This window comes from Leucoraja erinacea, chromosome 35, assembly GCF_028641065.1.
Source record: "Leucoraja erinacea ecotype New England chromosome 35, Leri_hhj_1, whole genome shotgun sequence".
Lineage (NCBI taxonomy): Eukaryota > Metazoa > Chordata > Chondrichthyes > Rajiformes > Rajidae > Leucoraja > Leucoraja erinaceus.
In genome coordinates, this window is record NC_073411.1 from 9,819,602 (window position 1) to 10,107,959 (window position 288,358).

Consider the following 288,358-nt stretch of genomic DNA (forward strand, 5'->3'; position numbering starts at 1 on the left):
GGGGGGCACCTCATTGAAATGCACAGAATCGGGAAAGGCCTGGAGAGAGTGGATGTGCAGAGGATGTTTCCACTAGTGGGAGAGTCTAAGTCTAGAGGTCACAGCCTCAGAATTAAAGGACGTTCTTTCAGGAAGGAGATGAGGAGGAACTTCTTTAGTCAGAGGGTGGTGAATCTGTGGAATTCTTTGCCACAACAGGCTGTGGAGGCCAAATCAGTGTATATATTTAAGGCAGAGATAGCTAGATTCTTGATTAGTACGGGTGTCAGAGGTTATGGGGAGAAGGCAGGAGAATGGGGTTAGGAGGGAGAGATAGATCAGCCATGATTGAATGGCGGAGTAGATGTGATGGGCCGAATGGCCTAATTCTACTACTAATCCCTGATGACCTTACGAGAAAAGGAATAGGTGACGTATCGGGTCGAGATCCTTCCCCAGACTCAACAGTCTCTACCCGTCACCCATTCCTTCTCTCCAGAGATGCTGCTGCCTGTCCTGCTGAGTTACTCCAGCATTTTGTGTCTATCTTCGGTTTAAACCAGCACCTGCAGTTCCTTGCTACACACTGTCGGAAGTGTTGTTGTTTGAGAAACATTCAGATGAGAAGTTGAGCCGTGGACTGCCCTGCTCTGTCAAGTGGATACAATGATCCCAGGGCCACACTTTACTGGAGAGCAAGGGAGTCTTCACTGTGCTCTTGCCACTACATGCCTTTTATACATCTTAAACTATGCCCCATTCCATCTTTCATTACTGCTTGTGGGAGTCTCTGCACTTTTCTATGGTGTGTGACCAAAACTGGCCAATACTCAGGTGTGGTCTCACCAAGACCCTGTACAACTGATAAAACCTCCCTGCTCCTATACTCAAATCCTTTTGCAATGAAAGCCAACATATCATTCGCTTTCTTTACTGCCTGCTGCACCTGCATGCCTTATGACAGAATGCGTGGACTGCCCTGCTCTGTCAAGTGGATATTTACTTTACTGGAGAGAGGGAGTCTTCACTGTGCTCTTGCAAATACATGCCTTTTTAGCATCTTAAACATGCCCCATTATCCCTTCGCTCATGGTGGGCAAAATGGTATCTCTGATAAAATGACAGGCAAAAGCTTAAATGTGCCACGGTGCAGCATCCCTTCGCTCATGGTGGGAGTATCTCACAGGCATAAATGTCAGGTGCAAAGTACAATAGTTAAAGGTGGGAGGGGAGACTGAAGAGGGATTTGTCACACACATGGTGATTGGAGTCAGGAATGTACTGCCCGTGTTTAGTTTAGTTAGGTTTAGAGACACAGCATGTAAACAGGCTCTTCAGCCTCCCCAAGCCCATGCCGACCAGCCATCACCCCTACACTAGTTCTATCCTACACGAGAGGGACCATTTTACAATTTTTCCAAAGTCAATTCACCTGCAAACCTGCTCAGCTTTGGATCTAACGCGTCGGAGTCTCCTTGTGTTGGTGTTGTCACAAGAGGAGCTTACAGCGAGAGCAAGCGCCAAACAAGAGCATGCCTCTGGTGGCAAGTCCACTCCGGGTGATCACAGGGTAACAGCCAGCAGTTCGTCAGTGGTCCTCAGCATCCTTGAGGGAGAGATTGAAGAGACATTACAGGAGATCTTGCTCCTGGTCGACGTCCCACATCAACCACAGCCTCCAACCACACTGCCTTGCAACCTCCCGCCCTGCCTACCTCCTCTTCCTGGCCCTGTTCCCTATCCCCTGAGTCACTGCCTGGTCCATGTTTTAAACGAGGACCTGCTCTGCGTCACCACTGACGCCCCCGCAGTTTGATGATCTGTGCGTTGGCCTGCACAGGCAGTCACTTGACTACATTGCTGGAGTGCAGAAGGCAGCCATTCTTCAGCACAAACCAGGATCTTCAGGAGAAGAAGCTGAGAAACAAAAACGACCGGTTGTTTTACATTTCCCATGCTCTTCATTTGTAATTCCACCCACACAACGCACGTGTGCACATGTGTATGTGTGTGTGCATGTGTGTGTGTGTGTGTGTGTGTGTGTGTATGCGGGTGTGTGTGTGTATGTGTGTGTGTGTGTATGTTGTATATGTGTGTGTGTGTGTGTGTGTGTGTGTGTGTGTGTGTGTGTGTGTGTGTGTGTGTGTGTGTGTGTGTATGTGTGTGTGTGTGTGTGTGTGTGTGTGTGTGTGTGTGTGTGTGTGTGTGTGTGTGTGGGTGTATGTGTGCACATGTGTATGTGTGTGCATGTGTATGCGTGCATGTGTATGCGTGCATGTGTATGCGTGCATGTGTATGTGTGCATGTGTATATGTGTGTGGGTGTATGTGTGCGTGTGTATGTGTGCGTGTGTGCATATGAATGTATATGTGTATGTATGCATGCATGTATGTATGTGTGTATGTGCGCATATATGTGTTTGTGTGTATGTGCATGTGACCAAGCAGCAGACATTAAACTCTTTGCAATTAAGTTTTTTTTAAACTGTGCAGTTTCCATGATCACAAATATTAAATGACACCAAATAGTATTCTATGATATTTACTTGCTGGTATTACTGAAGTAAATATGTAAGCATTCTGAAAAATGTAAAATGTATATTAAAATCGGAAACTAAGAAGTATTTGGTCATGCATGTGATGTAAGCACCATCTTATTCGAAATTAACCAGTCATTTCTGTCTTAGACAGTGAACTACAATGGAATTGAATCGATACTCAAGGAAGAACCAAGATACAGATCATCTCTTGACTGCAGCCCTGAATTGATTTCCTGAATTGGCCTTGAACTGTCCTGAACTGTCTCCATTGAAGTTAAGCTGAGGCCTCTTATGCTTTCTCGGGTCTGCAAGGCTGGTGAGTAATGGATTGGGGTGTTATCCCCAGCCAGTATTATTGGCTACATGAGTTGTATTATTGTCTATATTTGTGCCTATTGTTGGCAATATACGAAATATATATAGATAATATATACATATGAAATAGTGGGCCCCCCTCGGTCATGGCTGACCATGGGTGATGATGCATCCTGGTTGGATGCAAGCCTGGGCGATCGATGTCACATGGAGGACAGGCTGTTGCCCATGCAGCACGTCCCCCCCTCTCCACGTCGCTGATCGATCCAAAGGAACAGCTGGGCCGTTACAGTTTGGCACCAGCGCCGTCGCAGGAGCTGCCAGAGCGAGGTCGTAGACAACGACACACTCCCTTAGGGGCTCCGACTCTTGAGGTTTACTCCTGGAGCCTTTTCCATGACTGGATATGGCCACAAGGCAGTGGAGGTTTTAAATCAGAGTTTTCCCTTTCCTAGATGGACGGTCTTCCCAGGCTGACGAGCCCCATCTGCCCGAGACTCGTGGGGGCGGGAGTGTCTACCTTCCCATGCAGGTCTATAGCACCTGCCCACTGCCCATATATATATATATATCTGCCTATATATATATGTGTGTGTGTGTGTGTGTGTGTGTGTGTGTGTGTGTGTGTGTGTGTGTGTGTGTGTGTGTGTGTGTGTGTGTGTGTGTGTGTGTGTGTGTGTGTGTGTGTGGTGTGTGTGTGTGTGTGTGTGTGTGTGTGTGTATATATATATATATAAGCATATATATATAGGCATATATATATATACACACATATATATATATATATATATATATATATACACACATATATATATATATATATATATATATATATATATATATATATATATATAATATATATATATTATATATATATATATGCCCATATATATATTTCTCTATGTATGAAATATATATCTTTATATATGAAATATGATATGTGAAATATATATATGTGTGTGTGTATGTATGTGTGTATTTGTATGTATGCACCATAGGTTATTAGGCTTATTGGCTTTGTATAATTGTACATTTTCCCTATTGTGTGGAGAATACTGATAATACGTGGGGGTCGCTGGTTAGTGCAGACTTGGTGGGCCGAAGTGCCTGTTTCCATATTGTATCTCTAAACTAAACTGAACTAATTTAAGCAATCAATAGTAATGCCAGTAACTAATGCCAGTCAGTGCCCTGTCTGTGAATTCTATTTAATTACTGGACTGAAGTCTGCATAAATGTTTAAAAACCCAGGCTCATCTCGTGATTTGAACATACGTAATCCCTATCACAGTATAAAAGCTTTGAGCAGGAGTTATTTTTAATCGGAATAAATTCACTGGATTGCAAACCCCAATTGTTGATAATTAATAATTGGACGATGGTACAGATTGCAGGGCAGATGGAGGGGATGAAGTTAGGAGGTTTTAATGCACGATCTTTCCCTGGCAAATGTATCAGCCGAGCACAAACTGCTGCAGGATCATTACGGCTATTTTTCTTCTAAGTGGGGCACTGCTCAACAGTCCTTTAATTTTAATCAGTAATGCATTTTATAGGCCGAGCATCTTGTGTTGCTTTGCGGGCCAAGGCTGAGGCTCATCATAGATACACTTCCAGAGTGCCCACTAATTAGAAGTACCCGTGAACAATGCCTGGCTTACAACAGTGGAGGCGAAGGGAGATCCAGCAGCTTAACTTCCAGAATAATGTTTACCAATGTCAAGAATAGAATTGTGTAAATAAATTTGTTATTTACTTTGACACACACATGGAGGACATTCGGTCCATCAGCTCTGTGCCAGCTCCCAGCAGAGCAAACCCATCATGACCAATATCCCCTCTTATCCCTCTGGGGACCTGCAACCTGTATTATCTTTCACATGCCCATCAACTCCCTTTATTTACACTAGTTTAGTTTAGAGATACAGCGCAGAAAAAGGCCATTCAGCCCACCGAATCCGCGCCGACCAGCAATCCCCGCACATTAACACTATCCTAACACACCAGGGACAATTTACATTTACACCAAGCCAATTAACCTGCATGACTTTGGAGTGTGGGAGGAAACCGAAGATCTCAGAATAACCCGCATGGTCACAGGGAGAATGTACAAACTCCGTACGGACGGCACCCACAGTCGGGTTCGAACTGGGGTCTCTGGCGCTGTAAAGGGGCTATCCCACTGCGGCGACCTAATACACAAGTTCAGAAGAGTGTCTTCGACCTTCAAGCTCGAGGGTACTCGCCTGAAAAACCTAGAACTAGATCGGCCGTCAGCGTTGAAACCGCGAGCTGGATCGACCCACCGCGCACACAGAAACATCGCAAAGGCGGGGGCCAGGGAAAGCGGGGGAACGCTGTATGAAATTCATACCCGCGATGAAGAGGAAGGTAAAAGACAGCTGAACAGTGTACGGTAAGTCCTTTAGAGAGCGCGGGAGGGGGAAGGGGAGAGAAGGGGGGTAGAAGGAGTGGAGACACTTTTAAGAAGCATAATAAACTTTAGCGGGCATCTAACTTACCGGTCGGTTTTCCTGGGTCCTGATAACTCCAATGAGCCAGTCAGCGAAGGAGATTGCCTACGGCTGCCCTCGACTGCCTGTAACTAAATAGTGACCCCACTCCACTGCACTACGAGTTCAAGAGAACCATGCCGGCCATTTTTTACTCGCGGAAAATTTTTCAACATGCTGAAAAACTTTCCGCGACCTAGCTGAGGCCGCGAGTATGCGGGAATTTCCCTCGAGCCTGAAGGAGAGTTCCAGTGACCTCCTAGGACCACGTGTCGAACATGCTGCGTGTTTGAGTCGAGGGCAAACTCTTCTAAACTCGCAGATTGGGTCGCTGCAGTGGGACAGCCTAATGACTCAAGAGTGGACTAAGTGCAGACAGCCCTTGTCACCAAAAAGTCGGAGATTGGAACGACAAAAGGGGATCCCATTGAAATCTACCGAATAATGAAAGACCTAGGTAGAGTGGATGTGGAGAGGATGTTTACAGCAGTGGGTGTGTCGGACCAGAGGGCACAGCCTCAGAATAAATGGATGTAGCATTTGAATGGAAATGATGAGGAATCTTTTAACCAGAGGATAGTGAATGTGTGGAATTCATTGCCACACCCCGTATGCAGACGTGGCATTGAAGGACGAGAAGCTGAAACTAAGATGTCGAAGCCAAATAGCCAAATGGGTACGAAGCCGAAACGCCAACTTACCGAAAGGCTGCGTTGCCTAAAAGCAAACTCACCGAATTGCCGAAAAGTCAAATAATGCCTTGTGTGGGAAAATGACCCCCACCCTCCTGTCTCCACCGACCAGTGATGTGATGGACACGGGGGTCTGGAACAATCGCTGACAAGTCCCGTCCCCATGTCTGTTATTTGACTTTTCGGCAGGGGGCATTCGGTTCGTTGGCTTGTAGGCAACGCAGCCTTTCGGTTTGTTGGCGTTCCGGTTATTTGGCGTTTTGGCTTTGTTTCCACTCGGCTGCTTGGCTTCGACTTCTTTGCTTTGGCTTCTCATCCTTCAACGCCACGTCCAGGGTTCCCCACACACGGCAGTGGACACCAACATCGGGTCTTTTTAAAGTGGAGATTGATAGGTTCTTGATTAGTAAGGGTGTCAAATATTATGGGGAGAAGGCAAGAGAATGGGGTTGAGAGGGAAAAATAGATCAGCCATGATCGAATGGCAGAGCAGACTCGATTGGCCGATTGGCCTAATTCTGATTCGGTGTCTTATAGTCTTACATGAGATATTGCGAATTAGGAAGGTGGTGAAGAGTGGAATTTTTTGACTCAGTAATACGGTTGTCTCCTTAAATGGGAGGATGCCGTTGAATCAAACTACTGAAGAAACTAAAATTGTTGGCCAGAAATAGTTTATCTGTTCTCAGAGCCTTTTTCCAGAAATAGTTAAATTGAAGTTGAATATTAATAATGTGTTCATTTATGCAAACGTACTTGACTAGCTGTTTTAACTGTGGCTGGCAGCTCAATAGATTCAGTTTCTAATGAATTTACGCAGTCCTTTGTACCCAGGGATTGTAACTGACCAGAAAATCATTGCAAATTGTAAATTAGTCTCCGATTCACTTTCATCTGCACGAGAAGATAAAAAATATAGGAACAGGGCGAGGTTATATAGGCTATTCTAGCCTGGCCCTCTATTCGACAGGATAATGACTGATCTGCCCCAGTCCTCATCTCCTCCTCCAATAACCCTAAATTTCCTAATCTTTCCAAAAAATATATCTACTTTCTCTTTAAACACGATTAATGATCTGGCCATGCTGGAAAATTCCAGAGATTCGTCAGCCTCTGTGAAAAGAGATATATCTACACAACTCAGTTTTAAAGTGACTGCCTTCCCTCATTCTAGACTCTGCCAACAATGGAAATATTTTGAGTAAAAACTCAAAGTGCTGGAGTAACTCAGCGGGTCAGGCAACATCCCTGGAGTGAAGGGATAGGTGGTGTTTTGGGGGTCAAAACCCTTCTTCGGACTGAGAAACAGGGGAAAGGGAAAAACGAGAGATAGGAAAAATTAATGCAAGATATGCAAAAAGCAACAATGATCAAGGGAAGGTGGAGCCCACAATGGTCCATTGTTGGCTGTCGGTCTGTGGAGAACAGGGGTAGGCGATGTTTCATGGCGGGACCCGTCAGATTTTGTCTCTCGTGGAATTACCTTACCCTGTTAGGTTTCAACAAAATGACTCCTCAACTCTAAAGAGGAGTAGAGCTGCTGCCTCACAGGCCAAGAGAAGAAAGTTCAATCCTGACTTCGGGAGCTGGCTGTGTGGAGTTCGCAGGTTCTCCCTTTGACCACACGGGTTGCCTCTGGGTGATTCGGTTTCCTCCCACCTCCCAAAACCATGAAGGTAGACGAAATGCTGGAGAAACTCAGCAGGTGAGGCAGCATCTATGGAGCGAAATTATGAATAGCCCAAAACCACGAGGCTTGGTAGTTCAATTGCCCCATTCATTTCTCGTAGTTTGTAGTTGGAGGAGTGTGTGGGAGAATAAAATGTGATCTTATAATTAGGTTATTGGAGAACTGGCGCAGAAGAGGATATGAGGACTGGGGCTAATCAGTCATTACCATGTTGCCCAGAAGAGCAGCCTAGAATAGCCTATATGCCCTCCTCCTGTTCCTATATATTTTGATCTTCTCATGCAGATGAAAGTGAACCAGATTCGAATTTACATTTTGCAATAAAATGGTGATCTTATGGGAACATATATAATACTTAAGGGATTGGACAGGCTAGATGCAGGAAAAATGTTCCCCGTGTTGGGGGAGTCCAGAACCTAGGGTCACAGTTTAAGAATAAGGGCTAGGCCATTTAAGACTGAGATGAGAAAAACTTTTTCACCAGAGAGTTGTGAATCTGTGGAATTCTCTGCCACAGAAGGCAGTGGAGGCTGTTTCAAGAGAGAGTTAGATATAGGTTTTTCTTGTTTCTTGGTTGCTTGGTCTTGCAAAATTTTCGAAATGGAATTTAAACTGGAGGTGGTGAAGGGAGGGCTTAAGCCAGAAAGGGTTATTGGGAAGAAAGAGCTACTTTAAATTTAGTTGCATCTGGTTGGGTAACTATAGTTGGGTGTGAGATTATTCCATGCTTTAATTGTGCGGGGGAAGAACGAATTGCTGTACACATCTGTCTTTGTAGCTGGGATCACAAATTGGATCGAATGCCCTCATCTGCCCCTAATTGGTTTGCGTTTGGTGTAGGTCTTGTAGTCTACGTCGAGCTGACCATTTAACATTTTGTAAAAACAGGTCAAACGGTGAGCTTCACGTCTGTCTTGGAGAGGGTTCCACCCCGACCAGAGAATTCAGAAGTTTGGTGACACTCGCTTCTCTCTCATAGGTGTTAGTAACAAATCGAGCTGCCTGTCTTAGGTCTTAGGGCTAATGGTATCAAGGGGTATGGGGAGAAAGAAGGAACGGGGTACTGATTATGGATGATCAGCCGTGATCATATTGAATGGCGGTGCTGGGTCGAATGGTCCTGCAACTATTTTCTATGTTTCTATGACCACATGGGTTTCCTCCGGGTGATTCGGTTTTCTCCAGCCTCCCAAAGCCATGAGGCTTGGCAGGTTAATTGTCCCGTTCATTTTGTGCAGTACTGTACGTAGCTGAATGGTACTTGGAGGAGTTGATGCGAATGTGTGGGAGAATAAAATGTGATTATTGTAGGATTATGACAAAAATGGAGGCTTGATGGTTGGCATGGACTTGTTGCCGACGGGCTTGTTTCCACAATGGATGACACCATGACAAATATAGAACTAATTTTCATAAGCCACTTGTGTTAGAGGAATCATCTCATCCTGGAAATTAAGCAAATGAGTCGTTTTTAAAAACGATTTCCAGTGCCAGTATGTTTTATTCTTAAATAAGGAGCAGGGTGGCTTCTTATCTGCTGCTCTGTGCATCTCAGATCATATTGAAGAATAAAGGTAGACAAAAGTGTCTGAAGAAGGGTTTCGGCCCGAAACTTTGCCTATTTCCTTCGCTCCATAGATGCTGCTTCACCCGCTGAGTTTCTCCAGCACTTTGGTCTACCTTCGATTTTCCAGCATCTGCAGTTCCTTCTTGAACATACTGAAGATTAATATGCGGAAGGTGGATAGAAAAGGATAGGGAGGAGGCGGCAACAATTTGGTGATACTTTATTGTCACATGTACCCCCATGCTTTGTTTTGCAAACAGCCTGGTAAAATCATACATCAGACCTCACCCAGGCAGTACACAAGTGTCACCACCGACATAGTTACAACATTTTACTGAATAGTCCTGTCTAGTGCCTACCCCACACGCACACACACACACACACACCACACTAGGATTTCCTTTGTTTCTTGGCAGTCAACCCCCCCCCCCCACCATGTCCCCCTTCATTCTCGGTAGCCCTCCTTGTGCTCCAACTGTCCCCTCACTCTCAGGAGGTAGCCCTCCCCCTAAATCTCCGACATTCCCGCCCCCCCCCTCCACCCCTCTCTCTGCAACAGCCCTCCTTGCTCTCTGAGGGCCCCCTCTCTCCGCCGTCCCCCCACCCCCAATGGCTTCCCTCCTCACTCTACGAAGGCCCTCCTTACTCCCCGACACAACCCTCCTCATTCACCTCATCCTCATTAGACTCATCTCCTCACCGACGTCCCTCCAATATCAACGACTTCACTCTCCACCCTCCGGGCTCTCCGAAGACACCCCTCACTCTCCATTGCAACCCCCCCCCCCCTCCTCGCTGCTCGCGGGGCCCCCTCGACGGCCCTCAGTGATGGGCCCGGGCCTACTGGAGGGCTGGGCCCCACTAGCCGGGAACACTGCCAGCACGTTGTTCACTGGGAACAGAAGGCACAGTTGAACAAAACAACAGCTTGGTAAAGATGATAAAAAGAAAGTGACAGAAACCTCCTCTTATTCTTTGGTGCAACCGAGGATAGTGTGTGAAATCAAGAAGTCTGCTTTGAAGAGAAGGGATCTTTATACTACAAGCACACCCCTATTGCCCTCACTACGCTGAGTAACTCAGCGGGACAGGCAGCATCTCTGGAGAGAAGGAATGGGTGACGTTTTGGGTCTCGATCCTTCTTCATATACTCTCTAGAATTTAGAAGATTGAGAGGGGATCTTATAGAAACTTACAAAATTCTTAAGGGGGTTGGACAGGCTAGATGCAGGAAGATTGTTCCCGATGTTAGGCAAGTCCAGGACAAGGGGTCACAGCTTAAGGATAAGGGGGAAATCCTTTAAAACTGAGATGAGAAGAACTTTTTTTCACACAGAGAGTGGTGAATCTCTGGAACTCTCTGCCACAGAGGGTAGATGAGGCCAGTTCATTGGCTATATTTAAGAGGGAGTTAGATGTGGCCCTTGTGGCTAAGGGAATCAGGGGGTATGGAGAGAAGGCAGGTACGGGATACTGAGTTGGATGATCAGCCATGATCATATTGAATGGCGGTGTAGGCTCGAAGGGCTGAATGGCCTACTCCTGCACCTAATTTCTATGTTTCTATGTTTCTATGTTTCAGACCCCAAACGTCACCCGTTCCTTCTCTCCAGAGATGCTGCCTGTCCCGCTGAGTTACTCCAGCTTTTTGTGTCCATCTTCGGTTTAAACCAGCGCCTGCAATTCCTTGCTACACCTATTGTTCTCACTGCTGGGCTACAGTCGAGATAAGTAGAGATGAAGCTCTCTTGTGGAGCCTCTTTTGCTCTGAAGTTAATGAAGGAATCTGGATGATCCTTCTACATAAATATTTACAGCCATGTAACCTTGATGTCTGTGCTGCTAAGTATCCCAAGACTATAATTTTACTCCTGTAATCACCTGCCTGTAAATAAAACCTAATGCATCAGTTCAACCTGTAGACAGTGGAGCAGCTGGTAAAACAGCTCCATCCCAGAGCCGGTTCAATTCCCACCCGCAACCACACTGCAATGAACAACTCCTGCTCTAGCTAAAAAGGACACAAAGTTGTGGATTAACTCAACGGGTTGGGCAGCATTTCTGGTGATGCTACAGGCCAGGACTTTCCCTCAGACTGAAGATGGGCCACACGGTGGCTCAGCGGTAGAGCTGTTGCCTCACAGCGCCGGAGACCCGGGTTCGATCCTGGCCTCGGGTGCTGTCCGTGTGGAGTTTGCATGTTCTCCTTCTGACCACATAGGTTTCCTCCGGGTGCTCCGGTTTCCTCCCACATCCCAAAGACGTGTGGGGTTTGTAGGTTAATTGGCCTCTGTAATTTGCTTTCAGTGTGTGCAGGGAGTGGATGACAAAGTGGGATAACATAGAACTACTGTAGAACTAGTGTTAATGGGTGTTCGATGTGGACTTGGTGGGCCGAAAGGCCTGTTTCCATTTCTGCATCTCTTAACTAAACTAAGGCAAAAACATAGTTTCATGTTTCCTTATGACAAGGTAAGGAAGCGGTCATTCTAGGTGTCCCAAACCACTGAGAGGATTCTCCCGACGACGGAGAACCAACATCCAGCGAGAAGGGCCTGGAACATCGGGCCTCTGTAATGGCGACAACGGAGGCCTCAATAGGCCCGACTATCCGTAGACATGGGGATGGGGACTGGACTTTGTGCCTTCCCTCATAATGGGAACCATTGTGGAGGGGATGTTTTTTATGTTTAAATCTCTTTATTGTTGTTATGTCTGTATTCTTTTTTTATATGTGCTGCATTGGCACTAGGCATTTCACTACACCTATGGTGTATGTGACCAATAAATAACCTTTGAACCTTGAACCTTGAAATAACCTTTGAGGTAAGAAGCTATTCAGCCAACGATGACCAGGCCAACTCAAAGAGCACCCCATTAATTTCCCCACAACCTAGTTTATTCTCCGTAATAGGCAATATTGAGTAAATCATGGATTATAATAGGGATTAATTGTAATACTCTAATGATGGAGTAAAAGATAAGACCTAGGAAATTAGTCTGTTTATATAGTATTTATTCCATTGATTATAATGGTGTTTTATCATTAATGTTTTATTATTTATTATTATTAATGTTTAGTGTTTTCTGAGTCATTCGTAACTGTCACTGTATGTCATGTTGTTACTTGTGGGTGGAGCACCAAGGCAAATTCCTTGTATGTGAATACTTGGCCTCTAAAGTTACTTACTTACTTATCAGGAAGTATGCTTGATAAAGAAAAATACTAATAAATGTCTCAGCTATAGAGGCTACCTTTCTGGTATTATGTACCAGGGGGTGGCTAGCTTCTAAATGTTGCTGTTGTGATTATCTTAGAAGTTATTCAACATATAACTTAAATACAGCACAGGTACAGGCTCTTCACCCCACAATATCCCAGAGTCATACCGTAATAGTCATAGAATCCTACACTGTGGAAACAGGCCCTTCGACTCAATTGCCAACATGTCCCATCTGCCTGCTATCAAGTCCCATCTGCCTGCCTTTAGCCCATATCCCTCTAAACCTGTCCTATCCACGTACTTGTCTAAATTTTTCTTAAACGTTGCGATAGTACCTGCCTTAACCACCTCCTCTGGCAGCTCGTTCCATACCCCCACTTCCCTTTCTGTGAAAACATATTGCTAAATTAAACTAATCCTCTATGACTAAGTCCACCCTCTACCACCTCTGGTTTAAATTCCATTTGGAATATTTTTGGAGGACCAGGAAACCAAGAACCAAGAACCAAGAACCAAGAACAAGACTGCATGTAATCCATATCCCTTCATTCTCTGTATATGCAAGTGGCTATCCAAAAGCCTCATAAACACCTCTAGTGTATGTGCCACTGGAGTTGTGAATCTGTGGAATTCTCTGCCACAGGAGGCCATTTCACTGGATGTTTTCAAGGGAGAGTTAGATATAGGTCTTGGGGCTAAAGAAATCAAGGGATATGGGGAGAAAGCAGGAATGGGGTACTGATTTTGGATGATCAGCCATGCTCATGTTGAATGGCGGGGCTGGCTCGAAGGGCCGAATGGCCTACTCCTGCAACTATTTTCTGTTTCTATGCCGCCTCCAATAAACAGTGGATTTGCATTCTCTTCAATCCAAGGATACTTTTAAAACAGGGTTATTTTGACTCATTTGCAGAATGAGACATCACAGGTAGGGGGAGCAGTTTTTTCCATCCCTAATTCCCCTCGCGTGTGTGAGCCACTTTCATGAACCACTGCAGCTCCTCTGGTGAAAGTGCTCGCACACTGCTCTTGGAGAGCACGTATCATTGCACTCTGTGACTCACCCATTCTTAGACACATCTGACTGTGTGTGTAATGATAGAGATAGCTCCAAAATGAATTAGCAAAGCATGGGTTGAAGGGTCTTGCTCAATAAAACTGGAGAAAAAGAAACAATTACCACTGTTAATTTCCCACTGAATCTCTGGCAGTGGGAGAAAACAAATTTCTGCACCTTCCATAGAAGGTGAATTGCAGTTATTCACAAACTATGCAATAGTAACAAATGCATCTTTGTCAGCATGCAAACTGTAAAGTGAATCGAGATGGCAAAATTATTTAACTTCAGTTAACGAATTCCAAAACTCCATCTTCAGCAGAAGGACAGCAGTGATTCAAGTAGGGCAACACAGTGGCGCAGCCAGTAGAGTTACTGCCTCACGGCGCCAGAGACCCGGGTTCGAACATATCCTCAGTTGCTATCTGTGCGGAGTTTGCATGTTCTCCCTGCGATCGCACGGGTTTTCCCCAAGTGCTCCGATTTCCTCCCACGTCACAAAGACGTGCAGGTTTTCTAGGTTAATTGGCCTCTATAAATTGCCCCTAGTGTATAAGAGTGGATGAGAAAGTGGGATAACATCGAACTAGTGTGAACGGTGAACGATGGCCGGCATAAGCCGTAGGCCAAAGGGCCTGTTTCCATGCTGTATCTCTCTAAACAGTGACGTAGCGGTAGAGTTGCTGCCTTACAGCGCTAAGCACCAGAGACCCGGGTTCGTTCCTAGCTACCTGTGCTGTCTGTACAGAGTTTGTGTGTTCTCCCCGTGACCGCATGGCTTTTCTCTAAGATCGTCAGTTTCTCCCCACACTCCAAAGACGTACAGATTTGTAGGTTAAATGGCTTGGCATCAATGTAAAATTATCCCTCGTGTGTGTAGGATAGTGTTAGTGTGCGGGGATCACTGGTCGGTGTGGACTCGGTGGGCCGAAGGGCCTGTTTCCTTGCTCTATCTCTAAACTAAACTAAACAAAACAAAATCAAAATCGACGATAAAGGAACTACAGGATGACACGTGTGCCTTGGAGGGAACCTAGAGGGGTGGATGTTTCTATGTACCAACTGTCTTCATCTTTCTATGACTGCCATGAATCCCTAGCCCATAACTGCTCAAAATGGAGAAGCAGCATTAGTTCAGAGCACATTTCAAAAACTAGGCTCAATAATGACCAACCCCACTCACCCACTCCACGCCCTGAAGGTGATCAAGTGCAGCACCTTCAGCCAGAGACTGATTGCACCAATGTGCAAAACGGAGAGACATAGGAAGTCTTGTATACCAGCTGCTATAAGGTTTTATAATGCACAAACATTTTAACTTATTATGTATTGAAGATATCTGTTGAAATGTGTGGTGTTATGTCTGTCTTGAAGCTGTTGTGGCACTGTAATTTCCTGTAAAGGATTAATAAAGGTTATTATTTAAACCCTGTATGAGGGGTGGAAGAGACAGACTACATTCACACTACCTACCTACCCCACAGCTAATCCCTGGCCCATCTCTGGAAGAGATAGCCTAGAGTCATAGCACCATATATATATGTGCAATATGTGCAACAGGTCTTTCCCCCCAAGCTTGTCCACAATGACCAAGTTGGCACATTGGGCTAGTCCCATTTGGCCCATAGCCCCCCCCAAACCTTTCCAATCCCATATATCAGTCCAAATGTATTTTTAAACTCCTAATTGTTTCTGCATTTATTGTATCCTCTGGCACCTCGTTTTGGATACGGACTCTCTGATTGAACAATTTCTGGATAGTCCCTATCACTCAAAAAGTTGCCCCCAAGGTCCCTCTTAAATCTCTCCCCTCTCACATTGAGCCGATGCTCGCTAGTTTAAGAATCTTTTACCCTAGGAAAAAGGTTGAAAGTTAATAGGTTATAGAAGCAGAATTAGGCTAGTTGACCCATCACGTCTACTCCACCATTCAATCATTCACTTTATTCATACCCCTCATTTTTTTCCCCCTCCGCTCCATAGATGCTGCCGCACCCGCTGAGTTTCTCCAGCATTTTTGTGTACCTTCGATTTTCCAGCATCTGCAGTTCCTTCTTAAACCCCTCACTATCTTGTACACCTCAATAAACTAACTCCTCAGCCTCCTAAGCTCCCAAATGAAAAGTCCCAGTCTATCCAGTCTCTCCCTATAACTCAAGCCACAAGCTCAAGTGAATCTCATCTGCACCTTTTCCAACTTAATACCATGCAGTTCCTACTTTGGCCTCAGGGTGGGAGAGGGACCTCCTTCCATCCTGAGGGGTGATCTAGGATTGACTAAGATTGGAGAGGTGTTAGAGGTAGATGCTTGGGAGGTTCTACAGTGCTGCCACAGGCACATGGGGCGATTAAGAAGGCTTTCGGCACATTGGCCTTCATCAGTCAGAGTATTGAGCTTAGAAGTTGGGAGGGCATGTTTCAGTTGTACAAGACATTGGTGAGGCCACATTTAGAGTATTGCGTTCAGTTTCAGTCACCCTGTTTTAGGAAATATGTTGTTAAGCTGGAAAGGGTGCAGAGAAGGTTTACGATGATGTTGCCAGGACTTGTGAGTGAGCTATAGGGAGAGGTTGGACTTTATTCCTTGGAGGATGAGGAGGAAAAGAGATGTATTAGATCATGAGAGGAATAGATCAGGTTAATACACAAAGTCTTTTGCCCAGAGTAGGGGAATCAAGAACCAGAGGACATCGGTTTAAGATGAGAGGGGAAAGATTTCATTTTTACCATGGTTGTAGGTATATGGAATGAGCTGGCACATGGGGTAGTTGAGAGGTACTATCACAACATGTTAAAAATATTTGGACAGGTACTTGGATAAGATGGTCGGTGTGGGCAAGATGGGCTGAAAGGCTTGTTTCCATGCTGTATACCTATGACCAGTGTAGGAAGGAACTGCAGCGGCTGGTTTAAACTGAAGATAGACACAAAATGCTGGAGTAACTCAGCGGGACAGGCAGCATCTCTGGAGAGACGGAAAGGAAGATGATGAAGGGTCTCGACCCGAAATGTCACCCATTCCTCTCTCCAGAGATGCTGCCTGTCCTGCTGACTTACTCGAGCATTTTGTGTCTATCTTGACTCAAATGACCCAAGTCTTGGTGACCTAGCAGGTCAAACTCCAGGTGTCATCAGATCCATGAAACCTAACCAGTTCCGCTGATGCTGGAAATTCTCCCAGCTCAATCAAGAGGAAATCTCAACTGCTCGCAGAGAGGGTATCATTACCACTGGTGACTCACTCGATTCCTGGACGCATCTAGCTGTGTGGGTAATGGCACAGGAGCTCCAAAAACCAGTCTGCAAAATGAAAGGAGGTGTTTTAGCTCAGTAAGACATTGGAACGAAATAATCACTATTGACAACCTCCCGTGGAAAATCAGAGGAGACTGACATGAACACCTCAGGAGGAAAGGTTAAATTGGGGTTGGGGTGAAACCCGGTTCTATACATATTATGTACTATTTACTGGCATATGCTTGCCAGCATGCTGTCTTATAGCGCCAGAGACCCGGGTTCGATCCTGACTACGTGCGCTGTCTGTACGGAGTTTGTACGTACTACCCGTGACCGCTCCGGTTTCCTTTCACACATTCCAAAGATGTACATGTCACTTTTAGGTTAATAGGCTTCGGTTAAAAAAAATGTAGATCGGCCCCAGATTGTGCTAGTCTAGGCGCGGACTCTGTGGGTTGGAGGGCCTGTTTCCGCATTGTGTGGCTAAAGTCTAAAGGTCTGGCTGGAACTGTTGCACTAGTCCCACCTGCGTGCATGCGTTTCACATCCTTTAGAGCCATAGTGTAATGCAGTGTGGAAACAGGCCCTTTGGCCCAACTTGCCCAACATGTCCCAGCTGCACTAGTCCCACCTGGTTAAGTCTGGTGTGTTGTCCCAGTGTCCATTACAGAGAATGGTACGTGTGAGCGGGTACATGGATAGGTACACAAAAATGCTGGAGAAACTCGGCGGGTGCAGCAGCATCTATGGAGCGAAGGAAATAGGCAACGTTTCCGGCCGAAACCCTTCTTAATCATAGGTACATGGACAGGACAGGTTTGGAGGGGTATGGGCCAAATGGAGGCAGGCAGGTGGGACTAGTGCAGCTGGGACATGTTGGGCAAGTTGGGCCAAAGGGCCTGTTTCCACACTGCATTACACTATTACTCTAAAGGATGTTAAACGCATGCACGCAGGTGGGACTAGTGCAACGGGCAAATAAATCGAGACAACACATTATTTTTAACTGCATTGTTACCGCAGTTGACAAATTCCAAGATCAAGTGATTTCGATATTGTTATACTTTGGGGAAGATAAAGCGAGAGAACTGTATTTTTGTTTTAAGTTTTAGCAACTAGACAGTGATATTGCCTCAAATGAAATGATGTGATATGTTCTTGAGGCAGTGTTGGGGGCGCGGGGTGGGAGCCGACACGTGTAGGAAGGAACTGCAGATGCCGGTTTACACCGAAGTAATGCTGGAGTAACTCAGCGGGACAGGCAGCATCTCTGGAGAGAAGGAATTGTTGACACGCCGGGGTGTTCGTGTAAGCACTTCGCCTTACAGTGACAAGTCTCCGAAGACACCAGGCTTAAATGGGATAAAAACTAGCAAACATTAACACGACAGAGACACAAGGAACTGCAGAGGCTGGAGACTTGTGCAAGAGACAAACTGCCAGAGTAACGCGTGCAGGGAGGAATCGCAGATGCTGGTTTGAATGAAGTCAGACACAAAAAGCAGGAGTCAGGCAGCGTCACTGGAGAAATGAAATCGCTGGCGTTTCGGGTCGAGACCCTTCTTCAGTCAAGGCAGCAACTGGGGAGGGAAGGGGTGGGTGATGGTTAGGGTGGGGAAGAAAGTGTCCCAAGCCGAAACGTCGCCTGTCCATTCGCACCCTCCAGTAAAACAACACATCTCGATGTTCCCTGTCCTTGCTTCAGCGGCTCGGCGGTACCTCGTAACACCAGGCGAGCCACTCTCCTCGCTCGCCCAGGCACGCTCTCATCCTCTTGCTGCCATTTGAGTTGCCTCTACACTTGGTAAAAAACCCGGAGGAGAGTGGCGATGGTCACACACACACACAGACACAACCTCATCTCTTCAGAGAGAGAGAGAGAGTGTGTGTGTGTATGCTGCGATTCACACACACACACACACACACCATTCATCAGTCTGTGAGACATAGCATGAAGTAAAATTATGTTGGTGCGTGGTTTCAAGAAGTGAGTGCTGCGTGTCACAATGCAGCAAGGGCCCTGAACTCCAAGGACCCTTGTCTCTGCAAGTGTTGAGAAGGGGAGGGGTGAGAGATTTTTTTTTTTTTTTTTGGGGGGGGGAGGTGCCACTGAGTCCAGAATTGCGACTATTTTATTTGCAAAGGGGGGTTACGAGAAGGGGAGGGGAGGGGTATGTGTTGGGCTGGCACACCTCCCCGTGCAATATCTCCCCGTGAAGCTGAGAGGGAGGGAAGGTTTGGGAGGCGAGGGGAGGGTGTGTGAAGAGAAAGGGAGGGAGGGAGAGGGAGAGGGGCTGTTATTAGATCGCGTCAGAAGCACAGTGGCGCGCAGGGATGGGGAAAGCGTGCGTGCGCTGGTGCTGAAGTTACACACAGTTCCAGACTGCGAGGTGGTGGGAGCGTTTGCAAGGGGGAGGGAAGGGGGATGTTCGGATGAGACGGCGGCAGCAGCCCTGGCTGGGAGCTGGTCAGGCGGCGCGGCGCTGGGCCAGCCCGGGTATCGCCGGCCCCCAACCTCGCCGCCGTGCCTTTCCATGGCTGGCTCTCCGGGCTGGCCAGAGCACGGCGCTTCGCTTCCCAGGGGATCTCATTGCTATTCATGGATATCAGCGATCCCGACTCGCTGCCAGTTAGACTGACAATCTACTGTGCAGACCTTGGAGGTGGAGAAGAAGCGGAATAAAGCAGTAGGATTAGGGCACCGGCCGACTACAGCATGGGTAAGTGATGCGGCTCGTTTAACCCTTATCCCATCTTATCCTTCCAGCACAGTGGTTGACATCCGCTGGTCTCCCTCACCGTTTACAACACAAAGCGGGCAATGCACCCGCTGCCCCCCCCCCCCCCCCCCCCCCCCCCCCCCCCCCCCCCCACCCCCACCCCCCCAGCATTCACCCCCCCCCCTCCCCCCCCCCCCCCCCCCCCCCCCCCCCCCACCCCCCCCCCCTTCCCCCCCACTCCCCCCCCCCCACCCCCCCCAATTTCACCAGCACCCCCCCCTCCCCTCACCACCCCCCCACCCACACCCCCAATTTCATTAGCACCCCCAGCCCCCCCCCAATTTCATTCCATCCCCCTCCCTCCCCCCCCCCCCCCCAATTTTCACCAGCACCCCCTCTCCACTCACCCCCCCCCCCAATAAAATTAACAATAATATATAATAATAATAACGGGTGTGTAGGAATGACCTGCAGATGCAGTAGATTTTACACCGAAGGTAGACACAAAAATGCTGTAGTAATTCAGCGGGACAGGCAGCATCTCTGGAGAGAAGGAATGGGTGACGTTTCGGGTCGAGACCCTTCTTCAGATCATAACAATAATAACGGGTGTTTGTTAAACTAACCCAAGCGCTCTGGGTGTTGGAATGCAATGTATACTGCGCCGGTGGTTTGCAACTGCCCTCACTAATCGGTGATTATCTCATCTCCTCTCTCTCTCTCTCTCTCTTCTCTCTTTCTCTCTCTCTCCCTCCCCCCCCCCCTCCCCTCCCCCTCTCTCTCTCTCTCTCCTCTTTCCCCCCCCCCCCCCCCCCCCCCCCTTTTCTCCCCCTCTCTCTCTCCCCTCCCTCTCCCCCCCCCCCCCTCTTTCTCCCCTTTTCCCTCTCCCCCTCTCTCTCACCACCTCCCTCCCTCTCTCTCTCCCTATCTCTTTGCCCCCCCTCTCTCCCTTTCTCTCCCTCCCCCCTTCCTCTCCCCCCCCCTCTCTCTCTCTCTCTCTCACCATCTCTCTCTCTCTCTCTCTCTCTCTCTCTCTCTCTCTCTCTCTCCCCCTCCACCCCTCTCTCTACCCTCACTCTCTCCCCCTCCTCTCTCCCCCTCTTATTCTCCCCCTCTCTCATTCTCCCTCGCCATCTCCTCCCCCTCTCACTCCCCCACTCTCCTCTCTCTCCCTCCCGTCCTTGCAGGTTTCATGAAAGATCTCCTTGCCCCGAGATCTGTGTTGCTCCTGGTCCCCGCCGTGTTCCTGACGCTCCTCTCCGACGCAGAGAGAGTGTGCCCACGGACATGTAGATGCGATGGTAAGATAGTCTACTGCGAGTCCCAGGCGCTGCAGGAAATCCCCGGGAACATCTCCTCTGGATCTCTGGGCCTTTCCCTCAGGTACAACAGCATCAAGTCCCTCAAGCCCAACCAGTTCTCCGGGCTCAACCAGCTGACCTGGTTGTACCTCGACCACAACTATGTCCACGCGGTGGACGAGAACGCGTTTCAAGGCATCCGACGGCTGAAAGAGTTAATTCTCAGCTCCAACAAGATCACTCGGTTGCCCAATGGTACCTTCCACCCGGTGCCCAATCTGCGCAACGTGGACCTCTCCTACAATAAGATGCACGTCTTGCAGTCGCTGCAGTTCAAGGGATTGAGGAAACTCCAGAGCCTGCATCTGAGATCCAATTCCTTGAAGGCCATCCCGGTGAGGGCGTTCCAGGATTGCCGCAACTTGGAGTTCTTGGACCTGGGTTACAACCGACTGCGTAGCCTGGCCCGCAATGCCTTCGCCGGCCTCATGAAGTTGACCGAGCTGCACCTGGAACACAACCAGTTCTCCAAAGTCAACCTAGCCCACTTCCCGCGTCTCTCCAGCCTGCGGACTCTATACCTCCAGTGGAACCCGCATCAGGGTGTTTCAGCCAGGGGAGTGGACCTGGACAACCGCCTGCTGGAGGCCTCATGAAGTTGACCGAGCGCACCTGGAACACAACCAGTTCTCCAAAGTCAACCTAGCCCACTTCCCGCGTCTCTCCAGCCTGCGGACTCTATACCTCCAGTGGAACCGCATCAGGGTGTTCAGCCAGGGGATGTCCTGGACCTGGAGCTCCCTGCAGAAGTTGGACCTGTCGGGCAACGAGATCCAAGCCATCGTGCCCGGCGTGTTCCAGTGCGTGCCCAACCTGCACAGCCTCCACCTCAACTCCAACAAGCTGACCACCATCAGCCAGGAGATCCTCAGCTCCTGGACCTCCCTGGCCACCATCAGCCTCTCCTCCAACATCTGGGAGTGCAACAGGAACATCTGCTCGCTGGTCAACTGGCTGAAGAACTTCCAGGGCTACCGAGAGGGCGCTATGATCTGCGCGGGGCCCAAGCCTCTCCAGGGCTACAATGTCATGGAGGCTGTAGACCATCACAAAATCTGTGCGGGGGTGACCACGGTTGCCACCCAGCGACCACAGGGCTCAAAGACCACCCAGAAGACTACCACCCCCAGGCCAACCGCGGTGGCCAGTAAGCCCCAACTCCCAGTCACTGCCCAGCCTTCCAACGAATCCATCGCCGACTCGGACCACGAGTTCGAGTACATCTCGTTTCACAAAATAATCGCGGGCAGCGTGGCTCTCTTCCTGTCAGTCACCATGATCCTGCTGGTCATCTACGTCTCCTGGAAGAGGTACCCGGCCAGCATGAAGCAGCTGCAACAGCGGTCCCTGATGAAGCGGCGCCGGAAAAAGAAGAGGGAATGCGAGAGGCAGATCAACTCCCCCTTGCAGGAGTACTATGTGGACTACAAGCCGACTAACTCTGAAACCGTGGACGTACTGGTGAATGGCACGGCGGCTGGCACCTACACTAGACCCAGCCCGAGGGAGTGTGAGGTAAGAGGCATTCTCCTCAGGAGGGGGAGGGAGGGAGGGGAGGGGGCATCACCTCAAGCATTGGTTTGGGGCTGTCCTGCCTATCGTTAGTATTTGACCCAGCTTTTCATCTGCTGCTTGTTTCTTGGTTTCTTGGTTTCTTGGTCCTCCAGAATATTCCAAAAGGAATTTAAACTGGAGGTGGTGGAGGGAAGACTTAAGCCAGAAAGGGTTTTGGGGAAGAAAGAGCTACCTTAAATTTAGTTGCATCTGGTTGGGTAACTATAGTAGGGTGAAGACTATTCCATGCTTTAACTGTGCGGGGGAAGAACGAATTGTTTGCTGTACACATCTGTCTTGGTAGCAGGAACCTCAAATTGAATCAAATGCCCTCGTCTGCTCCTAATTGGTTTGGGTTTGGTGTAGGTCTTGTAATCTAATTTGGGTACAAGTTGGGTGAGTTAAGCATTCACAGTACCAATATTCATTCCGTTTCTGCCAACAAGTGTTTGGTCCAAGCCTTGTTGTGTTGTGTTGGAATTCTCTGCCACAGAAGGTAGTTGAGGCCACAGTTCATTGGCTAGATTTAAGAGGGAGTTAGATGTGGTCCTTGTGGCTAAAGGGATCAGTGGGTATGGAGAGAAGGCAGGTATGGGATATTGATTTGGATGATCAGCCATGATCATATTGAATGGCGGTGCAGGCTCGAAGGACCGAATGGCCTACTCCTGAACCTATTTTCTATGTTGGCAATGTTGCATACATGGGATATCAAATGAGTAATACAATTGTTAACCGGTTTATTGTGTACGGTGCCAATTGAGTGGAGTTTTGTGAAAGTTTGTGGTCAATGAACGAAAAAAAGTTTTGCTTTTTGCATAGAATTTGATTCATTTTGCCTCGTGTGAAAGTACTCAGTCTGTCTGCCATCTTCTCAAGAAGTGGCCATGGGCCTTTACATCCTACTGACAGGTCTATGCCAATTTTGCTCCATGTGTGTCCAATTTTCCGCCAGCGGTTCTTCCTCTCTGCTGGGCATCCAGTGGTTAGAGTGGCACAATGAAACTGTATGTAGAATTGAGAGGCCAATGAATTCAGACTCCAGTTGTTAATTAAGTATGTCAGCAGCTATAAAGGCCAGCGATAGCCATGAAATTACTGGATTGTCATTACGAACCATCTGCCTCACTTAAATATCTTTCAGGGGATGAAATCTGCCATGCTAACTAGATCTAGAAACATAGAAAATAGGTGCAGGAGTGTGCCATTTGACCCTTCGGGCCAGCACCGCCATTCATTGTGATCATGGCTGATCATCCACAATCAGTAATCCGTGCCTGCCTTCTCCTCATATCTCTTCATTCCACTCGCCCCTAGAGCTCTATCTAACTCTCTCTTAAATCCATCCAGTGACTTGGCCTCCACTGCCCTCTGTGGCAGGGAATTCCACAGATTCACAACTCTCTGGGTGCAAAGGTTTTTTTTCTCATCTCAGTTTTAAATGGCCTTCCCTTTATTCTTAGACTGTGGCCCCTGGTTCTGGACTCCCCCATTATTGGGAACATTTTCCTGCATTTAAGATGCAAGAAAATGTCCAGTCCTTTTATAATTTTATACGTTTCTATAAGATACCCGCTCATCCTAAATTCCAGTGAATACAAGCCCACTCTTTCCAATCTTTCCTCATATGACAGTCCCGCCATCCCGGTGTTTAAATTCCTGAACCTACGCTGCACTGCCTCAATAGCACGGAGGTCCTTCCTCAAATTAGGAGACCAACACTGCACACAATACTCCAGATGTGGTCTATATGTGACTCCAAATCCAATCTGGTTGACTCAAAGCATTCCACCAGAAAATGAAAGCAGACCACTCACAAGCATCAAATAAACTTCCTGATGACACAGAAGGAGGCAATTATGGCCCGTTATTCCCATGCAGGTTCCTAATCTGGTTTTTAGATTTTGGTCTTTAGAGATACAGCATGGAAACAGGCCCTTCAGCCCACTGAATCCCCAGCGATCACCCTGCATACTAGCACTATTGTACACACTGGGGACAATTTACAGTTTTTACTGAAGCCAATGAACCTACAAACCTGTATGTCTTTGGAGTGTGGGAGGAAACTGGAGCACCTGGAGAAAACCCACGTGGTTACAGAAAGAATGTACAAACTGTACAGGCAGCACCTATAGTCAGGATCGAACCCTGGTCTCTAGCACTGTAAGACAGCATCTCTACCGCTGCACCACTGTTGTCTTGCTCAGGGCAGTCTGCCCCCTGTGAATGATTTGATAAGAAACCTAGTCCCCAGTTTTGGCAATTTCCTTTCCCACTGCAGATGTGTTTAACGCAGAGGTGTTGTGTTTAGACATCCAGCAATTTCATGCCATTGTTCCGCAAAACCTGCCTGTCAATGTAAATGTATTAAAACATCTGTCACGGCACCTGTCAGTCAATTCTTGCGTGACAGCACTCTGGGTGGTGGTGTGTTGAACACTGCGGGTGTGGCTTTTGTACTTCACGCCGATGAACACAGTCCCTCTGTTATTTCGATGCAAACTATTTATTTGCCTGGATTGGATTTGACTTCCGATTAACAAAGAGAGGGCAGTCCTTCGACGAGATGCTTTCCAACAATTCCAATCAGTCAAACGTGAAGTGTACAGGAAGGAACTGCAGATACACAGAATCTCTTGCCCAGAATAGGGGAACTGAGGACCAGAGGACACAGGTTCAAGGTGAAGGACAAAAGATTTAATAGGATTCTGAGGGGTAACCTTTTCACACAAGGAGTGGTGGGTGTATAGAACAAGCTGCCAGAGGAGGTCGTTGAGGCTGGGACTATTTGAGAAACCATTGGGCAGGTACATGGATAGGGCAGGTATGGAGGGATATGGACCAAGTGCAAGGCAGGTGGGACTAGTGTAGCTGGGACATGTTGGCCAGTGTGGGCAAGTTGGGCCGAAGGGCCTGTTTCCATACTCTATGACTCTATGCTAGTTTAAACCGAAGATAGACAGAAAAAGCTGGAGTAACTCAGTGGAACTGGTAGTATCTCTGGAGAGAAGGAATGGATGATGTTTCGGGTCAAGACCCTTCTGCAGACTGAGAGTAAGGCGAAAGGGAAACAAGAGACATAGACGGGGATGTTGGGGTTTCTATGCTGTATGACTATGACTTGCCCTGGATTGTCAACCAGAACTGACTCATGTCCAGGACATAAGAGTTACCCTCTGGAGAGAAGGAATGGGTGACATTTCGGGTCGAAACCCTTCTGAAGAGTCTCCCATTCCTTCTCTCCAAAACTGTTGCCTATCCCGCTGAGTTACTCCAGCTTTTTGTGTCTATCGGTTAAACGTGAATCGGTCTTTTATGTATGTTTGGTGGTTTAATTACTATTGGAATCCTTTTCACAAACAGGCCTTGTTGGAGCAACCATATTACGTCAGTATTGTAGTAGTGTAATGGGACTATGGTTGTTCACACTGTGATGAAATCTCTAATACAGTCGTAAAAACAGCTTTTTTCCCACGGGTTGTAGCTCTACTCAATAACTAAAATTCTGTAGCCTTCTTTTGCTCTGGTATTTTATTTAATTCACATGTTTAGAAACATAGAAACATAGAAATTAGGTGCAGGAGTAGGCCATTCGGCCCTTCGAGCCTGCACCGCCATTCAATATGATCATGGCTGATCATCCAACTCAGTATCCTGTACCTGCCTTATCTCCATACCCCCTGATCCCCTTAGCCATAATGGCCACATCTAACTCCCTCTTAAATATAGCCAATGAACTGGCCTCAACTACCCTCAGTGGCAAAGAGATCCAGAGATTCACCACTCTGTGTGTGAAAAAAGTTCTTCTCATCTCGGTTTTAAAGGATTTCCCCCTTATCCTTAAGCTGTGACCCCTTGTCCTGGACTTCCCCAACATCGGGAACAATCTTCCTGCATCTAGCCTGTCCAACCCCTTAAGAATTTTGTAAGTTTCTATAAGATCCCCTCTCAATCTTCTAAATTCTAGAGAGTATAAACCAAGTCTATCCAGTCTTTCTTCATAAGACAGTCCTGACATCCCAGGAATCAGTCTGGTGAACCGTCTCTGCACTCCCTCTATGGCAATAATGATGTTTAATCTATAATGTTTTATTATAAATGTTGTATGTGCCATTCCTAACTGTCACTGTATGCCATGTAGTCACTTGCGGGCGGAGCACCAAGGCAAATTCCTTGTATGTGAATACTTGGCCAATAAACTTGTTCATTCATACATCCATCCACATGCCAAACAGTTTCACTGTTACACATTGAACCTCAGCAGACTCATCAGCTGAAACATTGATGACCCTTTGGCTTGAAACCTTCTCTATCCACAGACGCTGCTGACCTTTGAGCGTTTTGTGCGTTCGTTTTCAGTTTTCCATCATCTGCAGATTTTTGTTTATCCAGTAAATAACTGTCCCCCTGGTACCTTTGGTCCAGCCAAGCACAGAGTAATTTGCTCCTGGTCTCGGCTAAGTTTAACGAAAAATAAATAGTCTGCCGTCCTGCACAAAATCAAAGGCGGCGGCAGATGATGGAAATCCGAGATAAAAGTTGGAAATGGTGGAGGAGTCAGGCAGCATCAGTGGAGAGAGAAACAAAGTTACTGCTTCAGTCGCAGGGTTGGCCTTCATAAGCTCGGAAGGCAAACAATGAAGCACAGTACCTGTTCGAGGTGAATGGCCATAAGGTCATAAGCAATAGGAGTAGAATTAGGCCATTCGGCCCATCAAGTCTACTCCGCCATTCAACCATGGCTGATCTATCTCTCCCTCCTAACCCCATTCTCCTGCCTTTTCCCAATAACCTCTAATGTCTGCCAATGGAGTAAGATCCATCTGAATTCTCAAGCCTCCCCAGTGTCTATCAGCTAATGGAACATAGATTCACAATAAACCTGTACCCCTGATAGTAAAGGAAATGAATGAACAATGAATATGACTTTGGTGCTGTTAATTTTCTCACACCCTTGTGGGACTGCCATCATCAATAGGGCAATACTATGGCACAGCGGTAGAGCTGTGGCCTCACACAGCATCAGAGACCCTAGTTTGATTCTGCCTACAGGTGCTTTCTGTACCAAGTTTGAATTTTCCCCCTGTGACTGCGTAGGTTTTCTTCCACACTTCACAGACCTACAGGTTTGTAGGTTAGACATAAAAAGCTGGAGTACCTCAGCCAGCTAGGCAGCATCTCTGGAGAAGTGGAATAGGTGACATTTTGGGTCGAGACCCTTCTTCCTTTACTCCAGAGATGCTGCCTATCCCACTGAGTTACTCCAGTATTTTGTGTTTATCTTCGGTGTGGACCAGCATCTGCAGTTCCTTCCCGCACAGGTTTGATACAAAGAACATCGATAGATGCTCCTGAACACATCATCATGTGATGTAACCTGGGTGTTTCGGGTCTTTCAACATCAGACACCCTCACCCAGGCGACCCAGCCGTGATTGGTCAGACCACGACGTGTTCAGGTGGTATTCGCTCCTCCCCATCGACCTTCTCTCCTGATCCAGAGGCCATCTCGAGGCCTTCTCCGCTGCCTCTGTGGTGTTCTTGATGGCCCTTCTCCTCGCCACTCCGTTGATGCCCAATGCACTCAAGGCTTTGTAGAGCGATTGCCCTGCAGCCAACCGCGATGGGCCTACACCTTGCCTTCCAGCCCTGCTTGCGGCAGTCTATGACCAGCTCTTCATACTTGGCCATCTTCCTCTCGTGGTCCTCCTCCAGACGGTCCTCCCACGGCACTGTCAGTTCCAACAAGACAATGTTTTTGATCGCCTCTAAGACCAGGAGGATATCTGGCTACAGGGTGGTCGTGGCAATGTGCTGTGGGAACTTCAGCTGTTTCACCAGGTCTACGGAAAGTTTCTTTGTAGGTTAATTGGCTTCAGTAAGATTGTAAATGGTGCGTAGGATAGTGCTAGTGCACGGGACGATCGCTAGTCGGCATGGTCTTAGTGGGCCGAAGGGCCAGTTTTCACGCAGCATCTCCACAAACAAAGTCCATCAGAATCTGTTCAAGGCCACTAATGATGGCCAAGAAAAGTCTTAGACAGCTGCAAAAGAACATATATATGAGGATGAAGTGATGGCCAAGCCATCTGAAGAGATGCCAGATCTTTGAACAGTGCCAAGGCATGTTTCTTTAGGCACCCCGAGCAATGTTATGGAACTTGGGTTAATGACTTGAATGAAACCTAACAGCTCCCGCAATGCAGTAATGGAAGAAAAAAGGCTTGCATTTAGGTAGCACATTGACTATCTCAGTCCTGACACCCAGAGGGACTATAATCACAGGGCCTTTGAAATGTTATCACTCAACGTTGTAATGTACAATATTTTAGAAGCCATATTGGTGCCACAGAGTGTAAAGAGTAGAATCTGGGTAAGAAAGAGTCTCGACCTGCAATGTCACCTATCAAAGTTCTCCAGAGATGCTGCCTGACCTGCTGAGTTACTCCAGCTCTCTCTATCCATACGTTCATAAGCCATAGGGGCAGAGTTAGGGCATTTCTCCCATCGAGTCTGCTCCCCCATTCAATCATGGCTGTTCTATCCTTTCCACTCAACCCCATTCACCTGCCTTCGCTCCATAACCCATTGACACCCATACTAATCAAGAATCTGTCAATCTCTCATCTCAAATATACCCAAATTATTTGGCTTCCACAGCCATCTGTGGCAATGAATTCCATCGCATTATGACCAGATAGTCTGATTGCCAATATTGGTTGAGGGTTAGGAATTTAGACCAAGAAGGAGAAATATCACTGCAAGCAGAAGAAACTGCAGATGCTGGAATCTTTTTGCAAAAGCACCACGTACTGGTGGAAATCAGTGGGACAGACAGCATCTGTGGAGGGAATGGACAGGTGACGTTTCGGGTCAGGTTCCTTCTTCAGACTGGATATATTGTTGTCACCATATGGTCCAGGCAGGCAGGCAGGCAGGCGCTCATCTGACAGTTCACCTCCAACAGTGCAGCTCTTCCTCAGAACTGCAGTGGAAACTCGGCTACATTGAAGAAGGAGTCAAGTCCACCCACAAGCTCAGTAGGAAGCAAGTGAGCTTCCGACTGTGTCACAGCTGATGTATGCACTACTGTGCCAATTTAAGCTTCATAGTTAGCGCAGGTTTAGGATCTTATTCTGCAACTCTTGCACTTTGAAAATTATTTTTTTAGTTTTAGTTTAGAGATATGGCGCGGAAACAGGCGCTTCGGCCCATGAGTCCGCGCCGACCAGCGATCCCCGCAATCTAACACTGTCCTACACACACACACACACTGGGGACGATTTGCTATTATGCCAAGCCAATTAACCTACAAACCCGTACATCTTTGGAGTGTGGGATGAAACCAGAGATCCCGGAGAAAACCCATGCAGGAACGTACAAACTCCGTAAAGACAAGCACCCGTAGTCAGGATCGAACCCGGGTCTCTGGCGCTGTAAGGCAGCAACTCTACCGCAGTGTCACTGTGCAGCTCATTTGTAAAGGACATTTATTTTAAAGTGCAGAAAAGATGCATCTACCCATGCAAATGCCAGAAATTCTCGTTGAAGAATCCAATGCAGAGGAGAGAGAACTTCTAAAATCTAAGTGACCTTATTTCTCAATGCATTAGTATGGTTGGGTTTACTGTAAGGAAGGTGTTCGATTTTCCAATGTGTTAATTCTGTGAACCTGGATTAGTGAATGGTATGTTCAGCCGATCTAGGAGTTGACTATGTATTGTGGGTTGTTTATGTTCAGAGCCAGATTAGAAACATAGAAACATAGAAAATAGGTGCATTAGTAGGCCATTCGGCCATTCGAGCCTGCACCGCCATTCAATATGATCATGGCTGATCATCCAACTCAGTATCCTGTACCTGCCTTCTCTCCATACCCCCTGATCCCTTCAGCCACAAGGGCCACATCTAACTATCTCTTAAATATAGCCAATTAACTGGCCTCAAATTCTGTGGCAAAGAATTCCAGAGATTCACCAAATATCTGTGTGAAAAATGTTTTTCTCATCTCGGTCCTAAAAGATTTCCCCCTTATCCTTAAACTGTGACCCCTTGTCCTGGACTTCCCCAACATCGGGAACAATCTTCCTGCATCTAGCCTGTCCAACCCCTTAAGAATGTTGTAAGTTTCTATAAGATCCCCCCTCAATCCTCTAGGACTAGCCAGGGACTAGGTTACGGATCCAGGTACATTTTCGCTTAACGACCTCAGTTGATAAGTTTGAGGAGTAGAATTAGGCCATTCGGCCCATCATGTCTACTCCATCATTCAATCATGGCCAATCTATCTTTCTCTCTCAGCCCCATTCTCCTGCCTTCTCGCATAACCTCTGATGTCCTTACTAATCAAGAATCTGTCAATCCCCACCTTATAAAATATCCGTAGACTTGGCCAAAATTGACTTGTGATGAAACATTAGTGGATTGCGTGAATTGACTGTGAGACCAGCTGTGTCGGTGCTGAGAATTCCCCTGTAAGCAGTTGAAAAAGAAGTTAATCGAAGATTAAAATATGGTCCAATTTTAATTCTCCCATCAAGGCAAGACTTGTTATCCTATGCCTGCAGTGTAAGCAATTCAATTTTAACACCAAAGTATAGGTTTTTGACCTCCCTAATTTATTGTATTGAATTAAATACGGCCACGCATAACCAGAGATAAAAACTTATCTTTGGTTGCCAGCACTACTAAATATTAATTTGGTCGCCATTGTATTTTCTTCCTGCTTGCTTATTTGCATCACGTCAGATTACGTTGATGGTAGACACAAAAAGCTGGAGTAACTCAGCGGGACAGGCAGCATCTCTGGAGAGAAGGAATGGGTCGAGATCTTCAGATTACGCTGATGGTTCTGTGTGTAACAAACGTCTATGTGTTCAGTAGGTTCAGGAGTTCAATGTCAACATAATGGCTTGGGGCACTCTGGAGGTCAGATCATGCAACTGATCTCTCCCTGGCTTCACCATTCTGTCCAAAGGTAGTCCCACAAATTACCAAGCCAAAGGGCTGATTACACTCTGTGTAGGAAGGAACTGCAGATGCTGGTTAAAAACAAGGATAGACACAAAAAGCTCAAGTAACTCAGCAGGACGGGCAGCATCTCTGGAGAGAAGGAATGGGTCTGAAGAAGGGTGTAGTGCCAACCAGTAATCCCCTCATGTAAACACTATCCTACACACACCAGGGACAATTTTCTTACATTTACATAGAAACATAGAAATTAGGTGCAGGAGTAGGCCATTCGGCCCTTCGAGCCTGCACCGCCATTCAATATGATCATGGCTGATCATCCAACTCAGTATCCCGTACCTGCCTTCTCTCCATACCCTCTGATCTCCTTAGCCACAAGGGCCACATCTAACTCCCTCTTAAATATAGCCAATGAACTGGCCTCGACTACCCTCTGTGGCAGAGAGTTCCAGAGATTCACCACTCTGTGTGAAAAAAGTTCTTCTCATCTCGGTTTTAAAGGATTTCCCCCTTATACTTAAGCTGTGACCCCTTGTCCTGGACTTCCCCAACATCGGGAGCAATCTTCCTGCATCTAGCCTGTCCAACCCCTTAAGAATTTTGTAAGTTTCTATAAGATCCCCTCTCAATCTCTTAAATTCTAGAGAGTATAAACCAAGTCTATCCAGTCTTTCTTCATAAGACAGTCCTGACATCCCAGGAATCGGTCTGGTGAATCTTCTCTGCACTCCCTCTATGGCAATAATGTCCTTCCTCAGATTTGGAGACCAAAACTGTACGCAATACTCCAGGTGTGGTCTCACCAAGACCCTGTACAACTGCAGTAGAACCTCCCTGCTCCTATACTCAAATCCTTTTGCTATGAAAGCTAACATACCATTCGCTTTCTTCACTGCCTTACCAAGCCAACTTACATATCTACCTACATTCTCTCTTCCCCTCCATCTTTCCTCCACCCATTTGTATCTGGTGCCGGCCGTTGAAACCGTTTCTCTTGCATGAAGAAGGGTCTGAAGAACATCACCCATTCCTTCTCTCCAGAGACGCTGCCTGTTCTGCTGAGATGTAAATGGGATTGGTGCGAGATGAATATAACAGGGGGCTGGTTGGATATTAATGAATCAGTTGGCTGGATAGCCTGTTTCTGCACTGTCTGACCATAACACCATCATTAAAAAGTACACTATAAAATATAGAAGGTATATTTCGGAGCATAATAAGGATTGGGCTATAAATCCTCTGCTTGCCATTGAAGCACACATTCAGTAATTGAATATATACATTTTTTACAGGTTTCAGCTACCTTTGACTAATAGATATCTCTGATAGATTTATACTGTGGCCAAAATGAAGTTGTTTTTTCAGCTCTGTTGACCCCATTTAGTTGTTGGCTGGAACTATAGGAATTTTGATTATTGACTTATTTTCATGGCCCCATCCCAACTCAAGCCAGACGGAGCAGTCTTGAGAAGAGAAGTGAGCAGCGATGTAATGGCACAACTGGTACAGACATTACCTCACAGCGCCAGAGACCCAGGTTCATAGAAACACAGAGAGTAGGTGCAGGAGTAGACCATTCGGCCCTTCGAGCTAGCACCGCCATTCAATATGATCATGGCTGCTCATCCAAAATCAGTACCCCGTTCCTGCTTTCTCCCCATATCCCTTGATTCCGTTAGCCCAAAGAGCTAAATCTAACTCTCTCTTGAAAACATGCAGTGAATTGGCCTCCACTGCCCTCTGTGACAGAGAATTCCGCAGATTCACAACACTCTGGGTGAAAATGTTTTTCCCCATCTCAATCCTGATTGGCTAAACTGTGACGCCTGGTTCTGGCCTCCCCCAACATGGGGAACAATTTTCCTGTATTTAGCCTGCCCAATCCCTCAAGAATGTTATATTCAATCCTGACCTCAGCCACTGTCGGTATGAAGTTTGCCCATTCTTGTGACCACATGTGTTTATATCACAAAGACATATGGGTTGACAGGTTAAGCAACCTCTGTAAAATTCCCCCTGGTGAGTCTAGGGAGAGGTGCTAAAGTGGGATAATATAGAACTAATGTGAATGGGTGATTGGCGGTCAGGGTGGGATGAAGGAATTATTTCCATGTTGTGTCCCTGAACTAAACTAAACACAAAAAAAGTAAGCTGACAGCTGCATTTTCGAAGGAAATCATTCCTCTCTGGGACTTTATTCATGCTAACATCTCTGCAATAATGAGCTTAGTTTGATAGTGTTCATGAGCATTCAATTCTAATTTTTCCCTATAAGGTCATGAGGTCATAAGTGATAGGAGTAGAATTAGGCCATTCGGCCCATCAAGTCTACTCTGCCATTCAATCATGGCTGATCTATCTTCCCCTCTTAAGTCCATTCTCCTGCCTTCGCCCCATAACTCCTGACACCTGTACTAATCAAGAATCTGTCCATCTCTGCCTTAAAATATCCACTGACTTGGTTTCCACAGCCTTCTGTGGCAATGAATTAAAAAGATTCACCACCTTCTAACTAAATAAAATTTTCCTCATCTCCTTCCTAAAAGAACATCCTTTAATTCTGAAGCTAGAGTCATGGAAACCAAGAGATTACTAAGATTACATCTCCAGTTAAGGAAGAGAATGAGGTAGTGCATCTCCCAGAAGATGCACACTGCCTAGAGACATTAGGGAATCAGACCGCTTTCGGTTGCTGGCATTAAGCTTAGTTTAGTTTCAAGAGACAGCGTGGACAAAAAGCCCTTTGGCCCTTGGTGTCTGCACTGACCAGCGATCACCTGAACGCTAGTTCTATCCGACACACTAGGGCCAATTTACAGAAGCCAATTAACCTACAAACCTGCACATCTTTGGACAGTGGAGGAAACCTGAGCACCCGGAGAAAACCCACATGGTCACGGGGAGAATGTGCAAACTCTAAACAGACACAGCACCCGTAGTCAGGATCGAACATTGGGTCTCTGGCGCTGAGAGGCAGCAACTCTACCGCTGCGCCACTATTCTGGCCAAATGTTAAATGTGTGTTGCAATAACAGTTGTTGATTGAACCTACTTTGGCACATAACCTCCAATGTGTTGGATTGCGTAAGACATGGTTCCCCCATCTCATTTGCCCCTTATGTGATGCCCTTGGTCGTACTTTCCATTTGCAGTTGCCCACTGCCTCAGCTGCCCTGCGGAAGGTGACCAGGTTATATGTGTGGCGTTTGTACACCACAGCCCCAAACACAGGCTAAGTAGTGGCCTTCTGAACACCTCACATTATCTGAGGTCTGGCTTTCTGACACCTCAAATGAGTTACTTTAGCACTTTGTCTCAATCTTGGGTATAAACTAGCATCTGCAGTTCCCTGTGTCTACGGGTATATATGTGGTTGTCTTAAGTATTTATTACCATGCCACATATAGTGCCCTGAAAAAAAAATTAACATTGCTTAATTAGCCTGTGGTAATTGTGTCCTCATTAAAAAGGTGAATATCGAAGATTGTGTGTAAAGCTTGTACATTTCTATGAGGATGTGTTAAAGATGATAAAATATAGTCATTTTTCAATTTTATTTTCCAACCTAGTTTCTCCCAAAGGGCACAAAGCTGGGATTTACAAGCAGCTGTCTATCAGCGGTTATTCATGCTTTGTCCTTTATATATTCCCAGTTAAATTACTCAAGCTCAAGAATGGGTTTAAAGGAACGAGATGAGTGAAATTCTGTTTTGGTTCAGTAGCTAAGATGAACAATCCTGTTTTCTGCTTGAGCAGTGCCACGAGGGGTCATACAGTTGACACAAACATCTGGAAGACTAAATCGACGGTCATCGGGAAACTTGCAATATTGGTAGTGCGCTGGTGTCTATTCAGAAACTGTCCATTGCTATAGATGCTTAGAGTCAGTGAGTGATACATTGTATAAACAGGCCCTTTGGCTCAACTTGCCCACACCGGCCAACATGTCCCAGCTTCACTAGTCCCGCGGTTGGTCCATATCCCTCCAAATCTGTCCTATCCAAGTACCTGTCCATTTCTTAAATATTGGAATAGTCCCTACCTCAACCATCTCCTCTGGCAGCTTGTTCCATACACCCACCACCCTTTGTGTGAAAAAGTTACCCCCCAGATTCCTGTTAAATCTTTTCCCCGTCACCTTAAACCTATATCCTCTGGTCCTCGATTCACCTAATCTGGGAAAGCGTGCATCCACCCAATTTATTCCTCTCATGATTTTATACACCTCAATAAGATCACCCCTCATCCTCCTGAGCTCCAAGGAATAGAGACCCAGCCTACTCAACCTCTCCCTATAGCTCAGGCCCTCTAGTCCTGGCAACATCCTCGTAAATCTTCTCTGAACCCTTCTCAGCTTGACAACATCTTTCATATAACATGGTTACCATAAAGGGGTTGAATAATTTACCCTGAATCCAACCTTAGAGATGATTATAACTGTATAAGTGTCATGGGTGGCCGGTGTGGGCAAGATGGATAGGTTGGTCGGTTAAGTGGCTTCGTTAAAAATTGTAAATGATCCCAAGAGTGTATAGGGTAGTGTTAGTGTGCAGGGATCAAGATTCAAGAGATATTTATTGTCACATGCACCAATTGGTACAGTGAAATCTGGGCGTCGCTAGTCGACACAGACTTGATGGACCGAAGGGGATCTCTAAATTATTTTATTTTTTTATTTCACAAATTGGGATAGTCCCCACCTCAACCATCTCCTCTGGCAGCTTGTTCCATACACCCACCACCCTTTGTGTGAAAAAGTTACCCCCCAGATTCCTATTAAATCTTTTCCCCTTCACCTTAAACCTATATCCTCTGGTCCTCGATTCACCTAATCTGGGAAAGTGTGCATCAACCCAATTTATTTATTTTTTTATTTCACAACATTGGGATAGTCCCTACCTCAACCATCTCCTCTGGCAGCTTATTCCATAGTCGACACAGACTTGATGGACCGAAGGGCCAGTTTCCACGCTGTATCTCTAAATTTTTATTTTTTTTTTTTTTTATTTCACAAATATAAAGATTGTGGAGATAGATCCGGGAGATGTTGAGTATAGTTGTTCATCCAACCCTAAACTCAAGTTATGAGTCTCTAAATGAAACTAAACCTGACAAGATGTCTGTTTGTGTTGGTAAATTAACATGGACTGTGTCAGTGCAAATCTCCAATGATCTGTTCCGAGCCACGCAGCCTACTAACACCAATGTTCTCATCAAGAATGCATTTGGGTGAAATTATAGAGCGTTAAGGAACCAGCAGAGCGAGAGTTGGAGAAATGAGAAATAAAATGGGTGTGGGGAGGGGGGTAAAATCTTATTAAAATTTCAACGTGATCAGCAAAGCATCTCAACATAAATGCTCATTCAAAGATAAAAACAGAAATTGCTTGAGGTTAGGTGCAGTATCAGCAAACTGAGAGAAGCAGAAACAGAGGGTAGAGCTACTGCCTTGGAGCGCCAGCAGACCCAGGTTCGATCCCGACTATGGGTGCTGTCTGTACGAAGTTTGTACGTTCTCCCCGTCACCTGCGGGTTTTTTCCGAGATCATCGGTTTCCCCCCACACTCCAAAGAGGTGAATTTGCTTTGTATAAACGTAATCCCTAGTGTGTGTTGAATAATGTTCGTGTGCGGGCATCATTGGTTGGCGCTGACATGGTACAAGATACAAGATACAAGATACAAGATACATTTAATTGTCATTTGGACCCCTTGAGGTCCAAACGAAATGCCGTTTCTGCAGCCATACATTACAAACACATAGACCCAAGACACAACACAATTTACATAAACATCCATCACATCGCTGTGATGGAAGGCCAAATAAACTTATCTCTCCACCACTGCCCCCCCCCCCCCCCCCCCGATGTCAGAGTCAAAGTCAAAGTCAAAGCAAAGCCCCCGGCTGGCGATGGCGATTGTCCCGCGGCCATTAAAGCCACGCCGGGTGGTGCGAGGTCGCACACCGGGTCTTGGTGTTAGAGCCCCCGGCGTGCGCTCGCAGAGTCCCGCGGCCATTCCAAGCCGCGCGGGGCAGTGATGTAGGCCCCGCTCCAGGAGCTCTTCAACCCCGCAACTCGGGCGGGGGAAGTCGCTGTTGCGAGAGCCCTGAAAAGCGGTCTCCCTCCAGGGACCCGCGGGCTCCCGGTGCCGCCGTCCACAGACCTACCTATGGTGGGTCAAAGAGCCTATTTCCGCGCTGTATTTCTAAACTAATCTAAATTAAAATACTTTATGTTTTAATGTTGAAGTAACAAGGAACTGCAGATGTTGGTTTACCAAAAAAATATACAAATTGATGGAGTAACTGGAGTAATTGCTGTAGGTCAGGCAGCATCTCTGGAGAACATGGACTAGTGATGTTTCTGGTCGGGACTATGAAGAAGGGTCGCCTATCCATGTTCCTCAGTGATGCTGCCTTACCTGCTGAGAACTCCAACACTTTGTGTCCTTTTAAAATTTCATGCTAATGACCCTTTGGCTGAACTGTTAAAAAGGTATAGAGTCATAACGTCATCGAGGATACAGCGTGGAAACAGGCCCTTCGGCCCAACTTGCCCACATCAGCCAACATGGCTCAGCTACACTAGTCCCACCTGCCCGCATTTGGTCCATATCCCTCCAATTGTACAATCCATGTACCTGTCTAACTGCTTCTTAAATGTGGGGATAGTCCCAGCCTCAACTACTTCCTCTGGCAGCTAGTTCAGATTCAGATTCAATTTTAATTGTCATTGTCAGTGTACAGTACAGAGACAACGAAATGCATTTAGCATCCCCCTGGAAGAGCGACATAGCAAATGATTTGAATAAATAATAATAAGTGTCCGGGGGGGGGTGGTGATTGGCAGTCACCGAGGTACGTTGTTGAGTAGAGTGACAGCCGCCGGGAAGAAGAAGCTGTTCCTCGACCTGCTGGTTCGGCAACGGAGAGACCTGTAGCGCCTCCCGGATGGTAGGAGGTTAAACAGTCCATGGTTGGGGTGAGAGCAGTCCTTGGCGATGCTGAGCGTGCACGCACCACCTTTTGTGTGGAGAAAGTTGCCTCTCAGATTCCTATTAAATCTTTTCCCCTTCACCTTGAACCTTTGCCCTCTGGTCCTCGATTCCCCTACTCCAGGTAAGAAACTCTGTGTATCTACCCGATCTATTCCTCTCATGATTTTATACACCTCTATAAGATCACTCCTCATCCTCCTGCACTCCAAGGAACAGAGTCCCATCCTAGGGTTGATTACTTTTGAAATATGGAGGGGGAGGGATGGATAGGACTAGGAGATCATCTCTAATAGGGTGAGTGCATAGTATTCATGACAATGAGCTGGTGATGAATCCATCTAGTTATTGAGGATAGTTGGAGATACAGACTTTAGATACAGCCTGGAAACAGGACCTTTGTCCCACTGAGTCTGCGCCGACCAGCAATCACTCCGTACACTACCCTACACACACCAGGGACAATTTCACAACTTACCAAAGCCAACTAACCTACAAACTTGTACGACTTTGGCATGTGGGTGAAAACGGGAGCACCAAGAAAAACTCACGCAGTCACGGGGAGAACGTACAAACTCCATATAGACAGCACCCGTTGTCAGGTTTGAACCCGGGTCTCTGTGAGGCTGTAATTGTACTACCGTGCCACCATGCCGCTAGATGTACGGCAGGTTCCTTTGGTTTTACAGGGGTTTTTGTTATCCAGATAGATTGTTGTACTGATCTGAAAACATGAGTTCAAATCCTATCAAAGCACCTCGGGGAATTTAAGGTGCAATTGATTAATTTAAGTTAGATTAAAAATTCAATTCATTAAATTAGTGGTTACTTAATTAATGTGCAAATAGAGTTCAAATGTCGACTAAAAGGGAGAGAGAACAAACAAAGAAATCAGAGCTGTGAAATGCAGGGCAATACCATGTTTATTCAACAATTCCAATTATTCGAGTCAAGAATGTTTGCCATATTCACCAACATTGGGACAATGACTTTTTTACATGAAACAACAAAACAATCCTGTAAGCACAATACACAGATAATGTATGTTGAAATCAAAATTTAAATAGTCAATAAATTAATAACCACAACACAGTGCAAGAAAGCACATTGTCCATCATGTAACCAGTTCCTAGTGGTTAGTTATTCTTTATGGCGATCACTAGAGGCAGGATTTTGGCACAAATGCCTTGTGCCTTTTCATGCCTTTTTTGATGATTTCACTAGGATAATGCCTTTTTCAAGATCGATTGCCGAAATCAGCCTTTTTTTTGACATTTTGCTGAAAGGTTGTGCTATTTTTTCTAGTTGTACCGTGATTACAATGATGTTTTCTATGTTAACACGTTAATATTAATTTTATTATTAACGTGCTAACATAGTATAACTTACAAGAAAACTCCCACCACCGGGGCGAAACCGGGGGCTCCGCCTTCGAATATACTTATGAATAGAATGTTTAAGAAAGAACTGCAGATGCTGGAAAAATGGAAGGTAGGCAGAAAATGCTGGAGAAACTCAGTGGGTGAGGCAGCATCTATGGAGAGAAGGAATAGGCGACATTTCAGGTCAAGACCCTTCTTCAGACTGATATGGTGGGGGGCGGTAAACAGAAAGGAAGAGGCGGAGGCACTAGGACTAGAAGGAGAGCTGGGAAGGGGAGGAGGGCGAAGACAAGGGCTATCGAAAATTAGAGAAGTCAATGTTGATACCGCTGGGGTGTAGACTACCCACATGAATTACCCAAGCTTGTCTCCTCACTACATTCACTGCCGGCTCCAGTCGCAAATCTGAGTTTTCGAATGATCTGTGCAAGGCATTCATAGATGCTGGAAATTCACTGTGGAAATTGGAAAACAAATCTCTCAGAGGTTTTTTAGAGAAATACACAGAGGAACATATACCGAGCGAGTTATTATTAAAGAAAAATTATGTTGACAGAGGGGATCTTATTGAAACATGTAAGATTATTAAGGGTTTTGACACGCTAGAGGCAGGAAACATGTTCCCGATGGCGGGGGAGTCCAGAATCAGAGGGCACAGTTTAAGAATAAGGGCTAAGCCATTTAGAACAGAGATGAGGAAACACTTTTTCACACAGAGAGTTGTGAGTCTGTGGAATTCTCTGCCTCAGAGGGCGGTGGAGGCTGGTTCTCTAGATGCTTTCAAGAGAGAGCTAGATAGGGCTCTTAAGGATAGTGGAGTCAGGGGATATGGGGAGAAGGCAGGAACGGGGTACTGATTGTGGATGATCAGCCATGATCACATTGAATGGCAGTGCTGACTCGAAGAGCAGAATGGCCTACTCCTGCACCTATTGTCTATTGTCTCTCTATATCACCATCTATATCTCCTGTTTCCCTTTCTGCTGAATCTAAGTCTGAAGAAGGGTCTCGACCCGAAGTGTCACCTATTCCTTTTCTCCAGAGATGACGTCTGACCTGCTGAGTTATTCCAGCTTTTTGTGTTTACCGAATCTCCTCAGTCTGTTGATGGTAACAGTATTCCCATTAATTTGCCGTTCAAATATTGGGTTCCTTGGATAATTTGAGATCATTTATCCGCCACAATATGCTGTTCCACGATAAGCCATCGGAAAACCTCCAGAAGCTGGGAGCAGATTTATATTTTAAACCATTATTTGTACACATTATTCCTTGTGTTTGAACAATAAACTCTTGTGACTGAAGAAAATCCATGCAACTGCATAAAATGGTCTTTAACTAGCTTCACACAGTATTGAGCTGAATATCTTGTCAGTGCAAATGGGCTTGCTGCTGTTGATATGCTGAAGTTCCAGTGTCCCAAACTGCACCGAGATTGCTTCCCAATTAGTCAATCAGGAGAAAGCAACATGCAAATGGAGCCAAGGTGTTTCTCGAAAACAGCCCACGGGGTCTTTGTCACGAAGCTGCTAAGAATTTATAAAGAAGTCTGTGGATATTTTTAAGGCAGAGATAGAGAAGTTCTTGATTAGAACGGGTGTCAAGGGTTGCGGGGAGAAGGCAGGAAAATGGGATTAGGAGGCATTGAATGGCATTCAATGGTCAGCGTGGATTTCGGATCACATTCAAGCTCTGCGGCCTTCCATCGATGAAGCTGGAAGCCTCCTCGGACAGATTTTGATCCCTATTGCGGGGTGCGGAGTTAATATCAGAGCTGATCCCTTGCATGGGATCGCTCCCACCACGACCACCGTGGAATCACCATCAAGGGCTCGCAGTCTCGGGAGAGGCAAGTCAGGAGCTCCAACGACGCAGAAGGTTCGACCAGCCCCGACATGAGATTCGATCGCACAGCGCAGGGGAGCTGACATCCCCCCCGATGCAGGAGCTGATCGCCTCGACACGGAGGGCCAAATCGCCGCCGGCTACTAGAGTCAAGATCGTCCCGTCAACGAGGGCTTGAGTGGATGTTCATGTTAAAATGTGTTTTTGAGTGATCTGATACTTTTAATTGTATGACTAACCTGGCCAGTGAAATTCCTCGTATGTTGTAAAACATACTTGGCGAATAAAGTGTGATTCTGATTCTGATTCTGAAAGCATAAAGTTGGGTTTTCAAAGGTATTGGAAGTGAGGAATTGGAAATGCTAGTAAATATGGGGCCTATACCAAGAACTTTAGCACTTTGTTGAGCTAGCTGCAGTTTTGTGCCAGTCAGAATTCTTGCAAGAGCCAGTGGAAATTCTCATCTGACTTGGATTGAACTTTGCCCCTGGAGGTGGAAAGCCAATCGACCACCCAATCCATTTCTGGTTCTTGTGTTTAAGAGAGTCATTATGGATTACACTTACTGAAGAGATTGCTGACCATCCAACAAAAGCAGGCGATCAATAAGAAGCTATTATCAATAATGTTGATGAGAAAATGCATTGGGCCTTCAGCCTATTTAACTTTAAATTGAACAGGTTGTGTTAACAATCATTAGGTCACTGGTGAAGACACTCTTTGAGTACTGTGGATGTGTACTACATGGATAGAACATGTTTAGAGGGATTGGGGCCAAATGCAGGCAGGTGGGACTAGTGTAGATGGGACATGTCGAGCCAAAGGGCCTGGTTCCATGCTGTATAACTCTATGACTCTGTGTGTGGGGTAAAGCATAAAGAACATGTCGGTGTGTGTGGGAAGGATTGGCAGATGCTGGTTTACAACGAAGATAGACATAAAAAGCTGGAGTAACTCAGCGGGTCAGGCAGCATCTCGTTAAGGAATAGGCAACGTTTCAGGTCGAGAGTCTTCTTCCTGAAACGTCACCTATTCCTTTTCTCCTGAGTTGCTGCCTGACCCACTGAGTTACTCCAGCATTTTGTGTCAATCTGACATGTCTGGAGAATGGTTACAGATCTTCAAATGCAGGAAGGTGTATGATTGGAAGGCAATAGGATTCAGTTTTGTAAACATTGAATTAGATTTGACTAATCCAAATGTAAGTCGATGACTGAAGTTGGAGTGGATGCTCAAAATGGAAGGGTTATAAGGTCATGTGATAGGAGAAGAATTAGGCCATTCGGCCCATCAAATCCATTGAAACATATAAGATGGTTGAGGGCTTAGACATGCTAGAGGCAGGAAACATGTTCCCGATGTTGGGGAAGTCCAGAAACAGGGGCCACAGTTTAAGAATAAGGACTAAGCCATTTAGAACGGAGATGAGGAAACACTTTTTCTCACAGAGAGTGGTGAGTCTGTGGAATTCTGTGCCTCAAGAGAGCTCTTAAAAACAGCGGAGTTAGGGGATATGGGGAGAAGGCAGGAATGGGGTACTGATTGGGGAAGATCAGCCATGATCACATTGATTGGCGGTGCTGGCTCGAAGGGCCGAATGGCCTACTCCTGTACCTATTGTCTATTGTCTATTGTCTAAGTCCACTCTGCCATTCAATCGTGGCTGATCTATCTCTCCCTCCTAAACCCATTCTCCTGCCTTCTCCCCATAACTCCTGACACCCGCACTAATCAAGAATCTGTCCATCTCTGCCTTAAAAATATCCACTGACTTGGCCTCCACAGCCTTCTGACTCTGATGCAGAAAAGTACAGGCGTGGAAAAGGCAGAGGAAATTTGTAGAGGATGAATAATGTGAAAAATAGAACTGCATTTTACTCAGCAAATTCTTTTGAGCAGTGAGAAGTAAGATTGAACAAGTCTCATTTGGTATGCTTGTGGGACAGACACTTTTCACTTCCCATTAGTATTTCCCTATAAATGTAATCAACTAAATCTATTTTAGTGAGGCAATCCATCTACCCTTATTTAATGGAAGCAAAAAGACATGTTACATTCTGAAGGTTCCGTGGACAATCTCGTATAAATGTATCCTGACAAATAATTTAATTTTATTTGCTAAAGAAATAGGATTTTTTTTTCTCCAATTTTGCACATTAAATGGGTGGTTAGAATATACAATTCGTTGTTCGGTGTCTTTACCCATTATAGACAATGGTCTTGACGTGGTATCTGATAGATAGTTTCTTCTATTCTCTATCAAGGCTATTATTCTGTACATTATAGTGCAGTGGCACAGTGGTAGAGGTGCTGCCTTAAAGGGCCTGTCAAACTTTCACAACCTTTTTGACTCGTAGACATTTTTCATCAGGCTAGAAAAACGCCCTGACCTGCTTAATGCCACGAGTACCTACGGCCTGCTACGACCTACCTACTACCTCCTACGACCTTCTATGACCTTGTGACAACCATGCTGTGACATCCTGGGATGTCAGGACTGTCTTATGAAGAAAGACTGGATAGACTTGGTTTATACTCTCTAGAATTTAGAAGATTGAGAGGGGATCTTATAGAAACTTACAAAATTCTTAAGGGGTTGGACAGGCTAGATGCAGGAAGATTGTTCCCGATGTTGGGGAAGTCCAGGACAAGGGGTCACAGCTTAAGGATAAAGGGAAAATCCTTTAAAACCGAGATGAGAAGAACTTTTTTCACGCAGAGAGTGGTGAATCTCTGGAACTCTCTGCCACAGAGGGTAGTTGAGGCCAGTTCATTGGCTATATTTAAGAGGGAGTTAGATGTGGCCCTTGTGGTTAAGGGGATCAGGGGGTATGGAGAGAAGGCAGGTACGGGATACTGAGTTGGATGATCAACCATGATCATATTGAATGGCGGTGCAGGCTCGAAGGGCCGAATGGCCTACTCCTGCACCTAATTTCTATGTTTCTATGTTTTATCTATGAGTATGAGTCAAGGGAAAACTCGGCAGAGGTCGTGAATTAGGTCGTGAAAGTTGGACAGGCCCTTTACAGCGCTTACAGCGCCAGACACCCGGGTTCGATCCCGACTATGGGTGCAGTCTGTACGGAGTTTGTACCTTCTCCCCGTGACCTGCGTGGGTTTTCTCCAAGATCTTCAGTTCCCCCCAGACTCCAAAGACGCACATGTTTATCGGTTAACTGGCTTGGTATAAATGTAAAATTGTCCCTAGTGTGTGCAAGTTAGTGCGGGGATCGCTGGTCGGTTTTGATTCCCTATACTAAACTAGACTAAATATTCAATGAAATATTTGTCCCCTATTATTTATATTGCCACTCTTGCCCTCCATATACAATTCACAATGGCTCTCCTGTACGAAGGGACATATTTATAGATAATATTAGCAAGAATTGCTTCTGAGCTGCTTACTTTTTTTGGTTTAGGATTGTTATTGTCACATTCACGTGCACCGAGGTAGTGAAAAGCTTTGGTTTGCATGCTATCCAGTCAAATCAGATAACACTACACATTGAATATAATCGAGCCAAACTCGTACAATAGGTAGAGTGAAGAAATTGATACAGAGTGCAAAATACAGATTGCAGCATTGTACTGATATTTAATATACAGGCACTGTGCTGTATAGAGTTTGATTTTTTTAGTTTACTTTAATTTATTGACACATGTACAGTGAATAGTTTTTGTTGCGTGCAAAACCAGCCAGTGGGAATAGACAATAGACAATAGGTGCAGGAGTAGGCCATTCGACCCTTCGAGCCAACACGACCATTCAATATGATCATGGCTGATCATCCCCAATCAGTACCCCATTTCTGCCTTCTCCCCATATCCCCTGACTCCGCTATCTTTAAGAGTCCTATCTAGCTCACTCTTGAAAGCATCCAGAGAACTGGCCTCCACCGCCCTCTGAGGCAGAGAATTCCACAAACTCCCAAACTCACCACTCTCTGTGAGCAAAAGTGTTTCCTCGTCTCCGTTCTAAATGGCTTACTCCTTATTCTTAAACTGTGGGAAGACAATGCATGATTACAATCAAGCCATCCGCAGTGTACAGATGCATGATAATGGAATGGCATTTAGGGTGCTGTAGATCCCGGTGTTCTAGGGGCTGTGTATTTGTGGGAACCTGCCATACCCTGTAATTTACACAGGGGCTGCTGTTCTCTGTCGGATCTCAATAATGCACATAAAGTTTGCAATTGTCTGGAAGGCTATTATTTTTAGAATAAACATAGACTGCTATTCTATGTTCACAGGGCTTGTTATTCTTCACAGTATTCATAGCAAGTGCACAATACAGTCCCCATACAGTGCACAAGGAGTTTTATTTACTAAAATGAATACAGAGACTGCCATTCTCCAGAATATACACAGAGGCTGTTATCCTCTATAACATACTTATAGCCTGTTATTCTTCATAAAGCTTCTATCATCCGTAATGCACATGACCTTGCATTTCATAATATTCATAGGAGCTGTTATTCTTTATAGCAGACACAGGGGCTGCTGTTCCTTTAGAATATACAATGGAATGAGCTGAGAAATTAAACTGGTTATCTCTGAATCACACTGGAGCAATAGTGATGGGATCGCGAGCCTGCCTTGCATTGCCGTCTATGTGGCACCCTTGAAAGGGAAAACAACAAACCTGGAGGTGGAAGCAAAATGCCGGAGTAACTCAGCGGGACAGGCGGCATCTCTGGAGAGAAGTCAAGTCAAGTCACTTTTATTTATATAGCACATTTACAAAGCAACTCTCGTTGGCCAAAGTGCTTTACAATGGTATAAGAATAGTATAACAAACAACAGTGGTTTATAGATTAAATACAAACATCACCACATACATATAGCCCTCGCTCAGAGGACGTCAAGAAAGGCTTGGGAGTAGAGATGAGTTTTAGGTCTTGACTTAAAGGAGTCGATGGAGGGGGCAGTTCTGATGGGAGTAGGGGGGTGCTGTTCCACTGACGAGGAGCTGCAACCGCAAACGCGCGGTCGCCCCTGAGCTTATGCCGAGACCGCGGGATGTTCAGCAACCCCAAGTCGGCCGATCTGAGTGACCTGGAGGTGGTGTGGTGGGTAAGCAGATTTTTGATGTAGGTGGGGGCAAGCCCATTGAGGGCTTTGTAGACAGAGGAGGACTTGGGTGACGTTTCCCTTCTTCAGACTGAGAGTCACGGAGAGTGGGAGACTAGAGATATGGAAGGGTAAGGTGTGAGAATGACAGATCAAAGTAGACGACAATGAAGGAAATGTAGAATGGTTCATTGCTGGCTGAGGGGAATGTGACAAGGAGGTATACAATGTGTAAAATTACAACCATGTTTTAACTCGAGCAGACCTGGAGGAATTGCAAATAGTGATCTCCAGTTATTTCAACACTGCCAAATACCAAGAGCTTGCTTCTATTTAGAAAGGAGAAAGGGGGCGCTTGGCTGATGGTATTGTCGGCAAGATGTCATGCTCTAGGCATTGTTATTCATTCTTGTTGCCGACGAGCCTGACAGTGTTGGTATTTTATTTGCACTCTGTAGATAGTGATTGAAATTTGAAGTGTATTGTTGCCTGGAAAGCTGTTATTTGCCACAATATATGTCGACTGCTTTTCTGTAATGTTAACAGAGGTTGTTATTTTTAACTGTATATACAGAGACCATTATTCTCTATGCAACACATGAGGAGTGTTATACACTACAGAGACTGCTGTCCTCTAGAATATACCTACAATGAGATACAATCCTAGTTTAACTCAGCGTATCTTCTTCTTCTTCTTGCGTATGGCATGCGCAGCCTAAAGTTGTAGGACAACTTGTTCTATTTGATCTTATTTCATCTTATTTGATTGTGCACACTGGGTTGATTGCATTCGTTGAAATAGGGCAGACCACATGAAGGTTGCAATCTCCCACCCCAACTCAGCGGGTCAGACGCCATCTCTGGAGAATCTTCTTCTTCTTTTCGTGTCTTTGGTTATATGACAGTTTCCCATTCCTTTACACAGTCCTTTGCATTTTTATTGAACACTGCAAGATCCTTTTGGCTGCACTGGTTGGGTTGTAGGGGGCAGACAAGGCAGTGCTGCATTGTATGGACCTCTTCTCCACATTCACAGGTGGTTGGGCCATTTTTATAGCCCCATCTGGCCATGGCAGCTTTTGATCACCCTGTTCATGTTCTCAGGTGGTTGAGCATCTTCCACTGGACCCATGGTGCTTCTGAGCCCGGAGGGAGGGCTTCAGAAGGACGAGAATAAGAATAGGTGATGTTTTGGGTCAGAACCATTCTTCCGCCTCTTCAGTCTGACGAAGGGTTCCGACTCAAATCGACACCTATTCTTTTTCTCCCGAGATGCTGCCTGACCCATTGAGTTACTCCAGCATTCTACATCTATACTCGGTATCAAACAGCATCTGTAGTTCATGACATCCTAGTCGTTGCTTTCCAAACTTCAGCTGCAGCAGGGATAACAAGTAGATGATCATTTCAGAAGTTAGATAAATACATGAGTATATGAGACAGTTGTTCACTTTAAGCAGCTGGACACATAGAAACATAGAAATTAGGTGCAGGAGTAGGCCATTCGGCCCCTTCGAGCCTGCACCGCCATTCAATATGATCATGGCTGATCATCCAACTCAGTATCCTGTACCTGCCTTCTCTCCATACCCTCAGATCCCCTTAGCCACAAGGGCCACATCTAACTCCCTCTTAAATATAGCCAATGAACTGGCCTCAACTACCCTCTGTGGCAGATAGTTCCAGAGATTCGCCACTCTCTGTGTGAAAAAAAGTTCTTCTCATCTCGGTTTTAAAGGATTTCCCCCTTATCCTTAAGCTGTGACCCCTTGTCCTGGACTTCCCCAAAATCGGGAGCAATCTTTCTGCATCTAGCCTGTCCAACCCCTTAAGAATTTTGTAAGTTTCTATAAGATCCCCTCTCAATCTCCTACATGACACATGTATTGTCTGTCCATCTAGATTTCACATATCTCCAAAAAGCATTGAGTTGCTCCCCCCCAAGAATAGAAGGAACATGGTGTGTATTCTCTGGAATTTAGAAAGATGAGAGGGGATCTTATAGAAACGTATACAATTCTTAAGGGATTGGACAGGCTAGATGCAGGAAAAATGTTCCCAATGTTGCGGGAGTCTAGAACCAGGGGTCACAGTTTAAGAATAAGGGGTAGGCCATTTAGGACTGAGAACTTTTTCACACAGAGAGTTGTGAATCTGTGGAATTCTCTGCCACAGAGGCAGTGGAGAATAAGAATATGTGTTCCAGCAACTCAAATTTCCCAGTGAAAACTTAAGAGACAATCCCATCCTGTTCTGCGAAATGTAATCTCTAGATAATTTCCCTCCAGCCTCCTAAACAAGGTGGCGCAACGGTAGAGTTGCTCGCTGCGCCGGAGACCCAGGTTCGATCCCAGCTGCGGGTGTTGTCTGTACGGAGTTTGTACGTTCTCCCCGTGACCTGCGTGGGTTTTCTCCGAGATCTTCGGTTTCCTCCCACACTCCAAAGACGTACAGGTTTGTAGATTAATTGGCGTGGTGTATGTGTAAATTGTCCCTGGTGTGTGCAGGATAGAATTAATGTCAGGGGTCGCTGGTCGGCACAAACCCGGTGGGCTGAAGGGCCTGTTTCCCCCCTGTTTCTCTAAACTAAACTAATCTAAATCAAAAATGCTGGAGAAACTCAGCGGGTGAGGCAGCATCTATGGAGTGAAGGAAATAGGCAACGTTTCGGGTCGAAACCCTTCTTCAGTCAGTTCCTTCTTAAACAATAATCTAAATCAAGCAAGCTCTTGGAGCTCAATTGTGAGGTCAATATGAATGTGTCTCCTGCCCAGTCCATTAAAAAAAATGGCGGTGTCTCTATCTTTAATGTAATTTCCTCCAGAAGCTGATAACAGTCTGAAAATAAATGTTTTTTCTGGCATTTAATCTAACCTACTTCCGAACAACTTTATATCTGTGATGTGCTGTCCTGACAGCCCAATCGATTTCGGTATTCTAGAGTAAAGTATCTTATTCAAACCTTTAGCCATTCCACCTCCAAATATCTTCATTGTACCTTCACTCCTTGGAGCCCACTGCTGCAATGGAAAATTCATGAAAGAGTTCAAGCCCTCAATACGTTAAGCTCTTTGTTTTAAAAAAATGTTTACGTACCAAAGAATGCAGGGTTAGCACAGTAAGATAAGTGTTTAGGTTTTAGTTTGGGAAACACAGTGTGGAAACAGGCCCTTCGGCCCACCGAGTCTGTGCCAGTTAACACTCGGGCCAATTTACAGAAGCCAATTAACCTACAAACCTGCAACGTGGGAGGGAACCAGAGCTCGCGGAGAAAACCTACGCGGTCACAGGGAAAATGTACAAACTCCGCACATACAGCACCCGTAGTCAGGATTGAACCCGGGTTTCTGCCGCTGCACCACTCAGATAAAAGATCGGTTGTGACTTTGCCAAGTAAGGAACAAGGGGCTGAATGGCCTACTCTTGCTGCTATTCCTTAGTTACTTATAATATTCTTCATCAGATTTTGATGCACCTTATTCTTAGAACCATAGAGTCATACAGCATGGAAACAGGCCATTCGGCCCAACTTGTTCATGCTGACCAAGATGCCCCATCGACACTAGCCCCACCTGTCCATGCTTGGCCCACATCCCTCTAAACCTATGCTATCCATGTACCTAAATGTCTCTTGAAATGCACCTGTTCAAATGTCTCTTGTACTGCTCAAGTCCAGTGTTCTGTGTAATCCTAGTAATGGAGTTGAAAGGTTTAAGGGCCTGTCCCACTGTACGAGTTAATTCAAGAGTACTCCCGAGTTTCCCCTGATTCGAACTCAGAGAATTACGGTAATAGCCGCTCGTAGGTACTCGGGGCTCTCGTGAACATTTTTCAACGTTGAAAAAAACGCGTTTCCCGGGTATCTGCCGTTAGCGTTACGAGCCGCTAAGAGACGTCTCGAGCTCCGACGTACCCGCTGCGTTCATTCTACGTACTTACCACGAGTTTGATTTATTTGTAAACTCGGGAGAGCTCTTGGATAAACTCGTACAGTGGGACAGGGCCATTAGTTTCCTGGTAGCGAATTGTTTGTGCACTGTGGAACAAAAACAATCCATGGGTGCCTTTCCCAGCCCTCTGATGTGCACCTCACCACTGAAAGGAACAAGGTTAGAAATTCACCACTACAAATGCTTGCTGCCTATTAACTGGCACTTCACACATACAGATCCCATCCAGAGAGCCAGATCTAAGTCAACTCGCAACCTGTCAATTTGTTCCGAATGATTGACCCCATTAGAGCTTCGTGCATCTCCTGCGAATTTCAAAATGCATCTGAAGCCTTTCTTCAGATCATTAAAGAAAATCATGAGCTGTAACTGATCAAGTGCAAAATGGAAATTGAGTCTAGTTTAGTTCAGAGATACAGCATGGAAACAGGCCCACCAGAGTCCACACCGACCAGCGATCCCCGCACATTAACACAACCCCACACATATTAGGGACAATACCAATACCAATCATTGAAGCTCGGTGCAGCCAACGCCAAGGCTCTGTGGTGGGAAAGGCCCAGAGACTAGGGTCCTTCCACAGTGGTACATGGAGGGTGGGGCACGGTCTATTGGAGACACCACTCGAACAAGGGAAGGGTTATCACCCCAGGGGGGGCACATGAATGGCTAGGGAGCTGGGTGCAAGGATAGTTTGCTAACATTACCAAATATAACACTATTGAATGTCAGAAGTGTTTTGGCCTGTGCTTGTTTTGTATTTATCTTCTTATGCTGAATAAAGTTTATTCTTTGAAAAGGAAAGTCATAAGCAAGATAGACACAGAAAGCAGGAGTAACTCAGCGGGACAGGCGCCATCTCTGGAGAGAAGGAACGGGTGACGATTCGGGTTGAGACCCTTCTTCAGACCCAAGAAAGTCATGAGCAAGGTCAGGTTAAGTGAGAGATGCTCGTTTAGAAAATCATCCACTCTAACAAAAGCGTAACATGTTAGAAGCACTTAGTAGATCAGGCAGCACCAGTGGAAGGAGAAACCGTTAAGGGCCTGTCCTACTTTCACGACCTAATTCACGACCTTTTTCACTCGTGGACATTTTTCATCAGGCTAGAAAAAACGCCCCGACCTACTTGATGCCACAAGTACCTACGACTAGCATCACGACCTGCTACGTCCTAACTATGACCTCCTACGACCTCGTGACGACCATGCTGCAAGTATGAATCAAGGGCAAACTCCGCAGAGGTCGTGAATTTGGTCGTGAAAGTGGGACCGGCCCTTTAAGGTTTCTGATCTCTTTCCACAGATGCTGTCTGACCTGCTGAGCATTTCCTGCATTTTCACATTTTCAGCACTATCATAATTTTGATTTTCATTGGATTATTTTTTAGGGAATGTGGGATATGGAAAGGGAAGTACAGTGTCCCAGGAGTGGGAACTGGCCATGTACGAGCAACACAGTCATGGGACAATGCCTTTCCGTTTGCCGATATGTTCCGTTTATTAGGCCACAAAGTCGTACAGCAACGCAATAGGCCCTTTGATTCAACTTGTCAATGCTTACCAAAGCACCCTGTATACGCTATTCCCATTTGCCCACATTTGGCTCAGACGCCTCTAAACCATGTACCTGGCCTGATGTCTATTAAAAGCTGTTATTGTACCTACGTACATCAACTGCTTCAGCCGGCAGCTCATTCCATGTTCCCACCACCCTTTGTGTGCATGTTTTATGAAGAAAGACTGGATAGACTTGGTTTATACTCTCTAGAATTTAGGAGATTGAGAGGGGATCTAATAGAAACTTACAAAATTCTTAAGGGGTTGGACAGGCTAGATGCAGGAAGATTGTTCCCGATGTTGGGGAAGTCCAGGACAAGGGGTCACAGCTTAAGGATAAGGGGGAAATCCTTTAAAACCGAGATGAGGAGAACTTTTTTCACACAGAGAGTGGTGAATCTCTGGAACTCTCTGCCACAGAGGGTAGTTGAGGCCAGTTCATTGGCTATATTTAAGAGGGAGTTAGATGTGGCCCTTGTGGCCAAGGGGATCAGAGGGTATGGAGAGAAGGCAGGTACGGGATACTGAGTTGGATGATCAGCCATGATCATATTGAATGGCGGTGCAGGCTCGAAGGGCCGAATGGCCTACTCCTGCACCTAATTTCTATGTTTCTATGTTTCTATGTTACCCCTACCATGTAGGTGGGTGGTGGGTTCTGGGGGGAGTTAGTCAAGTCAAGTCAACTTTATTTGTATAGCACATTTAAAAACAACTCACGTTGACCAAAGTGCTTTACATCAGTTACTAATGTGCTACGTACAATGGTACACAGACCTAACAATAAATACAGCGCCCTCTCAGAGGGCCTCAAAAACGCTAGGGAGTGGAAATAGGTTTTGAGCCTGGATTGAAAGGAGTCAATGGAGGGGGCAGTTCCGATTAGGAAAGGAATGCTGTTCCATAATCTAGGTGAGCCTGCAACCGCAAAAGCGCGGTCACCCCTGAGCTTAAACCTAGACCGTGGGATAGTCAGTTGATGGGAATATAAGGGCATAAGGAAAATGTCGAGTTGATGGACTTGATGGGAACAGACACGCTACTCGAAAGATCTTGTTTCCAAACGCTTTAGACGCCTTCATTATGCTTGTTTTAATTATGTTTGGCTGCCCATTATCCTTGCTCCATTTTCTTGACAATCAGATGTTATAGTCACAGCGAGATATCCTTCATATCTCTGCTTCTTTGAGCAGATTTATAAAGGCACTTAGGGTTTATTTAAGAAAGAACTGCAGATTGCTGGAAAAATCAAAGGTAGACAAAAATGCTGGAGAAACTCAGCGGGTGAGGCAGCATCTATGGAGAGAAGTAAATCGGTGATGTTTTGGGTCAAGACTCTTCTTCATCGCCGATTCCTTCGCTCCATGGATGCTGTCTCACCCGCTGAGTTTCTCCAGCTTTTTTGTCTACCTAGGGTTTATTTAATCTCCTTTCGTCTCAGCATCAGAATTGCCACTGTTTAGTTTGGTTTCGTTTAGAGATACAGCGCGGAGACAGGCCCTTCGGCCCACCGGTCCGCGCAGGCCTGCAATCCCCACGCAATAACACTATCCTACACACACTCGGGACAATTTACAATTTTTTTTACCAAGCCATTTAGCCTACAAACCTGTACGGCTTTGGAGTGTGGGAGGAAACTGGAGATCCTGGTGAAAACCCACGCAGGTCACGGGGTGAACGTGCAAACTCCGTACAGACAGCATTCGTAGTCAGGATGGTCTCTGATGCTGTAAAGCAGCAACTCTACCGCAGCGCCACCCTGCAGCCCCTTGACCATCTGTTATAGTCACACACAGAGATATCCTTTGGATGTCTGCTGTCTGAAGAAGGGTCTCGACCCGAAACATCACCCATTCCTTCTCTCCAGAGATGCTGCCTGTCCCGCTGAGTCACTCCAGCTTTTTGTGTCTACTGCTTCCTTGAGCATCTGTATAAAGCCACTTAGGTTCCATTTAATCTCCTTGAGTCTCAGTGAAGCCTGTTCTTTAGTAGTAATTTAAACATTTATTTTGGGTTAACATTACTGCTTATCTAAAAGAATTCTACAATGCACCCCTCTCTTAGCAATAGTTCCTCAGAGATAATGCTGACGTTACTCTTTCAGCAGCTTTCAGTTGCCCTGTGGGCTAAAATGCCACATCAAAATCCAATGTAATGAACCTCACTGCGAACGTTACAGTTATGTAATGGGTGTGTTACGGATCTCTGAAATGGCCCAGCAAATCGTAGCCCAGGGTGCAGTTAGGGATAGGTAACAAAATGTGCAGGAATGAACTGCAGATGCTGGCTTATACCGAAGATAGACACAAAATGCTGGAGCAACTCACTTTGGACTTCACTTCTGATGCCCACAACCTATTAGTCAGTAAGCCATTCACTAATTCATTCACAAGGCCATGAGGTCATAAGGAATATAGAATTAGGCCATTCGGCCCATCAAGTCTACCCCGCCATTCAATCCTAAACGCATTCTCCTGCCCTCTCTCCATAATCCCTGACATCGCTTACTCATTCCTTACATGGATGAATGTATGGGGATTAATCTATATAATATTAAAACTCTGTGGCTGGCTGGCTGGCTGGGTGTGTTTCTGCCTGACTTATGGCTGCCAGCCTTCGATTCGTTGCTACGCCAACATCAGACCCAGAAACGCCGAGTTTTTTTCCATTTCGGTATCCACTCCTCATTAAATTTTGTTGTGTTTATGTACACATTAAAAAAAAAATCCTTTCCCCCCCCCCCCCCCCCCCCCACTCACTCATTTTGTCGCCTCCTGCTGGCCAGCGACCGTAACGGCTGCCAGCGCCCGCCTCTCGCCTCAAAGACGCCATTTAAAAACAGCCGCACTGCTGACTGCGGGAACGGCTTGACTTGGAGGACCACGTCTCCCGTGGGGGCTACGGGTAGGGAACGGCTGCGTTGGGGGAGCAGACCCAACGGGTCTGCACTTGGTCTAGTTCCATTTAATTTCCAAAGAATAAAGAATACTCTGCAGGATAAAGGCCCTGTCCCAGGATGCGAGTTTACCCAAGAGATCTCCCTAGTTAAAAAAAAGATTTACTCGTGGTAAGTGCGTAGAATGTACGTAGCGGGCTCGTGGATGTCTCGTAGGGGATCGTAACGCTAACGGCAGGTACTCAGGAAACGCGGAAACTCGTGAAGTTATTTCAACAGTGTGAAAAATTGCCAAGAGTAAAAAAATATTCTTTTTTTTATTGTCTATTGTCTATTTTCTCATGAAGTTGGCATCTGTAATGGTGACTATGAAGCTTTGGCACTCTGTCTAGGGTTATTTATGTGCGATTTATGTTCTTGTGTGTTCGAGCCCATGATGCTGCTGCAAGTAAGATATTTATTGCCTCTGTACCATTCTATCCTTGTGCACGTGGCACCAAACCAGACTGCACTTGAGTTGTCTTTACTTGACTATGGTTAGGGATACAAACTGTTTCATTTGCTTTCTTATGATCTAATAATCCCCTCTCAACGCTATGCTTTTCTTACACCAACTCTGCATTGCCTGAATACTAATATCAGATTTCAATGACACTTTCATTTCATTATTCAGACAGAGACATAAATTCACCGATCAGCCTATTGTTGTGGCTTGTTGTGAATTTTCATCACATTTCAAATATTCCTCATGTGAACACATAGAACAGTACAGCACTGGAATAGAATCAAAGAAAATAGGTGCAGGTGTAGGCCATTCGGCCCTTCGAGCTGATCATCCAGAATCACTGCTTTCTCCCCATATCCCTTGATTCCGTTAGCCCTAAGAGCTAAATCTAAAGCCCCTGTCCCACTGTACGAGGTAATTCAAGAGTTCGCCTGAGTTTCCCCCCTTATTCGATCTCTCGGAGAATGGCCGTAGCGGGTCCTGAGGAGTTCGTGGATGTCTCGTAGCGGCTCGTACGAGTAAACATTTTTTTCATCACCAGTATTTTTTTACTCGTGGACATTTTTCACAGTGTTGAAAAAACGTCACGGGTTTACCGGATTTCCCGAGTACCTACCGTTACTCGTACCAACCACTACGTGATACCCCTCCTACGGACCCGCTACAGACATTCTCCGAGAGTTCGAATCAGGGGCAAACTCGGGAGAACTCCACAATTTGAGATTTGTAATAGAAAAAATCACATGTGGTTAAAGTGCACATTGTCAGAATTTATTAAAGGATATTTTTTACACATTTTGGTTTCACCATGTAGAAATTACAGCTGTGTTTATACATAGTCCCCCCATTTCAGGGCACCATAATGCCTCAAAACACATTGGCCAGTGGTTCATTCTACAGCAAGACAGTGATCCCAAACATACTGCTGAAGCAACAAAGCTAGAACATGATCGATTCGTGAGTGGCCAAGTCAAGCACCCGATCTGAACCCAATTGAGCCTGCCTATTATATGCTGAGGAGAATACTGAAGGGGACAAGCCCCCAAAACAAGCATAAGTTAAAGGTACACAAAAATGCTGGAGAAACTCAGCGGGTGGAGCAGCATCTATGGAGTGAAGCATAAGTTAAAGATGGCTGCAATACAGGCCTGGCAGAGCATCACCAGAGAAGACACCCAGCAACTGGTGATGTCCATGAATCGCAGACTTCAAGCAGTCGTTGCATGCAAAGGATATGCAACAAAATACTAAACATGACTACTCTCATTCACATGACATTGCTGTGCCCCAAACATTATGGTTCCTTGAAATTGGGTAGGGGGGGACTATGTATAAACACTGCTGTAATTTCTCCATGGTGAGACCAAAATGTGTAAAAATGGCCTTTATCAAAATCTGACAATGTGCACTTTAACCACATGTGATTTTTTTTTCCTATAACAAATCTCAAATTGTGGAGTACAGAGGCAAATCATTAAATGATGGGTCTATGTCCCAAATATTATGGAAGGCACTGTAGCTCTGCCCTCTAGTGTCAGGCATTGCCTTCCTGGGAAGAAGGTCTCAGCTGCAAGGAAAGGTTGGACAATCTTGGATTGTTTTCTCTAGAATCCAGAGATTGAGAGGGAGAACTGATGGAATAGGATAGAAATATATAGAAATAAAAGAGGCATAGATTAGGATGGACAGTCAGAACCTTTTTGCCCTGGGTGGAAATGTCAAAGATTAGCGGGCGTGGATTTAAGGTGGGAGAGGGGGAAAGTTTTCATGGAGATTTGAAGGGAGCAAGTTTTTTACAGAAAGAATAGCGTGTATCTGGAATGCGTTGCCAGGGTTGGCGTTGCAGGCAGATACAATTGTGGCATTTACGAGGCTTTTTGGAGAGGCAGATGATAGTCGAGAATGTCAAGGCGTACGAACGGCACCAACTAGACAGGATTGTGAAGACCGCCAGCAGGATTATTGGTGCTCCACTCCCCTTCCTGCTGGACATATACAGGAAGAGATGTATCAGCAGAGCCATCTCCATCATCAAAGACCCCTACCACCCATCGCATGACATTTTCTAAATCCTGCCATCTGGGAAGAGGTACAGGAGCATTAGCTGCAAAACCAGCAGGATGCTCCTCAGCTTCTTCCCACAGGCTATAAGACTGCTAAATGGACTTTGCCCCCTGCCAAGTATCGCGACACACTGCAGCAGAGCCACTGTTGTGCCGCTGCCGATCGGAACGCCTGTTGAATGTTTAGTAGAGTGTTAAATTTGTTCATGATATATGTATTTTTTATTTCTATTTATTTTTAATGCACACTGAATGGACACTGGTTGAGCAACGTTTTTTTGTTTCCTCTGGGTATGTGAATACTCAGGAAATGACAATAAAGATATATATACAATACAATACAATACAATAGAGGGGTTATGGATTGACATTGGCAGATGACATTAGTTTATCCGGGCATTATGTTCAACCAAGATATTGAGGCCTGAAGGGCTTGTTGCTATGCTGTTCGTTTCTCCGTTCTACGTTATCTGAAAAGACTGGGACAGGCAGGCACAATCTCAACTGCAAAACTGCACCTACAGACAGAGCCAGCCCACCCTCTTACAGGTTAAGTGCATAGCAGGTTAATTAGACAATAGACAATAGACAATAGGTGCAGGAGTACGCCATTCAGTCCTTCAAGGCAATGTGATCATGGCTGATCATCCCCAGTCAGTATCCCGTTCCTGCCTTCTCCCCATATCCCCTGACTCCGCTATTTTTAAGAGCTCTATCTAGCTCTCTCTTGAAAGCATCCAGAGAACCTGCCTCCACCGCCCTCTGAGGCAGGTTATCTGGATGCTTTCAAGAGAACCACCTTTGCCAATCCATAACCCCTCTATTCTCGACATATCATCTGCCTCTCCAAAAAGCCTCGTAAATGCCACAATTGTATCTGCCAGCAATGCCAATCCTGGCAACGCATTCCAGATACACACTATTCTTTCTGTAAAAGATTAGCTTCTGTAACTGTAAGGTATCCCCAGTGTTGATGCATGGCAGGATAATAGGTGAGGGCGGGGGGAGTTAATGGGGTTATACAAGGGAACAGTTTACAAGGAGGTAAGGGGTGGGGATGGGATTCAGACCCCATGGCATAGACCTAAAGGGTTGATGTCTTTTGGGTCTATGCCAATGGAATTTCCTGCCATGTCCGCCGGAATTATTTTTTAATTGGAAAAACGGGTAGTTCACCACTCAATTCCTTTATTGATACGAGGATGTTGACAGGACTCGAGGACCTGAGGTATAGGGAGAGGTTGACAGTCTAGGACTCTGTTCCTTGATGCACACGAGGATGAGGGGTGATCTTTTAGAGGTGTACAAAACAATGAGGGGAATAGATCGGAAGAAACTCACAGGGCCTCTTGCCCAGAGTTGGGGAATCGAGAACCACAGGACATAGGTTGAAGGTGAAGGGGAAAAGACTTAATAGGAACCTGAGGGGTATCCTTGTCACTCAACGGGTGTTGGGCGCATGGAACGAGCTGCTGGAGGAGGTAGTTGAGGCAGGTACTATCACAAAGTTTAAGAAACATTTAGACAGGTATACGGATTGGGAAGTTTTAGAGGAATACTAGACCAAGTGCAGACCCGTTGGGTCTGCTCCCCCAATGGTGTGATTCCCCCAACCCAATATTCCACCATGCACCCGTCTCCTCCAATGGAACTGAAGCCGTTGCCAAATGTAAGTTTCCAGCACTCCCCTGCCTCCCTCAATTGCACCTCCCCTGCCTGCTGCAGCAGTGAAAAGTTCAGTGTTCCTGTCTTGCAACTTTGTTTCGAAGTGTGTTGGAAGCTGACAGGAAGGAGCAGCGAATCAAAAGGAAGAAAGGCAGCTGGCACCCGAACGGCAGGCGGCAGCCACAGACTTTTATATATATATAGAATATAGATAGATATAGATAGATAGATGGGCCAAACGTAGGTGGGACTAGTGTAAATGGTACACGTTGCAAGTTGGGCCAAAGGGCTGGTTTGCGTGCTGTATGACTCTATGACTCTATGTTAGTAAAAAGAAAAGAGCCAATTTCAAATGAAAACAAAGGTAGGTGCTACTTTATCTGTGAGGCTTGGCTGTAGGGAAAGCTGATGCACCACAGTTAGATCTGAAAGCTGCCAGCCCGTGACACTTGGCAAATTGCACTTGGCTTTCTTATAAAACACTGCCAGGCCAACACTCTTCTCCCTCCCACCATCGGGAAGAGATAAGGTTGCCGCCATAATTCTGCAACGAGAACGGCAATCCTTTCTAAGTGGTTCTTATAAAGCTTTTATCATGCATCGAAGCAGGGGGCATCAATAACATAAAATAGGACAGGCCACTTGCTTTTCTCTTTCAATTGGGATGGCAGCCAGGACTTAAGTAATTGTGAAATGGTTTTAATTGATTTGAACACTGCACATGTGGCGGAATCAGCACAGACTATTGAGATTAAAATCTCAGAACGAGTCGCTCACCTTTGCAACACTTGGAAAGCCAGCTCAAGCAATATCTTCTCGAGCCAGCTCCTCATTCACATCAACCCAGGGCTCGTGTAGGAACGAACTGCAGATGCTGGTATCAACCGATGATAGACAGAAAAATTGCTGGAGTAACTCAGAGGGACAGGCAGCATCTCTGGAGAGAAGGAATGGGTGGCATTTCGGGTCGAGATCCTTTTCTTCAGACTGTAAGTCACGGGGGAAGTATAACGACAGATATAGACCATGATGTAGAGAGATAAAGAACAAATGAATGAAAGATATGCAAAAAAAGTAGCTATGATAAAGGAAGCAGGCCATTATAGAATTTTAAATTGCATGAGAGAAGTAGCTGAAGAAGGGTCTCTACCCGAAACATCACCCATTCCGTCTCTCCAGAAATGCTGCCTGTCCCGCTGAGTTACTCCAGCATTTTGTGTCAATCTTCGGTTCAAACCAGCATCTGCAGTTCCTTCCTACACATGATAAAATGTAATTGGTTTTCGGGTCATGGTGGTGGGTAAAGCATTGCTACTGAAGCTCTGGGGTCTCAGTCAGTCAATAGACTCTAGACAATAGGTGCAGGAGTAGGCCATTCGGCCCTTCGAGCCAGCACTGCCATTTAATGTGATCATGGTTGATCATCCCCAATCAGTACCCCGTTCCTGCCTTCTCCCCATATCCCTTGACTCTGCTATCTTTAATAGACCTATCTAGCTCTGTCTTGAAAGTATCCAGAGAACCAGCCTCCACCGCATCGGTGTGGTTGGGGAATAAAGATAATGAATGGCAGGGCCTGCAAACTCTTTTATACAGTGCACTACAGCAAGTGTTATAGGGTCCATTCAAAAAGGACAGCAGTGTAAATGGACCTCAGATTCTATTTTAAAACTGACAAGCCCAAAAAGTCTACAGAGTCTACTTAAACTGCAGCTAAGCATAGTCTATTTAAAAATATAGCAATCTGTAATCTTAGTGGGTGAGGCAGCATTTATGGAGCGATGGAAATAGGCAACGTTTCGGCCCGAAACGTTGCCTATTTCCTTCGCTCCATAGATGCTGCTGCACCCGCTGAGTTTCTCCAGCATTTCTGTCTACCTTCGATTTTCCAGCATCTGCAGTTCCTTCTTAAACAATCTGCAATGTCAATTAAAACTGCACTGCTACAAATAGTTGGGTCTGTTTAAACAACGCATTGGACTTGGACTTAGACAGGTACATGGACAGGAAAGGGATATGACCCACAAACTGTGGAAGCCAAGACATTGGGTGTTTTTAAAGCTGAAATTGATAGTTTCTTGATTAGTAAAGGGGTCAAAGGTTACGGGGAAAAGGCAGGAGAATGGGGTTGGGTGATTAGTTTATTGTCACGTGTACTGTGGTTGAGTGAAAAGCTTTTTGTCGCGAATGGCGGAGCAGGCTCGATGGGCTGAATTGCTTAATTCTGCTCCAGTGTCTTGTAGTCTTTACAGACTAGTTAAGTTGGGCACCTTGGTCAGTATGGTACAGAGTCGGGGCAAAGAGCTTATTGCAGGATTGTATCATTCCCGAGCAGCAGAATGTGAACACTATTTAGATACACACAGCTACAGCACACAGAATGCATTACCAAATCCACCACAATGCATCCCCCAGGGTGAATTCTCAGTAAAGTCCAATGAGTGAAAGGTAGTTAAGTTGTCCATTTAGCTCTTTGAACTTCATCTCTCATTGAATTAGATCCTTGGTGATCAGCATCTCAACAGACATGTTGTTTAATAAGGAACTGCAGATGCTGGAAAATCGAAGGTACACAAAAATGCTGGAGAAACTAAGCAGCATCTATGGAGTGAAGGAAATAGGCAACGTTTTGGGCCAAAACCGTTCTTCAGACATGCTGCTTTGGTTCTGCGTGTCGAAGGAATGGCAGAGCCGGTAGTCTTGCTGCCTGACAGCTCCAGAGACCTGGATCCAATCCTGACCTCGGGTGCTGTTGGTGTGGAAAGAGCACGCGTGTGGAACCTCATACCAAACCGTTGGCACAAGTATGATTGCCCAAATGGCCTCATCGTTTGCCTTGACATCATACGATGGACTTTGGTGAACATGGGACCGGCACGGTGGTGCAGAGGCAGAGTCACCGCCCTACAGTGCCAGAGAACCCGGATTCGATCCTGACTAAGGGTGAGGTCTATGGAGTATGAAGTTTGTATGTTCTCCCTGTGACTGAGTAGGTTTCCCAACACATTCCAAAGACGTGCAGGTTTGCAGGTGAATTGGCTTCTGTAAATCATCCCTATCGTGCAGGATAGAGCAGGTAATCGCTGGTCCCCGCCCACTCGGTTGGCTGAATAGCTTATTTCCACACAGTATCGCTAATCTAAACCAAACTAAACCGATAAGGCTCCCAGGATGCTTGTCCAGCAGAGTTATTCATTGCTACTGTTGGCTTTCATAGCAAGAGGATTTGAGTATAGGAGCAGGGAGGTTCTACTGCAGTTGTATAGGGTCTTGGTGAGACCACACCTGGAGTATTGCGTGCAGTTTTGGTCTCCAAATCTGAGGAAGGACATTATTGCCATAGAGGGAGTGCAGAGAAGGTTCACCAGACTGATGATGCCTGGGATGTCAGGACTGTCTTATGAAGAAAGACTGGATAGACTGGGTTTATACTCTCTAGAATTTAGGAGATTGAGAGGGGATCTTATAGAAACTTACAAAATTCTTAAGGGGTTGGACAGGCTAGATGCAGGAAGATTGTTCCCAATGTTGGGGAAGTCCAGGACAAGGGGTCACAGCTTAAGGATAAGGGGGAAATCCTTTAAAACCGAGATGAGGAGAACTTTTTTCACACAGAGAGTGGTGAATCTCTGGAACTCTCTGCCACAGAGGGTAGTTGATGCCAGTTCATTGGCTATATTTAAGAGGGAGTTAGATGTGGCCCTTGTGGCCAAGGGGATCAGGGGGTATGGAGAGAAGGCAGGTACGGGATACTGAGTTGGATGATCAGCCATGATCATATTAAATGGCGGTGCAGGCTCGAAAGGCCGAATGGCCTACTCCTGCACCTAATTTCTATGTTTCTATGTTTCTACAGATGGCTGTGGAGGCCACAAGTCAATGGATATTTTTCAATGGAGATTAACAGGTTCTTGATTAGTAAGGGAGTCAGGGGTTATGGGGAGAGGGAAAAATAGTTCAGCCATGATTGAATGGTGGAGTAGACTTGATTGGCCAAATAGCCTGATTTTGCTACTGGAACTTATAATCTTTTAATGAAGCAAATTCCAAGATAGATTTAGACAATGGGAGATAGGAGACATAATCAGATGCCGAGATGCTAAACCTGTCTTTTGCGTTATGGATGATAATCCCGGCCACAGGGAGAAGTTGGTCCATAAATAGTCACTGGCAATTGGAGTCATAGAGTCATATACAGCATGGTAATAGGCGCTTTGACCCAACTTGCCCAAACTTGCCAACATGGTCCAGCTACACTAGACCCACCTGCCCGCATTTGGCCCATATCCTTCCCATCCATGTACCTATCTAACTGTTTCCTAAACGTTGGGATAGTCCCAGCCTCAACTACCTCATCTGGCAGCTCGTTCCATCCACCCACCACCCTTTTGTGTGAAAAGGTTATGCCTCAGATTCCTATTAAATCTTTTCCCCTTCACCTTAAGCCTATGTTCCCTTGTCTTCGATTCACAGACTCTGGGCAAGAGACTGTAATGACAGAATTGTGTAAGAGCAGATGTCGGAACGGCTTTAAGTCTGCAGCATCTGTGAGCTGCATGAACAGCAAAGGTCTTTAGTTGTGGGATGTGGGAAGAATTATCCAATTGTCACTATTCCTGCAGGAACAATAAATAACATGGGTTCTTTTCCAGCAATCCATCTCCGCGGCCAATTACCAGATACATCTGTGGGAGGAGAAGGAATTGTCCTCAGGGATCCATGGGCCAGGAAGTGTGAAATAAAATAGTCAGCGCTTGCCTATTCCTGCTTGCATTGGAAGAATTTGAAGAAGGGTTTCGGCCCGAAACGTTGCCTATTTCACTCGCTCCATAGATGCTGCTGCACCCGCTGAGTTTCTCCAGCATTTTTGTGTACATTCGATTTTCCAGCATCGGCAGTTCCTTCTTAAATGCATTGGAAGATTAGCCACCTGCATGAGTTTGGGGAATGAGGACAGTGCAAGCATCAAGAGAGAATTTAAAGGTACACAAAAATGCTGGAGAGACTCAGCGGGTGCAGCAGCATCTATGGAGCGAAGGAAATAGGTAACGCTTCGGGCCGAAACCCTTCTTCAGACTGATAGGGGGTGGCGGGGAGAAGGAAGGGAAAAAGGAGGAGGTGGAGCCCGAGGGCTGGGGGATGGGAGGAGACAGCAAGGGCTAACAAAATTGGGAGAATTCAATGTTCATGCCCGCCGGACGCAGGCTCCCCAAGCGGAATATGAGGTGCTGTTCCTCCAATTTCCGGTGTTGCTCACTGGCAATGGAGGAGACCCAGGACAGAGAGGTCGGATTGGGAATGACAGGGGGAGTTGAAGTGCTGAGCCACCGGGATGTCAGGTAGGTTCTTGCAGACCGAGCGGAGGTGTTCGGCGAAACGATCGCCCAACCTCCGCTTAGTCTCACCGACGTAGATCAGCTGACATCTAGAGCAGCGGATGCAGTAGATGAGGTTGGAGGAGATACAGGTGAACCTCTGTCGCCAAGAGAGAATTCATGCCTGCCTGCTAATATTCTGCCTTCATCAGTCGGAGTATTGAGTATAGAAGTTCTGAGGTCATGTTGCAATTGTATAAGACGTTGGTGAGACCGCATTTAAAGTATTGTGTTCAGTTCTGGGCACCATATTATGGGGAAGATATTGCCCAGCTTGAAAGAGTTCAGAGAAGATTTACGAGGATGTTGCCAGGACTAGAGGGTCTGAGCTATAGAGAGGTTGAGTAGGCTGCTGGAGCATTGGAGGATGAGGGGTGATGTTATCGAGGTGTATAAAATCATGAGAGAAATAAATTGGGTAGATGCACAGAATCTCTTGCCCAGAGTAGGAGAATCGAGGACCAGAGGACATAGGTTTAAGGTGAATAGGAATCTGAAGGTTGACTTTTTCACACAAAGGGTGGTGGGTGTATGGAACAAGCTGCCCAAGGAGGTAGTTGAGGCTGGGACTATCCCAATGTTTAAGAAACAGTTAGACAGGTACATGGATAGGCCAAGTTTGGAGGGATATGGACCAAACGCAGGCAGGTGGGACTAGTGCAGCTGGGACATGTTGGCCCGTGTGGGCAAGTTGGGCTGAAGGGCCTATTTCCACACTGTATCACTGTATGACTGTGACTCTAAGAGGTAAAATCAGAGCACTCCGTCACCACCACAGTTAACATAGAATGTAGAACAGTACAGCACAGGAAGAGGCCCTTCATAACATAATGCTTAGTGGAACTGGGGTTTATAGACTTAGGGCTGCTCAGTGGCGCAATGGTAGAGTTGCTGCCTCACAGCACCAGAGACCTGGATTTGATCCTGAATGCGGGTGCTGTCTGTATGGAGTTTGCACGTTCTCCCTACGACTGTGTGGGTTTTCTCCGGGCGCTCCCTGACACTGGCAGTGAAGTGATTTTATCCATGGTGTTTTTAGTTTAGTTTAGAGGTACAACGTGGAAACAGGCCCTTCGGCCCATCGGGTCTGTGCCAACCAGCAATCCCACACACTAACACTACCCTACACACACTAGGGGCAATTTACATTTATACCAAAGCCAATTAACCTACAAACCTGTATGTCTTTGGAGTGTGGGAAGAAACCGATGATCTCGGAGAAAACCCACGCGGTCACAGGGGTAAAAGTATAAACTCCGTACAGACAAGCACCCATAGTCTGGATCGAACCCGGGTCTGTGGAGCTGTAATGCCCCTGTCCCACTTAGGAAACCTGAACGGAAACCTCTGGAGACTTTACGCCCCACCCAAGGTTTCCGTGCGGTTCCCGGAGGTTTTCGTCAGTCGAAAATGGTCGAAAGTGGTTAGACCTTCCACTACCTGCAACCTCCGGCAACCACCTTCAACTAGCACCGCAACCGGCTTCGAATGAACAATTACCGATTTTTAAAACCGCAACCTATTTTTAGTCGCGGCCGGTTTTGAATGTTTTGAAATAATCGCCAGAACATAGAAGAAGCGGAAACCACTTTGGACCATTTAGGGAGACTGACAAAAACCTCCGGGAACCGCACGGAAACCTTGGGTGGGGCGCAAAGTCTCCAGAGGTTTCCGTTCAGGTTTCCTAAGTGGGACAGGGGCATAGATAAAGCAGCAGCTCTAACACTGCGCCACCGTGCCGGCTTGCATTCAACTTTTGAGGGGGAGTTTTGCTGACAGCAGCCAGTGCACTCTGAGGGAGTGAAGGGATTAGGAATCTGCCGTGAGCCATTTATGCAGATTAGATGGTGTTAACGTTATATAATAAAGCTCTGAGTCATTTTGGGACTCGGAGGCACTGCTGTTACATTTGGTTATTTTTAAATGTTAGTCTTTTTAAAAGTTGCTATTTTCCACTCCTCTGTTATTTCGGGATCTCTCGTTGCTACACCCTGATTTCTGGCATGTGGTAGTTACTGGCAAGACTGAGTATTGTGTGCAGTTTTGGTCTCCTAATTTGAGAATGTACTGTACATGGTTGCTATTGAGGGAGTGCAGCGTAGGTCCACCAGCTTAATTCCCAGAACTTCAGATGCTGGAAACATCGAAGGTAGACAAAGATGCTGGAGAAACTCTGTGGGTGAGGCAGCATCTATGGAGCGAAGGAATAGGTGACATTTCGGGTCGAGACCCTTCTTCAGAATTCTCTGGATGGTGGGACTGACATATGATGAAAGAATGGGCCAACTGGGCTTGTATTCACTGGAATTTCGAAGGATGAGAGGGAATCTTATAGAAACATATAAAATTCTCCAAGGGATTGGCAGCATCTCTGGTGAAGGGTCACTGTGCCACCCAAATACTTCTTTATCCCCCTATCGAGTTGCATTGCCACTTTCAGGGAGCTATGGACTTGTATCCCAAGATCACTGTGTATATCAGTACTCCTAAGAGTCCTGCCATTTACTGTATAAGTTCCCCTTACATTTGATTTCCAAGAGTACAAAGTTCACACTTGCCCTGATCAAATTCCATCTGCCATTTCCTTTCCATGTTTCCAATTGATCAATATCCTGCTCTATCCATTGCCAACATTCTTCACTGTCCTGTGGCCGGCACTGTCCACTGTGGTCAGCATCCACACGGTGGGCTGAAGGGCCTGTTTTTGTGCTCAGAGTCCTGGAGTCACACAGCACGGAAACAGGCCCTTCGGCCCACCATGTTCATGCTGATTAAGATGCCCCAACTACCCCTATTCCACCTGCCTGTGTTTGACCCACAAAACCTCTAATGCTTCCCTCTCTATGTAACCTCATGACTCTCTGGCACAAACTGAAGCAAAACTGGAACTAAAATAGCGATGTTATGTGGTAGAATAATGTTGGGTTGGAGATTTGAGCAAATGGTTATGCATTCACACTAGTGAAAGTTTAGTTTAGAGATAGAAACATAGAAACATAGAAATTAGGTGCAGGAGTAGGCCATTCGGCCCTTCGAGCCTGCACCGCCATTCAATATGATCATGGCTGATCATCCAACTCAGTATCCCGTACCTGCCTTCTCTCCATACCCCCTGATCCCCTTAGCCACAAGGGCCACATCTAACTCCCTCTTAAATATAGCCAATGAACTGGCCTCAATTACCCTCTGTGGCAGAGAGTTCCAGAGATTCACCACTCTCTGTGTGAAAAAAGTTCTTCTCATCTCAGTTTTAAAGGATTTCCCCCTTATCCTTAAGCTGTGACCCCTTGTCCTGGACTTCCCTAACATCGGGAACAATCTTCCTGCATCTAGCCTGTCCAACCCCTTAAGAATTTTGTAAGTTTCTATAAGATCCCCTCTCAATCTTCTAAATTCTAGAGAGTATAAACCAAGTCTATCCAGTCTTTCTTCATAAGACAGTCCTGACATCCCAGGAATCAGTCTCTGCACTCCCTATATGGCAATAATGTCCTTCCTCAGATTTGGAGACCAAAACTGTACGCAATACTCCAGGTGTGGTCTCACCAAGACCCTGTACAACTGCAGATACAGCACGGACCTCTCTCTTCGTTTTTTTTTTAGTCTTTCTTTACACACACTGCACGTTTTTCTACTCTCTATTATCTAGTCTCTTCTCTCTCTTTCATTTCTTAAAAAAAAATAAAAAAATGAAGTTGTACATAGAATGTAACATGCCAGCCAACATATATTTGGCACCTGAAAAAATGTACCACTGTATTGTACTTACTTCTAATAAATAAACAAAAATTAAAAAAAAGAGATACAGCATGGAAACAGGCCCTTCGGCCCACCACGCTGACCAGCGATCCCCGCACACTAATACTATCCTACACACACTAGGGACAATGTACATTTATACCAACCCAATTAACCTACGAACCTCCACGTCTTTGAAATGTTTCCTCATCTCCTTCATAAAAGAACGTCCTTTAACTCTGAGGGTGTGACCTCTCGTCCTAGACTCTCCCACTCATGCAAACATCCTCTCCACATCCACATGGTGTAGGTTTAGTGCAAAAGATGGTTGATAGTCAAGGCCAAAAGATCTGTTTCCACGATGTGCCTCTCTATTCGTCTCTCTTTGTCTCTAAAACACAGTGTGTTATGGAATGGTAGACAGGATACCTTTCAGTCCAAGTTTCTGTGATCAATCTTTGTAGAGCAATCAGTCAACTTAATTCCCCCTGCAATATGTTTTCATACACAAATCCAGGTTGTTTCTTCTTTGAAGGCTTCTATGGAAACCAGGCAATGAGACGTAATCACCCACTGTGTAAAAAACGTTTCTCTTCACATATCGTCCTGGCTTTCTGTCAATCCCTTCAACTGGGTTTTCTGCTCCTTCAACGCTAATGGAGAACAGGTTTTCTCTACTTATGTCATCCAAACTGAAATGTAAACAGCATGCAAACAGGGCCTTCAGGCCATGGGCTTTAGATTTTCCACTTTGGAGATACAGCGCGGAAACACGCACCTCAGCCCACCGAGTCCACGCCAACCAGCGATCCCCGTACACTAACACTATCCTACACACATGGGCCAATGTTGCATTTTTACCGAAGCCAATTAACCTACAGACCTGAACGACTTTGGAATGTGGGAGGAAACCGGAGCACCTGGAGAAAGCCCACGCGGTCACGGGGAGAACGTACAAACTCCTTCCCAACTGTGAAACCAGTCGGAGAAACTAGGATGGGGGAGGGATGCAGAGAGAGTCAATATTCATTCGGCTGGGTTGTAAGGGTTGCAGTTGTACAGGGTCTTGGTGAGACCACACCTGGAGTATTGCATACAGTTTTGGTCTCCTAATCTGAGGAAAGCCATTCTTGCCATAGAGGGAGTACAGAGAAGGTTCACCAGACTGATTCCTGGGATGTCAGGACTTTCATATGAAGAAAGACTGGATAGACTCGGCTTGTACTCGCTAGAATTTAGAAGATTGAGGGGGGATCTTATAGAAACTTACAAAATTCTTAAGGGGTTGGACAGGCTAGATGCAGGAAGATTGTTCCCGATATTGGGGAAGTCCAGAACAAGGGGTCACAGTTTAAGGATAAGGGGGAAATCCTTTAGGTGAGAAAAACATTTTTCACACAGAGAATGGTGAATCTCTGGAATTCTCTGCCACAGAAGGTAGTTGAGGCCACAGTTCATTGGCTATATTTAAGAGGGAGTTAGATGTGGCCCTTGTGGCTAAAGAGATCAGGGGGTATGGAGAGAAGCAAGGTACAAGATACTGAGTTGGTTGATCAGCCATGATCACATTGAATGGCGGTGCAGGCTCGAAGGGCCGAATGGCCTACTCCTGCACCTATTGTCTATGTTTCTATGTTTCTATATAAGCTGTTCTCCGTCTCGAGGAGTTATTCCCGGGATACACTCCAAAGACGATCAGACAATGTAGGTTAATTAGCTTACTGTATGTGTAAATTGTCCCTCGTTTGTGTAGAATCGTGTTAGCGTGCGGGGATCGCTGGTCGGCGCGGATCCGGTGGGCCAAAGAGTTTCTGATCTGTATCTCTAAACTAAATTCTGTGTTCGCTGCACATTACACCTCCCGAGTTAATATTAGGGTAATTAAAATCCACCTAATATTACTATCTTAGTGCTTCTACATTTGTTGAAAATTTACATACAAATTTGCTTCTCTATCTCCCTAAGACTATTTAGACATCTATAGTAAACACTTAACAATGTTATTCATCCTTTGACGCTATTTAGTCGGACCCATTTAGTCACATTTTATGCTCTTTATTACATATCAGCTTCTACTAATGCTGTATATTCTCTTCAACCAATATTGCCACCCCCTCCCTCCCCCACCTCTTCCTTTTAATGTCCTTGCCTCACTGAAACCCCTGTAAACAGGAGCATTAAGCTCCCAATCCAGCCCCACTTGAAACCACTTCTGCATAATAGCTGCAACATCAAACTTCCATGTAACAATCAGTGCCTCTAGCATATCTGCCTTATTCAGTACACTCTTTGCATTTAGATCGACACCATTAAGCATAAGTAGGTTCCATCTTTGTCTATTTTTTACAAAACGTTTGTTTCCTCTCTTTTTCATACTGTCATTAATTTTCAGCATTCCATTTCCATTTTTCTCCCCCTTTCTGAATCTTTGCAGTACTCTAAATAGTATTGTATCTCTAAATAATATTATCCAATTTGATTTAATAGCATGCGAGAGTCGAGATGCAGCGGGCACAGCCTTGGAGTAAAAGGACGTGCCTTCCCATCAAAACTGCCCCCTCCATCGACTCTTTTAAGTCGAGGCTTAAAACTCATCTTTACTCTCAAGCCTTTCTTGACGTCCTCTGAGGGAGGGCTATATGTATGTATTTATGTACGTACTTAATCTATGAACCAATGTTGTATAACGTTAGTACCTCCACCAATGTAAAGCACTTTGGCCGACGAGAGTTGTTTTTTAAATGTGCTATAGAAATAAAAGTGACTTGACTTGACTTCAGAATGGAGACGAGGAGGAATTTATTCACCCAGAGGGCGGTGAATCTGTGGAATTCATTGCCAGAGACGTATGTGGAGGCCAAGAGATTGGGTATTTTTAAGGTGGAGATGGGTAGGTACTTGATTAGGAAGGGGTCAAAGGTTACGGGGAGAAGGCAGGAGAGTGGTGTTGAGAGTGGAAAATAGATCGGCCATGATTGAATGAATGGCGGAGTAGACTTGATGGGCTGAATGGCCTAATTCTGCTCCTTTATCTTACTTAAAGTCTGGAAACAAAGCTTTTCAGTGTTCAAGTTCAAGTGAGTTTATTGTCATGTGTGCCTGATAGGACAATGAAATTCCTGCTTTGCTTTAGCACAACAGAACATAGTAGGCATTTACTACAAAACAGATCAGTGTTTCCATATACTATGATATAAATATATACACACATGAATAAATCAACTGATAAAGTGCAAATAACGGATAATTGGTTATTAATAATCAAAGTTTTGTCCGAGCCAGGTTTAATAGCCTGATGGCTGTGGGGAAGTAGCTATTCCTGAACCTGGTTGTTGCAGTCTTCAGGCTCCTGTACCTTCTACCTGAAGGTAGCAGGGAGATGAGTGTGTGGCCAGGATGGTGTGGGTCTTTGATGACACTGCCAGCCTTTTTGAAGCAGCGACAATGTACCTCGGTGAACGTGACAATGATAAACCTGAACGTATCTCCACCTTCTCCTTGTTGTTCCCTCAATTCTCGTTACCCCATCCTCTCCGTAATTTAGTCCACTTCTTTCCTCTGGGGAGCTTGTAGATTTTCTGTTCATTCACCGTGTTCATACATATTTATCGAACTGCTATGGATCATGTTAAAAAATCTGGACTATAAGTGTGTTTGAGTAGTAATAGGAGTAGCATCTAGTATTCTGCAAAATCCATTAGGCTGGCACAATAAAGTCCCAAGGGTGTTGGTTTATCTGAGTTTTACTGTACCTGCTTACCATTGCAAGTTTGAAGAAACCTAATGCTGGAATTAAGTTAAACAAGTGAATGTTCAAAATGAAATTATCCCCTTATTTGCAATAAAAAAAAGTCCACCCTCTCTAATAACTGCACTAAGTGGGTGCTGTGTACTCTGCTGTGGAAGGACATGAATGGGGCGAGGGCTTTGTTTGGTTTAGAGGTACAGTCCCTTCGGCACACTGGGTCCATGCATACCGTCGATCCCCATACACTAACACTATCCTGCACACAATTTACAATCTTTACCAGAGCCATGTAACCTACAAACCTGTACCTCTTTGGAGTGTGGGGGGAAACTGAAGCACCCCTGGGTAAACCTTATGCGATCACGGGGAGAACGTACAAACTCTGTACAGACAGCACCCGCAGTCAGGATTGAACCTGGGTCTGTGGTGCTGTAAGGCAGCAACTCTTCTGCTGCGCCACCGTGCCACCTAGTGGGTGGGCTCCCTTTGTTTCCTCATCACTGGCTATTGATTTTAGGTTAAAAGCAAAGCACTGCCATTTGATACTCATGGTCACCTTCAAAGCAACAAGCATTAATCTAACCCCCCCCCCCCCCCCCCCCCCCGCCTTAACCATCCCCCAAATCCACAGCCCTTGTTTCACAAAGGTCCCATATTTAGTTGGGGATGAAAGGGTGTGGAGGTTGCAACATCACTTCATAAGTTCATGTTCATATGTGATAGGAGCAGAATTAGGCCATTCGGCCCACCAAGTCTACTCCGACATTCATGGCTGATCTATCTCTCCCTCCCAACCCCAATTCTCCTGCCCTCTCCCCATAACCCCTGACTAACCAGGAATCTATCTATCTCTGCCTTAAAAATATCCATTGGCTTGGCCTCCACAGCCTTCTGTGGCAATGGAATCCAGCACGTCGTCAACTGGGCTTGTCTTGATAAATAACTCAGGGAGAAAAAAAAAACCATACACATGTTAATATTCAACAGTCCATCATTTTTACAGTAGGTTTCAAGAGGAGAGTGGGTGGATAAATGCAAGAGAGCTTTCTCTTCTATTCTTGAGGTGATTATAGATGGCCTTTAGCAGCCTTCATGGAGATAACCTGGTAATTAACGCAGTGAAGAGGAGGTAGGTCCAGGCAGAGGGAATAAAACCCTTTGCATTTATACAGCATATTATTATCCTGCCTGTCAAGAGATGCCTTAAAAACACTACACATTCACTGAATCTCTTTGATATTCAATTGATGTTATATAAGCAACAGCCAGGTGATGTTCAGAAATATTCTACGGCTGGCAAGTGTTCAGTTACACTGTCAGCTTTCAACTTTATAGCCCTGTCCCACATTACGAGTTCATTCCAAGAGCTCTCCCGAGTTTTAAAACAATCAAACTCATGGTAAGCACGGAGAATAATAATAATAATAATAAATTTTATTTATGGGCGCCTTTCAAGAGTCTCAAGGACACCTTACAAAAATTTAGCAAGTAGAGGAAAAACATGTAAGGGGAATGAAATAAATAGTAGAGACATGGCTAGTACACAAATAAAGACAGAATTCAATTCAAAACACAATATGAGGCAATTCAAGCACAGATGAAAAGGGAGGGGGACGTGGGGCTAAGGATAGGCAGAGGTGAAGAGATGGGTCTTGAGGTGGGACTGGAAGATGGTGAGGGACACGTAATTGTGGATCAGTTGGGGGAGGGAGTTCCAGAGCCTGGGAGCTGCCCTGGAGAAGGCTCTGTCCCCAAAACTGCAGAGGTTGGACTTGTGGATGGAGAGGAGACCGGCTGATGTAGATCTGAGGGACCGTGAGGGTTGGTAGGGGGGGGGAGAGGAGGTCAGTGAGATATGGGGGGGGGCAGATGGTGGAGGGCTTTGTAGGTGAGGACCAGGATTTTGTAGGTGATCCGGTGGGAGATGGGAAGCCAGTGAAGTTGTTTGAGGACTGGAGTGATGTGATGCCAGGATTTGGTGTGGGTGATGAGTCGGGCGGCTGCGTTCTGGACCAGTTGGAGTCGGTTGATGTAGGTCGAGCTGATGCCAAGGAGATGTGAGTTGCAATAGTCCAGTCGGGAGGAGATGAAGGCATGGATGAGTCTTTCAGCAGCAGGTGGTGTGAGAGAGGGTCTGAGTTTGGCGTAGAATGAACGTAGCGGGTACGTCGGAGCTCGGGGACGTCTCTTAGCGGCTCGTAACGCTAACGGCAGGTACCCGGGAAGACTCGCTAACGGCAGGTAAGCTCGGGAAGACTGGTGAAGATTTTTCAACATGTTGAAAAATGTCCACGAGAGCCCCGAGTACCGACGAGCGGCCATCACCGTAAATCTCCGAGTTCGAATCAGGGCAAACTCGGGGAGAGCTCTTGGAATGAACTCGTACCGTGGGACAGGGCTTTTCGAATTTAGAGATACAGCACAGAAACAGGCCCTTCGGCCCTCCGAGTCAACACCGCAATTCAATTTGATCATGGCTGATTATCCAAAATCGTTACCCCGTTTTTGCTACTGTTTCTCCCCATAATCCCTTGATTCTGTTAGCCCTAAGAGCTATATCTAACTCAAGGTTAAGTTAAGGTACAAGATTAAGGGCCTGTCCTCACTTTCACGACCTAATTCACAACCTCTGCCGAGTTTGCCCTTGCAGCATGGTCGTCTTGAGGTCTTAGGTAGGTCGTAGGTAGGCCATGATGTTAGTCGTAGGTACTCGTGGCATCAAGTAGGTCGGGGCGTTTTTCTAGCCTGATGAAAAATGTCCACGAGTAAAACAAGGTTGTGAATTTGTTTGTGAAAGTGGGACAGGCACTTAAAGCTAGCAAAGTCCAATCAAGGATAGTCCGAAGGTCACCACTGTGGTAGATAGTAGTTCAGCATGTATCTGCACCCCCTGCTGCATCACTGCCGAGTGTTGAACAAGGGAGGTTGGCAGATGTGCGCTGGTTTAGTTAAAGTGAACAGACTGAGGTCCTTTCACAAAGACCTGGGTCCGAATGTGACCCCAAGCCACTTTCTGTGTGGTTCTCTCTCTCTGTGTGAATTGCAGTTGTGATTATGGATAAAGGTGGAGGCCAAAAATAGCTAATTGTGTATTCCCCAATCTGATCCATCATATTGTAATCCTTTTTATCTTACGGCAAAATCTAAAGAGAATAACTGAACACTATCTTATGAAATATGCTGCTTCATCTGCTTCTACTCAGTTCCATGTAGCTTCAAAAATGCAAGTGAATCTGCCTCGAAATTGGACAGATGAAATATGTCGGAAGGAACGAAACACTTTAACGGACTCGCTCCTCCCATTCCCACACTGACCTCCTCCATTGTCAATGGAGAGGTCAACACCTTATCCAACACCTCAATATCTCCTTCAACACCTCATATTTAGTGCTTAGGCAGCTCACACCCCAGCGGCTTTCCCTCCCTCTTCATCCCTCCCTCCCCTGTTCTCCGACCAGTCTAAGTGTCCTCATCTACATTGTGTCTCTGTTTGCCTTGTTGTTACCTTCTCCAAGCTAACAATGATCTATTCTACATGCTCCTTGATCTCCATCCCCTTTGTCTCATTTTCACACCTTTCACTTCCTTATCCTAAGATTGGTGTGGGAGGGAGGGGGGGAAGAGAGCGAGAGAGAGAGAGGGGGGGGGGGACGGGGGGGAGAGAAGGGGGGAAGGAGAGGAGAGGAGGGAGGGAGAGGGAGAGAGAGAGAGGGAGAGAGAGAGAGAGAGAGAGAGGAGAGGAGAGAGAGGGAGAGAGGGGGAGAGAGAGAGAGGGGAGAGAGGAGAGGGAGGGGGGGAGGGAGGGAGGGGGAGGGAGAGGGGGGGGAGGGAGGGAGGGAGGGAGGGAGGGAGGGAGAGAGGGAGGGAGGGAGGGAGAGAGGGAGGAGGGAGAGAGGGAGGGAGGGAGAGAGGGAGAGGGAGGGAGGGAGGGAGAGGGAGGGAGGGAGGGAGGGAGAGGGAGGGAGGGAGGGAGAGAGGGAGGGAGGGAGGAGGGAGGGAGGGGGAGGGAGGGAGGGAGAGGGAGAGGGAGAGAGGGATGGGGAGAGAGGGAGGGAGAGGGAGGGAGGGAGAGTTTGGATAGTGATATATTGATGAGAGGGAGAGGGAGGGAGAGAGGGAGAGGCAATAACGGGAAGGAGATCTACTGCAATGATTTTTTTCTGAATGATGCCTGTGGGATTTAATACGGATTAACTCTTTTCAGAACTAAATTCCTCTTGCACACTTCCATACCAGGAATGATTCTTCTTAAGGAACCTAATCTGAAAAAGGAAATTGGAAAGGAAGGATGAGATTACATTGAATGTTCAATTGCTGTTGTAAGGTCATGTCAAACTACGGCAGTATAGGACGTGTAATACATTGAGGTTTAACAGCCAGTTGACTAGCTAAGATTCTTCAGTCTTAATGTAATCTGCAGTTCAGGGAACCTTGGCTGCATTGCACAAGAAAGAATTTTGCAATTTAATAGGGCAAGGTCATAAGTGACAGGGGCAGAATTAGGCCATTTGGCCCATCAAGTCTACACTGCCATTCAATCATGGCTGCTCTGTATCTCCCTCTAACCTCATTCTCCTGCCTTCTCCCCATAGCCCCTGACACCCATACGAATTAAGAGTCTATCTATCTTAAAAATATCCATTGACTTAGCCTGCACAGCCTTCTGTGGCAAAGAATCCCATAGATTCACCACCCTCTGTCTAAAGGAACTCCTCCTCATCTCCTTCCTAAAGAACGTCCTTTAAATCAGAGGTGAACTAGATGCTTCAACATAGATTCCAGTAGAGTTTTTAGAGTTTTGAGAAGCAGCGCGAAGACAGGCCCTTCGGCCCACCTATTCCGTGCCGACCAGCGATCCCTGTACACTAACACTAGCCTACACAATCGGGGCAATTTACAATTTTCAAACAAACCTACAAAACTGCACATTTTTGGAGTGTGGGAGGAAAGTGGAGAAATCCCATGCGGTCACGGGGAGAACTTGCAAACTCCATACAGACAGCACCCATAGTCAGGATCGAACCCAGGACTCTGGCGCTGTAAGGCACCTGCTCCAGCTCTGCGCCACCGTGCCGCCCCTTCCTTAGGAAGCAGAGAATAATGTTGTGAAGTAATGGAATTAGTTTTCCGGCAATTCTCTGGGGTGAAAGGCAGAGTGGGAATATTAGTGGCTAAAATGGTTCCATCTGCAACGCTGGGATGAAAATGAAAGAGGATTTTTGTTATTATTATTAATGTTCATTAGGGGAATGCCGTAGATGAAACAGTGGGAAGTGGAATTTATATTAAAAAAAACTTGTTGAGCATTCAGACTCAGATTGCGTAATTATACTAATATTTAGATTGCAGAAATATGCAAATTTCCAGACTGTAATTTTGTAACATGCAGGCTGTTTAATTATGCTAATATTCAGAGTGTGTATCTGGGCTAATATTCATATTGCTTAATTACACTATCATTTGGATTCCACAATGCGCTCCCCCTCTATTAGGAGTGATTCCACCTCCTCTATTATGCTTGCTGCTTTTTTGTTCCAGCCTTCACTGATCCTTTGACACAAGTCCAAAGCTTTTACTGTACCTCGATAAACTAAACCAAACTGTGGGAGACAGAGTGGCACAGCGATAGAGTTGCTGCCTTACAGCACCGGAGACTCAGGTTCGATCCCAACCACGGGCGCTTGTCTGGACTGAGTTTATACGTTCTCCCCGTGACCAGGTGCGTTCTCTCCAAAATCTTCAGTTTCCTCCCACACTCCAAAGACGACCAGGTCCCAATTCAAGGACCCTCCATAACTCCCTGGTCAATTCGTTCCTTCCCACCCGAACCACCCCCTCTCCGGGCACTTTCCCTTGCAACTGCAAGAAATGCTACACTTGTCGCTTTACCTCCCCCCTCAACTTCATTCAAGGACCCAAGCAGTCTTTCCAGGTGAGGCAGAGGTTCGCCTGCACCTCCTCCAACCTCATCTGTTGCATCCGCTGCTCTAGACGTCAGCTGCTCCACATCGGTGAGACCAAGCGTATTCTTGGCGATCGCTTTGCCCAACACCTCCGCTCGGTCCGCAATAACCAACCTGATCTCCCTGTGGCTCAGCACTTCAACTCCCCCTCCCATTCCGAATCCGACCTTTCTGTCCTGGGCCTCCTCCATGGCCAGAGTGAGGACCACTGGAAATTGGAGGGGCAGCAGCTCATATTCCACTTGGGCAGTCTGCACCCCAGCGGCATGAACAATGACTTCCCCAATTTCAGGTAGTCCTCACTGTTTCCTCCCCTTCTCTGCTCTCCCTCAGCCCTCTGGTTCCACCTCTTTCCTTTCTTCTTCCCCCCCCCCCACCCTACATCAGCCTGAAGAAGGGTTTCAGCCCAAAACGTTCGCTCCATAGATGCTGTGCCACCCGCTGAGTTCCTCCAGCACTTTTGTCTACCTTCGATTTTCCAGCATCTGCAGTTCCTTCTTAAACAAAGGTTTGTAGGTTAATTGGCTTGGTGTATGTGTAAATAGTCCCTAGTGTGTGTGTAGGATAGTGTTAGCGTGCGGGGATCGCTGGTCAGCACGGACTCGGTGGGCCGAAGGGCCTGTTTCCGCGCTGTACCGCTAAACTAAACTGAGCCTTGTTTCATTCCACCTTAGAGTCTCCCACTGCTTTTGAACAAGAGTTTAGTTATTTTATCACATGCAACTCCTCAAGCTATCGCTTGTTCACGCACGGGAAGTGAGAATTAACGTTGCGAACAGCAATTATTACCATCCCTACCTGCCTTTGATGTAAATGACTTACTGGGCCATCTGGGCAAAATGAACCATCTTGCTGGGCCTGGAGATAAATAGAGGCCAGACTAGTTAAGGACGCAGGCATTACTTCCATGAACCAAGCGGAATTTTACCTCAATCCAGTAGTTTCATGGTTCCCATCACAGACACTAACTTCTGCAGTGTATCAGTATGGAAACAGGCCATTTGGCCCAGAAAGTCCATGCCGAATATCAAGTTCTCATCCAATTTTGCAGCATTTAGCCTCTGGCACTTTGTGCCTTGGCAGTTCAAGTGCTCATTTAGATACCTTTATTGCAGTAGATTTAATTACTTCAGTCCACATTCCCCAGATGCAGCAGAGGGATTTATTCTGTCCATCAACTGAACAGCCTCTGGAAACAAGAGCCACTGCCTCACCACTCCAAAGACCCGGGTCCACGCTGATCCCCTTGGTGCTGTCTATGCGGAGTTTGTACGTTCTCCCTGTGACCGCGTGCGTTTCCCCACGGGGGCTCCGGTTTCTACTTCCCAAAGACTTGCAGGTCGATAAGGTTATTTAGCTTCTGTAAATTGTCCCTGTTGCATGGGTGAGTGCTGGAATATGAGAGAGTTGATGGGGATCTGGGCAGCATAAAGTGGATGAGTTGAAGGACATTGTGGACACCATGCATCGAGGGGCCCGATACCATGTTGGATGTCTCTATGTCCTTTTTTAAAAGAGATACAGAGTGCAATATGATCAGCCATGATCATATTGAATTGCGGTGCAGGCTCGAAGGGCCGAATGGCCTTCTCCTGCACCAATTTTCTGTTTCTATGTAAACGAGCCCTTTGGTCTACCGAGTCCACACCGACCAGACATTAGTCCTGTCCTACACACTAGGGCCAGTTTACAGAAGCCAATTAACCTACAAACACCTGCACGCCTTTGGAGTGTGGGAGGAAACTGGAGCACCCTGAAAAAATCCTACAGGGAAAAACATGCAAACTCCACACAGACAGCACCCATAGTCGGGGTCTAACCCGGATGTTTCTGGCGCTGTAAGGCAGCACGCCACCACTGCGCCACCTTGCCACCCTGTGTCTCTGTCTCTATGACTCCAGTTCTAGTCCTGGCCAATATTTATACCTTGACCAACGCAGATTCTCAAGATATTATCACATTGCTGGCAGTGGGATCTTGCTGTGCATAGTTCACCACTGTGACTCCCACTTCTGCCCTTCAGATGTAACTTACTGGCTGGAAAGAGCTTCGGAACACTTCAAGAAAGGTCCTATAAAAAAAATCAAGTCCGTATTCTGAGTGACCAGGCCTGGATAGAGTTGATGTGGAGAAGATGTTTCCACTGGTGGGAGAGTCTAGGACTAGAGGTCATAGCTTCAGAATTAAAAGACGTTCCTTTAGGGAGATGAGGAGAATTTCTTTGTCAGAGGACAGTGAATCTATGGAATTCATTGCCACAGAAGGCTGTGGAAGCCAAGCCAATGGATGTGTTTTCGGGCAGGGATAGATAGATCCCTGAAGAAGGGTTTCGGCCCGAAACGTTGCCTATTTCCTTTGCTCCATAGATGCTGCTGCACCCGCTGAGTTTCTCCAGCCTTTTTGTGTAACCATAGATAGATTCTTGATTAGTACGGGTGTCAGGTGTTGTGAGGAGAGAAGGCAGGAGAATGGGGTTGAGAGAGAGAGAGAGATGGATCAGCCATGCGCAAGGTGCAGACATGCTGTGCTACAGCTCGGATTGTACAGATTGGCTAATATTTCGGATTGTGTCATTTCAAGGGCAAAGTGGTTGCAGCTCTTTAAACGACAAGTACTTGAAGCCACTTGTGATTTGTTGCATGCAGTTTGCCTTCAGTTTCTGGCAGCGGAAGGCTTCTAATTTCTTTCTCATTGAAGTTGGATGCGACAGAACTAGCATTACACCCGAACCATCTGGCGAAAGTATAAATCACGCCAGCATTTACAGTCTCCCTTGCAGAAAGCTAATTGATATTCTAAAATGTGCGGGTCTATGTAAACACAAGGTTGAGAAGCCCACCGCACTAGAAGGTCAGGCGCAAAGTCATCGTTTCTTGGCCTCTGCTGGAGGAGAGGGGCGTTTTATTTTTCCTGGTACGTATGTGGCTGGCGGTAGTGATTTATGAGACTCAAGCAGCTAGTCCATAACAGCGCTGCAGTATTACATGGAGTCCATTATCCTGTTGTTCTTGCTCCAGCCATATTTTTAGGTACTCCATCCACCGTCAGTATTGAATTTATGGCATGTAATTTAATTGTGCTATTGTGGGTTTAAAGATTTCTTCATTTCTGATTTATTATCTCTTCTGTTTTTGCATCTCTTCCCTGACTGCACCAAGTGTTGCAGGTGGATTGGTTTGGATCTCAATATTCTTTCACTTCCATTCACGTGGTTGGAGCGATGTTCGCTTGCAGCCATTCGCCAGAGTGTGTCTATAAGGTCTCTCGTTTGTGCAATCAATCCCACTGCCCCATCTTCACTGATTAGAGTCATAGAGTCATACAGCGTGGGACCAGGCCATTCGCCCCAACTTGTCCACACCAACCAACGTGTCCCAGCTAACTTACTCCCACCTGACTGGATAGACTCGGCTTGTACTCGCTAGAATTTAGAAGATTGAGGGGGGATCTTCTAGCAACTTACAAAATTCTTAAGGGGTCAGACAGGCTAGATGCAGGAAGATTGTTCCCGATGTTGGGGAAGTCCAGATCAAGGGGTCACAGTTTAAGGATAAGGGGGAAGTCTTTTAGGACCGAGATGAGAAAAAAAAAATTCACACAGAGAGTGGTGAATCTGTGGAATTCTCTGCCACAGAAAGTAGTTGAGGCAGGCCGGCTCATTTGGCTAGATATTTAAGGGAGGGGGTATAGGAGGTACATGTACTGAGTTGTGATCAGGCATAATGGCGTTGCAGGCTCGAAGGCCGAATGGCCTCTACTCCTGCACCTATTGTCCTTAAGCCGGCCCATCGTGTCCGCACCTCAACTCAGGCAGCTCGTTCCATACACCCGCAGATTTGTGGGACAAGTTAATCAGATTCCTACAATATTTCCTCCTTCACCAAGCCAATGTCCCCTCATTCTCCCCTATGGGCAAGAATACCCGATCTATTCCTCTCATGTCTCATCCTCCTGTGCCCCAAGGAATAGTCCCAACCTGCTCACCCTCTCCCTCCAGCTCAGACCATTTGTGTCCTGGCAACATCCTTGTAAATATTTTTTTTGCCCATACCAAAAAACATCCTGTAACGCACTGGTCAAAAGGGGAGAATGCAACTTGCTAACTTCTATACTGTACAAGCCTTGACATGCACCCGTCAAAAAAGGTAAACAAGGTCTTATCTTGGATCGAACAATTTCAATAAGTGGGTCCTCAACTGGCGCTGTAAGGCAGCAACTGATAAACATATTCTGAAAAGGACACTGCTGGAGTCACGGGTGCAGCACACTTGAGGGAGCGTTGACCATTCCAGGCACAGATTGCCCACTGCAGTTACTCCATTACAATAGGGCCTACAGTTCAAATGATGCTTCATTGATTGAAAAGCACTTTGAGACATTCTGAAAGGCACATGTAATGCACCAAATATTTGCAGGCCTTTACATAAAATTACCTCCACTGGTATAAAACAGGGATTTCAACCTTGTGTCATGTGTCCCTTGAATTTTCTTCTGCTTGCCCAAACGCATAATGTAGAAATGGTTAGGGCTTGGATTCATAAAAATAAAATTTTATAAGTAATAATCCTGTGCAGGATTTGCACAGTTGTTACAAAATATTCCTTCTTCAGTCAACTCTTTAATAAGATAGTTTGCGGAAACAGGCCCTTTAGTGGAGGTTTAATGGGGCAGACTTACATTTTACCAAGCCAACTCAGATCCCGTATGTCTTTGGAGTGTCAGCAGTTCTTGGAAAAAAACCCAAGCAATGTTTCAGTACAGTCAGGCGGGATGACTGGGTCCCTGGCGCTGTAAGGCAGCAACAAACTGCGTCAGACTTACGGCAGTTACTCCATTTTACTGCAATGTTGAAAAGCACTGTCAAGGCACTGCACCAAGGCCTTTACATAAAATTACCTCCACTGGTATAAAAGTATTCAACCTTGTGCTGTTGAATTTTCCTGCTTGCAAACATAATTGAAATGTTAGGATTCAATAATTTTATAAGCTGTGCAGGATGATTGTTACATATTCAGTCAACTCTTTAATAAGATCTTTCAGGTTATGGAGGTTTTAATATGCAACAATTTCCAAAGAGATAGTGTCAGCATTAAAGCAATTTCAGGTCAGGCATGACGGATGGTAAACGCAGACTACGGCAGTTTTCTGCAATGTTCTGTCAAGCACTCCCAAGTCAGCTTCAAGTGCTAGCCGCTGAGTAAAAGCTTTCCCCACAAAATGGCATCTCATGCTGGCAGAGCAAGCAAGGGCAAGGACTGTAGTTGGTGCCTGCCGTGGACACCAGGAGCAAGCCCACCTCATGCGTTCAATCCTAGCATCTGACGTTTGAACTGACCCTGGGCTGCCACTTCATTGTAGAATGAGAGGCATAGAATTAAAGGGCACAGAAAAAGACCCTTTGGCCCACAATATCTATGCTGACGAACACCTAATGAAGACATGTGTCCTCTGTGTGTTCTTCACCACTGTGCTGCCACCTTCATCAACCCTTGTACTTGTGTTCAGAGTTCATTATAGATTAATGTTATTGTCAAAGAAAGGAAGAACTATCTCTGTCTGAAGAAGGGTCTCGACCCGGAACGTCGCCTATTTCCTTTGCTTGTACTCGGCTTGTACTCGCCAGAATTTAGAACATTGAGGGGGGATGTCAGGACTTTCATATGAAGAAAGACTGGATAGACTCGGCTTGTACTCGCTAGAATTTAGAAACTTACAAAATTCTTAAGGGGTTGGACAGGCTAGATGCAGGAAGATTGTTCCCAATGTTGGGGAAGTCCAGAACAAGGGGTCCCAGTTTTAAGGATAAGGGGGAAATCTTGTGGGACCGAGATGAGAAAAACATTTTTCAGACAGAGAGTGGTGAATCTGTGGAATTCTCTGCCACAGAAGGTAGTTGAGGCCAGTTCATTGGCTATATTTAAGAGGGAGTTAGATGTGGCCCTTGTGGCTAAAGGGATCAGGGGGTATGGAGAGAAGGCAGGTATGAGATACTGAGTTGGATGATCAGCCATGATCATATTGAATGGTGGTGCAGGCTCGAAGGGCCGAATGGCCTACTCCTGCACCTATTTTCTATGTTTCCATAGATGCTGCCTCACCCGCTGAGTTTCTCCAGCATTTTTGTCTTCCGTCAAAGACAGGAAGTTTGCTTTTTAAGTCCAATGCCTTCAGTGACTGCATGCTCCAGATTAATGTTGATCATATGCTACATTAAACTGAACTGTGCATAAAATCTCCAAATAAAAGAAGGGTCAGCACGATGGCTGTTGGTAGAGTTGCTGCCTCGAGACCCGGGTTCGATCCTGACTATGGGTGCTTGTCTGCACGGAGTTTGTACTTTTTCCCCATGACCTGCGTTGGTTTCCAAAGGGCCTGTTTCCACGCTGTAAGACTCTATAACACTATGACTCTGCAACCTGCTCCCCAAATGTGACATTAGCCCGTTTCAAAAATACTCAACAGCTGCAAGTGTACACATTTATTTTGAAACATCTGCAACATTTAAAGCAGCTCATTTGATAAATGTCAAAGGACCATTATTGCAGTCAGGGTTTCATTCTGCTAACAAGATTTCAATCCCTGGTGGCCAAAGGAAGTCTGTGATTTAAGAAGTTTAGGCAGTCATTTTTTAAAATGGGCATTAATATTGCCCTTTGTATTCCCAGTTTCCAAAGTTCATCCTTGCTGCTTCAGTCTCAATTCCCACATCTGATGACTGCGCCACTGCTTTGGTTAGAAATTACAAATGTAGAACAGCTGGATCTGAAGCCTTGTGCCAACTCTTTCTCAACAGCAGCTGGATAGAGACCCCTCTTCCCCCTTTGGCTTCACAATAGTTCGGTGGCTCAGCGCTGGAGCTGCTGCTTCACAGTTACTAAGCATCTAAATGATATTCACATTATTCCCTTTATCTTGTATCTGTACACTGCGCACGGTTCGATTCTCATCACGTAATGTCTCTCCGCTGACTGGTCCTTCTGCAGTTGTACAGGGCCCTAGTGAGACCACACCTGGAGTATTGTGTGCAGTTTTGGTCTCCAAATTTGAGGAAGGACATTCTTGCTATTGAGGGAGTGCAGCCTAGGTTCACAAGGTTAATTCCCGGGATGGCGGGACTGTCATATGCTGAGAGAATGGAGCGGCTGGGCTTGTATACTCTGGAGTTTAGAAGGATGAGTGTGGATCTTATTGAAACATATAAGATTATTAAGGGTTTGGACATGCTACAGGCAGGAAACATGTTCCTGATTTTGGGGAGCCACAGTTTAAGATTAAGGAGTAAGCCATTTAGAACAGAGATGAGGAAACACTTTTTCACACAGAGAGTTGTGAGTCTGTGGAATTCTCTGCCTCAAAGGCGGTGGAGGCAGGTTCTCTGGATGCTTTCAAAAGAGAGCTAGATAGAGCTCTTAAAGATAGAGGAGTCAGGGAATATGGGGAGAAGGCAGGAACGGGATACTGATTGTGGATGATCAGCCATGATCACATTGAATGGCAGTGCTGGCTTGAAGGGCCGAATGGCCTACTCCTGCATGTATTGTCCATTGTCTATTAAAAGCTTTTCAATGTACCTCAGTAGACTTGACAATAAACTAAACTAAACTCAATTACAGTGCCTGAGACCTGGTTCGATCCTAACTATGGGTTCTGCCAATACAGAGTTTGTGCGTTCTCCCCGTGACCGCGTGAGTTATCCCCGGGTGCTCCGGTTTTCTCCTGTATTCCAAAGACGTACAGTTTTGCAGGTTAATTGGCTTCAGTAAAATTGTAAAATTGTCCCTTGTGTGTAGGATAGTGCATGAAGGAACTGCAGATGCTGGTTTAAACCAAAAATAGACATAAAATGCTGGAGTAACTCAGCAGGACAGGCAGCATCTCTGTTGAGAAGGAATGGTCGACGTTTCGGGCCGGGACCCTTTTTCATAGAATACATAGAAACATAGAAACATAGAAATTAGGTGCAGGAGTAGGCCATTCGGCCCTTCGAGCCTGCACCGCCATTCAATATGATCATGGCTGATCATCCAACTCAGTATCCCGTACCTGCCTTCTTTCCATACCGCCTGATCCCCTTAGCCACAAGGGCCACATCTAACTCCCTCTTAAATGTAGCCAATGAACTGGCCTCAACTACCCTCTGTGGCAGAGAGTTCCAGAGATTCACCACTCTCTGTGTGAAAAAAGTTCTTCTCATCTCGGTTTTAAAGGATTTCCCCCTTATCCTTAAGCTGTGACCCCTTGTCCTGGACTTCCCTAACATCGGCAACAATCTTCCTGCATCTAGCCTGTCCAACCCCTTAAGAATTTTGTAAGTTTCTATAAGATCCCCTCTCAATCTCCTAAATTCTAGAGAGTATAAACCAAGTCTATCCAGTCTTTCTTCATAAGACAGTCCTGACATCCCAGGAATCAGTCTGGTGAACCGTCTCTGCACTCCCCCTATGGCAATAATGTCCTTCCTCAGATTTGGAGACCAAAACTGTACGCAATACTCCAGGTGTGGTCTCACCAAGACCCTGTACAACTGCAGTAGAACCTCCCTGCTGGTTCTTGATTCCCCTACTCTGGGCTAATACGTATTATAATGCTAGTGTTCTGCAATCGCTGCAATCATTATTTTTTATTCTCCCCTTATTCCCATCAACTCCCCCAAATTCTGACACTTACCTACAAGCTAGGGCCAATTTGCAATGGCTACACCACCTACCAACAGCTGGAAAATGGGAAGAAACCAGAGCACCCAGGTGAGACCCATGCAATCACAGGGAGAACATGCAGACTCCACACAGACAGCACCTCAAGTCCGGATTGAACCCTGGACATGGGAGCTGTGAAACGGTAGCTCTACTAACTGAACCTCTTTGTCGCTGGTGAATGGACATAAATTCTAGATTGTCACTCTGGTGAAACATATAACATATGATGTTAACCTGACTTCCAGTGGCAATGTAAATAGCCCTATAGCATCATAGAGTCATACAGCATAGAAACAGGCCTAACCTGCCCACACCAACCAACATGCCTCATCCACACTAGTCCTACGCCTGCATTTGATCCATATCTCTCTAAACCTCGCCTATCCATGTACCTGCCCAAATGTTTCTTAAACGTTGTGATAGTACGTTGTGGGGTCTCAACTACCTCCTCCAGTAGTTCCTTCAATACACCCACCACCCTGTGTATGAAAAAGTTACCACAGGTTCCAATTATATCTTTTCATCCTCACCTTAAACCTATGTCCTTTGGCTCTTGATTCCCCTACTCTGGGCAAGAAACTCTGTGTGTCTACCCTGATCCATTCCTCGTATGAATTTTACAACTCTATAAGATCTTCCCTCATCCTCCTGCACTCCAAGGAACAGAGTCCTTGCGTGCTCAACCTCTCCCTATAGCTCAGGTCCTTGAGTCCTGGTATCATCCTCCTAAATTTTCTCTACACCCATTCTAGCTTGACAGGGCAGTTACGGTGGTGCTGTGGTAGAGTTGCTGCCTTACAGTGCTTGCAGCACTGGAGACCCAGGTTCGATCCCGACTATGGGTGCTGTCAATACGGTGTTTGTACATTCTCCCCGTGACCGCGTGGGTTTTCTCCGAGATTCCTCCCACACTCCAAAGACGTACAGGCTTGTAGGTTAATTGGCTTGATATAATTGTAAATTGTCCCTAGTGTATATAGGGTAGTGTTAATGTGCGGGGTCAGGGCAGACTCTGTGTGCCATAAGTCCTGTTTCCCCGCTGTGCCTCTAAACCCATCATCTTTCCTATAACATGGTGCCCGGAACTGAACTCAATACTCTAAACCAAAGATCCTACAGCGAGCAAGATACTCCACTCGACGAAAAAGACCTAGTACGGTCATGGGCAGATTCACGGGTAATTTTCGGCCCCATTTCCGTAACCGGCTTCCGTCTCCGCACCAAAGATCCCGTAGCGGAGCAAAGATACTAGTGCGGAGACGGAAGCCGGTTACGGAAACATCCTCGTAAAAATAAAAGTTCTTTGGTAAAAATCTTCTCCTCATTTTCAGAATTATAATTTATTAACACAAATTTTTCCCTGCAGCGTTGATTACACTGCGAGTCGGGTCGGGTCGGGTCCGGTTACTGAAATGGATGAATAAAAGGCCCACGTTCCGCTCCGTTGCGTACTACACGTCAGCCCATTGCATTTAGCAGGAGTGGTCTATCTTGCTCCGCTATAGGATCTTTGCTCTAAACGTGGCCTCTCCAATGTCATATACAACTGCAACATGACCTCCCAACTTCATCACTTCAAAGATGGGCAGGAGAGTTAAGGCTAATGTTTATCCTCTAGTCAAACGACTGAAATCATTTCTCAGTTCATTATCACCTTCCTGCTTATGGAGATGCGGTGCCTAAATTAGCCGTGTGCATGCTATTTCACTGTGCACACTTCATTAGCTCTGGGATGATGTTTAAGGTGCTGTGTAATTGAAATGCTCCATCCTTGTCGCCATCCTCTGCACCCTCTCCAGTGCACCTCGACCTACCCATGGTCTGCTCACCCTTACTATTCGCTTGGTACTCCTGTGGCCCAAGCAATGGTTTTACAAAGCTGCACATAACTAACCTGCTTTATATCCTGAGCCCTGCCTAATGAAGGTAGACAAAAGTGCTGGAGAAACTCAGCGGGTGCAGCGGCATCTATGGAGCAAAGGAAATAGGTAACGTTTCGGGCCGATACCCTTCTTCAGAAGAAAGGTTTAAGAAGAAGGGTTTCAGAAGAAGGGTCTGAAGAAGGGTTTCAGACCGAAACGTTGCCTATTTCTTTTGCTCCATAGATGCTGCTGCACCCGCTGAGTTTCTCCAGCACTTTTGTCTACCTTTGATTTTCCAGCATCTGCAGTTCCTTCTTACACACCCTAGCTAATGAAGCCATGTGTCCACTGTGTGTTCTTCACCACTATGTTGCCACGTTCACTGACCCCTCGACTTGTATTTAGTGTTTATTATAAATGAATTTCATTGTCAAAGAAAGGAAGTTTACTTTTTATGTTCAATGCCTTCAGTGATTGCATGCTCCAGATAATGTTGACCATATGTTACATTCAACTGAACTGTGCATAACATCTCTAAAAGAAGGAGGGGGTGGCAGGGTGGCACAGTGGTAGATTTGTTACCTTACAGCGGCAGAGACCTGGGATCGATCCTGACCAGGGGTGGTGTCTGTACGGACTTTGTACCTTCTCCGCATGATCGCGTGAGGTTTCTCCGGTTGCTCCTGTTTCCTCCCACACTCCAAAGACTTACAAGTTTGAAACGTTAATTGGCTTTGGTAAAAAAATGTTTAATTGCCCCTCGTGCCTGGTGTGTGGTATGTAACGGGCAGCGCAGACTCGGCGGCTGAATGGTCTGTTTCCACACTGCATCACTAAAATCTAGAACTAAAAACTTGTGCACCATGTTTAACCTTTTGTTAAAAAAAACTTGCTTGAAGAACTCAGTAGATCAGGCAGTATCCGTGGTGACCTTTCGGTTAAAACTGGGGGAGGAGACATTAGTCAACTACCAGCCATCTTCGCTCTATGCCAGTCTTGCAGAAGGGTCCCAAGCTGAAATGTCATCCTATGTACGGGTGCTACCTAACCCGCTGCGTTCTTCCAGCAAGTAACTTCTCGTTGCTCAAGGTTCCTACATCTGCGCTCTGGTGTTTCCAAGGTCTTCTTGTATCTGAACACTCCTAGAACTCCACCATTCATAATGAATGTCGAAGCCTTAGTAATCTTCACAAATGGAATCACAGGCTTGTGTTTGCTTCAGCTGTTTATTGTTCCCTCAGTTACAGTATATTCCTCACATAACTGCCCTTAAATGTTTTGTTGCATGAAGGACACTGTGCAAGAGAAGGTTATAACAACTTTTGCTATGTACAATGGCCTTTGAATCACTGGATTCTGTAAATGGCATCAGCTGTAACATTCATGCTGCACAAGTACCTTTTGGCTAACATATGATGAGCATTTGATTACACTGGGGCCTGTACTCGCTGGAGTTTAGAAGGATGAGGGGAAACCTTACTGAATAGTGAAAGGCTTAGGTAGTATGGATGTGGAGAGGATGTCTCCTTCTCAACATCACTGTGAAAGGACCTTCACCGGAAGGACTGCTGTGGTTTAAGAAGGTAGCCCCCACCCCTGCCCAGTCTTGAGCCCAATGAAGGAAGATTTTGTCAGTCATACATACATACCATAATAGAATAGAATAGAATAGAATGGTATTTATTGTCATTCAAACCTGGGTTTGAACGAAATTTCATTTCTACAGTTATTTACATTACAACACAATCCAAGACCCACACTTAACACAGTTTTACATAAACATCCATCACAGTGAGTCTCCAACATCTCCTCACTGTGATGGAAGGCAAAGTCTTTATCTCTTCCCTTTGTTCCTTCTCCCGTGGTCCAGCAGTCCAACTGCAGTGTCGAGGCGAACTGGGGCTCCGATGTTAAAGCCCCCGGCGGGCGATGGTAAGTCTTGAGGCCGTTTAAGCCACGCCGGGCGATGTTAGGCCCCGGCTCCATGTCCTTAAACCCGCGATTCCAGCGGGAGAAGTCGCCGTTGCGGAGCTCGGAAAAGCGGTCTCCCACCAGGGACCTGCGAGCTTCCGATGTTCCCGTCCACGGGGTCTGCGGCCAGTGCCTCCGAACTCCAAAAGTCGGGTCGCAGCCGCACGCCACCACAGCTCTTCCCGCTCCGAAGTTGCCAGCTCCGCGATGTCAGTTCCGCAGGCTCTACAACTGGAGCCCCCAGGTTAGTCCCGGCCGGAGGTCACCGCCGGCTCCATGATGTTAGGCCCAACGACATCCGAGACCCGACAGGGAATAGTCGGGTCCCCGCACAGGGAAGAGAATAACGGTTTCGCCCATAGCCCCCCCCCCCCACCACCCCCCACATATACACAGCTAAAAAAAATAATAAAAACTAACTCAAAGACATACATTTAACAAGACAAAAAATAAAAAAAAACAGAGGACTGTAGTCGAGCCGCTGCCGTTAGGTACCGCCACTCCCAGCGATTTAAGGAAAGGATTAGCTAACTCTATTTCTTTCACTCAGGTAGCTTTGACAACAACTGAGCTTCAAACACAGTAGCGCAGCGGTAGAGTTGCTGCCCTACAGGTGCTGTCTGTACGGAGTTTGCACGTTCTCCCTGTGACCGTGTGGGTTTTCTCCGGGAACACTGGTTTCCTCCCACACTACAAAGACATACATGTTTATAGGTTAATTGGATTGTTAAAAATTGTAAATTGTCCCTAATGTGTGTTAGGATAGTGTTGGTGTGCAGGGATCACTGGTCAGCATGGACTCGATGGGCCAAAGGGCCTGTTTCTGCACTGTGTCTCTAAAGTCACTAATTTGTCTTTCATTTCCAATCCATTTATTGAAACCCGGCTTTGATTGGGATGTTTTGATTTGTGGTTTGCACAGCATCGAACAGCAGCAGACTCACCTTTCTAATCTCACGATTAACTCTAATCAAAAAGACAACTTTTTTTCCTGTTCGCCAAGGTGCAAAGGAAAGTACTTAGCACTATGAGTTCTAGGATGCTTCAAAAAAAAATAATTGTGTGGTGAAGGTATAACAGGCTGCTGTTCACTTATATTCAGATAATTAACAATTCATCAGTCGGCTAAAAATAGGCTGACTTACTAGTGGGCCCACCAAAGCCTCCAGGCTCACATGGCTTAGACTTCAAGCAGAGTTTCCCAAACAGCCCTCGCTATTGAAATCTCCACCTCAATAATTGCCTTATTGCCAAATGAGGGCACTGTACAAATCTTCAGCCTAGTCAGGACAGGTGTCAGAGGTTACGGGGAGAAGGCAGGAGAATGGGATTAGGAGGGAGAGATAGATCAGCCATGATTGAATGGCGGAGTAGACTTGATGGGCCGAATGGCCTAATTCGACTCCTATTCCTTATCACCTTATGAACTGCAGATGCTGGTATACACCGAAGATAGATACAAAATGCTGGTGTAACTCAGCGGGTCAGGCAGCATCTCTGGAGAAAAAGGATGGGTGACGTTTCGGGTCGGGATCCTTCTTAGACTCTTTTGTATCTGCAATTGGATGGTTTATGTTCAAAGCTGACTCCCGAAGTTACAAATCCCCATAGTTAGTTATGGGACTCTGGGCTAAAAATATGCTTCGTAAGCCAAAACATCACTTGCAAACAACTTAGAGGATTTTGTATCCCACTCAGAAAGATTCTCCTCAAACCCTGTGGGTGACTCGTGATCCAAGAGCGGTTAATCTTTTTCAAAGACCGTGCTTTTAGATTTAATATAGAAAGCTTTCGTTGCATAAATATGTATCTATACGTTTATAGGGAAAATATAATAACATGCAAGGAAGGGGGTGATGGAATGACTTACAGTAATTCTCCCCACATTCCCAAGAACTCCTGCATTACAGAATTAAATGGGGAAGGAGATGAGGAGAAATTTCTTTAGTCAGAGCGTGGTGAATCTGTGGAATTCTTTGCCACTGAAGGCCGTAGAGGCCAAGTCAGTAAATATATTTAAGGCAGAGATAGATAGATTTTTGATTAGTACAGGTGTCAGAGGTTATGGGGAGAAGGCAGGAGAATAAGTAAGTAAGTAAGTATGTTTATTGGCCAAGTATTCAGGCAAGAGTTACAGCAGTGTGGAAACGCACATCTCCAGATTCAGAGACAGTTTCTTCCCAGCTGTTATCAGGCAACTGAACCATCCTACCAACAAGAGAGCGATCCTTCGATACTATCTACCTCATTGAGGGCCCTCGGACTATCTTTAATCTGACTTTACTGGACTTTACCTTGCATGAAACGTTATTCCCTTTATCCTGTATCTATACATCCGTGGGTGACTTAATTGTAATCACGCACAGTATTTCCACTGGACACTGGAGAAAATCTACATGGTCATCGGGAAAATGTACAAACTCTGCATGGGTCTCTGGTGCTGTGGGGCGTTTGTTTAAGTATTCATCTCTCATCTCATTCAGTACCCTTTTCATGATCTTCTCCATGCCCTCACTAATCTTCTGCAGTCTACCGATGTACGAGTGAAGCTCTGATATCCATGATTAAAACTGACGTAAATCACGTGTAATGGCTGAGCTGCACCAAGCCTGGGTATTGCAAGCAGGAAGGAATGATTGAACGATGTTTTGAATGCCAATGCATTTGAACTCCACGGAAAGCATGAGTCAGAATGAGAGATGTCATGATTGCATGGAATCTGTGGTTGTAATGATGACAGAACTATCAGTTTTACCATCATTACATTGTGAGGCTGACAGTAACTCCTTAAGTACCTGAAGAGAAGAATTATCCATTGTGCAGGATGAGCCCCAGTGGTGCATCACCCCGAGTGAAGAATTACCGGAGCAGGGAATTATTCCCAGTTGAAAATTACTCCCAGGGTAGCACAGTGGCCCAACTGGTAGAACCACTGCCTCACAGCAGTAGGGACCCGGGTGTGATACTGACCTTGGGTGCTACTCGTGTGGAGTTTGCACACTCTCCGTGACTCTAATTCAAGCTTGAGTGTGCGTTATTGATGAGGTAACTTATGCATGGTCTTCCATGTCTGCAATTTAATCCGTAGCTCGCTCCGAGTTCAGTTCAGTTCAGTTTAGTTTATTGTCACGTGCAGTGAAAAGCTTTTTGTTGCGTGCTGTCCAGTCAGCGGAAAGACGATACATGATTACAACAGAGCCATATAATAATAATAATAATAATAATAATAATAATAATAATAATAATAATAATAATAATTTTATTTATAGAGCACTTTAAAAACAAACATAGCTGCAACAAAGTGCTGTACATCACTAATCATTGACAAAAAAGTTAATACACACCAAAAATAACAATCAAAAGAAATAGTAGGAAAAAACATGTAAAATAAAGAAACATCAAAAACACCACAAACAGAAGCAAAACCTCAGGCATGGTCAAAAGCCAGGGAGTACAAATGTGTTTTAACACTGGATTTGAAGATGGACAGTGAGGGGGCCTGTCTGATGTGCAACGGCAGGGTGTTCCAGAGTGCCGGAGCAGCAACAGAGAAGGCTCTATCCCCTCTGAGCCTCCGACTAGACCTCGGTACCTCCAGGAGCAGCTGACCAGCTGACCTGAGGGACCGGGCAGGAGCGTATGGGTGGAGCAGCTCAGAGAGGTAAGGCATAGATACATGATAAGGGAATATAGTTTAGTGCAGGGTAAAGCCAGGCAAAGTCCGATCAAGGATAGTCCGAGGGTCACCAATGAGGTAGAGAGTAGTTCAGGACAGCTCATGGCTCTCATTGCCATCTGTTCTCCCAACCAAGCTCTGGTAGGGGGGAGCTGTAGGGGAAAGGGAAGAACCATGGGGGGGGGGGGGGGGGGGGGGGGGGACAATGGACAATGGTGAGGGAGGGGGGTGAGTGGGGGGGAACAATGAACAATGGGGAGGAACCGATGTGGAGGGGGGGGACAAAGGAGGAGCCGGCGTGCTTTGTAACATTGTCAGTGCCGTGGGTGGCTGCTATTTGTATACCTTGTGTATGCGGGCAAAGAATTTCACTGTACCTCGTCACCTGTGGCACTAAAGAATTCCGTTCCAGTAAAGGGGCCTGTCCCACTGTACGAGCTAATTCAAGAGTTCTCCCGAGTTTCCCCTGATTCGAACTCGGAGAATTACGGTAATAGCTGCTCGTAGGTACTCGGGGCTCTCGTGGACATTTTTCATCATGTTGAAAAATCTTCACGAGTCGTACCGCATTTCCCGAGTACCTGCCATTAACGTTACGAGCCGCTAAGAGACGTCCCGAGCTCCGACGTACCCGCTACGTACATTCTACGAGTTTGATTTTTTTTAAACTCGGGAGAGCTCTTGAATCACCTCGTACAGTGGGACAGCCCCTTAAGACTCCAGCTTATATGTTAGACTCGAGTGTCTACCCTCTATATATAAACCAGTGCGGGCTGCTGCCACTGCCGGCCAGCGATAACTTCTGACAATCTTCACACTGCGGAGTAATAGCTCACCGGCACCAAAGCACCAGGAGCGCACATACTGTTTGAAGGCTCTGCGGAGAAGCTCAATGTTTCTTGACCCATGTAGACATCCATGCCTTCAGGAAAGAAAGACAGATAACAAACAACCAGGTGGATGCGCAAAGGACAAACAAACAAATTGGCGCCTGGCAGTCAGATTTTCCATCCGTGATAAGAAGTCAATTTATTTATTTTGACCCAACTTTCTAATTACTCTGGAAACACGGCATTTCATTTCCTTCATGAGAGAGATAAGCCTCCCACCGGCAATTTTTGTTACTATAATAGAAGCCACAACCTCAAAACTAGTGAAGCAAAATTGCTAAATTAGATTTTGTGGTTCAGAAAATAGTTTTACACAACTTTGCGTTTGTTCTTTTCACTTATGATAACATTCAAAGCTCTCAATTATATTCTGGTCTGCAACTCATCCTTTGTTCTATATTTAAACCATTGGAAACCACAAATTTAGTTCCAGCCCACATAGCCCATTCCCAGGTCTCTGTTAATCTGTATATTAATCCCAATCCATTGATTAGTTTCCAGGCTATAACTTCATCATTTCGTATTTATGCCATCTGAGACCTACAATTAGATTCTCAGCCGCTGTTACACACTCCTAGGTGTCCCCTTATTCTATATTAGAAAGAACATTCACATCCTCTTATTAGATCCCACTCTGCAATTTACAGCCGAGAACTATATCAGCCATGTCATCTGCACAATTCTCTGCCAGGTATCTATTGTGTACATAAACACTCCGAATCTGCACCCATGGCACACAAATGAGAAACGGAGATAGGTTTAGCTTTGTTTACTTCAGAGACACATCACGGACACAGGCCCTTCGGCCCACCGAGTCCGCACCGACCAGTGATAAGATAAGATAAGATAAGATACATTTATTGTCATTTGGATCCCTTGAGGTCCAAACGAAATGCCGTTTCTGCAGCCATACATACAAACACATAGACCCAAGACACAACATAATTTACATAAACATCCATCACATAGCTGTGATGGAAGGCCAAATAAACTTATCTCTCCACTGCACTCTCTCCCCCCCCGATGTCAGAGTCAAAGTCAAAGCCCCCGGCTGGCGATGGCGATTGTCCCGCGGCCATTAAAGCCACGCCGGGTGGTGCAAGGTCGCACACTGGGTCTTGGTGTTAGAGCCCCCGGCGTGCGCTCGCAGAGTCCCGCGGCCATTCCAAGCCGCGCGGGGCAGTGGTGTCAGACCCCGCTCCAGGAGCTCTTCGACCCCGCAACTCGGGCGGGGGAAGTCGCCGTTGCGAGAGCCCTGAAAAGCGGTCTCCCTCCAGGGAGCCGCGGGCTCCCGGTGCCGCCATCCACAGAACTGTCGTTGGAGCCTCCGACTCTCCGGTCGGGCCGCAGCAGCAGCAGCAGCAGCAGCAGCAGCAGCAGCAGCGCTCCTCCACCGCTCCACCCGCTCCGCCAGCCCCGCGACGGCGACGGTGAGTCGTAGCACCAGAGTCCCCGGCTTCTTCCTGTTGGAGGCCGCTCCTCGTTGCGGCCCCAACGACAACGGAAACCCGACGAGAAAAGGTCGGGTCTCCAGTGCAGGGAGAGATTTAAAAAGTCCCCCCCCCCCCTCCCACCCCCACCCCCACCCCCCCACACACACACACACCCCCCAACAAAAATTAAAAAAAACGACATTAAAACACTTACAGAAAAATAATAAAACGCGGACAGACTGCAGAGGCCGCTGCTGGCCAGAGCCGCGCCGCCCACCGGATACTTGTATACTTGATCCCCGCATATTAACATGATGCCTACACACACTAGGGACAATTTACACATATACCAAGTATACAAACCCAAGACAATTAACCTACAAACCTGTATGTCTTTGGAGTGTTGGGTGGAAAACGGAGATCTCAGAGAAGACCCATGCGGTCACGGGGAGAACGTACAAACTCCGTACAGACGGTACCCGTAGTCGTGATCGAACCCGGGTCTCTGGCGCTGCAAGCGATGTAATCTCCCCTGTCCCACTTAGGAAACCTGAACGGAAACCTCTGGAGACTATTAGGCAGCAACTCCACCACTGTGCCACCGTGCCGCCGTAGTTCCGACCCCCTATCTCACCAAATTCACCTATTTCCGTAGCACAGCTTCACGCTGGATCAGTTCATCCACCACTGAAGTGTTGAATTACCTTCAGACGTGATACTTCCAACATTCTCCTCTCGTTTTCCACCCTACACAAGCATAAACTCAGCCAAAACTATTTTGCAGCTGGCCCCACGTCCCCTTCACCCGTCACCTTTCAGCTCCTGGTAGAGGGATGCCTCACTGGTGAAATCTCACCTTACTTTCAAAACCATGAATATACTTCTCCCCATTCCTAGAGCATCCTTCACTCCACTCAACAGTTCAATGGTACTTTACTTGTCATGGGCACCAAGGTACAGTGAAATTCATCTTTGTATACAGATAACACATGTATCACTATACATACTGTAAGCACTTAGATAAGTTTTAGATAGGCATCTCAGATGCAGTGCGAGCGTATAGCAGTAGTACACTGAGACAGTATACAGAGTCGCCAGTTTGGTGCTATTTCGTGTTTCTCAGTTTCTTGACCCGACCCTGGAGGTCCGTTGTCCCTGCGGCGTTGCAGGGTCGACCTGGCCAAGCCTAGCCGGTTGTTTTCTCCGCCACTGCTCCCGGGGATCAATTATTCTCCATCTAATCCATAGGAGCCTCACAACCTCTAACCTGGACAAGTACATGGATAGGAAAGGTTCAGAGGAATATGGACCAAACGCAGGCAGGTGGGACTGATGTAGTTTGGGCAAGTTGGGCCGAAGGGCCTGTTTCTGTGCTTTATGACTCTATGACACCGCAAGCTTGAGTGCGCGGCATTGTTGAGGTAACCTACGCATGGACATAATGTCTGAATTCTAATCTGTGCCACACTCATTGCTACCTGTTCTTCTAATGCAGAAAAGTAGCACAGCTCTAAGTTGGACTCAGGATAGACACAAAATGCTGGAGCAACTTAGCGGGACAGGCAGCATCTCTGGAGAGAAGGAATTGGTGGCATTTCGTCCCGACCCGAAACGTCACCCATTCCTTCTCTCCAGAGGTGCTGCCTGTCCCGCTGAGCTACTCCGGCATTTTGTTTTTATCTTCGGCTTAAACCAGCATCTGCAGTTCCTTCCTACACAATTAGACTCAGGTGCACATAAACCACATAAAACCACAAACCACATAAAACTCTATTAGATTAAATCAGTGACTCACCCTCAGGAACTAGTATTTCTAAATATAAATCTATATGAACTCTGCAGGTAGGTGCCTGGCAGTCTAATCAAGGTATTCTGATGACTCAGCGAGCCAATGAAAATAATTGAGTAAGGGAAAGGGACTACCTGTGTACATTGGGACAGGTTGTGAGTGTATTTCATATATTCATAATTGATAGGAGCAGAATTAGGCCATTCAGTCCATTGATAAAACAACCTTTCATTCCTTGAGACCTCAGTGATGATAGGCGTAGACTTCCCATTCATAAGACAGCGCATCTACTCTGAGGGGGGATCTTATAGAAACTTACAAAATTCTTAAGGGGTTGGACAGGCTAGATGCAGGAAGATTGCTCCCGATGTTGGGGAAGTCCAGAACAAGGGGTCACAGTTTAAGGATAAGGGGGAAATCTTTTAGGACCGAGGTGAGGAAAACATTTATCACACAGAGAGTGGTGAATCTCTGGAATTCTCTGCCACAGAAGGTAGTTGAGGCCAGTTCATTGGCTATATTTAAGAGGGAGTTAGATGTGGCCCTTGTGGCTAAAGGGATCAGGGGGTATGGAGAGAAGGCAGGTACAGGATACTGAATTGGATGATCATCCATGATCATATTGAATGGTGGTGCAGGCTCGAAGGGCCGAATGGCCTACTCCTGCACCTATTTTCTATGTTTCTATGTTTCTATGATCAACTTACTAAACTTTCTCTGGGCGGTCTCCAAAGTATATCCCTCTCATAGAGTCATAGAGTGATACAGTGTGGAAACAGGCCCTTCAGCCCATCGTGCCCATACCGGCCAACATGTCCCAGCTACACTAGTCACACCTGCCTGAGTTTGGTCCATATCCCTTCCAAGCTTGTCCTATCCGTGTACTTGTCTAAATGTTTCGTGAATGTAAATAAGTAGATCATAACTTTACAGTGCTTTTGACACAATCTCTCTGACATATACAGTAGCACAGATATAGAGTCACAGAGCCGACAGAGTGTGGAAACAGGCCCTTTGGCCCAACTTGTCAATACTGGCCAGCATGTCCCAGCAACACGAGTCCCACCTGCCCACATTTGGTCCATTATTCTCCAAGCTTGCCCTATCCATGTACCTGTCTAACCGTTTCTTAAATATTGGGACATTCCCTGCCTCAACTGCCTCCTCTGGCAGCTCGTTCCATACACCCACCGCCCTTGGTGTGAAAAAGTCACCTCTCGGATTCCTATTCAATCTTTTCCCCTTCGCCTCAAAGTTGTAGCAAGATTTCCCTGCTGACATAATCCCCAGATGAACAGTAAGTGAAAAGGGTTCCCTTTGCTGGGTTGTGTATGAATTAGACAGCTTAGAGGGAAATGTTCTTGCTTGCGATCAAAGGAAATTTACTAATCACATTGAGGAAATCTTGAACCTCTGTATTCTTCCCCCTACTGTATTTCCCCACCCCCCAATATCACACAAACTGTACCCTCCAAACCAGCCCTCCCCCTCTCCCTCCTGTCTTGACTGTTTCCCGACCTTATACGATGAGTGTTAAAATAGATTCCATGCTGGAGGGAGAAAAAGCGTTGGGATAATTTGTGGCTTATTTGCAAGTCACAGATGGCTTTGCAACATCACAAATCTTTTGAATACGGTCCCGTTAGCATCTAATTAAGCTTCAGATTTGGTAAATTAAGGTAATGTACGTTGGAACTTGGCGATGGCTTGATGCCTCGTGAGCTGTTAGGTTTCAGGAGGTCATTTAGTACGGCACCTTGGTCTCCTTCTCCTCAAATACATCTCCTTTCATTATCGTAATGACACCAATTAAAGTTAATTTGAGCTGTTTACTGGTGGATGCTCCTTGCTGCATCCCTGCGGGGTTTCTGAACGTTTTGTACATTTTAAACAAGTGAGAACATTTGCATTCAGCTGACCCCAAGACTTTCCTCTAATCACCAGCTTCGTTACATCAACACCAATGACCACTTCTGTATGCACTGCACCCTGAACATCTCAATTGTGGAGCGTACCCAGAATTATCTTGTGCAACTAGCTTCTGCTTGGAGTGAATTGAAGAGTATTCGATATAAGGAAAGGTTGGACAAACATGAATTGCTCTCGAGAGCACACAAAGTGCTGGAGTAACTCGGTGGGTCAGGCAGCATCTCTGGAAAACATGGATAGGTGATATTTCAGGTTGAGACACTTCTTCAATCTGAAGGAGCTATATGAATGGAAGATTGTTATTTGTTTCACTGGGTGAATGCACTTTGTATCCTTCTGTGTATTAATCGGTATCTGCAGTTCTTTGTTCCTATATTTTGGTGGTGACCCGTGCATGGCGTGTATTACGCGCGCATAGTGCGTGGTGACATAGGCAGTGACGCGCGGTCGTGCGTGGCGCCCCAAGAATTTGGGTTTCACAAAATCTTCGCACGCCGCCTGCGTGACGCGCAAATGGCGCCCAAGTGGGACAGGCCCTTTAATGACCTAAAGACACTGGAGACACTTGACTCAGGTCTCACCTCTGGTCCGCAAACCTGTGCAGGAACAACAGCTCTAACCGATCTGCATGTTTCATAGTTAAATATCATTTAGTTTATGATCGCCACGTGTCCCAGGATACAGTGACATGTTTTGCAAGCGATCCAGTCCAATCATGCCAAAACATGAGTATGGTCAATAAAGTTTTCATTCATTCATTCATTCACACATTCATTCAATCATTCATTCATTCATTCATTCATTCATTCATACATACATTCATTCATTCATCATTCGTTCATTAGTGAAAGTGAGTGTCAATAGATCCTCTTCTGTGACAGCACGCAAAGAGTCCCCACATTCTGGCGCCATCTTGCATCTTCCAATTCTCTGAAAACTGTAACCTTAGCCTGAGGATGTATGCACTGGATCGATGAAGTGTGGCACGGTGGCACAGCGGTAGAGTTGCTGCCTTACAGCGCCAGATATCCGGGTTCGATCCTGACTACGGTGCTGCCTGTACGGAGCTTGCACGTTCTCCCCGTGACCGCGTGATTTCCGGGATCTCCGGTTTCCTCCCACAGTCCAAAGACGTACAGGTGTGCAGGTTAATTGGCTTGGTGTAATTTTAAATTGTCCCTAGTGTGTGTGTGTGTTTGTGGGATAGTGTAAGTGTGTGGGGATCGCTAGTCGGCGTGGACTTAGTGGGCTGAAGGGCCTGTTTTCGCACTGAATCTCTAAACTGAACTGAAGTAGGGGTTGGTCTGGCCCAGAGCGAAGGTGTTGGGTGCTTACCATTGGCTGCGCTCAAAACGCTCGCTCACTCAGCTGCCGTTGAGCTTCTAGTGTTTTAATATTTTCAATGCTACTCAAAATATAAGATTTAGATATTGTATCGTGTGACAACATAATTATTATTTATATTTGCATAATTGTAACTGTTTGTTGGTATAATTGGGACAGAAGGGAAAGCAGGAACCGTTAAACAAAATAAACATGCAGACATAGCGTGCGGCACGGTGGCGCAGTGGTAGAGTTGCCACCTCAAAGCGCCCGAGACCCGGGTTCGATCCTGACCACGGTGCTGTCTGTACGGAGTTTGTACGTTCTCCCTAAAAGTGCGTGGGTTTTTCCGGGTGTTCCGGTTTCCTCCCACATCCCAACGACGCATAGTTTTGTACGTTAATTGACCTCCATAAATTGCCACCCAGCGCATAGGACGTGGAACTAGTGTCAGAGTGATCGATGGTCCGTGGACTTAGTGGACAGAAGAGCCTGTTTCCGTGCTGTATCTCTGAAACTAAAACTAAATCCAATTCTGAGTCACTGCAGCCAGTCAATAGATCTCAAGCCTTGAGCGATCGTTAATAGATCTCAAGAACCTTTGGTGAACTCCCACTGGTTCCCACCTACTCTCCAAAGACCTATAGGTGTGTAGGTTAATTGGCTTCTGTAAATTGTCCCTAGAGTGTAGGTTAGAACTAGTGTACCGGGGATCGTTGTCGGCACAGACTCGGTGGGCCGAAGGGCCTGTTTCCATGCTGTATCTCTAAAGCCTAAAGCAATAGTCTAAAGCCTAATATAATATCTTCTGCACTTATCAAATCATTGTGAACAGAACGAGATTCAGGGGGCTATGCTCAAAAAGGGGTGTTTGGTGAGGTATAAGATCATAAGATCATAAGTGATTGGAGCTGATTTAGGCCATTCGGCCCATTAAGTCTGCTCCGCCATTCAATCATGGCTGATCTATCTCTCCCTCCTAACCCCATTCTCCTGCCTTCTCCCCATAACCCTGATCACCCAGGTGCTTTAGAGTCCTGCTCCCTGATCCACGGTCAATAGGACACTATTGTTTTTGTGTTTTTGTGGCAATCAGGTCCATATACTAATAAAATACTAATATACTATACACTATAAAATATTCAACTACGTGTCGGTGTTCTGGTCCTGGGTCAGAACTTATCCAGGTCAGGTCAATTGGTTCATATTGTCAAATGTGTCTATAGACATTGGAGATACAGCCTAGAAACACGTGTCCTTGGTCTATATTTTGTGTTTCAATAGTGCGTTTGAGGTGGACGAATTTTCTTGGGTCAGGTGTGGAAAATATTAAAAATCCTCTGGCTAAGGTTGGCTGTTGCAAACATCTGTGTCGCCTCTTGCGTGGATAACAGCAGCATCTTGCAGGTTCTGGTGCATGAATTGGGGAGGTTGACTGAAATCCTGCAATTTTTTGAAGCGGCATTGCGCAGTTGGTAGAGGTATAGTCTCACCGGGCTCGCTCCTGACCCGGGCTCGATCCTGACCTTGAGTGCTGTCTGTGTGGAGTTTGCACATTCTCCGGTCATTGTTGCTGGCTGTGGTTTGTTCTGTACCCCTTCATACCACTAGTTACCCTCTCACCGAAATGTCACCTTTCAGTTTGAGTTTAGTTTATTGTCACGTATACCGAGGTACAGTGAAAGGCTTTTGTTGCGTGCTAACCAGTCATCAGAAAGACAATACATGATTACAATCGAGCCATTTACAGTGTATAGATCCATGATAAAGGAACAACGTGCAAGCTAAAGCCACTAAATTCCATTCAAAGATAACCCAAGGGTCACCAATGAGGTAGATAGTAGTTCAGGACTGCTCTCTGGTTGTGGTAAGATGCATCTGTTGCCAGATAACAGCTGGGAAGAAACTGGCCCTGAATCTGGAGGTACACAAAAATGCTGGAGTAACTCAGCGGGTGCAGCAGCATCTCTGGAGCAAAGGAAATAGGCAACGTTTCGGGCCGAAACCCTTCTTCAGACTGTGCCTGAATCTGGAGGTGTGTATTTTCACTATTCTGTACCTTTTGCCTGATGGGAGAGGGGGGAAGAGGGAGTGGCCGGGGTGCAGCTCATCCTTGATTATGCTAATGGCCTTGCCGAGGCAGCGTGAGGTATATTTCACTTCTACCTTCTCTCCAGAGATACTGCCTGACCCGCTGAGTTACTCCAGCATTATGTGTTTATCACCTTCACCCTTTGTTCTATCCTTCTGTCGGGCATGGACACCCTGATACAATGTTCGTATTAGTTTAGTGTAGAGATACAGTGCGGAAACAGGCCACTCGGCCCACCAAGTCCGCACCTACCAGCGATCACCACACCCTTACACTATCCTACACGCACTGGGTACATGGTTACCTTTACACCAAGCCAAATTAGCCTACAAACCTGTACGTCTTTGGAGTGTGGGAGGAAACCGAAGATCTCGGAGAAAATCCACCCAGGTCAAGGGTGGAACATACAAACTCCGTACAGACAGCACCCGAAGTTGGGATCGGACTCTGGTCTGCGGCACTGTAAGGCAGCTACTCTACCTCTGAGCTTTCTGTTGGTGAGGCATAGGTGGTGCTGGCATCTGGGTTGGTGTTTATTGCATCTGAATGTATTGCTGCAAATCTTCAGCGGGGCAGTTCGGAGTCGGCCATTTCGTTATGGGCCCAGAGTCACCCATCGACAAAAGCCAGCATTCCTTCCCCGAGGGGCACCGTTGAAAATAATGTGCTTTTGCAACAATTCGGCAATTTTATGGTCACTCACTATAACTGGGACCAGCCTTTTTAAAAGAACGCCTGGTTATTTAATTAGCTCAGTTTAAGCGCTCCAGCTGTCGTTGTAGAATTTGAACTCATGTTAAAGGATCATTAGACCAGTAATCTAATCACTAAGCCACCATTCCCAGTATCGAGGTAATGATGCAGTGTAATGTGAGTTCAAATCCCATCATGGTAATTTGGGAATATTAATTCAGTTAAAAATATCTTGGAAGAAAAAGCCTGTTATAGCAAAAGTATGCGTTAGATTAGTTTAGTTTTAGAGTTACTGCGTGGAAACATGCCCTTTGGCCCACTGAGTCCACACAAACCAGCACATTCGCACAAGCCTACACACACTAGGAACAATTTACACTTATACCAAGTATACAAACCTGTACGTCTTTGGAGGGTGGGAGGAATGCGAAGATCTTGGAGAAAACCCACGCAGGTCACGGGGAGAACGTACAAACTCCGTACAGACAGCACCCGTGGTCGGGATCGAACCTGGGTCTCCGGCGCTGCAAGAGCTGAAAGGCAGCCACACTACCGCTGCGCCACCGTGCTGCGCCATTCTCTATGTTCCCATTCAACAGCAAAAAAGTGCAAGTGTTGAGAATCTGGTATGAAAATATTGGCAACACTCATCAGCGGGGGGAATGGAGATAATGTTTCTGGACAATTACACTCCATATTGGCTGTTTGTGAGGCTCCAGATTTACAAGTTCCAGTCTCAACATTGAAGAAACATATAGACAGGTACATGGATAGGACAGGTTTGGAGGGATATGGGCCAAACGCAGGCAGGTGGGACCACTGTAGGCAGGGCATAGCGGTTGGCGTGGGCAAGTTGGGCCAAAGGGCCTGTTTCCATGCTGTGTGACTTGGATAGAGTGGATATGGAGAGAATGTTTCCACGAGTGGGAGAGTCTAGGACCAGAGGTCGTAGCCTCAGAATTAAAGGTCGTTCTTTTAGGAAGGAGATGAGGAGGAATTTCTATAGCAGAGGGTGGTGAATGTGTGGAATTCTTTGCCACAGAAAGCTGTGGCCAAGTCAGTGATTATATTTAAGGCAGAGATAGATAGATTCTTGATTATTACGGGTGTCAGAGGTTATGGGGAGAAGGCAGGAGAATGGGGTTAGGAGAGATAGATCAGATTGAATGGTGGCGTTGACTTGATGGGCCAAATGGCCTAATTCTGCTATTATCACTCATCATCTTATGATGACCACAATGGTGCACATCAGCCCTATACCCTGGTTTCACACCAGTATCATCTCAGGTACTAATGCCGGGACCCCCACGATTGAATCTGCTCTGTCTTCTCCATGCGACAGCCCCATTATTGTTGGCTCCTCTCGTTTATACTGAAAAAGCATCGGATCACACACCAGGGAAACAGGCCCTTCAGCCCATTTAGTCTGTGCTGACCATCAGCCACACTATCCTACAGTAACATCTTTATTATTCTCCCCATTATCCTATCTACCTCAGATTCTTTAACTCACCAAACGTTGGGAGCAATTTACAGTGGCCTATTAACCTAACCAATTTGGTCTTACTGGAGTGAATGTGGAAAGGATGTACTGGGACTCCCGGTAATGGGAGAGTTTAGAACCACAGCCACAGAATAAAAGGATGTACCTTTATAATGGAGAAGGGTCTGAAGAAGGGTCTCGCCTGAAACGTCACCCATTCCTTCGTTCCATTGATGCTGCCTCACCCGCTGAGTTTCTCCAGCACTTTTGCCTACCTTCGATTATTCCAGCATTTGCAGTTCCCTCTTAAACGAAACAGAGGCTAGAATCAGTTCAGTTTAGTTTATTGTCACGTGTACCGAGGTACAGTGAAGAGCTAATAGTTGCATGCTAACCAGTCGGCGGAAAGACAATGCATGATTACAATGATTGCAATCGATCCAAAGTTACAACAAAGTTGGGATCGAAGCTAAGTTAATCGAATGTGGAGGAGTCACTGTGGTGGATGTTGATGGTGAAATATATTTTGTGTATTCCGTTGCTTTTTATTTGTATGACTGACTTGGCAATTGAAATTCCTCGTATCTTGCAAAACATACTTGCTAATAAAGTATTGTTGCGATTGTGATTGATGCTGGAGTAACTCAGCAGGTCAGGAGGTCTGGAGGTAAAAGAGTAGGTGACGTTTCGGATTGGAGCCTTCTTTAGACTTTCTCCAGAGATGCTGCCTGACCTGCTGAGTTTAGAGTTTAACATCATCCAGCGTTTAGTGTCTATCTTCGGTGTAAAGGGCCTGTCCCACTTACATGTCCCGAAACATCGCCCATTGCTTCTCCCCAGAGATGCTGCCGGTCCCGCTGAGTTACTCCCGCATTTTGCGTCTATCGTCAAATGACGTCACGCGCTCCAGACGCGCTCCACGCATGAAATCGCGCGCGACCTTCGCGGGACCGTCGTGGTTCAACGCGACCACGAGGTCGCGTAATTTGCGTGCCAAGGACACGTAAGTGGGACAGGCCCTTAAGCCAGCATCTGCAGCTCCTTCCTACACACCAGAAGGATGGTGATCAAGTAAGGCAAAGAGAAATGTTGCAGAGCAGTGGCAGGATCATGATAGCCAGATTATATCAGAATACAGGTGCAGAGTACACATGCCTTAAGTGTCTTGACAAATAGACATAGAGAAAGGAAAAATGATGAGATGAGATGGAATGGTTCTTTATCTGAATGTGTGCACCATTTTTTAAGAAGATCTATCTTGATGGCACAATTAAAGGCAGATGTGTGATCACCAGGTGACCAGGTCTGGGGACAGAATATGCAGCGGTATTTACTCTAATAGTTTGTAAAGGAAGACAGATGAGATGGAAGTGTTAACAAGTAATGAGATTATGACAGTGGTGAGGGATGATATTGGCTCAGAGACTCAAGATGTGGAATCAGTTTGCTTGGAGATAAGAAAGAGTGAGGGTTAGAAGTCTATGCTGGGGTGATAAATCAACACTGGATCAGCAGCAATAATGTAGGAAATAGTATAAATCATGAAATATTAGGAGCTTCTCGGAAAGGTATTGAAACATTAATAGTGGTATTAAATTATCATTCAGATTGGATTCAGAAGAAAAAAAAAAAAAGATTGGATGCATCAACTCAGAAAGAATATTTCTTTTTTATCAAGTATCAACTTGGCAAAACTTGGAAATGCATCAACTTGGAGAAGATGTATTTTAGATTGTTTCACAGGATTTCGGGTTTGGAAGAATCAGGTTTAAAGTTTAAATGAAGGAGGAGGGGATCTCATTGAAATGTATCGGATAATGAAATGCCTAGATTTAGTTTAGTTCTGAGATACACTGTGGAAATAGGCTCTTCGGTCCACCGAGTCAGCGCCAACCAGCGATCACACGCTACACACTAACACCATCCTACACACTAGGGACAATTTACAATTTTTACAGAAGCCAATTAACCTACAAATTATAAATGGGATTACTGAGTGCCAGAGTAAAGGGCCTGCCCCACTTTCCCGAGTTACTCCCGAGTTTTCCCCTTGAATCAAACTCGGGGCTATTTTTTTTACTCGTGGACATTTTTCAACATGCTTAAAAAACGTCCCGACTTACCTGATGCCCCGAGTTCCTACGGCTGGCATTACGAGCCGCTACAAAATATCTACGGACTCCCTACGGACTCACTACGGACATTCTCCGAGTTTGAATCAAGGGGAAAACTCGGGAGAATTCGTGAGTAACTCGGGAATGTGGGACATGCCCTTTACCATCTCGCATGTGCGAGGCCACATTTACATTTTTTTTAGAAATGGAACAGGAAAGACTAACTAGAACTGTTGCTTCAATTATAAAACACAAAAGTGCTAGAGTAACTCAGCAAGTCAGGCAGCATCTCTGGAGATCATGGATAGTTGATGTTTCTGGTCGGGACCTTTCTTCTTCCTTCTGAGTCTGATGAAGGGTTCCAACCCGAAAATTCGCCTATCCATGTCCTCCAGAGATGCTGCCTGACCCTTGGAGTTACTCCAGAACAGTACGCTCTGCACAAGCCTCCAACATCTACAGATCTCTCTGTGTCTCCAACTGTTCCTTCAAGTCCAGTTTTAACCTCTCGTTGTCCGGCTGACCAATTTTATCGCAACTAAATTAGACCTGGCCCCCAGTCACCAATCCTGTATTAATGAAGTCATTAACTGGCTGTAAACTGCAGGAGATTTGACATCCCTTGGCTGATTAAACTCAGTGCAGAAGCTGCAAAAAAAACATTCCAAATGTTGCCTTGGCAACTCGTTTATATAGGACCCATTTGTTTCAATTTAATTCAGCTAATTAAAAGTGCAGCAGGAGTCGTCGAAACTGACAAAGGACGAGGTCACTTAAAGCATGCGCTAGCTTTGGCTTGAAGGAAGCCCGATATTTTACCAAAGGCCAAACACAAATGGCCAAAAAAATCTAAAGATAGACGCAAAAAGCTGGACTAACTCAGCGGGTCAGGCACCATCTCTGGAGAGAAGGAATAGGTGACGTTTCGGGTTGCGAATAAACTTCTTCAGGGGAGGGAGAAACGAGAGACATGAAAAGGTACGTCGAAAAACGGAAGGAAAGGTAAGCAAAAGGACAAATCAAAGCCAGCAACGATGATCGAGGAACGGTGGAGCCCACAATGGTCCATTGTTGGCTGTGGAGACGATGATAATGAAACCGTGAAACTCCACAGGACAACAATGAAACTAGGGTAGGGGAGGGACGGAGAGAGAGGGGGGATGCAAGGGTTAATTGAAATTCGAGAAACTCAATATTCATACCGCTGGGTATGAATATATTCATATTTTCTTTTGCCATGTAAAGCAAAACTTTGACGTAATTTGCAGATGTTTGTTTTTACAGCTTGATGCCTCCTTCAGGAGGATCTCAACACACTTCCCATACATTGCTGGTTATTTAAGCTTAGAACAACTGCCGTTCGACATGTAACAATGGCCTTAAATAATCTGGGGAGGAGCTCTGTTATTGGAGGTATTGGTTGTGGAATAAATCTTGGTGGCTCGTCAAATTCCTTGTTATAGAAACATAGACATATAAACATCGAAGTTGTACAGAGAATGTAATATGTTAACATAATTTTTGTACCAATGTATTGTACTTACCCCTAATAAATAAATTAAAAAAAAACAAACATAGAAAATAGGTGCAGGAGTAGGTCATTCAGCCCTTCGAGCCTGCACCGCCATTCAATATGATCATGGCTGATCATCCAACTCAGTATCCCGTATCTGCTTTCTCTCCATACCCCCTGATCCCTTTAGCCACAAGGGCCACATCTAACTCCCTCTTAAATATAGCCAATGAACTTATGATCCTATAGGCATGGAGAATCCTTTAAGCATGGAGAATTGTGTTTGATGTTTAGTTACAAGAAAGTGGAGAAGTTCTTTGAGTTCTCTACTTTCTTGTAACTAAACATCAAACACAATCTATTTAATAAGATTCTTCTTCTTCTTATCGAGTCCACACGCAAGATTAGAAGTTGTTCGGCCAGAGATGAACACACTTCTCAGTGTCTGCATACAATGGTGTCTGTCTTGTTGCTTCTGGTGCTAGGTGGTGGAAAGATTGGTGGAAACAGGGCCTCAACGTGAAGACCTCTTCCCTTGACCCCAATAAGATTCTGATGCATTAGAACAGAACAGGGCGGCACAGCGGTAGAGTTGTCGACCCGAAATTCACCCATTCCTTCTCTCCAGAGATGCTGCCTGACCCGCTGAGTTACTCCAGTATTGTGTGCCTATCTTCGGTTTAAACCAGCATCTGCACTTCCTTCCTCCACACAAGCTGAATCCCCTGCCAAGGTCGCCTTATCTCCTCTGCCTATAAATCTATACAAAAAAAACATCCAAACACTTCAATTAGATTCCACCCTGTAACCCATTTGTGCACATTACGCAATCTATCTGAACCTCTTAATTACATTCAAGCCTGTACCTCAACTGTCCTTCTGCACATAAATTACATGAACTTCCCTGATTACAGCCCCATTTGCACCATGGAGCTGACACGCTGCACATATAATTTAACTTGGACAGTCCATGAATTATCAGGAGAGCAGTTATATCTGATGCGCTACAGTTGGTGCTCATGCATTTTCATTAACAAACAAGAGTGGAATAATTTCTGACATTCCAGGAGTGGCTGCGATTCAAGAAAAACACTATCGGCTGTTAAGTGGTTTGGTTTATGCTAAGGTCATGAAAATAATTGTTTTTCGTTTATCTGTCTGCACTGCATTGTAGTTTGGTTTAGTTTAGCTTAGAGATCCAGCGCAGAAACAGGCCTGAGTCCGCGCCGACCAGCGATCCCCGCAAATTAGCACAAGCCTCTTCAGGCTCGGGATGATTTACGCTTACACCAAGTATACAAACCAATGCCAATTAACCTACAAACCTGTACGTCGCTGGAGTGTGGGAGGAAACCGAGGATTTTGTGGAAAACCCACGCAGGTCACGGGGAGAACGTACAAACTCTGTACAGGCAACACACGCCGACCAGCAATCCCTGCATACTAACACTATCCTACACTATCCTATCCTCATCAGTCTGAAGTAGGGTCTTGACTCAAAACGTCGCCTATTTCTTCTCTCCATAGATGCTGCCTCACCCGCTGAGTTCCTCCAGCATTTTTGTCCACCTACACACACTAGTTTAGTTTTTTTTATTGTCACGTGTACCGAGGTGCAGTGAAAAGCTTTCATTGTGTGCCAATAACCAGTCAGACACTTATTATTATTTAAGACAAAACTTCCAGGGAGATGCTTGTGCATTTCGTTGTCTCTGTACTGGATGACATTTACAATTGAATCTGAATCTATGATTGTGTGCTAACCTCACAGAAAGACAAACATTTGTTATTTGCAATGGGTTTTTCAAAGCCTACAGACCTGTACGTCTTTGGTGCGTGGGAGGAAACCGGAGCGCCCGGAGAAAACACACGCAGGTCACGGTGAGAACGTACAAACTCCTTACAGACAGCACGGAAACGGGCCCTTCGGCCCACTGAGTCCATGCCGACCAGAGATCAATTAATTAGGCCATTCGGCTCATCGAGTCTACTCTGCCAATCAATCATGGATGATCTATCTTTCCCTCTCAACCTCAATCTCTTGTCTTCTCCCCATAACCTTTGACATCCGCACTAATCAAGAACCTGTCGGTCTCCAATATTTTTAAAAATATCCAATGATTTGGCCTGCTCAGCCATCTGAGGCAATGCATTCCACAATTCCACAGATTCACCACAGATTCACAGGGTGCAGCGGTAGAGTTGCTGCCTTACAGCGCTTGCAGCACCAGAGACCCAAGTTCGATCCCGACTGTACGGAGTTTGTACGTTCTCCCCGTGACCTGCATGGGTTTTCTCCGAGATCTTCGGTTTCCTCCCACACTCTTATAGAAACTTACAAAATTCTTAAGGGGTTGGACAGGCTAGATGCAGGAAGATTGCTCCCGATGTTGGGGAAGTCCAGGACAAGGGGTCACAGCTTAAGGATAAGGGGGAAATCCTTTAAAACCGAGATGAGAAGAACTTTTTTCACGCAGAAGTGGTGATCTCTGGAACTCTCTGCCACAGAGGGTAGTTGAGGCCAGTTCATTGCTATATTTAAGAGGGAGTTAATGTGGCCCTTGTGGTATCAGGGGGTATGGAGAGAAGGCAGGTACGGGATACGTGTTGATGTCAGCCATGATCATATTGAATGGCGGTGCAGGCTCGAAGGGCCGAAGGGCACCTAATTTCTATGTGTTTCTACTCCAAAGACGTACAGGTTTGCAGGTTAATTGGCTTGGTATCAATGTAGTGTGTGTGTGTGTGTGTGTAGGGTAGTGTTAATGTACGGGCAATGCTGGGTGGGTGCGGACTCGGTGGGCCGAAGGGCCTGTTTCCGCGCTGCATCTCGAAACTGAACTAAACTCTGGCCATAGAAGTTCCTCCTCGTCTCCTTTCTGAAGAGATCAAGTGATTATTCCCACATGGTCATTTTCTGGACCTTGCCCTGTGGAATTGGCTGTGGCATTTCCAAGTTAATTTATAATGAAACTGGCAAAATAAAAAACCATTACTGGCAGTCAATAATCTTGCAAGTTCCAAAACAATATTCATAGCTCAAATGGGCTGTGTTATTCAGCGCTGCATGCCAGTGGCAAAATATTTACTCTAGGTGTTTAGTGTTAAATTGCTGTGTGATTAGCTCTCTTTAAGCTCTCTCTCTATCAGTGAATCCGAATACACTTTTGCAAATAAATAAATCAAAACTTGCAGTCTGCAATTTAAAATAACTTAATTGTGTGCAATCCACTTTGAGATATTCTGACATTGTGTGAGACTCTTTATAATAGGAGGCCATTTCTTAGAGTCATAGTGAACATAATCATAATCATAGGTTATTAGCCAAGTATGTTTTGCAACATACGAGGAATTTCATTTGCCATACAGTCATACCAATAAAAAGCCCCAGAACACACAAAATGCATTTTAACATAAACATCCACCTCAGTGACTCCTCCACATTCCTCACTGTGATGAAAGGCGCAAAAAAGTTCAATCTCTTCCCTTTGTTTTCCCGCGGTCGGGGGCCTCGAGCCTTCCGTTGATGGTGCGATCTTGGCTCCCGTAGCCGGCAGTCAGGCCCTCCACGTCGGGGGCGATCAAACTCCTGCATCAGGGGGGGAATCTCAGCTCCCCCGCTCCGGGCGATCTGATCCCAGGTCGGGGCTGGTTGAAACCTTTGGAGCTCCTGACATTGGTCTCTAGCCAAAACTGCAAGCCCCTTGATGGAAATCCACAGGCCGCAGTCGGAGCGTCGATCCCCATAGGGATCGGCTCCGATGGTAAGTCCACGTCCCCGCTGTGGGGCTCAAAGTTAGTCCCGAGCAAGGCCGCCAGCTCCATGATGTTAGGCTGCAGAGCGACCGGAGATACGATCTGGAGAACAATCGCATCTCCGGCAAGGCAGAGGAAGTAGTTGAGGCTGAGACTATCCCATCGTTTCAGAGGCAGCTAGACATGTACATGGATAAGACATGTTTGGACCAAGTGCAGGCAAGTGGGACTAGTGTAGCTGGGACATTGTTGGCCGGTGTGGTCAAGTTGGGCCGAAGGGCCTGCTTCCACACTGTTTCACTCTAAGACTCAAATTGAGGGTCTGAGCTATAGGGAGAGGTTGAGTAGGCTGGGACTCTAATCCTTGGAATGCTCGGAGGATGAGGGTGATCTTATTGAGGTGATCTTACAGAGGTGTATAAACTCATGAGAAAGAATCATGAGAAGAATAGATCGGGTAGATGCACAGAGTTTCTTGCCCAGAGTAGGTAAAACGAGGACCAAATGACATAGGTTTAAGGTGAAGGGGAAAAGATTTAATAGGAATCTGAGGGGTAACTTTTTCACACATAGGGTGGTGGGTGCAGGGAATGAGCTGCCAGGGGAGGTAGTTGAGGAAACGAGAGCAGTTGAGGCAACTTGCCCACACTGGTCAACATGTACCAGCTACACTAGTCCCACCAGCTCCCGTGTCCTCAATGCATTCTCAAGGTTTGGCCCGAGGTAGTTAAGGCAGGGACTATCGACTATCGCAATGTTTAAGAAGCAGTTAGTTAGACAGGTACATAGATAGGACAGGTTTGGAGAGAAATAGACAATAAACAATAGACAATAGGTGCAGGAGTAGGCCATTCGGCCCTTCGAGCCAGCACCACCATTCAATGGGATCATGGCTGATTATCCCCAATCAGTACCCCGTTCCTGCCTTCTCCCCATATCCCCTGACTCCACTATTTTTAAGAGCCCTATCTAGCTATCTCTTGAAAGCATCCAGAGAACCTGCCTACACCGCCCTTTGAGGCAGAGAATTCCACAGAGGGGCCAAACGCGGGCAGGTGGGACTTGTGTAGCTGGGACATGTTGGCCGGCATGGGCAAGTTGGGCCGAAGGGCCTGGTTCCACGCTATATCACTCTATGACTCTGAGGGCTGAGGGTAGGCTCTGAGACGAGAGCTGCGGAGCTCAAACAAGTGCAAGACAGCGGCACAGAAGCGCAGACTCCTCAAAGATTGGCCGGAGGGCGTTTCGGTTTTGCACGCATGCGCCTTTACTGAGAGCCAGCAACCATCGACTTCAGAACCACACCTTCAGCAATTTCCTCCCCACCCCATCCACCCACCCACTCCACAAAGGAATTGGTGCGGTAATCATCTTGCCACAGGCAGCTCATTTCACACAGTCGAATTTGTCCAATTCCTCTACTTCCTGGCAGAAGTTGAGAAGAATGTAAATGCATATTTTTCCTTTCTACCACAAAAAAATAACCTAGAAGGCGACAGTTGTGAAATGACTCACACGTTACTTTAAAAGACGACTGCAATTATATTGTACATGTCTGTTTTACATAAAGCAGAGCTTCTTGCAACTATCTGCTTTTATTTGTCCCCTTCCTATCACACTAATATAAGTGTAACATCTTCCCAGCTGTCATGTACATAAGGGGTGTCAGCCAACTGACTGGCTAATAACATCGTTTCTCCCCTCTCACAATGAATTTAATAGGTACTTGTATTGTCTGAGATACAGAAGTTCCGTTTGTGCATTCCAGAAAAGATAGTTTATGTTTCTTCTCAAAGTCATCAAGAGTTAATGGCAGAAGTAATTTAAAGTTATGTTTTCCGTGTCTATGCCTACATGTTAACCAACCCCATGAGCTTCTAGGCGAGGTGGATGTATAAATGATTCATTTTTGCCTGTCCTTCAGGAAAACCTGCATTCTTTGTAAACAAAAGATTGCCTTGAACAGCCTTTACAAAATGTGGATGCGTGTAAAATGGAAGAACAGATTGTGACTGTACACATAGTCATCGGTAGGAGAATATATTTAGGGAGATGCGAGGCATAGATAGGGTAGACAGTCAGAACCTTTTTACCCCAGGGTGCACCATATGATGGTCTGTCTTGTCTTTTTCCTTCTTTGTGTTTTTAGTTTGTTGTAAAATGTATGTTTTAGTTTATCCTTAGTTTTGTGTTATGTGGGGGGGGAACTTTGGCCCTTCTAGCCAGCACCGCCATTCAATGTGATCATGGATGATCATCCCCAATCAGTGCCCCGTTCCTGCCTTCTCCCCATATCCCCTGACTCCGCTATTGTTAAGAGCCCTATCTAGCTCTCTCTTGAAAGCATCCAGAGAACCTGCCTCCACCACCCTCTGAGGCAGAGAATTCCACAGACTCACCACTCTCTGTGAGAAAGTGTTTCCTCGTCTCCGTTCTAAATGGCTCACTCCTTATTCTTAAACTGTGGCCCCTGGTTCTTGACTCCCCCAACATCAGGAACATGTTTCATGCCTCTAGCGTGTCCAAGCCCTTAACAATCTTATATGTTTCAATGAGATACCCTCTCATCCTTCTAAACTCCAGAGTGTACAAGCCCAGCCGCTCCATTCTCTCAGCATATGACAGTCCCGCCATCCCGGGAATTAACCTTGTAAACCTACGCTGCACTCCCTCAATAGCAAGAATGTCCTTCTTCAAATTAGGGGACCAAAACTGAAATCTGGAATAAAAACAAAAAAAGTTGGACACACTCAGCACAGAGGCTGACTGACCTGATGGGTGTTTCCAATGTTATCTGATGTTATTTTTGTTTATCTGCAAGGTGTGCACAAGTGAAATAACCACGCACTCCACTTCACTGTCAGTTACCGATGTTAATGCACATGATATCATAGAGTGATAATGACACATAGTTAGTCATGCAATGTGCTTAATTGAGTGAAAGTGATATATTGTTACCAAGCAAGAGACAGCAGCAAATATTTGCTGCTGAAGAAAATATTTGAAGTCGGATTCATCACACAAAGGGCGTGGGTGTATGGAACGAGCTGCCAGAGGAGGTGGTTGAGGCAGGTCGACAGGTACATGAATAGGATCACATTCACGGTAGCGCAGCGGTAGAGTTGCCGCCTTATTGCAAAATGCAGCGTCTGAGACCCGGGTTCGATTCCGACTACGGGTGCTGTCTGTGCAGAGTTTGTCCGTTCTCCCAGAGACCCGCGTGGGTTTTCTCCGAGATCTTCGGTTTCCTCCCACACTCCAAAGACGTGCAGGTTTGTAGGGTGGCAGCGTGCTCCAGGCACCCACCACATGCTGCAGTCAAAACAAACTTGCCCTTTAAACCTAGTCCCTCTCACTTTAAACCTATGCCCTCTGACATTTGACATCTCCATCTGGGTGACTGTCTACCCATTCATGCCTCACGTACTTTCATATATCTGAAGAAGGGTCCCGACTCGACCCGAAACATCGCCTATTCCTTCTCTCCAGAGACGCTGCCTCACCCGCTGAGTTTCTCCAGCATTTTTTGTCTACCTTCATATATGTTGATCATCTCTCCTCTCAGCATCGGATGTGGTCTTTGGCCTCGGTTCCTCCAGAGTTTCAAGTCAGGTTTTTAATTATGTGGCTCGTATAGATGGGGGGGAAAGGTTTGCAACAGAGCAGGCGGAAGCAAGAAATATGGCCCCCCCTTAACTAATCTGATTGAAAAGTTGTCAACACAGTGTCTCGACCAGCAGAGCGCATTCAGCAACAAATCAAGTGTGGAAAACAAAATGAGAGAGAAAGACAAATGGGCTTGAGAAGTAGAAATGAATGAAGCAGAAAGACATATATATATATAGCCTGGTGCGATTTTAAATGTACGACGGCAAATACAAGATGAATGGTTTAAGCTCATTGCTTGTAAAAATAGAAATCATTTTCAATGCTACAGAGAGCATTAAGCAGTTATTATGACTGTCCTCACCATTATAATTGTGCCCAAGTTGGAATGGCAAAGTCAAAAAACCTTGCGCTGTGAAATTCACATCGTCAACATTGGAGCCAGACACGGCTCATGACCTTCGAGTAAGGAACAAGTGTATGTGGTTAGACACAAAAGGCTGGAGTAACTCAGCGGGTCAGGCAGCATCTGTGGACAAAAGGAATAGGTGACGTTTTGGGTCGAGACCCTTCTTCAGACTGAGAGGCGGGGGAAAGGTTCAGAACAAATCCGAGCCGGCACCGATGATCAAGGAAAGTGGAGCCCATAAAGGTCCATTGTTGGCTGTGGAAGAGGTGAGAACGAAGGGATATATGGATGCAAACAGTGGAACTAGCAGGACACCTAGGGTGGGGAGGTGTGGGGGTCGTAGGAGGTCTTCGTAACCCTCCTTCATGCTCGAGAGTGGTCTCCACGTACTCGAGGCCTCAGCTAGGTCGCGGCGTTTTTTTCAACACGTTAAAAAATGCCCGCGAGTAAAAAAAGTCTCCATGGAAACAATCGATACTTTATTTACTCGTAGGTTTAGTCGTAGTCGGTCATAGTCGGTCGGCATGTTAGTCGTAGGTAATCGAGGATAATCAAAGGTAGTTGTATATACTCTGCATCATAGTCGAAGGGAGGTCTAAGGAGATCGAAGGAGGTCGTCTTCACTCTCGACTATTCGGTGTCCAATTTTCCCGAAGTTAGTTGTAGCTGGTCTTCAACATAGTTGAAGGAGGTCTTCAACATGACGTTTTTTTAAACTTTTCTAAACTCGCCCAAGTGGAACTTTGTACATATATTCACACATTCTGTGCTGCTGCTTTTTCATTGTTCTCTCTGGGACATATGATAGCAAAACACTCGTGCCTCTTGTCCCATTCCCCACTCTGTACATTAAAGAGCGATGGAAGGAATAACACGACAAACGCTCTAATGGGACTGAATGAAATATTTATTCTCTACATTTTAACACACTCGAGCATTTAGTGGTGTGCTACAAGCTGTGTTAATTAATAAACAAAGCTTGTTTACGAGATAATTATTTTATTCAGTCAACTTTTATAATTACAGGTGTTTCCAAAATTAGTAGAGAACATTATAATTGCATCTTGAGGATGATTACAAGCCGTTGCTTACTCCAACCCACATGTGTAGACAAATCACTGGAAAACAGAGGGTTATGCAGTTATTTGATTAATGGGTGCAGGATTTTGAATGGTAGATGAGAAGATATTGTGGCAAAGAAATTCTATAGTGCATAAAATATTGATGTTCGCTGCGAGAATATAATTTCTATGAATAATCAATCAGAAATAAAATTTGGGAACTTAATTTGAAAAGTCAGATTTTTAGATTAGTTTCATTTTTTAGTTTAGAGATACAGCGCGGAAACAGGCCCTTCGGCCCACCGGGTCTGCACCGACCAGCGATCCCAGCACATTAACACTGTCCTACACACGAGGGACAATTTTTACGTCTTACCAATTAACCTACAAACCTGTATGTTTTTGGAGTGTGGGAGGAATCCGAAGATCTCGGAGAAAACCCACGCAGGTCACGGGGAGAACGTACAAACTCCATACAGACAGCACCCGTAGTCGGGATCGAACCCGGGGGTCTCTGGCACTGCATTTGCTGTAAGGCAGCAACTCTACCGCTGTGCCACCGTGACACTTGCTCTTTCAAGTCTGTGTTTATCTGAGGGAAAGAGGCTGTTGTGTGTGCAATGCTGTGCTGTGTAATGGCAGTCATGTAAATGTGTTGAAAGGAACTGCAGATGCTGGTTTATACAGCAGAGACATCCAGTGCTGGAGTAACTTAACGGGCCAAGGAGGAAAGCGAAGGGTGACAAGCGAAGGGTGACGATTTGGGTCGGGACCCTTCTTCAACATGAAAAGTCGACCATTTCAGTCTAAACAAGAGTTGCAACCTGAAACACCACCCATCTTTATTTTCTCCGGAGATGCTGCCTGACCCACTGAGTTACTCCAGCAATTTGTGTCTATCTTCACCAGTGCAGTAACGTTGTTCCATGACTGAATATGCCACAAATAGTGGACTTCTACTGTATACGATGCTTGCTCCTTCAGTAAATGGATCTGCCTGATAAGGTCCAGGCCATGAAAACATTGGTGCTTGACACAAAATTACACAAAGTAACTCAGTGGGACAGGCAGCATCTCTGGAGACAAGCAATTGGTGTCGAGACCCTGCTTCCGACTGAGGTTCAGATAGAGCGTTCTTGTTGAGATGCAGGTGGAGATTGGAGCCATTCGGCACTTCTAAAGTCACCCAGCCCACCAAACATAAAAACATAGAAACATAGAAAATAGATGCCATTTGGCCCAGATTAAGCCCAGCGGAATAATAAATATTGATCATTGCGCTATCAGCTACCTGCTGCCTGGTTGCAGCAGACAGGCCATTATCTCTAATGGGCAGCCCAGCAATCCAGGAGATTCTCAGCCACCGTGAGTGAAAGCTGTGGTAATTACATCAGAAAACCCGGCTCTAAACTCCCACCTTGATCGACAGATTTGATTAATTGTGAAGCTTCCTTTTTGTTTTATCTTCTGTTTGTCCTCGTTCAATCAGAGACTGAGAGAGAGATAAAGCTAGGATTACAGTCTGTCTCCTTTGCTCCAATTTTTAATATTGCGTTTTGTGGCATGGGATTAAATTGTATAGATTTTTAGAAACATAGAAAATAGGTGCAGGAGGAGGCCATTTGGCCCCTCCGAGCCAGCACCGCCATTCATTGTGATCATGGCTGATCATCCACAATCAGTAAACCATGCCTGCCTTCTCCCCTTGGTTTCTTGGTCCTCCAAAATATTCCAAATAATGGAATTTAAACTGGAGGTGGTGGAGGGAGGACTTAAGCCAGAAAGGGTTTTTGGGAAGAAAGAGCTACCTTAAATTTAGTTGTACCTGGTTGGTTAACAATGGTAGGGTGAAGACTATTCCATGCTTTAATTGTGCGGGGGAAGAACAAATTGCTGTACACATCTGTCTTGGTAGCTGGTATCTCCCTTGATTCCCCATATCCCTTGATTCCACTAGCCCCTAGAGCTCTATCTAGCTCTCTTTTAAATTCATCCAGTGAATTGGCCTCCAATGCAGAACTCTCTGCAACCTAGACACACCGAATTGCAGATTCTGGTTTCCAAATGAAGACACAAGGTGCGATCAGAGTAATTCAGCCGGTCAGACAGCTTCCCTGAAGAAGAGACCCGACTCGACACGTCATCTATCCATTAGCTCCAGAGCGAGCATGGAAAACCCACTGAGTTACTCCAGCAATCTGTGCGTTTTTTTCCCCTCTCTCCACTATGCTGCATGCAAACCCCATTGTATCCTATGCAGCTGAAGCTAGTCATTGCACTTAGAAATCTAGTTCCCTGAAATGAAGGCACGATTTATGATCCATAAAGAGCTGTTTTTCTGAAATTATTTTATCTGTATGGTGTAAGAGCTCCAAAGAGCCCTCTTACTGTTGGATAAGTGCAATAGGGAATAATAAAATATTATGAATGCAGAGAGCCAACACAGCATGTGGCAATAAAACTCAAGTGTTCTAATGCTATTGAATAAAATATTTATTCTCTCCTTTTTTAGCGCACACACAAGCACCTCTCTGGCATGTTATTAAACTCCGAGCATTAATCAAGAAACATGTTGACAAAAAAATCATTTTCATCCGTCACCTTTTAGTATTATAAGTAATTCTGCAATTGGATCCTAAACTTTGTAATTGAATCCCAGGCAAATAAAGCATGTATCAATAATGGTTTAAATTAAGTCTCTGGCTGTACTTAAGTGCAATGAAACAAAGCATAGGTTGCTATCTACTGCCACAGTGATTTCAATTGTCTACCATCCTGCATAAGTCGCAATTATGACCAATGTTAGCCACGGGATGGTGGCACGGTGGCGTAGCAGTAGAGTTGCTGCCTTACAGCGCTAGAGGCCAGCGTTCGATCCTGACAACGGGTGCTTGTCTGTACCGGAGTGTGTACGTTGTCCCCGTGACCTGCGTGGGATTAATACGAAATCTTCGACTTCCTCCCACACTCCAAAGACACAGGTTTGTAGGTTAATTGGCTTGATATAATTGGCTTAATAAATAAATAAATGGTATCAGGACCTGGTAACGGGAGGTAAAACAACAAAAACAGACTTGGTTGGTAGTCCCCTTTCTGCGGAGTTTAATGTTATAATAAAGCGATTGTTCCTATTTTCTTTTTCTTTCTTTTCTAGGGTCTATTTTCTCAATTTACTTCCTTCTCTAACTTCTTTTCTAAGGGCTTTCTTTTCCCAACACTCTTGCACTTCACGACTCTTGCGCACTTTCTTTACTTGCCTCACTTCTATCTTTTTCTTAAAGCTCAAAAAAAAAATGAAGCGGTACAAAAAATGTATTAAGATATATGTGTTGTGTAGTATTGTAATTTACCGTACTTCTAATTTAAAAAAAAAAAATAAATAAAAATTAAAAAAAATAAAATAAAATTGGCTTGATATAAATGTAAAACTGTCCCTAGTGTGTGTGTGTGTGTGTAGGAGATCGCTGGTCGGTGCGGACACAGTGGGCCGAAGGGCCTATTTCCGCGCTGTATCTCTAAACTGAACTAAACCAAACTAAACACACCATTCGTGAGCCTAATTCCATAAATGTTGCACAGAGAGTTCCTGGAAACAACTACCAATTAGAATATAAAGCGGTGAATCGTGAATGAACGGTGCTAACGCATTGTGAACTTCCTTTCTTACATACAATGCAGTAAAGTATTGCCACATCTAACCACAATCCCCGATTAGCAAAGTGTACAGATATAGTCCACTGAGGCCACATACTGGAAATTGCCCCAAATGTAGGTGAGTGTTAGAATCTGGGGGTAGTTGATGGAACTGTGAGGAGAACAAGTGGTTTGGTTTAGTTTAGTCCAGAGATACAGCAGTCCACAGAGTCCATGCCGACCAGCGATCCCTGCTCACTAACGTTATCCAGAACACACACCAGGGACAATTTACAACTGTACCAAGCCAATGAACCTACAAACCTGTACGTCTTTGGAGTGTGGAAGGTAAACAGCAGATCTCGGTGAATGTACAAACCCCGTACAGACGGCACCCGGAGTCAGGATCGAACCCGGGTCTCCTGCGCTGTAAGGCAGCAACTCTACTGCTGCACCCAAGGTTTTGCCATTTAGATTTAAGGTAAATGGGTGCTTGATGTTGGCCGCTGATTCAACACATTGAGATGCCTTTGTATCTTTCTATGGCCATAACTATTAATAACAGCCTTAAGTGGATATCAGTGAGACAAAAGATACTGAAATAGGCATTAAATGATGGTTAAAGGAGAAACTCACCTCAGCCTTTATGTAATTCTAACTTTCCCTCACAGCTCCAAGCCAGTGACTGATTTATGCATTTGCTTCTGATTTTAGCAATTCAGGTTTATTTCTTATTCAGTGAAGTGAATTGTAACACCGCAAGAAATAGCTTTCCTACAGAATATATTAAAACGATGACTTCAGTTCACATTGTACCTCGTCAGATCATAGAAACTGCTAAAAATACATTGCCTGCAGGTTATTTCCTCCAAGTGCCTCCTGGCCTCTTGACATCCAAGGCCAAAGGAGGCAGGAACATGGCAAGATAGGGAGGCACGGTGGCGCAGTGGTAGAGTTGCTGCCTTACAGAGACCCAGGTTCGACTGACTACAGGTGCTGTCTGTACAGAGTGTATGCGCTCTCCCGGTGACCACGTGGGTTTTCTCCGGGTGCTCCGGTTTCCTCCCACACTACAAAGACGTAGGGGTTTGTAGGTTAATTGGCTTTGGTGCAATTGTAAATTGTCCCTGGTGTGTATTAGGTTAACGTTAGTGACAATAACACCGGGAGCCCGCGGGTGCCTGCTGGGAGACCGCTTTTCAGGGCTTCCGCAACGGCGACTTCTCCTGCCCGAGTTGCGGGGTTGAGGATGACCTGGAGCGGGGCCTTACATCACCTGGCGCAGCTTTATAATTGCCGCGGGACTTGCTAGCTCACACCGGGGCTCCAACACCAAGACCCGGAGCAGGGCCTTGCATCACCCGGTGCTGCTTTATTACCATCGCCCGCCGGGGGCTTTGACTCTGACATCGGGAGGAGAACGAGGAGTGCAGGGGAGAGATAAGACTTTGCCTTCCATCACAGTGAGGAGGAGATTCGCTGTGATGGATGTTTGTGTAAATTGTGTTGTGTCTTGGTTCTTCTTCTTGTTTGTATGACTGCAGAAACCACATTTTGTTTGAACCTCTGGGTTCAAATAACAAATAAATTGTATTGTATTGTATTGTATTGTAGGATGGTGCTAGTGTAGGGAGTGAGTGTTAGTCAGCGTGGAATTGTTGGGCCGAAGGGCCTGTTTTGCTTTGTATCTCTAAATTCGAGAGTCTAATCCCAAAGACATGCGGTTTGTCGGTCGATTGGCCTCTATAAATTGCCCCTAGTGTGTAGGACATAGAACTCGTATACAAGGAACACCAGAATTACAGAACAGGGGGGAACTGGCGTGAGGGTACTTTGTGACTTTGTAAGCCCTTTATGTGGCGTCTATTTGCATATCTTTGGTATGCAAGCAAAGAATTTCATCGTAACTTGTCACGTGACATTAAAGTTTTCATTCATTCATTCATTCAAGTGATCATTCAAATAGTTGACGTGGACCTGGTGGGCAGAAGGGCCTGTTTCCATGCTGTATCTCTAAATCTGAAACTAAATCCAATCCTGAAGCATGGTTGCCAGCCACAAACAACCAGACTGAGTCGGAAGAAGGGTCTCCACCCGAAACGTCACCAATTCCTTCCCTCCATAGATTGCGCCTCACCCGATGAGTTACCAGGTTCGATCTGGACCACGGGTGCTGTCTGTATGGAGTTTGCGTGTTCTCCCCGTGACCCGGCCTCTACTTGACAAGTGTCAAAGAGTTTTGCAGCACAAAAATGCATCTTCTATTCACGGTGGCGCAGAGGTAGAGTTGTTGCCTTGTAGCGAACGCAGCGCTGGAGACCCGGGTTCGATCCCGATTACGGGTGCTGTATGTACGGAGTTTGCACGTTCTCCCTGTGTCCTGCATGGGCTTTCTCCGAGATCTTCGGTTTCCTCCCACATTCCAAAGACGTACAGGTTTGTAGGTTAATTATCTTGGTATAAATGTAAACATTGTCCCTAGTGGGTGTAGGATAGTATTAATGTGCGGGGATCGCTGGTCGGCGCGTACCCAGTGGGCCGAAGGGCCTCTTTCCGTGTTGTAACTCTAAACTAAACAGCCCACCAAGTCCACGCTGACCTTTCTACCCAATAGCTCTAATCCCATTTGCCTTCATTAGATCTGTATCCTTCAATGCTTGGCTACTTATGTGCCTATTCAATGCCTCTTAAACATAGTGATCATATTTGACTCCATCAACACCTCTGGCAGTGAGTTCCAGATATTAACGGCTATCTTTTTTTAAATTATACTTTTAAAACTCCGTCCCCTCACCTCAAATGTATGCCATTTTTTTGTTTTTGATACTTTTACCACAGGAAAAGGTTCTATCTCTCCTTTCGATGTGTCTTGTACTGTAATTTTATATAGCATGATCAGGTTATCGTTCACCCTTTATTGCACTCCAGGAATAACAAGCCCATCTATCCAATCTCTTCCCATGACTAAAGCCGCTGTCCCACTGTACGAGATAATTCAAGAGTTCTCCCGAGTTTTCCCCTGATTCAAACTGGGAGAATGTCCGTAGCGGGTCCGTAGGAGTTCGTGGATGTCTCGTAGCGGCTCGTACGAGTAACGGTAGGTACTCGAGAAATCCGGTAAACTCGTGACGTTTTTTCAACACTGTGAAAAATGTCCACGAGCAAAAAGATACGTGATGAAAAAAATGGTTACTTTTTACTCGTACGAGCCGATACGGGACATCTACGAACTCCTACGGACCCGCTATGGACATTCTCCAAGTTCGAATCGGAGGAAAACTCGGGAGAACTCTTGGATTACCTCGTACAGTGGGACAGGCCCTTAAGGTGGGTTTCTTCCGGGTGCTGCGGTTTCCGCCCCGCCATCCCAAAGATGTGTGGGTTTGTAGGTTAATTGGCCTCTGAAAATTGCCCGTAGTGTGTAGGGAGTGGATGGGAAGGTGGGATAACATTGAACGAGTGTGCATCTGAAGAAGGCTCCTAACCAGAAACGCCATCTGTCAAATTGAAGAAGAACATCATCCGTCCATTCCCTCCACGGATGCTGCCTGGTCTGCTGAGTTCTTCAAAAATGTTGGGCTTTGCTCAAGTTTCCAGCATATAACCCATGCACTTTCTGGTGTTAGAGGTGTACGGTTTAGAAGATACAGTTGGCATATCCACAATGTGAATTCCAAAATGTGATGGCAGGAAACCTATTTTGCTAAAGCATGTGTAGACCATGTAATTCCATGTAAATCTAGTGTCCTCAGCGTTCTATATCCACCTCAATGGCAGGGCAATTTGTCTCAGATGCTCAGAGTTATTTTCTGCTTGCTTATCTGCATTGATACACCGATGAATAATGGCCGCAATCCTGGAAGTACATGGTGTTCTGTACAATGCATCGCACCTAGAAGTGTTTTATTTCGTATTTTCAATGACTGCTCTTTATTTTTCTCCTTTAACGAGATCACGGGAGCACTTCCTATTCAACGGCAGTAAATATTGGGAATGGAAATCAAATGTTGACTGGAACCCCCCACTGAGTGCTGTCACATTTTAGCGAGGCTCACATAGGTTTGAGCCTGTGCTAAAGGAAATATATGTGGCAGATTAATGTGGCGAGAGCAGGAGATGGGGGGTCTGTATACCATCGCTTCTCTCTATTTTAATTCTTGGTTCCGAATCCCATTGTTGATAGCAAATAATCTATACTGGAGCAAGATAGACCACTCCTGCTAAATGCAATGGGCTGACATGTAGTATGCAACGGAATGGAATGTGGGCCTTTTTTTCATCCATTTCCGTAACCCGACCCGACCCGACCCGCAGTGTAATCAACGTTGCGGGGGAACAGTTTGTGTTAATGAATTAAATTTCTGAAAATGAGGGGAAGGTTTTACCAAATAAATTTTATTTTTACGAGGATGTTTCCGTAACCGGCTTCCGTCCCTGCACTAGTATCTTTGCTCCGCTAGGGGATCTTTGGTGCGGAGACGGAAGCCGGTTACGGAAATGGGGCCGAAAATTACCCATGGATCTGCCCATGACCGTACTATGTCTTTTTCGTCGAGTGGACCATCTTGCTCGCTGTAGGATCTTTGGTTGATAGCAGTATCACAATTGTTCTCAGTGACCCTTGAACCCATTGCCCCCTGAACTCAAAAGGTCATGCAGGGTCACGGGGTCATAGAGTATGGGAACGGGCCCTGCGGCCCAACTTGCCCCATGTACACGAGTCAAACCTCGGTCTCAGGTGCTGTGAGTTAGCTGCTACACCAGCTAGGCCACAATGCTTCCCCCAGTGGATTGTGATGTGGGGAGATTAAACCATGGGATTGATGTCGGAATAGTGTAATGGGTAGTTGATCATCAGTATGGACTTGGTGGGCCAGAGGGCCTGTATCTGTGTCTATCCCTCCATAACTCTATGATTCTAATGTTCAAATCCTAGGTAAGGAGGTCAGGACTGAAAATTAAACAGTCAAATAAAAAGGATTAATGACACATTTGTTTGGGCTATGAATGTGCAACTCTATTTAACTCCACTATTTTACTTCAGTTTAGTTTAGAGATACAGCGCGGAAACAGGCACTTCGACCCACCGAGTCCACACCGACCAGCTATCCCCGCACATTAAAGGGCCCTGTCCCACTTACGCGACCTTCACAGGCATTTCGTTGTCTCTGTACTGTACACTGACAATGACAATTAAAATTGAATCTGAATCTGAATCTGACTGCCGGCACCAGTGATAGGTCACCGAAATTTTCAACATGTTGAAAATTAAGCAGCGACCAGAAAGACGCTACGACTCTTTGGAGACCTCTCACAACCATAGGAGACCTGTCACAACCATAAAGCCTGTCGTCAGAGTTAGGGCCACTCAACAGTTAAATGTATCTGCACCAGAAAAAAAACATACAAGCATTTCACAGAAAACAAATCCCATGCAGAACAGATAGTTCTCAATAAGCGGTCCCTGGGTGACTTACAGCAGAAGGTGTTAGTGACAATAACATACACTTATTAAATTACAAAATAGTAATCCAATTGAGGGGCTTGCAGGCTAAGCATAAAGTGTCCTACCTCTTCATTTCAGACTTGATCTTCTCTGATTCACTCAGCTGGAAGTGTAAGTAAGTAAACACCTCCGAGAAGCTGGTGAAAAATTAGCCCAATACTTGGTAATTTAATGGAGATGTGCAGTACAGGTTTTTTTTATAGAGACAGCAGGTTACATTGGGTAAACACACAGTCCCTTGCCCAGAGTACGGAAAATCGAGAACCAGAGGACATAGGTTTAAGGTGAGGGGGGGGGAGACTTGATAGGAATCTGACGGGTAACTTTTTCACACAAAGGGCGGTGGGTCTATGGAACGAGCTATTAGAGGAGGTATTTGATGCAGGTACTATCGCAACACTATAGTTTTAGTTTAGTTTTGAGATACAATGGGGAAACAGGCTGTTCAGCCCACTGAGTTCATGCTAACCAGCAATCGCTACACACTAACATTATCCTGCCCACACTGGGGTCAATTTACAATTATAGCAAGTAAATTAATCTGCTAACCTTTAGGGCCTGTCCGACTAACGTGACCTTATTGGCGACTGTCGGCACCCATCATAGGTAGCCAAAAATCTTCAACATGTTGAAAAATCAACGTTGATCAGAAAGACACTACGACTCTTTGGGTGACTAGGAGACCTCCCACGACCATACAGGCGACATGTGTCACCAGGAGGCATGTCACCAGGGGTCGTCTGGATGGTCTTGAGAGATCTCCTAGTCACCCAAAAAGAAGTAGTGTCTTTCTGGTCGCCGCTGAATTTTCAACATGTTGAAAATATTCGGCGACCTATGATGGGTGCCGGCAGTCGCCGAAAAGGTCGCGTAAGTGGGACAGGCCATTGGAGTGAGGGAGGAAACTGGAGATCCCAGGGAATTTCTACGCAGGTGACGGGGAGAACGCACAAACTCCATACAGACGGCACCCATAGTCAGGATCGAATCTGGGTCTCTGTAAGGCAGCAATACCTCTGCGTCACCGTGCTATTCCTTGTGCCTACAGAGAGGTTGAACAGTACCATAGTGAGTATTTTGTAGTTTCGAGACACAGCGTGCAAACAGGCCCTTCGGCCCACCGGGTCCGCGCTGACCAGCGATCCCACACACTAGCACTATCCTACACACACTAGGGACAATTTTACATTTGCCAAGCCAATTAACCTACAAACCTGTACGTCTTTGGAGTGTGGGATGAAACGGAAGATCTTGGCGAAAACCCACGCAGGTCACAGGGAGAACGAACAAACTCCGTACAGACAGCACACCTAGTCAGGATCGAACCCCGGTCTCCAGCGCTGTAAGGCAGCAACTTCTACCGCTGTGCCACCGTGCCGTTTAATCTTGCAGTAAGATTGAATGGTTTTAACAAAGCAAGTGAAAACATTTGAAAACACAAAGTAAAGATCTGAAACATTTATGAAAAAATAATGGTCGTCCTTGCTTAATGAGTTTGGGAGAAGAAGGGTTGAGAATACAGATGAATTTTCTTGCAATGTCTAATAATGCTTTTGTTCCAAGTTTTACTGCAGGAGCCATCATTTGAATACCTGATTGCTGCAGCATTGCCTGCAAGGTACCATCATTGATTGCCAAAGCAAAATAAATTCTATTAAGATCCCTGCCGAGTATATCCCAAGCAGCCTCGGTGTTGAACAGCAATGGAAGGTGTCAGTGATGAGCAGAATATATTACTCATGACACCTACATAATAAAGTCCTATTTATCACTGCAGGGGATAATGGAGGAAGAGAGCTATTCGGTCTTGTTAAAGCACTGCGTACAATCTCAAACAGTAGGGGAAAGACTGAATATCAATGTCACAGGCAATGATTTCTAAATCCACAATGATCTTTATTATATCATATCAAAATATTAGTCGAAGAGACTGGATAACACAAACAGGAATAGCAATGCAGGGGCAATCCAGAGTTGCAGGGACACGGCTGAGGTTCACAATTGCAACTCCTATTCAAAGGTGCCAGTGCAGACCTTGTATTGCATCTTTCATTCAATTGAATCAATGTTGTGCTTCTTATAACAATTAGAGTCATAGAGTCTTACAGTGTGGAAACAGGCCCTCCAGCCCAACTTGCCCATGCCCACCATTGAGATAAGTTTAGTTTGGTCCAAAATCAGTATTCTGTTCCTGCTTTCTCCCCATATCTCTTGATTTCTTTAGCCCTAAGATATATCTAACTTTTCCTCGAAAACATCCAGTGAAATGGCCTCCACTGCCTTCTGTGGCAGAGAATTCCACAGATTCACAACTCCAGTGGTGGTGGTGGTGGTGGCAGATACGCTAGAGGTGTTCATGAGGCTTTCGGATAGCCACTTGCATCTACAGAGAATGAAGGGATGTGGATTACATGCAGTCTTGTTCTTGGTTCTTGGTTTCTTGGTCCTCCAAAATATTCCAAATGGAATTTAAACTGGAGGTGGTGGAGGGAGGGCTTAAGCCAGAAAGGGTTATTGGGAAGAAAAAGTTACTTTAAATTTAGTTGCATCTGGTTGGGTAACTATGGTAGGGTGGAGATTATTCCATGTTTTAATTGTGCGGGGGAAGAACGAATTGCTGATACATCTGTCTTTGTAGTGTTTAGTTTAGTTTAGAAATACGGAGCCTGTTTCCACACTGTATCCATGCCAACAGGTGACCACCCATACACTGGTTCTACCCTACGCACCAAGGGGCAATTTGCAGAAGTCAATTAACCTGAAAACCAGAGTAAGAACGAACTGCAGATGCTGGTTTAAATCGAAGGTAGACAGACACAAAATGCCGGAGTAACTCAGCGGATGAGGCCGCATCTCAGGAGAGAAGGAATGGGCGACGTTTCGGGTCGAGACCGTTTTCCTGCGTGCCTCATTATCAGGTTTACCCTGATCAGCTTGGCTTCCATGGCTGACGTAGGATATTGTATTAAAAGTGTTGCATTAATGCAAATTGCCATTGTTAGAAACACACAAGTGTTTTTTTTTTGTACTGGAAGCTTATTCTAAAAAGGTATTTATCCAAAGTATCCAAGCAGATAATTCTTAACAATTGCGGCTGACAATACTTAGCCCCTGCTATTAAAATTATGAACCAAGCAGGACTGTGAGATAACAGCATTTTATACTGCAGACGTTCTGCATGTGGGCTGATATCATTGCGTGGAAACCACAGAACGCTCTGGTAATTAGTGGTGCACAATGAGATTATTGAGGTGGAAAATGAATGGTGCGGCACAAAGCCTGGTTGATGCAGTGAGAATGATGTTAATTGGGGGCTAGGTCCCAATCATTGTCGAGGGTCAGTAAGGTTGCACTGTCACCTCTGAATGAGAACTGTGGTTATGGTGTATCTAGAGTGGTGGTCTAGTGCCAGAACAGAGAAAGCTCCCCATCCTCTGAGCCATCAAGCTCACTCCGACCACGAAGCAGTTTGAGTTTGGTTTAATGTCACGTGTACCGAGGTACAGTGAAAAGCTTTCGTTGCGTGCTAAACAGTCAACGGAAATAAACTAAGATACATGATGAAGGGAATGACGTGAATGACATTTCGTGCAAAAAACTCGTACTTAAATTTTGGAAAAATGCTAATATACCAACTTTTAAAATGTGGATCAGTAATATGCTGGACACAGCACATTTGGAAGAAATGAGACTCCTCCTAATAGACAAACAAGACCAATTCTTAATGAGTTGGTCCCCATTTATTGATTTCTTGGAGTCATGTGGTGCTACAATATAGTATCGCAAAAATTTGAAGTTTCAGATATGGGTGAAAGGCGATCTAGAACATAAAAAATCATCTCCAGACTGATTCATGGGATGTCAGGACTGTCTTATGAAGAAAGACTGGATAGACTTGGTTTATACTCTCTAGAATTTAGGAGATTGAGAGGGGATCTTATAGAAACTTACAACATTCTTAAGGGGTTGGACAGGCTAGATGCAGGAAGATTGCTCCCGATGTTGGGGAAGTCCAGGACAAGGGGTCACAGCTTAAGGATAAGGGGGGAAATCCTTTAAAACCGAGATGAGAAGAACTTTTTTTGCACAGAGAGTGGTGAATGTCTGGAGCTCTCTGCCACAGAGGGTAGTTGAGGCCAGTTCATTGGCTATATTTAAGAGGGAGTTAGATGTGGCCCTTGTGGCTAAGGGGATCAGAGGGTATGGAGCGAAGGCAGGTACGGGATACTGAGTTGGATGATCAGCCATGATCATATTGAATGGCGGTGCAGGCTCGAAGGGCCGAATGGCCTACTCCTGCACCCAATTTCTATGTTTCTATGTTTCTATCTCCTTGTGGCGATTGAATAAATTCCTTCCTGCTCTCCATCCTCACTTATTTTATTTCTTCACCACTTTCTTTTTCTGCCTTTCACTCACACACACCAGTCTACACTCTTCACTACCTCTTTTTAAAAAAGGAAGTTGCACAGAGAATGTAATGTGTTAATATAATGTTGGGAAACTGTAAAAAGGTACCACTGTATTGTACTTCTAATAAATAAAATTATTTAAAAAAAAAAAAATACATTTAGTGTAAGGTAAAACCAGTAAAGTCCAATCAAAGATAGTCCGAGGGCCTCCATTGAGATAGTAAGTCATTCTGGACTCCTCTCTAGTTGTTGATTCAAGGATTGCTTAAGGAAGAGCACATTGTTTAACCTGGGCCTTCCCGTTTCTCCCTTGGCCAACAACCGATAGCAAAGTAACTCAAGAGTCAATAGACAATAAGCAATAGGTGCAGGAGTAGGCCATTCAGCCCTTTGAGCCAGCACCGCCATTCAATGTGATCATGGCTGATCATCCCCAATCAGTACCCCGTTCCTGCCTTCTCCCCATAACCCCTGACTCCGCTATCTTTAAGAGCCCTATCTAACTCTCTCATGAAAGTATCCAGAGAACTGGCCTCCACCGCCCTCTGAGGCAGAGAATCCCACAGACTCACCACTATCTGTGAGAAAATGTGTTTCCTCGTCTCCGTTCTAAATGGCTTACCCCTTATTGATTATGCTGCTGGCCTTGCCGAGGCAACGTGATATAGACGACACATAGAACAAATGAATGAAAGATATGCCAAAAGCACCAATGATCAAGGAAAGGTGGAGCCCACAATGGTGTATTGTTGGCTGTGGGCTAGGTGACAATGAGTTATACAGAGAGTGAAACTCAACAGGACGACAGGGAAACTAGTTCCACGACTGGGGTGGGGAAGGGACAGAGAGAGAGAGCAAGGGCTACTTGAAGTTAGAGATATCAATATTCTTACCGCCGGGTTGTAAGCTGCTCAAGCGACATTTCAGTCATGGTTTTCCTGGGGTGACTGTCAGAAGGAAATGAAGGAAGGGGACTATAGATCCTGGATTTGCGGAAAGTCTAGCTGTATACCCTCTCATTGCTTCCTCTCTCCTGATCTCTGCAGCAGTGGTTTGTAAGCCGCCTTGCTCCCAGTTATTTTGATGCTCGGTATTTACAGAAGTGTAATCTGAGAGCAACACTCTATCTTTCTAAGATAAATAGCTTGCAAAGCTATAATTCCAACGTGTGCACAACAAGGTGTCATCAATCTCATTTCGATTTTTGCTACCTGAATGCGTTGCTTTCCAAAAACGCATTCCTTCCATGAAAAACGTTAGGGCTTGGGGGAAGAGCAAACACTTCATATTTCACATATAGCAAAAAAAATCAATTCTTCCACATTCAAAACTCTGATATCTTGTATGTTTAATACACGGTTTCTTCCCAGCTCTTATCAGGCAGCTGAACCACAACTGGAGAACAGTCCTGATCTACTATCTCCCTCATTGGAGACCCTCAGGCAATCTTTGATCAGACCTTACTGGCTATCATTTTAGGATAAGGGGACCGAGATGAGAAAAAAAATTTTCACACAGAGAGTGGTGAATCTCTGGAATTCTCTGCCCCAGAAGGTAGTTGAGGCCAGTTCATTGGCTATATTTTAGAGGGAGTTAGATGTGGCCCTTGTGGCTAAAGGGATCAGGGGGTACGGAGAGAAGGCAGGTACAGGATACTGAGTTGGATGATCAGCCATGATCATATTGAATGGCAGTGCAGGCTCGAAGGGCCGAATGGCCTACTCCTGCACCTAATTTCTATGTTTATCTTGCACAAAACATTATTCCCTTTGTCATGTATCTGCACACTTTGAACGGCTCGATTGTAATCATGTATTGTCTTTCCACTGGCTGGTTAGCACGCAACAAAAGCTTTTCACTGTACCTCGGACAATAAAACTAACTAACTAACAGTTTTGTTTAGTTCAGAGATACAGCATGGAAACAGGCCCTTTGTCCCACCAGGAGGTCATAGCCTCAGAATTAAAGGACGCTCTTTTAGAAAGGAGGTGAGGCGAAACATCTTTAGTCAGAGGGTAGTTAATTTGCAAAACACACTGTCACGGAGGGTTGTGGAGGCCAAGTCAGTGGATATTTTTAAGGCAGATGTAGACAAATTATTGATTAGAACGGGTGTCAAGGGTTATGGGGAGAAGGCAGGAAAATGGGATTAGGAGGCAGTGATCAGCCATGATTGAATGGCGGAGTAGACTCGATGGGCCAAATGGCCTAATTTAACTCCTTTAACTTGTGAATTTGAAGTTGTAAGTCCATGCCAACCAGAATCACCAGTACCCTAGTTCCATCCAACACACTAGGGACAATTTACAGAGGCCAATTCACTTATAAACCTGCACATCTTTGGAAGGTAGGAGGAAGCTGGAGATCCTGGAGAAAAGCCACGCAGGTCCCGGGGAGAACGTGCAAACTCCGTAAAGACTGCAACCATGGTCAAGATCATAACCGGGTCCGTAAATTGTCCCTGATGTGTGGGATGGAACTAATGTACGGGTGATCCTTAATCAACATGGATTCAGTGGGCCGAACGGCCTATTTCCATACTGTATCTCCAGCCAACAATGGACCATTGTGGGCTCCACCCTTCCCTGATCATCTATTGCCAACCCTGATTTGTTCTGGCCTTTTCCGAGCTTCAGTCCTGTCCCCCCCCCCCCCCCCCCCCCCCCCCCCCCCCCCCCCCCAACCCCATTCTACTTTCAGTCTAAGGTCAGGCCCCAACCCGAAACGTCACCCATCCCTTTTCTCCAGAGATGCTGCCTGACCCGCTGAGTTACTCCAGCACTTTGTGCCCGTCTTCGGTAGAAACCAGCATCTGCAGTTCCTTCCTGCGCTATGTTTACGTATCAATGCAAAGTGGAAACTAGGCTGGGAGTGCCCTGAGAGCCAGCATAGTCTTGATGGGCCGAACGGCCTGCCGTTAAGGAAGCGTTGGATTGTTTATCCGGGCGATTCCTATCAGCCGATCAATTGCTTCTTCCTTCCCTGGAGATGATGCACATCTCCCTCAGCTGTGGGCACAGCAAGGCTCCACGTTTGCTGTCTCCATCTCGAGAAATAAAGTCTATTTTGTCACACTGCGCGTAATTACAGCATCCACATTATGAATTGAATACAAGAGCCCGATTCAGTGCGATTTCACCAATTAAAAGCGCCAGTATGTTTTCCTGCACAGACTAGACTACATTGTTTGTGTTGTAAATGGAGGGAAAAAGGCTGAAAAGGGAAGAAAAATTATCCAATTAAGGAAACATTACAGGTTGAATGGAAAGTTAACCCATGTTTTTGCAAAGTGGTGCCTTGAATGAGCCCGTTACTTAATTAGCAACATGTGGACATATTATGGAGCTTCCCGGACAGTTTCTTTCTTTGGATGCAGTAGATATTTTAGGCTTCTCCGCACAATATACCCTTGTAAACCTCCTGCTTTTAACTCCTTGGGGGATCGCCAATAAATAATAAAGAGAGAGAAACTTGCACCTAAGTTTAGTTTAGTTTAGATTAGAGATACAGCCTACAAAAACAGGCCCTTCAGTCCACCCAGTTCATTCACATTATTCCCTTTATCCTGTAATCTGTACACTGTGGACGGCTCGATTGTAATCATGTATTGTCTTTCCGCTGGCGGGTTAGCACGCAACAAAAGCTTTTCACTGTACCTCGGTACACGTGACAATAAACTACACTAAACCAGCGATCCTCGCACACTAACACATACTAGATATAATTTACGATTTTAACCAATGTTCAACAATAGAAACATAGAAAATAGGCGCAGAAGTAGGCCATTCGGCCCTTCGAGCCTGCACCGCCATTCAATATGATCATGGCTGATCATCCAACTCAGTATCCCGTACCTGCCTTCTCTCCATAACCCCTGATCCCTTTAGCCACAAGGGCCACATCTAACTCCCTCTTAAATATAGCCAATGAACTGGCCTCAACCTCCATCTGTGGCAGAGAGTTCCAGAGTTTCACCACTTTTCTCATCTCGGTCCTAAAGAATTTCCCCTCTATCCTTAAGCTGTGACCCCTTGTCCTGGACTTCCCCAACATCGGGAACAATCTTCCTGCATCTAGCCTGTCCAACCCCTTAAAAATTTTGTACGTTTCTATAAGATCCCCCCTCAATCTCCTAAATTCTAGCGAGTACAAGCCAAGTCTATCCAGTCTTTCCTCATATGAAAGTCCTGACATCCCAGGAATCAGTCTGGTGAACCTTCTCTGTACTCCCTCTATGGCAAGAATGTCCTTCCTCAGATTAGGAGACCAAAACTGTACGCAATGCTCCAGGTTTGGTCTCACCAAGACCCTGTACTACTGCAGTAGAACCTCCCTGCTCCTATACTCAAATCCTTTTGCTATGAATTGCCAATGCAGGAACATTCATTGTGAAATCCTAGACATCGGTGCCATTCCAAAATACCTCACCTCACACTTTACAGTATTAAATTTCTCTGCTCACTGCTAAACCAAACCTCCACGATTAGTTTCCATCTACTATCACCAAGCCAATTTTGGTTTTCATTTGCTAAACCTCTTCGGATCTCATGAGCCTGAATCCTTTGACACCGGTTTCACCAAGTGGGATTTTCTCCAAAGTCTTACAGAAATCTGCATAGACTTCATCAAGCATACTATTCTCATTGACATGCTTAGTTACCTCTTGTGAATAATTCAATCCAATTTGTTAGACAGGATCTCTCTTTAATAAACCATGGCGAATATATTTCACTTAATCCTTGCTGTCTCAACTGCTCAGACTTTTCTTCCAATACTTTTTCTGTCACTGATATTATACTCACTACCCTGGGCTTCCCCTTGTTGCTACCTCGATTGTATTTGGTATTAGATGGTCAGCACAGAATCATTGCAAAGTAGAACCTGTTTCCATGTTGTGTCACTCTATGACTAAGTGAGTCATAGTCACACTGTGCGGAAACAGGCCCTTTGGCCCAACTTGCCCACACCTACTCCTGCACCTACGTTCTATGTTTCCATGGCTTCTTCAATCCAAGCTCATCGCACAATACCCATCCCAAGACCCACTGGTCGAAGGACAAAATGGGCAGTTGTACCAACGTTACTGCAGTCCTGGCATGAGATTCGATGCCAGTAATGCTGTCTGAAGAGTCAGGCCCTTTGCGTTAGGGGAAACATCGCAATCCACACACTGCTGCCAGTTTTGCACAATCCGCATGCATTGCCACTTTCATTTCACTGCGCATCTTGCCTGTGTATGTGACAAATAAAGTTGACTTGACTTGATTACTCGAGCCAAACATTCACACCGTGGGGAGACCTGATGCTGGTGCTGCAATGGATCAGTAATTCAATTGCAGTCTTCAGCTCTGCCACAGAAGGTAGTGGAGGCCAAGCCACTGGATCTATTCAAGAGACAGTCACATATACTGTAGCTCTTAGGGCTAACGGAATCAAGGACTATGGGGAGATAGCAGGAACAGGGTAGTGATTTGGATGATCAGCCATGATCATATTGAATGGCGGTGCTGGCTTGAAGGGCCGAATGGCACCTATTTTAAATGTTTTTATGTTTCAGCTATGAATCTTAAACACTAGCAGCTCCCATTTTATTGAGCCTTCAGTGGAATTAACATTTCATCCACCAGTGAGTGAGAGCCAACGGGACTACCCGCTGCTCAGATCCCCTCTTCCAAGGCTCCTCATCCACTTAATTGAAACTCACAGGGAGAATTAACCGGAGATACGGAGGAAGGACACTGCAAAGATGGGAAGCATCGTCTGCACTGCTTGAAGCTACTTTTAATAGCTCCTCGGGTGGCCGATTCTGTGGGAGAATGATGTGGAGAGGCGGTGTAGCAAGATTCATATTGCACCAGGGAAAATTGGAATGAATGTAATTCTTTTCCCCACGCCTACTCTGACCTTTTTGTCTTTGCACTCCGGCACTGAACTGCAAGCGAGCTGAAGGAACAGCAGCCCTCCTCACGACCGGCCCAGCTCCATCCTTCAGGACTCGACACAAAATGAATCAATTTGTCGTATCACACAGTTCCATTATTCAATTTCTTTTTCACTCTCCAAGCAATTTCAGATTTCATTTGTCTCCCCTCGACTGCCGGCGGCTCACAGCGCCAGCGAGCCCGGGTTCGATTCCGATCTCTGGTGCTGTCCTTGTGGAGTTTGCACGTACTCCCTGTGATCATGTGGGTGCTGACAGAGGGGGTCATTGAGGCAGGTACTATCGCAACGTTTAAAAAACAATAGAGAATAGACAATAGGTGCAGGAGTAGGCCATTCGGCTCTTCGAGCCAGCACCGCCATTCTATGTGATCATGGCTGATCATCCCCAATCAGTACCCCATTCCAGCCTTTTCCCCATATCCCCTGACTCCGCTATTTTTAAGAGCCCTATCTAGCTCTCTCTTCAAAGCATCCAGGGAACCTGCCTCCACCGCCCTCTGAGGCGGAGAATTCCACAGATTCACCACTCTCTGAGAAAAAGTATTTCCTCGTCTCTGTTCTAAATGGCTTACTCCTTATTCTTAAACTGTGACCCCTAGTTCTGGACTCCCCCTACATCGGGAACATGTTTCCTGCCTCTAACATGTCTAAACCCTTAACAATCTTACATGTTTCAATGAGATTGCCTCTCATCCTTCTAAACTCCAGAGTGAACAAGCCCAGCTGCTCCATTCTCTCTGCATATGACATGCCCCTCCATCCCGGGAATGGGAAAACATTTGGACAGGTACATGGATAGGACAGGGTTTAGAGGGATATGGGCCCACTGTAAGTAGGTGTATCTATATATCCCAACCATGTGGGTTTGTAGCTTAAAAAATGCCCTTAATAGAGTCATAGAGTCATACAGCATGGAAGAGGTCCTTCAGCCCATCTTGTCCACACCGACCAACATGCCCCATCTACACTAGTCCCACCTGCCTGCCATATCCCTCTGCACCCACATGTACCTGCCCAACTGTTTTTTTTAATGTTCTGATAGCACCTGCATCAATCACCTCCTCTGGCAGCTCAAATGTGTAGGAAAGAACTGCAGATGCTGGTTAACATCGAAGGTAAATGGCGCAAAATGCTGGGGTAACTCAGTGGGTCAGACAGGTTTGTGTCTATCCTCTGGCAGCTCGTTCAATATACCTAGCACCCTTTGGGTAAAAGGGTTGCCCCTCAGGTTCCTATTAAATAACTTACCCCCTCACCTTAAAATGTGTAGGTGAGAGGTATAACCAGGGTGGAGAGTAAAGGGCCTGTCCCACAAGCATGCGACTCCATGCGGCAAGCGTGACCTAACGTGGTCGCTTGAGCCGTACGGCCTCGCGGGGCCGGTCCCACTTCGATCACCGGAGCCGTATGGAGTCGTGCGGAGTTGGTCCCGACATCGCGCGGGGCTCCGAAAAACTGACCGTGTTCAAAAATTCCGCGCGGCAACGGCCTGCCAGCCCGCAGCCGCTTCGACGCCGTACCCACCGCCTCGACAGGCGTGCGCAGTGTCACGACGCCCTAAGTCATATGCGAACTTCCCGCGGACTTCGCTCGAACTTCACGTCACTCACTCGACCTCCGCGCGGCCCCCGCTTCCGGTTTTGTCACGCTCGCCGCATGCAGGCGCATGCTGGTGGGACCGTCCCTTTAGTTGCAGGGGCAATTGATAAGGGAATACGATACGATAGAAATGTATTCATCCAAGATGGGAAATTGATCTGCCAACAGTCATAAAACACAAGATACAATCAGTCTACCCCACGAATGAAGGGGGTGGAGTTGTACAGTTTGATAGCCACAGGGAAAAATGATCTCCTGTGGCGTTGTGTGCTGCATCTTGGTGGGACCGGTTTGTTGCTGAATGTGCTCCTCAGGTTGACCAATGTGTCATGGAGGGGGTGAGCTGTATTGTCCAGGATGCTCCGCAGTTTGAGGAGCATCCTCCCCTCCAAGACCAACCTCCCGTGAATCCAATGGATCGCACTGTGAACTGGCCTGGAGTTGGTAGACTGATATCATATGGAAATCCCTGGCTGACCTTGCTGGGTTACTTTAGTCTGAATTATAACAATCCGGTTCTGTGGCCAGACTCAGCCAGGATAGATTTTCTTCCCCAGAGGATATTAAAGATCCATTCGAGTTTCACAACAATTTACTCATTTCAAGGTCACCATTAAAAATACGAGTTTTTCCTCTAAATTACAAGTTTATTTAATTAACTACATTTACATTCACCGACCACTGTGCTGGGATTTGAACATGTCTGAGCATCATTCGTCACGTCTTTTGAGCTCGCTAATCCAATAACAGAACCACTATCCTCCCCTATTTCAAGCTCACAAGTCACTAAGATAATTAATTTTATATCAAGTGCTTCCAAATCTTGCTGAGTGATATGATAAAGCATTTTATGCAAATATATATATACGTATAATAGAACTCCATTCTTATTACTTGTTTACAATGTTCCATGTACTCTAGTTGCTTATCTATGTGTACCTATATTGAATCTATTTATATATATTTATATATAGTTGTATATATTTATATATATTTAATTTTTTATTGTATACATGTGTAAATATATATTACATCACATGTTCATATATATATGTGTATGAATATGTAATTCAATATATATATATATATGTCAATAAACAATATGTATATCAGCCAATTTTCCCTGTTCCGCCTGCAATTGGTCCAAAACGCCGCAGCGAGACTCCTGACAGGCACCGGAAAAAGTGGCCACACCCCGATCCTGGCCTCTCTTCACTGGCTCCGTGTGTGGTTCCGAATAAATTTCAAGATCCTCCTTTATGTCCACAAACCCCTTAACGGGCTTGCCCTCACCTACATCAAAAGTCTGCTTACCCACCACACCACCTCCAGGTCGCTCAGATCGGCCGATTTGGGGTTACTGAACATCCCGCGGTCTAGGCATAAGCTCAGGGGCGACCGTTCCTTTGCGGTTGCAGCTCCTAGACTGTGGAACAGCATCCCTCTTCCCATCAGAACTGCCCCCTCCATCGACTCCTTTAAGTCGAGACTTAAAACTCATCTTTAATCTCAAGCCTTTCTTGACGTCCTCTGAGCGAGGGCTATATGTATGTATTTATGTATGTTCTTAATCTATGAACCAATGTTGTATAACGTTAGTACCTCCACCAATGTAAAGTACTTTGGCCAACGAGAGTTGTTTTTTAAATGTGCTATAGAAATAAAAATGGCTTGACTTGACTTGATATGAATATATCGTCAAGTCAAGTCAAATCACTTTTATTCTCATTTATGAAAGTGCTTTCATTTTCCCATTTTCCCAAATGCTAAATGCATTTCATTGTCTCTGTACTGTACACTGACAATGACAATTAAAATTGAATCTGAATCTGAATCTGAATCTGAATCTGATTCATGGGATCCTATGAGCCCCCAGTGCCTTCCATGGCTTATACATGTTATTTGATCTTGAATATTGAACCGTGGGATGTGATTTAAGGAAGAGCAAATCCTTGGTGAAAGATGTGTCTTGGATGAGGAGAGTGGGGCCGACGGGCTTAGAGAGGGAATCTCAGAGCTCTAGGCCTTGGCAGCTCATAGCATGGCTACCCATATGGGCCGATTAAATTGCCTTCAAAATGAAGCTGGTACGTGCACAAGATCCTTGGAAGGTCAGAACCACTGATGGTCCTGGGATTTAGCTTTCTAACAATATATCGTCCTTGACCCACGAAGATGAGTGAAACATTTCACTTTAACAATAAAACTCTTTTTTACACTTCTCCAGCCTTTTATCTCACGCTAGTGCCCAATAAAATCAGGACTATGAACGACTGATAGAGCTGAAAGTAGTTTTATGACAGAGAACTGAAGAAGACTCACCTAGTCTTCAATGCTGAAAGGTAAGCATGCTAAGAAATGTGCAGGAAGGAACTGCAGATGCTGGTTTACACCGACCATAGACACAAAGTGCTGGAGTAACTCAGCGGGACAGGCAGCATCTCTGGGTGGAAGGAACGGGTGACGTTACGGGACCAGAGTTTGAAGAGGGGTCTTGAACCGAAACATCACGCATTCCTTCTATCCAGAGATGCTGCCTGTCCCGCTGAGTTACTCCAGCTTTTTGTGTCTGTCGAGGATGCAAGAAAGCTGGCTTGAATTATACAGAGAGTATACAAACAGATTTTCCCTGGGATTTTAAGAAGAAACTGCAGATGCTGGAAAATCGAAGGCACACAAAAATCCTGGAGAAACTCAGCGGGTGCAGCAGCATCTATGGAGCGAAGGAAATATCCTTCGCTCCATAGCTGCTGCTGCACCCGCTGAGTTTCTCAAGCATTTTTGTGTATTTTCCCTGGGAGGTTAGTTGAGTCAGTTTGAGTCCTTGACAATGTTGGCTGCTGTAGAGATAAGCAGTATTGATTAGCAGGCATCTTCTTACCTCAGGCTTCATTGGATAAAGACTTTCTCTTGATGTTTTGGAAGTCAGACCTTGCACAGTGCAAACTGTGCTGGTGATTTCACCAATGTGATTAACTGTGGATATTAATGGTCAACTTGAAGCCCCTGTCCTAATTTGCGACCTCTGCCGAGTTTGCCCTTGACTCATACTCGCAGCATGGTCGTCACGAGGTCGTAGGAGGTCTTCGTAACTCTTCCTCGTGCTCGTGAGTGGTCTCCGCGTACTCGTGGCCTCAAGCAGGTCGCGGCGTTTTCTCCAGCCTGATACAAAATGTCCACGAGTAAAAAAAAGGTTGGCATGGAAAAATGTGATACTTTTTACTCGTAGGTAGGTGGTAGTAGGTCGTGATGGTAGTCGAAGGTCGGCAACTGCCCAGAGAAAAAAAATGCAAACATGACATAATTTTATACAAGTGATCATTTTCTTCAGATCCTCAGATCCTGGTGAACTTCTACCGCTGCACCATCGAGAGCATCCTTACCAACTGCATCACAGTATGGTATGGCAACTGCTCTGTCTCCGACTGGAAGGCATTGCAGAGGGTGGTGAAAATTGCCCAACGCATCACCGGTTCCACGCTCCCCTCCATTGAGTCTGTCCAAAGCAAGCGCTGTCTGCGGAGGGCGCTCAGCATCGCCAAGGACTGCTCTCACCCCAACCATGGACTGTTTACCCTCCTACCATCCGGGAGGCGCTACAGGTCGCTCCGTTGCCGAACCAGCAGGTCGAGGAACAGCTTCTTTCCGGCGGCTGTCACTCTACTCAACAACGTACCTCGGTGACTGCCAATCACCACCCCCCCCCCGGACACTTATTATTATTTATTCAAATCGTTTGCTATGTCGCTCTTCAAGGGAGATGCTAAATGCATTTCGTTGTCTCTGTACTGTACAATGACAATGACAATTAAAATTGAACCTGAATCTGAATCTGAATCTAGTCGTAGTTGGTCTTAGGTGTGGAAGACTGAGGTCGAGGGGGGTCGTAGGAGGTCGTAGACATAGTCGTAGGGGGTCGTTTACTTTGGCGAGTCACCACGACCTTGACATTTTTTTCAACTTGTCTAGGGTCTTCTAAACTAGTGGATTAGGTGGATTTAAGTGGGACAGGCCTTTTACTGAACGCGAGTTAATGTGTCCAAGGTATAAAACAAACAAGGTATTCATTCCAGCGATCCCAGTACACTAGCACCTTCCCACACACTAGGCATATATTTACAAATTTTACCAAAGTCAATTAGCCTCCAAACCTGTACAAAGGAGGAAGATGACTCCCATCACCGTGAAGGATGCTGATTCCACTGTGGTGGGTGTTTATGTTAAATTCTATTGTGTTTTGGGCTCTCTTTACTTGTATGGTAACTCAAATATCCCCATAACCTCTGACACCTGCACTATCTATCTCTGCCTTAAAGTGGAAACATCCGCTCCACAACTACTCTGTCGAGGCGTTTCACTATTTCAAGTGAGGGACTGAGAGGCTTACTGTCCTCCCAACTTACATCCAGGAGATGCCAGGTCGATGAGAAGCTCTGTGGCTCGATTCCAAAGACCAATTGTCTGGGATTTTATTACCATTGTTCTCCGACCAAAAAAGAAAAGCTGAGCAGTGAGGAGCGGTGCACCAGGTTCAAAGACGTTTGTCAGACAAGGTTTGGCTGCTGACAAATAGCTTTCATTTCAGCAGGGAGCCTTGGCAAGGCGCACATAATTTTGATGAATGAGCTTCGTACTGCAAGGAATGGAGGAGTGACTGGGTATTATAAGCAAACAATTGCAACGATCTGCCGGGATTTTTTTTCCAACTGTGATCGCAAAAACACACATGTTGAATAAGCGTGAGACAACTTCGACACTGTCCAAGGAGGGCAGATGCCGTGACACACAATGGCATTCAATTCTTTCACATCACCGTACAGAAGGTAGGTTGCACACAATGAAGTTCAGGACATCAGCCTGGGATGATAATGGTGATTAATTCCCATTTTAATGGTTTGTACGATGAAGCCAAGGGGACCTTTCGTGATTAACAGTAAATGCTAAATAAACCGAAGAATGTTAACTCGACATTTAATTACACTGCATTCATTTTCCATTCTCTAAAAGGTGATGAAAGAACTCATATTTTACAGTGAAGATAGACATAAAAGGCTGGAGTAACTCGGTGGGACAGGCAGCCTCTCTGGAGAGAAGGAATGGATGACGTTTCGAGTCAAGAGACTAGACTTGGGGTTACTGAACATCCCGCGGTCTAGGCATAAGCTCAGGGGCAACCGCGCCTTTGTGGTTGCAGCTCCTAGACTATGGAACAGCATCCCCCTTCCCATCAGAACTGCCCCCTCCATCAACTCCTTTAAGTCGAGGCTTAAAACTCATCTTTACTCCCAAGCCTTTCCTGACGTCCTCTGAGAGAGGGCTATATGTATGTATTTATGTATGTACTTAATCTATGAACCAGTGTTGTATAACGTTAGTACCGCCACCAATGTAAAGCACTTTGGCCAACGAGAGTTGTTTTTTAAATATGCTATGGAAATAAAAGTGACAAAGTGACTAGTCTGAAGAAGGGTCTCGACCCGAAACGTCACCCATTCCTTCTCTCCAGAGATGCTGCCTGTCCCGCTGAGTTACTCCAGCATTTTGTGTCCAACTTCAGTTTAAACCTGCATCTGTGGTTCCTTCCTGCACATCCTTCATGTTTTACAGTATCCGTTTGCAGCAAACTAGGCTGCTCGAGGCAAGTCAAAGCGATATGGTTGTCCCACAAACCACAAGGGGGAACCATTCACGGCACAAAGTACTGACCCAACTGTTTTGAAATCTAAAGGGTGTGATGGAGACAGCACCGTAGGCGGGATTCGAACCTGGTTTTCCAGAGCAGCGACACAGCTGTTTGTATCACCACTTTGCAACTGAAACTTGCAACATGCTTATGGGGTTCAACAGGCCAGATGCAGATGTTTCCCAGAACCAAGATTCACAATCTCAAAATATGTGCTCAAGTGTTTTATTGTCAAATGTCCCAGATAGAACAATGAAATTCTTAGTTGCAGCAGCACAACAGGATATGTAAACATTGTACTCTGTAAACAATATAATAAACTCGAGAGAAAAAAGTTCAGTGTGTGTATATATATATATATATATATATATATATACACACATACTTACATACATATATACATCTATATATCCACACACACACACACACACACACAAACACACACTTATATACAGTGTAGAAGATAGGCTCAAAAAGCTGGAGTAACTCAGCAGGACAGGCGGTGTCTCTGGAGAGAAGGAATGGGTGACATTTCGGGTCGAGACCCTTCTTCAGACTGGTTAGGGATAAGGGAAACGAGAGATATAGACGATGATGTAGAGAGATAGAGAACAATGAAAGATATGCAAAAAATTAAATATATATATACACAGCCACACGCACATACGTACATATAAAACACAGAATTATTGAGGACAGGGATGAGAAGAAATGTCATCACCCTTGTACTTCAATGTTATGTCTTACACTAAATGTTGTGCCCTTTACTCGTTATCTTTGCACTGTGGACAGCTTGATAGTACAGTCTTTTCTTTGAAGATAGACACAAAATGCTGGAGTAACTCAGTGGGATGGGCAGCATCTCTGGAGAGAAGAAATAGGTGACATTTCTTCAGAATTTTCTTTAACTGGATAGCACGCAAAGAAAAGCTTTTCTCTCTACCTCGGTACAAATGACAATTATAAGCTAAACCAAACTAGTCTACTATAGAGTATATTACACATGACATTTTCACCTTGGCCCTTATCTGAGCTTACCTTGATTTGGGGCGTTCCAGTATTTCTAGCAAGTGAAACGGACTTTGGACTTTAGACTGGACATTGGGCTTTTCTTTGTCAACGGCACCAAATTAGAGCCTTTAGGAAGGAACTGCAGATGCTGGTTTAAATCGAAGAGAGACACAAAATGCTGGAGTAACTCAGCAGGACAGGCAGCAGCATCTCTGGAGAGAAGGAACGGGTGATGTTTCGGGTCGAGACTCTGATGAAGGGTCTCGACCCGAAATGTCACCCATACCATCACTCCAGAGATGAGGCCTGTCCCGCTGAGTTACTCCGGCATTTTGTGTCCACTAAAATATGGCGACTGTGCTTTTGTGGGTTGTGCAAAAGGAATTTCACAGTGTCATCTTCTTGTCGAGTCCACACACAAGATTAGAAGTTTTTCAGCCACATCTGAACACATTTCTCGGCATCTGCACCCAATGAGGTGTCTGCCTTGTGCTTCTTGTGCGTGGTGGTGGAAAGATTAGTGGAAGCAGGGCCACGAAGTGAACGCTCTTCCCGTGCACGCGTGTTACATGCGTGTGCACACGTGTCAAACAAGATCCATTGCGCCATTGAGAACCATTCACCATTAACCACCATATTTCTTCCTGATAGATTTAGAGCACATTAAGGTGTGGTAACCTTTAGCACCTTCTATTGAATGGTTTAATGGCTCAATGGTTCTTGTTAAGGTTCTTGTTAATGGTTCTTAAGCCCTTCGTAAATCCATGCTGACTGGGTCCAGTCCCGTTACTGCTATCCAAATGTGCGGCTATTTCATCTTTTATAATTGACTCCAGCATCTTCCCCACCACCGATATCAGGCTAACTGGTCTATAATTCCCTGTTTTCTCTCCCCCGCCTTTCTTAAAAAGTGGGATAACATTAGCTACCCTCCAATCCACAGGAACTGATCCTATAGAACATTGGAAAATTATCAGCATTGCATCCACGATTTCTAGAGCCACTTCCTTAAGTACCCTGGGATGCAGACCATCAGGCCCCGGGGATTTAGCAGCCTTCAGTCCCATCAGTCTACCCAACTCCATTTCCTGCCTAATGTAATAGATTTATAGCACATTGAGGTGTGGTCAGCTTTAGCACCTTCTGTTGATGTACAAAGACAACTTTCTGCCATATTTTTCTACTTAGGAATTTGTTGGATCAAACCACCTCTGGTCAGTGAATGAGTTACAAACTGTCTCTTGTTGGGACCAAATAGTTTGATTGTCTCCACTCACGTGTGTCGATTGGCGCAAGGTCTAACAAATGGCGGGGAGATTAAGCCCAGCGGGATGAGAGGAATAATTAATATTGATCATTGCGCTATCAGCTACCTGCTGCCTGGTTGCAGCAGACAGGCCATTATCTCTAATGGGCAGCCCAACAATCCAGGAGATTCTCAGCCACCGTGAGTGAAAGCTGTGGTAATTACATCAGAAAACCCGGCTCTAAACTCCCACCTTGATCGACAGATTTGATTAATTGTGAAGCTTCCTTTTTGTTTTATCTTCTGTTTGTCCTCGTCTCAATCAGACGGAGAGAGAGATAAAGCTAGGATTACAGTCTGTCTCCTCTGCTCCAATTCTTAATATTTCTTTTTATGGCATGTAATGAAATTGTAAATTAGAAACATAGAAAATAGGTGCAGGAGGAGGACATTTGGCTCTTCGAGCCAGCACCGCCATTCATTGTGATTGTGGCTGTAAGTTACCTCTCAGTGTAGGATCTTAGGAATGACAGGGAGGTAGATGGGCATCGAAGAGGTTCAGCATTTCATGCATCATCTGATCGGTGTTGTAGCTGAATAAGATCGCCAATTGCCCATGCATGGGGTAGTTTGCATTTCCAGGCCCAATGCCAAGTTTTTTGTGCCTATCTTCGGTTTAAACCAGCATCTGCAGTTCCTTCCTACACAACTAATGAAATGTTCATCCAGCTACAATAAGAGGTTGATAATCCAATAACCAAATCCAGCAGCCTCTCAGACCAGAACTGTGGTGGCCAGAACAGTCTGTACAGAGTTGGTACATTCTCCCCGTGACCTGCGTGGGATTTCTCCGAGATCATCGGTTTCCTCCCACACTCCAAAGACGTACAGGTGTGTAGGTTAATTGGCTTGTTGTAAATGTAAAAATTGTCCCTAGTGGGTGTAGGATGGTTAGTGTGCGGGGATCGCTGGGCCTGGTGGCGCGGACCCGGTGGGCCGAAGGGCCTGTTTCTGCGCTGTATCTCTAAACTAAACTAAACTGAACACGGCTGAGGCAACGACCAGTTCCGAATTTGTTTCACAATATAGTTTAAGCTCATAGCTAATTTAATTGATGGAATAAATAGACCCAGATCCAAGCAGGTCTGTTTTTATTTTAATGTTAGTTTTGATGCCTCTTGTTAATGAGAACATTTGTTATTGTTGCGGCACTTATTAGAGTCAGTATTAATCCAATTAGCTCAGGAGCAATTTCGTTAACTAGCAGTTTGAAGGTGGCACTCACCGCGACTGGGAACTGCGTAGCAGATATGATGTGTGGGAAGGAACTGCAGACTCTGGTTTAAACTGAAGATGGGCACAAAAAGCTGGAGTAACTCAGCGGGACAGTCAGCATCTCTGGAGAGAAGGAATGGGTGACGTTTCGGGTCGAGAATCGACCCGAAACGTCACCCATTCCTTCTCTCCAGAGATGCTGCCTGCCCCGCTGGGTTACTCCAGCTTTTTGAGTCTAACTGAGCAGCAGAGATGGATTTAAGGGGAGACTGACTCAGTACAAACAAAGGGGAAATGAATGGAAGAATGGGTGTTGAGGTGAGATAAAGAAGAACGCAATGGGTCAGGCAGCATCTGTTGATGTACGTTTAGAAAGGAGATGAGGAAGAATTTCTTTAGCCAGAGGGTGGCGAATCTGTGGAATTAATTGCCACAGACGGCGTTAATGGGTATTTTTAAAGCAGAGGTTGACAGATTCTTGATTAGTAATGGGGCTGTCCCACAGTACGAGCTAATTCAAGAGTTCTCCCGAGTTTCCCGTGATTCGAACTCGGAGAATAACGGTAATAGCCGCTCGTAGGTACACGGGGCTCTCGTGGACATTTGTCAACATGTTGAAAAATCTTCACGAGTCTTCCCGAGCTTTCCAAGTAGCTGCCTTTAGCGTTACAAGCCGCTAAGAGACATCCCGAGCTCCGACGTACCCGCTACGTAAATTCTACATGCTTCCACGAGTTTGATTTCTTTTTTTTAACTTGGGAGAGCTCTTGAATTAGCTCGTACAGTAGGACAGCCCCATAAAGGTGGAGAAGACAGGAGAATGTGGATGAGAGGGAAAGATAGATCATCCAAGATTGAATGGTGGAATAGACTTGATGGGTTGAATGGCCTAATCCTGCTCCCTTGAATTATGAACCCTATCAAATGTACAGTCAACATTTTGGGTTAGGATCCTTCATCTGGTATAAATGATACAGGCTCCCCACCAACTTGTGTAGATAAATATCTGGACAGTCCACAGATCCATGGTGGGCATCCATGTAGAAAGTATGTGAATGGGGCGGCACGGTGGCGCAGTGGTGGAGCTGCTGCCTTACTGCGCCAGTGACCCGTGTTCGATCCTGACTGCTGTCCGTGTGGAGCTTGTACGTTCTCCCTGTGACCATGTGGGTTTTCTCCAGGTGCTCTGGTTTCCACCCACATTCCAAAGATGCACTGGTTTGAGATTTAATTGGCTTTGGTAAAATTGTAAATTTCCCCTAGCGTGTTGGATAGTGCTAGCGCACGGGGAGGTTGCTGGTCGATGCGGAAGGAATAGATGATGAATGATACTTTACTGTCACCTATGACAAGTCACAGTGAGATTCTTTGTCTTGCATGGGTATGCAAAGAGTGGCCACATAAAGGCCACCGACTCGCTGGGTTGAAGGGCCTGTTTCCATGCTGTATCTCTGAAGTCTAAAGTCTACAGTGAAGGAAGGGAACTCAGCCCGTGTGTGCCTTCGAACAGGATGGGAGGTGAATGTTAATCAAAAACGTTCCCGTTAATTCCTTCTGTGAAGCGCAGTAATCATGGCACAAACTCTACTCACCATCTCAAGGCCTGGTACCGTCAACTTATTCATTAATATCCCACAATCATCAAAAGTGTCAAGATGATCGAAAGTGACAGAATGACAAGCAGAAAGTATTGTTTTCTGCCTGATTAGGTGTTTGCTTAGACAGGAGCTGCAGTGTCCTCATGTTAATGCTACATTTATAAAGTCTGTCACTGACAGCTGCCTGAAATTCAATGGCAGGATCGTTGTAATAAAAGCCAGCATACTGGGCCTGCATTCGCTGGAATTTAGAAGTCGGGTCGGGGGTGGGGGGGGGGGGCCTCATTGAAATTTACTGAATCGTGAAAGGTCTGGATTGAGTGGATGTGGAGAGGATGTTTCCACTAGTGGGAGAGTCTAGGACCAGAGGTCACAGCCTCAGAATTAATAGACGTTCCTTTAGGAAGGAGATGAGGAGGAATTTCTTTAGTCATAGGGTGGGGTATCCATTGTCACAGAAGGCTGTGGATTCCATCTCTAATTTCCCACTCACCTAACGCTTAGTCTGAAGAAGGGTCTCGACCCATTCCTTCTCTCCAGAAATGCTTTCCCGCTGTGTTACTCCAGTATTTTGTGTCTATCTTCATTGTAAACCAGCATCTGCAGTTCCTTCCCACACACCTTTTGACTTCACTTCAGACTTTAGAAATACAGCTCGGAAAGAGGCCCTTCGGCCCACCGAGTCTGCGCCAACCAGCGATCCCCGTACACTAGGACTATCCAACACACTAGGGACAATTTACAATTTTACCAAGCCAATTAGTTTCCCAACCTGTACATCCTTGGAGTGTTGAAAAAGACATATGGATATATATTGGAACATACTGTAGGTTTCACTACACCATGCAATCCAATCAGCCCAACAAGTCAATTCTAGTGTTTAGGTCAAATTGCAAACTAATTTAATTATAACACAAAAAATGACACAAAGTGCTGGAGTACAGCAGCGGGTGAGGCAGCATCTCTGGAGAACACGGATAGGTGACATTTCAGGTTGGGACCCTTCAGACTCACGTAGGCATTGAGCAAGAGTTTCAACAACTAAGTTACAGAGATAGGTTGAATAAGTTAGGTCTTTATTCTCTGGAGCGCAGAAGGTTAAGGGGGGACCTGATAGAGGTCTTTAAAATGATGAGAGGGATAGACAGAGTTGATGTGGACAAGCTTTTCCCTTTGAGAATAGGGAAGATTCAAACAAGAGGACATGACTTCAGAATTAAGGGACAGAGGTTTAGGGGTAACATGAGGGGGAACTTCTTTACGCAGAGAGTGGTGGCGGTGTGGAATGAGCTCCCAGTGGAAGTGGTGGAGGCAGGTTCATTGGTATCATTTAAAAATAAATTGGATAGGCATATGGATGAGAAGGGAATGGAGGGTTATGGTACGAGTGCAGGCAGGTGGGACTAAGGGGAAAAAAATTTGTTCGGCATGGACTTGTAGGGCCGAGATGGCCTGTTTCCGTGCTGTAATTGTTATATGGTTATAAGAGTGCAGCAGGAATCACAGAATGGAAGCAGTGAGAGAGGTTTTCACGCAACCTTCAGAGGAGGAGAAGCTTTAAGTAGGCAGAAGAGCATTCAAAATGTAGAAACCAGGAACTGCAGGTGCTGGTTTATTTAAAAAAAAACACAAAGTGCTGGAATAACTCAGCGGGACAGGCAGCATCTGGGGAGGACATGGAAATGTGATGTTTTTGGTCGTGACCCTTCTTCAGACTTTAAACCCTGTTGCTTTGATTTTAATGAGAGTTCAACAACGAGCTGCTCGAGGAGGTCGTTGAGGCCGGTAGGATCACAAGGTTTAAGACACATTTGGACAGGGGAGGTGAAGTGGAAGATTCTTTGCCACAGACGTCAGTGGATATATTTAAGGCAGAGACAGGTAGAGTTTTGATAAATACAGGTGTCACAGAGGTTATAGGGAGAAGACAGGAGAAGGGAGGGATAGATCAGCCATGAATGAATGGCTTGATGGGCTGAATGGCCTAATTCTGCTCCTATCACTTATGACCTTATGGCCTTATGATTAAAGGGCATTGAGCTTGCCACCATGAAAAAAAACTCTTATCTTTAATGCTACATCAGCTCAACAGTTTCAATCGACACTTCCACAGCGAGGGCCAAAAGATGATTAGCCACAGAGTGGAGTGTGTGAGTAAGGTGCAGATCATCCATCAAAAGAAACCTCTGACAAACCTGCCCTCATGACTGCACTAACTGCTTCCATTAGAGAGATTGGACATCGACGCATGGTTTTCATAGCAAGCAGATGGGAATTTTATTAAGCATCGCATTAGCATTTGCGGAATAATGCATGAATGGTAAATCTTGCTCCAATTGCTTGGTTGCCGAGATTGACTGGGAGGTCAGAAATGAGAAACAGTGGGAGGCAGCAGGAAGGAATAATAAATTAGCTTTGGTCGTTGCAAAGAGCATTAGCTAATTCCAGGTAACTTCATTCATTACAATGATAACCGCTGTGAGTTAGTACGCGAACATCCAACTCAGTGGACACTGATTGATGGTTCAACTGTGCTTCTTAAGAGCTTGCTGGGGGAGTGCTGGAATTGGTTGATAAGGCTTCTTAAAGTGCCTTTTCATGACCTACCAGGGGAATGTCAATTGGACCACCCATGCCTGACTCCCACACTCTCTCCATAGTTTCACAATCACACGTAATTGGAGGTGTTGCTCAGTGGTCGAGCATTTGACTGCAGGTCAAGGTGTCTCTGGTTCAATTCTAGGTGCCCCCTTATCAACAGCACAGTGGCACAGTGGTAGATTTGCTGCCTAATGCCCCTGTCCCACTAGGAAACCTGAACGGAAACCTCTGGAGACTTTGCGCCACGCCCAAGATTTCCGTGCGGTTCCCGGAGGTTGCAGGTGGTTGCCGGAGGTTGCAGGTAGTAGAAGCAGGTAGGGAGACTGACAAAAACCTCCGGGAACCGCACGGGAACCTTGGGTGGGGCGCAAAGTCTCCAGAGGTTTCCGTTCAGGTTTCCTAAGTGGGACATAGGTATTACAGCACCAGAAACCCAGGCTCAATCCTGACTACGGGTGCTATCTGTACGGAGTTTGTATGTTTTCCCTGTGACCGCGTGGGTTTTCTCCAGTTTCCTCTCACACTCCAGTCATACAGGTCTGTAGGTTAATTTAGTTTTAGTAAAAAGCGTCAATGATCCCTAGTGTGTAGGATAGTGCTGGTGTACAGGGTCACAGTCACAGAGTCATATAACAAGGAAATAGGCCCTTTGGCCCAACTTGACCACGTTGATCAACGTGCCCCATCTAAACTAGTCCCATCTGCCTGAATTTGACCCATATCCCTCTAAACCTACCTCTAAATAAACTCTATAATGTGTAGTGTCATTTATCTTTTTATTTTTTTTATTTTTCTATGGATCTACGGAAACTTACTTATTTCTTCTATGTAAAGCACTTTGGTTTCAACACGAGTTGATTTAAACGTGCTATATAAATAACATTTACTTACTTACTTACTTACTTACTTACTATCAATGTACATGTCTAAATGCTTTTCAAATGTTGCATTAGTATCTACACTCCGGGTGATTGCTGGTTGGACTCGGTGAGCCAAAGGGCCTGTTTCCATGCTGTATCTCTAAAGTCTAAAGACCAGGTTTCGGTGCATCTTGCTTCCAGCATTAGCAAGTCTGCGCCTTCTTGGTTGCTGGTGGCAAGCGACAGTCTTTAGGAAGGGGGCATGGGCAGTTGGCGCCTGGAGCTCCCAGTGAGATCCAGTGGTCCCTGCTTGTGAAATGGCTGCTCTCTCTACTGTAGGACTGGAGGCTCGGGATAGAGAATGGAATGAGCATGAACGTAATCAAGATCTCATTTTCCAGAGAACCTGATAGATGTGAAGGGAATGCTGAAAACTGGGTCCTGGTCAGTTTATAGGGATGACAGGGACTGGGGCCGTCGAGTTTTAGCACTGGGTTTAAAGTGTGCCATGTAAAACATTACCTAGTTAGACAGATGTAGAATCACTAGGTTCTCGAGATAGTCAGTGAACTGATTCCAACTGTAATCACAGGCTTGTTTTCCATCTTGGTGTTAAACATATTCAATACGTCGAGCATCTATACTTCTCCCAGGGTTGAGAAAATTGTCTCGCCATTATCCTGCAGCACTATTCCCCAGTAGCATTGCTGTTCAGCTTTGCATAGCGGTAGATGAGCGGCAGAATCTGGGAGGATTTTATGGGAATAAAGGAATGGAATTAATGTAACCTCAGCATTTAGTTTAATTTAGTTTAGTTTAGTTTAGTTTAGTTTAATGTCACCTGTACGGATGTATTGTGAAAAGCTTTTTTGTTGTCTGCTATTCAGTCAGCGGAAAGACTATATGTGATTACAGTTGAGCCGTCCACAGTGTACAGACACAGGATAAAGGGAATAACATATAGAGGAAATTAAGAAGGGCAAAGTTAAAGTATAAAATGCTTTTGTTGGCGTAGAGGTTTGAAAGAGAGGAGCGATTGTAATACATGATCGTAGACCCACTATGGGACATTGGCTTGAATGCCATCTTACCATAATTTAATAAATGGTTTAAGTTTCATGTGCGATGCTCCGGTATTCCCTGGGAAACGTCTTCTCATTTTGCACTGTCCAATTGTTGCTTTGCAAGATGACAATAAAGGTTGATTGATTGGGATTGTTGATGGTCAGCATGGCCTCCATGGGCTGAAGGGCCTCTTTCTGCACTGTAAGTGTTTACAATCCTATGACAACCGCAAGGTAGCCCGAGGCCACCATCTCCCAGAATGTTTCTGATCTCATCGCCTCTGGTGATCTCTCCTCCACAGCCTCTAATGTTATTGTTCCCCAGGCCCACGCTGCCTGCTTCCATCTCCTCCCCCTCAACACCAACCAGCCTCACACTGCCCGCTTCCATCTTCTCCCCCTCCACAAAAAAAGGAAGAAAGGTCTTGACCCGAAACATCACCTATCCATGTCCTCCAGAGATGCAGCCTGGCCTGCTGAGATACTCCAGCACTTTGTGTCTGTTTGTCAGTGAGCTGCCAGGGTGGTCCAAGGGCAAGTTCTCAAGACCTGTTGCCTGAAGCCTTGCCTCCAGCCATGTTCCTCTCTACCTTGCCCAATGACCTTGACATACACAACCCTACATAGTCACAAAGACAGGTGCGAATACAAGGGGCAATTGCTGTCTGCAGACCACACCAATCTATGGCAATCCCTCCTGGGTACTTTGGTGTGTGAAAGATTGCCGTGAAGCTTAATTGCTAATCTAATCAATGTCCCACTAATCTGTATATCCTATAAACGGTAACAACTTAGAAAATGCTTCCGTCAATAATGGGGCAGATTTAACTCCTTGGCAAATTTTGGATTCTACTTAATAGCTAGTTAATAACATTTTTTATTGTTTTATACATGGTATTACACAGAATGATGCCACCATGGAGGCCATTACGCAGATGTTGGGTAATTAGTAGAACTGTCTAACTAGTCCCCATTGCCCGTTTTCTTCCAATGTTCTTTCCAATCACAAATGTGAGACTCAGACAGTAATAAAGACGCAGGCAGGCGAATGTTATATATTCTCTCGTGCACTCACATTTCACTACACTTTACAAGGATGTTGCCAGCACCTGATGGTCTGATCTAGAGGGAGAGGTTGAGCAGCCTGGAAGGATGAGGTGTACAAAGCCATGAGAGGAGTAGATCAGGTAGACGCATAGAGTCTCTTGCCCAGAGTGGTGGAGTCGAGAAAGGTGATGGGGGTGGGGAGGGGGGACGATTTTATAGGATTCTGAGGTGTAACTTTTTCACGCAAAGGGTGGTGGGTGTATGGAACAAGCTTCTGGATGACGTGGTTGAGGCAGGGGCTATTCCAATGTTTAGGAAGCAAGTGGACAGGTATTTGAATAGGACAGGTTTAAAGGTACATGGGCCAAACGCAGGCAAGTGGGACTAGTGTAGATGGGACATGTTGATGGTCGGTGTGGACAAGTTGACCCGAAGGATCTGTATGCACACGATGACCCGCTATCAGGCAGCTATTTACGTGAATTCTACATGAATTCCATTTTGCATTCTCTCCACATTCTCATCGACCCTCCCTGGATTCTACCACTCACGCACACAAGGGAATTGTTGCAGTGTTCAATTAATCTGCCGACCCACAGGACGTTGGGGGAAAGCAGGAGCATGCCTGGGAGGCCCGCATGGTCTCAGAGAGAACGTGCAAACTCCACACAGATCAGCATTGAACCCGGGTGACTGGCACGGTGATGCAACAGCTCTAATGTCAGGACTTTCATATGAAGAAAGATTGGATAAACTCGGCTTATAGGAGATTGACGGGGGATCTTATAGAAACTTACAAAATTCTTAAGGGGTTGGCAGGCTAGATGCAGGAAGATTGTTCCCGATGTTGGGGAAGTCCAGGACAAGGGCACAGCTTAAGGATAAGAGGGGAATTCTTTAAGACCGAGATGAGAAAAACATTTTTCACACAGAGTGGTGAATCTCTGGAACTCTCTGCCACAGAGGGTAGTTGAGGCCAGTTGATTGGCTATATTTAAGAGGGAGTTAGATGTGGCCCTTGTGGCTAAAGGGATCAGGGGGTATGGAGAGAAGGCATGTACGGGATACTGAGTTGGATGATCAGCCATGATCATATTGAATGGCGGTGCAGGCTCGAAGGGCCGAATGGCCTACTCCTGCACCTATTTTCTATGTATCTATGTATCTATGTAATAGCTGAAGCAGGGTCCCAACCTGATACATTGCCTTTCCATGTACTCCTGAGATGCTACTGAGATGCTGAGCTACTCCAGCTCTCTGTGGCTTAGTAAGTTAATTGGCCTCCGTAAATTTCCCCTGAACTGAGCAGTAAATAAATGGGATTAGCGTAGAATTAGTGTACATGGGAGCGCGGTGATCAGTTTAGTGTAGTTGAGTTTTGAGATGCAGCATGGAAACAGGCCCTTTTGGCCCATTGTGGCTTCACTGACCATCGATCACCCATGCACAAGTTCTGTCCTACACACCAGGGATCATTCACAGAGGCTAATTAACCTGAAAACCTGCACGTCTTTGGAATGTGGGAAGAAACCGGGGCATCCAGAGGGAAACCCACGTGGTCACAGGGAGAAGGTACAAACTCCGTGAAACAGCACCCGTAGTCAGGATTGAACCTGTGTCTCCGGTGCTGTAAGGCAGCAGCTCTACCGCCGTGCCACTGTGCTGCCCTTGTACCACTGTGTCGATCAATATAGGCTCACAGGTCCTAGGGGCCTCATTTGTGCCGTCTGATTCAATGATCAGATTTTCGTTAACAATCTGGTGTCTGGCAAATTCTAACGTATGTCATGTCAAGGTCCCAGTTGTCTGTGCCTGAATCATACTTGATGACTGAAACCTGTGCCTTACATCATGTTTATATTCAGACTGTAGCCATGTGCTGCCAAGCAATACAATGTGTGATTACTAAACAGTACATAGTGAATGCTCGCAGTACAATAGCTACAAATAGAATACTTGCATCTGTAATATTCCTGCGATAATGTAACGTTTCTTCAACTTGAGAAGAATGTTTTAATGTCCTTTGCTTTAGTTTCGTGTAGTTTAGAGAAACATCGCAAAAACAGGCGCTTCAGCCCACCGAGCTCACGCCGACCAGCGATTCCCCATACACGACCAGCGTTATGCTACACCCAAAACTGGGGAACTTGGGAAAACCCCACGCGGTCAGGGGGAGAATGTGCAAACTCCGTACAGACAGCACTCGTAGTCAGGATCGAACCCGGGTCTCAGGTACTGTAAGGCAGCAACTCTACGCTGTGCCGCTCCATGCTCTAAAATCATTTAACACAAATCATTTATATTAGAATTTGAACCAGGTCAGTACTTGTCACTCCTCTTAAAGCATCATTCACCATCTTGCTTAAAGGACCTTCTCTCTCCATCCTTCCCTGTAACCTGTGTGGGTTTTCTCCGGAGGTTTCCTCCCACACTCCAAAGACGTACAGGTTTGCCAGTTATTTGGCTTGGTATAATTGTAAATTGGACTTGCTGTGCGTAGAATAGTGTTAAAGCCCTGTCCCACAGTACGAGTTAATTCCAAGAGCTCTCCCGAGTTTAAAAAAAAAAAATCAAGCTCGTGGTAAGCACGGAGAACTAATGTAGCGGGTTTGTTGAGGTTCGGGGACGTCTCTTAGCGCTAATGGCAGGTACTCGGGAAGACTCGCTAACGGCAGGTAAGCTCGGGAAGACTAGTGAAGATTTTTCAACATGTTGAAAAATGTCCACGAGAGCCCCGAGTACCGACGAGCGGCCATTACCGTAAATCTCCGAGTTCGAATCAGGGAAAACTCGGGAGAACTCTTGGAATGAACTCGTACCGTGGGACAGGGGTTTGAGTGTTGGGGGATGGCTGGTCGGCGCTGACTCGGTGGACCAAAGGGCCTGTTTCTGCTCTGTATCTCTAAGCTAAACTATACATAGAATTAAAGTCCTTTATTCAAAAATGACGGGACAGAATACAGGTATCATCAGGCGCAGCATCATTCGTGGAGAAAATGTTCGAGGCTATTATTTAAGGCGTTATGGCTGGGCACTTAGAAAAAAAGCAAAGTAATTAGGAAATGTCAATCTGGTTTTATGAAAGGGAAATCATGTTTGACCATTTTATTGACATTCATTGAAGAAATTTAATGTGCTGCAGATACAAGATGATGATTGGATCAACCTCCCTTAGATTTTCAGAAGACATTTCAGAAATAACTGCATTAAATGTTATTGCAGAATATGAAATTTCAACTACATGAGGTATAATATTGGCGTGGACCGAAGTTTGGCTGGCCAACAGATAAAAGATTAGGCATACATGGAAGATAGACACAAAATGCTGGAGTAACTCAGAGGGACAGGCAGCATCTCTGGAGAGAAGGAGTGGGTGACGTTTTGGGTCGAGACCCTCCTTCAGACACTCATTCCCAAACGTCACCCGTTCCTTTTCTCCAGAGATGCTACCTGTCCCACTGAGTTACTCAAGCTTTTTGTGTCCATCTTCAGTTTAAACCAACATCTGCAGTTCCTTCCTACACATTAGGCATAGATGGATATTTTTCTGGTTGGCAGAGTGTCATGAGGTATTTGCGGCAGGGATTGGTGCTGAAGACAAAGAAGATTTACTTCTTGGATGTTGCCAGGACTAGAGGGTCTCAGATTCAGATTCAGATTCAATTTTAATTGTCATTGTCAGTGTACAGTACAGAGACAACAAAATGCATTCGTTGAGCTATAAGGAGAGGTTGAGTAGGCTGGGACTCTATTCCTTGGTGTGCAGGAGGATGGGGTGAACAACTTTTTTTCCCCTTAGAGGTGGATAAAATCATGAGAGGAAGGGATCGGCTGGATGCATAGAGTCTCTTGACCAGAGTAGGTTAATAGAGGACCAGAGCACATAGGTTTATGGTGAAGGGGAAAAGATTTAATAGGAATCTGAGGGGTAACTTTTTCACACAAAGGGTAGTGGATGTATGGAACAACCTGCCAGAGGAGGTAGTTGAGGCTGGGACTATCCCAATGTTTAAGAACAGGTACATAGATAGGACAGGTTTGGAGGGATATGGGCCAAACGCAGGCAGGCGGGGCAAGTGTAGTGGAGACATACTGGTGGCTGTGAGCAAGTTGGGCCAAAGGTCCTGTTTCGACAATGTTTAACTGTGACACTGAGTGTTAAATAGTTCACTCCAAGTGACTCAAGATATTCTGATGGCTTTGAACAACATTCATGCCTTTTGAATATAAAGTTAGAGTTGAAGTTCTTGCCCTTGAGTTTGCCATTGGGCATTTTAATTATCTTAATGTCACTATTAATAATAATTATTACCTTTGATGAGTCCTCCACCATCAATATCCTAGCTGTCAATCATTAGCAGATAGTCAGCGGAACCAGCCACGTAAATAAAAGAAGATAGATGCAAAATGCTGGAGTAACTCAGCGGGTCAGGCAGCATCTCTGGAGAAAAAGGATGGGTGATGTTTCAGGTCGGGATCCTTCTTCAGACAAATTCTCATGGTACTATTATCCTAGATACGAATAAATTAGGTAGGGGCATGAGTAGGCCACTCTCCAATTATAGACAATAGACAATAGGTGCAGGAGTAGGCCATTCAGCCCTTCAAGCCAGCACCGCCATTCAATGTGATCATGGCTGATCATCCCCAATCAGTACCCCGTTCCTGCCTTCTCCCCATATCCCTTGACTCTGCTATCTTGCTTTAAATCATGCTTTGGTTTAGTTTAAATTAGAGACACAGCGTGGAGTCCACAGCGACCATCGATCACCTGTACAAGTTGGGAACCAAATGAAGGGGAAAAGATTTCATAGGAATCTGAGGGGTAACTTTGTCACGAGGGGAATAATGAGAGAAATCATGAGAGGAATAGATCGGGTAGATGCACAGAGTCTCTTGCCCAGAGTAGGTGAATCGAGGACCAGAGGACATCAGTTTAAGGTGAGGGGGAAAAGATTTAATAGGAATCTGAGGGGTAACTTTTTCACATGATAGGTGGTGAGTGTATGGAACAAGCTGCCAGAAGATGGAGTTAAGGCTGGGACTACCCCAACAATTAAGAAACAGTTAGACAGGTACATGGATAGGACATGTTTGGAGAGATATTGACAAACGTGGGCAGGTGGGACTATTGGGACACGTTGGCTGGTGTGCACAAGTTGGGGCGAATGGCCTGTTTCCACACTGTATCACTCTATGACTCTGTGACTCTGTGACCCCTATATATGAAAGAGAATGCAAAATCAGCATCAGTGTATAAAATCAATAGGGGAATACATAGGGCGAATTTAAAAGAGTCTTTTTCGCAGAGTGGGCGAACCAAGAACCAGGGGACATAGGTTCAAGGTGAGATGGAAAAGATTTAATAGGAACCTGTGGGGCAACCTTCTCACACAAGGAGTGGTGGGTGAATGGAACGAGCTGCTAGAGGAGGTGGTTGAGGCCGGTACTAAAACAACATTTAAAAGGCATTCGGACCAGTCCATGGATAGGACATTTAGAGGGATGTGGGCCTAACTGTGGGCAGGTAGGACTGGGGTAGGTGGGACGTGTTGGTCAGCGTGGACAAGTTGGGCCAAAGGGACTGTTTCCATGCTGTATGACTCTATGACTTACTGCACACTGTACTAACTGGGGTGATTGGGCTTATGTACGGGAACAGCCTTGCCGTGCTGTGTTTCACTGTGGTACACATGGCAATAAAGAAACCATTGACCATTGACTATATCCGAATGGTCAGGAAGCAGATCATCGGAGTTTTCATAGCACCCAGTCGCGAGGCCCTCATGGTTGAATAGCCAGAAGCTCCGGAGAGGACGTTAATGTGTAAGTGACACTCAGAGGGTGAAGTGATATTGTTTCCGAGATCGTGTCAATTAACATGGGGGTCACCGGTGCTGTGCCTATCCAGAACGGAGCACTTATCCATTAGTTACAAGGGTGGCACATTTAACACGCAACCAGCCATGTCAGTCGGCAGCGGGTCGGAAAATTACCCTGGTTATTTAAGGGATGCCAATTAACTGAAGATAAACAAACAGAGTGCAGGCGAATCACAATGTGACAAGTACAGTGAAATAATCTGCGCTGTGTCACCTAGATTCTTTGAGAAGGTAGAGGAGGTTCCATCGAAGATAAATTGGCTGGTGATTAAATCTTACAATAACAACACCAGGGTTCTGGTTGCCTTGGAAACAAGCCACTGTCACACGCACTCAATCAAAATAATTTAGTCTGTGGGTGTGCAAATGAATGCAAAATGTCACCTTTTCAACTCGTCAGTGTAAAAGGCTAGCGTCAGGAATGGTTTTCTTCCTTCATTATCACCGTGTCCTCTTTATCAAGAGTTCCCCGTGTTTTGCGGGATTCTCTGGAACTTTTCAACTCCTTGCGCAGAACAGCAAACAGTTTCCCCCTCCCGCGACTCTCAGTCAGAAGAGGGGTCTGGTCCCGAAAACGTCAGCCATTCCGTCTCTCCGTGAGAGGCTACCTGTCCCGCTGAGTAAAGAGCCTGTCCCACTTGCACGTCATTTACGTGACATCATTTACGCTCACGACGCACAATGCGCGCGTCATGACTCACACGTGATGCGTGCATGGTGCACATTACGCGCACTTGGTGCGTGGTGACATAGGCAGTGATGCGAGGTCACGTGCAGCGCCCCAGGATTTTGGGATGTACAAAATCTTTGCACGCCATCTACGTGACACGCAAATGACGCCCAAGTGGGACAGGCCCTTTACTCCAGCTCTTTGTGTCAAATTTCAGTCCGTGCTAAGGATTGCACTTACCTGTGATGTGTGTGTGTTGGCCGTGGCATAACCTCAGGGACTTTGTTTAGATTAGTTCAGATACAGCACGAAAACAAGCCCTTCGGCCAACCGAGTCCGTCTAGTGATCGCCATGAACTAGTCTGAAGAAGGGTCTCGATCCAAAAAGGCAAGGAGAATGGGGTTAGGATAGATCAGCCACGATTGAATGGCGAAGTAGGCTTGATGGGCCGATTGGCCAAATTCTTCTCCTACCACATATGATCTTGTGATCGTACTTCTGATGTTTACCGAAGCCAATTAACCTAAAAAACCTGCACGTGTTTGGAATGCGGGAGGAAACCGGAGCACCCAGAGAAAACCCACACGCTCACAGGGAGATCGTACAAACTCCGTACAGACAGCACCCGTAGTCAGGATCGAACCTGGATCTCTGGCGCTGTAAGGCAGCAACTCTACTGCTGCGGACAGTGCTGCCCTTGTTGTCCCCGCCCAGTCTGGCTATAGGTGACTCCTGTCCGCCTGCCCCTTGGGATTGCTCCTTAACGCTCTCCGCAGTTCAGTCGCTGCTGGTGATACGCGTTAAATACGGGATTGCAGTGAGTTTACCACTGAGTCACTACACTGTCCTTCGGCCATCACTTCCCTCTGAACAACACTCTCCACTACCCGCCACTGAGGGAGGGGATATACGATATACAATACGATAGAACAGGGGTGGGGAACCTGTGGCCTTAAGGCCATTAAGTGTGGCCTTTTGAATGAATCCAGATTTTGTAGAACAAATCTTTTTATTATTATTAATATGTTTTAGTTCATCTTTTATTATTTTTATTTTAATCTTAAAATGAACGTGTTTAAAATGCCAAAGAGTAAAAGAAGATTCAACTAAATCATCCTCCCCGACTGACGGCCACAATTAAAACATTAGTAAGTCATGAGGGCTATTTTAACAAAATAATGTACATTTTGAAGTATATCTAATTGAAGTTTTTTGGGTGCGGCCTTATTAGATTACAGCTAACTTGATGCGGCATTCATAGAAACATAGAAACATAGAAAATAGGTGCAGGAGTAGGCCATTCGGCCCTTCGAGCCTGCACCGCCATTCGATATGATCATGGCTGATCATCCAACTCAGTATCCCATTCCTGCCTTCTCTCCATACCCCCTGATCCCTTTAGCCACAAGGGCCACATCTAACTCCCTCTTAAATATAGCCAATGAACTGTGGCCTCAACTACCTTCTGTGGCAGAGAATTCCAGAGATTCACCACTCTCTGTGTGAAAAAGGTTTTCCTCATATCGGTCCTAAAAGATTTCCCCCATATCCTTAAACTGTGACCCCTTGTTCTGGACTTCCCCAACATCGGGAACAGAATTCCCCAACAGCTGCAGAATTAGGCCATTCGGCCCACCAAGTCTACTCCGACATTCATGGCTGATCTATCTCTCCCTCCCAACCCCAATTCTCCTGCCCTCTCCCCACAACCCCTGACTAACCAAGAATCTATCTATCTCTGCCTTAAAAATATCCATTGGCTTGGCCTCCACAGCCTTCTGTGGCAATGGAATCCAGATTCACCACTCTCGGTGTAAAACATTCCAACATGAAAAGGTTCCCCTCCCCTGCAATAGAACTTTATTTATCGCAAGGAAATTGGTCTGCCAGCAGTCACAAAAACACAAAATACGTGAAACAGGAATTAAAGTGATGAGTGACCATTCTGTTTTGTAGTATTGTAACACATCAAAGACAATAAATAATTGTTTACGTCAAAAAAAAAAAAGTGATGAGTGGATCGGATTGGGGATGGGCAAAGATTGGGGGTGGTTGGGGGGGGGGTCAGTCTACCCCACCACTGAAGTGGGAGAAATCGTACAGTTTGATAGAGGCCAAGGAAGCACTTTGAGAGGCCAAAGATGCAGGAAGAATCTAGTTGAGATTTGGTGTGTAGAAGGCTTGAATGTTTAAATTGTTAACATGCAAGCAATAATCAGGTCAATGCAATCAAGTCATGCCCTGGATTCAATTACTTGCTTGACTTGATAAACACATTTGGTGTCGGGAGACATTTCACGGTTGATGATTCGGTTGTGCCAATGTACTTTCATTTTACTCTCTACATGTGCTGCAGTTTGTTCTGTGGTGGCATCATTTCTGCTCCCTGAAATACCCAGAGCCTAATCAGTGCCGTTAGATCTGTGGCATTTAGCTGGCTCTGTTGGATACAGACAGCTATCAGCAGGTCACTTAACCTTTCCAGACACGGCCAGGTCCCCATTCAAGACTGACGATACTGGAGCCCAGCAACAACTTATACTCAGAGATGAATACATTGCAGTCACAACCGATGCAAAATGCAACCCGGGAGATGAGATTCCACCCAGCTTGTTACGTGGTGGAACATTTTCCCATCGCATTTGCTGTGAAATGAATTGTGGCGCCGCGGTAGAGTTGTTGCCTCACAGCGCCAGAGAACCGGTTTCCATCCTGACTGTGTGTACGGAGTTTCTATCTTCTCCCCGTGATCTGCATGGATTTTCTCCATGAATGCATCTGCTTCTACCACCACCCCTGCCAGTGTGTTCGAAGCACTCACCATTCTGTCTAAATAACTTGCCCCACACAACTCCTTAAAGGTTTGCCCCTCATAGCTCAAAGCTGGGATAAAAGTTCTGACTGTCTACCGTATCTATGCCTCTCATAATTTTAATAAACTTTGATCAAGTCTCCCCTCAATTTGCAACGCTCTAGGGAAAACAATCCAAAACATGAGTCTGAAGAAGGGTTTCGACACAAAACGTTGCCTATTCCCTTCGCTCCAAAGATGCTGCTGCACCCGCTGAGTTTCTCCAGCAATTTTGTCTATCTAAAACAATCCAGGGTTGTCCAACTCAAAGTTCCCTTAATATTCAGAAATCTAGCTCTCAGAGTCAAGGTCTGTGAAGTTCAAATTGTAATCAGTGCCCCAGACTAGATGGGCAACAGCACGGTGACACAGCGGTAGAGTTGCTGCTGTACAGCGCCAGAGATCCAGGTTCGATCCTGACTACGGGTGCTGTCTGGACGGAGTTTGCACTTTCACCCCCCGTGACCTGCGTGGGTTTTCTCCGGATGCTCCGGTTCCCTCCCACACTCCAAAGACACACGGGTTTGTAGGTTAACTGGCTCCAGTATAAATTGTACATTCTCCCTAGTGTGTCGGATAGTGGTGGTTATGTCACCATGGTTTTGTATCGTGTTGAAATTAAATAAATTATTTTTTAACACACAAAAAAAAGTGTGTAGGATAGTGCTAGTGTACTGTGTACCGCTGGTCAGCACGGACTCGGTGGGCCGAGTGGCCAGTTTCCGTACTGTTTCTCTGGAGTCTAGAGATAAAAGGAGAGCTGATGTTGTCGGAGCTCACAAGGAAGATGCCACAGCTGCTTATTCATCTCGTCAAAATGGCTTCAACACCTCTTTAGTTCATTAGTGAAACACTGGCTGAATTGTCACCTGATGCAGTTGTTCCCCCTGGAGCCCATTAGTGATAACAGCTGGCCAGCACAGCTCACAATAGCATTTATTCGACAGAGCTCCTCTGCTCACTGTACATGATGAGGATGAGTTGCTGCCTCTGATCCGCTGCCTATTGTCTCATCTGTCATTACATCTGCCTGGCTCGCTGCAGGTGAGTCCAGGATAGAACTGAAGGTTGGACAAAGTTAAAGACACCTCGCCAAGATTGGACCAAGATAATCTCACACCTTTGTGTTGAATAATGTGCTAAACTGTCTCACTGAAGGAGAAAGCTAGAGCTGTAAGACAGACTGTGATTGCTTAAGGGCCTGTCCCACTTGCGCGCCATTTACCGAACTGGTAGCGTGTGGGTAGCGGGGGACGGGCGCATGGAGTGGCGTGGAGGAGTGTGGAGTTGCGGGCGGTTTCGCGCAGTGCGCCAGGGTTTCGTGCTGCACGAAATCTTCACGCGCCACTGTCCTCCCGCCTAAATGATGACCGTGTGGGACTGGGTGATGTTTCGGGTCGGATGGGTGACGTTTCAGGTCGAGACCCTTCTTCAGACTGAAACATCATCCATTCCTTCTCTCCAGAGATGCTGCCGGTCCCGCTGAGTTACTCCTGCATTTTGTGTCTATCTTCAATTTAAACCAGCATCTGCAGTTCCTTCCCACACATTAATTTGGTCTGCAGCTTGCTACTTTTCATTCACCTCTTTTTTTTGAATAGGGGCATTACATCTGCAGTTTTTCCAATTGCTAGCACCACTCAAGAAACTGGAACATTTTAGAAAATCACCATAAATATCATAAACTGGGTAAATATCATAAACTGGGTATTCAAATGACGTCACGCGCTCCAGACGGCTGTGCGGACGCATGATGATGCGAGGGACAGTCACTACGGGCCTGTGGCGTAAATGCTTGCCAAGTGGGACAGGCCCTTTATGTAAATAAGGTGGATTTGTGAAGCCTTTTCTTTTAAACAAAAATAAAATGTAATCAATTATTGCCAGAATAACATATAAAATTCTTAAAAGATTGGACAGGCTAGATGCAGGAAAAATGTTCCTGATGTTGGGGGAGTCCAGAACCAGGGGACCCGGTTTAAGAATAAGGGGTAGGCCATTTAAGACATAGATGAGGAAAAAACATCTTCACCCAGAGTTGTGAATTTGTGGAATTCTCTGCCACAGAAGGCAGTGGAGGCCAATTCACTGGATGTTTTCAAGAGAGAATTAGATCTAGTTTTTAGGGCTAAAGTAATCAAGGGATATGGGAGAAAGCAGGAACGGGTTATTGATTTTAGATGATCATTTAAATTATTATTTTTGTTGCATTCTTTCCAGTCAGCGGAAAGACTATATATGATTACAATCAAGCCATCTACAGTGTACAGATGCAGGATAAAGGGAATAACGTTTGGTGCAAGATAAAGTCCAATTAAAGATAGTCCACGGGTCTTCAATGATGTAGATGGTAGCTGAGGACCGCTCTCTAGTTGGTTGATAGAATGGTTCAGTTGCCTGATAACAGCTGGGAAGAAAGTGTCCCTGAATCTGGAGGTGTGCGTTTTCACACTTCTGTAGGTCTTGCCTGATGGGAGAGGGGAGAAGAGGGAGTGACCTGGTGAGTCTCGTCCTTGATGAAGCTGGTGGCCTTGCCGAGGCAGCGTGAAGTGTAGATGGAGTCAATGGAAGGGAGGTTGCTTCACGTGATGGTCTGGGCTGAGTCCACAATTCTCTGAAATTTCTTGCGGTCTTGGATGGAGCCGTTCCCAAACCATGCTGTGATGCGTCCCGATAAAATGCATTTCAACGCGCATCTGTGTGCGAGCATGATAGCTGACCACATCGTGTAATTTGAACCAACCTCATTTTAAGCCATCTGAATCCATTTTACAGCAGAGGAATAGGGCTCAATAAAACTCCAATAATCTGGCAGTCCCAGGACTTTGTTGGTGTTGAACTGGCAGATTCCGCACCGACCAGCGATCTCCGCACATTAACACTATTCTACACATACTAGGGACAACTTACACTTATACCAAGCCAACTGACCTACAAACCTGTATGTCTTTGGAATGTGGGAGGAAACCAAAGATCTCGTGGAAAATGTACGGGGAAAACGGACAGACAAGCACCCGTGGCCAGTAAGTGCTGTAATGCCCCTGTCCCACTTAGGAAACCTGAACGGAAACCTATGGAGACTTTCAGCCCCAACCAAGGTTTCCGTGCGGTTCCTGGAGGTTCCCGGAGGGTTTTGTCAGTCTCCCTACCTGCTTCCACTACCTGCAACCTCCGGCAACCACCTGCAACCTCCGGGAACCGCACGGAAACCTTGGGTGGGGCGCAAAGTCTCCAGAGGTTTCCGTTCAGGTTTCCTAAGTGGGACTGGGGCATTAGCACTGTAAGGCAGCAACTCTACCGCTGCAACACCGTGCCACCCTGAATATAAATCCATTCCCATAGAGGCTCTACTTAATTGGAATTGTTTCAGCATCCATTACATTCCCGAGTGGCCTTTCACTTTGCAATCTTTAAGCCAATTATTAAAATACACTTATGAAGAACTTGAACAATTGCTGCCACACTCAGTTTACCTATGGTTAATTGAAAGCAAGTATCTCCATTTCGTTCACATGTCCCTTGAGACCGCATGGGATTTGTTAATTTTTTGCAACAATAGTCATGAGGTCCCATGGAACTCATTGCAGATTCTGCAGCAAAACTGAATGGATGTGAATAGGATTTCCTCATCTGTTTCTGCCTCTCTGTCTTTCCTTAGCTTTAGCCTTCAGTGCGAGCAAAAGGCATCTTCTCTCCGACAGGCCGCTTACTCATCACTCGTGGGTCAGCTAGCATCATGACGAAAAACGTTTTCACCCAGAGAGTTGTGAATCTGTGGAATTCGCCGCCACAGAAGGCAGTGGAGGCCAATTCACTGGGCGTTTTCAAGAGAGAGTTAGATATACATATAGGGCTAACGGAATCAAGGGATATGGGAAGAAAGCAGGAACAGGGTACTGATTGAGGATGATCAGCCATGATCATATTGAATGGCGGTGCTGGCTCGAAGGGCCGAATGGCCTCCTCCTGCACCTATTTTCTATGTTTCTATCTCAGGACAAGAAAGTCATGTTCATAAGGCTGAACGTGCAGCATAGTGGTGCAGCAGTAGAGTTGTTGCCTTACAGTGCCATAGACTAGCTTAGATCCTGACTAAGGGGGCTGTCCGTATAGATTTTGTACATTCTCCCTGTGACTACATGGATTTTCTCCACATTGCACCGATTTCCTCCCACAATCCAAAAAAGCACAGGTTTGTAGATTAATTCAATAATTTATAGTGTGTATAGTATACGACTCAGTGGGCCTGCACTTGGTCCATATCCCTCCAAACCTCTCCTATCATATTTAGTTTATTAAATGAGTCCAGTGATATAGTACATCTCCGGAAATAATCAGCATGAGAAAGTGTCAGGCCTTTGGTTGACTAAAGCCCTGTAGGGACAGGAATCTGCTACTCTTCCGTCTCGTCTGAAGAAGGATCTCGACCCAATCCTTTCATCCACAGTTGCTGCTTGTCCCACTGAGTTACTCCAGCATCTTGCGTCTGTCTATCTTCGGTTTAAACCTGCATCTGCAGTTCCTTCCTCCACATCTCTGCCTCTCTTCCCTGGTTTGGGGATTGATGGGGACCATGGTCCAGGGCAATGTAGTTTGCTATTAACTGCCCTCTGTAACGACCCTGTTAGTCACTCACGTCAAGGGCACTCAAGATGGTTATTAAATGATGGGGGTGCCGGCAATATTCTGTAAGCATGGAACAAATAAAATGTCCAGTGTATTTGATCGACAGTAAGGTCAGAGGGAGAATGTGATGGGATGGGGGCGAAAGGATTCTCACCAGCCCTCATGTCACTAACATCTCTTTTGCAATTTTTTTGCAACATTAGTCATGAGGTCCCATGGACATCACTTGAAGAAGGGTCTCAACCCAAAACATCACCCATTCCTTCTCTCCAGAGATGCTGCCTGTCCCGCTGAGTTACTCCAGCATTTTGTGTCTACAGAGATGCTGCCTGTCCCGCTGAGTTACTCCAGGAATTTGTGTCAATCTCCAGAGATGCTCCCTGTCCCACTGAGTTACTCCAGCATTTTGTGTCTATCTTCAGAGATGCTGCCTGTCCCACTGAGTTACTCCAGCATTTTGTGTCAATCTCCAGAGATGCTCCCTGTCCCACTGAGTTACTCCAGCTTTTTTTTCCTATCTCCATCTAAAAGCAGACAGTATCATTCTAAGATATGTACAAGATGGTGGAGTAACTCAGCAGGATGGGCAGCGTCTCTGGAGAGAAGGAAAGGGTGACGTTTCGGGTTGAGACCCGTCTAATTCATTTCAGTTTTAGGAATCTTGATAGAATGACTGCTCCACCTTCACCTTTTTAACATTCGAATGTCGTTTATTTTTTTTATTTTATTTTATTACTGTCAGGTGCACAGAGGTACGGTGAAAAGCATTTTTGTAGCGTGCTATCTGGTCAACGAAAGAACCGTATATGGTTACAGTCCAGCTGCCTACAGTGTACAGATACAGGATGAAGGGTGTATCGTTTAGTGCAAGAGCAAATGCTAATGCTGAAATAAAGATTTAAAAGCCTGGAGCATTTGAAACGTATGATAGCAGATCCCCTACTGGGACCAGCAGGCAGAGAGTCACCCAGCCTGGGCACCATCATCTCATCTAGTCTTGTAGCTGATCATGTATAAAATCATGAGATGAATAGATCGGGTAGATGCAGTCTCTTGCCCAGAGTAGGGGAATCAAGGACCAGAGGACATAGATTTAAGGTGAAGGGGAAAAGATTTAATAGGTGACCTCCCCACTGAACTTAAGGGCCTGTCCAATTTGGCCGTCATTTGCGCCTCATTTACACGTCATATGTAAAATAGATCGATGCGTTGTGATGCACGGGTAGCGTGTGGGTAGCGCGGGACGGTGCATGGAGAGGAGTGTGGAGTTGCGCGTGGTAGTTCCAGGATTTCGTGCTGCGCGAAATCCTGGTGCGCTACTTGCGTGACATATCGCGTACGCACGCTGTGTCTCGACATCTCACGTGTATCGTGTGGTGACGCATGGTTATGTCACCGTGTGTAACCACGTGTCACCACACGATACACGTGAGACGTCGAGACACAGTGTGCGTACGCGATACGTCACGCGTCGACCTATTTTACATTTGATGCGTAAATGAGGCGCAAATGACATCAAAGTGGGACAGGCTCTTTTCAGTACATCCCTTGTCCTGCTTGATGCTAGTGTTTATATCATTGGTGTGGCCTGGGTGAGTCGCAACAAATTTCCTACCTGATCTCTGGTCTCCCTGCAGACTAACTGGGTGGATCAGTTAATTCTAAACTGCCTGACCGCACTACCCTTTAGACTTACGACTTTAGAAATACAGCATGCAAACAGGCCCTTCAGCCCGCTGAGTCCAGCAATCGCCCCGTACACTAGCACTGCCCTACATGCTAGGGATAATTTACAATTTACAGAAGCCAATTATCCTACAAACCTTTGCGTCTCTGTAGTGTGGGAGGAAAACGGAGAACTCTGAGAACTCCACATAGACAGCACCTGTAGTCAGGATCGAACCTGGGTCTCTGGCACTGTCAGGCAGCAACTCTACCACTGTGCCACCCCTCCTTCTCAGCTTTGGATTGAGGTCCTGGGCTTACGGTTAGATTGAATGAATTGACTGTTGCAATATCTCCTTTCTCTCAAATGTTATTTAATCCCGAATTGTCATATAGTTATTAGAGTAAAGAACCTGGGGGTGGGAGATTGCAACCTTCATGTGGTCCACCTTGTTTCGACTAATGCAATCAACCTGGCGTGCACAAACAAGATCAAACAGAACAAGTTGACCTACAACTTTAGGCTGTGCACGCCATACACAAGATGAAGAAGCAGTAAAGAGCATTAATTTTTTGCAACAATCACTGCATAAGATCAGCAGGAAGGAAACATATCATCTGCGGAAAGGACTTTGGAGATGCCGAAGAAACCCAGCCGCGATAGAGAATCGAAGATCAGAGAACATGATTATAATGAGATATTGACAACCTCATAAGTTCTGCTGCAACAAATGTTTTTAATGATGAAAGTTTGAGGGGGTAAATTGTGTCAGATTATTCCCACTGTGAGGCTAATCAGTAAAACAGAGACAATTAGTTAGCTTGAAAAGAACAAAGACTTTATGTGGAGGATTGCCGCTGGAGTTTTTACAGTGTAAGTAGCAATGACATTGTACATTTGCTTAGGCACAGATTAGTTCAGAGATACGGGGTGGAGACAGGACTTCTTGCCCACCGAGTCCACTTCTTCTTCTTGTGTATGGCGTGCACAGCCTAAAGTTGTAGGACAACTTGTTCTATTTGATCTTATTTGATTGTGCACGCCGGGTTGATTGCATTCGTCGAAACAGGGTGGACCACGTGAAACATAGAAACATAGAAATAGGTGCAGGAGTAGGCCATTCGGCCCTTCGAATCTGCACCGCCATTCAATATGATCATGGCTGATCATCCAACTCAGTATCCCGTACCTGCCTTCTCTCCATACCCCCTGATCCCCTTAGCCACAAGGGCCACATCTAACTCCCTCTTAAATATAGCCAATGAACTGGCCTCAACTACCCTCTGTGGCAGAGAGTTCCAGAGATTCACTACTCTCTGTGTGAAAAAAGTTCTTCTCATCTCGGTTTTAAAGGATTTCCCCCTTATCCTTAAGCTGTGACCCCTTGTCCTGGACTTCCCTAACATCGGGAACAATCTTCCTGCATCTAGCCTGTCCAACCCCTTAAGGATTTTGTAAGTTTCTATACGATCCCCTCTCAACCTCCTAAATTCTAGAGAGTATAAACCAAGTCTATCCAGTCTTTCTTCATAAGACAGTCCTGAGTGAAGGTTGCAATCTCCCCCCCCACCGAGTCCACGTCAACCATCGATCACCCATTCACACTAGTTCTATGTTATCCCACTCTCTTTGGATGGGGAGAGGATGTTTCCACTAGTGGGAGAGTCTAGGACCAGAGGTCACAGCCTCAGAATTAAAGGACGTTCTATTAGGAAGGAGATGGGGAGAAATATATTGAGGGTGGTGAATCTGTGGAATTCATCGCCACAGAAGGCTGTGGAGGCCAAGTCCGTATCGTGCAGGTTTGGAGGGATATGAGCCAAGCGCAGGTGGGTGAGACTCATGTAGGTGGGACTTGTTGGTCGGTGTGGGCAAGTTGGACCAAAGGGCCTGTTTCCACACTGTATCACTCTTACGGCTCGATGACTCTAGTATGTCAGCTTTGTTTCATGAGAGTTGTGAGACTGCAGCACGATACAGAATCGTAAAATCAAAGTATCCATAAATATAACATCAATGGCTAAGCTGACAATTTTCTATTGTTAAAAAGGAGTCTATCACGGCAAGAATGAGAACCTAGTGCCATAATTACAGCATGTGCACCTTCCTGTCCTGACCTGCCCAACATTGAAGATTCATTGCTTTTATTAATTAATTCAATATAGAAGGGCCAGCTCACAATACTCACCTCAGTTTTGCATTCCTGGCAGTCAAACCAACTACACATTGGAAATGGAAACCTACACAGAGACAACACCAGTGATGTCACCCTAAAGGGTGATATATCTGCAGTTTATGGCATGTGTGCTAAGAGGCGTAGATAAGATAGATAATCAGAACACTCTCCCATGATGGGGAAATCAAATACTAGAAGGCATAGCTTTAAGGTGAGAGGGGCAAGGTTTAAAGGAAACTAGACCAAGTGCAGACCCGTTGGGTCTGTTTCCCCAACGCGCGTTTGCGGGGGGGGGGGGGGGGGGGGGGGGGGGGTGGCATAGAAAAATAGGTGCAGAAGTAGGCCATTCGGCCCTTCAAGCCTGCACCGATATGGCATGCGGCGGGTTTTTTACACAGAGGGTGGTGAGTGCCTAGAACCCACTGCCTGGAGTGGTGATTGAGGAAGATACAATAGTGGTGGTTAAAGACACTTGAATTGCAGCTTCCCGTGATAAGAGCGGAGAGACTATGAGGCGTTTGAACACAAGGAGAACCCTGAGGCCTTGTTTAATCAGAAGCCAATGTGTGCCGACCATTATCACAACCCCATTTACACTAAACCTGCACTAATCCTACATCCCCATACTTCTATCAACACTTCCTGAAAAGGCACTTGGGCAGATACATGTATATGAAAGGTTTAGAGGGATGTGGACCAAGTGCAGGGAAATGGGATGAGATTGGGAATCTTGGTTGGAATCGAGGAATTGGGCCGTTGGACATGTTTCCATCCTGTATGCTATAATCCCCCCCCAGCCACCTACACACTAGGGATCATTTTATGGTGTAGGAAGGAACCGCAGATGTTGATTTAAACCGAAGATAGGCATGCTGGTTTACACCGAGGATAGACATCCCAAAACATTCCTGCTCTGGCTGCCTGTGAGTTACTCAGCGGGTGGCATGCAGGAGGGCAGAGCATCTGCGGTCACAGTGAACACGCGCAGACAGCATGGTGTGGGAAGGAACCGCAGATGCTGGTTTACACTGAGGATAGACATAAACAGCTGGAGTAACTCAGCGGGTCTGGCAGCATCTCTGGAGAAACGGGTCTGAAGAAGGGTCCCAACACAAAACATCACCTACTCCTCTTCTCCAGAGACCCGCTGAGTCACTCCAGTATTTTGTGTCTGTATTTCCTGACTACGGGTGCTTTCTGTACGGAGTTTGTACTTTCTACCCGTGACCTGCGTGGGTTTTCCCCGCGATCTTCGGTTTCCTCCCACACTCGAAAGACGTACAGGTTTGAGGGCTAATTGGCTTGGTATAAATGTAAATTGTCCCTAGTGTGTGTGGGATAGTGTCAATGATCGCTGGTTGGTGCGGACTTGGTGGGCAGTAGGGCTTGTTTCCGTGCTGTGTCTCTAAACCAAACTAAACTAAACTAAACTAACTTCACATGCAGTTTGTTTAAGAAGGAACTGTGCAGATGCTGGAAAATCGAAGGTACACAAAAAAGCTGGAGAAACTCAGCGGGTGCAGCAGCATCTATGATGCTGAGTTTCTCCAGCTTTTTTGTGTACCTTTAACTTCACCTGCAAATGGCAGGCAGACAGCAACAGAGGTCAGGATTGAACATGGGACTCTGGAGCTGTAAGGCTGCCGTTCCACTAGATACTGATGTGAGTTCACAGCAGAACTTGGAACAGGCTGGTGGGGGATGATTATGGATAGTTAACCAGGAAGGTGTCAAGAGATCCAGGTCTGCTGGAACTGCAGCAATTTACAGAGAACATCGTAGCAATAACACAGAACTGAGCAAATATAGAATAAACCAAAAAACATTATTTGGAATTTGAGAACTGTGTTCTGACTCATTAACCCTCAGCCAACATTGCTGAATTTGTTTGTACAGTCAGTATCATATGTGGGGCTTACCGAGGATAGATTGTCTGCGAGAATCCTACATTAGAACCGGGATTACCCATCAAAGTTAAAGAAATTGAGAATACGATGTTATGAAAAACCAGGGAGAATCCAATCACCTCTTTGATTCCCCTTCTATTAACATCCCAGAGGTGGCATCTCTGAGATAAACATGTCCCAGAGTGTGGCACAGTGGTACAGAGGTAGAGATGCTGCCTTACAGCACCAGAGACTCGGGTTCGATCCTGTTTAGGGTACTGTCTGTACAGAGTTTGTCCATTCTCCCTGTGACTTTGTGGATTTTCTCTGGGTGCTCCAGTTTCCTCCCTTACTCGACAGACATGGAGGTTTGTAGGTTGACAAAAATGCTGGAGAAACTCAGAGGGTGCAACAGCATCTATGGAGCGAAGGAAATAGGCAACGTTTCGGCCCGAAACGTTGCCTATTTCCTTCGCTCCATAGAAGGGTTTCGGCCCGAAACGTTGCCTATTTCCTTCGCTCCATAGAAGGGTTTCGGCCCGAAACGCTGCCTATTTCCTTTGCTACATAGATGCTGCTGCAGCCGCTGAGTTTCTCCAGCATTTTTGTCTACCTTCGATTTTCCAGCAACTGCAGTTCCTTCTTAAACAGAGGTTTGTAGGTTAATTGGCTTCTGTAAAATGTCCCTAGTGTGTAGGACATAGAACTAGTGTATAGGTGATCCCTAGTCAACACAGACTCTGTGAAGGGCCTGTTTCCCTGCTACATCTGTAATGAAAAGTCTAAAGTCCCCTCGCTGGTAGCTCTTCCTCTCGTGAAACGTACACTCTCAGGACTGGCACAGAGGTGCAGCAGTAGAGTTGGCCCTGAGACTCGGGTTCGATCCTGTCAACGGGCGCTGTCTGTACAGAGTTTGCATGTTCTCCCTGTGACCATGTGGGTTTTCTCCGGGTGCTCCGGTTTCCTCCCACACTCCAAAGACGTACAGGTTTGTAGGTTAATCGGCTCCGATAATAGTTGTAAGTTGTCCTAGTGGGTAGGATGGTGGTGTTGCATGTCGGCCCGTTCTCGGTGGGCTGAGGGCCTGTTTCCACGCTGTATCTCTAAACTAAACTCAACTCAACTCAACATCATCCAAGTCAAACCAACCTTCTTTAAAGGAAAGCAGCAAAAACAACGTGTTAAAAAAATTGCCTCGGAAATCGCCCTTAAACTTTCCCCTTCTCACCTTGAACATGTTAACCGTCAAGATAAATGCACGTATCTTATGAAAGCCGTGGATTTAATTGAAATCGTAAAATGCTAGTAACACACAGCTGGTCAGGCAGTGTCTACGGAGAGAGAGAAAAGTTTCAAATCGATGTCCTCTCATCTGAAGAGATGATCCGAATCTTTGCGAGGACAGGCCATCGACTTGAAACATTCACACTGTTTCTCTCTCTGCAGATACTGCCCGACCTGCTGCCACGCGGACCTCGTAGAAAGTACACCGCCGTTTCACGTCCAGTCTTCTCCAACGCCATCTGCCAAACCCGCGACTTCTGCCACCGCGTCACACTTCATCCCGGCACGGAAGGATGTCAACTATCCTTCGCTGTCACTGGGTCTAAGTCCTGGAGCACCCTCCCCAACAACACAGTGGGAACAGCCTTCACCCTTCGTTCTACAACGGTTCAAAGAGACGCCTCTTCACCACCTACCCAAGACCGATTGGAAAACGACTGATAAACATTGACCATGCCAATGACATCCACGCTCATAAAAAAACATTAACAATTACATCCGTCATTTTATTTTTGTTCTGTTTTCAGAATGGTCTAATTCTTCTACTCCTTTCCCTTAGGCCATATCAGAATAGTGAAAGGCTTGGATAGGGTGGATGTGGAGAGGATGTTTCCATTGGTGGCCGTGTCTAGGACTAGAGGTCACAGCCTCAGAACTAAAGGACGTTCGTTTAGGAAGGAGATGAGGAGGAATTTCTTTAGTCAAAGGGTGGTGAATCTGTGGAATTCTTTGCCACAGAAGGCAGTGGAGGCCAAGTCAGTGGATATTTTTAAGGTAGAGATAGATAGATTCTTGATTAGTACAGGTGTCAGGGGTTATGGGGAGAAGGCAGGAAAATGGGATTAGGAGGGCGAGATAGATCAGCCGTGATTGAATGGCGGAGAAGACTTGATGGGCCGAATGGCCTAATTCTACTTTGAATCCTCACGACCTCCTCATCCGTTCCCCACACAATAGGGGCAATTTACAGATATCGATTAACCTACAAAGCCACTTGTCCTTGAGTTGTGGGAGGAAACTGGAGCACAGTGGTGCAGCAGTAGAGTTGCTGCCTTAGAGAGCCAGAGAGCCGGGTTCGATCCTGGCTACGGGTGATGTCCGTATGAATTTGTCCTCTTAATTCTACTCCTATTCCTTATGACCTTATGACCTTAATTCCAGGGTGAGCTTTGATGAAAGATATAGCTAGTCAACATTTTGTAGCGCTGTGCTTTGCATTTCACAACTTCTCTCCATTTTTGTCCCCCCTCATGCTAAACTGATCAAGAAACTTAGATTGCAATTAAAACTCAAACGTCAATTAGGGTTTAATTGAAAAATCAGTTGGCATATCTAATTAAAGATGACAGACACTTGATGATGCACATGAATACTTAGATTAGCAATGAAAAGTTAATAGCTCATAAAACATCATTAATTGCCAGATTACGCTGAAGAAGTATATTGTTATTGAAGTGTAATTCACTGATTCTGAGAGAGATATTTAAAAATGCAATATTCTTTTGAATTCAAGCCGCAAGCACTTTGAGTTGGGGGATGGCGGGTAATGTGATGGCTGGTTTATCTGCATTGCATCTAATCTATTAGATTCTCTGTGATGCCACAATAAATTTTGCCTTGGATGCTGTTGCTTCTTTATACCTTCTCCTACGATTGTGTTCCGGTGGGAGCAAGGTTCAAGCATTAATAGTAATAAAAAGGAAAATATGTAAAACCTGGCATTATGGTTTTATTTCCCTGGTAGGGCAGAGGTTAAGGTGAGCAGCAGGTAAAATTATAAGTGCTCGGTGAGGCCAGCAGCATAATCAAGGGCCAGTCTCACCCCGGTCACTCCCTCTTCTCCCCTCTCCCATCAGGCAAAAGGTACAGTGCTTTGAAAGTGCATACCACCAGATTCAGGGATAGTTTCTTTCCAGTTGTTATCAGACAACTAAACGGTCCTCTCATCAGCTAGAGTGCAGCCCAGATAGGGTTGCCAACGTTCTCACTCCCAAATAAGGGACGGAAGATCAAAATACGGGACAAATTCCCGACGGCAATTCGTTGCCCGCCTCGACCGTGGCTGGGGGAATGATGAGTTGGTCTGCACACAAAGCCCAGCCGGCGTGCCCAGCTGAGGAGTTGTGTTGCCCGCGTGACGTTGCGCGCAAAGTCCGGCGCCCCATCCAACTCATGAACCGATGATCGGCCATGAGAAGGAGGGGTGGTGGTGGTGTCGGCGGTAAGCGAAGGTCCGGGCAGCTGGCCGACGGGGCCACGGGCGAGGCGCTGCTGCTGCTGCACTCCATGGGCTGCACTACGTCGGGACGGGTGAGGCGGGGCCAGATGCGGCGCTCCAACCCGACAGTCCCCTTGAACCTGAGTAGAAGCAGTTAAATAAGGGACAAGGGCGGTCCCGTATGGGACAAACCAATTTAGCCCAATATACGGGATCTCAATCAATCAATCAATCAATCAATCAACCTTTATTGTCATCTTGCAAGCAACAGTTGTTACAGTGCAAAATGAAAAGACGTTTCCCAGTGAATAGCGGAGCATCGCACATGAAATTTAAAACACTTCACACATAATAACACTAAAAAACAATCCAGTCCCTGATGGAACAGTATCTCCTGGCGGGGTTGGCCGCTCCAGGTCCAGACCACCCATCTGCCTCATTGGAGACCCTTTGAACTATCTTTATTTGTGATTTATTGGAGTTTTATTGCCGTTTTGGGTCAGCACCCTTCTTCAGATGAAGAAAGGGTCCCGACACATAATGTCACCCATAGAGATAAAGTTGAGAAAATATTGCAGAGTTTGGTAGATTTTTATTGACTGAGTTAAGGAACAGGGAACAGGGGGCTTATGAAGTTATCAATAGACAATAGACAATAGACAATAGGTGCAGGAGTAGGCCATTTGGCCCTTCGAGCCAGCACCGCCATTCAATGTGATCATGGCTGATCATCCCCAATCAGCACCCCGTTCCTGCCTTCCCCCAATATCCCCTGACTCCACTCTCTTTAAGAGCCCTATCTAACTCTCTCTTGAAAGTATCCAGAGAACCGGCCTCTGAGGCAGAGAATTCCACAGACTCACCACTCTCTGTGAGAAAAAGTGTTTCCTCGTCTCCGTTCTAAATGGCTTACTCCATATTCTTAAACTGTGGATAGCCATATTTCTGAAGCTCCACCGAGTTTAGAATGTCTACAAACATCGAGGTGGAATTGTTGCCATGGACACTGTTGGTGGCCGAACAGAACTGAGCAGGCGGGAAGAGATGAAGGACACTTTATATAGATGGAAGTGTTTTTTTTTTTGTTTTTGTTTTTTTAAATATTTTCTATTTAAAAAAAAAAAATACCCTCCCTCCCTCCAGATGGAAGTGTTTTAAGTACACTATAATCAAAGCACAAAGTGACCTTAATCAAAAGGCCATCTTATTTCCTTCTGAACCTTCCACAATTCTCCTCCTCACTCATTCCCCACGAGCACCTGAAGTGTATTGTAATTTATTTATTTTGTTTTATCTGATTTTCGTGCTTGCAAATTGGCCACCATGCTTACTGCACTAGGATGATGACTGCCATGCAAATGGTTATTGCTAATAAAGCACTTTAAGGCATTCTGCAGTTGTGAAATGTGCTTGTATTTCTCTCCTGCGCCTTCCAATTCCATACTGCTGGTCGCCGCTGACTACTGAAAGAGGAGGTACAGCTGCTGCCTTTACAGCGCCAGAGATCTGGGTTAGATTCCTACTACGGTGCTGTCTGTGCGGAGTTTGTTCGTTCTCCACGTGACCACGTGGGTTTTCTCCGGGTGCTCCGGATTCCTCCCACGCTCGAAAGACGTAGGTTAATTGGCCTGGCATCATTGTGCATTGGCCCTGATATGTGTGCAGGATAGTGTTAGTGTGCAGGGATCGCCGGTTGGCCTGGACTCGGCAACCGGCATAGATTTCCAGGCTGTATCTCCAAAATCTAAAAAAAATCACTGCCTTCCCAGGCAGCTCCATCCATCCATCCATCTCCTGGACAAGGTCATTATTTTTAAAGTGTCAATTTATTGTTGATATAATGAGGATAAATTGGTTCTCCTTGATGTGATGGTGATATCGAATAGGCTCAGTACTGGGGATCGCTTCTGTTGACATTTCATTGAGAATGACTACATATTACAGAGTAACATCCTACACTTGTTCATGTTTGGGATCAAATACTCTTCAGGGAGTACATTTAGTTGGGTAACTCTTAACAGTTCGCTAGCATAAGCATTACATGCTGAATGGTCACTTTCTATATATGTAGAAGTACATAAAAGTATGAGAGGCATAGATACGGTAGACAGGCAGAACCTTTTTCCCGGGGATGTTAAAATCAAATACCAGAGGGCCTCACTTTAAGGTGAGAGGGACAAAGCTTAAAGGAGATGTGGGGGCAAGTTTTTTTTACCTAGAGAGTGGTGGGTGATTTGGAACTCTGCCGCTTTGGGCGGCACGGTGGCGCAGCGGTAGAGTTGCTGCTTTACAGCGCTCGCAGCACCAGAGGCCCGGGTTCGATCCTGACTACGGGTGCTGTCTGTACGGAGTTTTACGTTCTCCCCGCGACCGCCATGGGTTTTCTCCGAGATCCATGGTTTCCTCCCACACTCCAAAGACGTACCGGCTAGCAGGTTAATTGACTTGGTATAAGTGTAAATTGTGTCTCGTGTGTGTAGGGTAGTGTTAATGTACGGGGATCGCTGGTCGGTGCAGACTCGGTGGGCCGAAGGGACTGTTTCCGCGCTGTATCTCTGAACTAAGCACTGCTCGGGGTGATGGTGGAGGCAGATATGATAGTGGCATTTAAGATACTTTGGGGTAGGCACCTTTCTAGGCACGGAGAGGAGGGATATGGATCGTGTGCAGGCAGATAAGGATTGGTATTAAAATATAATTAAAATGAATCGCCAATGCTGGCTTATACCAAAGATGGACACAAAGCGTTGGAGTAACATCTGGGGGTCAGGCAGAACATCTGGAGAAAACAGGTAGGTGACGTTTCGGGTACGGACCCTACTTCAGACTAGATTAGGATTGATACAAAATGCTGGATTAACTCAATGGGTCAGGCAATATCTCTGGAGAAAAGGAATAGGTGACGTTTCGGGTCGAGAACCTCCTTCAGACTGAGAGTCAGGGGAGAGAGAAACCAGAGGTGTGAAAAGGAAGAGAGCACAAAAGAATGAAAGGTATGAAAAAACAAATCGGGGTCTGCAAGGATGATCAAGGGAAGGTGGAGCCCACAATGGTTCATTGTTGGCTGCAGAAGAGGTGATAGCGAGTGGGTACGAATGGTGAAACTAAACAGGACTGGGCTCCTCCACCTTTCCTTGATCAACCTTGCCGGCCTTTCTTTTCGTACCCTTCAATCTTTTATTCTCTGTGCCTTTTGCATATCTCGAGCTTCCCACTCCTCTGATTCTCAGTCTGAAGAAGGGTCTCGACCCGAAACGTCACCTATTCCTTTTCTCCAGAGATGCCGCCTGTCCCGCTGAGTTACTCCAACATTTTGTGTCTGTCTTCAGTGTAACCAGCATCTGCAGTTCCTTCCTACACAAAGATAAGGATTGGTCTTGGATGCATGTTCAGCAGGGGCTTGTGGGCAGAAGGGCCTGATCCTGTGCTGCATTGGCCTACAGGTGTCAGGGGTTCTGGGAAGAAGGCAGGGGAATGGCGTTAGGAGGGAGAGATAGATCAAATGGCGGAGTAGACTTGATGGGCCGATTGGCCTAATTCTGCTCCTATCACATGAACTTTTCTACCTTCTGGTCTATGTATATTTGCAATACTTTCAGAACGGATAATGCACGAAAGCATTGTTTAAGAAAGAACTGTAGATACTGGAAAAATCGAAGGTAGACAAAAATGCTCGAGAAACTCAGCGGATGAGGCAGCATCTATGGAGCGAAGGAATAGGTGATGTTTGGGGTCAAGACCCTTCTTCTCAAGGGTCCCAACCCGAAATGTCACCTATTCCTTTTTCTCCAGCATTTTTGTCTACCTGTGCTAAATCATTGATATTTGCATCAGGCAGGAGATCAGCCAAAGTAACCATAGTGTTCTCTCAACTTTCCTTTGCAGACTCCTCTTCCCATGAACATCACAGCCTTTTACAACTACGAGCAGCCGTTGGTTGGGTACTGCAAAGCACACCAGACTCTTCACATACACAAGCGCTTCGAGGCGCCACTGCAGGAAGAGGCGCAGGCCAGCAGCGTCGAGCTGCCCGCCAACCGCAATGTCATCAGCACTGTTGCTCGCTCCGCCATCCCCAACATACATCTCGAACCCCCTCACACGCCATAGGAGGGCACCCCAACCCCCCAGCGGCTCACTTTGTGTGCGGCCAGCTCCCGACGGGAAGGAAGTCAAAAAACAGGATAGCAACAAACATTTGAAAGTTCTTTCCTGCGTTTAAAAATTTAAAAATATTGACATCCCCGAACAATTGGTAGCCGTTGGAAACTCAACGGCCAAACTTCCGAAACTTGCCGTTCTTCTGATTTTCTGTGCTTTGGTATTTGACTATGTAAATATAAGACTCTGCTTATCATGTTCTTAAGAAAATAAAGTAAAAACTGTCAAGGAATGGGTTCAACTCTTTTCGAAGTCATGTTTTTCCACCACACATTCAGGTCCCCAGCCAGGAGAATGTGGTTAGTAAAAGGAATCGGCGATGTTACTTTTATTTGGAATGTCAGTCGTACCTGTGGTGAACAACCATTTCAATGCAAAAAAAAACTTGGCGAATTTATCAACTGAAAATGCTGAATGTGTGACAAATACTCAAGAGTTTACAGGTGAATGACTTTGGCGCAGTGGGGGGGGTGGGTCTGAATATTTACAGTCACAAAGAATTGGTGCACGAAGGAACTGCAGATGCTGGTTTACACAGAAGATAGTCACAACATGTTAGAGTAACTCAGCTGGTCAGGTAACATCCCTGGAGAAAAGGAAGAGGTGACGTTTCGGGCCGAGACCCTTCGTCAGACTGGGAGGCAGGGAGGGGGTGAAACTAGAGGAGCGGGCTGGTGCAGAACAGAGCAGAGCCTGCATCGATGGCTCGGGAAAGGTTGATCCCACAATGTTGGCTGGGGACGAGGTGATATCGAAGGAATACAAACAGCGAAAAGAGGATCAGGATGGGAGAGGGGTGGAGAAAGAGGGAATGCTAGGGTAACTCAAAGGTGGAGAAATGATTGTTCATGCCGCTGGGTTGTAACCTGCCCGAGTGAAATATGAAGTGCTTTTGTTACGTGCAAATTGTATAAAATTGTATAATGTATAAAATTGGCTTTTGTACACTTACATCCTTCTGTATTTTCATCTTATAAAGTATACATGATATGATCAGCATTCACAGAAGGTTGCAGATGCTCAAATCTGTATTAAAATGTGGAGCAACTCATTGGAGTTTAAGAGAGGAGAACTTGAATTAAAATATAAGGTCCTCTGAGATCGTGATAGGGTTGGCTTTGGGAGAATTTTCCACTTGGGTCGATACCCTGCATTGGGATCTATCAGGGTCAGAGAGTGATACAGTGTGGAAACAGGCCCTTCGGCAAAACTTGCCCACACCGGCCAACATGTCCCAGCTACGCTAGTCCCACCTGCCTGCATTTGGTCCATATCCCTCCAAACCTGTCCTATCCATGTACCTGTCTAACTGTTTCATAAAATTTAGGATAGTCCCAGCCTCAACCACCTCTTCTGGCAGCTTGTTCCATACACCCACCACCCTTTGTGTGAAAATGTTACCCCTCAGATTCCTAATAAACCTTTTCCCCTTCACCTTAAACCTATGTCCCCTGGTCCTCGATTCTAATGCAGAGACTCGACCCGATTATGGGCAGTGGTAGAGTTGCTGCCTTACCGCGCCAGAGAAACCCGGGTTCGATCCTGACTACGGGTGCTGTCTGTGCGGAGTTTGCAGTGTACGGGGGATTGCTGGTAGACGGGGACTCTGTGGGCCAAAGGGCCTGTTTCCGTACTGTATCTCTAAACTAAACTAAGCTTTCAGCTATCACTTTGCCTCCACAGATGCTGCTGGACCTGCTAAGTTCTTCCAAGTTTGTTTTTACCACTGGATGTTCTCCTGTTTCTGTTTTCATCCATTTTGATTTAAGTTGAGTTTATTGTCATTTGCAGTAATACGGTGATATACAAGTACAATGAAAATGCTTGCCCGCAGCAACATCACACTCACATAGACAACACACAGAAACATAAATTATATATAAATTGCACATGAATTTTATGAGGCAGTTAAAATAAAACGACTGGGCAAAAAATAAGACATTAGTGAAAAGACATTCATTCATCATTGCCAGTTCTAATGGTGAATCTTTCTTCACTATACTAAAGCAGAGTCTAATACACATTGTAAGAATTCCATACCTTTATCCAATTTCTTCAGTTCAGTCAATATTGGAATTACTGAAGTCCCCCATGTTTTTATCTTACGTCATAGTCATGGAGTGATACAGCATGGAAACAGGCCCTTCGGCCCAACTTGCCCACACCGGCCAACATGTCCCAGCTACACTAGTCCCACCTGCCTGCATTTGGCCCATTTCCCACTAAGCCTGTCCTATCCAAGTACCTGTCTAACTGTTACTTAAATGTTGGGGTAGTCCCAGTCTTAACTACATCCTCTGGCAGCTTGTTCCATACACCCGCCACCCTTTGTGTGAAAGAGTTACCCCTCAGATCCCCTTGACCTTAAACCTATGTCCTCTGGTCCTCGATTCACCTACTCTGGGCAAGAGACTCTGTGCATCTACCCGATCTATTCCTCTCATGATTTGATTATGTGCATCGCTTATTCTTTTAATTTGTCTTCAATTTTGTTATTCCATCTATTTTTCATTATTATATTCTTTAGACAACACTCATTAGCATCATTGACCCTTTATAAATTTTTATCTCCCGCTAAATGAATTCTGATTCTGTTTTCAATATCAGCGCATTCTCTTTTCCCAACTGACATTATCTTATCCCTAATAACCTCTGTTGATCCAACTGCCTTATTTAGAGTCACAGGGGGAGGCAGCACAGAAACAGGACCTCTGGGCCCACTAAATTCACACCAACCCATCATAAAGTTACCTTAATCCCATTTTTAATGTCTCTCTATGTGCTTATCAACTCTCCATAGATTCTGCGCTCATCTGAAATTTATAGGGGCCAAGTAAATCTAACAACCAGCATGGCTTTGGGATTTGGGAGGAAAGCAGAGCACCTGGATCAAACCCACGTGGCAACAGGAAAAATGTGCATCAGAAGAGTGTGTACACTCCGCGTAGACACCGTTGGAGGTTGAATTTGGCTCTCCAGAACTGTGAAGCAGCAGCTTCATTTATTTTAGTTTAGTTCAGAGACAGAGCGTGGAAACAGGCCCTTCGTTCCGCTGAGTCCACGCCGACCAGCGATCCCCGCACACTAAAGGGGCTGTCCCACTGTACGAGCTAATTCAAGAGTTCTCCTGAGTTTCCCCTGATCCGAACTCTCGGAGAATTACGGTAGGTACTCGAGGCTCTGGTGGACATTTTTCAACATGTTGAAAAATCTTCACGAATCCTCACGAGCTTACCGCGTTTCCCGAGTGCCTGCCGTTAGCGTTACGATCCGCTAAGAGACGTCTCGAGCTCCGACGTACCCGCTATGTACATTCTACGTGCTTACCGCGAGTTTGATTTTCTTTGAAACTCTGGAGAGCTCTTGAATTACCTCGTACAGTGGGTCAGGCCCTTAACACTATCCTACACAATAGAGGATTTGTACCGAAGCCAATTAACCTATAAATTTACAGTGTGGGAGGAAACCTGATCACCCGGAGATAACCCACGCGGTCACAAGGAGAACATACAAACTCTGCACAGACAGCACCCTTAGCCAGGATCGAACCTGGGTCTCTGGCATGGTAAGGCAGCAACTCTACCGCTGAGCCACTGTGCCACCCCGTTGCCTACAGCACTCTTGAATCCTCTCCCTCCCCAAGGCTATTTTGAACTCACAGTCTTTCTCCTGCTTGGATCATTTTGTAAATACTCACTGTCTAATTAGCCCTCTGGGAACGATTATTCCTGTCAGAGAGCCAGCAACTGGCAAAGCCAGTATTTGGTACTCATCCCTGGTCCAAGTGGTTTAATTGGGCTATTTCAGCAGACATAGTTACAGTCACACATAAACTGGATGAGATAAGGACTACAGGCTTTCTTGCTAATGGATATGGGTGACATTTCTGGTCGAGACCCTTCTTCAGACTGAGAGTCAGGGGAGAGGGAGGCATGGAGATAAGGAAGGGTGAGGTGTGAAAATCCATCAAAGGGGACAATTCTACACTCAAGGAAATGTAGAATGTAGAATTTAATTTTGATACAACAATGTACCATTCTGCATCATCGCTCCCTTTGATCTGTGTTTTCACACCTCACCCTTCCTTATCTCCTTGCCTCCCTCTCCCCTGACTCAGTCTGAAGAAGGGTCTTGACCCGAAACATCACCCATTCCTTTTCTCCAGAGATGCTGCCTGTCCCGCTGAGTTAGTCCAGCACTTTGTGTCTATCTTCGGTGTAAAGCAGCATCTGCAGTTCCTTCCGACACAATGTTCATTTCACAGCTTGTTTCGAATTATTCGTGCTATCTTCTGAAAATAACCACTCGAGTTTGAATAAATCAACACCGACTCTCACGTCAACATGAAGCAAACTCCCTCCACCGATCACTTGTTGAGATGTTATTTCTACACATGAGTTTACCCTGATTTTAAGGAACAGTGCCGGCATTCTCGAAGGCTATACTGACATTCAATGCGTTGTAACATAGTGTTTACACGATTCTACCCGACGTGTTCAGTCACTCTACACCTCCATCCCCCACCAGGAAGACCTTAAAGCCTACCATTTCTTCCTCGACCACAGAACCAGCCAATTTCCCTCCACTTGCACTCCCCTCCGCCTAGTGGAGCAGATCCTAAACCATAATAACTTCTCCTTCGACTCCTCCAATTAAAAAAAAGCAGTCTGAAGAAGGGTCTCGATCCGAAACGTCACCCATTCCTTCTCTTCAGAGATGCTGCCTGTCCCGCTGAGTTATTCCAGCATTTTGTGTCAATCTTCGATGTATACCAGCATCTGCAGTTCCTTCCTGCACCTTTGCCACTCATGTGGCCCCCTGGGGTGATATCACTTCCCTTGTTTGAGGAGGGTCCCCCCCATACCTGCTCCCCAATGCCAAGCAGTGGAGGGACCCTAGACTGTGGTCCTCCCCCACAGAGCCTTGGCGCTTGCTGCACTGGGCTTCATTGTGTCCCTCAGCGCGTACTCCTGCAGTCTGGAGTCACCACTCTCCTTTCCCCAACCCTTTGAGATGAAGCATCTTAACGTGAACCGAGTCCTCACCATCCACTTTCCAACAAGAGCACCTCTGATTCCCATTCCGTTCCGAGCTCAATTTCTTCGCACCCTAGCTATCATTCTGGATCAAAGACATCCAGATTAGGCTTGGCAACGACAAATCGGAGCACCTGTTAATGTTAGTGATCGGAACAGTTACATCATTCCTGTTAATTACAATGATCCGAACACTGCCTACACGTTTGAACCAATGCCATTAATCCAAACCCATCCAAAAGTTGCCTGAACTCTTGTACAACTGCCGCTAGAGAACAAAATAACAACTGCGCTATTTCAGTTCAGTTCCATTTAGTTTATTGTCACATTTGTGTACTTGGGATAAGTGTAAATTCTTGGTTCTTGGCCTTCCAAAATATTCCAAATGGAATTTAAACTGGAGGTGGTACCCCATCTCCCCCCTCCCCCACCCTCCCCCCCTCTCCCTCCCTCTCTCCCTCCCCTCCTCTCCCTCCTCCCCCTCCCCCCCCCTCTCCCTCTCATTCCACTCCTCTCTATTCCCCCCCCCCCCCCCCCCTCTCCCCTCCTCTCTCTCCCTCCCCCTCCTCCCCCCCCCCCCTCCCTCCCCCACCCTCTCTCTCCCCCCCCCCTTCCCTCTACATTATCCCTAGTGTGTATAGGCTTGTGTTAATGTGCAGGGATCGCTGGTCGGCGCGGACTCGGTGGGTCGAAAGGCCCGTTTCTGCGCTGTATCTCTAAACTAAACGTGTACCGAGGTACTGTGAAAAATCTTTTGTTGCATGCTAGCCAGTCAGTGGAACGCTAACTGGGTAGCACGCAACAAAAGCTTTTCACTGTACCTGATTACAATTGAGCCATTTACAGCGTACAGATACATGATAAGGGAATAATGTTTAGTGCAAGGTAAAGTCTGTAGAGTTCAATCAAAGATAGTCTGAGGGTTACCAATGAGGTAGATAGTAGTCAAGTCAAGTCAAGTCACATTTATTTATATAGCACATTTAAAAAACAACTCTCGTTGGCCAAAGTGCTTTACATTTGTTATAAGAATAGCACAACAAAACAAACTACATACATATATACATGCAGCCTCACTCAGAGGACGTCAGGAGAGGCTTGTGAGTATAGATAAGTCTTTAGTCTTGACTTAAAGGAGTCGATGGAGGGGGCAGTTCTGATGGGAAAGGGGATGATGCTGTTCCACAGTCTAGGGGCTGCAACCTGAGCTTATGCCTAGACCGCGGGAAATTCAGCAACCCCAAGTTGGCCGATCTGAGGGGCCTGGAGATGGAGTGGTGGGTGAGAAGCCTTTTTATGTAGGTGGGGGCAAGCCCATTGAGGGCTTAGTAGTGGTTGCAGTAGGATGGTCCAGCTGCTGATAACAGCTGGGCAGAAACTGTCCCTGAATCTGGAGGTGTGCACTGCCCAATGGGAGAGAGGAGAAGAGAAGCGAAGACCCCGGTATCAGGGGTTATGGGGGGAAGGCAGAAGAATGGGGTTAGGAGGGAGAGATAGGTCAGCCGTGATTGAATGGTGGAGTAAACTTGATGGGCCGAATGGCCTAATTCTGCTCCTATCCCATCCTTGATTTTGCTCTTGGCAGCGTGAGGTGTAAATGGAGTCATTGGAAGGGAGGTTGGTCTCTGCTGCGTCCACAATTGGCTGCGATCCTCCTCCGACAAGCAGTGATTGACATTGCAGCAGCACCTTTACTTCATTACTGTTAATGAGTGATTAAAATGGCAATTTTGCAAATTCGCATTTGTTACTAATTAATGATTGAAATAGTTGCAACATTAATAGCATCGTCATTGCGCCAGAGGCTCAGAATAAAAGGACGTACCTTTAGAAAGGAGATGAGGAGGAATTTCTTTAGTGAGAATCTGTGGAATTCATTGCCACAGACGGCTGTGGAGCCCATGTCATCAGTGGCGGACTGGGTCTAAAAATATTGGTTGCCAGGAGACAAAGGGTCCCCACCCACAACTACAATGCTATCATTTAACAGGGGCCCACTTGCCATCACTTGCTATCATTTCATCAGGGACCCACTAGCCATCGGGCAAGCTGACACCCTGACCAGTCCGTCATTGGGTATTTCTGACACATTGGTAGAGTTGCTGCCTTACAGCGCCAGAGACCCAGGTTCGATCCTGACTACGGGTGCAGTCTGCACATTCTCCTCGTGGCCTGGATGGGTTTTCTCCAGAATCTCCGGATTCCTCCCATACTCCAAAGATGTACAGGGTTTTTTTTTTCACGCTGTATCTCCAAATTAAGCTAAACAAAACATTCTCGATCAGTAGGGGTGTCGGGGAATGCGTGGAGAATGGGGTTGAGAGGGAGAGATAGATTAGCCATGATTGAAAGTGGACTTGATGGCTTAATTCCGTTCCATGAACTTATGAACTTATCAACCATGGTTTTTAATTAGTGATTGAAACAGGGACAATACAGTTGCAGAGTTGTTGTCCTAATGATCAAAGTAATGATCGCAATGACACACTCTTTGCATAAATTTGTGGTTGAAATAGTGCCTGCTCTGCTGAACCATTGCTGTGAATTAGTGGCCAAGATCACAATCGCGCTGACGCACCAGTACTTTTAATCTGTGATCAACACAGAGACCTCACTGTTGCAGATTTCCTCCTAATTGGTGATCGAAAATGGTGAATTGTCTGTCATCCCATTTCTGTTGCGCGACGATCAAAGCAGTAACTGCACGGGAGCAGCATTGCTGCAAATTGACGATGGGAATGGTGACTGCATTGCTGCTGCATTGCTGCTCGTTAATGATCATTCATGGGTGCACTGTGGTGGCCTTGCTATTCATGGGCAACTGAAACAGCAACTGCACTGTTGTAGCATTGTTGCTGAATAATGATAGAGACAGGAATCTAAAACCAGAGGGCACAGGGTTAAGCTGAGAGGGGAGAGAATTAAGAAGGAGTCCGGGCAACTTCTTCACTCAGAAGGTAGTCTATCTGGAGCGTACTGCTAGGGGAACCTATAGAAGTGGATACAAATACGACTCTGAAAAGACATTTGGACAGATATATATAAGAAGGAACTGCAGATGCTGGTTTAAACCGAAGATAGACACAATAAGTGGAGTAACACAGCGGGACAGGCAGCAACTCTGGAGAGAAGGAATGGGTGACGTGTCTGGTCGAGACCCTCCTTCAAGACCGAAGAAGGGGCTCGACCTAAAACTTCACCCATTCCTTCTTTCCAGAGATGTTGCCTGTCCCGCTGAGTTACTCCAGCTTTTTGGGTCTATCATTTGGACAGATAGATGGATATGTGGGATATGGGTCAAATGCAGGCAAATGTGACTACCCCAATATGGTCAACATGGACACGATGGGCCAAAGGGCCTGTTTTTCATTACTTCAAAAGACTGCGAGTGTCCACCATATCTATGCTCCCCATGAGCTTGTACACCTCAATAAGGTCACCTTAAGTGTTTCCATCACCACATTCCATTGAAGGTAGACAAAAGTGCTGGAGAAACTCAGCAGGTGAGGCAGCATCTATGGAGCAAAGGAAATAGGCAACGTTTCGGGCCGAAACCCGTCTTCAGACTCAAGTGAAGGTAGGGGCGGAGGGAGCAAGAAAGGAAGAGGTGGAGCCAGAGGGCTGAGGGAGAGCTGAGAAGGGGAGGAGAAAGTAAGGACTGCCTGAAGTTAGCGAAGTCAATGTTCATGCAAACTGCCCAAGCGAAATATTAGGTGCTGCTCCTCCAATTTATGGTGGTCCTCACTCTGGCCATGGGGAGGCCCAGGACAAAAAGGTTGGATTCGGAATGGGAGGGGGAGTTGAAGTGCTGAGCCACCGGGAGATCAGGTTGGTTATTGCGAACCGAGCGGAGGTGTTGGGCGAAGCGATCGCCAAGCCTACGCTTGGTCTCACCGATGTAGAGCAGCTGACATCTAGTCACATTGCATTGCCTCAACATGTCCTGAAAGGGACGTGATAGGCGCTATAGAAATTCAAGTCTTTTGCTTCAGGACAAGGCTGGCGTTTCTGTTCATTGGCTTGCCTTGGGTAGAGGAAACTCATAATGTGCCTTCCCTGGGATGTATCAGAGTTTCCATGACTCTAATCGTTACGCAACAAGATCCTGAAAACATGATGGACAAAAATCTCCCCACGGATATTGGATCACTGGAAATTTTACACCCACCTTGCTCTCCAAAAAGATGGTACCTTTGAACAGCGCAGCACCTCGCCATACCACAGCACAGGAGAATCAGCCAAGAATGCAGAAGTGAGACCTAAAAACACAAACCCTTGGCAGCCATGTACGTACCTGACCAACACACAGAAAATGCATCAGAAATACAATTTAAATCTGAATCAAATGGACATTAGTGGAGAGTGGTGTGCCTCATATAAAGAAAAGAAGAGCCTTAATTTGTCTGACACTTTTCATCACTTCACAAGGTCTCAAAGGTTTTCAAAGCCCACAATACAGATTTGAAATGTGCTCTGGCTTATTACTTATTCTGACCAAGGAGCACGCTGACTTTGGCGCCGGGAGCAGTAATTTGGTCGAAAAATCTTCTATCTTCATAATGGTTGTCACAAAAAAAAATCAAGAGCTCTCACACTTGCAATAAACAGCCTTTTATAATGGATCTCTGTACTTTAAAATCTGTTATTAGTTTTCTTATGAGTTCTCTCGGCTTTCAAACAAACCACTATCGACACAGAAAAACCTTGTTGAAGATAGAAACATCAGACTCACAGTCTTCAATGGTAATTCACCTTCAAGTGGGGCAAAGCTTGGTTTAAATTCGATAGACACAAAATGCTAGAGTAATTCAACGGGTCAAGCAGCATCCCTGGAGAAAAAGGTTGGGTGACGTTTTGGCTCAAGTGAACCTCAGGTGTGGCAGAGGTTTCTCCTACAACTACATCTACTGTATCCGCTGTTCCAGGTGTCAACTTCTCTACATCGGCGAGACCAAGCGCAGGCTCGGCGATCGTTTCACTGAATACCTCCGCTCAGTCCGTCTTAACCTACCCGATCTCCCGGTGGCTCAGCGCTTCGACTCCCCCTCCCAGTCCCAATCTGACCTTTCTGTCCTGGGCCTCCTCCATTGTCAGAGTGAGGCCCAGCGTAAATTGGAGGAGCAGCACCTCATATTTCGCTTGGGTAGCTTACACCCCAGCGGTATGAACATTGACTTCTCTAACTTCAGATAGCCCTTGCTTTCTCTCTCCATCCCCTCCCCCTTCCCATTTCTCCCACTAGTCTTACTGTCTCTGCCTACATTCTATCTTTGTCCCACCCCCTCCCCTAACATCTGTCTGAAGAAGGGTCTCAATCCGAAACATCGCCGATTCCTTCTCTCCAGAGATGTTGCCTCAACCACTGAGTTACTCCAGCATTTTTGTGTCTACATGATAGTGCAGATGGACATGTTTGCTGGTGTGGGCAAGTTGGGCCAAAGGGCTTGTTTGTGTGCTGACTCTATGAATCTATAAATGAGAGAATGTGAAGTGAAGTTATTAAATAAATGATTAGGATGTGTGGGAAAGAACTGCAGATGCTGGTTTAAATCAAAGATAGACACAAAATGCTGGAGTAACTCAGCGGGACAGGCAGCATCTCTGGAGAGAAGAAATGGGTGATGTTTCGGGTAGAGACCCTTCTTCAGAAATGGTTGTTAAGTTAGAGGAGAAATAATGATTATGTTGTTTTACCTACAATCAATAAATTGACAATTACAATAAGAATTCTTCAATCTTAGGATTAATTTTATTTAACCTTGCAAAGTAAAATTTAACAGCCTGGGAATTAAGCAATGTTTATACCCAGGGTTTGACAGTGACGTGAGATTATCTATGTCTTGTATCTTTGCTTTTAGTCACCTGTAGATGAGCAATTATATAATGCCTTAGCACATCATCACCCAGCACCATACCCTAGTGCTTTGCCTGCCACCGAGTGTTGTGGATGTGGCTTGACCCTTTGGGTGTAAAACACAATAGGATAAAGTGCTGCCAACTGTAAATTGGCAAACAATCAGATAAGCTTAAGATAGACACAAAATTCATAACGAGTTGGTCTCCATTCGTCGTTTTTTTGGAATCATATGGTGCAACACAATTGTAAAAAATAACTGTTTCAGGACTGGACGAGGGTTGGTCAAGATTATAAATAATGATCTCCTTTTTTTTTCACTATTTTCTCTCTCAACTTTCTTCATTTACTCGTTTTCTTTCTTCACACACTATATATTTCACATCTTTCTATCCTTTACTATCTAACTTCTTTTTCTTATGCTCATCTTTTTTCAATATAAAAAAAAAAAAAAGAAGTTGTACATAAAATGTATTATGAAAATATATATTAGGCACTTTGGTGCCATATGACTGTGCTTACTTCTAATAAAAAAAAATATTAAAAAAAAAAAAAAGATAGACACAAAATGCTGGAGTAACTCAGCGGGACAGGCAGCATCTTTGGAGAGAAGGAATGGGTGAGATTTCGGGTAGCGGACTGAAACGTCACCCATTTCTGCTCTTCAGATTACAGATACAGTGCAGAAACAGGCCCTACGGCCCACCGAGTCCACACCAACCAGTGATCCCTACACATTAACACTACCCTACACACTCTGGGGACAATTTTACATTTATACCAAGCCAATTAATCTACAAACCTGCACGTCTTTGGAGTGTGGGAGGAAAACGAAGATCTCGAAGAAAACCCACGCAGGTCACGGGGAGAACGTACAAACTCCTTACAGACAGCACCCGTGGTCAGGATTGAACCCGGGTCTCTGGCGCTGTAAGGCAGCAACTCTGCCCCTGTGCTACCCTGCTGCCCTTGGAATACTTCAGGGAGGTCTAGCCAGAGTCTGTTGATCTCACCTTGCCCATCGCCACTGTTTGACATCCCTTTAACATCAGCAGGTGAGAGCAGCCACTCCAAAGGTGCATTAACCTCATCAGGTAATTACTCTGGTTCTGTCACAGGAGGTGCTGGTGCAGCCAAGTACAGGCTTGTGCAGCATTCATTCAGTACATTAGCACAATTCTGACATGGTTTTGTTAACCTGCTTGGAGGAACACACAGTTTTGCTCATCATCATCCATTACTTAAGCACGGATGTGTTATGAGTGAAGCACATCCAGGCGTTCAGTTTGAAAGAAACCTTCAATAAGGTTGGTCGCTGGCTCGCCTGATAAATCCTCTTCAGAAGGTTGGCATGCGCCAAAGATCCCGCACACTTCCTTAAACTTGCCTGCGGCATGGTGGTGCAGCGGCAGAGTTGCCTCTTTATAGCGCCTGGGACCCGGGTTCAATCCTGACCACGGGTGCTTGGCCGTACGGAGTTTTTTACGTTCTCCCTGAGATCCGCATCGGTTTTCTCAGAGATCTTCCGTTTCCAATCACACTCCAGAGACATTCAGCATTGGAGGTTCATTGGCTCAATAAAATAGTAAATTGTCTCAAGAGTGTGTAGGATAGTGTTAAAGTAGAAAATAGGTGCAGGAGGAGGCTATTCGGCCCTTCGAGCCAGCACCATCATTCATTGTGATCATGGCTGATCGTCCCTTATCAATAACCCGTGCCTGCCTTCTCTCCATATCCCTTGACTCCACTAGCCCCTAGAGCTCTGTTAAGGGCCTGTCCTACTTTCACAACCTAATTCACGACCTCTGCCGAGTTTGCCCTTGACTCACACTCGCAGCATGGTCGGCATGAGGCTGTAGGAGTAGAGGTCGTAGCAGGTCGTGATGCTAGTCGTAGGTACTCGTGGCATCAAGTAGGTTGGGGTGTTTTTCTAGCCTGATGAAAAAAGTCCACGAGTAAAAAAGGTGGTGAATTATGTTGTGAAAGTGGAACAGGCCCTTTAGCGTGCTGGGTTTGTTGGTCGGAGCAGATTCGGTGGGCTGCAAAGCCTGTTTCCTCACTGTATCTCTAAAATAAACTAATCTAAGGTGTGCAAAAATAGGTATTCAATAGGAAGAAAGCACCAAATTAAACAAATAGAACTATTGTCATTTAGCTCCCATTAAAGTGTATGCATTTTAATGGTCAATTACTTGACATCAAATTACACACTGTGTAAATAATTTCAAGTTATTTCCCTATAATTAAAAGTGGCTATCTCTCTCAGTCTTGTGCTAACATCAATAAGCAGATCACTTGGTCATATAATTTCATTGCTGTCCACAATTCAGCAATCACAAATCTTGCATAACAGCAGTGACTAATTAATGTGGTATAAAGTGCTCAGGAATGGCCTGAAGTCATGAAAGGTGCTACTTCCTTTATTTCTTTATCTAAGTATCAATTATCTCAGTGTTTAAGAGGGAAGAAGGGTTTCGTCTGTCTCCTCTTTTCTGTTTTTTCCTGCACATCTCTGAAGAAGGGTTTCGGCCCGAAACGTTGCCTATTTCCTTCGCTCCATAGATGCTGCTGCACCCGCTGAGTTTCTCCAGCTTTTCTGTGTAACTATCAATTATCTCACATTGATAGAGATACTTAAGACATAGGTTTAAGGTGAAGGGGAAAAGATTTACTAGGGATTAGCAAAAGAGGTAACAAAAATAAGTAAGATTGAGTATTAACATAGGTAAAACTGAAATAATAATAATAATAATAATAATAAATACTTTATTGATCCCCTCAGGGAAATTCAGGTGTCCAGAAGCCCCCAACCAACAAACCCACAGATTCAAAACGAACGCAGACAGAAGATACATAGAATACACTGTGGACACTACCTGAGAGCAATAAATACTTAAAAAGACCAATAATTAACAATTAAAAATTAAAAATTGCAAGAATGCATCCCCCTACAGCCTAGCGGTCCGAATTATAAAATCTAATGGCTGCAGGGGTGAAGGATCTCCTGAACCGCTCTGTTCTACAGGGCAGGGAGAGGACCTGGTTGTTGTTCTGAGTGCTCTTTTGACTCTCCAGAATTACATGGAGGGGATGCCCCGGGGTTTTTCAGGATGACCTGCACCTTGTGCCTCAAATCAAATCAAAGACATTATTAAGCAAAGACTGAAGGAAAGATGGCAAAAGCAATGGGAGGAAGAGCGGAAAGGACGGTGGTTCTACAGAGTCCGGAGGAAAGTGGGAGAAATGAGATGTGCAGGAAAAAAACAGAAAAGAGGAGACAGTAATTTCAAGAATCAGATTTGGACACACTGGTCTGAACAGTACACTTTTTTATAATAGGCAAGCATAATACAGGCAGATGTGAATACTGTGGGCAAGAAGAGACAATAGAGCATGTCATTATACATTGTGAGAGGTATGAAAGAAGGCAAATGAGTGAATGATCCAGAAAAGAAAAAGTACAATTTGATTTAATAGATATTTTACAAAAGAATTCATATAAGTGCTATCAAATCCTAATGCTATTTCTCAGGGTAACCAATTTGTTCGGAAATATATAGGTTATTAGTATATAAGTTATAATGTTATTTGATCCACACTCCATACCAGTTGTGGCGGTAATGCACTAAAAAGTTGTTTGCCAACCGCCAAAAACAAAAAACTACATAAAAGAAGAAGAAGAATTTACTAGGGATTCTGAAGGGTGACCTTTTCACACAAAGGGTGGTGGGTGTATGGAATGAGCTGCCGGAGGAGGTGGTTGAGGCAGGGACTATCCCAACATTTAAGAAACAGTTAGACAGGTACCTGGATAGGACAGGTTTAGAGGGATATGGACCAAACGCAGGCAGGTGAGACTAGTGTTGATGGGACATGTTGGTCGGTGTGGGCAAGTTAGGGCGTAAGGCTTGTTTTCATGCTGTATAATTCTCCATGGCTCCATCTATCCCAAAACAGTGTCCCTGAACAGTGTCACTGAAAAGTATTATTAGTTTTGTTTAGATACAAAAAGTAACTCAGCGGGACAGGCAGCATCTTTGGAGAGAAGGAATGGGTGACGTTTAGGGTCGAGACCCTTCTTTAGACTGGTGAGGGATAAGGGAAATATGGTGGGATGGGAGATTGCAACCTTCACGTGGTCCGCCCTGTTTCGACGAATGCAATCAACCTGGTGTGTACAATCAAATAAGATCAAATAGACCAAGTTGTCCTACAACTATAAGGGCCTGTCCCACTGTACGAGGTAATTCAAGAGTTTCCCCTGATTCCAACTCGGAGAATTACGGTAATAGCCGTTCGTAGGTACTCGGGGCTCACGTGGACATTTTTCACAGTGCTGAAAAAACCTCACGAGTTACCGCGTTTCCCGATAACCTGTCGTTAGCGTTACGTGCCGCTACGGGACATCCACGAACTCCGACGTAACTGCTACGTACATTCGTACGTAGAGAGAAAAAGTTAGACAGGTACATGGAAAGGACAGGTTTGGACCAAATGCAGACAGGTAGGACTAGTGTAGCCGGGACATGTTGGCCAGTGTTGGGCCGAAGGGCCTGTTTCCACACTGTGTCACTCTATGACTCGCCTTAAACATGGAAAAATCAATGTTCATACGTAATGTGTAGGAAGAAACTGCAGATGCTGGTTTATACTGAAGATGGACACAAAAAGCTGGAGTAACTCAGCGGGGCAGGCGGCATCTTTGGAGAAAAGGAATAGGTGTAGGATTGACGGTCGGTACTTGTATTCTGGGTTGGGTCTGACCTGGGAGGTCTGGAGCCAGAGTCGGAAACCGCTTGTCGGACTCGTTAGCACCTACTCCACAGCCAACAATACACCATTGTGGGCTCCACCTTTCCTTGATTATCGTCGCTGGCTTTGATTTGTCCTTTTTCGTACCTTTCATTCCTTTGTTTCTTTGTACCTTTTCATATCTTTCGTTACCCCCTCCCCTGACTCTCAGTCTGAAGAAGGGTCTCAGCCCGGTATCTCATCCCATCCTTTTCTCCAGAGATGCTGCCTGAATCCACCGAGTTACTCCAGCTTTTCATGTCTATCTTCAATGCTGATACGGTTACATCGTAAGCTATCGAGAGCATGGTACTTGACTCACCTCTCGTTCAGATTTTTTTTTTTAAAGCAGCAAAAACAGATGGAGTAGAGCAGCCTTGCCAGGCCATTACACTCCCTTCAATGCTCTTCATCAGCCACATAACTTGTTAATCAGTAATTAAAATGCATGTTGGAACCCAGCCATCAGTGATGAGAGCATTCCTGAGAGGGAAAGCCAATCGTGCTTGCTGCTGTTGTTCTTCCCAGAAGCAACCACTGGGATTCAGCCCCAATAGACTAAATCTGACTGCCAGCTAGGTTTCACCGCGCAGTTTTGTTTAGTTTAGTTTAGCTTAGATATATAGCGCGGAAACAGACCCTTCGGCCCCACTGAGTCCGCACCAACCAGCGATCCACGTGTACTAACACTATCCCACACACACTCGAGTCTGAAGAAGGGTCTCGACCCGAAACGTCACCCACTCCTTCTATCCAGAGACGTCGCCTGTCCCGCTGAGTTACTCCAGCGTTTTGTGTCTATCATTTGTATATGGCAAAATAATATATAGCTTTTGAGATCAAGAAGATCGTGCCTGTGTATAATCTGTGAATCTGTGGAATTCGCTGCCACAGAAGGTAGTTGAGGCCAGTTCATTGGCTATATTTAAGAGGGGGTTAGATGTGGCTCTTGTGGCTAAAGGGATCAGGGGGTATGGAGAGAAGGCAGGTATTGGATACTGAGTTGGATGATCAGCCATGATCCTATTGAATGGATCGAAGGACCGAATGGCCTACTCCTGCACCTATTTTTCTATGTGTCTATAAAACTCTGGCAGCACTTGAGAGGATGTTCTCTTCCATGAAAGTGGGACACATCGTAAGAAGACAGAAGATAGACACTAAATGCTGGAGTAACACAGTGGGGCAGACGGCATCCTTGGAGATAAGGAATATGCAAAGTTTCGGGTCGAGACCCTTCTTCAGACTCAGGTCAGCTGTACAAGACAGAGATGAGATGAAACATCTTCATCCAGATGGCAGTGAATTTTTAGGATTCACTACCTGAGTGGATTCAAGACAGAGATCACAAGATTATTGGAGATAAGGGGGCTCAAGCGATTCGGGATCAATGCAGGATGAAGTGCAGAGATTAAAGATTAGACAGGATCTTATTGAATAACAGCTTAGGACCAAGAGGTGAATGGCCTATTCCTTCTATGTCCTATCAATGTAGCTTCCCCACTAGCCATTGTTAGAGATCCTTGGTAAAATGGCAGCAGAGATGGTTACAATAGTATAAATAACTGCTCCTTAAACTGAATCTAGTGTCCATTGGCTTTCTTTGACAATGTTGCATCCAGGCAAAACAAAAGTGTAATTTGCAAATTATTCCCAGTCGGATATTCCCGTCGACCATTGTCAATTGGTGATCCATTGGCGGAGTAGACTAAAGATTCACACAAAAAGCTGGAGTAACTCAGTGGGTCAGGCTGGAGGGAATAATAGGTGATGTTTCAGGTCGAGACCACTTCAGGTCGAGAACCTTCTTCAGGCTGAAGAAGGGTCCTGTCACGAAATGTCACCCATTCCTTCACTCCAGATGCTGCCTGACCCGCTGAGTTACTCCAGCTTTTTGTGTCTATCATCGATTTAAACCAGCATCTACAGTTCCTTCCTACATGTTTCGGCAGCGTAGACTAGATGGGCCGAATGGCCTAATTCCGTTCCTGTGATTTATGAATATGAACCATTGGTTTGTTTTTCCAGCTGGAAAACCAGGGTTCATCGATAATTCCCACAGGACGGTGGGATGGTTGTGGGAAGGTTCAACACCCGATTGTGCATCCTGAGACCTGAGCCATTGGGTGTATTAATGACACGGAGGTGAAGTAAATGATCGGCGATCATGGTAATAAAAATCACATGCCTTAGCAAAGGTTCTCATGGGTTTTTGAATTATGAGCCAAGACGTTATGGAGAATCAATACACTTTATTCATTTGCAGCCTTGAGAGAAATAAAAAGGAATGCAGAAACTGCACAAAATTCTGGCATGTTAGCCTTACACCAAGTTTGTGGATAGAAGGGGGGACATTTGGAGAGCATTTGGATAATTCTGTGCTCATTTGGAACACAGTGATAGGAGCAAAATTGGGCCATTCGGCCCATCAAGTCTACTCCGCCATTCAATCATGCCTGATCTATCTCTCCCTCCTAACCCAAGAGTCCTGCCTTCTCACCATAACCCCTGACACCCGTACTAATCAAGCATCTATCTATCTCTGCATGAAAAAATATCCATTGATGGCCTCCACATCGTACTGTGGCAATGAACTCCACAGATTCACCACCGCCTGACATGCTGGATGGGGTTACTGGCATGGGATATGAACATGCAGCATTCTGATGGCACCAGCAACTGAGCCACAGCTAACACTTTCAAAGGCTCAACAAAGAAAGGAGAGGTGCAACTAAAAAGACCGGTCGATGCTGTCCGCAATCAATCAGTACCGCCACTGCCGTTGGAAGAAATATGACTGCAACCATTTCCAGAATTAAATAACTGGGAAATTCTTTGTCAAAAGCAATCATACAAACCCCTGAACCAGTAGAAAATTCTTCCTGACTCAGGAATTTACCACTTTCCTTCCTCAATCACTGTCAGTCAATGTAAATATCGCTTGTGCAGCTTACAGCCCAGTGGTATGAATATTGATTTCTCTCACTTCAGGTAGCCCCAGCATTCCCTCTCTCTCTATCCCTCCACCACCCAAGTCTCATTTTCACCCAACAAACAGCTAACACTGAAGAAGGGTTTCGGTCCGAAACGTTACCTATTTCCTTCACTCCATAGATGCTGCTGCACCCGCTGAGTTTCTCCAGCATTTTTGTGTACCAACAGCTAACTTTATCATCATTACTTTATTTGCATATCTTTTATTCATTGTTCTTTATCTCTCCACATCATCATCTGTATCTCTGGTTTCCCTTATCCCTAACCAGTCTGAAGAAGGGTCTCGACCCAAAACGTCACCCATTCCTTCTCTCCAGAGATGCTGCCTCACCCTCTGAGATACTCCAACCTCTTGTGTCTATCTTCGGTTTAAACCAGCATCTGCAATTCCTTCTTACACCTGACACACTTGGGCCAATTTACAGCAGCCTATTAACCCACCTCTTTGAGATGCGGGAGGAAACGTGGATGGGAAAGGTTTAGAAGTACAAGGGCCAAACGCAGACAGACAGGACTGCCATTGATGAGGCATTTTGGTCGGCACGGACAAGTTGGGCCAAAGGGCTGTAGGACTCTATGACTAGGAAACCTGGAGAAATCCCATGCGGTCACAGGGAAAATGTGAATTCCACACACACATCTCGGTCAGGATCGAACCCAAGTCTCTGGCACTGTAAGGCAACAACTCTGCTGCTATGCCAACCTGCCAACATACTACAAGTTTCTAAACTAAACTAACTTAAATTCTAAGGTTTTTTTTTTACCATAGGACCAATGTCCACTCTGCTCTTTTTAAAATATCTACAGAAACTCGTACCGTCCATGCTAACTTCATTTCATGCTCTAATTATTTGCGCTTGATGTTAATCTTTTAGTCACTCTCTTTCCCATTGTTAAGTATTCTGCCCAATCTACTGGCTTTGGACCAACATGGACCAGGATAATGGAGTTATGAGTAATTGGGCAGTCACGGTGGCACAGCGGTAGAATTGCTGCCTTACAGCAAAATGCAGCACCAGAGACCCAGGTTCGATCCCGACTACGGGTGCTGTCTGTATGGAGTTTGTACGTTCTCCCTGTGATCTGCATGGGTTTTCTCCGAGATCTTTGGTTTCCTCCCACACTCCAAAGACGTACAGGTTTGTAGGTTAATTGGCTTGATAAAAATGTAAAATTGTCCAAGTTGGCGATATGCAGAGTACTGCCCTGCCGACTACAATATTCAGAAGGTTCAGAAGGATACGGGATGGTTATGGTGTGTGGAATAAATTAGGATTATGCCGTCATCTTAGGAGCAAGGCACTGTGTCTCGTACAATGCTAGACTAATTCATTGAGTTACACCAGCGCTCTGACCTTAAGAAAATAATTGATAAGTAATTACTCATCGGTAGAAATAACTGCAGCGATTATCATTTACTGGATGGAACCATTGATCAGGATTTTGAGGTTTCAAGGCATAGATTTATTACCTAAATTTACTGATGCTCACAATGCATAAATGTAAAAGTTAGACAGAGGGAATTAGACATGGGTGGTTTCCCAATACATTGATGTGTGGAACTCACAGTTAGAGAGACAGGTAGAAAAAACAGATTGAAAGAGGTGCATGGACAGACAGACAGACAGACAGACAGACAGACAGACAGACAGACAGACAGACAGACAGACAGACAGACAGATAGACAGACAGACAGACAGACAGACAGACAGATAGATAGATAGAGAGAGAGACAGAGAGACAGATTAATTAGACAGACAGACAGACAGATAGATAGATAGATAGATAGATAGATAGATAGATAGATAGATAGATAGATAGATAGATAGATAGATAGATAGATAGATAGATAGATAGATAGATAGATAGATAGATAGATAGATAGATAGATAGATAGATAGATAGATAGATAGATAGATAGATAGATAGATAGATAGATAGATAGATAGATAGATAGATAGATAGATAGATAGAGAGAGAGAGAGAGATAGATAGATAGACAGATAGATAGATAGATAGATAGATAGATAGATAGATAGATAGATAGATAGATAGATAGATAGATAGATAGACAGATAGACAGACAGACAGATAGAGACAGACAGATAGATAGATAGATAGATAGACAGATAGACAGACAGACAGAGAGACAGACAGACAGACAGATAGACAGATAGATAGATAGATAGATAGATAGATAGATAGATAGATAGATAGATAGATAGATAGATAGATAGATAGATAGATAGATAGATAGATAGATAGATAGATAGATAGATCAAAAAGAAGAACATGATTCATATTGCATAAAGTGTGTCGTGGGGATGTAAGCAGTGTGTACTATTACTGTTATCTACAGGACTGAACATTACATTTGTATGGAGGTACTGGGAGATAACCAGTAGAACTAGAAGCAGCAAGTTACTTGTTTTTGTTCTCTGCGCTGACTGTTCAGTGATGGGCAGCATACAGTACCCCCAAATGCAGATAAAATGTTCTCTGCATCTGAGGGACCAATGAGTTTCTGTAAAAGCAACCTTGGAAACATGCAAAAACACAAGGAGTTATTTTATTTGCTTGGCTCAGGTGCAAGCGATCATATCCAACTCAGTTTAGTTTATTGTCACATGTACCTTGGTACAGTGAACAGCTTGTGTTATCCAGTCAACGGAAAGATAATACATAATTACAATCGAGCCATTTACATTGTGTAGCTACATGACATTTAGTGCAAGGTAAAGCCAGCAAAGTCCCAACAAAGATATGCTGAGAGTGGTAGATAGTAGATAGACACAAAAATGCTGGAGTAACTCAGCGGGACAGGCAGCATCTCTGGAGAGAAGGGATGGGTGGCATTTCGGGTCGGGACCCTTCTTCAGACTGGTTTGGGATAAGGGAAATGAGAGATATAGATGGTGATGTGGAGAGGTAAGGAACAATGAATAATAGATATGCAAAAAAGTAACGATGATAAAGGAAACAGGCCATTGTTAGCTATTTGTTGGGTGAAAACCTGGTGCAACTTGGGTTGGGGAGGGATAGAGAGAGAGGGGGAATGCCGGGGCTACCTGAAGTGAGAAAAATCAATATTCATACCACTGGACTGTAAGCTGCCCAAGCGAAATATGAATAGGACTGCTCTCCTGGTGTGGTGGGATGATTCAGTTGCTTGATAACAGCTGGGAAGAAACTGTCCCTGAATCTGGAGGAGTGCGTTTTCCATTTTCCACCTGTCCATTTTTGACGGATCAGTCCGAACCACTCACCTTTTTGTCATCGCCTTCTCCCTGCAAACTCATACAGCTGTCTCACAAATCCATTAACACCAGTCTGCTTCGACTGATCCTCCTCGCCGTCAATTCCGCAACTCTGCAGCTGACAAGGGCACGGACTGAGACAGGGGAAGGGGCAAATTTAACACTGAGCGTTCGGAGATTATTTGTCGCTGTGGCATGAAGACCTGATGATCTTGAATTTGGGTGTGACTATGGTGTCTGTACTCATAAAAAAAGGTTCAGTCGAACCCGGGAAGTTGGTAACCAGTTCTGTGAAAGAAAGCCAATCTATCACAGTTATTTCTATCAGGGAAATGATGGGAAAGCTTTAGTCTCCCTTCTCCAGAATACGTACGTTTCACAGGAGGACCAATGTAGACCATAGAATGCAAAGTGCTGGAGTAATTCAGTAGGTCATAGTCATAGAGTGATACAGTGCGGAAACAGGCCCTTCGGCCCAACTAGCCCATACTGGTCAACAATGTCCCAGCTGCCCTAGTCCCACCTGCCTGCGCTTGGTCCACATCCCTCCAAACCTGTCCTATCCATGTAAAGGACAGGCAGCATTTCTGGTAGACATGGATAGGCGATATATAGAGTCGAGACCCTTCTTCAGGTGGATGGTGGTGAGGTAGGGAGAAGAATGCTGGAAGAGAGGAGGTTAACACCAGTTAAAAAAAAACTGGAGTAACTCAGCGGGTCAGGCAGCATCTCTGGAGAAAAGGAAAATTGAATTGAATAAATTTTATTCGCCAAGTATGTATACATACGAGAAATTTACCTTGGTGCTTTGCTCTCGTAACAATACAATATACAATAAACAATTAAGAATAAAACATTATAGTTTAAACATGTGAAGAATGAAACAAAATACCAGAGCAAAAGGAGGCTACAGACTTTTGGCTGTTGAATAGAGCTGCTGCTCGTGGATAAAAACTGTTGTTATGTCTGGCTGTGGCGGTTTTGACAGTCCGGAGTCGCCTTCCAGAGGGAAGTGCTTCAAATAGTTTTTTGCGAGGGGTCAGAGATCATCTTGCCCGCTCGCTTCCTGGCCCTTGCAGTGTACAGTTCATCGATGGGGTCAACAACTTTCTCAGCTGATCGAACGATTCACTGAAGCCTCCGGATGTCATGCTTGGTGGCTGAGCCAAACCAGACCATGATGGAGAAGGTGAGGACAGACTCTATGATGGCAGTTTAACACTGGACTATCATTGCCTGTGACAGATTGTGTTTTCTCAACTGGAAGTACATCCTCTGTTGGGCCTTTTTGGCCGTAGAGTCGATGGTAGCCCCCCACTTAAGGTCCTTGGAGATGATGTTCCAAGGATGATGTTTCGGGTCGAGACCCTTCTTCAGACTGAGACCTATTCCTTTTGCGTTCCATGCAGGATTCCAGCATCTCCAGTTCCTTCTATCTCGGCCTAAGTCTTTATAATCAAAAAGGTTTTGGTAGCTTTGAAGAAAGTTATTGTGGTCAGTATCATTCATTGAACTGCGGAGTAACATCACTACCTTTCAGGGCGGCTAATAGAAAAATCAGGGGGTTGAATACAGTCTTCATCAATAAATTCTATTTGAGGATGTTACAGCTTATTCATTCATTATTTTGCCATTCGACAAAATCATATGAGCTTAAAGATTGATTTCAAAACACTTTCATCCTTTGATTCTCCAGGATGTTGTGATACCTGCCAGCAATGTTTCACCGCTCTTCCCGAACTGCATTCGGAAAGGCAAAAGCAATGTTAAAAATCATGCATCGCGGTTATTAGTGGCCCACCCACTGGGCTGCCAAAGGAATAGCATAGAGTGACATATCGTACGCCATTTACTCTGCTGAATTAATAACGAGGTGTTCAGTAACAGCTCAGACATTATTTGTGACAAGAGCTATCATGCTGCAAAACAAAGTTGTCACCTCGCTGATTATAAATGGTGAAAGCAGTGGCGCAGCGGTAGAGTTGCTGCCTTACAGCGCCAGGGACCCCGGTTCGATCCTGGCTACAGGCGCTGTCTGCATGGAGTTTGCACGTTCTCCCTGTGAACGCATGGGTTTCCTCCGGGTGCTGTGGTTCCCATCCACTTTCCAAAGACATGCAGGATTGTAGGTTAATTGGCTTCTGTAAATTGTCCCGGCTGTGTGTAGGTCTGTCATATGAGGAAAGACTGCAAAGACTAGGCTTGTATTCACTGGAGTTTAGAAGGATGAGGGGGATCTTATAGAAACATATAAAATTATAAAAGGACGGGACAAGCTAGATGCAGGAAAAATTTTCCCAATGTTGGGCGAGTCCAGAACCAGGGGCCACACAGTCTTAGAATAAAAGGGAGGTCATTTAAGACTGAGGTGAGAAAAAACTTTTTCATCCAGAGAGTTGTGAATTTATGGAATTCCCTGCCACAGAGGGCAGTGGAGGCCAAGTCACTGGATGGATTTAAGAGAGAGTTAGATAGAGCTCGAGGGGCTAGTGGAGTCAAGGGATGTGGGGAGAAGGCAGGCACGGGTTATTGATAGGGGACGATCAGCCATGATCACAATGAATGGCCGAATGGCCTCCTCCTGCACCTATTTTCTATGTTTCTAGAACTAGTACACGGGGACTGCTGGTCTGCACAGACTCGGTGGACCGAAGGGCCTGTTTCCATGCTGTATCTCTAAACTAAACTAACGTAAAGATAGATGCTGTTTAAGAAGGAACTGCAGATGCTGGAGAATCGAAGGTACACAAAAAAGCTGGAGAAACTCAGCTGGTGCAGCAGCATCTATGGAGCGAAGGAAATAGGCAACGTTTTCGGTCTGAAGAAGGGTTTCGGCCCGAAACGTTGCCTATTTCCTTTGCTCCATAGATGCTGCTGCACCCGCTGAGTTTCTCCAGCTTTTTTGTGTACCTAAAGATAGATGCTGCCTGGCCTGCTGAATTCATCCAGCAGTTTGTTTTTTTGCAATGGCAAGTGAGAAGTGAGAATGGACCAAGTAGATTTTATCATTTGTTTATCACAGTAATAAGTGTCTATGACCAGAATCAGTTCACCCACCTGACCCTGGTAATTAAACCCGAGTGTTCAACACTTCAAACTCGTAGCATTTAACTGGGTCAATCCCCAGCAGTCTCCCTTTAATCTGTGAGTTTAGTGCGTTGAGAGAGATACAGTGGGGTGGGAGATTGCAGCCTTCATGTGGTCCGCCCTATTTCGACTAATGCAATCAACTCGACATGCACAAACGGAAGATCAAACACGAAAGAAGAAGAAGAGCGCTACAGTATGGAAACAGGCCCTTCAGCCCATCGAATTAACACTGATCACCTGTTCACACTAGTAATCTCACTACACGCTCGGGGCAATTCACTGAGGCCAGTAAACCCACAAACCCACACATATTTGGTGATGTGGGAGGAAGCCAGAGCACCCGGAGGAAACCCACGCAGTCACAGGGAGATTGTGCAAACCCCGACACAGAGAGCACCCGAGGTCGGGATCGAACCTGGGTCTCTGGCGCCTTGAGTCATCAACTCTCCACAGCAGCACTAACGCTTAAGTCAAATGGCCCTTTACCTCGCAGTAGTTTAGCTACGTTACGTGTCTTGCAAGAGGAAGGCCCGGACTAATGATCCAGAAATGTATTCAAATCTCACCACTGCAGCTGGATAATTTAAATGCACTTAATTAAATAAAAATAAATCTAAAATAAACAGCTGGCACGCTCGTAAACCCATCCAGCCTATAGACATTCCATTGGGAAAGATCTACTGGTCCCTCTGGCTTGCACGTTCCACAACAATGTTAACTGTAGCCCCAGCACACTGTTAGTTAATGGGCAATGAAAGAGCTGGTCCTCCTCTGCATGAATACAATAATTAAAAGAGCCCTACCCCCCAAAAGTGCAGTTACTTCTGATTTAGTTTAGTTTAGTTTAGAGATACAGCGTGGAAACAGGCCCGAGTCTGCGCCGACCATTCACACTAGCGCCTGTCCCACTTGGGTGTCATGTGCGTGTCACGCAGAATGCGCGGAAAGATTTTGTACATATCAAAATCCTGGGACACCGTGCGCGACCGTGCGCCACTGCCTACGTCACCGCACACCATCCGCGCTTCACGTGCGCTGTGACGCGTCAATTATCACACGGAAATTACGCGCAAATGGCGCCCAAGTGACGCCCACTTAGGCGATTTTATAGACGACCGCCAGCAGCTCAGACAAGGGACCAAAGTCAGCACTGGCGATGGTGTGCCTCAGGGAATCCAACCCCAGTTACCAGTGGAATGAAGTGCTGTGCCGATGTACTGTCCATGATACATACACTCAGCTGTTGCCACCATCTCAATAATACTAAAACGGGTTCATGAATTTAAGTTGCTCGTATTTAAACTCTGTATTTAAACACTGTATTTAAAAGTCGGTGAACTTACCTCTTATAGAAACATAGAAACATAGAAATTAGGTGCAGGAGTAGGCCATTCGGCCCTTCGAGCCTGCACCGCCATTCAATATGATCATGGCTGATCATCCAACTCAGTATCCCGTACCTGCCTTCTCTCCATACCCCCTGATCCCCTTAGCCACAAGGGCCACATTTAACTCCCTCTTAAATATAGCCAATGAACTGGCCTCAACTACCCTCTGTGGCAGAGAGTTCCAGGGATTCACCACTCTCTTATTCAACTGTGCCCCTTTAAATTTATGCTTGAGCATTTAAAGGTTCAAGCATTTCTCCAGATGACATTAAGGAAGGTTAAGGAACATCATCAGAAATACATATATTGGTCCTTGCTATAGGGCTACCGAGCAATGGTGATTACACTTCCAAAAAAACATTACAAGCCGTATATATCCGGCACGGTGGTGCAGCGGTAGAGCTGCAGCCTTCAGCGCCTGTCCCACTTTCACAATCTTTGCAGGCGACTGCCGGCACCCATCATAGGCAGTCAGAAATATGCTACGACCCTTTGGAGACCTCTCACAACCATAGGCTGTATGGTCGTGAGAAGTTTCCTATGGTTGTGAGAGGTCTCCTATAGACATAGAAACATAGAAATTAGGTGCAGGAGTAGGCCATTCGGCCCTTCGAGCCTGCATCGCCATTCAATATGATCATGGCTGATCATCCAACTCAGTATCCCGTACCTGCCTTCTCTCCATACCCCCTGATCCCCTTAGCCACAAGGGCCACATCTAACTCCCTCTTAAATATAGCCAATGAACTGGCCTCAACTACCCTCTGTGGCAGAGAGTTCCAGAGATTCACCACTCTCTGCGTGAAAAAAGTTCTTCTCATCTCGGTTTTAAAGGATTTCCCCTTATCCTTAAGCTGTGACCCCTTGTCCTGGACTTCCCTAACATCGGGAACAATCTTCCAGCATCTAGCCTGTCCAACCCCTTAAGAATTTTGTAAGTTTCTATAAGATCCCCTCTCAATCTTCTAAATTCTAGAGAGTATAAACCAAGTCTATCCAGTCTTTCTTCATAAGACAGTCCTGACATCCCAGGAATCAGTCTGGTGAACCGTCTCTGCACTCCCTCTATGGCAATAATGTCCTTCCTCAGATTTGGAGACCAAAACTGTATGCAATACTCCAGGTGTGGTCTCACCAAGACCCTGTACAACTGCAGTAGACCCTCTCCGCTCCTATACTCAAATCCTTTAGCAATGAAAGCTAACATACCATTCGCTTTCTTTACTGCCTGCTGCACCTGCATGCCTACCTTCAATGACTGGTGTACCATGACACCCAGGTCTCGCTGCATCTCCCCCTTTCCCAATCGGCCACCATTTAGATAATAGTCTGCTTTCCTGTTTTTGCCACCAAAATGGATAACCTCACATTTCTCCACATTATACTGCATCTGCCAAACATTTGCCCACTCACCCAGCCTATCCAAGTCACCCTGCAGTCTCCTAGCATCCTCCTCACAGCTAACACTGCCCCCCAGCTTAGTGTCATCCGCAAACTTGGAGATATTGCCTTCAATTCCCTCATCCAGATCATTAATATATATTGTAAATAGCTGGGGTCCCAGTACTGAGCCTTGGGGTACCCCACTAGTCACTGCCTGCCATTGTGAAAAGGACCCGTTTACTCCTACTCTTTGCTTCCTGTTTGCCAGCCAGTTCTCTATCCACATCAATACTGAACCCCCAATGCCTTGTGCTTTAAGTTTGTATACTAATCTCTTATGTGGGACCTTGTCGAAAGCCTTCTGGAAGTCCAGATACACCACATCCACTGGTTCTCTCCTATCAACGCTACCAGTTACATCCTCGAAAAATTCTATAAGATTCGTCAGACATGATTTACCTTTCGTAAATCCATGCTGACTTTGTCCAATGATTTCACCACTTTCCAAATGTGCTGCTATCCCATCTTTAATAACTGACTCTAGCAGTTTCCCCACTACCGATGTTAGACTAACTGGTCTGTAATTCCCCATTTTCTCTCTCCCTCCCTTCTTAAAAAGTGGGGTTACGTTTGCTACCCGCCAATCTTCAGGAACTACTCCAGAATCTAAAGAGTTTTGAAAGATTATTACTAATGCATCCACTATTTCTGGAGCTACTTCCTTAAGTACTCTGGGATGCAGCCTATCTGGCCCTGGGGATTTATCGGCCTTTAATCCATTCAGTTTACCCAACACCACTTCCCGACTAACCTGGATTTCACTCAATTCCTCCAACTCCTTTGACCCGCGGTCCCCTGCTATTTCCGGCAAATTATGTATGTCTTCCTTAGTGAAGACGGAACCAAAGTAGGTCATGAGAGGTCTCCTATGGTCATGAGAGGTCACCCGCAACATGTCGCCAGGAGTCGCCTGTATGGTGGTGAGAAGTCTCCAAAGAGTCGTGGCGTCTTTCTGGTCACCGCTGAATTTTCCACACGTTGAATATTTTGGCGACCTATGACGGGTGCCGGCAGCCGCCTGCAAAGGTCGCGTAAGTGGGACAGACCCATTACGGTTCCAGAGATTTGAGTTTGGTCCTGACTGTGCTTGGTGCTCTGTCTGTACGGAGTTTGTACAACCTCCCCGTGACCTGCGTGGGTTTTCTCCGAGATCTTCGGTTTCCTCCCACTCTCTAAAGACGTACTTTGCCTCTAGGGCCAATTTACATTTATTGATAATGTACGACTGATATACATGAAATCAATTCTGTGTGTTGGAAGAGACATAAGTAAAATGACAAATAATATACATATAATTTAAAAAAAAAAATGTTTTATTAAAAAAAAAAGACGTACAGGTTTGCAGGTAAATTGGCCCTAGTGTGTGTAGGATAGTGTTAATGTGCGGGGATCGCTGGTCAGTGCGGAGTCGATGGGCCGAAGGGCCTGTTTCAACACTGTGTATCTAAACCAAACTAAACCAAAATTTAAAAAAGGGTTTCGGCCCGAAACGTTGCCTATTTCCTTCGCTCCCCACCCCCGCCCCCGATCAGTCTGAAGAAGGGTTTCGGCCCGAAACGTTGCCTATTTCCTTCGCTCCATAGATGCTGCTGCACCCGCTGCGTTTCTCCAGCTTTTTTGTGTAAACCAAAATAAATATTTTTTTAAAAATCAGGCTTGCCAAGGTCAAAAAAGTGTCCATAGAACAGCAAGATTTCTGTCTTCATTTTCCTTCATCTCCAATCCTTTTTGTCCTTTAGGCATCCGAGTTCTGCCTTTGATATTTTATCATATTTGATCAACAAACTCATTGATCCGTTGCTTGTAGCAAGAGGTTACGATTTCCAGTGAATTGAAAACACCATCGTCAGTGTAAGGATCAGACTGTGGAACAGTACCTGCTCATCACAGATCCAAACGTGTATTGTGACCTTTACAGGGAAAATATAATTCAGTTGTTGTAAAGATCCAACTGTTTAATCGACTGGCAATTTTATTTCTGTTTTTCCTTTGTTTTATGTCATGGAGTCATACAGCTTGGAAACAGGCTCGTTGGTCCAACTTGTCCAAGCTGGCCAAGATGTCTTATTTGTTTAAGAAGGAACTGCAGATGCTGGAAAATCGAAGGTACACAAAAATGCTGGAGAAACTCAGCGGGTGCAGCAGCATCTATGGAGTGAAGGAAATAGGCAACGTTTCGGGCCGAAACGTTACCTATTTCCTTCAGTCTGAAGAAGGGTTTCGGCCCAAAACATTGCCTATTTCCTTCGCTCCATAGATGCTGCTGCACCCGCTGAGTTTCTCCAGCATTTTTGTCTACCCAAGATGTCTTATTTGCCTGTGTTTGGCCTATATCCCTCTAAACCTTTCCTATCCTTGTTCCATAAAACACTCAGACTAGGCAATGTCTACAGCCTCCTTCATTCATGGGTATTCGAGTTCCCAAACCAGGCTGTTTTACAACCAGCCATTATGTCTGTGGAATTCTCAGCCTCAGAGGGCGGTGGAGGCAGGTTCTCTGGATGCTTTAAAGAGAGAGCTAGATAGGGCTTTTAAAAATAGTGGAGTCAGGGGATATGGGGAGAAGGCAGGGACGGGGTACTGATTGGGGATGATCAGCCATGATCACATTGAATGGCGGTGCTGGCTCGAAGGGCCGAATGGCCTACTCCTGCACCTATTGTCCATTGTTTATTATGCCCCACACCATGCACTTAGCTTGATACCGGGGCAATGCAAAAAGAGCTGTATTTTGCATTGAAGCCTTGCTATGGAGAGATAGAGAGAGAGAGAGAGAGAGAGAGAGAGAGAGAGAGAGAGAGAGAGAGAGAGAGAGAGAGAGAGAGAGAGAGAGAGAGAGAGAGCATCCAGCCCAGTGTCCAAGCAGGCAAGCCGGCAAGTGTGGAAATTAAATTTGCACATTTTGAATATTGTTTCCAAAGGAGAAAGCAAGTTCCAAGAGATAGGGCGAAAAAGACCGAAAGAGAGAGAGAGAGAGAGATCCTTGTCAATGTGTCCCTGGAGAGGGAACATGCGGTGCTCACGGGGACTTTGGAGGTATTCCGTGGGCGCTGGTCACCGCGTGGGGTTGAGAGTATTGTGAATAATGATTGTAATGTTGTACTATAATGACACGAGATAATGTAAGTTCGTTTTGTGTATGACTTGATCTGTTGTATTATTTGATGTGTTGAATAAAGTCTTTGAAAAAGAAAAAAAAAGAAAAAAAAAGAGAGAGAGAGAGAGAGAGAGAGAAACAGGGAGAGGGAGTGTTGTAAATGAATGTACTGTTGTATTATAATGATACTTGATATAGTGTAATTTTTGTTTGTGATTTGATGTGTTGTATCGTATGTTTGTGTCGAACAAAGTTTTTGAAAAAAAAAAACGAGATAGGTTGAATAAGTTAGGTCTTTATTCTCTGGAGCGCAGACGGTTAAGGGGGGATTTGATAGAGGTCTTTAAAATGATGAGAGGGATAGACAGAGTGGATGTGGACAAGCTTTTCCCTTTGAGAATAGGGAAGATTCAAACAAGAGGACATGACTTCAGAATTAAGGGACAGAAGTTTAGGGGTAATATGAGGGGGAACTTCTTTACTCAGAGAGTGGTAGTGGTGTGGAATGAGCTTCCAGTGGAAGTGGTGGAGGCAGGTTCATTGGTATCATTTAAAAATAAATTGGATAGGCATATGGATGAGAAGGGAATGGAGGGTTATGGTATGAGTGCAGGCAGGTGGGACTAAGGGGAAAAAAAAAGTTGTTCGGCACGGACTTGTAGGGCCGAGATGGCCTGTTTCCGTGCTGTAATTGTTATATGGTTATATGGTTATATGGAGAGGGTGAGAGAGATGTAGAGTGGGGGAAAGGGAGAGATAGGGAGGGAGAGAGGGAGAGAGGGAAGGAGAGGGTGGGAGATGGAGAGAGTCAAAGTCAACAATTCTCCAACATTATTAGCCATCATCCTGATCAGAAATGTCACCCCAAAGTGTGTTTTAGGTGAGTTAAATTGCCACAGTGCATCGAGCATGAACTATTTGCACGTTTGAGTGAACACTTTGACCAACTCCTCTCATGTTTAAAGGCCATTCAAGTTTATTTAGTCATCAGAATCTTCCAGCGATTAACATCTTGAAACTGCCTCCAGCTAACAACTACCTTTATGAAGTCTATCTTTGAACAACAATCCATAACCATGTCAGTGACCCCACTGATTTATGCCAGAAACTATTAACTAAATCAAAGATTCAAGGCAACACATGCATACAAGAATAAAAGGACTCTTACTTCAACTCTGCAAAACAAATAGAAGCATGAAATGTTTTATTTGTGAGCGCTCTCTATGCTTTTAATATTCTGCATTCTTCTCAAAGCTTTCAAATTATCACTTGGTGGAAACCATTGTTTTCCTATTTATTCTGTGTGTTGGAACAGACACAAGTAAAATGACAAATAATAAGTCCTTTGGCTCTTTGAGTTTGCACTCCCTGTTTATCTACATGAGTGATTCACAACCTGGGGCCATATGGTAAATTTCAGGGGGGGCACAGAAAAATAATTGGGATTTAGGGGGCCACCAGCTTAATGAAGGGAGCCACAGAGCTACCACCCTGTTGCCTCGAAATTTCAGTTCGAATAAATTTAAATCTATGTAGTTGAAATATATTTTTAATGTATGAATATAAATGGTTGTTTTATTAAACCCACAAACTATATTTGATGTTTGTGGAATAGAATAAAAGTCGATATATGTGCAATTAATAGACACTGATATTTTTATGGAAGGTGTTATAATATTGAAGTACTTTTTTTCCGCTAATAATGTCAGAAAAATTAAAAGATCCCAAGGAGGCCATGAGCTAAAAAAGGTTGGGAACCACTGGTCTACATCATGGCTCAGTTTTTATCCCAGTGACATTTTAGTGCAGTTCACTACCAACCCAGGAAACCCCGTGCAGTTTCAGGAAGAACAAGCAAACTCCATACAGGCCACAGTTTAAGAATAAGGAGTGAGTCATTTAGAACGGAGACGAGGAAACACTTTTTCTCACAGAGAGTAGTGAGTCTGTGGAATTCTCTGCCTCAGAGGGCGGTGGAGGCAGGTTCTCTGGATGCTTTCAAGAGATAGCTAGACAGGGCTCTTAAAAATAGCGAAGTCGGGGGATATGGGGAGAAGGCAGGAACGGGGTACTGATTGGGCATGATCAGCCATGATCACATTGAATGGCGGTGCTGGCTCGAAGGCCCGAATGGTCCACTCCTGCACTATTGTCTATTGTCTATTGACAGCACCTGTAGTCAGGATCATACCCGGGTCTCTGGCGCTGTGAGGCAGTGACTCTACCACTGCACCATTGTGCCGCACACTACTTTACCTTGAACACTTTTAGAGGCTCAGCCATTGTTTCATTCAAAGCAAAAGCGATAGACTTCTGATCATAGGTGTCATTGGATGGGTGGTACAGTGAAGCAGTGAACCGAGCCATTACTTAGCCTTTCCAGAGTCGTGGGTTCAATTCTGATCACCGGTGCTGTCTATGTGGAGTTTACTCGTTCTTCCTGCAACTGCATGGGTTTCCCCTGGTTGCTCCAGTTTCCTTCGACATCCCAAAGTCATGCGGATTGGTAGACTTCAGAGATACAGGCCCTTCGGCCCAACAAATCCATGCTGACCAGTGATCACATTAGCACTATCCTACACACAAGGGACAACTTACAATTTGACTAATTATCTTACAAGCTAATTAACCTACAAACCTGTATGTCTTTAGAGTGGGGGAGGAAAGCATAGCACCTGGGGAAAGCCCACACAGTCACAGGGAGAACGTGCAAACTCCTTACAGACAGCACATGTAGTCGGGATCAAACCCGGGTTTCTGGCACTATGAGGCAGCAACACTACCGCTGTGCCACCGTGCTGCCCTTTTTTATAGACAATAGACAATAGACAATAGGTGCAGGAGGAGGCCATTCGGCCCTTCGAGCCAGCACCGCCATTCAATGTGATCATGGCTGACCTTTCTTAGAAGGTTCACATTTGCTAGCCTCCCGTCCAGAGGAGCAGCTCCAGAATCAACAGAAAACCTTGGAAATTGATAACTCGACCTTGCTCTATCTTTAAAGCTTCCTCTGCTGAAACTCGGGGATGTAAATCAATGGGTCCTTGGGATTTAGCATCTTTCTAGTTCACCAACTTCTCCAATGCTATTTTTTGACTAATACCAAATTCCTTCAGTTCTGCATTCTCTCTGGACCTATGATTCTTTAATAAATCTTGAAGGTTTAGTGTGCCTTCTGTGAATTCAGACACTGTAATTGTTTAATTCCTCTGCCATTTCCCTATTCCACATCGTTAATTCTGTTGGCACTACCCGTAAGGGGCCCAGTATTGTCTTCTCTTCTTTATGGCTGTAAAAGTCCATCTTTATGTTTCCCAGCTGGTCACCCCTCATCGCCTCGTTGGGGTTCCTTACTGATATTCCCCACCCCCACCCCCAACCCCAACCCCAACCCCAACCCCAACCCCAACCCCAACCCCAACCCCAACCCCAACCCCAACCCCAGCCCCAACCCCAACACCCCAACCCCAAACCCAACCCCAACCCCAACCCCCAACCCCAACCCCAACCCCAACCCCACCCCCAACTCCAACCCCAACCCCACCCCAACCCCAACCCCAACCCCAACCCCAACCCCAACCCAAACCCCAACCCCAACCCCCAAACCCCCAACCCCAACCAAACCCAACCCCAATCCCAACACCAACCCCAACCCCAACCCCAACACCAAACCCAACCCCAACCCCAACCCCCACCCCAACCCCAACCCCAACCCCAACCCCAACCCCAACCCCAACCCCAACCCCAACCCCCAACCCCAACCCCAACCCCAACCCCAACCCCAACCCCAACCCCAACCACAACCCCAAGCCCAACCCCAACCCCAACCCCATCCCAACCCCAACCCCAACCCCAGCTCCAATCCCACCCCAACCCCAACCCCAACCCCAACCCCATCCCCAAACCCCAATGCCAACCCCAACCCCAACCCCATCCCCAACCCCAACCCCAACCCCAGCTCCAATCCCAACCCCAACCCCAACCCACCCACCCCATCCCCAACCCCAATGCCAACCCCAACCCCAACCCCATCCCCAACCCCACCCCAACCCCAGCTCCAACCCCAACCCCAACTCCAACCCCCAACCACCCCAACCCCAATCCCAATCCCAACCCCAACCCCAACCCCAATCCCAACCACCAAACCCCAACCCCAATCCCAACCCCAACGCCAACCACAACCTTCTCCGCATATCTTCCTTAAGCCCAATCTGGAAGCACATCCATTTCTCCCATTATCAAGCTTCCCCCCCCCCCCCCCCCCCCCCCCCAGCAACTCCACTGCTGTTCCACCGTGCCACCCATAAGAATTATCAAAGGGTTTTGCAGGGTAGATATTGAGAAAGTCCTCCCCTCATTGGAAAGTCTCGAAAGACATAGCATCATAGAAACATAGAAAATAGGTGCAGGATTTGGCCATTGGGCCCTTCGAGCCAGCACCGCCGTTCAATATAATCATGGCTGATCATCCAAACGCCATTCCTGCTTTGTGTCCATATCCTTTGATTCCGTTAGCCCCGAGAGCCACATCCAACACTCTCTTGAATACATCTTGTGAATTGGCCTCCACCGCCTTCAGTGGCAGGAAACTCCACAGAATTCCAATGAAAAAAGAGCCATAACCTCAGGACCAGGGATCAGCCCGTTGGCATGGATAGGAAGTTTCTTATAGAAACTTACAAAATTCTTAAGGGGTTGGACAGGCTAGATGCAGGAAGATTGTTCCCGATGTTAGGGAAGTCCAGGACAAGGGGTCACAGCTTAAGGATAAAGGGGAAATCTTTTAAAACCGAGATGAGAAGAACTTTTTTTCACGCAGAGAGTGGTGAATCTCTGGAACTCTCTGCCACAGAGGGTAGTTGAGGCCAGTTCATTGGCTATATTTAAGAGGGAGTTAGATGTGGCCCTTGTGGCTAAAGGGATCAGGGGGTATGGAGAGAAGGCAGGTACGGGATACTGAGTTGGATGATCAGCCATGATCATATTGAATGGCGGTGCAGGCTCGAAGGGCCGAATGGCCTACTCCTGCACCTAATTTCTATGTTTCTATGTTTCTAGGAGGCTATAACTCTGTGGATGGTCGGGCAATCGATATATTTCAGATAAGGATGGTAGCAGGGTGGAACACGGCAGGGAAGTAGGATCGATGGCAATGTTTATCTTTGATCTTATCGAATGGTGGTTCAGGCTTGGTTTGTGGCCAATCCTCCTTTGCATTCCAGGACGCCAGGCATTTTCTATCGTAAATTTAATGCTTCTGAGGTTTTACTCAAAGAACATACTGGGTTTGAGCATTCTCTGATGATTCACATGCCATGTTTCACGCACGCTTAAGACTTTAGTAACTGGAATGAATATTTATGCGCTGAATATTGAATGTCTCTAGAGTCAAGTTACAAAGTTTTATTTGAAGTGCATGTTTCATGTTGAACCTTCAGTCTTTTGATTGATGTTGACTAAGTATAAAGCAGGCCAACATACTGGTGTTAGACACAAAATGCTGGTTTACACCGAAGATAGACAAACAATGCTGGTGTGTCTCAGCGGGACAGGCAGGATCTCTGGAGGCAAGGAATGGGTGATGTTTTCGGGTCGGGTCTGAAGAAGGGTCTTGACCTGAAACATCACCCATTTTGTGTCTGTCTTCGGTTTAAACCAGCATCTGCACTTCCTTCCTGCAACAGCTGTAACAGTGTAACAACTAGCGCTGCCACAGAGCCTTAGGGGCCTGGGTTTGATCCTGACCTTGTCTGCAGTTTGTGCGGAGTTTAGACATCCTCCCTATGACATTGTGAGTTTCTGCTGGATGCGCTGGTTTCAATGTAGAAACAAGAAGTTACAGATGCTGGTTAATACACAAAAGGGACACAAAGACCCATTGACTTACTCCAGCACGTTGTGCCATTGAGTCATAGAGTCATCAGTGTGCAAACATGCCCTTCGGTCCAACATGCACACTCCGACTAACATGTCCCACCAACACTAGTCTCCCCTGCCTGCATTTGGTCCATATCCCTCTAAAGTTATCTAAATCTAAACCTTATGTGTAAACCAGCATCTGCAGTTCCTTGGTACTGCAACTACCATTGGACTCCAAACTGAGTACAAGGTTAGTACAAGAGGCCAGGTGCATTGCCATGTGAATGATCCCAGGAATGAGTGGGTTAACCTATGCTGAGCTATTGTCAGCACTGGGCTTGTATTCGCAAGATGAGAGGGACCTAGTTCCCAATAGTGAAAGGCCTGGGTAGACTGGATGTGGAGAGGATATTTGCACTAGTGGGAGAGTCTAGGACCAGAGGCCATGGGCTCAGAATAAAAGGATGTACCTTTAGAAAGGAGATGAGGTGGAATTTCTTTAGTCAGAGGGTGGTGAATCTGTGGAATTCATTGCCACAGATGGATATGGAGGCCAAGTCAATGGGTATTTGTAAGGTGCAGATGGACAGATACTTGATTAGTATATGTGCCAGGGGTTATGGGGAGAAGGCAGGACAATAGGGTTGAGAGGGAGAGATAGATCAGCCATGACTTTGAAACATAGAAACATAGAAAATAGGTGCAGGAGTAACCATTTGGCCCTTTAAGCCAGCACCACCATTCAATATGATCATGGTTGATCATCCAAAATCAGTACCCCGTTCCTGCCTGTTCCCCATATCCCTTGATTCAGTTAGCCCTAAGAGCTATATCTAACTCTCTCTTGAAAACATCCAATGAACTGGCCTCCACTACCTTCTGTGGCAGAGAATCCCGCAGATTCACAACTCTCTGGGTGAAAATGGGTGGAAAACCTGATGGGCCGAATGGCCTAAATCTGCACCTATAACCAGTGAACATTTGACATAGCCACTGACATGCGCCTGAAGAAGGGTTTCGGCCCGAAACGTCGCCTATTTCCTTCGCTCCATAGATGCTGCTGCGCCCGCTGAGTTTCTCCAGCAATTTTGTGTACCACTGACATGCACACTGCAGCTCCCTGTCATTTTCCGAAATATGTTCCATCTCGCAATATGCTAATGCTCATGGCAATTAAAAAATTTAAAAATTGTACGTGGCAGAACGCTGTGAAACTCTTGCACTGTGCCTGGGTTGTTGACCCTGCAGAGCCTACTTTATGTGAAATGAGCTGGTTACCACCCACGCAACTGAGCGTCAATCCAGCACTTGAAATTCATACAGTCTGCAAAAGCCACTCCATCGTGCAAAGCAGCTCAAATTCCCGTTGTCGGAATAAATCGCCCACACTTTCATCAACCCAATACAACCTGGAAATAGGAAAACAAATTCACTGAGACTATCAAATGAAGAGCTTCTGCGTCCGTATTCCATTCCCCTGCAATGAAGAACAACCGAGGTTGTGAAGTTATTCAATCAGTGGAAAGTAAACAGTTTTTGTCTCCGTTTTGGACCTCTTCTCTGTAACAAAGTGCAGAGAATGTCAAAGCGAAGGATGTTGATATTTGCATTTCAGCTCCACATGTCGCATTTGAATCGTATGTGAAGAACAGTGAAATTACATTTGCAAAAAATATCATCATTTGGACTAAGATTTTGAAACGGTGGGCCCTTGTTCTCTCCGAAGGGTTTGAAAGGTCAGTTCTGACACTGAGTCCTTTTAGCTGTTTCTGATTGAGTTGCTGGTGTGAGGACACAGCTGACAGACGGATGTTAGTCAAGGCAATAGTAGAGGTTTTTTATGATGCCCCTGTCCCACTTAGGAAACCTGAACTGAAACCTCTGGAGACTTTTCGCCCCACTCAAGGTTTCCGTGCGGTTCCCGGAGGTTGCAGGTGGTTGCCTGGAGGTTGCAGGTAGTGGAAGCAGGTAGGGAGACTGACAAAAACCTCCGGGAACCGCACGGGAACCTTGGGTGGGGCGCCTTCGTCTCCAGAGGTTTCCGTTCAGGTTTCCTAAGTGGGACAGGGCTTAACTACTATTCTACACACTTTACACTTTACACCAAGCCAATCAACCTGCAAACCTGCACGTCTTTGGAGTGTGGGAGGAAACTGAAGATCTCGGAGTAAACCCACGCAGGTCAAATTGACAACATACGAACTCCGTACAGACAGCACCCATAGTCGAGATCAAACCCGGGTCTCTGGAACTGCTAGTCCACCACTGCGCCGCCTACGGTGAAAGACTTTGTTTCGCAACAACAAAGTTTGGTTTCCCAGAGGAATCCCACGTGGTCACAGGTAGAACATACAAACTCCACATAGACATAGACATAGACATAGACATAGAAATTAGGTGCAGGAGTAGGCCATTCGGCCCTTCGAGCCTGCACCGCCATTCAATATGATCACGGCTGATCATCCAACTCAGTATCCCGTACCTGCCTTCTCTCCATACCCCCTGATCCCCTTTAGCCACAAGGGCCACATCTAACTCCCTCTTAAATATAGCCAATGAACTGGCCTCAACTACCCTCTGTGGCAGAGAGTTCCAGAGATTCACCACTCTCTGTGTGAAAAAAGTTCTTCTCATCTCGGTTTTAAAGGATTTCCCCCTTATCCTTAAGCTGTGACCCCTTGTCCTGGACTTCCCTAACATCGGGAACAATCTTCCTGCATCTAGCCTTGTCCAACCCCTTAAGAATTTTGTAAGTTTCTTTAAGACCCCCTCTCAATCTCCTAAATTCTAGAGAGTATAAACCAAGTCTATCCAGTCTTTCTTCATAAGACAGTCCTGACATCCCAGGAATCAGTCTGGTGAACCGTCTCTGCACTCCCTCTATGGCAAGACAGCAGCGCGGGCAGGATTGAGCCCAGGTCTCTGGCGCTGTGAGGCAGCAGCTTGGCCAGCTGTGCCACTGTGGCACCCCCAGGAAACAAGGAACGTGGATTTATTCAAGGTTTTTCTGGATGACGAAGCAGTGAAATTACTTATTGATATTTTCTATCAATTATTAGAAAAACAAGTTTAAGCAACCTCATTCTCATTGTTCAGAAACGCTTCACATGGTGTATTTTGGAAATGTTGCAATATACATTGTTAATTTTCACACACAACGAGTGTTGTGATCATAAGCAGGGAATTAGTTTGAGGAGTAGACTTTCACCAGGATGCTTCTGTTCAAAATGGTGTTAAGGGTTCTATGTATCCACTGGGGGGGTGCAGATGAGATTTAAAGATATTTCAGAAGTGTTTATTTGTCAATATGTACTGGACATGAAGCAGAGGAATGAAATCCCTGCTTGCTGAAGCTTTACAGGAACTTTTGATGGAGTCTTGTCCTGAAAAGCAACTCCACCAACTGCACAAGGTGCCTTCAGTGCCCGGCACTGGGCTATTCCCAGGATGGTAATATCCAAGTATAGGCATGGCTAAAACATAGTCTTGGAATCATAGAGTCTTACAGCGCGGAAAGAGGCCCTTCGGCCCAACCTTTCTCACACCGACCAATATGTCCCATCCACACTAGTCCCACCAACCTGCATTTGGCCCATATCCCTCTAAACCTGTCCTATCCATGTACCTGGCTAAATGTTTCTTAAACTTTGCGATAGTTACCTGAGGGGGTAACAGAGTTGACGTGGACAAGCTTTTCCCATCGAGAATGCCCATGGGATACTGAGTTGGATGATCAGCCATGATCATATTGAATGGCGGTGCAGGCTCGAAGGGCCGAATGGCCTACTCCTGCACCTAATTTCTATGTTTCTATGAGAGTAGGGAAGATTCAAACAAGAGGACATGACTTGAGAATTAAGGGACAGAGGTTTAGGGGTAACATGAGGGGGGAACTTCTTTACTCAGAGAGTGGTAGCTGTGTGGAATGAGCTTCCAGTGGAAGTGTTGGAGGCAGGTTCGATTTTATCATTTAAAAATAAATTGGATAGGCATATGGACGGAAAAGGAATGGAGGGTTATGGTCTGAGTGCAGGTAGATGGGACTAGGGGAGAATAATTGTTCGGCACGGACTAGAAGGGCATGTGGTTATATAGGGGAAAGGTTTGACAGAGTTGTGCAGGGCATGTTATTACCCTGGGGGTTTAGAACAAATCGCCAGGGCTGGTGGTGGAGGCAGATAGGACAGAGGCATTCGAGAGGCTTTTAGATGGAAGTGCAGGGTATGGAGGGATATGGATCATTGTGGTGGAACCAAGGGCCCGTTTCTATTCTGTACTGTTCTATGTTCCATCAGCCTGGATATGTGATCTTCCACTGGCTATAAGTATTCCTCACACAGTATCCATTGTGCCCCGGAGCTTCAGTCTGTACAGCTGAGAGGGAGACTGCGGGAACAGGTCAATGGCCATTAAAATCCTCCACCGTTCAGTTGATACTGTAATCTGCCTGTGATTGTGTTTCCCCGCTATAGGATCTTTGTATGAAACCGCCTCCACTTCCCCCAAAGGCGGTCACCTACTGCATGGGAATTTCATGTGCAATATTTATATCATCATTTACTTTAATTTACTGTGATCCACATTTGCGTGTTCACATCGAGGAATATCACTAATGGGGGGGGGAGGTGGGGGAGAACCTTATATTTTGAGCATTCGGTACCCACTACCCCCAAGGTGTAACATCACAGTTAAACCCGGAGCGGGACTGCGTCTCAAAAGTGCTTTCAATTACTCGAAGGTCAGGTTACACGCTGAGGTGATCCATCAAGCAGTTCCCAAGGCAGCTGTTCAATGGTTCCGTGGCCCCTTCCAGCACATCCACAATGGATCAGAGCTTACAGGGTGGGTGGAGGTACTTGGCGCATTGTTTCAATATGGCCCTGCACATCCTCTTCATGTGCTTTCCATTAAAAGGGCAGCACGGTGGCACAGCAGTAGAGTTGCCGCCTTACAGCGCCAGACACCCGGGCTGGATCCTGACTATGGGTGCTGTCTGTACGGAGTTTGTACGTTTTCCCCGTGACCTGCGTGGGTTTTCTCTGAGATCTTCGGTTCCCTCCCACACTCCAAAGACGTGCAGGTTTGTAGATTAATTGACTTGGTATCCATGTAAATTGCCCCTAGTGTGTGTAGAATGGTGTTAGTGTGCTGGGATCGCTGGTCGGTGCGGGCTCGGTGGACCGAAAGGCCTGTTTCCGCGCTGTATCTGTATCTGTATCTTGACCTTCACTGGTTGTCCCATGGGTTAGGAGGGTCATGTGGAAAGTAGCAATTAAATATTAAAGTGGACCTTAGAACTCATAGATACATAGATACATAGACTCAACTCAGCATCTTAATATCTATTGTTTCCAACTTGGTCTTGAAACTAAACTGAAATAACAATCCACCCCCTTGGTATAATCTATTGTTTCCGGCATTCATTCATTCCGTGACCTCTCTGAGTTTTCACTGGATATCTGGCATTAGATTAGGGATGCTTCTGATTCAAAGCTTCGAGCTAAACCACACCAAGATCACAAGTCCAGGACAGAGCTGGAAGTTGGCATTAAGTTCGTTGATTCCACAGTGTTTTGGGACCCACAACATTTCGGCTCCATGAGCTCTGCCCATGAGCTCCTCCAGCACTTGCTTTTGTTTAGTTTAGAGATACAGCACGGAAACAGGCCCTTCGGACCACCTTGCCAGCTCCAACCAGCAATCCCCGTACATTGGCACTATCCTAAACACACTAGGGACAATTTACAATTATACCAGGCCAAATAGCCTACAAACCTATACGTCTTTGGAGTATGGGAAGAAACCAGAGATCCTGGAGAAAACCCACGCAGGTCACGGGGAGAACGAACAAACTCCGTACAAACCGCACCCTTAGTCAGGATTGAACCCGGGTCTCTGGTACAGTAAGGCAGCAACTATGCCGCTGTGCCACCGTGCTACCCAAATGTATTTCTGAATGCTAAAGCTATGCAGCAGTGGCACGAAACGTTACCTATTTCCTTTGCTCCATAGATGCTGCTGCACCTGCTGAGTTTCTCCAGCATTTTTGTCTACCTTGGCACTAGAACTGTCTCTACAGGAGACCAGTACAACTGGCTGCCGATTATTTACTATATATTTCTTATTATTAATGATCTAAGGCAATTTTCTCCTATACAAGAAACGTGGTGTCTTTTGAATGTTCAGTTTCCATATCCATTTTGAACGCTTTCCAAAACAGTAGGGGTTTTTTTGAGCAATTGTTATCCAACCTGGAGTGCAAAAGAGGGAGTACTCTCTTGGCGTCACTCCAGATTCTACTGGAGCAGTTTCTGTGCGTTTGTGCAGCTCAGGTTTTAAGAAGATCACAACTGGCACGAGCGCAAACTGGGAGCAAGGAGCAATTCTCTCCTCGGATATGGGGCGCAAAACTGCTCACGATATTCAAAAGAAGAAGGGTTTCGGCCCGAAACGTCGCCTATTTCCTTCGCCCCATAGATGCTGCTGCACCCGCTGAGTTTCTCCAGCAGTTATGTGTCCCCACGATATTCAAAATGCAGTCTGACCAGTGCTTGCAAAGTCTCAGCATTTTTCTTCCCCATTCGAAATGAATGCTAACATTGCATTTGCCTTCCTTTCTTCCGATGCAACCTGCAAATTAACCTTTTGGTTAAAAGGGTGGTCAGTCCCGTTTCACCCTACCTCCTTTCATAAACCAGCATATGATGAGCGTTTGACAGCACTGGGCCTCTCCTCGCTGGAGCTTAGAAGGTTGAGGGGGGGACCTCATTGAAACTTACAGAATAATGAAAGGCATAGATAGGTATGGTACAGCAGCTGCACTGCTGCGGACAGGAAGGCACTACAACGGGTGGTGAAAACCGCGCAGCACATCATCGGTGCCCCGCTCCCTGCCATGGATGCCCTCCACCGAAAACGGTGTCTGAGACGGGCTGGGAAGATCATCAAAGACCCCTCACACTCCAACCATGGACTGTTTGCCCTCCTCCCATCAGGGAGGCGGTACAGGAGCCTCAGGTTACGTACTAGTAGGATGAGGAAAAGCTTCTATAACAACACAATCACACTGACGAACTCGGAGTCCCGACGATAGATTTCTCTGGTCCCTCCGTCCCCTTTGTTTAATCATTCTGTATTTCCTGATTATTCTGAATCTTCCCTCTTTCTATTTTTTTTTTTTTTTTTTTCCTTTATGTACAACTACTACGGACTGACGCAAAACTGCATTTCGTTGTACTGATACTTGTATTTGTGCGATGACATTAAAGTTGAATTGAGCTAAATTGAATTGAATTGAAGAGTGGATGTGGAACGGATGTTTCCACTGGTGGGAGAGTCTAGGACCAGAGGTCACAGCTTCAGAATTAAAGGGTGCTCTTTTAGAAAGAAGTGGAGGAGGAACTTCTTTAGTCTGAGGGCAGTTAATCTGTGGAACTCATTGCCACAGAGGGCTGTGGAGGCCAAGCAAGTAGATATTTTTAAGACAGAGATAGATACATTCTTAGATAAAGTGTTACCAAAGCACAATCGAGATCAAGACTCTTGGCAAATTGTGTCCTTGTTGGGTCAGAGTTGCTGAGACCACTTGCATGGCTCTGCAACCACACTTCAAAGCTTCCAGCACCATTGTGGAAATTAAGATATGGAGTGCTGTTATTCAGGAAATAATGCTACAATGGAACTGTCAAGGAACAAGCATTTCTTTTAGAAGAATGGGTCTCCTGAACCAGGTCTGAAATCCATCTGGTCAGCATACATCTTTTCCAGGCAATACGAATTCAAAGTCCATGTAATTCTCTCGTGTAAGCATGATGAATCAGTTGTCAGGGTTGTTCGAATTCCTGACTGACCTTCCGCGACTGAAGCATAATTCCCCAATCCCCGAACTTGCCTTTTCAATGAAAAGAAAGCTCTGCGAGTCATAAGAGAGCATTCGCACTGCCTCGCATTATAATCATTCTTATCCGCACCACCGCCTTGCAAAGCTTAAAGTGGGTTCAACATCGACTCTGAATTCAGATTACTGGTGATCTCTGCTCAACGCCTGCAAGACCTCACCCGCTGTGCTCAAAATGAAGATTTGATTCACTCCAGAAAACCATGGCCTTCGAGAACGTTGCCTGCAATAAAATAGAGGGACCAATGCCTGATTATTAATTATGCCCCTGTCCCACTTAGGAAACCTGAACGGAAACCTCTGGAGACTTTGCTCCCCTCCCAGGTTTTCCGTGCAGTTCCCGGAGGTTCCCAGAGGTTTTTGTCAGTCTCCCTACCTGCTTCCACTACCTGCAACCTCCGGAAACCGCACGGATACCTTGGGTGGGGCGCAAAGTCTTCAGAGGTTTCTGTTCAGGTTTCCTAAGTGGGACAGGGGCATTAGCGCTGTAAGGCAGCAACTCTACCGCTGCGCCACCGTGCCACCCTGAAGCTAAATCCATTCCCATAGAGGCTCTACTTAATTGGAATTGTTTCAGCATCCATTACATTCCCGAGTGGCCTTTCGCTTTATAATCCTTAAGCCAATTATTAAAGGGTTTTTAAGAGGTAGACAAAAGTGCCGGAGAAACTCAGTGGGTGCAGCAGCGTCTAAGGAGCGAAGGAAATAGGCAACGTTTCGGAGGAAATTGGAGACGCAATCACACGGAGAGCATACAAACTCCGTACAGACAAGGGCCGTAGTCAGGATCCAATCCGGCTCTCTGGCGCTGTAAGGCAGCAACTCTACCGCTGTGCCACCGTGCCGCTCTTAAATCTATTCCCCTGCTTTCTGAAATCAAAACCTCCGACACAAAGCTGCCGATAAATCAGACGTGACATCAAAATTGGGTGGAAAGAAATACATCTGACACGTTATATTCGGACAGAAATATTGCAAATAACCTCATTTCAATGAATTGGATGCAATTCAGCTTTCCAACATATGGTCAGAAGTCATCAATAATGTTACCATCGAGTTGCATCTTGACAGATGGAGAGAAGGCAGGTACGGGATACTGAGCTGGATGATCAGCCATGATCATATTGAATGGCGGTGCAGGCTCGAAGGGCCGAACGGCCTACTCCTATGTTTCTTCTATGTTTCTATGTTTCTCTGACCTCCAGCAGTCGAGGTTACGGATGAGACGGGTCCTGCCGACTAATCTTTGGAAGGAATATCATAGTGGAGTTGCAACTTGCCAGACAGCTATTATGCAAAACGTTAGTTGCCGACCTTTACGGCCCGTATCTCATGTTCAGCAGGATTTTCGAAATGTCACCAGACATTCGTGCAAGTCAGGAGAAACAGTTTTCAGTGGCAGATTTCAACCTATTTTATTCACTCCGTTCAAGGGTACCATGGTGTCGCAGTCATTACTTCTGTCACACACACACATAGAACCTGCTACTGTGAATGGTACAGCGTGTAGTCTTCCTTCATGTCGTCTGCTTTTGGTCTCACCTGCGGCTCAGAGAGTAGAGTTTCCGTCTCCAAGTTTGCGGGTGGCAGCTCCAAGCCCTGCAGCAAGCAAGCTGAGCTGAGCACTGATGTTCAGCTGCCCCAACACTGCAGCACTGCGGGAGCACTGCAATCTTATTTGTACCTTGCGCTGATTTTCTGAAGGACTGAATCGTTCTCAAGAGAGAGTTAGATTTAGCTCTTTCGGGCTAACAGAATCAGGGGATATGGGGGAAAAAAGCAGGAACGGGATACATATTATGGATGATCGGACATGATCATGTTCAAGCGTTCAAGAGAGTTCATTGTCATGTGTCCCAGATAGGACAATGAAATTCTTGCTTTGCTTCAGCACAACAGAATATAGTCGGCATGAATACAGAACAGATCAGTGTGTCCATATACCATTGAATATATATATATACACACATAAATAAGATATGAAGTGCAGATTTGTGTTTGAGTTGAGTTTAATAGTCTAATGGCTGTGGGGAAGCAGCTGTTCCTGAACCTGGATGTTGCAGATTTCAGGCTCCTGTACCTTCTACCTGAAGGCAGCGGAGAGACGAGTGTGTGGCCAGGATGGTGTGGATCCTTGATGATGCTGCCAGCCTTTTTGAGGCAGCGACTGCGATAGATCCCCTCGATGGCAGGGAGGTCAGAGCCGATGATGGACTGGGAAGTGTTTACTACTTTTTGCAGTCTTTTCCGCTCCTGGGCGCTCACCAAGCCACGATGCAACTGGTCAGCTGCTTCGAAGGGCCGAATGGCCTACTCCCGCATCTATTTTCTATGTTTCTCTGAGATGGGCCAAAGGTTCCCGTCCTGTGGGACTCCATTACTCGATTACAGTTGAGGAGGGGGTAGGGGAGGGGGGGGGGGGGGGGGGGGGGGGGGGGGGATAGAAAGCTATGCCTAAAAGTAAAACATTCTGAAGAGGATAGAAATGAACATAAACACAAATGAATCCCATCACCTTCTGTCCTGCAAATTGAGGACAAATGAATTGATTTTTAAACAGCAATGGAATCAAGGGATGTGAGATTTGTGCAGGAAAGTGGCTCCAGCTAAAAGATTTTATTGAATGGCAGAGTAAGCAGAAGGTGCTAAATGGCTTATTCCTGCACCTATTTATAATAGTCTTAAAGTCTGTGTAATTTGATGTATGGCCACAGAGAGGACATACATCTTTTTTATATCAGATTCGCACGTCGGCAATTTGTCCTTTCTTCTCGAGCATGTAGCAAATGAATCCCTAGATTATTAGAATAGAATTAATGATATAATGCCCCTGTCTTAGGAAATTTAGGAAACCTGAACGGAAACCTCTGGAGGCTTTGCGCCCCACCCAAGGTTTCTGTGCGGTTCCCGGAGGTTGCAGGTGGTTGCCGGAGGTTGCAGGTAGTGGAAGCAGGTAGGGAGACTGATAAAAGTCTCCGGGAACCGCACGGAAACCTTGGGTGGGGCGCAAAGTCTCCAGAGGTTTCCATTCAGGTTTCCTAAATGGGACAGGGACATTACTCATTTAGTTTTTTTGAGCTGGTCAGAAGGTTCAGAGTTATAGAGAGAAAACAACAATTCACGTGTAGAACATTTCCTGCGAAATAAGTGGGGCACAGCGGTAGAGTTGCTGCCTCACAGCTCCAGAGACATGGGTTCGATCCTGACTACAGGAGCCATCTGTACGGAGTTTGTACATTCTCCCCGTGACCTTCGTGGGTTTCCTCCCACACTCCAAAGACGCGCGGGTTTGCGGGTTAATTGGCTTCGGTAAAGTAGTAAATTGGCCCTCGTGTGTAGGTTAGTGTAATGCCCCTGTCCCACTTAGGAAACCTGAACGGAAACCTCTGGAGACTTTAAGCCCCACCCACGGTTTCCGTGCGGTTCCCGGAGGTTGCAGGTGGTTGCCGGAGGTTGCAGGCAGTGGAAGCAGGTAGGGAGACTGACAAAAACCTTTGGGAACCGCATGGAAACCTTGGGTGGGGCGCAAAGTCTCCAGAGGTTTCCGTTCAGGTTTCCTAAGTGGGACAGGGGCATTAGTGTGTGGGGATCACTAGTCGGCACGGACTCGGTGGGCCGAAGGGCCTGTTTCCGCGCTCTATCTCCAAACTAAACTAAATAATTAAATATTATCCCGTATTTCCATCCAAACCAAGAATATGGCATTGTTAATTATTAAATTCTCAATTACAGAGGGCTTTTTTTTTTGCACAGAAAAGATAATCGCAATGTCATGACTTGATCTGCCACCCCTGTCTGGGTAATTTTCCATCCATTAATGGAACGAGATCCCTTCAGAATAATTTATCATATCATAACATGTCTTGCTAATAAAAAATACGGCTGACTGAGCATTCAAGATAGCAAGGATTAACCTTTTCCGGGCAGTGCAAACATTCGTTCCCAGTGATGATGATACTTTATTTCCATTTGGTCAGATGCCATGTGTGGAACCTGTATCTGAATTGCAAGGGGAATTCTAGCATGCTTCAGTGAAGGGCTCATAAGATAATGATTGTGTTTTTGTGTGTTCTTTTTCATTGTACCGCTGCTGGCAAATTCATTTCACTTGCACTTTATGTGCAAATGACGAATAAAACTGATTGTACTGTATTGATTGTATAATAAGTGATAGGGGAAGAATTAGGCCATTCGGCCCATCAAGTCTACTCCACCATTCAATAATTGCTCATCTATCTTTCCCTCTTAATCCCCCACCCCCCTTCCCCCGCACCGTTCTACTGAAGAAGGGTCTCGACCCAAAACGTCACCCATTCCTTCTCTCCAGAAATGCTGCCTGTCCCGCTGAGTTACTGAATGATATTGAATCCAATCCAGTACTCCAATCTTCGAATTGGAATGAACAGCCTAATAAAGAATGGAAACAGGATGCGCATACATCACCGCAACAGAGTTTGGCTTCCTAGGCCATCAACATTCATCCCAGTTAGTTTAACCTTCTTCACTCACACGTCGAATGTTGCCTTGCCATCTCCCTCTGCCAAGACAGCGTGAATCCAAGCCAATTACTCTATGCAACACTTGAGACCTGTTCAAATTAACACATCATTCCTGTTATCTTTTGTAAGTGAGTGCAGAAGGAAGGGTGCAAATTCCAACGTGTAATGCTAATGATTTGATTGATATGCAGTAAGCCTATGCATTCAATGCCAATCCTCAACATCACTCCATTCAAGCATTCTCTCCTGTTCTAGTTCATCATAGTGAGCAGATTGTATTCCGTACTCTAAATCCTTACTTCTATAGTCTAGTTTAGAGTTACAGCACGGAAACTTGCCCTTTGGTCCACCGTACAGTCCTGTAGGTAAATTGGCTTGATAAATGTATAAATTGTCCTTGGTGTGTGTAGGATAGTTAATATGTTCTGTGTGCTGAAGCAAAACAAGAATTTCATTGTCCTATACAGGGACACAAGACAATAAACTCACTTGAACTTGAACTTGATATGTGGGGGTTGGTGGTCGGCACGTTCATGGTGAGTCGAAAGGCCTGTTTCTGGCTCTGTATCTCCAAACTAGACGAAATTAGACAAGAAATGTTAGAATTAAGCTCTGCAGCTTATACCGAGTGTCCATTCTGTGGGTCAAGCTCTTGAACTTTTTCTCCTCCCAGTTTGCAATGTGGTGGCCAGAATCACTGCTGGTACCTGCCCGATCTGATCAACGTTTCACGCGAACGTCACATCGCCCTTCTGTTCTCTGGGAGCGGAATACGAGCTGTTGGCTCGCTTTCCTGGGAAAGGTTTCCTGCGATCTCATCAGTCGTCGAACGAACCGGGCGCCAAACCAAGCAACAGATGACGGCAGACTCTAACACCGTCACCTGGCAGCGAAGGTGAATCTCGCACCCTTCCCCCCCATGGACAAACAGCTGAAGGCATGTGAAGACCTCAGCAGGGGATGAGGGATGGGAGTAGCAGGAGGGGGGGTTGGTGCTGCCGAAGAGACGAAAGAGTCACCAACCGGGGGGGGGGGGGGGAGGATGGATAATCGTGGTGCTGGGGCCAGTCATTGAGACGAAAGAGTCACCAACCGTTAAGAAACATTTTGTGGTGTTTGAAGATCACGGCTCCTGAAGAGGAGAGAATGTGATAATCGTCCACGGTTGAGGACAACTGGGGCCAGTCATTGAAATAACTTCATTGGAGACTCTATCGCGACGTTTAAGAAACATTTAGGCAGGAACACAGATATAGGTCAATAGACAATAGACAATAGGTGCAGGAGTTGGCCATTCGGCCCTTCGAGCCAGCACCGCCATTCAATGTGATCATGGCTGATCATCCCCAATCATCCTGATCACCCCCAATCACGTACCCCGTTCCAGCCTTCTCCCCATATCCCCTGACTCCGCTATCTTTAAGAGCCCTATCTAGCTCTCTCTTGAAAGTTACCAGAGAACTGGCCTCCACCGCCCTCCGAGGCAGAGAATTCCACACTCACAACTCTCTGTGAGAAAAAGTGTTTCCTCGTCTCCATTCTAAATGGCTTGTCCCTTATTCTTAAACTGTGTGTGGCCCCTGGTTCTGGACTCCCCCAACATCGGGAACATGTTTCCTGCCTCTAGCGTGTCCAAGCTCTTAACAATCTTATGTGTTTCAATGAGATCCCCTCTCATCTTTCTAAACTCCAGAATGTACAAGCCCAGCTGCTCCATTCGCCAGCCAAATGCAGGCAGGTGGGACTAGTAGAGATGGGGCATGTTGGCTGGTGTGGGCAAGTTGGGCAGAAGGGCCTGATTCCACACTGTATGATTCTGTGTTCAGTTCAGTTTAGTTTATTGTCTCACCTACCGAGGTACAATTAAAAGCTTTAGATGTACGTCAACCAGTCAGCAGAAAGACAATACACGATTACAATCAATCTGTTGACAGTGTATAGATAGATACATTATAAGGGAATACAGTATAGTGCAAGGCAAAGCCAGCAAAGTCCAGTCAAGGATAGCCCAAGGAACATCAAAGAGGTAGACAGTAGTTCAGCACTGCTCTCGGGTTGTGGAGGATGGTTCCGATGCCTGATAACAGCTGGGAAGAAACTGTCCCTGAATTGGGTGGTGTGCCTCTATAATTTGCCTCAGATCCCTGACTGAAGATGGTTCCTGAGCGAAATATCATCTGTCCATTCATTTATTTGAACTCCCTTAAACCTTAGTTCATTCTTTAGTTTATTAATTCACCCAAAGATACTCATTCATTCATTCAAAGATACTGCCTGACCTGTTGAGTTCCTCTAGTTAGTACTTTATGTTGAGCTCAATGTGATATTACCGATCGGGCAAATAGTTGGCGTTAATATTCTCCACACACCCACCCCCACCTCCGAGTAAATTGGAGCTTATTGCGACAATTGTGGTAGGTTGCTAACAGCAGATATCCCAGGCTTTGTACAATCAAATACAGCCGACACACTGCGCTAATCACACTAATTGCAGTGATGTATTTGGTGTCAATAGGGCCACCTACGATACACTGACTATTAGGAAGTGGTACATCGAACAAATTACAAATGGCACATAATACGAGCAACACCAGGCATATAAATTGTTCTGTTTGAACATAAACAAAGCAACAACAAAAAATTTAAATTCAGAACTAAGGTTTAAGGGTGATCAAATAAATTAAATCATAGGGCCGCAGAGTAGCGGTAGAGTTGCTGCCTCACAGCGCCAGGAGCCTGGGTTCGATCCTGACCTAGGGCTGCTGTCTGTACGGAGTTTGTACCTTCTCCCCACGACCTGCATGAGTTACCTCCAGGATAGATAGAAACATAGAAAATAGATGCAGGAGGAGGCCATTCGGCCCTTCGAGCCAACATTGTGATCATGGCTGATCGGCCCCTATCCATAACCCGTGCCTGCCTTCTCCCCATATCCCTTGACTCCACTAGCCCCAAGAGCTCTATCTAACTCTCTCTTAAATTCATCCAGTGACTTGGCCTCCACTGCCCTCTGTGGCAGGGAATTGCATAAATTCACAACTCTCTGGGTGAAAAAGTTTTTTCTCACTTCAGTCTTAAATTACCTAAGGGGATCTCTGGTTTCCTCCCATACTCCAAAGACGTGCAGGTTTGTGGGTTAATTGGCCTCTGAAAAATGTCCCAGGTGTGTAGGTTAGAACTAGTTGGTTGGCACGGCCTCGGTGGGCCTTATGGGCCACTTTCCACGCTGTATCACTAAAGTCTAAAGTTGATAGATCAGCCATGATTGAACGGCAGAATAGACATGCTGGGCCAAATGGCTAATTCAGCTCCGATTACTTATGAACTTATGAAGTCCAAAGTGTAAAGGGTGAAGGCCATTCATCTGAAATGATAAACTTATGAACTCAGAACAACCCAGCTGATCTCCTTCCCGTGAAAGTTCTCCAACTTATTAAAATTCGATTAAAATAACCTGAATTTTCCAAGCATTTTCTGTCAATAACATATCTTTGGGCCTATGTTTGGCAACACCTTTTAGATAGCTCTGATAATTGGCCTTCACATTTCCAGGGTTTGCTTATTAGTCTGGTTTAGTTTAGAGATACAGCACATAAACAAGCCCTTTGGCCGACCGAATCCACGATCCCCGCACACTTACACTATTCTACACACACTAGATAGATATAGATAGATATGCCATTTATTGTCACTATACATGTACAATGAAATTAAAAGCTGCTCGTACTCAGTGCATACATATAATTTAGTGCAAAAAACAAGACACAGAAAACAAAAACAAAAGGGAGAAGGGGGGGATAGGTGCACAATTCTGCGGCGCTATATACATATATACAGATGGAAGTCCGGGTGTTGGGCTGTGAAGTCAGTGCATGTGTGAATTTGAATTAAGAGTAGTTATAATTTTCGGAAAGCAACTATTCCTGAGTCTATTTGTCCTGGATTTGATGCACCTATAGCGCCTTCCAGAGGGCAGCAGGTCGAACAGTCCAAACGCAGGATGGGAGCTGTCTTTGATGATATTCTTTGCCCTGCTAAGGCAGCGGGAGGTGTAGATGTCCATCAGGGAGGGGAGAGGGTAACCAATGATCTTCTGCGCTGTCCTAGTTACCCTCTGAAGCCTCTCCCTGTCTGCCATGGTGCAGCTGCCATACCATGCTGTAAGGGACTATTTACTATTTGGGGACTACTGTAAGGGACTAGGGACTATTTACAATTATACCAAGCCAATTAACCTACAAAACTCATACGTCTTTGGAGTGTGGGAGGAAACTGGCGATCCCAGAGAAAACCCACGGGGAGAACGTACAAACTCCGTACAGACAAACGCCCGTAGTCAGGATCGAACCCGGGTCTCCGGCACTGTATGGCAGCAACTCTACCGCCGCACCTGTGGGGTGCCCCTGCTGTGGCACCACCATGTGCTTTTTACGTCAGAAGCAGTGATTCTTTATACACTCACCCAACCTCACTTTGCGAAGGAAAGCACTGAACAGATTTACAAAGTTGCCGAGGAATACACCAAGGAGTGACAAGTAATTGTTAAACATGTACAATCTTTTCCTCACGTTAAATCTTTAGGGGTTATCTTGTATTACTATTCATGAGACAAATCCTTGCTTCGGTTGTTTGTACAGAAAGATCTTGACAAGATAGAATAAGGAGATGAAGATATTCACATTGAATATTTCATGCACATTTACAAAATAAACTTCAGATTGTTAAACATGCCAATGCTTCAGCACCGGATTTCTTTTCACCAATTTTCCCTTATGCCTGCCCCAAGTTGTTGCGTGTCCTTTAGGGAATGGACTGCAGGATACTGATTGCTTTCTTGTTCCTTGCTTGTGGCTATTATTCATGCACAAGTGACTATCAGCAGCCCACTAGATCACAGTTAAAGCCCAATTCATTTCTCAGCAGACAGCCTGATAGTGGAAAGCAAGGTGGACAGAAAATGCTGGAGTAACTCAGTGGGTCAGGCAGCATCTACCCATCCCTGCCTTCCAGAGATGCTGCCTGATCCGCTGAGTTACTCCAGCATTTTGTATCTTACCTTCGCTGTAAACCAGCGCCTGCAATTCCTTCTTACACAGAGGAGAGCAAGAGTTGCTTTTGGATGACATCATTCAGAACCTCAGAACATCCCGAACATCCCGTACTAGACCCGGGTTCGATCCTGACTACGGGCGCTGTCTGTACAGAGTTTGCACGTTCTCTCTGTGACAGTGTGGGTTTCCTCTGGGTGCTACGGTTTCCTCCAACATATAACCATATAACAATTACAGCATGGAAACAGGCCATCTCAGCCCTTCTAGTCTGTGCCGAACACTTATTCTCCCCTAGTCCCATCTACCTGCACTCAGACCATAACCCTCCATTCCTTTCCCGTCCATATAACTATCCAATTTATTTTGAAATGATAAAATCGAACCTGCCTCCACCACTTCCACTGGAAGCTCATTCCGCACAGCTACCACTCTCTGAGTAAAGAAGTTCCCCCTCATGTTACCCCTAAACTTCTGTCCCTTAATTCTCAAATCATGTCCTCTTGTTTGAATCTTTCCTACTCTCAATGGAAAAAGCTTATCCACATCAACTTTGTCTATCACTTGCTAAAGATGTGCAGGTTTGTAGGTTAATTGACTTCTGTAAATTCCCCCTAGGATGCGAAAAAGGGATAACACAGAACTGGTGTACGGGTGATCGTTGGGCCGAAGGGCCTCTTTCCATGCTGCATCACTAAACAAAAACTATAAACCAGGAAGAAGTTACAGGAAGCTGGGAATTGTGACCTCCAGCTTCCTCCCAGCGACTATCAAGCTCTCCATCCATACTACATGACGCTAACCACAGTCCATTATGGACTTTGTATAAGGCTGTGTGGCCTCAAGGTTTACAAGGTTAATTCCCGAGATGGCGAGACTGTCATATGCTGAGAGAATGGAGCGCTGGGCTTGTACACTCTGGAGTTTAGAAGGATGAGAGGTAATCTCATTGAGACATATAAGATTGTTAAGGGTTTGGACACGCTAGAGGCAGGAAACATGTTCCCGATGTTGGGGGAGTCCAGAACCAGGGGCCACACAGTATAAAAATAAGGAGTAAGCCATTTAGAACGGTGACGAGGAAACACTTTTTCTCACAGAGAGTGGTGAGTCTGTGGAATTCTCTGCTTCGGAGGGCGGTGGAGGCAGGTTCTCTGGATGCTTTCAAGAGAGAGCTAGATAGGTCTCTTAAAAATAGCGGAGTCAGGGGATATGGGGAGAAGGCAGGAACGGGGTATTGATTGGGGATGATCAGCCATGATCACATTGAATGGCGATGCTGGCTCGAAGGGCCGAATGGCCTACTCCTGAACCTATTGTCTATTGTCTATTGTCATACTCCCGTTATGCACTATGGTCCAGTTGCATAGTATTACTGATTGTTAATTGACCATTATTGATTATTGTCTTGTTATTTGTTGCATTATTAGGCAGCAACTCTACATTGTGTGAAGCTTCAGCAAGAAATTATTTGATTCCTCTGTTTCCCGTATACATAACAATTTTGAATTTTTCGTTTTTATCTAGTTTTTGCTGGAAGGCAGCAAATCTACTGCTGCGTCACCAGTTCCTTCAGCACTTTTTCTTCCCATGCTCAAGGTGATTTGCTGACTGGTATTGCACTTCACTGTGTATGCATCTGCAAACCCCATCAGTCTCCATCAATGCATAAGGGTCATAAAGTAGAACGCGAGACTGGGACCGTCAAACGGGCCCATCAGCGACTGCACTTCCTGAGGAAACTAAAACAGGCCTCACTCCCCACCAACATCCTCAGGACTTTCTACAGGGGCACGGTGGAGTCTGTACTCACGTACTGCATCAATACGTGGTACTGCACCTGCAACTGCTCGGACAGGAAGGCTCTGCAGAGGGTAGTGAGGGGAGCAGAGAGGATTATTGGCGTCTCCCTACCCTCGGTACAAGAACTGTTCCAGAGCCGCTGTCTGAAGAAAGCACAGAGAATTGCCAAGGACAAACTGCACCCCCTCCACACACACCTGGATCTCTTGCCATCAGGCAAGAGATATCGAAGCATCAAAGCCCGGACTACGAGGCTGCTAAACAGCTTCCTACCACAGGCTGTGAGGCTGCTAAACAGTCACTCTGCACTCACAGTCACTTGACTTGACTTGACTCTGCGGCTGGCACGGACACTTTAATAACTGGCACTGGCCACTCAAATCAGCGGCCCCGGACATTTTTTTATGATTGGTTTACTGTTTTTAACATTGTGTTTTTTACCTGATTTTAACTATTTATTCTGTTCCATCAGGGACTGGATTTTTTTTTAGTGTTATTATGTGAGAAGTGTTTTAAATTTCATGTGCGAGGCTCCGCTATTCACTGGGAAACGTCTTTTCATTTTGCACTGTACTTGTTGCTTGCAAGATGACAATAAAGGTTGATTGATTGAGACACAAGACAGGGTTAAATGAAAAACTGCTATTAAAAATAATAAAGAGTTTGTACCATTGAAATACCCACTCGAGCACTTTCACTTTCTGCACTTACTCCAAAGTTTCTACCCTCTTGTGTAAAGCCCTACCTATAAATCACAAATGCTCTTGAGACAATAGATCAGATTCTTATCCATTTTTGTAGCCTCAAGAATTCAAGCAACCTCAGGAGATGCTAGAAATCAGCATTCAGCTGGTGCAGACTTGTGCTGCAGGTAAACACAGGCCCCGTTCGATGGGGTCTCAACTCATGCCATGGTGTCTCTATTTGATGCGATGGGATTTAATGGGGTCTTAGTTAAGTTTAGTTAATTTAGAGACACACTGCGGAAACAAGCCCGCACTACAGAAACCGAGTCCGCGTTGACCAGCGATCAGCCCATACACTAACAAAGTTTGCTCCAACCTCATCTATAGCATCCGCTGCTCTAGATGTCAGCTGATCTACATCGGTGAGACCAAGCGTAGGCTTGGCGATCGTTTCGCCGAACACCTCTGCTCGGTCCGCATTAACCAACCTGATCTCCCTGTGGCTCAGCACTTCAACTCCCCCTCCCATTCCCAATCCGACCTTTCTGTCCTGGGCCTCCTCCATGGCCAGAGTGAGCACCACCGGAAATTGGAGGAGCAGCACCTCATATTCCGCTTGGGTAGTCTGCACCCAAGCGGCATGAACATTGACTTCTCCAATTTCCGGTAGCCCTTGCTGTCTCCTCCCCTTCTCAGCTCTCCCTCAGCCCTCTGGCTCCTCCTCTTCCTTTCTTCCCCCCCCCCCCCCCCCCCCCCCCCCACTCTGCATCAGTCTGAAGAAGGGTTTCGGCCTGAAACGTTGCCTATTTCCTTCGCTACATAGATTCTGCCGCACCCGCTGAGTTTCTCCAGCAATTTTATCTACCTTCCTCCAGGTGCTCCGGTTTCCTCCCACATTCCAAAGACGTACAGGTTTGCAGGTTAATTGGTCTCGGTAAACATTGTAAATTGTCCCCAGTGTGTAAGATAGTGCTGGTGTACGGGGTGATCGCTGGTCGGCATGGACTCGGTGGGATGATGGGCCTGTTTCCACTCTGTATCTCTCAACTAAACTGCGCCTAAAAAGACTGAACCAACAGTGAAACCACGATAGAAATACAAAGAGGAGGCTTGCCTAAGATACAGAGTAAATACATCCCAGCTTCTGTGATTGTTAAAGCTCTTAATGTGACGGTGTAGAGAAAAAACATGTGAAAAGAGGCAGAGAAAGAAATATGAATTATATATTTAAAATATACAATGAAAACGAAACGGATAATTTGTAAACAGAAAATGCAATTTGGGAAAATCATTTAAACCAATGCTTCAGGTATCAATAACTAGAAAGTTTCAGACTAACTAAGCATGTAATATCCTTAATTCAAGATCCATTGCTTATTTGCTTGCCTGGTTTCCCCGCTGTCGAAATCCATATCTCCCTTGATTTTTATTCACCCTTGCAACATAGATACAATTAAAAAACAGCTTTGTTCCCAATTAATCATGAGTTCTCAAGTGACTTCACCTTCTCCCCCACCACAAAGTTTTTTTTCCCTGAGTGAAATGATTGCCAGGGTTCTCGGTTTGACAAGAAGTGCAGCAAACATTCATGCTGTCAACTTTAACACAGCAAAACATTGTACAGTGAATCCCAGAGGCAATGGAATCAGAGCTTAATGCTAAGCTGCTTAAGGAGAGAATGGAGGGAGACACAAAACGCTGGAGTATCTCAGCGGGACTCGCAACATCTCTGGAGAGCTGGAATGGGTGACATAGAAACATAGAAAAATAGAAACATAGTGCAGGAGGAGGCCATTTGGCCCTTCGAGCCAGCACCGCCATTCATTGTGATCATGTCTGATAGTCCCCTATAAATAACCCATGCCTGCCTTCTCCCCATATCCCTTGACTACATTAGCCCCTAGAGCTCTATCTAACTCTCTCTTAAATCCATCCAGTGACTTGGCCTCCACTGCCCTCTATGGCAGGGAATTCCATAAATTCATAACTCTCTGGGTGAAAAAGTTTTTTCTCACCTCAGTCTTAAATGACCTCCCCCTTATTCTAAGACTGTGGCCCCTGGTTCTGGACTCACCCAACATTGGACTCACCCAACTGTACATTTTTCTTGCATCTAGCTTGTCCAGTCCTTTTATAATTTTATATGCTTCTATAAGATCCCCTCTAAGATGACGTTTCGGGTCAAGACTCTTTTACTGACCTCAACCCAAAACGTCACCCGTTCCTTCTCTCCCGAGGTGCTGCTGGTCCCGTGAAGTTACTCCAGCATTTTGTGTCAATCTTTATGTAAACCAGCATCTGCAGTTGCTTCCGATGCTTAAGGAGATAGTGGGTTAGAATCTGTTATTCATGATTCATACAGGTATGCATAATGTCTTGGAGACATACAGCACAAAAATGCTTGTCATGTCCATACTGACCATCAGGGCAGCACAGTGGTAGCATAGATGGTAGAGTTGCTGCCTCACAGCGCCAGAGACCCGGGTTCCATCCTGACATCGGGTGCTGTCTGTGTGGAGTTTGCACCTTCTCCCTGTGACGGCATTACTTTTTTTTCTCCAGGTGCTCCAGTTTCCCCCCACATCCCAAAGACATACGAGTTTATAGTTTGACAAAAATGCTGGAGAAACTCGTTTTGGGCCGAAACCCTTCTTCAGACTGAAGAAGGCAATTGTAGTTTGATTGGACACTATAAGTTGTGTGTGGAGAGTATCTGCAGCAAGGGATAACATAGAACGAGTGTAAATGGGTGATTGATGTACACTTCCCTGTGCAATCAAATGGTTACTGTGATGTGGAAACCAGAACTCCAGTTGTGGCCTAACTAATGTGTCATGAACTTGTACCAAGATGTCTCAGCTCTTTGTTTCCATGTCCCAGCTAATGACGGAAAGATTTGTTGAACTTCAGGGGCAGCACGGTGGTGCAGCGGTAGAGTTGCTGCCTCACAGCGCCAGAGACCCTGGTTCGATCCTGACTACGGGTGCTGTCTGTACGGAGTTTGTACGCTTTGCCCAGCGGTAGAGGGTCGAGAAGGCCTCGTCCAGCGAACCAGGGGAGGCTGGCCCTGGTGCCATCCTCGATCCTGTTATGTTGTGTCGTGGACTTTCTGGGTGCAATGTCTGTATTATTTATTTATTATTTATTTTTTATATATTTTTTGTGATTTTTTTATGTACTGCTGTTGCCCGTTGTCTCAAATTGAGGGAATACAATACAATACAATATCGAGAACCAGAGAACATACAGTAGGCTTAAGGCGAAGTTGGAGTAAGTTTGTAAGTTTCATGGGAACCTGAGGGGTAACTTTTTAACACATGGGTGGTGGGTGTATGGAACAAGCTACTGGAGGAAGTAGTTGAGGCTGGTACGACTGCAATGTTTAAGAAACATTTAGATACATGGATTGGACAGGTTTAAAGGAATATGGGCCAAATGCAGGCAGGTGGGACTGGTGTAGATGGGGTATGCTGGTTAGGGTGGACAAGTTGGGCCAAGTTGGGCCGAAGGGCCTGTTTCCATGCTGTAAGACTCTATGACTGTTAAAGTGAGGTCCCCATCTGTCATTTTGGGACCATTCAAAGAGCAGAGTATCCCTTTGTGTCACAGCGAACCTCCATCATCATCATCATCATCAATGTTGAAAACATCAACATTGGGCACGGTGCCTTACAATGGCGTGTACGACAGTGATCGCAACTCCTACTGAAGTGTGTGGATGGCTGTTAGCTCGCTAGAAGCTCACCCGCCCTTTGACAGGTCTTGTTTTTGGTCCTGCTGGGGGTCCACAGCCCCCTCCTCACCTGGCGAACCAGGTGGGGGAGACGGTTTAGTCATCGACTATCTGATCATGGAGCATGTAGCACGGGATTACATGGTACCCGTGGCGAGGGGAACTCCCCCCGACCTGATCCCGTAACTTCCCCTTTAACCCCCTATCCCACTTAGGAAACCTGAACGGAAACCTCTGGAGACTTTGTGCCCCACCCAAGGTTTCCGTGCGGTTCCCGGAGGTTGCAGGTGGTTGCCGGAGGTTGCAGGTAGTGGAAGCAGGGAGGGAGACTGACAAAAACCTCCGGGAACCGCACGGAAACCTTGGGTGGGGCGCAAAGTCTCCAGAGGTTTCCGTTCAGGTTTCCTAAGTGGGACAGGGACATTAAAGTAACAGGTCACCCGGCCATGCATAATTACTGTGTGCGGACACAAAATGGATGCTTCAATGTCATATCTCTCAACACTCCTCAAGCAGACTGTTGCAAAACCCTGTGGACCCAATGTATTTCATCAGTTCAAGTCCCTTCAATCACGCAGATGCCAGCTGTAATGAAGTGTCAAGATGTGTGTCGGACTGTGATAGAGCAGGAAGGAGGAATGGCGGTGAGTAAGGATGGCCGAACTATCCTTGTTTGTCCCCACAGCCAACTTGTGCCCCGTGAGCAGATGGCTGCAGGCTTATTAAATCGCTCCTCTGCTCGATATGGAGTCAAAATAACATCATTGATCAACCGAACAGAACAATGGTGATTAATGAAAAACAGCTGGAACCTCAAGTGGCTTGTGCTTTTGACTATCCAGATGTTCTTTCCCTGCAACACATGTTCAGCCTTCTATCCCTCATTCCCCACGCAGACAAACTCACTTTACCCTTGAAGTTTCAACTACTTAGTTGTCTCCAAAAGCAGCATCCTTCCTCCTTGTGGAGAACGCTGGAGTAACTCAGCGGGGACAGGCAGCAGCTCTGGAGAGAAGGGATGGGTGACGTTTCAGGCCGAGGCCCTCGTTGTGGACTCGGATACAAAGTCCGGCTTCGGACACCCTGAGGTGTATAATCTGCGAGTCCAAGTGGAATGGGGATGAGTTGGGTGTCTGGGGTTATGGGGACAAGGCAGGAGAATGGGGTTAGAGGAGATAGATCAGCAATGATTGAATGGCGAAGTAGACATGATGGGCCGAATGACCTAATTCTGCTCCTATGGCTTATGAGCATGAAATATCTTCTTCCCCCCTAGTCTCATCTCTGATGACGGCCCTCTCAGTATTGGTATGGTACGGTACTTTATTTGACTCATGTACCCAGGTATAATGAAATTAATTTTGTATACACCAGTACAAGTACGTACAAATGGTGTCTCCATATCTCGACATAGAGGTCAAGGGCCTTTGTAAAGAACTTGCTTAAACCCAAACGAATGGGTCTGGCTTAGCACGTTAAATGATTCAGCTGGGAGCAGTGCATGAACCATGATGCTTGGAACTCATTGCCACAGACGGCTGTGGAGGACAAGTCAATGGATATTTTTGAGGTGCAGATCGATAGGTTCTTGATCAGTGAGGCTGTCAAGGGTTGTGGAGAGAAGGCAGGAGAATGGAGTTGAGAGGGAAAGATAGATCAGCCATGACTGAATGGCGGAGTAGATTTGATGGGCCGAATGGCCTAATTCTGCTCCTACATCTTATGAACCATTAACTTATGAACTGAAGCAATTCCGGCAGCCCCAAGTCAAGCTGGCTTGACTTTCCTAACACTTTGGGTTGTCTCATGAGGTGGCTGGCTTGGATACCTCATAACTCAAGAGGTATCTCTCTTTCCCTGTCTATCATGAATCTAACAACCCTCCCTGTACCTTTAAAAGGTATTCCTCGTGTAGTCATTCATGACAGATAGATTCAAGAAGATCCTTGCTTATCCTTGCGTATTCAGAGTTTAACATGTTGACATCTTATGTTTTTGCGCCCAATCTGTAGAAGCACTTCCTGCCCCAGTATTAATATGGGCAGGTGATAGCCTGTGGTCTACACCAAAGATCCTGGTCTACACATCAGCATTCTGCACTCCCATTGCTCCAGAATCCACATGTATTCTTAGCAGGCGTTGAGCTTGAGATATGTTTAAGAAGGAACTGCAGATGCTGGTTTAAACTGAAGATAGACACAAAATGCTGGAGTAACTCAGCGGGACAGGCAGCATCTCTGGAGAGAGGGAATGGGTGACGTTTCAGGTCGATACATTACAGAAGTTACGGGTCTGAAGAAGGGTTCCATCCCGAAACGTCACCCATTCCTTCTCTCCAGAGATGTTGCCTGTCCCGCTGAGTTACTCCAGCATTTTGGGTCCATCTTCGAGCTTGAGATATGGTTGACTTGGATGAAGTTCCTGATTTAGTTTAGTTTAGTTTAGTATAGTTTAGTATGGTTTAGTTTAATTTAATTTAGTTTAGAGACACCGCGTGGAAGCAGGCCCTTCGGCCCATCGAGTCCGCACCGACCAGTGATCCCTGCACACTAACCAACATTATCCTACACTTGGGACAGTTTGTTTTCTACATTTACACCAAGCCGATTAACCTACAAACCTGTAGGTCTCTGGAGTGTGGAAGGAAACCAAAGTTCTCGCAGGTGACGGGGAGAACGTACAAACTTCGTATAGACAAGCACCCGTAGCCAGGATCGAACCCGGGTCTCTGGCGCTGTAAGTGCTGTAAGGCAGCAACTCTACCGCTGAACCACCGTGCTGCCCTAAATACAAATCAAATTCTGATAGATCCATCCAGGATGATAATAATAATAATAATAATCTTATTTATATAGCACATTTATAGTCAACTTGCATTGACCCCAAAGTGCTTCACATAATTACATTACATTTACACACAGGCAAAGGTGGGTGAAGTGTCTTGCCCCAAGGACACAACAACAGTATGCACTCCAAGCGGGATTCGAACCGGCTACCTTCCGGTCACCAGCCGAACACTTAGCCCATTGCGCCATCTGTCGTCCCAGAGAGGTGCAGAGAAGGGTGGCACACTGGCGCAGAGAAGGGCTGCACAGTGGTGCAGCAGTTGCATTAATTTGCCTGTAAAAGCTGCAGCAAAGTAAGACCTTCATCTCTCGGTTGGTGGTGCATACAACAATTACATGCTGTTGTTTAGTGCAAGGAGAAATAACACCAGTAATATCACCGTTTCTGCAATGGAGTTCGACCTTGATGCATTTCAAAGATCCCTGGGGAAATCAATCAGGGAAATTTTACAGTTTACTAATATACCCATAGGCATTCCCCATCTATAACCTTGAGTCTTGCTTTTCCTGTAAAAGCATTGCACTTTGGAATGAAGATTGGACCCAGCTAACACCAACAAAATCTTAACTCAACTGAAACCTGTAACAGGATCTGAGAAATCTATGGGTGCTGGCTCCATCCGGGCCAGAGTTTGGTTTAGAGGTATAGAGATACAGCGCAGAAATAGGCCCTTCGGCCCACCGGGTCAGCACCAACCAGCAATCCCCGCACATTAACACTATCGTACGTAGTACACACACTAGGGACAATTTTAACATTTACCAAGCCAATTAACCTACAAACCTGTACGTCTTTGGAGTGTGGGAGGAAACCGAAGATCTCGGAGTAAACCCACGCGGTCATGGGGAGAACGTACAAACTCTGTACAGACAGCACCCGTGGTCGGGATCGAACCCGGGTCTCCGGCGCTGCATTCGCTGTAAGGCAGCAACTCTACCGCTGCGCCACCATGGCCACTGGGGGGCAGATACGACCCGCCGATCGGCTGTGAAAGTCTCGATGAGGTCGAGATCAGCTGTCTCACCCGGCCGAGGCGCTCCATTTTTTGGGGGGCTTCCAGGAAATGAGGGGATTTCAAGTGGACTCCCGTGATTTTGTCCGGATTAAAGGAGGTGCCAGCCCACCAGATGCTGAAAAATCAGTGGTGGACCTGCAGAGGAAGTGGAAAGAGCTTACAAAAGAGAAGCAGTGACCAGGAACACAGGTTTAACATAACTGGCAACAGATCAAAAGATGAGCGTGTGAATTTTGCACAGATCTGGAATACATCGGCTCAAAGGAAAATCGAGTAAAGTTTTTGCCAAAAAAGGAAATGGGACACATTTCTAGATGGTAAAACGTGTCGGGATTTGCATGCAGTCACAGAACACAATGAGATAGTCTTCAAAACCATTCATGATGGGCCGAATAGCATCCTATCCCTTGGGAACCTTAAGCACAACATGTGGAGCTGTGGACAGAACTCCAAGGCTAGCAACAAACTGGAACTTGCTCTAAAATAAATCTTCAAAGCCTCACGAAAATGACAACATTGCATATAGAGTGATACAGAGTGGAAACAGGCCCTTCAGCCCAACTTGCCCACACCAGCCAACGTGCCCCAACCACGCTAGTCCCATCTGCCTGCGTTTGGCCCATATCTCTCCAAACCTGTCCCATCCATGTACCTGTCTAACTGTTTCTTAAACGTTGGAATAGTCCCTGCCTCAACTACCTCCTCTGGCAGCTTGTTCCGTACCCCCACCATCCTCTGTGTGAAAAAGTACTCCCCAGATTCCTAGTAAATCTAATCCCCTTCACCTTAAACCTACTCTCTAGTCCTCGATTCACTTACTCTTGGTAAGAGACTCTATGCATTTACACAATCCTCCCATGATTTTATACACCTCTATAAGATCACCCCCCTCATCCAATATATTAATCTTAGATATTCATATTAATTTTCTGTGTCTGCCAACCAATTCCAGTCAATTGTCGGATAAATGCTCTGTACTTATTGCCTGCCAAGCTCTCGACTAAAAATTGTTTGCTTGTTAAATTAAAGAGTTGCAATAAATATCTGATAACAGGCAAATTCAATTATTTTCCGTAGCTGGTGCATGACACAGATCATCTTACTGAGCAAATACTGCAATTGATATATTCACTGTTTTTTTTGTAATTATGGTGTAAATTCTGAGAACAATAAACGGCTCTGATATAACTTTGCCGCTTTGGTATTAAGCTTACGGATTTTACACGCGGCTATTGCTTTATTTAACTTTATCTAGTGTCACAGCATATTGGAAACCATTCTGTAATTAACTCAGCGTGTAATCCATTTATGGGTCTTGATGCTTGAATTTTAATGGATTTTAATAGATTGTTGTGAGGGTTGGGACAAGGTTTACAGACTGACCCGTAAATGGATCTTTCGTGTTAAGATGGCGCCCCAGCCAGGCGGCTCTCTGCGAACTGGTCTCAGAAATGGTTCTGCAATCATTTATGACAATCCCTCCAGTCTTTAAGACCACTCCTATTCCCTTTATCCTGTATCCGTTCAATCTGGACGGCTGGACTGTAATCATAGTCAGTCTTTCTGCTGACTGGATAGCACGCAACAAAAACAAAAAGCTTTTTGCTTTCACTTCAGGATGGCATGGAGGTGCAGCAGTAGATTTGCTTCCTTACAGTGCCAGAGCACTGAGTTTGGTGCTGACTCTTGGTGCTGTCTGCATGGAGTTTGCATGTTCTCCCCGTGGGGTGGGAGATTGCAACCTTCACGTGGTTCAACGAATGCAATCAACCTGGCTTGCACAAACAGCATATCAAACAGAAGGGTTTCGGCCCGAAACGTTGCCTTTTTCTTCGCTCCATAGATGCTGCTGCACCCGCTGACTTTCTCCAGCTTTTTTGTGTACCATCAAACAGAACAAGTTGTCTTACAACTTTAGGCTGTGCACGCCACACGCAAGAAGAAGAAGAAGTTCTCCCCGTGACCACGTGGGTTTTCCCTGGGTGCAGCAATTTCCTCCCACACTCCAAAGACGTACAGGTTTGTTGCTTCATTGGCTTTGGCTGTTAATTGGCCCTAGTGTGTGTGATAGTGCGAGTGTGGGGCTAGTGTAGCTGGGACATGTTGACCAGTGTGGGCAAGTTGAGATACAACACGGAAACAGGCCCTTCGGCCCATCAAGTCCACACCCACCAGCAATCCCCGCACATTAACACCATCCCACACACACTAGGAACAATTTACATATACACCAGTTATTCCAGCGGGGCAGGCAGCATCTCTGGAGAAATGTAACAGGTGACGTTTCGGGTCGTGTCTGAAGAAGGGTCTCGAGCCGAAACGTCCCCTGTTCCTTCTCTCCAGCAATGCTGCCTGACCCGCTGACTTACTCCAGCATTTTGTGTCTGTCTTTCATTGTGAAAATTCTTATGGCCGTGAGTGGCATTGTTTCAATCAATGCTTCCATATTTTCTGAAGAATTTCGCTGTGCTGTTGCATCTGTGACTAAAATAAAGCAACATTGAACATTGTAAAATCCAACAGCAATCCCTCCCAACCCAAATGAAAAATCAATATCTGCCCTATTTTAAAGATAAATATTCCAAGGCATGCAAGCTGAAATATATTAAATTCCCCATCGCTGCATAAAGAATCCAGAAGACTGCGTAAAAGCGAAAGGAACAGTCTAGGGGCCTGTAGTGATGTATCTTAAAAATAACAGGAATATAATATTTAATGCATCCTCCACTAAGGTGCTTATGAAAACTATAGTTCCATTTCTTTCCATTAGTCCTACCAGAGCTTTACTGTAATTGCCTGAGACAGACAACTGTAACGATGTGTGTTCCTGTCTAAGTCACTTAGATTTTGCCCCTCAAGGGTTTACAATGGAGTTCTGTCAGTTCACTGCCAGATAACCAAAGGCTGACTTTGGGATCAGTTTTTCCAAATTCACAGTCCATAAATTTCAATTGTTAACGCCTCACAGTGTGTCCGTCAGGCACAGGAGCAGTTGTCAACCATATTGTCACTTCAGCCGCCTCCGTCACTCAGTAGAATGACCTAGGACATGGTTTGTTAGATTATTGCAGCGGTATTTGGCCTAGTTTATGGCTGTGCAGACACAGGTTTCGAAATCTGGTCCAGTTCCTCATCAATAATTCGAAGGTAAATGCTGAAAGAGGTGCCAGCGGACCAGCCCAGCTTGTGCTCAAAGATACAGTGCGGAAACAGGCCCACCGAGTCCGCGCCGCCCACGATCACCCCGTATACCTGCACTATCCTACACACTGTAGGGCCTGTCCCACAAACATGCGACTGCTTGCGGCAAGCGCGACCAAACCAGAAGCGGGGGCCGCGCGGAGGTCGAGTGAGTGACACGAAGTTCGAGCGAAGTCTGCGGGAAGTTCGCGCGTGACGTACGGCGTCAAGGCGGTGCGTATGGCGTTGAGGCGGCTGCGGGCCGGCAGGCCGTTGCCGCGTGGAATTTTGGAACACGGTCAGCTTTTCAGAGCCCCGCGCGATGTCGGGCCCAGCTCCGCACAACTACATAGAGTGGTGAATCTCTGGAACTCTCTGCCACAGAAGGTAGTTGAGGCCACAGTTCATTGGCTATATTTAAGAGGGAGTTAGATGTGGCCCTTGTGGCTAAAGGGGATCAGGGGGTATGGAGAGAAGGCAGGTACGGGATACTGAGTTGGATGATCAGCCATGATCATATTGAATGGCGGTGCAGGCTCGAAGGGCCGTATGGCCTACTCCTGCACCTAATTTCTATGTTTCTATGTTTCTATACGGTTCCGGCGATCGAAGTGGGACCAGCCCCGCGAGGCCGTATGGCTCAAGTGACCACGTTAGGTCGCGCTTGCCGCATGGAGTCGCATGCTCGTGGGACAGGCTCTTTAGGACAGCATGCAAAACAAAGTCTTTCAAAGTATTTCAGTGCATGTCACAATAATCAACCTAAACCTCAACATATTTTTATTTATTTGCTTATAGGAAGCTGAGGTCACTGTCTAATGAAAGACACAAAGTGCTGGAGGAACACGACAGGTCAGGCAGCATCCCTGGAGAACATGGGGAGGTGACGTTTCATAGAAACATAGAAACAGAAATTAGGTGCAGGAGTAGGCCATTCGGCCCTTCGAGCCTGCACCGCCATTCAATATGATCATGGCTGATCATCCAACTCAGTATCCCGTACCTGCCTTCTCTCCATACCCCCTAATCCCCTTAGCCACAAGGGCCACATCTAACTCCCTCTTAAATATAGCCAATGAACTGGCCTCAACTACCCTCTGTGGCAGAGAGTTCCAGAGATTCACCACTCTCTGTGTGAAAAAAGTTCTTCTCATCTCGGTTTTAAAGGATTTCCCCCTTATCCTTAAGCTGTGACCCCTTGTCCTGGACTTCCCTAACATCGGGAGCAATCTTCCTGCATCTAGCCTGTCCAACCTGTTTCAGGTCGGGACCCTTCTCCGGTCATCTGAAGAAGGGTCCTTACTTGACACGTACAAACTCCTTGCAGGCAGCGCCCGTAGTCAGGTTTGAACCCGGGTCTCTGACACTGTAAGGCAGCAACTCTACCGCTGCGCCACCATGCCGCCCAGCGTCTGGTAGATGCGTGGGTGAAGAGTGAATAGAACTTGGACACGGGCAGCAGTGTTTAGGATTTTTTAGATGTACTTAGTGATTTATTGCAGAGGGTGAAGGATGGATGTGAAATCTTATTGCACTGAAAATATTATGAAAAAATATTCTGGCATGTAACTTGCAATGTAATAATTAATTAGTTCCGACTCTTGCAATGACAGTTATTGATAACACAGGAGAAAGCCATTCCCACGTCGTCCATGTTTTCTCAGCCATAACCCACAGCCTTCAAAAACGGTCCTGATTCTGCTCATACTAAAGTGACAGCCCCCTGCCATACTTACAGCTCCAGAGGCAATGTCACTACCCTCATAAGCACTCCGTATCGTTTAAAGTAAGCTCGCAAATCCCATTCATTGGCCCTAGTCCCAGAAACTCAGCACTCATGTCATAAGGTCATTCGGCCCATCAAGTCTACTCCGCCATTCAATCATGGCTGATCTATCTCTCCCTCCTAACCCCATTCTCCTGCCTTCTCCCCATAACCTCTGACACCCGTACTAATCAACGATCTATCTATGTCTCGACTCATAACTAGTTGATGGGGGATCACAGTGGCACAGCAACAGAGTTACAGCCTCACAGTGCCAGAGAGTTAGGTTGGACCTTGACTTCGGGTGCTGTCTGTGCGGAGTTTGCACGTTCTCCCTGTGACCATGTGGGTCTGGTATACACCCACACTCCAATTACATGTGGGTTTGTAAGTCAATTGGCTTCTGTAAATTGCCTCTAGTGTGCAGAATGCAAAAGTGGGATAACATAGAACTAGAGTACGGTTGACCAATGGATGGGGTAGACCAGGTGGGCCGAAGGGCCTGTTTCCACACTGAATCTCTAAACTATGATCTAAACCTCTGATACAATCCTGGTAATTCAATAACGTATAAAAATGTAGGCACTGGGCCTGTATTCACTGGAGTTTAGAACATTGAGGGGGGGACCTCAGTGAAACATATAGAATAGTGAAAGACCTGGATAGAGTGGATGTGGAGAGGATGTTTCCACTAATGGGAGAGTCTAAGACCAGAGGTCATAGCCTCAGAATAAAAGGATGTTCTTTCAGGAAGAAGATGAGGAGGAGTTTCTTGAGTCAGAGGGTGGTGAATCTGTGGAATTCTTTGCCACAGAAGGCTGTGGAGGCCAAGTCAGTGGATATATTTAAGGCCAAGATAGATAGATTCTTGATTAGTACAGATGTCAGGGGTTATGGGGAGAAGGCAGGAGAATGGGGTTAGGAGGGAGAGATAGATCAGCCATGATTGGATGGTGGAGTAGACTTGATGGGCCCAATGGCCTAACTCTGCTCCTATAACTTATGAACATGATGTACAATATTTAAAAGCCATTTGGACAAGTACATGGATCGGAAAAGTTGGAGGGATATGAGCCTTGGCAAAGAATTTGGACAAAAAAGTGGAGAAACTCAGCGGGTGGATCTATGGAGCGAAGGAAATAAGTTTCGGGCCGAAACACTTCCGGTTGCCTATCCTTCGCTCCATAATGCTGTTGCACCCGCTGAGCAGCTTTTTTGTGTAACCTTCGATTCTCCAGCATCTGCAGTTCCTTCTTAAACACTGGCAGATAGAACTTGCGTAGATGGGGCATCTTGGTCAGTTTGGGCAGGTTGGGCCAAAGGGCCTGTTTCCACGCTGTATAGCTCTCTGACTCAGTCTGAAGAAAGGTTTCGGCCCGAAACGTTGCCTATTTCCTTCGCTCCAAAATGCTGCTGCACCCGCTGAGTTTCTCCAGCACTTTTGTCTACCTTATCTCCCTGACTCTGTTACTAAGGGGAACTGAGCCCTGGGGCAGATCAGCCTTGATCATGTTGAACGGCAGGACGGGCTTGATGGGCCGAGTGGCCTCCTCCTGCTCCTCCTTTCTTCTGCTCCATCGAGTGAGCAGAGAGTGGGAACTGGACGCCAGTCCCCGCATCAGCCGACACACGTGGAATTGGAAGGGGGGGGAGGATCAGCAGAACAAAAGCACACGAAACTTGGCACGCGATGCACAAAAAAAGTTTGAAATTAATAAGTTTAAATTCAGCACAAGCCGGGGTGATAAATGCAGTTTTTTCTCTGCCTTTGTGTTGGGTATAAGCTGATATAGCAAGCATGTAGAGCAAGCATGAAACACATCCAACACAGCTCACAGCTTGGGGGAATGATTGTGAGTATCAACGAGGGCTGTCTATGTAAACCACAGCCTTGAGCTCTCCAAGTTAATTATGGGAGATTTACTGTCATTATCTTTTTTAATCTTTATAATTAATACTAATATAAAACAATATACAGGATGAGCAATTTCCTGCTGACTGCCTAGTCACATCCATAAGCTCAGCCAAAATATGCCTCTCACTCCAACCAATGTGATTAGTGGTTGTAAGCCACTGAGACAGACACAAAACGCTGGAGTAACTCAGCGGGGCAAGGCAGCGTCTCTGGAGAGAAGAAATGGGTGACGCTTCGGGGCGAGACCCTTCTTCAGACTGTTGGTCTGAAACCGACCAGAAACATCACCCATTCCTTCTCTCCAGAGATGCTGCCCGTCCCGCTGAGTTACTCAAGCATTTTGTGTCCCATAACAACATTTAAAGGACACTTGGACGGGTACATGGATAGGAAAGGTTTAGAGGTATGTGGCCATACACAGGCAAATGGGACAAGTGTAGATGGGGCATCTTCGATTTAAACCAGCAATTGCAGTTCTTTCCTACTCACTCAGTATACAGTGGTCTTTCGCCTGCAGACAGGAAAAAAAGAAAAAAGTCCCTCAATCACATCCTTAAACAATGGAAGTGTCCTGGGAAAACGAAATTGCAATGCTCTTTGCACAGCCAATGGGAATGAAACGAGAAATATGAGGCCATTCCCGGCATGGGCCTGTCCACCATTCAATGAAAGGCGTAAATACAGCAAATGTGGAGAGGGTGTTTCCATGAGTTAAAGCATCTAGGATTAGAGGCCATAGCCTCAGAATTAAAGGACGTTATGGGGGTTATGCAGAGAAGGCAGGAGAATGGGGTTAGGAGGGAGTGATAGACCAGCCATACTTGAATGGGGTAGACTTGATGGGCCGAATGGCCTATTTCTGCTCCTATCACTTGTGACCATATGACCATAAGATCGTGCTTGATCTGAGCTTCCAGTTCAGTTTAGTTTATTGCCACATGCACTGAGGTACAGTGAAAACATTTTGTTGCATGCTAACCAGTCAGCAGAAAGACACGCTGGCTCTGTTCCACGCTGTTTCTCTAAACTAAGCTAAAACTGATAGATTGTCCGGCACCGTCATTCAATGTGATCATGGCTGATCATCCCCAATCAGTACCCCGTTCCTGCCTTCTCCCCATATCCCCTGACTCCACTATTTTTAAGAGCCCTATCTAGCTCTCTCTTGAAAGCATCCAGAGAACCCATCTCCACTGCCCTCTGAGGCAGAGAATTCCACAGACTCACAACTCTCTGTGAGAAAAAGTGTTTCCTCGTCTCCGTTCTAAATGGCTTACTCCTTATTCTTAAACTGTGGCCCCTGGTACTGGACTCCCCCAACATCGGGAACATGTTTCCTGCCTCTAGCGTGTCCAAGCCCTTAACAATCTTATATGTTTCAATGAGATACCCTCTCATCCTTCTAAACTCCAGAGTGTACAGGCCCAGCTGCTCCATTCTCTCAGCATATGACAGTCCCGCCATCCCGGGAATTAACCTTGTATGTTGTGCACGACACAGTAAAGTGCCAGGCGCTATAGAAATGAAAATTGTGGCTTTCTCGACAACGACGACCTATCAGTTTTCAAGGCAAGCTTAAATTGAATAGCAGTTTAGGTACACTGATAGGACAAAAGAACATTGCTAAACCCATTTCTGTGAACGAATGGCACAAATAATGTATCTCATCTAAAAGAATTTCAATTGAATTTTCAACACAATACCACCACTCAATCAGGGAGATTTTTGGCAGCTTCAGAAATGAAGCATTCACACACAGCTGGAATCTCCATTTGGTGAGAGCAATTCAATCTGGCTATTATTTTTAAAGAACTTATCTATGTAATTGACTTTTAACATTATTATATTTGATTTGAACCCCAAGTGCTGAATCTGTAAAAACTTTTTAATGTCACATGAATACAGGGCATGTGAGAAATGAACACTTTGCTGATGGAATATGATTAAAAATGTTCCCGCATTTCTTTATAGATTTTTCACGGCCTTGACGGAGGCCATTAGGCCCGTGGCCACTGGGCCGGCAACACAACAGGCAGCACGGTGGAGCAGCGGTAGAGTTGCTGCCTCACAGTGCCATAGACCCAGGTTCAATCCTGACCTCGGGTGCTGTCTGCATGGAGTTTGTACCTTCTCCCTGTGACCGCGTGGGTTTTCTCCAGGTGCTCTGGTTTTGTCCCACACTCCAAAGACAGACAGATTTATAGGTAATTCGCCATTACAGGTAAAATTTCTTAAGGGGTTGGACAGGCTAGATGCAGGAAGATTATTCCCGATGTTGGGGAAGTCCAGAACTAGAGGTCACAGTTTAAGGATAAGAGGGAAGTCTTTTGAATTGAATTGAATTGAATTGAATAACCTTTAATAATCCTTTACAGGAAATTACAGTGCCACAACAGCTTCAAGTCAGACATAACACCACACATTTCCTCAGATAGCTTCCATACTTAATAAGTTAAAATAAAATGAATGAATACTAAACAAATCCAAAATTATTTTTGTGCATTATAAAACCTTATAGCAGCTGGTATACAAGACTTCCTATATCTCTCAATTTTGCACACTTTTAGGACCGAGATGAGAGAATCATTTTTTACACAGAGAGTGGTGAATCTGTGGAATCCACTGCCACAGAAGGTAGTTGAGGCCAGTTCATTGGCTATATTTAAGAGGGACTTAGATGTGGCCCTTGCGGCTAAAGGGATCAGGGGGTATGGAGAGAAGGCAGGGATGGGATACTGAGTTGGTGCCCATTCAATATGATCATCCAAAATCAGTACCCCATTCCTGCTTTCTCCCCATATCCCTTGATTCCATTGGCCCTAAGAACTATATCTAACTCTCACTTGAATACATCCAGTGAATTGGCCTTCACTGCCTTCTGTGGCTGAGAATTCCACAGATTCTCAACTCTCTGGGTGAAATTGTTTTTTCCTCATCTCAGTCCTAAATGGCCTACCCCTTATTCTTCAACGGTCGGTCACCCCTGGTTCCGGGCCTCCCTCCCTCCCAACATCGGGAGCAATTTTCCTGCATCTAGCCTGTCCAATCCCTGAAGAATCTCACTCAGTTGCAGCCCCATCTATACTGCAAAATGGAGGATATCTGCAAGATGTTGCCTCCACAAGTCCTCTGCAGGGATCAGTCCTACCGCCATTCCAGGAAGCAAGCAGTAGCCTCCACGTGGTGCATCCTGGGCAATGCTGATGACAGAACCTGTACCACAGTGACTGACTGAAGTAGCCAATTCTGCAACCACCGGCCGTTGACCATCACTGACCGACCGGAAAGACGTGATATGGAAGATGGCCGGACACGAGGAAGAAGAACCACCATTCCCATCTGGAACCGATGGATTGATAAAACTGCTTAACACATCTACTCTCCTATGACCCTCAGCAGGGAAAAACCCTTGGCAGAAAAATGCTGAACATCCATATCCAAAAATTTGGCCCCCTGAATGGAATTCACACCACAATTGGAACCATTATCATCCAGTACAAAGTTACTTTATGTTAAGTCATTAAGCATCTTATTGCCAAATAAATCTTAAAAGTACAGATCAATTAGTGCGACATTAGTCAGGCAGAAAAACTGAAGAGCATTTTCAAGGCACTATCAACATTCAATTGAAACACTTGGTAACCTAAACCTCATTATAACTGCATTTCAAATCTGGCATCAGGAAACGAGAAGTGCTTGCTTCTGCATGGGTGAGCTAAGATGTGCTAAATGGCTTTCTGCATCTTTATTTATCGCTTGCATCCTTCAAAAAGGGAAACTGGAGTTGCCAGGTCGGACGACTTGTGCAATGTATCCGAGAAATGTCAACGTCTTAATGCTTGCAAGGTGTGTGAATTAAATGGCAAATTAGTTCACGGGGTTGAAAATCGCCTTGGCAATGCAAAGCAGAGGTGATGGTAAACAAGCAAGCATCTGCTTCTTTTATGCTGTTAACACCATTCTGCATTGATGTGCAATTAACTAGAATGATTACAAAATCGACTCCAAGCTGCACAGCCCAGTGATATGTGCAGGCAAAACTAATGCATTTTGAGTGAGCTACAAAAATCCGAAGCTGTATGTCTTGCTGGAATAACTCAGTGGGACAGGCAGCATCTCTGGAGGGAGGGAATGGGTTGAGACCCTGCTTCAGACTCGACCCATTCCTTCTCTCCAGAGATGCTGCCTGTCCCGCTGAGTTACTTCAGCATTTTGCGCCTATCTTCAGTTTAAACCAACATCTGCCGTTCCTTTCCTTCACAAGCTGTATATCTTCACAGGTTTGGCGAATGGCACAGTTATACACATGGAATGTCAGGTTGGAATTCTAGTAGGAACACGTGAGGTGATGCCTACATGGAAATTAAATACCTGTAGACTCAGCACCAGTGGCAACTGAAATCGCTGTGGAATTCTCTGCACCAATATGGTCATATAGGCTCATTCAATCGAGTAAACATCTCATGCCCAGAGAAGGGGAATCAAGAACCAAAGGATATGCAGTAGGTTTAAGGTGAGGGGGGGGGGAGATTTAATGTGTCTATCTTCAGTGCAAACCGGCATCTGCAGTTCCTTCCCACACAAGATATTCAGTAAATCCATTGTCTGCAAACTCTGCACTGCTATTCAATGGAGGTAGTTGAGCAACCGATTCCAATATTTCAAGCTATTAATCGTCCTACTTATTTTAATTCAGAATAATATTTCACAGGAAGTGCAAACCGGTTCTTGAAAGAGTGAAAGGCACAAATAACACAGATGAAAGCAGGTTATTAGGTTCAAAATTTCAGAACGCACAGCTATCAAGTTGCCAGGTCTGAAGCAGCAGAATGCATTGGCCACAGTGTTTCTGGGCCTCCAGATACCAGGTATAAAACCAGCCTACGTCAAGGATAACAGCTACTCCATCAAAGCATTGCTCGGATTGACGTTGTGAGATTTCTAAGCATCTGGGGATTTAAACTAAGCTGGGGGAAGAGTCAGCATAAATGCAGTAATGAACGGAATCTGAACACTCCTGGCTTGGATATGAATGAGTTTCTCCTCCTAGCACCGCACCATTGTGTATCCATGTAGGGTTTATGCAGGAGATAGCCGCCCCCTACCCCAAGGTTCTCTCCACTGGCTCACAGTACGGTACAAAATCAATTTCAAGCTCCTCCTATATGTATACAAAGCCCTTAACGGGTTTGCCCCCACCTATATCAAAAATCTGCCAACCCACCATTCTACCTCCAGGTCCCTCAGGTCGGCCAACTTGGGGCTACTGACTATCCCGCGGTCCAGGTTTCAGCTCAGGGGCGACCGTGCTTTTGCGGTTGCAGCACCTAGACTGTGGAACAGCATCCCTCTTCTCATCAGAACTGCCCCCTCCATCGAATAAAGTCTAGACTGCGGTGCTGGCTCGAAGGGCCGATTGGCCTCCTCCTGCACCTATTTTCTATGTTTTTATGTAAAACCTATTTCTACTCACAAGCGTTTCTTGAGATCCTCTGAGGGAGCGCTGTATGTATGTATTTATGTATGTATTGTTAGATCTGTGTACCATTGTATGTATCAGTTCCTGCACTAATGTAAAGCACTTTGGTCAACGAGAGTTGTTTTTGAAATGTGCTATAGAAATAAAATTGACTTGCCTTGACTTTACAGAGGGTGGAAAGACTGGAGACATGCATATGTCTGGAGTTTTTCACCTGACACAAGAGGTCTTCACCACTCTCGTGAAGAAGTCACAGCAGCGGCTGTATTTCCTGAGGTCTCTGCGGAGAGCAAAAGTTTCACAGCCGCTGCTGCTGTCCTTCTACCGGTGTGCCGTGGAACGTATCCTCTCCTATGGCATCCTGGTGTGGTTTGCTAGCTGCACTGTGGCTGAGAGGAGGGCGCTGCAGAGAGTTATAAAAACTGCACAAAGAGCATCACAAACACTCAACTACCCTCCCTGGATGACATATACAGGGCCCGATGCTTGGGCTGGGCCACAAACATCAAGCAGGACACATCCCACCCTGCCAATCACCTTTTCACTCTGCTACCCTCTGGGAGGCGATTCAGGTCTCTGAAGGCTCGCACCGGTAGACTAAAAAATAGTTTCTACCCATGTGCGATAAAATAACTTAATTCTAACAAACACTGGGGAAGCACAATATAATTTGGGGTGCAAGATAATGCGCAATATTCTTTTAAAATATTTTTAATACCTATTTATTATTTTTTACTGATAAGTGTATATGTGAGTCAATGGCTGTTGTGTTTGTTCTTTTTAAACCGAAGGAGATACAATGGAATTTTGTTGCACAGTATTGTGCAATGGCAATAAACATATTCTATTTAATTCTATTCTATGAAGGTCAATCTCATCACCAAGTAAAAGCCTTTGGGATGAGTGGAGATAATTTTATTTGTGTCAGGAGTGGTTGAGTGGAGAGTTGAAAGGAAGGGTGTTGTCAGCATGAGCTGAATAGAGTCGGGTGGTCTAGGATGAGGAGGAGGACTGGACATTTTGGTGCCTTCCCTCACAGTGGAGTGTTGATTCTGCTGTGGGGGGATGTTCATGTTAAACCCTATGGTGTATTGTGCCTTTTTTCTTCTTTTTTATTTAATATGGATGTATGGTAATCTAATTTTTTTCTCTGTAAAGCACTTTGGCTTCAACATGATTTGATTTAAAATTGCTATATTAATAACAATTACTTAATTACTTACTTACTTAATCTTTGCCAAATGGAGGCACACGGAACTGTAGATGCTGGAATCTTGAATGATAAACAATGTCCCTGAAGAAACTCAGCAGGCCGGGCAGCATCTGGGCAGGGAATGGATGGGTGATGTTATGGCTCGGGACTCTTCTTCAGGCTCATTGTTTGGCAAAACAGGGCATCAATAATGGCAGGTGCAGAGTCTAATGCCCATGTCCCACTTAGGAAACCTGAATGGAAACCTTTGGAGACTTTGCGCCCCACCCAAGGTTTCCATGCGGTTCCCAGAGGTTGCAGGTGGTTGCCGGAGATTGCAGGTAGTGGACGCAGGTAGGGAGACTGACAAAAACCTCCGGGAACCGCACGGAAACCTTGGGTGGGGCGCAAAGTCTCCAGAGGTTTTCGTTCAGGTTTTCTAAGTGGGACAGGGGCAATAGAGTCAGCGAGCTGTACAGCATGGAAACTGTACCGTACAGCCCTTTGGCCCATCTTGCCCATGCCGACCACGTTGGCGTATTGGGCTAGTCCCATTTGCCTGCGCCTAACCCATATCGCTCCAAACTCTTCCATCCATGTAACTGTCCAAATGTTTTTTAAAAGACACAATTGTATCCACTGCTAAGTTTCTCATAACGTCATGTCATGGGCTTGGCAACCCAGCTCCGAGACGACGGACTTTGGCTCCTCCTCGCATGTGTCTTTCTTTCCAGGAGGATTCCCAGAAGACTGCAGAAGAAGACACTTCACCGTACGGAGCAGTGAAGGTCATTAGTCATTAGTTTATTGTCATGTGTACTGAGGTTACACTGAACAGCTATTGTTGCGTGCAGAACGATACCTCAGTCAGCGGGACAACCAGTCAGCGGGAAGACACAATTACAATCAAGCCACCCACAGTGTACAGATTCAGATTCAGATTCAGATTCAATTTAATTGTCATTGTCAGTGTACAGTACAGAGACAACGAAATGCATTACATGACATGTACAGATACATGATAAAGGGAATAAAGTGGAAAAAAGCCAGCAAAGTCCAATCATAGCAAGAAAAGCCAGTAAAATCCGATCAAAGATAGCCCAAAGGTCTCCAATTCGGTAGATAGTAGCTCAGGACTGCTCTCAGTTGGTAGGATGGTTCAGTTCCTTGATAACAGCGGGGAAGAAACTGTCCTCGATTCTGGAGGTATGTTTTCTCACACTTCTATACCTTTTGCCTGATGGGAGAGGGGAGAAGAGGGGGTGGCCATAGTGCGACTTAACTTCGATTATACTGGTGGCCTTGCCGAGGCGACGTGAGGCGTAGATGGAGTCTGATGAAGGGTTTTGGCCCGAAACGTCGCCCATTTCCTTCGCTCCATAGATGCTGCTGAACCCGCTGAGTTTCTCCAGCAATTTTGTGTACCACATGACAATAAACTCTCTTGACTTGTCTTGAAAGGAAAGTGAAAGGAATGGGAGATCACAGAGAGGGTGAAGTTTGTGCATCAAGTGACTTACAGGGATAGACAATGTTGCCGATAGACATGGGGTGGAGCGCAGCTGGGATGAGGAGATGTGCAAGTTGAACCCAACTAATGATTTCAGTCAGTCGGACTTGGGAATGTGACCTGGTCTTTATTGCTGAAGTCAGGTTTTTTTTTCTGCAGATCCTGAACTCAAATGCTTCAAGTTGCATGTGGCATCTCAAGTTTCCATTTCAAAGTCTGTCACTCCGCAGTAATTGTGTTAAACGGTGCTCTGAACCAAATTTATTGCGGCACAGTCAGAAGTCTTTAGAGAGTGAATAAAGCATGAGGGATGGTTTTGTACTGAGCACTAAAGACAAAAATAGTGCATTCATCAGGGATATTCTGAAGGTCACCAATAAACTTGGCATATAACAGCTTCAGATGCAGTATATCAATCATATTTGCTGGTGCCCATTTGGCCCTCCTGTGATCACACCGTCTTGTGCAGTTGGTAAAGGAAATCTGATATATACATTGAAATGGAAACATGTTCTTGCTGACTCAGCGGTGGAACAGGCGGAGGACGATGGCTGACCTTAGTGGAGTGTCACAGCGGCTGGGAAGGCGGATGAAGGCTGCAGCAGAAAATGGTCTTGGATTCCATGCCACTGGATCCTGACCCAGATCTGTCAAGGACCATGTGGTGGCTGTCTGTGCACCAGTCTCCCCACGTTAAACAAAGTCACTCACAGGCGTCCTCCATATAGGGAATAGCACCCTGGAGGCCTGTTTCTATGCTGAATCTCCAAACAAAACACTAAAAAAATCTACAGATAAACCTGCTTAACACAGGAACTATCAAAATCACCAGGAACTTGAATATTCAGGATGCTTCAGGTATGACACTGAATATTTACACAAAGTTATTGAATTATGGCACAGGTTGATTTATCGAGACATTATCAATTCTACCCGCTTTTCCCGATATATGTTTTTAAAATATTTGCCATCACACATCTCAGTCCTTGCTGTCTCAAGACAGGGTTAAATTACCAACTATTTATCTGACTGAGAGCAAGTGAATCGAAAGGTTCCATGCAGTTGCTAGGCAACAAGAGGAATTCATAAATGACAGGAAACCAGGTGATTTCGTCAATAATATGTGGAGCTACATTCTAGACATGCATAAAGCTGAGGGTAATTTGCTACGAAGTGGTGTGACACTGGAGAATGTTGTCACCATGAAAATCTTTACGAAGAATGTGCATACGTGTTTTGCCTGTGCTGAAAGCCCCTGACCTATACCGACCTTTTTATACTCGTGAACATTTTTTTATCAGGTTGGGAAAAACGCCACAACTTACTTGAGGCCACGAGTACGCGGAGACCACTCACGAGCATGAGGAAGAGTTACAAAGACCTCCCACGACCTCGTAGCGACCATGCTGCGAGTACGAGTCAAGGACAAACTCGGCAGAGGTCGGCAATTAGATCGTACAAGTGTGACAAGCCCTTTACATGCTGCATGGCCTGCACTTAAAACAGAGAAATAATTTCAAACTCACAGATCTCAGCCAACCAACATTTTATGATATGTCCATACATTTCTAATAGTGGCAGCACAAGTAGATAGAGTGATTAAAAAAAAAGGAATCTGCATTGTCTGTATGCATAGTCCATGGCAGAGAATAGTGCATCCGTGGATAACAAGGGAAATCAGGGATAGTATCAAAACGAAGGATGATGCGTACAAATTAGCCAGAAAAAGCAGCATGCCGGAGGACTGGGAGAAATTCAGAGACCAGCAGAGGAGGACGAAGGGCTTAATTAGGAAAGGAAAAATGGATTATGAAAGAAAACTGGCAGGGAACATAAAAACTGACTGCAAAAGTTTTTATAGATATGTGAAAAGAAAGAGATTAGTTAAAACAAATGTAGGTCCCTTGCAGTCAGAAACAGGTGAGTTGATCATGGGGAACAAGGATATGGCGGACCAATTGAATAACTACTTTGGTTCCGTCTTCACAAAGGAAGACATAAATAATCTGCCAGAAATAGCAGGGGACCGCGGGTCAAAGGAGTTGGAGGAATTGAGTGAAATCCAGGTTAGTCGGGAAGTGGTGTTGGGTAAATTGAATGGATTAAAGGCCGATAAATCCCCAGGGCCAGATAGGCTGCATCCCAGAGTACTTAAGGAAGTAGCTCCAGAAATAGTGGATGCATTAGTAATAATCTTTCAAAACTCTTTAGATTCTGGAGTAGTTCCAGAGGATTGGCGGGTAGCAAACGTAACCCCACTTTTTAAGAAGGGAGGGAGAGAGAAAACGGGGAAGTACAGACCAGTTAGTCTAACATCGGTAGTGGGGTAACTGCTAGAGTCACTTATCCATGTTCTCCAGAGATTCTACCCACCCCATTGAGTTACTCCAGCACTTGGGGAAGATTTATTCAACATTTTCAAACGACATAAACTCCAACTGTTATAGTAATTTGTTTTACTGGTATATACGGTGGAACGGACTTGACGACAAACAAGAACTTAAATTGTTGAAACTCTTTGCAGCCCAGATTCTATTTTTCAGTTTTTTTCTTTTTCTTCTTTAGTTTAGGGGAGTTTTTTTTTTTTTTTTTTTTTTTCTTTTTTTTTTTTTCTCTTTTTTTTCTCTTTTATCTTTTTTTAATCTTTTTGTTTTTATACATATACGTTCTCTGTTAAACACTTAACTATATTTACATAGGTCTATATTCAATGTGTATTTTGACACTGGACACATATCTAGGTTATACCTGCCATTAATGTAACCCTGATCCCTATGTACCAATATCACTGTTATTTTTTTCATTACTTTTTTGTTCTTTTCTTTTCGCTTTTGAAAAAAACGAATAAAAAGATTTTAAAAGAAAGAAAGAGTTACTCCAGCCCTTTGTGCCCTTTCTGCCTTGTCATCTCCATCTCTGCCTTTCGTTTGGTTAGCTGTGCGCTGCCCTCATACACGATTTGACCAACAGCCGCGACTTGGGTGTGTGACAGAGGGGATATAACCATGAATCATCTGCAAGACGTCCTTCACTAGCAATGCCTGGAACTGAACAGATCTCGATTTTGTCAACAGAAAGAAGGAGACAAATGGGAAAAAAAAGTAGTCTCACTCAATTACATTTCCAATTCTGAATGCAATTATTATTCCCTGAGGCTACACGGTTTTTCAATACCAGAGCTTCCTCTCCCATTACAAGGAGCAAGGTTATGATGGAAAGGTAAGTTGATTGCTTATGAAAATCCATGCTGGAATTTTACAGATAGAAAAGGTTTCCCAGTGTTTCACATTGTCACTTCAAGCCTTTCATCTAACTGACAATGATTGCTCTTAATGCTTGAAAAGATAAAGAGCAAAATCAATTTCTCCCCACTTTGTTCACCCAACTTGTGGAACATCACACAAATATCTGTTCATTGCTAACTATTAATTAAGGAAGACTGGGTTGTGAACTTTCATGGTTTGATCATCAGAAACTATAGTGGAAACCCATTAAGGATTTTTTTTTTTTTTTGGAAATGGCTTTGATAATGTATGTTATCATATCAAAGCCAATTAACATATTCATGGAGCTAAGCAGACACATGCTTTCGGACTTGAAGCTGTCTCTAGATTCAAAGGGTAAATGCAAAGTCCCACATCTTTCAGCAGTAGTTCTAGCAACGGATGTGATCTTCAGCTAGCAGACTGGACCTCCCAGTCCAATTGAACCCTTGGCTGACTATCTTCTGAAGCACACGACACAGTTTGAAGAGAGAAACTAGCTTGCAAGCACTAAAGATGTCGACTTGACTCCCGTATTATCGAGGGGAGAAGGAACTCTTAAGTTTGAATATGACGATTTGTAGAAATTAATATTAAAGGAAAATGTGCCAATGAGGATGACCGGAATATGGATTGAAACTCCTTGTCTGTGTAATGTAACTGTGCAGGGTTTGCCCACTGATGTAAACATTGATTCTGAAAAAAAAGGACTGTTTTTATGTGGAAATAAAAGGCTGGGATGTTTCGGGTTAAGACCCTTCTTCAGACCCACTTCCCTCTCTCCAGAGATGCTACAAGTCAATGGAAATTGATCGATTCTTGATTGGTACAGGGGTTAAGGGGAGAAGGCAGGAGAATAGGGTTGGGAGGGAAAGATAGATCAGCCATGATTGAATGGCGGAGTAGACTCGATGGGCCAACTGGCCTAATTCTGTTGCACTTGCTTATGAACATGATACAAAAGCTTTTCACTGTACCTCAGCACACGTGACAATAATAAGATTAAAATCCTCCCATCCCAATCAAACGCAGCATAGGTCCAATCAGCAATCAGTGGCTGTTCCTAAGATGACATACTAACTAACAACATAAGACATAGGTGAAGATTTAGGCCATTCGGCCCATTGAATCTGTTCCGTAATTCAATCATGGTTGACCCCATTCTATTGTGAGTGCAGATCAGCCATGACTGAATGATGGAATAGACTTGATGGGCCGCTCTGCTCCTACAACACATGAACTCTCCTGTCTTCTCACTGTAACCTTTGACGTCATTAGTAATCGAGAAGCTATCAATCCCCGCTTTGAACATACCCAATGACTTGGCCTCACCACTGTCGGAGGCAATGAATTCCACAGATTCCACAGATTCCAACTGGTTAAACAAACTCCTCCTCATCTCCATTCTAAAGGTTCGTCCTTTTATTCTGGGGCTGTACCCTCTGGTCCTAGACTCTCCCACAACTGGAAACATCCTCTCCACATCCACGCTATCTACGCCTTTCATTACTCGGTGGGCTTCAATGCGATTTCCCCCCTCATCCTTCTCAGCTCCATCAACTACTGGCCTAAGTCAATGGTGAATAAATGAATCCTGGAGGGGTTACTTTGACTTCGGGTGTGTATATGTGATGCTATATTCTTGGTTTTCTGGTCCTCCAAAAATATTCTAAGTGGAATTGAAGCTGGAGGTGGATATTCCTGGTGTTTAAGAAGGAACTGTGCAGATGCTGGAAAATCGAAGATAGACAAAAGTGCTGGAGAAACCTAGCGGGTGCAGCAGCATCTATGGAGCGCAGGAAATAAGCAACGTTTCGGGCCAAAACCCTTCTTCAGACTGAGATATTCCTGGCTTATTTCTGGCTTGTGGATATTCCTGTCTTGTGAGCATTGAAAGCACAGATACAGCAACATCCTAACAATCGTATAAATATATATATTTCTTCCGAAGAAAAAAAACACCTCTTTTGTTCAGAAGAACATCCTTAACAATACTTCCAAATAAAGGTTGACACTTTATTTTTGCAGGCCGGGTGAATAATGAAACATTCGGCAGCCAAATGATAAATATCATTTAACACGCGCGTTCCAACTACACTGGTGCTTAGCTGTGTAGAGGTTGGTTGACTCCATATAATAGAGAATAAATTGTTTTCTACCTAACACTAGCATTCCAATACTTTTGCCCTCAAAATGCATTTTCTTAACCCCGAGCATTTACAGAGTCACCGTTGTGTGGAGAATCCATTGTACTGAGGTCTATTATCACACGAAGAACCAAATAAATTACCCTCAAATGTGACTGGATCTAAAAGGACAAGTGGACCATAATATAATAATAATAATATATTTCTATCTTGTAACAAGGACATTATATGTTAAGTACATTTGTTGAACTGATGGTCTATTATCTTTTTTGTGAAGGTAGTCTTGCTTTATTAATTTCAATTCAGGAGACGTTGACCTGCATGGAACAAGGTCTTTCAGATTCAGTGATGAGTTTAAGTTATGGTCGTACCTGCGGGAGAATGTTAGAACAATTTTGTGGACATATGGGCAGAGGAATCTTCAGACCCAGATTCACAGCAAAGGAACCAATTCAGAAGACCTCTGAAGGAGGGTCTCGACCCGAAACGTCACCCATTCCTTCTCTCCAGAGATGCTGCCTGGCCCGCTAAGTTACTCCAGCATTTTGTGTCTATCTTCGATGTTCTATCTACGATGTTAACCAGCATCTGCAGTTCCTTCCCACACAATTAAAATACCGATCTCTTGGCTCTTTACAGTCAGGCTATCCACTGTGAGCATAGATCAGATGTAAGCTTACAGTTAGAATATGCAGAAGGAGCCAGCCACTCGGCCCTACAAACCTATCCCACCATTCAATGTGATCATGCTTGATCCGCCCCAGGCCTCAACTCCTGGGGTCCATGGAGTCGTATAGCATTGATACAGGCCCTTCGGCCCAACTTGTCCACACCGCCCCATCTACAGTAGCCCCACCTGCCTGCATTTGGCCCATATCCCTCTCAACCTGTCCTATTCATATACCTGTATAGGAAATAGGCAACGTTTCGGGCCAAAACCATCTGAAGCAGGGTTTCAGCCCGAAACGTTGCCTATTTCCTTCGCTCCATAGATGCTGCCTCACCCGTTGAGTTTCTCCAGCACTTTTGTCTACCTTCGATTTTCCCACATCTGCAGTTCCTTCTTAAACATATACCTGTCTAGTTGTCTTTTAAACCAAACTTAAACTAACATGGCTGCCTCTTTAGTTTAGTTTAGTTTAGAAATTCTGCACAGAAATAGGCCCATCGGACCTAGTCCATGCTGACCTGATGTAGAGATACAGCGTGGAAACAGGCAGTTCATCCCACAGAGTCCACACCGACTAGCGATCCCTGGACATTACCACTACCCTACACACACCAGGGACAATTTTACATTTATACCAAGCCAATTAGCCTACAAACCTGTACATCTTTAGAGTGTGGGAGGAAACCGAAGATCTTGGAGCAAACCCACGCAGGTCACGGGGAGAACGTACAAACTTTGTACAGACAGCACCTGTAGTCAGTATTGAACCCAGGTTTGTAGCTCTACTGCTGCGCCATCATGCCACCCCATAATATCACCCAGTAAGATTCTTTGACATTATTATTGGATTGGATTCCTTTATTGTCATTCAGATCTTTCGGTCTGAACGAAATTTCGTTGCCTGCAGTCATACATATAATAATAAATAACAAAACACACAATAAACACAAATTATCATCCACCACTGTGAGTTCACCAGGCACCTCCTCACTGTGATGGAGGTAAAAGTCTTAAAGTCTCTGTCTCTTCCCTCCTTGTTCTCCCTCTGCGCTGAGGCGAGCCAGGCCTCCGATGTTGTGACTCCACCGGGTGATGGTAAGTAAGTCCCGCGGCTCAACCGAGCTCCGCGAACGGGCCGGTTCAAACTCCGTGGCCCGGGGTGGTCGAAGCTGCTGAAGCTGCCGCCCTCCAGTTATGGATCAAATTATGTATCATTTGGGGAGAGCTAAACTGTCCACAATTATCCCTCCAAATAATGTTGGCCCTGGGTCTAAATTCACAGTACCTGTACTTCCAATCAGAAAATACATTTTAAGAAGTGCTTGCTTGACATATTCCCTAATACCAAATACACAGGCATTTTTGGATGTTCATCAGAGATTTTATTATATATACAACTATTTGTTATGCCCACTGAACACTGGGAGCTGCGAGTTATTCGCAAAGATTTAAGTTGGTTGAGATCAAATCCACCTTCTGTCACGGTGGTGATTTATGACTGGATACCACAGTTTGCTAGCACAGTAGAAAATAAAATAATGCTGTCCATTTATTAAAAGTCACGCGGGGATTGTGTGCTGTTGCCTGTCATTTAGCTAAGCTAAACTCCAACATGTAGAGTGGGGCTTAGCAGGTCACGTATGGAGTACAAACCTCCTGAAGGTTCCCCTGGGTATTTTTATGATTAACTGATAGCCTGTGCAAAGTGAGCACCCATTCAGATAAATAACGGCCCCATTCATTGGATCTGACAGGACTGACTGCTGTATGCTTTCAGCTCCCCGGTTAATGGATGTAAACAGGAAATGATTATTTCTGCCAAGCTCCGAGCTTGTCTCCCGACTGAGGTCTGAATTGGGCAAGAAGTGAATCATCTTGCCCAGGCTTTGATGAGGTCCAACCTTCAGAGGAGGTTCACAAAAAAGCTGGAGAAACTCAGCGGGTGCAGCAGCATCTATGGAGCGAAGGAAATTTCAGAGGAGGTTGTCTGTCTCCTTGTCCCTAGTGTGTGTGTGCGTGTGCAGGGATCGCTGGTCGGTGCGGACTCGATGGGCCGAAGGGCCTGTTTCCAGGCTGTATCCCTAAAACTAAAAAAAACCTCTAAAAGACAGGCAGCATCGCTGGAGAGAAGGAATGGGTGACGTTTCGGGTCAAGATCGCTTCCATCTGAAGAAGGGTCTCGACCCGAAACATCACCTATTCCTTCTCTCCAGAAATGCTGCCGGTCCCACTGAGTTACTCCAGCGTTTTGTGTCTGTACTGGCGCAGAAGACTTGGATTGTGGCTGCAAATCACAGTCAGTACCAGTTACACTAATATCAAGTAAATTGAACTGAAACCAACAGTGTAATTGAACAGATACTCCAAGCCCACTTCACAGAACAGACATAATTTGGGCAGCAAATTGATGATTGGACACAAGGCAGAAAATCTACACCAATCTCTATAAATTGCTACTTTGCAATGGTTTGTGAAATAGTCTAGAAACTAACAGAGATTATATCATGAGACACAAGTCCAACATTCTTTTTTGGCATTGTCGGCCCATTTCTCAAATAACCTACACTTCTTTCAATTCTTAAATAATTTAAACTTATTTATGTGTGTGTGTGTGTGTGTGTGTGTGTGTGTGTGTGTGTGTGTGTGTGTGTGTGTGTGTGTGTGTGTGTGTGTGTGTGTGTGTGTGTGTGTGTGTGTGTGTGTGTGTGTGTGTGTGTGTGTCTGTGTACATGTGTGTGTGTATGTGTGTGTGTGTGTGTGTGTACGTGTGTGTATGTGTGTGTGTGTGTGTGTGTGTGTGTGTGTGCGCGTGTGTGCATGTGCGTATCTGTGTACATGTGCGTGTGTGTCTGTTAGTCTGTGCATGTGTGTGTATGTGTGTATCTGTGTCTGCGCATGCGTGTGTGTCTGTCTGTCAGTCTGTGCATGCGTGTGTATGTGTGCACAGGTCCATGCATGAGCATGTGTGTTCATTTGTGTTATGCCAGCATAGGATAAAGTACAGCGGCTCAGTGTGGAGGAGCCTGTGCCAAACATCTCACTTAGTCCGCTCCAACCATCAACCTCACATTCACACTGATCCTACATTCATCTCATTTTTATAATTTTCTCCACATTCTGCAATTTGCCTGCACACACGGACCAACTAACAATGGCAAAGTAACCTGCTATCCCACGTGTCTTTTGTATGTGATGGGAACCCAGTTCATCTGGAGGAAACCCACATGAACACAAGTGGAAACATGGAAACTCCACACAGACAGTACCCGCAATACTTTAGGGCGACTCGGTGGCGAAGGGGTAGAGTTGCTGCCTTACAGCGCCAGAGACCCGGGTTCGATCCTGGCTACGGGTGCTGTCTGTACGGAGTTTGAGCATTCTCCCCATGACCTGCGTGGGTTTTCTCCGAGAACTTCGGTTTCCTCCCACACTCCAAAGATGTACAGGTTTGCAGGTTAATTTGCTTGGTATAAATGGTTGGTACTCCTTCCCCCAGAAATATTGCACTGCTACTACTGTATGTACATATATATATTTTACTGTTCATTATTCTATGTTCGCTCTTCTGGGTGAGATGCTAACTGCATTTCGATGTCTCTGTACTGTACACTGCACAATGACAATAAAGATTGAATCTGAATCTGAATCTGAAATACTGTCTCTGGTGTTGAGATGCAGGGAGTGCTGATCGATGCAGATTGGTGGGCAAAAGGGCCTGGTTCCCTGCTATATATCTATATATCTTTTTTTTTCACACAGAGAGTGGTGAATCTCTGGAACTCTCTGCCACAGAGGGTAGTCGAGGCCAATTCATTGGCTATATTTAAGAGGGAGTTAGATGTGGCCCTTGTGGCTAAGGGGATCAGGGGGTATGGAGAGAAGGCAGGTACAGGCTACTGAGTTGGATGATCAGCCATGATCATATTGAATGGCGGTGCAGGCTCGAAGGGCCGAATGGCCTACTCCTGCACCTAATTTCTATTTTTCTATGTTTCTAAAATATAACTTCTTCAGGAAATAAGGTTGACTCTCACCCTCCAAGTGATTTCAGGTGTTCAATAACATTTATATCCATGCTAAAACATTGTTCTTGTCCCCAAGTTATAAAGGGCTGCAAGTAATGGTTTTATCACAGTGACCTCTGCACCAGTTCCTTTTCATCATGCACAAACCTGAATATGTTTCAATAATAAATTCACCTTGAACAGATATTCCTCGACTTACAAAGGCTCCATTTACAAACAATTGCTAAGCAATGTGTCGCTGATTTACAAAGATATTTCTCCCTATACTCAATGCCACATCATTCCCTGCGCATAATATAACACAATGTGACCAAGAAACGACAAGGTACTTTGCTTGGCCTTCACATTGTACAAGGTTTTATTTCATGGAACTTTTTTTCTGAATTTAATATTGAAATATGTTCAGGTTTGTTCATGGTGAAAAGGGACAGGTGCAAAGGTCACTGTGATAAAATTACTACTTGTAACTATAAGATGGGTGCAAGAAAATTGCTTTGGTTTGGATAGAAATTTCATATTACAGCCGAAATGACTTGCGTTTTACAGCACTTGACACTGTTTTTCATCACACAGTGGGTGGTGGGTGTATGGAACAAGTTGTCAGAGGAGGTTGTTGAGGCTGGGACTATCCCAACGTTTACAAAACAGCTAGACGGGTACACGGATAGGACAGGTTTGGAGGGATTTGGACCAAAAGCAGGCCCTATGGTGTAACTGGGACTTGTGTGGGTAGGTTGGGCCAAAGGGCCTGTTTCCACACGGTATCACAGTATGACTCTATGACCTTCATAGCCAGCTTAACTTTGAAGAGGAGTCACCACTCTAATAGTGACTATCGCAATGTTTTAGAAACTATTAGACAGCTACATGGAAAGAGGGAAATGGGCCAAATGCAGGCTGGTGGGACTAGTGGAGATGAGGCATGTTGGCCGCTAGTGTGGGCAAGTTGGGCTGAAGGGCCTGTTTCCATGTTGTATGACTCCATGACCAAATGACCGACAGAGGAACATGGCTGACCCCTTGTGTTACTGATCCCCACATCCTCTGGTCCCCTTTATCAGTCAACACCTGCCTTCCTTACCTCTCTTTATACGAGACCTTGCCACCTCAGACTGCACTCAGTGGAAGTGCAATCAGGTAGGTTTAAGGCACCTTGTCAAAATCATCCTTCAAGCCAAGAGGTACAAAATATTTAAATTGGTTGCTTGTTTCCACACAGGAATATGCTGCTGAACATTTACTTTTCCTGTACCGAGAAATAAAAACATTAATGAGACGGAATTCAGTAAACAGAATAAAAAGATCTTGCATTTTATGGGGCTATTTACAACCTCAGAATGCCCTAAGCATTTCACTGACATGGCAACATGTTCAGCCAGACAAGTCTTCTGTTTCAAATCACCAGCCTAAACAGCTCCATTTATATTTTTCCAAATGCAACATTTTGCAGATGCTCAAAATCAGAAAACAAAAGCAGAGAATGCTGGAAACAGTCATCAGTTCTGGCAGAACCAGTGGTGAGAGAAAAAAAATGATGGTTAAAAAAGGACAAAAATGCTGGAGTAACTTAGCCTGAAGAAGGGTCCCAGTCCAAAATGTCATCTATCCATGTTCTCCAGAGATGCTGCCTGACCTGTTGAATTACTCCAACACTTTGTGTCCTTTTTTGTAAACTAGCATCGGCAGTTCCTTGCTTCTGCATCTGAAGTTTCTGATTTAGTTTAGTTTAGAAATTCAGCATGGACAAATGCAGCACTATTATCGTTTGAGAAACTCAGCGGGTGCAGCAGCATCTATGGAGCGAAGGAAATGAAGTGAGTCTGAAGAAGGGTCTCGACCCGAAAACGTTGCCTATTTCCTTCGCTCCATAGATGCTGCCGCACCCGCTGAGTTTCTCCAGCATTTTTGTCTACCTTCGATTTTCCAGCATCTGCAGTTCCTTCTTAAACACCATTATTGTTTGTTTGCTCATATACAATCCTGTTTCCTCGTTGTATCTCTAAAAAGTCTAAAGTTCAACTTAAGCCCACTCCGATGCTTCATTTTTTTAATGTGTTGACCAACATTTCCTTCACAACCTTCTAAAACTAACCGAGAAACAAAACTCAGCTTGATGCACCCTGATTGATTGGCCTATGTTCTATTTCACCAGAGAACCTGCAGCCTGATCAATACCATTATTAGATCCACCCACTTGATCAGTTCAATTGTCATCTGAATTTCTCCCCAAATTCAATGCTCAAAAACCCTGGGCTCACTCTAATCTCTGCTGCTTCTGTCCTAAGATGCACTGAGACCTGTTTGCCCCCTCTTGCCCTTGTTCCCAACTTGGCTACACCTCAGCTTCAAAATTCCCAGCTTTGATCTGGGCTCTTTTCCCTAAGGAATTGACGGTGGAAATGGGCGAGTCCGGATGGGGCACAGTGGAAGCGTAGGGGGGAGTGAAGGAAGGAAGGGAGTTTTTGTTGTAAGTCAGTTTAGTTTAGTTTAGAATAGAGATACAGCGTAGAAACATGCCCTTCGGCCCACCGTGCCCATGCCAACCAACAACCAGCCATGCATTTGTTCTATTTTACACACTAGGGACAATTTACAGAAGGCAATTAACCTACAAACCCACATGTCTTTGGAAGACCGTTAACTTTGTGTTCAGATAGAGAGCCTGAAGTGAATGCACAGGGATATTTCCAATAGCAAGCCTTTGCTCAGAGATGCTAGACTTGCAATGGGCTTAAAATATCACAACTCCAATATGCTGTGAACCATATAGGCAGCCAAGGGCCAATGGTACATTGAAGTCAGTCACATCACCAGCCCCTGCCACAGATCCAGTCCTTCAACCCGACTTCTAAGTCAGACTGTCACAAACTGAGCTCAATTGACACTTAGATTCCACAGGATACAAATTAAAACTGTGGGAAATGATGGGGAAAAATAATAAGAGCAGGTTTTTATCATGCAATGTCTAGTGCACTTGCTAAATGCATCAGAATCTCATGCTGCTGTAAGTGGCTGTGATTGATTTTGCCGTCTGTAACTAACCTCCACTCTGTAATTTGCATGGTGGGTCACCCTGTTTTTATTAGCAGGTGGTGCAGTTTCAGTCAAGAATTCCGTGCGGAGATTGTCTGCATATTACTTTTAATATAGGCGTCTGAACATCTGTGTAGATACGAGGAAATGCAGGTGCTGGTTTGCAGGGAAAAAAAAGACACAAAATGCTGGTGTAACTCAGCAGGTCAGGCAGCATCTGTGGAGAGCACAGATGGGCGATGTTTTGGCTCAGGTCCCTTCTACAGACTTCAGAACATCTGAAGAGCCTGTCCCACGGCGATATTTTCAGCGACTGCTGGAATAATTGACAGGCGTATCAGTCACCAATGTTTGCGTATGGACGCGCGGCACTTTTTCAAGTGTCGCAACTTTTTTTTTGGCGCTGCTAGATTTTGAAACGTTCAAAATCTTTTGGCGACACTGATATGACGCCGGCAGTCGCCGAAAAAAAATCGCCAAGTGGGGCCGGCCCTTGAGGTAGGAGCAGGATTGGGCCACATGGCCTCTTGGGCCTGTTCCACCGTTACAGAAGGTCATGAGTGATACTGTCCTCCCCCCCATGTAACCTAGATTGGCACGTTGGCGCTGCATGTGGAGCTACTCCCTTACAGCACCAGAAACCCAGGTGCAGGCTCGGTGGACCAAAGGATGCTGTATCTCTAAGCTAAACTAAAATATCCATCTTCAAGTTCGCTGATGACACTACCATTGTTGGACGAATTGCAGACAGTGATGAGTCGGAGCATAGAAGTGAGATCGACCAATTGACCAAATGCACAATTAAGTTATTTTCATACAAACAGTCCAGTAGAGTATTGCCATACCATCCACCAATTAGCAAGTGTTCAGAAATAGTCCACTGACCCCGCATGCAAGAGGCCCCATGTCCACCCTGCAGTTGTTACGAGCGGTGCCCGATCCAGGCAAGCCCCAGGCTGCCGCGGGCCTACAGCCGTCACCTTCCTTGGTCCAAACTTTCCCCCGTTACCTCCAGCAGCCACATTGGTGTTGCTTCCTGCATCCATGAGGAGCACATCCATTTTATCACCATTACGCATGGCGGCACGGTAGCGCAGCGGTAGAGTTGCTGCCTTACAGCGCTTGCAGCGCCAGGGACCCGGGTTCGATCCCGACCACTGTACGGAGTTTGTACATTATCCCCTTGACCTGCGTGGGCTTTCTCCGAGATCTTTGCATTCCAAAGACGTACGGGTTTGTGGGTAAATTGACTTGGTCACTGTAAAAATTGGCCTTAGTGTGTGTAGGATAGTGTTAATGTGCGGGGATCGCTGGTCGGCGAGGACACGGTTGGGCCGAAGATCTCAAACCCCTGCCTAATGATGTGTGAAGGCGCCGTTTAGGTAACATAATTCCTATGCAATGTTTTTTTTTAAAGTTTTAATTAAAACTTCAACCCAACATAACATATTTGGTTGTCAATTCTAAAAAATGTATCCCCGGACGTTGCTTGCATTAACATTTCCACCATGTATACAGAGACTTGCTGAATGAACTATGCAGGCTGTTGTTACTGTGGCCCCAGTTAATTAATTAAAAGCATGAAAGCCCATAGTAGTATTGATTAATTGCTTGAAAGGGTTTGGGGGATTAATTTCAAAATACATTGCCTAATGAAAATTAATCTTATTCCTGATCTCGGTTAATGCACTGCTTTTTTGTATTAAAATACAAAATTAGTAACACTTCTTCAATCTGTTACTAAATGCGCTGCCCAACTATTACTGTGATGTATCCAGTATTAGCCCAGATTACACTCTATAATGTTACAGATGTTAGCATTAGCTTTATAGAGTTTACAGTCACTGTGAAACTGATTGAAGAAATTACAGCAGCCTAGGAGAATGTCGATTAGCACAGGTATTGCAGTGTATCAGTTGCTCTTGGTTAATCAGTAAATTTAAACACAGGATATAGAACAGGACAGTATAAAAACAGGCCCTTCGGCCCACAATGCCCGTGCCAAACATGAAACCTAGTCCTTCTATCTGCAGATAATCCTGATCCCTCCATTCCATGCAATTTCGTATGCCTACCAAAAATCTTTTCAATGCCACTGATGTATCTGCCTCAAAACGGCCCCTGGCAGCGCGTTCCAGGGACTCACTAATATCTGTATAAAAAACTTGCCTCTCACACCTAATCATTGTCCCTCTCACCTAAAAGCTAGTCTATCCACTATTTGACTTTTTTCATTCTCGGAAGTTCTGACTGTCTACCCTATCTGTGTTTCTCATAAGAGGTTTAATTTATCATTCCCCAAGGAAATGGTGGGCGGCACGGTGGCACAGCGGTAGAGTTGCTGCCTTACAGCGCCAGAGAGCCGGTTCGACACTGACTACGGGTGCTGTCTGTACGGAGTTTGTACGTTCTCCCCCTAACCTCCATGGGTTTCCTCCCACACTCAGGCCAAAGACAAATAGACTAAAGTTTTTGTACTGGATAAAAGGCTAAATGTAGCCGTAGGAACGCATGTAAATTATCCCTAGGGACTGTGGTGTATCGACAGGATAGGGTTGGTGTGTATGCGTGCTTTGTCCGTGATATTTATTTAGGGATACCTTGTATGTATCATTAGCTTTTAGAAATGTTTGAATGCTGCACTGACTGGCTGACATTTTAAATTTCGTTGTACATGGTTCAGGACGACAGATAGCACAATGGGCTAAGAGTTTGGCTGGCGACCGGAAGGTAGCCGGTTCAAATCCCGCTTGGAGTGCATACTGTCGTTGTGTCCTTGGGCAAGACACTTCACCCACCTTTGCCTGTAATGGAATGTTACGGCGGCAGGCGCGGGCACACCGCGACGCCCTGTGTCTCCCTTTCAAGGGAGATGCTAAAAATGCATTTCGTTGTCTCTGTACTGTACACTGACAATGACAATAAATTGAATCATTTCATCATTTCATTTCAATAAAGAAACTATTCTATTCTACATAAAGGTTTTGTAGGATAATCGGCTTGGTATGAATGTAAATTATCCCTAGTGTGTGTAGGATAGTGTTAGTGTGCGGGGATCGGACTCGGTGGGCCGAAGGGCCTGTTTTCGCACTCATCTCTGAGCTAAACTAAACTAAATCAGGTTTCGTCTCACCAAGTTTCTCCACCATGTTCCTTAGGAAGTAAATGTGATGATAAATCTTACTCACCACAGAACAATAGCGTTTAACAAGTGCACGGAATTAGTCCACTAGTCCTGCATGCAAGAGGCGCCATGTTTTAGCACCACAATAGAAAATAGAAAGAAAAATAGAAAGCGGAGAAAAGCTTGAAAGACTGCAGTGGAACAAAAAGGAAGCAATTTAAGCAAATAATGCGTTCTAGAAATAATTGAGTGCATTTCACAGTAAAGAACCATTATGGGATATGATGAAATGATAGCCTCAATCTGTCAAAATACACCAGATAGTGCTTGTTACTTCAAATGTTTAGTTTAGTTTAGTGATACAGGGCAGAAACAGGCTATTCAGCCCACCGAGTCAGTGGCGACCAGCACACTAATACTATCCAACACACACTAGGAGCAATTTACAATTTTTGCCAAAGCCAATTAACCTGTAAACCCGAACATCTTTGGAGAGTGGGAGCAAACCTGAGCACCTGGAGTAAACCCACGCAGGTCAAGGGGGAGACTGTGCACACTCTTTACAGAGCGCACACTTAGCAAGGATCAAACCCAGGTCTCTGGCTCCGTGAGGCAGCAACTCCACCACTGTGCCACCGTACACTATGAACTTAAGTATGAATGTACCTATGTATCGTAAGACATTTACTGACCAGTATGCAAAAAAATAATTCCACTGTACATGACTATAAAGTACCTTGGAACCATTGAACTCTAGGGTATACATGCTTTGTCTTTCTACTGACTGGTTAGCACGCAACAAAAGCTGTTCACTGTACCTCGACACACGTGACAATAAACCACACTAGCTAACTTATTATCTCAGCTACACATCGAGGTGTTAAGCAATCCCTGCGAAAGGATGACAAATTATTCATATGTTCATTCCTTTTCTGACATCTGGATTTAGCACCATCCAAGAATGGTTCACGCCCGCCAGTTATTTTCTAACAGTAAGGAGCTAATACTGAAAGGAGAAGAAAGATCTGGCATCTTTATAGCACGTTTCTTGTTGCTGAGGGCATCTTTTAAGGTCATTGATCCTAGCATGAAACACAGCAGCTGGTTTTGTGTACAGCAGGTTCCCATCAACATTAAAGTGAGAAGCTGGAGAAACTCAGCGGGTGCAGCAGCATCTATGGGAGGCGCAAAGGGAAACCCTTCTTCAACGGAAGGCACCTGTTTTCCAGCATCTGGCCGAAAAACCCTCTCTTTTCAGTAAAACCATCAGGAAGTGTACCTTCTTTTTTTTTTTTTTTTCCAGCATAGAGCTAAAGGCAGATGAAATCCTTCTAAAATAAAAAAATGAAAGTGATAGAGGACTTGGCAATCTTGTTTTTAGTTTATATCGGATAATGTTCGTACATTTCAGAGCATTTCCCAATCTTTAGTCCGGGTGCTAGTCAGGTTCCTGTGCTGAACTATTCTGACCCTTTAAGTAATCAATAAAAGGAGACCACCCCCACAACATTCTGAAGAAGGGTCTTGACCCGAAACATCACCTGCTCCTTCGCTCCATAGATGCTGCCTCACCCGCTGAGTTTCTCCAGCATTTTTGTCTGCCTTCTGTTTTTTCTCTAAGATCTTCGTTTATGGAGTCCACACACAGGATTAGAAGCTGTTGAGCCAGAGCTGAACACACTCCCCGGCATCTGCGTACAATGGTGCCTGGCTTGTCGCTTCTTGTGGGTGGCGGTGGAACGATTGGTGGAAGCAGGGCCGGGACATGAACACTTTTTCCTTGACCCCCCTTCTCTGGGATTAACCCATTAACGTGGCTCGTGGTTTAATATTCCAGAAGGAAAATTGGCCTTCAACCTGGGTAGCACTTACTCGGTACTGCACAGAGGAGTTAACCAGGTATCTGGGCAGGGCCTTAAACAAACACTAGTGGCGCAGCGGTAGAAGTTGCTGCTTTACAGCGCTCGCTGCACCGGAAACCCGTGTTCGATCCCAACTACGGGTGCTGTCAGTACGGAGTTTGCACGTTCTCCCCGTGACCTGTGTAGGTTTCCTCCGAGATCTTCGGTTTCCTCCCGCGCTCCAAAGACGTACAGGTTTGGAGGATAATTGGCTTGGTAAATGTAAAAATTGTCCCTAGTGTGTGTGTAGGATAGTGTTAGTGTGCGGGGATCGCTGGTAGGCAGGGACCCGGTGGGCCGAAGGGCCTGTTTCCACGCTGCATCTCTGAACTAAACTAAATGGCACAATTGTAAACATGTATTGACCTTCCACTGATTGGTTAGCATGCAACAAAAGCTTTTCACTGTACCTCGGTACATAGAAACATAGAAAATAGGTGCAGGAGTAGGCCATTCGGCCCTTCGAGCCTGCACCGCCATTCAATATGATCATGGCTGATCATCCAACTCAGTAGCCTTCTCTCCATACCTCCTGATCCCTTTAGCCACAAGGGCCACATCTAACTCCCTCTTAAATATAGCCAATGAACTGGTCTCAACTGCCTTCTGTGGCAGAGAATTCCACCACTCTCTGTGTGAAAAAAAAAAAATTCTCATCTCGGCCCTTATCCTTAAACTGTGACCCCATGTTCTGGACTTCCCCAACATCGGGAACAGTCTTCTTACATCTAGCCTGTCCAACCCTTTAAGTATAAACCCATGTTCGATCCCGACTACGGGTGCTGTACATACGTAGTGACAATTGACTAAACTGAAACTTAGAAGTTTTCATCTGGTACTAACATAGTGAACGACACACTGTCAGCACTCCTGGGATAAGGGATCATCATGAATTCCTGATGGAACTATCAATGACCACAGTAATTGTGGCCCAAAGCACTATTCTCTCTCCACGCTGCAGAAAACCCTTTGATGATGATGGCAAGCAATGACTAAAAGCGTTCTGTCTTACGGGGTGGATGAGCAAACTCTTAATTTGGCTTCAGGGCCAATGCAACATTAAGTCACTTGTTGGCAAAAACACCAAAATAACAGTTTGCAAACTGCAGATCGTTTTGCATTGACAGAAGTGCGTAACCCCACAGTGAGTTGGCCGCCGGCCGGCCGGCCATTGAGTCGGTCAAGGGTCCGCGGTGTGGAATTAACCCCGCATTGTAACCTCGAAACTCCTCATCTGCACTGGCCCAACTTTTCTCTGCTGAAAAGGTTTCCGAAAAGCAAACTCTGCCCCGGAGGTGGGGAAGCAGGATGACCAGCAGATGCTCAGATGCTGAGATCCATGAGCAGGACAACATAGTCAACGCGGTTACTTCCCCAGTGTAAACGGGCTCTCTCGGAGCTCTGTAAACTCAAGGAAACAGAGCCATATTCATTCTCATCACTTTCTCTCAACTCCACTCCGCTAATTGACACACAACTTCTGCTGGTAGGTTCCCGAAGCAGTGTACAAAGTTGCAACCAGAATGTTGAACAAGCTAGCATTGGTTAGCCAGGGGGATGAAACATATGTTCTTGTGGATAATGATGAGCTGGTGGGAAGAATTAGCTTGAACGATCCTGGGGTGTATTTCTGGTTCTTCCTTTCCATCCACTTTTATTTTATTTTTTCCTTCTTAACAGGGACTTTATTCAGCAATTCCATTTTACGGTGTGCCGGAAGGTACAAAGACATTTGTGGTCACATTACATCAGGCGATCATTATAATACAACAGTGCCATCTTTATCTACCATATGCTCCACTCATCCCCGCGGTGACCAGCGTTGACGGAAGGCCTCCAGAGTCCCCGTGGACACTGCGTGTTCCCTCGCCAGGGACACGCGGGCCGGACGTTTGCCTGGAAGAGGGGTCAGGCAGCCGACTCTGGAGTGACCATCGACCGCCCGCTGCCTGGACCCGCGCATTACCATCTTGGCCAGGCCCAGGAGCAAACCAACAGGGTCCCACGCTCCCCATCGCCCCTCCCAACTCGCTGCCTTGTGCCCAAATACCAAAATAGTGGGACTAAAATACAACCAAAACTTGAGGTGGGGCTCCATCAGATACTCTCATGCCCCTGTCCCACTTAGCAAACCTGAACGGAAAACTTTGGAGGCTTTGTGCCCCACCCAAGGTTTCCGTGTGGTTCCCGGAGGTTTTTGTCAGTCTCCCTACCTGCTTCCACTACCTGCAACCTCCGGCAACCACCTGCAACCTCCGGGAACCGCACGGAAACCTTGGGTGGGGCACAAAGTCTCCAGAGGTTTCCGTTCAGGTTTCCCAAGTGGGACAGGGGCATTACACTCCATATACACGTGGAACGTGGTCTCTTCCTCGCCGCGGGAGTTACAGGCGGCTGGCGAGTCCGTGAACCGACTTAAATATGTGTCACATACCACACCTCTGTGCAATACTCTCAACCCCAGGTCCCCGATGTAAAAGGGGAAGACTCACTTCTAGAGAGACCTCCACTGGGGTCCGCTCCCACCTGCTCTTTCCCTCTACTGCGTGTGTGGGGTACCCTTGCTTCCTGCAACTGCAGAGGAAGTCAGTGCACACTGCCCTTTGAAGAAAAGCTAGGGATATTTACATTTAAGAGGGATAAGGAGAAACCTCATGGGGTATAGACATAATTAATATTTAATAGGCAGAAAGAAGCTGAATTCTAATAAATAATTTTATTACCAAGAGGCACAATTATTCATCTAGATAAGAACATGAACAGATATAGCAGCAGGAGTCAATCATACAGCCCCTGGTGCAGCTATGCCATTCTATAAGATCTGGTCTTGGTCTCAGCTCCACCACCTTGTCTGCATGTCACAAAGGTCTATCACTCTCTGCCTTGAATATATTGGACAATCCATTGCCCATGGCTTTCTGGAATGGAGGACTCCCAAGATTGGTGACACTCAAAGAGGAAACTCCTCCTTATCTCTCACTTAAAGGGCAGCTGGGTACCAGTGGGTGGCACGGTGGCGCAGTGGCAGAGTTGCTGCCATACAGCACCAGAGACATGGGTTCAATCCTGACAACGGGTGCTGTCTGTACGGAGTTTGTACCTTCTCCCTGTGACTGCATGGGTCTCCTCTGGATGCTCCTGTTTCCTCTGACATCCCAAAGACATGCAGGTTTGTAGGTTCATTAGCTTCTGTAAATTGTCTCTCGTGTGTAGGATAGAACTAATGTATGGGGTGATCATTGGTCGGCCTGGACTCAGAGGGCTGAAGGGCCTGTCTTGACCCGAAACGTCACCTATTCCTTCGCTCCATAGATGCTGCCTCACCCGTTGAGTTTCTCCAGCATTTTTTGTCTACCTTCAATTTTTCCAGCATCTGCAGTTCTTTCTTAAACTATAATATTGAAGGCCAGTTTCAAAAAATGCTTTATCAAATTTGCTCACGGAATTATATAAGCACAAGCGAGGGCTTCATAAAAACCAATAATACTGGAAAGCCATTTCGTTCATTTCTTCATCCGGCTAGGCTAATCCCCTTTAATTCCACTTCAATTACACAGTGTGTTACTCTAAAACTCAATTAAAGAATACTAAATGTGAAGAAATAGAAAGATTTCCTCTCATACAACACAATTTCAGGGAATGGATCATAGGTACCCCTGTCATAACTGCACCCAGTCAGAACTAATTACTTAGGGATTCAGTGCAGCCAGACATGTATCAGAAGACATTCTGAACTCAAGATGAATAATATCGCAGGCCCCCAAAATGTATGCGATGTTTAGTAAGAAACATGGATCGCTCATTTCTTATGGATCAATGCCCAATTCTGGTCCCCCATATGGAACAAAAAACCATGCACAGTAGGAATTTAAGCAAAGAAAAAAGATTTGCAAAGATATTTGCAGAAATGTCAGGGAAGACTGAGTAGGTTCATGGGCCTGTTCATTAGTTCATACGTTGCTACCTTAGAGGGAGCGGCAGAGACGGTTCACCAGACTGATTCATGGGATGTCAAGACTGTCTTATGTAGAAAGACTGGATAGACTTGGTTTATACTCTCTAGAATTTAGGAGATTGAGAGGGGATCTTATAGAAACTTACAAAATTCTTAAGGGGTTGGACAGGCTAGATGCAGGAAGATAGCTCCCAATGTTGGGGAAGTCCAGGACAAGAGGTCACAGCTTAAGGATAAGGGGGAAATCCTTTAAAACCGAGATGAGAAGAACTTTTTCACACAGAGAGTGTTGAATCTCTGGAACTCTCTGCCACAGAGGGTAGTTGAGGCCAGTTCATTGGCTGTATTTAAGAGGGAGTTAGATGTGGCCCTTGTGGCTAAGGGGATCAGGGGGTATGGAGAGAAGGCAGGTACGGGATACTGAGTTGGATGATCAGCCATGATCATATTGAATGGCGGTGCAGGCTCGAAGGGCCGAATGGCCTACTCCTGCACCTAATTTCTAAGTTTCTATGTTTCTACAGCCTGCACCAGGGATTGGAAGAAGGATAGCCTCACATGGTCCAATGCAACCATGAGATAGTGGCAAAGATTCATCTGTCCTTCAGCAGAGATCTGCTGTTTGTACATGGTTTCTCCTGTGCATGACTTCTCACTCCCCCTCCCCTCTCATGTTGCCTTTTATCTGTTATTAGACAATAGGCAATAGGTGCAGGAGGAGGCCATTCGGCCCTTCGAATCAGCACCTCCATTCACTGTGATTATGGCTGATCATCCACAATCAGTACCCCGTTCCTGCCTTCTCCCCATATCCCTTGAATCCGTTATCTTTAAGAACTCTATCTAACTCTCTCTTGAAAGCATCCAGAGAATCGGCTTCCACTGCCTTCTGATGTAAAGAATTCCACAGACTCACAACTCTCTGGGTGAAAACATTTTTCCTCACCTCCGTTCTAAACGGCCTACCCCTTATTCCTAAACTGTGGCCCCTGGTTCTGCAGTCCCCCCAACATCGGGAACATGTTTCCTGCCTCAGGCGTATTCTGCTAGGAGCAGCACGGTGGCGCAGCGGTAGAATTGCTGCCTTACAGCGCCAGAGACCCGGGTTCAATCCTGACCCCGGATGCTGTCTGTACGGAGTTTGTGCGTTCTCCCCGTAGCCTGTGGGTTTTCTCCGGGTTCCAACAATGTACAGGTTTGTAGGTTAATTGGATTGGGTAATGATTGTAAATTGTCCCCAGTGTGTGTGTGTGTGTGTGTGGGATCGTGTTAGTGTGTGGGGACTGCTGGCCGGCGCGGGCTCGATGGTCTGGAGCCTGTTTCCGCGCCGAATCTGTAATCTAGTTACATAGATAATTATGAGTGAACGTTGTATGCTGATATATGTCCACATCTCTTCAATTAATAACATCATTTTTACAAAAAGAATCATCAGCACGTAAAACTGTTGAGCAAGCAGTCTATTTTTTACCAATATAATTACAACTATGTCTCATGAATGAACCAAACTCATTCCAGAAAGGGGCTGAACTCGGTAAGAGACACTTACTCACTTTTTACTGACCAAGGTCACGTTCCAATTTGACTGTAACCCAGAATAGTCGAGTGGACGCGTTTGGAAAGCAATTAAATGCTGCAGTTTAAAGATGACAGGATTGTTCGTGGGATAGTAAATGGGTTGGAAGGCATCACAATGATCTGAGGAAACCAGCTTACTAATATGTGCAACAACACAAAGTGGTGGAGGAACTCAGCGGGTCAGGCAGTATCTCTGGCGGGAATGGTTAGGTGATGTTTGCAGTTGGGACCCTTCTTCAGACTGATTGTAATGGGAGCGGAGGGGGGAAGAAAGCTGGAAAAAAGATAGGGGCAAGATAAAGGGTTGCCTATTTCCTTCACTCCATAGATGCTGCTGCACCCGCTGAGTTTCTCCAGCACTTTTGTCTACCTTCGATTTTCCAGCATCTGCAGTTCCTTCTTAAACAATAGTAAGGATCGAACCCAGGTCTCTGGCGCTGTAAGGCAGCAACTCTACCGATGTGTCACCTGTTATTTTGACCTAACAGCAAACAGCCAACAAAAAGTTAAAAAAAGGATCTTCAGTGCTTACCTGTGAACCAAGAGCCAATACCTTTCTGTTCATTGTCAGGTCAGCAGAAATCCAATGGCTTTGAAAACTGTTCAATGAAAATGCATTGTTACAGTATGTGAAGTTGGTCAATTTTGTTCTTGATTTAACACCTTAATAGGGTGGCTGTAGCACAGAACTAACCATATTTTCACAGCGCTGACATTTTGGTGGCTCAGCTACACCACTTTGATCATTAGCGTCAATTTTATGGCCTTAGGAATCCAAGAAAAATAAAAGAACAGCAAACTTTGATTAACGTTGCAAAATGTGAAAGAAAAATGGTCATTTAATAAAATGCGAAATATTTTCGGTGTGGCTGTAAATATGCTGAGGTATTACATTGACCAAGGAATGTATCCATATCGAATCTTATCTGTTTTCCAGGGATTCACCTTTAACATTGATGAAAATACATCTATCGATGCTCCTGAACACATCATCGGTGATGTAACCTGGGGTCATTGGGTCTTTCAAACATCAGACACCCTTGCCCAGGCGACCCAGCCGTGGTTGATCAGACCACGACTGGATTCACTGTCAACTTAAGAATACCAAAAAAAAAAAAAAAAAAATCCTTTCTAAGAATTTAGAAATTTTCAAAATGTTACGGGTTGAAATCTACAGATCTTGTGATTTATTTGAAGATGGACACAAAATGCAGGAGTATCTCAGCGGAACAGGGAGAGAAAGAATGGGCGACGTTTCGGGTCGAGACCCTTTTTCAGACCCCTTCCTCTCATCTACATACCCAGGCTGGAGTGTGGTCCACCTGGTGTTACTGTGGGGGGAACCCAGATGTTGGAACTTGTGAAACAGAAAGTGCTGGAGGAATAGTTGTGACTCCTCCCACAGGACAAAAGTGCTAATGGAGGAACATATGCTATGTCGCTCTTCCAGTGAGATGCTAAATGCATTTCGTTGTCTCTGTATTGTACACTGACAATGACAATTAAAGTTGAATCTGATCTGAATCTGATCTGTGGAGGGAATAGATAAGTGACATTTCAGGTCAGGACCCTTCTCTCCGGAGATCCTGCCTGTCCCGCTGAGTTACTCCAGCATTTTGTGTCTATCTTCGGTTTAAACCAGCATCTGCAGCCAGTTCCTTCTGACACACTTGTGACTTATTTGAATATTTCCGGTGTCGGTAGACCTCAGTCGGTGGACATTAATAATAATAATAATAAATTTTATTTATGGGCGCCTTTCAAGAGTCTCAAGGACACCGTACAAAAATTTAGCAGGTAGAGGAAAAACATGTAAGGGGAACGAAATAAATAGTAGAGACATGACTAGTACACAAAGTAAATACAGAATTCAATACAAAACACAGTATGAGGCAATAAATGCACAGATGAA

At 45.6% G+C, this 288,358-nt stretch overlaps 1 protein-coding gene across 1 annotated transcript; it reads left to right on the plus strand.

The window, feature by feature from the left end:
- Positions 1-19,189: 19,189 nt before the first annotated feature.
- On the plus strand, positions 19,190-184,333 carry LOC129713304 (leucine-rich repeat transmembrane neuronal protein 4-like). The gene is made up of 4 exons (XM_055662265.1): positions 19,190-19,533; positions 20,721-21,367; positions 21,522-22,409; positions 183,097-184,333. Exons 1-4 carry the CDS (start codon positions 19,530-19,532, stop codon positions 183,319-183,321), a joined length of 1,764 nt encoding a protein of 587 aa, XP_055518240.1. The 5' UTR covers positions 19,190-19,529; the 3' UTR covers positions 183,322-184,333.
- Positions 184,334-288,358: the final 104,025 nt, after the last annotated feature.

Excerpts from the sequence above, each read along its gene's own strand:
- LOC129713304 (XM_055662265.1), top strand. Across the intron at positions 21,368-21,521 it reads AACACAACCAGTTCTCCAAA|TTCTCCAAAGTCAACCTAGC; the intron begins GTCAACCTAGCC and ends GAACACAACCAG. Across the intron at positions 22,410-183,096 it reads CCAGCCCGAGGGAGTGTGAG|ACTCCTCTTCCCATGAACAT; the intron begins GTAAGAGGCATT and ends TTTCCTTTGCAG.